Consider the following 255,554-nt stretch of genomic DNA (forward strand, 5'->3'; position numbering starts at 1 on the left):
TGTGCCAAGATACTGGGATGAGAGTGCAATGACAAATAACATACTTCAGAACATGCTCCCCATGGGGCAAGAGCGACAGTACAGCGGGTAGGGCATTTGTTTTGCATGCGGTCGACCCAGATTTGATTCCCAGCATCCCATATGGTCCCTTGAGCACCACCAGGAGTAATTCCTCAGTGCAGAGCCAGGAGTAACCCCTCTACATCACCGGGTATGACCCAAAAGGAAAAAAAAAATAATCCCCAATCTCTTACTATTTAACTATTCAGTAAATAATAATAATAATAATAATAATAATAATAACAAAACAATACTTTCTTAAAGAATTACAGAATGTAAAGGTGACATATTCTTTCCTTGCTGAATACAGGGTTCCAATCTGGTTAGTGAGTAGTTTCCATCTAAATCTGTCCCTTGCCCAAGCATTTCCTGGTGAAAAAATAGAACATGGACCCAAAATAGTTTCAGATGGGCAAGTACCAATAACAGAAGACAAATTCTGCTGCTCTAACCAACATCCTGGATTCAATTTGATCCAGAGTTTTGGCCCCAGCCTGATGATGACATTTTCTTGAAGCTCACTGAGCTCCTTCAAGACAGACAAGGTTTGCTAACGTAAGCCACAAGTGGAAAAAAATTAAATCATCAGGGAATTGAAAACACAAACCATGATCACGTCTATCAAATGGTACAGGGGCTGGAGCAATAGCACAGTGGGTAGGGTGTTTGCCTTGCATGCAGTCGACCCAGGTTTGATTCCCAGCATCCCATGTGGTCCCCTGAGCACCGCCAGGAGTAATTTATGAGTGCAGAGCCAGGAGGAGTAACCCTTGTGCATTGCCGGGTGTGACCAAAAAAAAAAAAAAATGAAAAGAAAGAAAGAAAGAAAGAAAGAAAGAAAGAAAGAAAGAAAGAAAGAAAGAAAGGTGCAGGAGGTATAGCACAAAGCTGAAGGCACTTGCTGTGTTCCAATCCCTGGCACTACAAGCCCCCCCTCCCAAGTACCATGGTGTAGCCCAGGTACCCCCGGCACCACAGGAGCTTCACAGCACTGCATACTAGCACGCTCACAACCCAGTTAGCTGAGAATTGCCTGGAGGAGCTCTGGGCCTCCTGAGCACTGCTTCAGAATCCTCCCCAAGTTCGAATAAAATCAAACAAAACAGGAATGTTGAGGCCGGAGAGATAGTGCAGATAGTGCAGTTATTCAATCACTGGTCTTACACGCAGTCAACCCCGGTTTGATCCCCAGTTCCCCATGGTCCCCAGGAGTAATCTCTGAGCAACGCTGCGTAGGGCCTCCTGCAAATTACAAAGAAGAAGAAGAAAGAAAAGAAAGAAAAAGAAGAAGAAAAAAGATAAAATAACCAGAAACCTAAGAAGCATGATCCCAAGGAAGAAGCTAGAACTAGAACAACCATTCCTTGGGCAGGGATTCATTAGGGATTCATTTCTGACAAGAATGCAAAGACATGCAAAGGCTTCAAGATCAGGAAAAAAAAAAAAAGAAGAATCCTGGACTAGTACCTTAGACTCTACAAACTATAGTTGAATCCATGTTTCAAAAGAGAAAATTATCCTGCAGGCCACACTATTGCTCAAGATTTAAGTAATGGAACAAGCAAATTCCAGTTCTGACTCAGAATAGGTGCTTAATAAAGGACCCCGCCCCCACAACTCTACCTTAAGGCACCATCATCCCTGGCTTGCACTGGACAGAAATGCAACAGCCCCTTTTCCTTTAGGGTTTCATTTTAATGGTTTCAGCAAGCCAGTGATGCACTAAAAGAGCTTTAATTTAGCCTCCTCACAAATGCAAACTGACCATTCCATTAGCACACATTAGCAATGCCCTGCTTTCCTAATAGGGAAAGATTCCACATTTTTACCAACTCTTTCAAAGACTCTTGCTCCATCAGTGCCTGCCATCTGACCGGCGGCCCCTCCTCTCCCTCCCCAGGCATCCTCACGGTCCAGGCTTATCCACCGGCTCCTTTATTCCACAGCCACCTTCTGCCCTCACCCTGGACACACTGACCGCCCTCTCCCCTCCTCCTGCTAAATTTAGAGGCTGAGCTGTCTCCCTGGTGGGAGAGGTTGGAGGGCTTGGCAGCAGGCTACGGAGCTGGTCTGGAGTTGGCTGTCGGCTGTGAGGGAAGGACAAGTGTCAGGGAGCCCTACTCCCCGCCGCCCGCCCCTGGCCCAGCTGTGCGCCTCTGCAGCCTCTCTTGACAGGCAGGGTAAAAGGAGGAGGGCACCAAGGGCCTTTGAAGGCTGCCTGCCTGTCAACCGCATTCAAAAAGACCAAGGACTTGTCAGAGACCCCCCCACACACACACCCCGTCACTGGAGCTGGCTTGCTTTCTCAATGAATTCAGCTGATTCTGAAGAAGACGGGGTTTGAAAAAGCCATCCTTGAACAGAACCACTGGCAACTGAGGCAGCTACTCTCTGCTCTTAGCCAGCCCCCACCACCCTGCCGCCCCTCCCTGGTGAGAGAACTTTCTTCACTCTTCCAGAGGGGAGTTGTTCCACCACAGCCCGCCCAGAAGTGGGGCTTCAACGACTCTCTCTGTCTTCATCTTCCTCAGTGCCACCTCCAGGAAGGGGGCCAGGCTAGGGGACCCTGATAGAGTTAAGGGGCCGAGGAGGGACTTTGGCATTTCACCTGGACTCCGCGCTTGGTCTGGCCACCACATCTGTGGCAGAAAGGCACAGTCAGTGACAAAGTAGCCTGTACATGTAGGACCACCCACTCAACCCCCACCAGTGGGCCCTGCCCACTGGGAGTGTGTCAGGAGCGAAAGCAGCACATAGACTAGGAGCTTAGCAGGCAGGTGCCAACTCTGTCACTGAAAGAGCAAAAAGAGAAGAGTGCCAGCTAGCCTTAGAGGAATCAAAGCTGTCAGGCCAGCACTGTGAGCAGTGGTGTCTCTGTCTCCCTGAAGATGGGTAGTGGAGGGACAGGACTCTCCATTGCCTCCTTACAGGACTTCAGTCTTGGCACCACTGCGTCATGTGGCAGCACAATCTTGCTCTTTATCCACACTCGGAGCAATACAGAGAAGTATTTTAAATGGTGAGCTCCTAAAAAGGTGGGGAACAGGGTAGCACCAGTCTCCAAGCCTGGCGGCTTCCCTCTGCTCCATAATACACATGTTTATGGCTCCCCAAATGCTTTTGGACCCTTTTCAAAAATGCCACACCCCCAAACTGTCAGATGACTAGGGCACGAGACATGGTACAGTGGGTAGGACACTTCTTTTACGTGAGGCTGACCTGGGTCCAATCCCTAGTATCCCATATGGTACCCCAAGCCACAAAAGGAGTGGCCTCTGAGCATAGAACCAGGAATAAGACGAGCACTGCTGAGTGTGACTCTAAAACCAAACCAAACCAAGCAATAATACCTGTCATGCACCTCAACCCTGGAAGTTTAGAACATACAAAGCGGTTTTAACTTGAGCAGAGTGACATTGGGCCAGATCTCTTCCTGCCAATACCAGAGTGACTTCCCTAACCTAAGTCCACCCTACTTATGCCTGTGTTGAAACCCCTGACATAGAAAGGTGGTACCAAAGACAGTGAGATGGGGCAGGTAGAAAGGATGCCCACCTCAGGACAAGCTCTCTCTTGCTCACTTTCCCCTCTTTCTGTCACTCTCCTTCTCTCCCCTGATCATTTCCTGCTGCCTGGGAAATGATAAACCCAGGACCTTGAGCATGGGGCATATGTGCTATACCACCGTAAAGTTAACACTGTAGACTCCCAGTGGCTGCTAATTTCCTTCTGCAAATGACTCTGAAATGAGGTCTCTTCTCTTTGTTTAACTCTACCTTTCATCAGGGCCAGTGTGAGCTTGATGCTCACACTCACTCAACTCTTCTGTCTAGACAATTTATGAATTCCATAACCCTACAGTGTAGTGGGTCAGACACCCTGGCCACAAGATGACAAACTATGGAGAGTTGCTGAGGTTTGAAATGCACGGTGGTGAAAAACCTAAAACATTCTTCCTAAGGGCAACTCCAGCCTGTATGCGCACTGCTCTGAACTCTGAGGTCTCACAGTGAAATACCTTCCATTGAATAAGAGTCAATGACATCTTCCTCTGCACCCGCCCTCTCTGTCTTTCCCATCATGCAGCAAAAGATGCTGGAACCCACAACTCACTCCTTGGACAAGTATCTCAAAGCCAACATGTCACCCAGCAGCTCTGAGTAGTTCTGGACAAAATCTAAACCTCCCCTCAAAAGCTGAAAATGTTTTATGTCACACAAGACTCTGCTGTAGAAGTCAGTAGTAGTTATAGCGGCACTAGTAATACTTAGGGTTCTAGCAGCAGCAATAGTCTCCATGATAGTACAGTAGTGATAGTAGCAGTAGTACTTATCATAGTATAATAGTAGTAGCAGTAGTGACAGTACTACTAGTAGCAGTGTAAATGATAAGAGCAGTTGTAGTAGTACTAGCAGTAGTAGCCACCACCTTTACAATAGCAATAAAACACAAGTCTGAATATTGGCCAAGCCATGCAGACAGAAGCTCAATGCTTGTCCAGGTTTTGCAGAGCTGCTCAGGTCCAGCAGTCCTGAGGGACAAGGTTACACACGATGGTGCTTGAGACTTTGAGGCTTTTGTTTTGAGACCATGCCCAGCTATACCAAGAGCTTACTCCTAGCTCTGTACTGAGGGAACCATATGGGGTGTGAATATTTTTACCCAGTCTTTCAGAGTTATCAATGACTATGCCATGAAAGTAGAACAAACCAAATGTGTCTTCTATGAATGTAGGAAGATTTTTCTGGCAGTCCAATGAGGCCCTCTCCTGGCAGTCTCTGAGGTCCTCTCCTGATGATCCTATGAGGCTCTGTGACAATTCACCAGCACATAGCGGGATCTTCATCATCACCCCTTCCAGACCTCAAGCTCACAGCTCTGAGAAGCTCCTTTCTGTGTATCTCCAGTCACCCCTCACGCCACCGATGTGCTTCTCCCCACACTGGGGAACCCTTCCTGCAGTTATTCCCTGCACTCTGGCTAGTACTGAGGTATGAAATTTCAGATATTTTGTTCCATCTTGGGAAAAGCCAAAGGAATGCATCATTGGCTAGAAATCCTCCCTGTTGGGTGTCTGAACCCATCGCTTCCCCGGGGCCCTCAGCAGCACAATGATGCAGAGAAGGATCTCGAGAGACAGCAGACTCCCACTCACGGTCACACATGCGCTCCCAGGCTCTACCACATTGCTGGGGATATTCCTGTGGACTGTGGCAATTCACTGGGGTTTACTCCTTACTCCTCAATCAGGAATCCAACATCCCACTTCCCCGGCTCCACTTACCAATCAAAAGCATTCAACACAGAATAACATTCTCTGAGCTCATATCGTCACCACCACCCAGACACAGGCCCTCCTGTAGTAGCCAGGCCACCTTCAGATCCTCTGTGGCCATCTTCTTCCTCCCAATTTAGGTTCTGGCCCTGATTTTTCAAAAACTAAAGAGCTCTCTAAAATGTTTCCCGAGCTTAGAAGACTTCTCTTCCAAGATCGTCTTGGCTACTGTCAACAGGCTACTCAAACTGCTGAGTGCCTGTTTTTGAGTGTCATGGTTAGCCACATCACTGCAACCTGCAATATGTAGGAAGGGTCCCCAGCACAGGCATCTCCAGCCTTTACCCTAATATGGCAGGGGCCTGGCCTCAACTACCCATCACTCTTTCATGTCCCGGGTGCCTTCTCAACTCTGCTGCTACTTGCAGAGGCTCTAGGAGGAGGCCAGCAGAGCAGAATGGCCAGGCAGCAGGAAGGCAGTTTTCCAACTACTGACATCTTAATAACCAGCAAGTTTTCAAAGAAACTTCCAACCACAGGAAACTTCATGACAAAATTGACTTCCAGTGAAATGCATTTAGCTCTCAGCTCTTCTCGCGTGTGCCTGATGACAGCACTGCAAGCTTCCTGCCTTGGGTTGAAACCTTGTCGACTTGTAAGAGCAGAGCAGAATGAGAGTGAGTGTGTGGTGAGGGGAAAAATGTGTCAGTCAGGCTTCTAATTGCCTCAGAAGCTGCTGAGGAGGGACAGGGGCCCAGTCTGTCCCTGTGATGCCCACAGTGGTCCACAGACCTCTCAGCAGCCCAGACAGAGGTTATAGGTTAGACTGGGGAAGACTAACTCAGGAGAGATCTCTCTACCTCTCGTCAGCCTTTCAGGGAAAGATCTCCAGTCCTTGAGGCCCTGGTGCTCCTCCACTATGGACTGGCCTCTGCAGTCTGCACATGGGAAACATGCTCAGAATGGGGTCCATCACTACTCGTTCTATTCTCTTCCTTTCCTCATGTCCTGTCATTTGATTTTTTTGTTCTTTCACAACAAATCTGAATAATCTTTAAAGCTCATCTCATACCATTCATCACTCACAAAAGTCTCCCAGACTCTTCCTGCCTAAGAGAACTTTGCTTTCTCTGGAACTGAGTCCTGTCACTTTATAGCAGCCTTAAGCTCTCCCAGTCTGGCCAGTCTCCAGCTTTGCCTCCCAGGGTGGTAAATCTGATTTGTCATCCAGCCATAGGATAGAAAAACATAGGCAAGAAGGCCTTTCCTTGCTCTTGGAAAGATGTTCCCACATGGAGAAAATCTCTCTGCCTGCCACCCCAACCCAGTCAATGCCCCAAAACCTGGAGGATACACCAGATGAGGCTGTTGGCTGCTGGTGCTGGGTATGGCAGACTTGCTTTCTCACCTGCACTAGTTGTCTCAGTGAATGTCCTCCTGGCAGCCGCAGAGGACAGGACCATGGAAATTTGAAGGAAAATAACATCTGTAACAAGGGGCTTAAAAAATGGCCGAGTAGAATTTGCCACCAAATTATACTACACTCCAGAATGCTAAGTGTCATCCACATCTGCCCCTTTCTCACACGCACCAAGATGATCTGAGAACAGAATCTAGAGGAGGGTTCAGGGTCACTGCAGGGGCCTGAGGGGTTGGGCTGAGGGGATGGAGCTGAGGAGATGGAGATTTTAGTTGGGTCACAGTCATTATGAGGGTGTAATATAGGATATTTCATGGGATAAAAAAAAAACTCTTGGTACCAAGCAACAACAAATCTATGTTCTGGTCCCAAGTTGGACAGAACACTCTAGAGAGCTTCCCACCCGCCAAATTTGGACTATGAGCTTCTGTTTCTTTGCTTGTATTGTTAAATGAGGCACATCCCTGGGCTATAATGTAGAGTGTGAAGACAGAACAATGGACAGACCTGTGGGCCAGAGTGCAGTGTTATCATGAGTCTAGAGACCATGAATCAATCCCAGAGAACATTACAGAAGATGAATAGTCAAGAGTGACCTGAATGAGACAGTAAGAAGGAGGGTATCAGGGAAGAAACAGTAGAAGAGGGGGTGCTCTGGACTCTATCTGTGGACTTAGATTTGGGAAGAGAGCTCCAATATGGAAATACCCACTTTGGGTTTCTTTACACGAAAACAATGGTACCATCTGGGGAATAGTGCCCTAAACTGAGAAAGAGTGTGGAAGAGCCTAAGACCACTGTGGGTACTGAAGCAGGCTAGAGTCTGTCTTGCAGTCTCCCCAACCCTGTCTTCATGTGTTTGGGGGTGGGGGATATTTATCCAATAGAAAACTACAAACAATGATAGCGGCTTATTTTCTAAGAGTTAAGTGCTAAACATATGCCTAAGGGATTCTAATTATTATTAATACTATTATTATTATTATTAATTTTGCCATTCCTAACTATGCTGGGGGCTTACTCCTGGTTCTGTGCTCAGGTATTACTACTGACTGGCTCGGGATACCATATGGAGTGCTGGAGATCAACGCAGGTCAGCCTCATGTAAGTGCCTTATCTTCTGTACTATCTCTGCAGCCCTATGGACACCTAATTTTAAGAGAAGAAATAAAAGGTCAGGAAAAGAAAGCAAAACACCACTACCACCACCAACAACAACAACAATAACAAAACCAAAAAGAACAAACATCATTGATAAAGAATCTGGAAGAATCATGGCCTAAATCTAAAGCCAAAGAGGGGGTCAAAAGACCAGGGTTATTGTAGTGTGGGTCACCATCTATACAAGCTATTGTGCTCTGTGACACTCTGGTCTTATTCTTGCTCCCTGCCAGAAGAGAGCAACCTTTGAGTGGGCTTGTACACCTGACCTGCTCTCAACACACTGCTGCCAGTGCACCAGTGCAGACTCATTCTGAGAGTCCCTCTAACTCTTCATGCTTTAGGAATATCAAGGCCTAATAGAAACACTAATTTCATAATGTTTAATTCTTCCTCTAACTGCATTTAGCTGTGGATGATACAAAAAAAACTTAAAACCTTGTGGACCATATACATGAGAGCCAAAGGAAGGAGTGAACGACCTCATTTATCAACCCAGTTGTATGCATGCCCCTGTCTCATGCACTCACCATCTGAGCCTTATGGCCTCCTGGTTCTGGGAGCCTTCCAGAAGGTTCTCTGCAGAACACCGGCAGGCACCCATTACATTATGTATCTGCTCTGCACTCAGGCAAGAAACCATTATGTTCACGCTTCGTTATTGACATCCTGACATTTGTCACCTCCTTTCATAGCAGTTAAATCTTGCTTTATCTGTAAATGTCACCATGTCATTTATTCATGAAAGGGGTCACATTCCTGAAATAGCAAGCTTCAGTTTAAAAGGAGAGCTTGGCTTTATTCGCAGTGGGTAATCCTCAAACAAACTTTACTGCTGATAAATGCTTTTTTATTGGAGTTTGTTGGCCTTAAATGACATCCTCAAATGTAGAATGCATTTCTCTGTTTGTGGAAATAAAATCTAAATGTTGAACAAGACAGAAGATGGTTAAGATTAGAAAAAGGGAAGATTTTCTGTTGCCACCATATGTAGTAAGTTGGATGTAAACAGATTTGAATGTATTGAGAGTAAACCCTGATTTTAATAAGATTGTTATGCTCTGGAAGCATGCCTATGGCCTATTTGAATCATTCATGCTGCAGAAAACTCACCAAGATGCGTTTTTTAGAAATCTTCATTGAGTGAGCCCTTAGCTAGGGACATTAGCAGGGAAAGTTGAACAAATAGGATGTGCTCAATATCCTACACTCAGGTCCTAGGAACACTGGTTGGGAAAACGATTAACTCATCTCTGGAGAATATATGTCAGTAATCAGAAAGGTCTTTTTCTTTAGAAAGCTTGCTCCAAGTTCACTATAACTTAAGGTAACCCTATAATTGGTCATCCAAACTCAGACACTTTTATGAGATTATAAATTGATTGAAAACAATCACAAACAGACAAAGCAGATCATAGGGCTACCTAAACTTTTTGGCTTTATCAGCTATTCCATTGAGGAGGTTTATGTCCACCAGTGATAATGTTCTATGCCCAGGAATAATCCTCCCTCCTGCGGCTATGAGCCTTGAATTCATTTCTCTAACCCACTAGTTCTAAAAGTTGGTCTTAGGAACAGAAATGAACTGAAGCAGTTCAGAATGCTGGCCCTTGGTTTCTTAAATATTCTCAATCGGAAATCCCAAGAATGTGACTTACCCACCTTCCAGAAGCCTTACGCCTAGTACATTAAAATTCTGGGGGGAGAGGGTGTGGCATAGAAAAAATGCAGATAACATGCAGATGAAAGCTAAACTGAAAATAGGTCCTCCATCATAGACCAATATGAAGGTCATAATGCTCCCTACCCCAAGCCTTTCAGTACCAGCCAGAGCCCCGTGCTCAGGACAGGGATATGACCACTTCAGACCCACCAGGTTCAAGCTGCACACACAGGCTCCCCCATCTCACGATACTTGGAAGATAAGGAAACAGATGATATCGAGGTCATCAGGAAAGGTGATGGAATGCAATTAGAACTGCTGGCTGTTCAAAGTAAAAAAAAAAAAAAGGCCAGGAAGGAAGATTTCCCCAGGCACTAATGAGATCCTTTGAGAAGCTCCGAATGTCACAGACCACAGTTGAAGCTGAATTCCTGTTTGTAAGCTCAAGCCAGGGTCATGGTCCTATGGCTATCGCTGCTGCAGATAATGTCCTCATTAGTTCACCCCAGTTCTCACTGCTGTGCAGTGGTAGAATGCCTTCATCCTGCTGACGGCTGCTGAGAGGGGCCAAGAGGGGCAAGCAAATCAAGGAACTAGGAGAAGCCTAGACTAAGAGCATATTCTACTTGTATGGAGCCCTTGTGCATTTTCTCCCTCAGTTCAGTCGAAAGTGGACTGATCCCCAGGCCCAGACAAGGACTCGGAGTCAGCCTCCCTGACCTCTGTCTCCAGGAGGGACACCTAGAACCCGGTTCTACCGAAAGCATCTGCTTGAACAACACCTGCCAGAACTGCATGGAATATCATATAGGTGAAGTCAGCTGGGAAGGAGTCCCAGACAGGTTAGTGGCCAGGGTTGAGTACAGTTGCCAGAAGAAATTTTCACAGAAGCAGGAAAAATTGACCCAGTACTCGGGTACCTGCTAGGAGTCCACACCTTGTAAGAGTCAGCATGACAGGACTTTCCTATATGTCATTCTGCACATCCTCAACTGGGAGCCCCTGTGTGATGTTCAAATATTCCTGTCCCCAGGTGCCCTTTCTCATTTAACCTGACAAATTCATCATCACACCCTCTGATCTGCTCACAGACTGTTTTGCTGAGGCCTAAGATAAGGAAAGAGTCCCAATTAAAGTTTCAGACTAGTGTTAACAAATACTAGGCTAGATCTTCCAAACTACCTAGAAATTTCTGTTGTTTCCTCCTGTGAAATGCTGACAAAAGCGACAGTTGTTTAAAACAGGGCTGGAGAGGACATCCAAACAAACCACTTAACTGTCTTGTTAAAACTGAGGCAGACCTTTGGACATGGCACGATGGCAATTGTTCTACAAAGAGTTGTTTGACAAGTCAGTGAGGACAAGACCATGCTGTGAAAGTAAGGATCAAAGTAAGCCTTTACTTCCTTATACCTTACAACCTCTCCCCCTGACCATGGTGCTTTGTGACTGCTTCACATAGACAATCACTTCATCATTTTTCTTTCTTTTTTTTTTCTTTTTGGGTCATACCCGGCAATACTCAAGGATTACTCATAGCTCTGCACTCAGGAATCACTCCTGGCAGTGCTCGGAGGACCATATGGGATGCTGGGAATCAAACCCAGGTCAGTCACTTGCAAGGCAAACACCCTACCTGCTGTGTTATCATTCCAGCCCCTCATGATTTTTTTCTTTCAATCTCTCTAAAACTCCCCTGCCTCTGTTCCTCTTCATTTACATTATTTGGATTCCTACCTGAATCTGTGTTCCCCAGACACCAATCCTTTTATCTCAAATGCAGCTGCTTCGATTTACTTTCTCCCTGGCCCCTGAGGTTTGAGGCTGACACACCCACTCGCCTACCCTCTGCGGCCTTGGTAGCCCTGCCTAGCATGGGGGACTGTGGGAGGAGAGAGCCAGGATGCCTTCCTGCTGCTCTGCTGGAAGTTGCAGACTAACTGAGAAGACAGAACAGATGTCCGTGGGATTCAAGAGAAGCGCAAATCTGTACGAGTCAACCCGTCTGACAGCAGTTCTTTTCAGCTTCCGAAGAATTAGTTCTGTGACTTATTTGGACAAATCCTTTAACCTCCCTGGGCCTCAGTTACCTAATAAATGGCGAGATTACTGACCTATCAGAGCGCCTAGAAAACTGATTGAAACAGGATATGTCAGGCACCCTCGAAGGGTTTACTTCACGGCAGAGAGACTGTTGGGCTATTCCTGCTGCTTGTATAAATGTGGTCTTCCGCTCCCAGTTGCAAGCAGGATTTTACTAACTGCAAACTGGCTCATCCTCTGACTTGTCTTGTGCCTGCGAGAGAGTAGATTAACCTCCAAATGCCTCAGGTTCCTCATCTGTGGACGGTAATTGCTGTCCCTCCAGCCACCAAGCTTCAGCTATCGTCCAAAGAAAAGCAGAAGGCACGTTTTAGACTGTCTGGGAGCTGGCTGGGAGACCGTCTCCAGGAGGGGTGGGGTGGGGTTCTATTATGACCGTTGGGATTGAAAAGACAGCTCTATTTTCTACTCTGTCTTTCTGTTAAATTGAACTCCAGTCCTGGAAATTAATATCCCCACTGCATTTTAGTGAGGTGGCTCTATTTTTACAAGTGCCGCAGAAGCGAGCCCTAATCTGTAACGCTCTGACCTTTCACTATGCTTTGCACCGGGGGATCATAATTCAGGGCCAGCCTCGGCTTTGGAAACCTCGATAGGCCTTTTATGACACGAGTGCTATTGAATATTCTATAAAATCTCCTTGGAAAACTGGCCCACATTTCTTTATAATCTCCTCAGACTGTTTCTGAAGTCTCTCTATAGATTTTTTTACTCTGAAAATCCATAGTGTTTCTTAATAAGGATCTGGGCCTCTCGTAAGGGATTGTGGAGAGGATAAGGCTGGATTGGGTCCCCAGGGGAGGCTGAGGTCGGGCAACAGAAGCCATTCTGTTACCATTAAGCCCTTGGATGAGGATTCTGAGCTTAGGAGCCTGTCAGCAGGATGCAATCACTTCCAGTGGAGGAAAAAGAAGGAAGGAATTTAGAATGTTAAGCCATGTCACCCGTTTGCTCCTTTGGATTCCAAGTTCTCTGAAACTTGAGAAGGAGACGGTCAGTGTATAAAAACCCACATGTGTGGGGCCTTCTCAGATACCTTCAACTGGCTCTTGCTCTTGCTCTTGGTTTGACACCCTTTGAAGCAAGTGGCGCCCCCACTTCTACATTTGAAGTATAATGTGACGAGGTATGATGAACAGTTACAGAAAAGAATGTGAAAGGGCAATTGGGTTAGTTCCCGCTGGTTGTAACTTTGACCAAAAAGAAATAGAAATGGACAGATCAACAGACTTTTCTCTTTTATGTGAATTACTTTATTATATTCCTTGCAATCCTTCCCAAGAAAGCACACGGGCCAAGTAAACACTCAGTGGAGAGCTCAAGGATGTCTCTGCAGTGCTTATCATAAAATTCTGGCTGACCCCAAAATGCAGAGCAGTGTCTGATGAGGCATCCCTCCTTGTCTCCTTTCCCCTTGCTCACTTTCTTTCTCATGCATCCTGGACTTGGACTTCCATAATAAAATGCTGGTACTATGACTGTTGTCAAAGACATGACTTTCACAAGACTTCCACCTGGTCTAAAGGACACCTAGTCCTGCCCGCAGATACTGAAAGGTGATCAGGTATAACCCTTTAACTACATTCAATACTCTGTCCTTGTCCAGAGTGATCATTTCCAACTATTATTGCCCAAGTGGCAGGAAGGAAACTGGGGACATTGGTAGTGGGAAATATACACGGGTGAAGGGAAGGGTGTTGGAATACTATATGACTAAAACCAAATCATGAACAACTTTGTAACTGTGCAATCTCACTGATTAAAAAAAAAAGTATACCTAGTTATGCTACAAAGAACCCAAATAAGTCATGATAGGCCTCATCAGAGACAAAAGATAGCTCTGAGAACAGTTTCAGTGTGAGTTATCTCTAACCCACACTGGTCTAGGACACAGTTTGGCATATGGTAGGTATTCCTTCTGGAGTCTAACTATATTATGTTGAATCAGGTACACAGATAATAATGAAATAAACCTGACATTCTCCTTTCCACTAAATATACTCTAATTTTCTTGAGGTGGTGACTCTTGTTAGCCCTCCTGAGAAGCCCTGGAAAGGAATCAAGTATAACATACTCAGCTGGAAATTAGGGTTCTCGATAGGTAGGTCTTATTGGAGATGCATTCACACAGGTTGATGTATTAAGAGGAATTGACTCGCATGAGTCATGGGAGGCAAAGAAGTCCCATGATATGTTGTCTGCAAACTGGAAACCTGGGAAAGCTAGTGGTATAATTCAGTATGTGTCTGAAGCCCTAAAAACCACGAGAGCTAAAGGACTGAAGATTGATAACCAAGATGATGTAGTCAGACAGGGAAGAGGATAAATCCTCCCTTTGTTCGCCTTTTGTTGTAGTCAAAAAATGCCCACCCACAGTGGGTAATCTACCAATTCAAATGCTGATCTTATCCAGAAATTACTTTCACATTTACACCTAAAAGCAATGTTTTACCGGTGCTCCTAATGGTCTTGCCAAGCTGGTAAACAACATTTACCAATACATCACCTTTTATACTTTCAGAATTTTCAGGATTACTTCACAGAGAGTCATTCACCTCTTCTCGCGATAAGTCTCCAAAGCAGTAAAGATAGATTACACTTCCCATTTAACAGGCACGTAGCAGAAAAAACCAAAGCTTGCAGAAGAGATGTGATCCTGTGTCCAACCTCACTCCCAGGTTTCACCAGGTTCTTTCAAATGTACCATCTTAGCTAAAACAAAGAGTGATCCCAGGCAGCACTCTCTGAACACGTTTCCTTAAGACAAACCATGCAGTTATAACTCCCATCCTTCCCCCAAACATCTGCATCACCAAAGACAGAAAGATACAAGACCAGACAGGGAAAAAGAATAAAATAACTGTTTGTTTTGTCTTGTTTTGTGTGTTTGGGGGGAGCAAACCTGGCTATGCTTAGTGCTTACTCCTGACTGTGTTCAGGGATCACTTCTAGCTGTGCTTTAGGGGACCATATGTGGTACAGAGGCTAGAACCAGGGTTGGCTGTCAGACAACCAATTTGCTCTCGAGGGCCTGTAAGTACCTTTTAAAGAAAAAATTTAAACAAAAATATTAAGTAATTTTTTTAATGTTTGGTTATACTAACACTGTCCTCCCGTTGCTCATCAATTTGCTTGAGCAGGCCCAGTAACGTCTCTATTGTGAGACTTGTTGTTACTGTGTTTGGCATATCAAATACATCATGGGTAGCTTGCCAGGCTCTGCCATGTGGTCGAGATACTCTCAGTAGCTTGCCGGGCTCTCCAAGAGGGGCTGAGGAATCCAACTCAGGTCGGTCATGTGGGCCTTGTGCAAGGCAAACTCCCTACTCGCTGTGCTATCGCTCAAGACTACTAAAAAAGAATGGGTGAGAGTGGAGAGTAATCCAGGGCACAGGGGTATATAGGTTGATGTCTAATGTGATACACCCAAAGCCTACAGGTTTGATGCAATCATAGCATCTGACTTCAACAACAGCAACACCAATTACCAACAAAGCATTCTGATAAAACTGAGGCATTCTGATAATACTATGAGTGTTAGTGCCATTTTCAGGTGTGCATTCAGGAGGGAGAGACATGAAAAGATTGAACCCCAATGTTCTGGCTCTAAGGAGAAAACTGTGGAATTCTCTAAGCACTGCATGTCCTGCAATACCAGTGACCATATAGCACTTTCCTGAGGCTAGAGACAGTATTTGACTCTGGAGCCAATTACTTTCCATATATAAATCCTCAAATCTCATCTTCACCTCCTGGATTAGAAATGCCCCCCAGGAAGCCAAGGGCTGGAGTGAGGAGGGGTCCCACATTCTCTTCTGATTAGGAGCTGAGGGTGGCAGAGGGAAGAAGGACCAGAGCCCTGTTGAAAGCTCTGGTTATCTTGGAGATATGCAGAAAGGGGCACATGCTTTTTAAAAATTGTTTGAACGGAAACTAAGACTAGCCCACCTACACCGCAGGTTTCCTGCATTCTTGGGCATAAACTCTACTCCTTTATTTGCATCCTTCCAAGGCTCCCTGTCTTAACCAAGCATCTGCCTAAGAGAAGAAGAAGGGGCAGGACTTGGGTTCACTTTTGAGCTGCCTATTACAGCTCAAGATCTCCAAAATGGGCCCCAGGAGACTCACAAGGCCACAACCCAGGAAATCCTGAGCTCCCTCTTGTGTTCCCCTGAACATAATGCACTTTGGTAGATGAGTAACAAGCCTAGAAACACAAAGTAGAAGGAGAACAAGAAAGGGCAGATGAAACTTCATGGTGTTACTGACAAACTCATATCCCCTCCGCTAAGTGGTCAATGCAGTTCCATGCACTGGCTTTTGCTCACTTGATGTAATTCTTAAAAGAAACAAACAAACAAACAAACAAAAACCAACAACAACCAAAAGACACTCCTCTTGCAGCACAGACACAAATCTAGAAGCAAAGAAAGAGCTTATCCTGCTAAGGCAGACGACTACCACCTTCCTGTCACTGCAGTGGATGGAAAGGTGCATTTGAACATAAAAACACTTCAGACTGATGCCAGGATTAGCCTGGGAGGGCTGTTGTGCTGTGTGCGTGTGGGGAAGGAAGAACTAGCCAGACCCGTGCGAGACAGAAGTTGACTAGTGCCATTTCACACCTGAAGTTGTTGCTATTACAGCCCCAGGGGGACATGGACCCTCCAAAGACCAGAATTCAGACTTCTGGAGGGAACAAGCCACTTTACAGCTTCATTTGACAGATTGGAAAACAAGCTCGGGGAGACAGCAAAACTAAGAATAGAATCAAAACCTTCTCACTCCAGCTGAACGGTGTCCACCCACTTCTTTCCTGGGATGAGTCCTGCAAACGGAAATGGGGTATCAACTGCTGCCTTCAAAGGTGGGGCAGAAGCAAATGCTCTTCCAAAGAGTTCCAGAACGTATGCGCTTTTGCACGATGAGACTTTGGGGATCTAGAAACTACTTCTGTGGGACCCTTCCATGCCCCAGGTTACAGTCTCGGGGGTGGAGGAGAGAGGCAGGGAGTGAGTAGAAACCCAGCTGTGCATAAGGTAGGCAGCTGCCTCAGAAGCTAGTTAGCACTGGCTAGCAGTATATCTGTCTTGCCTGAGATTGGGCCTCCCATCTCGGGAGACCTAAAGAACTAAGAATCACGTATGGCCGGAGGCAGGGAAATCACCCGGCAAGCCTTGGGCATGCTACTGGATTTGGGCAGCTTCTCTGCTGAATTTTAATGAAGTAATTAAGCGCTAGATAATAGAGATGGGGCTCTGCTGAGCAACGCTCATGGACCTAACCTCTTTGATACGTTCCTGCACCAGGAAGCAACTCTATCACTAGATGACTTCATTAATATTCTGGCCAGCTTGCTGGCTCTTAAAGTGATCTATACCGAAGTTTATTAGTCTTCTAAATTACCTGCCGAGGTGTCCTGAAAGGAAAAGAAAAAAACACCTAGGAATTCTGGGACAAGAACAATGTCACAGAAAGTGCTGGAAGGAATGGGAAACGTTGGAGCTGCTCAGGCTGACTCCGTGAAACTCTTTTAGTTATGGAGAAGACAGTTACATTTCCCAACACTAATGTCCCCAGGATCCTTCCCATCAACCCCCATCCCTTGCCTAACTCTTAGGCAGGCACCTGTCTCTCTCTCTCCTCTCTCCTCTCTCTTATCTCTTCCCTCTCTCTCTCTCTCCCTCCCTCTTCTCTCTCCTCTTCTCCCTCTCCCTCTTCTCTCTCTCTCCTCTCCTCTCCTCTCCTCTCCTCTCCTCTCCTCTCCTCTCCTCTCCTCTCCTCTCCTCTCCTACCCTACCCTCTCCTTCTCTTCCCACCCCTCCCCTTCCCTTCCCTACCCTTCCCTCCCCTTCCCCCCCCCTCCTCTTGGGCATTGTGGTTTGCAATATTGTTACTGAAAGGTTATCAAGAATATCCCCTAGCTACTTTTAACCCTCAGATCTTGTCCAGCGAGATCATTCCCAGCTATTATTGTCATAGCAGTCTCTTCTCTATCTTACCTATCCTCAACCCCACATATGCTTGTGGTTAGATCTAACCATTGAGCAGTCCTCCTAACCCCCATTTTCTCTGGCCATGGATATTATTTTTTTACTATATATATATTTTTTTTTAACTGTATGACTGTTTGACTGAAATTCAATCATAAAAATGGCTTTGTAATGCTCTAAAAAAACTTCTTTAAAAATAAATAAAAAATAAGAAGACACAGTTAGGAGACCACTTTCATTTTGTTTCTTTAAACTTCATGGGTATTTCATTTTGTCATTTTGTTTTCTCAATGCTAGGGTTCAAACTCAGGGCCTCAGACATGCAAAACCTGTGTCTACCACTAAGCCATATCCCAGATCCATTACTTACATCTTGCATCTTCTTATCTGACTTTTTAAAAATTCACTTATTTTTACCTTTTACAATATTATTGTTTTATACTTGCACTTGGAGCATTTTGGTTTTTGTTTTTGCTTTTTTTATTTTTGTTATATTTATTTATTGAATCACTGTGGGAAAAGTTACATAGCTTTCAGGTTTAAGTCTTGGTCATACAATGATCAAACACCTTTCCCTTTGCCAGTACTTATTTTTCACCACCAAAAAACTCAATATACTCCCCCTCCCATCCCTCCCAATGCCTGTGAGGCAGATGGAGCATTTTGTAATATACTTTTTTAAACCTATACTATACTAATCACCAATATTATACATTTTATGAACACATTTTCCCAATGTAATTGCTTTATAAAAACTATGAGGAAACATTTACTGTGGCACACAAGTGACCCCGAGTCTGATAATTTAGAACAGTCACTTGGGTGGATATATGGACTACCAGACTATTTACCTGTTAATCCCATGACTGGAATTAAGCTAAAGAAATCTCACATTTAGGCTCTGATGACCCAAAGAGCTCTACACAGAGAAAGAGAATCTTCTATACTAGAATTGTCCCTTTGTCCCCATGAGTCAGGAACCAAAGAATATCTGACTTTCTTTGGAGGTCACCTGGCATGTTTTCTCCTTTCCCACTTGTCTTCTGGTTCCTCAAGGCCTATTCGAAATCTTAACTCTGACAGGGAATCTTCTGACCAATCACAGAAGCTTACATTTGGGACTTCACTTCAATTTACTCCAGTCATTCTCCTGAATCACCACTTTAAAGAATTCCAATTAACGAAGATTCAGTTTCTTGGTAGAAAAGTGTAATGGTGGTGAGATTTGGTGTTTGAATATTAAATGTAATCAAATATTGTGAATGATCAGATGGGCTGGTCACGTAATGAGATTTAAAGACGACCGTTGGACTAGAGCTGTTACTGATTGGATTCCACGGGATGTCAAGAGACCACGTGGCCAACCACCTACCAGATGGTCAGACTTCTTCGTCAAGATCATGAACAATCGGTTTGAGGCCCTTCATGTTCCCGGAGCGAACAGATGCCATTGGGCTACACTAGCACATGACAGGGACAAATGGAGACGTTACTGGCGCCCGCTCGAGCAAATCGACGACTAACGGGAAGTTAAGTGATTAAGTGATAAGTGAAATATTGTGAATTACTTTATATAATTAATTAATTTAAATTTAAAAAAAGAAGATTCCATTTCTGTTAGAATGTTTGTCTGGACAGGGAGCTTAAGTTTTCACAGGTGCAGTGTTAGAAATATGTTGCTATAAAAATGGCCTTGTTCTGAGCAGACTTGTTGACTTATGCAAGGTGTCAACACTTGGGGAGGGTGAGGAAGATATGAAGATATCTCTATATATTTCTTTGCAACTTCCTGAAAATTTGTGGCTAGTTTGGAATTTTAAAAAATTAAATCACTGCCATCTTTGTAAAGATGGTTATTTGCTAGATACTGCTTAAATACTTCTTTCATATTAAATCTCAGGTATTTGTTTTAGTCATTAACTCACAACCACCAGAGAGAACATGCACTTCAACTGTTCCCGTTCTATGGTGGAGGAGCGTAAGCACTGAGAGACTGTCTCTGGACCAGGTGACACAGATCACAGAAGGGAATGAGTAAGTATCTGGGTGGACTGAAACCTGAGCACACCTGTCTGGAAAGTGCTTTGCTCTTAGATGTCACTATTGGCAGAAGAAAGACAAAGTGAATGCCATCAATAATTTTTGTTTTCTTGTTTTTGTTTTATGTTTGGGGGGCCTTTGGGGCCATATTCAGATGTTAGTCCTGGCTCTGCACTCAGGAATTACTCTTGGAGGTACTTGGGAGAACCAGTTGGGATGTTGGGGGTCAAACCCGATAAGATGTGTTCAAAGAAAGTGCCCTACATGCTGTACTAGTTCTCTGGTCCCAACATGTCATCAATCTTAACATTGATCTCATTGTCACCCTGCTAACAAACAGCATTTTTACAGAATACTGCACCTTGGAGGATTTTTAAAAACTAGGTCTTGTAACAATCTGGTGATTTAAATTTTTTTTTTTTTTGCTTTTTGGGTCATACCCGACAATGCACAGGGATTACTCCTGGCTCTGCGCTCAGGAATTACCCCTGGCGGTGCTCAGGGGACCATATGGGATGCTGGGAATTGAACCCGGGTTGGCCGCGTGCAAGGCAAACGCCCTACCCGCTGTGCTATTGCTCCAGCCCCGGTTTAAAATTTTACTTCCTACAATTCCCAGATGAGAACTCACAGAACTTCTAACTCCCAGACCATCCCCCATCTTAGTCTTCTACCACCTATGTCCCCACCCTTTTACTGATTTCCTCTATTTGTAGGGACACAGTTGTTTTAAATTTTTATCTTTCATTCATTCAAATCAGTCTTTCTTTGAAAGCAATCTAGAAGTTCCATTTCTCTGAATACCAGGACATAAAAAGAGGATGTGGTGAAATTCAGTTACTCTTAAAAAACCATGCAAGCCCTGAGTCACCCCTGTCTCCTAATTTTTCATAGATAGAGCTTACACAAATCATTGTCTGCTTCTCTGTCTCATTTGAACACAGAGAAAGAAGAATCAAAGAGGCAGGAATCAAAGAGAGCAGATCTCACATTCTAGAGAAGAATTTAGGGCACTCTATAGGGGGAAAGAGGTGGAATGACGGGTAACATACAAAACTTTGCTCCCTAAAAGATGAATAGTCTAACACAAGTTTTTAGTTTATTTTATCATTGGCAAATCATTTTCTTTCCTGATAAGGCTTTTGCACTCCTCGTATTCACTTTAAAAATACAAATACTCTGAGAAGGATTACTTCTCAAGTCTATATGGAATCAGATTAGCAGGGATCAACTGACAGCCAGCTTTCACTAGGGTGAAATATCATAGTAGTGCCAGATATTTCTCCTTTTGAGAGGGGATGGATGAAAGAATGAAGAAAGGGAATGTAGGGAGAAAGGTATTCAATTACATAATTGAGTTGTTTCTAGAAAGGTAATACTATAGATTTATTATTTGGTTTGTCACCTAGCACTAAAATTTTAGAACTTTAATCCTGATGTAATAGCATCTGGCAGAGCCTGGCATGCTCCCCGTGGTGTATTTGATATGCCAAAAAAAAGTAACAATAACGGATCTCATTCCCCTGACCCTGAAAGAACCTTCAATATGGCACCGTTGGGAAGGATGAGTAAGGAGAGGCTGCTAAAATCTCAAGGCTGGAACGAATGGAGATGTTACTGGCGCCTGCTCGAGCAAATCTATGAACAATGGGATGACAGTGATACAGTGATACAGTGATAATAGCATCACATGTAGGCTATACAGGAAGACAATTAGTGATGAGAGTGGAATACCTTTGAGAAGGATTAATCAATGATAGGATTAGTATTCTTATAAGAAAAAAAAGTTTTATTGTCTTCTGTTTTTCACTATGTGAGAATATATACATTTACAAACAAGGATGAGAGCCTGAATTTGAATCTGACCATACTGGCACCTGATATTTCAATATCCACATCTGTAAGAAACAAATTCCAGTGTTTTAAGCCACCAACATTAGGAACCTGAGCATATACTTCTCTTTTAATGGGAGGTATTCAAAGTTTCAGAACAAAACTCATGAATGTATAATTATGTCATAGGAAAGAGGAAAAGAGTTAAAATCAATAATCCATCTTCCAGTCAGCAATAAATCATTTACTGTTTAAATTCCCCAAACCTCATAGGTCTCTGAAAGACCAAGTACCAAAGATCCGAGATAAAATCAACTCTCCAATCAGTTACACTTTCCTTCCATTATAGCCTAGCACAATAATAGGCCATTGTAACTAGGAAGTATCTGTAGACACAAAGGAAAACATTCTTTATTGTGATTCCTTGGCTTTATTCCAGAGTCCAGTAGAATATAAACCAGAATTCCAGGCAGCCTAGGTGCGAGACTAAGGTGAATAATCTTTCCAGCATACTTGCTAACCAGAATAGAATAATAGGGTCAATATCATGGGGTCTGGTTCCCTGTCAAACCCTCCACTAGTCTCAGAAGTCAAAATGTCCTATTCCTGACCATGGGTGGTCATTCAGTCTGTATGATAAATGCCTAACATTAATAACAGCCATATTCAGAGGATTAAGTGCCAAGTATCATCCAAAAATATTCTGTTTTAATATACTCTTCTGCTGGCTCTGTCAAATGGCAATGCTTAACCCATTTTTACAGAGGAGATCCCAAAAGGGAAGATACTTTTCTCAAAGTCAACTAGCAAGCGTTTAGCCAGGTTACAGAAGTAAACAGAAGAATGAGACAAATGTCATGAGATGAACTCTAAATCTGCTGTGTAACAACATGCAAATGATTAGTTCCAATTCTACTATCTTTGTTCTATCATTTATCAATTAACTTCATGAGAAATCTACATGACTGCACTGAAAAACAGGGAAGAGTTTTGTGCAGAATTGAGTATCCAGTGATCGAGACACAGGAGTCTGGGGCTTAAATTTCTTTGAATCTCACCTTATCTTTTACAGTACATTTTCAGAACAGTATGTCTGAGCCTGAAGGCAAGAAGTTAGGGGAGGAAAGCCTGTGGAAAAGGAAACAAATTCTCCCTTGGGTCTGGTTGTGTCCATATTCTTAGAGACTCAAAATTGCTTCCCCCAAGCCCCTTTTACCAGGTAGCTTTGTGACACAGAGAGGGCAGTCGACACTCTACTTATATAACAAATGTGCTCTGGCGCATATGATGATGTGGGAACACCTCTGGCATGACACAAAGGAAGGAGAACATTACCACTTTCCCAAACTACTCCAGAGAAGTGAGGTTGCCCCTGATCCCGAGTCTGAATGCATAGATTAGGTCAAGGTATCCTGAAGACCTCCATTCCACTCCATTCCTGCTGAGTCAGAGGAGGCCCCTCACCCGAGCCTTCTGAGTTCTTCTCCTCTGGAGACAACTTTGATGGCTTTCAGGAGCAAAACAGCTCTCCAAAGGCCTTTGAATATTCTTTTGAATGTCAAATCTGCAGATGCCACATTTTCACTGAATGTTGGAGATTGGCACTGGCTATTGATGGTGGCAAGTGAGATGACAAGTCTTCCTGAGAAGGACTGAGGAGCTCCTCGGGGGACAAGGAAAACAGAAAGAAAAGTAAGCTGGATTTTCAACCAGGTCAGGTCATGACTGTTTTTTTTTTTTTTATCATTTTTTTTATTAGTGAAACAACATGAAGTACACTTATAGACTAATAAATTTTTGTGCTTGGGTTTCAGTTATACAATGATCAAGTACCCATCCCTCCACCAGTGCCCATCCTCCCCCACCACGGGTCCTAGCATCCCTCCCACCCCCCATCCTCCCCCCCCACCCCCCCGTCCCACCCTGCCGCTGTGGCAGGGCATTCCTCCCTGTTCTCTCTCTCTTCTTTTGGGTACTGTGTTTTGCCAGAGAGGCATTGAGTGGCAGTCATGTTTGGTCTATAGACCACTTTTAGCATGTCTCTCCCACCCTGGGAGGGTCTTCACAACACCCTTTATTTGGTGCTCTCTTCTCTATCTGAGCTTCCTTCTCACCTAGCACATGTGACTGGCCTTCAAGTCATGGAGCTAAATTCCTGGTACTAATCTGAGCCCTTCCTGGGTGTTAGTCTCCCGTTTTGTTGCTTTATGTTCCCCAGATGAATGCAATCTTTCTGTGTCTATCCCGCTCTTTCTGACTCATTTCGCTTAACATGATACTTTCCATGTAGTACCACTTGTATGTAAATTTCATAACTTCATCTTTTCTAACAGCTACATAGTACTCCATTGTGTAAATGTACCAAAGCTTCTTTAACCAGTCATCTGTTCTCGGGCACTCAGGTTTTTTCCAGATTTTGGCTATTGTAAAGAGTGCTGCAATGAACAAACAATTGCAGATGTCACTTCGACTATACCTTTTAGCCTCTCTGGTATATATTCCCAGGAGTGCTATAGCTGGGTCAAATGGGAGATTGAATTCTAATTTTTTGAGAATCGTCCATACTGTTTTCCAAAAGGGTTGGACCAGCCGGCATTCCCACCAGCAGTGAAGAAGGGTCCCTTTCTCGCCACATCCGCGCCAGCACCTGTTGCTTTTGTTCTTGTGGATGTGGGCCAGTCTCTGTGGTGTGAAATGATATCTCATTGTTGTTTTGATCTGCATCTCTCTGATGATTAGTGATGTAGAGCATTTTCTCATGTGCCTTTTTGCCATTCGGATTTCTTCTTTGCGAAAGTTTCTATTCATTTCCTCGCCCCATTTTTTGATGGGGTTGGGTGATTTCTTCTTGTGTAGTTTAACCAGTACCTTGTATATCCTTGAAATCAACCCCTTGTCGGATGTGTATTTGGTGAATATTCTTTCCCATTCTGTAGGCTGTCTTTGTATTTTGGTCACTGTTTCTTTTGAGGTGCAGAAGCTTCTTAGTTTAAGATAGTCCCATTTGTCTATCTCTGTTTTCACTTGCTCGGCCAGTGGCGTGACGTCTTTGAAGACACCACTAACTTCAATATCGTGGAGAGTTTTGCCAACTTTGTCTTCAATAAACATTATGGATTCCGGTCTGATGTTGAGGTCATAAATCCATTTCGATCTTACTTTTGTGCATGGCAAAGGATGACGCCCTTTTTCTAATTCATTCTATATCCCACAGAACAGACACACATGGGAAAAGGAAGGGAGCTATGGAGCTCTTGCAAAATTCAATTCCATAGCAAAAAGTTGCAGTCCCAGTTCCTGGCACCCATTGTAACTGGGGGGAGAAAAAGGGACAGCCTAAATTCCCATGGACGTCTACATCAGGGTATATTATAGAAAAATATGTTACTGAGACCCAACAGGAATTGAGGTTATTTCTTCACAAAGTTATCGGCTCAGTCTATTTGACTCCGGAAAACAAAATAAGCATCAAAAACAGTTGATCCGAACTTCATGGAACAATGAACAGCTTTTTCTGTTGCACTCTGGCTGATATTCTACTAAATAAGTTTGAAAGAGAAAATCGTTGTGTCAGTCTTTTTTTTCATGCTGTTAACTTCTTAGGCTCTTGGAAGACTTGGTCGGCGAAGTACCCCTGCCCCAGGCTCATCTCCCATGCTCTCTGGAGCACAACTGGTGTCATGGCACATTGTCCCTGTCCCTTGATTTCTCCCCCTCAAGGAAAGGACATTTCAGTTTTGTGCATTCTTGATGATGGTAGGTTCATTAGGTTTGTTTAATAATAAATAGATAAGTTCCATTTACTCAGCAACTCATGAGTCCTCCTGCCACCCTCCCTTACAAATTTCAGAGATTGCTTCTGCCTTAAGTTTGGAAACTTAGAAGATATATAGCCTGGCACTGGGCTCAACTTTACTCCCAAGCAGAGGGTTCAGCACCTCAAATTTCAGGCCATATTGGAAATGATTCTGTGTCCCAAATCCTCACCCTTTGGTAGTTATCTCAAAGCCTTGACTCAGAGATGTGAAGCTGGTAGGGACATTGATCTACACAGCTTACCTGAGAATATTGAAACCAAGATTATATACAGGAGAGAGAGAGAGAGAGAGAGAGAGAGAGAGAGAGAGAGAGAGAGAAGGAAAGTACCTGTCATAGAACCATAGAGGCAGGCTGGGGAGGGGGCTGATGGGAGAGAAACTGGGGTCATTGGTAGTGGGAAAGGTACTGGTGGAGGGGTGGGCGTTGGATCATTTTATGACTGAAACATGAACAGCTTTGCTCACATTTGTTCATGACATGAACAGCTTTGTAATTGTATATGTCACAGTGACTCAATTTAAAAAAATGATTATACACACTACTTCCTGTCCCATCTTCTGCTGTGGATCTGTGTGGCCCCAAGTCCCTAAAAATGCTCCAGTCCTTTTCCCCCCACCTATACAGATGGCATTAGGGGAAAAAACTAAGTGATCTCCATGCAGGTAGGTCAGAGAGGAGGAATGAAGATCATTAGTGGCACAGTTAATCACTGCTCTACAGGGAAAAGAAAAATCAGGATCTGGGAAATTCATGAGCAGAAGCAAAGACAGCTACTCTCTACCTATCACTCCAAGGTGACATGAACCTCCCATCATAAGCTGTTGAGCATATAACTCCCTGTATGAGGATTCACAATATAGTACAGCCGCTCAAAGATGGCTACGGCCAGCTGTCTATGCCATGCCCACTGATGGGGTGCCCAGGGGCAACATGCTGTGAGGCTCACCCTCAGCACCATCCCCCATGGCTGAAGATGGCCTCCAGCTCCTTGTCATTGGGCAAGGGGATGGGGTAGTGGCTGAAGGACAACCCCACAAGAGACAATTCCAATGTCCGACAAGACTGAGTAGTGGGTACCCTGCAAATGCTCCAGCAACATGTATGACCGTGCCTCCACGAACACATTAGGGAAACAGAAATTCTTCATAGGATTATTGAACATTTTAAGGATTCTAAAGTCAGAAACCAAATGTACCAGTAACACAGACCTTCAGAGCAGCAAAATTCACAACATTCACAATTACCTACACATATGAAGTTCCCTAGCAAAACCTGAGCTGGCTCCCATATAAGAGAGTTCCATCAATGTCAGTGTAGAATTTCAGGGTGAAGCACCACATAAGGAGAGTTTGAGGTCTAAGATACAAAATGTAAATTTTTCAGCACCAGTAGGATGGGCCATTCAATCCCCCTGTCTGAAATGATGCTGCCTCCTTAAGCTTGCTATTAGTTTAAAATAAAATAATATCATTTCCCGCTTGATTACAGTTAGAATCAGAGAAGGATTTTCAGTTTGACCCTCAGTAGTGTTTAAAATAGTGGAAAGGAGAAGATAAGGCATTGAATAAAATAAATGTTTCCTAAATCAATTGAGTTACTGCTGAATGCAGCAGTGGATTGGCAAGGTAGGTCGCCTCTGGCATTCTCAACCATAAGAAGTTTAACGATGGATGAAAATGGATAAAATCAAGATGCTCTGATAGAATGGGGAGGCTTCAATATCTCAGAAAATTAGGACCCTTGTAACCAATTTTACAATGACTGGATTATAGCTAAATAGGATTTTAAGTCTATTGTAAATGAAAGGAAATCTAATTTAACTGGGCCACATCATTTTTACTGAAATGCGATAAATGCTAATTTCCTTGCAGGGCACTAGTGACTTGGCTTGTGATAGCTGTTTGCGAGGTATTAGAGTCTGACCACCTCAAATTGGCCCTTTCCAGTCTTAAGGTTGAGCCTAAAACCATGTGGGCAATTAAAGTGTGTGGGGAAATTATAATTCACAGTTTTGCCCACTTTGCTCCAGGGTCTTACCACTAGGAGACCAAGGTCATTTGATCACCTTTTAGAACCACCTCTGGCTATGAATGTTTGCTTCACTAGAGTTACATGACAGCATCTCCACACCTGCTTTTAGTATGTCTCCTCCTTCACTTTTTAACTATATTATCTATATTCCAAAAATATACAAAGGCAATGCTTTTACACATGCAAAAGTCAAGAGATTAGTACCAGGAATTTTTCTCCATGACTTGGAGGCCAGCCACATGTGCTAGGGGAAAAGGAAGCTCAGATAGAGAAAGGAGCACCAAATAAAGGGTGTTAGGAGGATCCTCCCAGGATGGGAGAACCATGCTGAAAGTAGACTATAGACCAAACATGATTGCCACTTAATGCCTCTCTTGCAAACCATGGGACTCAAAAGGAGAGAGAGAGAAGAAAAGGGAATGCCCTGCCACAGAGGCAGGGTGGGATGCGGGGGATGGGGGTGGGAGGGATGCTGGGACCCGTGGTGGTGGAGGATGGGCACTGGTGGAGGGATGGGTACTTGATCATTGTATAACTGAAACCCAAGCACAAAAATTTGTAAGTCTAAAAAATAAAGTCAAGAGAAAAAAAATATACAGGACAATACCAGACAGTGAGTGTGATAGACTCATACATTATCAGGAAGAAAGCAATAGTATTGGGTGTGTTAGTCAGATCTCCCTGTTTTCAATTCTATTGTGTGTTTTCTTTAATATTTTAATAAATTCATTGGCATTCCTATTTTATTTACCTGCTATGCCACTTCTTAGAAATGCAAACATGTGTTTGGCACAAATCCCAGGGAAACCTGCAAACCAGTCATACAACTTAACCACTCTTTTGAACACTCAAGGATATTATAAGAAATTACCATTCAGATTTGCTCATCAATTGAAAATCATAATGCTCCTGTGTGAGATGATTTGGTGGTTTTGTATATGGGGGTGAGGGTGGGGGGTTGGCCTGGGCATTTCATTATCACTAATTTATATAGAAAGAACTTCCCAAATATTCCCAAATAATCTAAAATAGGAAAGATCTACTTTCAGATAGCAAGGGAAAACTTTACCCAAATGAAACAATATTAAAGGATGATACTACTATAAACTACAAGTTATAACCTGTTTGCTATTACTGACCCTTTCTCTCCGTAGCTCTGATTCTATTGCTGAGGTTTGTCGTGGCTCATATCAAACTTCTCTCCACTAACTTATCTTCAACTAATCCCCGGGTCCCCAGTTCCTGTACCTAAATCATCTAATAATGATCAACCTGTTCATAACTACAGCTAATATTCTACTAAACCCTTTTATGCGACAATCCTTTAGGTCCTTTATATGCATTAAAGCACCTAATCTTCTGAATGGCCTTATGAGATGGGTAATATAATATTCATCTCCAGAGACTGGGAAGTTAAAGTACAAATAGAGTAAGTATGCCCAAGATTTTAAATAACTGATATATATTAGAGAAAAGATTCAAAGTCAAGACACAGACTCCAGAGATGAGTATCTGATCTACTACACATACACTGAACAATCTCTAAGCCTATGGAATACTGATCTGATTCATTTTCAGGTCTAAGCAATTAGTCCCTATGGTTAACTATGCATTACACTGGCTAGATGACGGTACTCAGTAGCTTTGCTAATACCAGGGTAGATGTTTCTGTGCCAGTAAAGAGGGGTATTTTTATCTATATATTTTTGAAATCAGTATATGAATAATAAGTAAAGAACAAGAGTATGGAGAAAGAATAATGGGATTGGGGTGCCCTACTACCTTATATTCATGGGATCTCAGTTCAATCCCCAGTACCATATGGCCCCTGATTGCCACCAAGCATAGCCCTGAATGTAGTGGCACCACATTTAGGCCCAGCTTTCAACTGCTTGGCGAGTTGGCCAAGAAACACTGATAATACCCCCTGAGCCCTCTGATCTCTACTTGGGAGGTACCTCCTCATCCCTCTCCCCACTCCAATAAACAAAAACAAAAACAAAACAGAATATAACATTCATTGCATTGCATCTAAATTTGATTGCAGGAGTAAAATTTAAGCATTCTCACCACCTGAAAAAAAAGGGACAGCAAAGAGTATTGAATGTTTGCTATTAGATGACAGCAATATTTTTAGATATTGATCAAATCAGACTATGCACTTTAAATATACACATGTTGTCCATTATTCCTCAAAGCTGGAAAAATAAGTAGAATTTTTTCTAGAAAAAGACAATGACCCACTGCCGTATGGAATTAAGACTCAAGACTGCCACAGCAACACTTACCTGAATTTCCAGCCCACCAGCTTGCTCTGTACCTTTCAGTGGCCCGAAATCTAATGAACATATTCCTAGAAGGGTGACAAGAGCTTCAGAGTCTCAAAGTAGGCACTTATTTTGAATCTTTAACATGTTGATTATGGGGCCAGAGAGATAATCCTGGGATTAAAGCTCTTGCTTTAATCCAGGTTCAATCACCAGAACCACGTACTGTCCCCCAAGCATTTCCAGGAATGTCATGAACTACTTCCTGAGCACAGACCCCGGAGCAAGACTCAAATACTGCCAATTGTGGCCCAAATGCAAACAAAATATTAAATAAAAATATTTCTGCATGAGTGCTACTGCAAGCATATGTTTTATGATGGGGGGTTATCAGTTTTTGCAGGGGCTCCCAAGTAGTGTTCGGGGAACTGGGGGTCTTATTCCAGTCAATCTGGTAGTGGTTCAGTACAAAGGCCCAAAGTTGTACTGCTCAGGCCCTGAGATACTGGAAATTACCCAGACCACTCCAGTGGTGCTCAGGCCACATTTCCTGTTTCATTGTACAAAAAGAAACCAGCCCTAGATGAGAGAGAGGCAAGAATATAAGGAACACGGAGAAATGCAACATTCCACTCTTCCCAGTGAAGAGTTTCAATAGGGAAAGACGATCCATACTACTGTGCAGAGTCCTGGGCAGCACTCTGGGTCACATACAAGCCATTTTGTCTGGAATAGTTCTCTGAAGTCACAGCCAACTGACATACTGCACACTGAGGGTGTTTCCTATTTCTCTACTTGGCACGCTTCTGTGAAGTATTTGTATCACCCTCCCAAAATGCTTATGCTGAAACACTAACTACCTAAATGGGAACTTTGAAGGGTGATTAGGTCCTGAGAGTAAAGCCTTCATGAGTGCAATTAATAATAGAAGTTGTATTAGCTCTTAGCGGAAATCCCACATAGCTCCTCCTGCAATGGAAAAATGCAATAAGAAGTCTTCAGCCTGAAAAAGATTCCTGCCCAACTGGTTGGCATTCTAATCCAAGACATCCAGACTCCAGAACCCTGAGGAATACACTGACACAGTTCACAAGTTACCAAATCTATGATAATATAATTTTCTGTGATAACAACTTCAGTAGACTAAATTAGACAACCACAGCTCCCTGGGATGGGTGATAGGCACTCAGTACTCCTGGTCCAAAACCAACAGCTACATCACTTGGATATGTGGGATTTAACATGTAATTGTTGGATTCCAGTCTTCCTGTAGGTGGTCACACACACACACACACACACACACACACACACACACACACACCACAGCATATGTCTCTGCTGTATTCTGTTAGTCTTTCCTTTTTCTCCAACTGACTCCCCATGTCCCACTCCCAATCTTTAGGGCCAAAGACACACTCCTCCTGAGACATTCTCACTTATAATTCTTTATATTTTTAGGTTTCACGGCTTACTCCTAGGTCTGACTAAGGAGTCACTCCTATTGGAGTTCAGGAGACCAGATGGGAAGCCGGGGGTTGAATCTGGGTCTGCTGTCTGCAAGGCAAGTGCTCTACCCACTGTACTACCTCTCCAGCCCCTACTCCCATTTACATTCTGATCCATGTCACTGGCCTTTGTGCTGCTCCTCAGATCCAAGAAAGCCTCTCTCTACCTGAAGACTTTCTGCAACTACTTGTTTTCTATCACCCAAAATACCTTTTTCTCATAATACCTAGTGCCTTCTGCCTTCCTTGTGTTAAAGTTTCTGCCCACCAGAAAGTACTTCCCTGCCCAAAAAAGAACTCCCCATTCTTAACTCCCCATTCCTTGATTTTCCTTTTATTTTTCACTACTACTTTGGTTCAAAAAGTAGTAGTAACTTTGTAACGTGGGACTTTGTGACCTTGGACTCTGGGCTCAATGGGACCCGGGAGCAGAGATCCTCTGCCTGCTTCCCCCAGTCTCCGGAGACCCAGGGGGCACACCTATAAGCCACCTCCTGCTGCACCAAATAATCTCCTCATTGGCTACCCTCTAGAACTCATGGCTGCTTCTCGTGGAAGAGAGCACAAAAAAGAGCCCAAATAACCATGCCACCAGACTCCACACCAAGTTGTTTTCACTCAGGGCTCCCCAGAGGGGGGTGGGTGAAAGTCCTCCCCACCCCAAGGGACCCAGTCCTGGCAGCCAACCTCTTCTATCCAACTGCTGCCACACTCCAAGCCGCTTTCCATATGTTCAGGCCTAGCCTCACATATGAGTGAACATATTCCTGGACACATAAGATACTCCCTAACTATTTTCCATAATTACTACACCATATTTGATGGGGTTCAAACTCTAGGCAACAAACCATAGAGGGAAATATATATACAGTCTGAACTCCATCAAATATGATCTAGTAATTATGGAAAATGGGCATATATATAGATGGGCATATATATATATATATATATATATATATATGCTTCTCAGAGAGCCCAGCAAGCTATCCCACCCTCACATAAGAGCCTGGCAAGCTACCTGTGACTTATTAGATATGCCAAAAACAGTAATAATACTGGTCTAATTCCCATGACCCTGAAAGAGCCTCCAATATGACAGCATTGGGAAAGACGAGTAAGGAGAGGCTGCTAAAATCTCAGGGCTGGGACGAATGGAGACATTACTGGTGTCCGATCGAGTAAACTGACGAACAATGGGATGGCAGTCACACCGTATGATACTACTTTGGCTATGGAAAATAATCATGTGCATATATGTAAATATATATGCATGGATAAGTATATATGCGTGAGCATGTATAATGGTGTATGTGTATGTGTAGAGAGCTATACATGTGTATGTTCATAGAACTTGGGGCACTGGCAGCTCATGCTTGTTTGTTTCCTGTTCTCTTTCTGTTCACTGTCTTTCTTGTTTATTCCTGTTTCGTCTCAAAATTGTCAAGGGTACTCAATAAAATATAGGAAAGAATTTGACTTAGCTAAAGAAGTCAACATCCTCCCCCTAAACAAGTGAGCCATTGTTCCTATTACATGCCACAAAATAGTGCATCATTTCCTTTTTTCGTGGTATTCCTTCCATCATATGTAAGTACCCTGTATTTAAGTACCAGATTTTCCCAGTACTTAAGTACCAGAGTTTTAAAAGGCCTGTGATTTTTTTATTGAAATGTAAATAATCTGAATAAAATTTTAACCTTGGGAATGATGAGAGGATTTTCTGTGGTACGTGCAGTCCTTTAAAGGCTTCCTTATGTGTTTCTCACTTGCACCCCACAGGAAGAATACTGCTCAGGCTATTTCCTACCTCATGTGAACTCAGCACTGAAAGGCAAGGAAATGGTGCAAGACACTGAACTCACCCCTGAATCTCTTATTCTCTCAGTGGGAAGACAGAATGTATACTGGAAACCATCAGAATATTAAGTACTACATTTTCTGGGAAATTATACACATGGAAGAACATTAAGATAAAAGCTGTAAGAGACAATCAGAAACAAAGAATAGCTTGGTCATGTGTGAAGGATTTATTGTGATTATTAGATCTGTTTTTTTAGATATAAGACAATAAAGAAAACAGAATTCTGCCCTCTTCATTTGTAAAAAAAAAAAAAAGAACAAAGAAGGCTTGGGCTGACAGTTCCTTCCACTTACCATTTAGTTAAGTTTCTGCAAGTGTGAAATGAGCCACATTGATGGAATACACAGAGAGCATGTAAGGGTCCATTACAGTCATGTACTTAAAATAGCAGAAACAATAACCCAAATCAGAGCACAGCACACCTGTTACTCAGTCCATCCCATATGTGCATATTTATGTAAGCATGTGTGCTTATTTTAAAATATATTATAGCCACCCATAGCCACATGTATGTTTATCATGTTAAAATACTCTGTGATGGAGCCACTGTCTCTCTTCCATTTGACCATGGGTATTTCCCCCTTCTTTAGATACTTCAGGTGGCTTATATTTTTTTAATTTCTTTTTAATTTTTATTAGTGAGACACCATGAGGTACAGTTGTAGACTTACACATTTTGGTGCTTGGGTTTCAATTATACAATGATCAAAGACCCATCCCTCCACCGGTGCCCATTTCCCACCACCACGGATCCCAGTATCCCTCCCCCACCCCCCCCATTCTCCCCTCCCACCCTGCCTCTGTTGCAGGGCGTTCCCTTTTGTTCTCTCTCTCCTATTGGGTGTTGTGGTTTGCAAAAGAGGCAATGGACGGCAATCATGTTTGGTCTATAGTCTACTTTCAGCATGCTTCTCCCATTCTGGGAGGATCCTCCCAACATCTTTATTTGGTGTTCCCTTCTCTATCTGAGCTCCCTTTTCCCCTTTTCACACAGCATGTGTGGCTGGCCTCCAAGCCATAGAGTAAAATTCCTGGTACTAATCTCTGCCATTCTTGGGTGTTAGTCTCCTATTTTGTTACTTTATGTTCCCCAGATGAATGCAATCTTTCTATGTCTATCCCTTTCTTTGCAGACCGACTTTGGGGAGGTAGAGAGTTTCAAAAAACTTACCACTAGTTTTATGCACCCCACCCCCACACACCACCCATCCCTCAACAAACACAAGCTCCTTGGATTTGCATTTATGTACTAGAAATTTCTTCTGAATGCATGTTTTCCTTGGGTTTTCTCCTCCTTCGAAAAATACATCACCTGCCTTAAATCCATATTGGAACAAGGCTGGGGCAAATAAATAGTCATTTCTAGCCCCTCCTAAGTGTTGTTCTTGAGTAGGCTCCTGAGAAGTAGCAAGAGCAGTGGCAGCACCTGAGAACTTGCGAAAATTGCGAAATCTCAAGCTCCACTTCAGACACACTGAGTCAGAAACTCTGGGGACACAATCTCCGTTTTAATTAGCTTTCATTGCTTCTGAAGCAAGCTAGCATGTGAGGACCACAGTCCAAATAGATGATAAACTTACTTCTGTGGAGACTCGTGAGAGAGCCCAGGAAATGGAAATGGTTATGGTTTACAGAGTAGTTGAACTCTGATGAAATGATTTGGTGAAAACACTGAAAATTTCCTACTTGTCTGATGACTTCCAGTGGCACGTGACTATACTGCAAACAGCTCCCCAGATAGGCTGCAACGTCGGCTCTTACCAAAGGCCACTGTGTGAATTAGGTTTATTTTCCCTGCGTACAGAGACAACATTTCTAAAAGTACTACAGTACTTCTTTATTAAAAAATCCAAGTTTTCCAGAGTGAATAGATAAAACCTGTCAATCTCCATCAGCAGTTTTTAGCCCTATAGACTTGATGCCACTTTTACTACTCTAAAATGAAATTTAAAAACAGTATATCTTTCCTATGCACAATTTTTAATAATGAAATCTTCTATTAGTTACATAAAAGATAACAAAATGAAAGTAATTTATCATGATATATCGTTTAATAAGTGAATTCTTGCATCTATCTTACTCAAGTAAGCACATAAAGCAGTGAAATGGTTGACTTATGAATGGAAACCACAAATACAATTTATGCAGGCATGTTGTACTGGTGGTTCTGTTATTGTGAGCAGTGGTGCTGTCAGTAAGGAAATTTACCTGAATGGTGAACCAAGACTTGATAAAATAAGTTTTAAAATGATAGAATTTTCTGTCAATTTACAGAAATGTTGCACTCCTAAAAAGTCCTGTTCAAATGTGAAATTTCACAGAAATAACCTTTGCATTTTACATAAAATTGGGTCTGTCACTGGACTCATAATTACGAACACTTTTTCATGTATCTGAAAGCATAGAGAATCATTGAAAAATATTGACAAAAAATACATTGAAAAAAAGACACAGGATTATTCACTGTGCAGAATTGTACTACATATTGAAGACATTTAGCATGCCTGGTTATTGCCCAGTAAATATCAGTGATCCCATTGTGATAAGCAAAAACTTTCAAAATAACCCTTAGAAAGTATGAATGCAGTCACTAGAGGAAAATCAAACTGAAAATTCATTCATGACTCACTCAACCACACACAGCATGCTTTCCAGCAAGGTACTTGATAAGTAGTGGGAACAAAGAGCTTACATTTTATTAGAGGACGTGAACAAAAGGAATGATTGAGAGACCCCAAAGCAGTGGGTAATTAATGCGACATGTGAAATTAACATGAAGAGCAATAGGATATCAAAAAGTGAACATATCACTTCTGTGGGGGATCAAGAAAGATGTCATAGAGTTACAGTTTGACTTGCAATGATGAATGGGCAGAATATAAATAGTTTTAATTAGATAGTAAAGGGAATTCTATGAAGAGGTTAAAGTTTGAGAGAAAAGATGGGAGAAATCCAACCAGAATCTCATATTTCTCAGACAGGGACTTGTTTTTTCTGATTTCCTATTTAAGATCCATAAAAATCCTCTACTTTTAGGGAAATATCAGCTATAGTTGAGTCTGTAAAAATGAGGATGAGATTCTAAGGAAAGGATGGTCACAGACAAGCTGTGGGCTCACTGAGAAGTCATATTTGGGAATCTTTATTATGACTTATAATATCCACAAATATGTTTCCCTAAGAATCTGATAGCTTTTATTGATGGTGAATTGATCAGCTTGCTACAGCTAATATTTCTTACTTCATCAAATTAATTATATTATAAGATGTCTAGATTCTTAGGATAAAGCATTGTGGCATCATGTCTTAGTCATCTTTTTAAAATCAGAGTCTGGCCCTGAGAAACGCTCCCCAATATGATTCTGAGAATTGACAAAGTAAATTTCTCAATGCAACAAAATCTGAGACAAAAGATCCAATACATCCTCATGAAAAATGTATGCACAAGAAATCTGTAATCCTAGTCTCAATAACCAGAATCTGATCTGAAACAATCTGAGTACCCAAGAATAGATGACTGGATAAAGAAAATATGGTACATCTATACAATGGAATATCATGCAGCCGTTAGGAAAAATGAAGTTATGAAATTTGCCCATATATATGGAAGCATATGGAGAGTATCATGCTGAGTGAAATAAGTAATAAAAAGAGGGACACATTAGAATGACTTGCATTCATTTGTGATATATTAAAAAAAATAGTATGAGACTAATATCCAAAGCCAAGGAAAACATGGGCCAGGAGGACTGGTTGGAATTTGCCATGAGTGTGTGTTGGATGGGGGATAGGTAAGACAGAGAAGGGACCGGTATGACAAAAATAGTTGAAAATGATCACGCTGAATAAGAATGAGTGTTGAAAGTAGGTAAAAAAATATACATGATAACCTTTCAGTATTGGCACAATGTCCAAAAGGGGAGAGAGAGAGAGAAACAGAGAGAGAGAGAGAGAGAAACAGAGAGAAACAGAGAGAGAGAGAGAGAGAGAGAAAAGAAAAGAGGCAGGCTTGGGGTGAGGGGAGGAGTTGTGGGGGGAAGGAAACACATTAGTATTGGGAAATATGCACTGATGGAGGGATGGGTGTTGGAACACTGTATGACAGAAACGTAATCATGAACAGCTTTGTAATGATCTATCTCATAGTGATTCAATAAAAATTTTTTTAAACTGCTGTGCTTTTAAAATATGTTTTTGCAGATTATTTTGTGATTTAACTTCTTCAAATAAAAATATATTTTATTACAAGTGAAATTTGTTATTTACATTAATAAATCCAGAAAATATTGATATATATATATATATAATTAAGGAAATCAAAGTTTCTTGAAATCCAATCCCATCTAGTCACTTAGACCTTCAAGTTACTTCTCCGGATTACTATGTACAGATATAGTTCTGATATCTGTATATAAATGAGGGGTGGGCCTCCATGAGGGGTGGCTCCAACAGCCACCATGCGGTCAGGGCAGGGCTCCAGGGTCACCCAGCCTAGGAGGGACAGCGGTTAGGCTGACCCCACAGCTGAAAGGGGGAAGCTGGGAGGCTGGGCTTTAAAAAAGGGGGCACCCACAGGGACCGCAGCCCCTCCCCAGGGCCTGTGTGTGAGACACACACTCAGTGTTTGCCAGGGAGAGCGGGTGCCTACCTGCAGGCCTCAGAGACCCCTGGGGCCGAGCGTCCGCCCCCCACCCCTCCCCACCCCGCAGAGAAGCAGAAGAGCCCCTGGCCAGACGCCAACAGGTGAGTGAGCCCAGGGGCCCGGACCCCTCAGTGACAGAAACTCACTGCTCCTGGGGCAGCATTATCCCACTGCAAGACTCGTGAGATTTTAGCCAGAACATTCTCTGTCACTGTGGGGCCAGAGGGGCAGGCAGAACCCTTGGACTGCTTGACAACAAAGCTGACTCTGGCTGAGTGTCACTGCTGAAAAACGGCGCACCTATTTCTAATAGTTTTGACTGCAAGAAGATATATATATATATAATATATATTTACCAGGATGCATTTATTATATTTGTATATATTCACTTTTATTTGGGCTGGAGCGATAGCACAGCGGGTAGGGCATTTGCCTTGCACGCAGCAGACCTGGGTTCGATTCCTCTGCCCCCATTTGGAGAGCTCGGCAAGCTACCAAGAGTATCTCACCTGCACGGCAAAGCCTGGCAAGCTACCCATGATGTATTCAATATGCCAAACACAGTAACAATAAGTTTGACAATGGAGACGTTACTGGTGCCCGCTTGAGCAAATCTATGAACAAAGGGAGGACAGTGCTACAGTGCTATATAAATATTTTTATTTTTAATTTTTCGCAAACAACAGTTATGCCTAACGGGTTTTTTTTTCACTAATTTATCCATTACTGTTCTGTTCTGGGGGCATATTGTGGTACTCAGGGGCCACCAGTCACAGCCAGCATGGAAGAGTTTGTAGCTGGTGGGGATCAAAGTAGTATCTTATGCACATTCTGTTCTACCACCATAGCTATAGTCCCAACCCTCAGTCTATACTTTAAAATGAAGTCATCCTCTACATACTCTAAGACTGACTTTCTTATAATTGTATATGATGGGCATATTAGCATTTAAATAAACAAGTGATTATTATTTTGAACCAAAATTTATCTTAGAGACATAGCACAATTTACTGAACCAATACATAGTGATATTTAGTGATCTTTACTTTTAATATAAGCTTTGATGAAAATAAAACTTTTGCCTAAATATCGGCACATCTGTACAGTAATTTCCTTAGCATTCATTTCCAGAAATAGATGAGTACAACACTATGCACATTTTAAACATTACTACACATTGCCAAATCACCCTCCTTGAATTGTACAATTTATTTTTTCACAAGAGCAGTGGAGAAACTTGTTTGCTTATACCCTTACCAATAGCAAATATTATCAAGTGTTGAAATCTTTATTAATATGGTAAGTAAAAATCCATTATCTCATTGTGTTTTAAATTACATTTTTGTTTATTGGCTTTTTGTGCTTTGATAAATTACCTTTACATGAATTTTGCCCATTTTCTCTCAAGCTGTTCATTTTTTCTATTGATTTATAAGAACTTTCATGCATTTAAAATGTTCATTCGTTGAATGAAATATTAACTATATATTTTTCCCACTATGTCTTACATGTAGTAGCTATACAATAAACATCAGTTGACTGAAAGAATGAGTAGATGTTATAGTTCTTCATACAGAAATTCTAATCTTTGTTAAGTCAAAGTTGCATTTTTCACCTTTGTGGTTGCTGGCAGGAGTGCCAAGTAATGAAAAGACTGTTTCACTAAAAAATTTGGAGAAATTTTTTTCATAATGTGTTAGATTTGTTTTTTTGTTTTTTATTTTTTATTTTTTGCCTTGCAAGCGGCCGACCAGACCGGCCCAGGTTCGATTCCTCTGACCCTGTTGGAGAGACCAGCAAGCTACCGAGGGTATCTCACCAGCAGGGCAAAGCCTGGAAAGCTACCCATGACATATTCAATATGCCAAACACAGTAACAACAAGTCTCACAATGGAAATGTTACTGGACTCGCTCGAGCAAATCAATGAACAATGAGAGGACAGTACGACAGTGCTACGGTGCTATTATTTTTTAGATTTCTTTTACAAAATCAATCTTTAATCTAGGAAATTTTCAAAATGCAAGATAGAGGTGCAACTTAAATTTCTTATTAATTAAGGCCAGTTGCTCCAAAATCATTAATTGAAAAATCAAGGGTTTTCTCCACTGGCTAAAAGTATTCATTCTGTTGCTTAAGAATAACAAGCACAGATTAGACTCTGTTGGAGCGATAGCACAGCAGGTAGGGCGTCTGCCTTGCACGCAGCCAACATGGCCGACCCGAGTTCGATTCCTCCGCCCCTCTCGGAGAGCCCGGCAAGCTACCGAGAGTATTCGATATGCCAGACACAGTAACAACAAAGTCTCCAATGGAGACGTTACTGGGCCCGCTAGAGCAAATGGATGATCAACAGGAGGGCCTTTGATTTGTTACCTTTTCTTTGCCAATCACTTTACTTACATTACATACTTCCATGAGCAAATCTTTGAGATGGATCCTCGCAAATTTCTGGACATCTTAACTCTGCTTTTTTCTTTTCCAGAGTAAAGGAAAATTAACTTATCAGAACTTCTTAAAACCTGCAGCTATTATGAACTCATCAGTAAATTTATAGACTATTTCACCAGAACTGTTATCTTCCAATAGTCTTCTACTGAAGAGAAAGCACAAATCAAAAATCAAGTCCTGGCATTTCTTGGCACCGCTCTGAATATATTCTTCATTGTTAGACTAATTATAATAAGTCTAATTTTTCCATTAAATTATTATATCCATTTTACACCAAAGATTGAATATTAATTATAAAACAAATTAATTCTTCATTGACATTTGTTTCAGGTTACTGGATGACAGCTTTGTTTAAATACACCTTTGTGAAGACAGCTCTCTTAATTGAAATCTGTGTTACCTCTGTAATGGATAAGGTTCTTCCCCATCAGAGTGGGATCATAATGGATCTCCATTTTCACGTGCAGATGATCGTAATAACATTGACTATAGTTAATATTACAGAGTTCTTGCAGATTTTGCCTTATAAGAGGCAAAAACTAAAGTAAGAACTCATTAGCTGGCTTACTTTTTAGAAAAAAATGAGGCTGGCTGGAAATGTTAATAATTATCAAGGAGGAAAATGTGGTGTTTTTTTGCATTTCTATGTGGTCAAAAGTTGAATACAACCCAATGTTTTTGATTCCTCTCATGTTTGATAAATATACTGAATGAAAATGAAAGAAATTCTGTAAAATAAAAACTAGGAAAACCTATCATAAAAAATATATTTCCTGCGTAGTTAAAAGTTCTATGACAAATACAAATCTTGAGCAATAATATTGAGGCTTGAGACATTCTTCACTTTAATATCCTCTTGCCATATCTAATCAACAAATGGTCTACCTATTATTTGCAACCAATAAGGTGAGTATATGACCAAGTGACAAGTTTTATATTATATCCTTCAAGCTTTACACAGTTTTAGAAGTGGTTAATTCAGGAAGCAAGGATATTGCCTATTTTTCAAGTAGGAATACAACATCCAAAGTTCTATCAGAAAATATAAGGAAGATCAATAGATGAGAGCTTCATTTTCCCTTTGGGGACCAATAGAATATACAAACTCATGTTTATGATGATGTCCAATTATAAATTGGTTTGGATTTCTGTCAAGAAGAGTTGGATGAAACAGTCTCTCAAGAAAAATGGCAGAACTCCATGAAGAACTTTTTTGCATGATAGAAGAGGTAAACCGACTTGAGGGTCTGAGAAATGGCACAGGAATTAAGTCTTAAAAAGTTAAGATAGCACACACTCCTGGCATGTGGCCGACCATGATTCTATCTTCAACACCCTTATGGTTCCCTAAGCACCATCCTGAGCACCGAGCCAGGATTAACCCTGCACGTGACTCAAATGATCCCTCCTCCAGAAAAGAAGGTAAAGGGACTTGGAAAAGGAATATTAGGAAAGATTACCTAATATTAAAGGGCTATTTATTAATGAAGAATTCAACAATTTAACTTCATGGAGTTTTGATAGAGTAAGGAGTCTCAGAAGTAGATAGTTTCTAAGCAAATAAACAAGAATATTATGCCCTGTTATGTACTACAGAGAACAAAAAGGATGAAGGTATAGAGCATGGTAAGAATTCCTATTTTTTGACTAGATAGTCATGAATGATCTCTCAGATAAGATGGTATTTGAAAAGTATAATTGGAGGAAAAGAATTACAGATAGAGGGGACACAAGTCAAAAGTCCTAAAAGAGCATAAGGCAAGCTCTGGTGTGGTTGTTTGTGTATGGAATAGGTAGGAGGGAACAGATAGGTGGAAGAAGGGAAATGAGTTGACAATTCAGCCCAGTGAGAGAAAAATAGCTCAACATAGATGGTGGCAGTGAAAGAGATAAGATGCAGGATAAAAGTCCACTTCTTGCTTAAAAAATTCTTACTGAGGTGTAGGATAACACTGTTTTATCCTTCCTCAGGTAGCTTACATTTATAGGGTCTCACCCATCCTAGAGCGCTGAACTTATATTATAAGTTAATATTGCCTTTCTCCTCTCCATATGTCTTTTGAATAGTTTACCTTAAAGCAATATCCTTTATCTATGGACACAGGAAGACAGTTAATATTATGCTTTGTAACTTGGGAGTTGATTGACTCCAAATAATATTTACTCCTGGGCATCTGCTTTCTTGACTCAGTTGCCCTTAGTTCCTAGCACCCCAAAAGCAGGTTCCCAACGAGGGACTGAATGGACTCAGGGCAAGCTGTGAGCTACCCTGGCATCGAAATTAGCCAGGCCGAAGTGCCAAAATACTCAACTATAAGTTGAGCACATGATCATGAACAAATGCTGTAATGATCCAAAAGTAAGTAACAACGATACTAGGACCCTGCTGGGGCTATAAAGACTAATCTGGCCTGACGACTGCGGAATGTATAGTGAGATGTTCTCAGGAAGAACCAAACTGCAAATTTATATCTCGTACTGTGCTCACACAGAATGACATTGCTAGGAATATTAGAAGTATATTTACTACAATTATGTAAGTAGATTACTAACTGAGGGAAGAACACACCCTTGTTAGGATCCCACCCTTGAGCGGATCTCCTAGTAATCTGGAGTAATCTGGAAATGAGATTTTATCCTTGAGTTAATCCCCTGGAGGAATGGTCTTACCTCTCTTTGTTGATTTGTCGATATTCAACCCACCTTTGTGTCACCACCCTAAGTGATTGCTATATAAACTAAGAATGTAAGCTCGGGTAGAGGAGAGTCAGAAGTGAGACAGAAGAGATGGGCTCCAGAGATCCAGAGTCAGAGCCAGAAAGAATAGGGGTTCCAGATTGGGGCCCAGGACAGAAGGAGGCAGAGGAGAGACAAGAGTGAAGAGGATTGGAATAAACTACAATTGATATCGACCAGCCCTCGTTTCTCCCTTTGTCTGCCCTTGGCCAACAGCCGGCCTGATCCAGGCCATACAAAGCGGCTCAAGAGCACCGAACGTTAGCAGTGAGACAGTGCCATCCAGTGAGCCCGCGAACACACAACCTTCGGCATGTTATGACTTTACACTGAGGGAAGGCATCACCTTTACATCAGGGATGATAAGCAAGTTTGAAATTGATTCAGGGGCTAGAGCTATAGTACAGTGGGTAGGGCATTTGCCTTGCACTTGGCCGACTCGGATTCGATTCCCAGCATCCCATATGGTCCCCTGAGCACCACCAGGAGTAATTCCTGAGTGCATGAGGCAGGAGTAACCCCTATGCATTGCAGGGTATGACCCAAAGAGCAAAAAAATAAAAACAAACCAGGAAATTGATTCAAAGATTTTAGAAACACCATACCTAACTAGAGTTTTTACTTTCTCCTCTGAACAATGATTCCCGCACAGCTGAAAGAACACATTCCATCCTTAAATGCCAGAAATACAGAATCCCAAAGTACTCATTCACTGATGGGGAATAGCTATAGGATAGGGATCATGCAAATGCTTAAAGCCTCATTATGAGAATTTTTTTTCTCAGTAAAATTTCCTGATGGCAGATGATCAATTTTACTAGGCAAAAATTTGCATGTATGTCGGCCTGTTGTTATTTTTTAATATGTTCACACATCTAAGTAACATGTAATTCTCTAAGGATAACAAACCCCATGGATCCTTTTCACTGTTCAACTCTTCACAGCCAAGAAGATTCTACCAAAAAAGAAAGAAGAAACTGCTGTACTGAGCAAGTGAGGGAGGAAAAATCTTCCATGAACGGGGGCTCAGAGATGTGTACAAAGCCCAGCATGTCATGCGCAGGCAAGGGGAAAGCTGAGGTGTCCCACCATCCTCACAGCTCCTGTTCTCTGGAGTCTGTCCTACGATGATGAACAATCTTCCTGCTCATCATTAGAGGACAGTCTAGGCCTTATAAGTCACCCTACAACAGTCTTCATTTAGTCCTTTTGTAGAAGTCATTCCATGTCAACGTTTGTGAGATTATCTTACTAAACCATGGACCCTTTGAGAACATCATGTGTTCCAAGCACCAGGGTTTCTCACAGATCTGGCATCGAGGCATAAATAGGTTACTTATGGTCATGGTCAGTCATATGGAAATGCTTAGTGAGATGACCATTGCTGTGAGGTTTTATCATCAACCTTGTTCTAACTACTAGTTGCTTCTTTCTGTATTAAACAACTGTCCCTTTCTGGGGAGTTTCCCAGAGTTCTTATTCTTATTCTTCTTATTTATCAGGCCTAACTTTCTCCCCTCCTTAACTTATTTGGAGACTTCCAAAAAGTTACAAGATTCAGAACAGTGTGGTAGGAATCTAACACTGTGGTAGGATACAGTCTACATCCAGAATAACACTTACATATTTCCAAAACTGCCAAGATAATTCAGTGTGTAAGGGTAAACTCTTCAATAAATGGAACTAGAAGAATTGTGCATTTATTTGAAATAAATATGAACTTTAATTCTTAAATCATCTTATACACAATAACTGTGAATGTGATAGAGAAAAATTTAAAGGCTAATATATTAAAAATTACTAAAGAAAATATTTTAAAAATTCATAATGTTGGGACATACATATTCCTTAGATATAGCTGTACTGCTCTGTATGATACTATTACAATGAATACATGTTTCATATTTGTCCAAACCTGTAAAATGAATAAAACTAAATGTGAATATTAATGTAAACTATGGGCTTTGAGTGATTATCATGTGTCAGTGTAGGTTCATCAACTGTAACAAATCTACAACTCAGGCAGGGAATGTTTAAGTGTGGAAGCAGGGGGTATATGAGAATTTTCTGTACTTTCCTCTCGAGTTTCCTGTGAACCTAATATTATTCTAAAAATAAAGTATTAAGAAAGCATTTCTTACATTGCATGCATCAATAAAAAAGATGATAAACAGGACTTCATCAACAATTTAAAAGTTGGTCTTTGAAAGATACCCACAAAAAAAGCAAATATTAAATTACTGTAATAAATGGAATCATAAATATATATATTTTTAATCTCATAATTTGAGAACAAGAAGACAAACAACCAAAAGTTTTTAAGTAGGAAACCAACAGAAGAGAGAGGTAACAAAATCAGATGTACGATGAACAGGACAATGAATAGATGATAATCATGACTAGAAAAAAATTAAAACTGTAATTTATTCTCTAGACTAGTGAACACTGAGATATCAAGATAGATGATGGTGAGGATCACCTACAGTGCTGGTGAGAGTTTAAATAATAATAATAATTGGTGGGTACCCAGGTCCACATAGGATTCAAGTTCAATCCTGGCACTCCCATGGCCAAGCACCGTTAGGTGTGGCCACGGTGGCCATGGTGGCCATGGTGGTCCTCAGCATGTTGCTGGCACCAAACTTTCAGAACTACACTACTCTGGTCAATATATATATTTATGGATGCCATTTATTACAGCAATTTAATATTTGCCTTTTTGAGGGTGTCTTTTAAAGGACAACATTTCCTTTTTTTTAATGAATCACCGTGAGATACAGTTACAGACTTACAAACTTTCATGATTACATTTAAGTCATACAGTGATCAAGTATGCATCCCTAAACCAGTGCCCATTCTCTACCACCAATGTTCCCAGTATCCCTCTTGCCACCCCCACCCCTGCCTCTGTGGCAGACACATTCCCTTTTACTCTCTCCCTCTCTTTTTGGGTGTAATGGTTTGCAACACAGGTACTAACTGGCCATTGTGTTTGGTCCATAGTCTACTTTTAGCACACATCTCCCATCTCGAGTGAGCCCTCCAAGCATCAATTCCTTATTGGTCCCTTCTCTATTCCAGCTGCCTTTTCTCCCAGAATGCAAGGGAAAAGAGGTGGAGCGATTCTCCTGGCCCTTATCTCTACATCCTGGGATGTTAGTCTCCCATTATGTTACTTTATATTACACAAATGGACTTTTAAATTGTTGATGAAACCCTATTTATCATCTTTTTTATTTATGCATGAAAAGTAAGAAATGTTCTCTTAATACTTTATTTTTAGAATAATATTATGTTCATGAGAAATTGAGAGGAAAGTACAGAGAATTCTCATATACCCCCTGCTTCCACACTTAAACACTCCCTGACTGAGTTGTATAATCCCAGGCATTGTTGAGGAGGTGCCCCCAAATAAATAAATAAAAGTTTCTTGGAAACCATTTTGTCAGTTTCTTTAAAGTTAAGTAAACTCCTACCCTATAAACTAGCAATTTCATTCCAGAGAAATGAAAATATCTACCTGTATAAAGACTTCTAAAAAGGTTTTCTTAATGACTTTTATAATAGCAAAAAATTGGAAAGAATCCAAATGTCCATCAACAAAGGCAAGAATAAATTATTTTAATTATATTTATAGCACATAGGTTTTCTCAGTAATCAGTTACAAAAATTATTACTAACTACAATATGAATAAACCTCACTGTAGCTATAATGGTCAAGAGAAACTAAATGCAAACATTTACATAATGAACTATTTCCTTCAAAAAAGATTAAGAGAGGAAATAAACACTACTCTAAATAACATACTAGAACAGTGAGTGCCTTTGAGCAGGAAGGAATTGTTTAAAAGGGAGCTTAAGGGAAACCTCTAAGATGAGACTGATTTCCTAATTGTTGTGTTACAGTATTGTACACATTTGTTAAAACTAAAATAATTGCACACCTTTCATAGGTGAAGTCACTGTACTCTGGTCATATCAAAATTAAAATACAATGTACTTCTTCAATGAGAATGACAACCACAGCATGTAATTATTATGCATGCGTGAATATGTCTGGACTCATACTCTAGTCTATTGATATATGTGTTCATCCTCATACCATTTATGATAAATAGTACATAAGACATTCTATCCAAATTAATCTATAAAAATTATCACCAATGTGTCTTATGCAACTTGACAAGTCAATATTAAAACCATATTGAACCACAAAAAGATCAAAAACAGTCACGCCAATTACGAATAACACGCCAAAGAGGGAAATATCTTCTGACAGGTATGAAGACTGACTCTACAGCAGAGGCAAATGAGACATAGTAATACTGGCAAAGGAATAAACAAACTGAGAAAAAAAAGTGTAAAGAACTTAGAAATAGACTCATAAGTACATAGAAGCATATATAGGGCAGAGAACATGAAAATCTATACATAGATGTGCCAAAAATTGAATTAGAAAATATGTTTATATGGAGAAAAATTAGAGTCCTACTTGACATGAGAAGCAGGCCTATTCCATAACCCCAAAATATAACAGAACTTTAAGATGTTTTCAATAGAAATAGAGATGTATAGCCATGCTGCTTTTTTTCATATTTTATAATTTTATTTATTGAATCACCATGAGAGCAGTTACAAAGCTTTCGGGTTTAAGTCTCGGTCACACAATGAAACACCCGTCCCTTCACCAGTGCCCATTCTCCACCACCAAAAGCCCCAGTATAGCCCCCTACCTGTGGGGCAGATGATTTCATATTACTCTCTCTCTACTTCGATTACATTCAATATTTTGACACCAGACCCACCATTATTTTTTTATTTCGAATACCCATCCCTCCACCAGTGCCTGTGTAAACACCACAGATCCCAGTATCCCTCCCTCCCCCCATGCCCCTATCCCACCCTGCCTCTATGGCAGGGCATTCCCCTCTGTTCTCTCTCTCCTTTTGAGTGTTGTGGTTTGCAAAAAAGTTAAGCCTGATTTTCAGGGAGAAACGTTGGATGATTTACTTTCCATTGATCACTTTGTATATATAAGGAGATGTCACGCAGCAGCTTGGAAAAAATGTCCTGGTTCCTGCATGCCTGAGCTATGCTTGTAGAGACTCATGGTCACCGGGGTTCCATCTGGAGAAGGTGGGATGAGGCAGCTACCCCATCTGGGACCTCCCTGTGAGATCAGCTCTCTTTGGGACCTGGAGCATTCTCCGGGAGCTGTGGTGCCCTCCAGCGGTGTTCTTTGTTGCTGTGTGCTGTAAAGATGGTGCTTGGGGGTGGATTGTGGGCATGACTTCTAGCATCAGAGGTTTCCTGGGAGCCAGGAAGGCCCCATTGCAGTTTGGAGGAAATGTCATGGTTCCCGCGTGCCTCAGCTATGCTTGTAGAGACTCATGGTCACTGGGGTTCCATCTGGAGAAGGCAAGATGCAGCACCTACCCTATCTGCAGACCCACCATTATTATTTGGGATTTTACCCCAACACTCAGACCTGCTGAAAAGGCAACAGTAGACAATTTGTTTCCTATTGCTGATTAAGAATAACATATGATGTTAAGTGGCTGCAGTAGTAGTCATGCGATTATGAAATTCCGAAATTTTAACACTTAAATCTGGAGGGATTTCTGCCAAAACTTGCTGGGCTCTGAGATTTGTTCCTGATTCTCTGGGATCATGGCTGTTAAGCACCTTGATCAGGAACCAGAAAGGCCATTCATGGGCGGCAACTCGGGGTCTCATTGGGAAGGGGAGGAAAGGGCAGGCTCCACCCCATCCCTTGAGGCCCCACTGTCTCGTCACTGAGGGCCCAAACCTGACTTCCAATGACCTCTGGAGGATGCAGCCACCGAGCCGTCAAGGGGTTGCAGGTGGAGGGACAGCACCCTTTCCCCCCTGGGGTGGCCTGGCGACAGTAACCTACTGCAGGGTCCAGATGTATTTCTGCCAAAAGCCACTGGGTTCCGAGATTTGTTTCTGAGTCTCTGGGATCATGGTCATTAAGCAGCTTGATCAGGAGCCAGAGAGGCTGTTTGTGGGCAGCGACTTGGTCTCGTTGGGATAGAGAGGAAAGGACCGGCTCCACCCCCATCCTGTGAGACCCTACGTGTCTTGTCACTGTGGGCCCAAACCTGAGTGTCCAGTGGCCTCTGGAGGATGGTGTTCACCGGACCACCAGGGGGAATAGGCCAAAGCATGAAACCTATTCCCACCTGGAGTGGCCCAGCACCGGTAACCTACTGCAGGAACAGGACGCATTTCTGCCAAAATCCATTGAGTTTCGAAATTTGTTTCTGAGACTTTGGGATCATGGCCATTAAGTGGCTTGATCAGAAGCCAGAGAGGCTATTCGTGGGCAGTGACTTGGGATCTCATTGGGATGGGGAGGAAAGGGTCGGCTCCACCCCCATCCTGTGAGACCCCACGTGTCTTGTCACTGTGGGCCCAAACCTGACTGTCCAGTGGCCCCTGGAAGATGGCAGCCACCGAGCCACTTAGGAGGACCAGGCAGAGGGACAGCACCCTTTCCCCTTCGGGTGGCCTGGCAACAGTAACCTACTGTGAGTTCAAAATGTATTTCTGCCAAAAGCCACTGTGTTTCAAGAGTTGTTTCTGATTCTCTGGGATCATGATCATTAAACAGCTTGATCAGGAGCCAGAGAGGCCATTTGTGGGCAGCGACTTGGGGTTTCATTGGGACAGGGAAGAAAGGGCCGGCTCCACACCCATCCCATGAGGCCCCATGTGTCTCATCGCTGTGGGCCCAAACCTGACTGTTCAGTGGACTCTGTAGAATGATGACCACCAGGCTGCCAGGGGGAACAGGCTAAGACATGAAACCTATTCCCAGCTGGGTTGGCCCAGCACCAGTAACCTACTGCAGGAACCGGACGCATTTCTGCCAAAAGCCGTTGGGTTTCGAGATTTGTTTCTGAGTCTCTGGGATCATGGTCATTAAGCAGTTCTATCAGAAACCAGAGAGGCCTTGCCTCCAATTATATAGCTGAGCCCAAGGTGGTTTGTGGGTGTGTCTCCCACATAACTAACTTTTGGCCGTTTACTTTCTTGGTAAACTTTGCCCCAAGTTTTTGGGGTCTGGCCAAAGGCACAGCAGCAATTTTGGGGTATCTGGAAGTCTGAAGGCGCCATTAGGCTGCTGATGCACTTGCCTCACAGGTACAGATTGACCTACTGGCAGCACCATACCCCCACTAGCCATGCTGTTTTAAATAAGAATTTGCATGCAAATACACTCACAGCAAACAATAGAGAGATAACTCTGATCACATCAGTTGTTCAGTGTTTCTTAACAAACAATTCCCAAACCTTGACAGCTACCTATGCTCACAAATCTGAACAATAAACAGGCCTTGGTCTAGATCTGTACTGCTTGACCAAAAGTAAAAAACTCTTGAGTAATTTTTCCCTTTGTGGCACACACCACTCATTCTCCTAGAAACTTCAGGAGTACAATGTGTTTAACCTGAGGCACCATATTATACTTAGATCTATTCATCCTGCATAACTGAAAATGTGCAACATTTCATCTGTTGATTATTTCTCCACTACTCAGTTCCTGGTAATGGTCATTCAACTACACTTTTATGAGTCAGACTTTTTAAAGATACTACATACAGGTTTCTAATTTATACTATGTAATATAGATTAATCTATGCTGGTGCAATTGGCAGAATTTCCTTATATAGACATACATCATACGTGTGTGTATATTTATTCCATTAATAAATCTAAATACAAAATGGATATATCATATTTTATTTATCATCCATGCATGAGAAAATAAGTTTTTCTCATATCCTGGGTATAGTAAATAATGTTGAAATTAATGTGGATCTAGATATCTTTTTGGGAGTGATTGATATATTAATTAGCTTGATCATAGTAAAAAATACATGAATATATCATAAATCATACTATATACCTTAAATATACAATTTTTTGCTCAACTGTACCTCAGCAAAAATGGATAGAATATAAAAGCAGCCACTTTCAAAATGATCTCTAGCATACGTGGGACATAAAGAAAAAGTCAGGGATAAGAAGTGCCCAAAGGCAAAAGAAACTGAAAACTGGCCTGTAGAAGAAAGCTTGCCACAACTGGGATAAGGAAAGTTAGGAGAACACTGGACAAAGGTGCAGTGAAGCAGACAAATTGGCAAAGAGCATGGTACAGGAATGTTAATTTACACATGAAACCCTACAATTAACTTGTTTTAAACCACAGTATTTTTTTAGATTTTATTTATTTATTTATTTTATTAGTGAAACACCATGAGGTACAGTTATAGACTAACAAATTTTTGTGCTTGGGTTTCAGTTATACAATGATCAAGTACCCATCCCTCCACCAGAGCCCATCCTCCCCCACCATGGGTCCCAGCATCCCTCCCACCCCCCATCCCCCCCATCCCACCCTGCCTCTGTGGCAGGGCATTCCCCCCTTGTTCTCTCTCTCTTCTTTTGGGTCCTGTGTTTTGCAAGAGAGGCATTAAGTGGCAATCATGTTCGGTCTATAGTCTACTTTCAGCATGCTTCTCCCACCCTGGGAGGATCCACACAACATCCTTTATTTGGTGCTCTCTTCTCTATATGAGCTTACTTTTCCCCTAGCACGGGTGGCTGGCCTCCAAGTCATGGAGAAAAATTCCTGGTACTAATATCAGCCACTCCTTAAACCACAGTATTTTAAACTACGGTTTCTTCTTTTTTTTTTTTATCACACACACACACACACACACACAAAAGTTTGAGTCATGTGACCAACATCTTAGCGATGCCTATCTACTGAGAGCTTAGTCAGGCTGTGGGCCAAGGTTCTTCACCTTGCTAACATTTCCACAGCCTTTTCCTACTCCCTCAGAGCATGAAGACTAGCTCCAAGAGAAACCATCTTGGTGAATGGCAGTTTTTATAATTTGACTCTGAAGTCATTTGTGCCAAACTCTGTTGACAAGGCAATTGCAAAGTTCCTCCTTAACTTCGGATGTAAGAAGCAGAATCCATCCCTCAATGAGGGAGCTGCCAAATTCCAGAAGGTCCCATGGGATAGTGAAAGTGCTGCAGATATCTTTGGAAAATGTAATCGGCCACAATTTAATTAATTTAATTAAAAATCAAATTTAATTTGATTTGATTAAATTGAACACCCAGGGACCAGGAAATAACTCAACGTGCTTAAGCATGCTTATGCAAAGCATTTTACATATGTGAAGACCTAGTTTCAATCCTCAATACCACATGGTACCCTCAGCACTATCATAGTGCTCCTGGAGCACTGAACTTTGAGTAGCCTTCAAGCAGTGGGACGTGGCAAGAAAATAAACAAAAAAAATTAGAAAATTTTTTTAAAAAATCAAAAATTGGGGCTGGAGCGATAGCACAGCAGGTAGGGCATTTGCCTTGCACGAGGCCGACCCAGGTTCAATTCTGAGCATCCCATATGGTCCCCCGAGCACTGCCAGAAGTAATCCTGAGTGCAGAGCCAGGAGTAACTCCTGTGCATTGCTGGGTCACTGTCACTGTATCCCACTAATCACTGATTACTCTAGTGGGCACCAGTAGCATCTCCATTTGTCCCAGCCCTGAGATTTTGCCAGGTATGACCCAAAAAAATAATATAAAAAAGAAATCAGAAATTATAAGAAGCTACAGAGTAGATAAAGATTTCAACACATGCTATAAAATATATAACCACAATTTGTAAGGAGAATAAATACAGTTGGAGTTCATTTGTTGCACAGAGCTTTATTGCACTTTCCAGATACTTGTTTGGTTTGGTTGTTTTTTAAACAATTTTAAGTTTTGTGGAAACCCTGCATTGAGCAATTTTGTAGACATCACTTGTCTAGCAACATGTGCTCATTTTGTGTCTCTAACCTTTTGGTGATTCTTCTAATATTTCAAAGTTTTCTTTTCTGCTTTTTCACATCAAAAATGTAGTTCAAGAAAACCTGGGGGTGATACTGGAGGGATAGCAGAGCAGGTACGGTGCTTGCCTTGCTAGCAGCCAACCCAGGCTCAATCCCCAGAGCCCCAAATGGCTCCCGAAGCCTGCCTAGAGTGATCCCTGAGCACAGAGTGAGGCAGAAGCCCTGAGAACAGGGGGCATGACCCACAACATCTCAAAAAAAAATAGAATGACTGGGGGTGTAATTCAGAGGTAGAGTCTTGACCTTGTGAGACTCTAGGTTTGACTCTCTTATAACAAAAGCATACCTAAACTGCCAGAGGAAAGCAAAAGATATAGAGTAGGATTGTTGGAATACACAAGAGCCTTCCATTTCATTGAAAATGGTGCAGCCCTCGGGGTGGCCCAGAGGGGGTCAGGTGAGAGCCCTCCCTCCCCGAAGGGACCCAGACCCAGCAGTGTTTGCTTCAGAACCCAAACATCGCCATGCTCAAGGCTGCTCTGCACATGCTCAGGGCCCGAGTCTCATGTCCAAGTGAATGTATTCCTGGAAATTCCACAAATGCAGCTGCAAGACACATTATAAGACACTCCCTACCCATTCTCCATAAATACCACACCACATTTGATGGGGTTCAAATAGTAGGTAACAAATCATAAAAGGAAATATATATATGCATTTATACATATTTTCAGATATATATACGAAAGCTCACATCACTCAATCTTTAACAACATGTTAGTGATATCCTAAAAAATGTCTTAATGGCCCCTGCCAAAATAGAACAATCTTCACACTGTTTCCTCTATAGATACTTTTTGTAACATTTTCAGCTTTTTTTTAAATAACAGACAATACAAAATATATTATTTCAGTTGTGCTTTGGGACAAGGATTGGGAGCTTGGGATGGAAACTTCCAAATTTGGTGGTTGGAAGGTATAATGGTGGTGGGATGCTGTTTTAATATTAAATGTAATCAAATATTGTGAATTACCTTATAAAATAAAAAAATTAAAAACAATGGTGCAACCAATGGCTATGTATTATCAAACTAGTTTTCCATTATTGACATAGACCTTAATGAATTTGTGTGTTTCTATAATAAAGATACCTTGTCAGAGTACTGGGGGATTGTTCACCAACTGAGTTGCTTGTTCAGTGGGAGGGATTATCTGAGCTACACAGACAGAGTTCAAGGTCTTCTGGTACCACACCGAGAGGTATGTGGGAGACTAAAGGTCTGCCCCACTAAACTTTTAAAAATCAATATAGTGAGCTATTAACATAAATAGAATAAGGCTATTCCTAGGATTCACAATAAATATTTTCCCCTGTAGCTTGTTATTTGTATTAGAACATGTCCTTGTCTGTATCTTCCTGAGACAAACATGAGCAGCATTTCTTTCCAAGGAAAATCACATGGAAGATATAGTTCAACTGTATAAGACTCATGACTAAGAAACAGGTGAATTATATATATTGGTACTATGTCACCTGAGACTTCACTATCACTCTTAACTTCATCATTGACTTCTCCAGGGTCTGTTAGAAGAAAAGAATATTTACAGAATAAATGAAGCTATTATTCCTAAGAGTGAGTTTAGAAAGGTCCACAATTGACCATTTTTTAACATGAATGTAGGGTGTGGTTGGTATTAGAAACCCCTGGCATCATCTGGCATGGTTCTATAGCTCATTGATTCTACTTACACTCAAAACGTTTATGAATCACCTCTAGACTCAAAGAAAATTGCCTGCCATCCTACTCTAGAACATTGATTAGAATGTATGCGGGAATCAGATTATGTTTTTAGACAAATAGTTAAATGTTGAAATTTTATAAATAATTCAGTTGCCAAATATTTATTAGAAAATTCCACAATTGCCTCTATACAATGTTAGATCTACTGGTCACCTTTTTTAAAGTTAATGAAGATTTTAGTTTGATTCGAGAAACATAATTGATAATGGAAAATCATCTTTGGCATAGAAACAAGACCTCTCTCACAATATCTTAATTTTCTACCTGAGCAGAAATTATTGAAAATTTTTGTTGGCAAAAAACAATCACAATTTTTGAGGATTGAAAAAAAAGATAGATCAAAGCCACCTACGACAAACCCATGGCAAGCATTATCCTCAACGGGGAATAAAAGTCGCAGGCTATAAAATCAATGCCCAAAAATCCATGGCATTCCTATATGCAAATAATGAGAGAGAGGAAAGTGACATGAAAAGAATAATCCCGTTCACAATTGTGCCCCAGAAAATCAAATACCTCATAATCAGCCTACCCAGACAGGTAAAGGACCTCTACAATGAAAACTACAAAACGCTACTCCATGAAATAAGAGGACATGAGGAAGTGAAAACATATCCCCTGCTTGTGGATAGGAAGAATTAACATAGCCAAAATGGCAATACTCCCGAAAGCATTATACAGATTCAATGTGGTTCCTATAAGGTTACCCATGAAATTCTTTAAAGAAATAGATCAAGCACTCCTGAAATTCATATGGAACAAGAAACATCCATGAATAGCTAAAGTAATTCTTAGGAAAAAGATGTGGGGAGGCATCACCCTCCCCAACCTCAAACTCTACTACAAAGCAGTAATAATTAAAACAGCATGGTACTGGAACAAAGGTAGGGCCACAGAACAATTGAACAGGGTGGTATATCTGTACACACAACCCCAAATGTATGAACATCTAATCTTTGATAAGGGAGCAAGAAATGTGAAGTGGAACAAGGAAAGTCTCTTCAACAAATGGTGCGGGAATAACTGGACAACCACATGCAATAAAAAAATGGGCTTAGACCTCGACCTAACACCATGCACAAAAGTCCGATCAAAATGGATTAAAGATCTCAACATCAGGACAAAATACAAAAGGTACATTGAAGACAAGATCGGCAAAACCCTCCACGATATTGAGACTAACAGTATCTTCAAAGACGACACTCCATTGACCAACCAAGTGGAAACAGAGATAAAGAAATGGGACTATCTTAAATTAGGAAGCTTCTGCACCTCAAAAGATAGAGTAACCAGAATACAAAGACAATCTACATAATACTGAATACTGAATACTGTCCTCCTGTTGTTCATCGATTTGCTCGAGTGGGCCCAGTAACATCTCCATTGGAGACTTTGTTGTTACTGTGTTTGGAATATCGAATACATCACGGGTAGCTTGCCAGGCTCTGCTGTGCGGGCGAGATACTCTCAGTAGCTTGCCGGGCTCTCCGAGAGGGGCGGAGGAATCGAACTCGGGTTGGCCATGTTGGCTGCGTGCAAAGCAAACGCCCTACCACTCTGCTATGGCTCCAACCCAATCTACATAATGGGAAAGGATGTTTACCCAATACACATCTGATAAGGGGTTGATATCAAGGATATACAAAACACTGGTTGAACTCTACAAGAAGGAAACATCTAACCCCATAAAAAAATGGGGTGATGAAATGAACAGAAACTTTCCCAAAGAAGAAATCCAAATGGCTAATAGGCACATGAGAAAATGCTCTACATCTCTAATCATCAGGGAGATGCTGATCAAAACAACAATGAGATATCATCTCACACCACAGAGACAGGCCCACATCCAAAAGAACAAAAGCAACTGGTGTTGGTGTGGATGTGGATGTGAAGGGACTTTCCTTCACTGCTGGTGGAAATGCCGAATGGTTCAGCCATTTTGGAAAACAGTATGGACGATTCTCCAAAAATTAGAAATTGAGCTCCCATTTGACCCAGCAGTACCACTCCTGGGAATATATACCAGAGAAACAAAAAAGTACAGTTGAAATGACATCTGCACTTGTATGTTCATTGCTGCACTGTTTACAATAACCAGAATCTGGAACAAACCTGAGTGCCCTAGAACAGATGACTGGTTAAAGAAACTTTGGTACATCTACACAATGGAGTACTATGTAGCTGTTAGAAAAGATGAAATCATGAAATTTATATACAAGTGGTACTACATGGAAAGTATCATGCTAAATGAAATGAGTCAGAAAGAGTGGGACAGACATAGAAAGATTGCATTCATCTGGGGAATATAAAGTAACAAAATAGGAGACTGACACCCAAGAATAGCCAAGATAAGTACCAGGATGTTCACTCCATGGCTTGGAGGCCAGATGCACATGCTAGGGGAAAAGGCAGCTCAGATAGAGAAGGGAGCACCAAATAAAGGGTGTTGGCGGGATCCTCCCAGGATGAGAGATGCATGCTGAAAGTAGACTGTAGATCGAACATGATTGCCACTCAATGCCTCTTTTGCAAACCACAGCACCCAAAAGGAGAGAGAGAAAAAAATGGAATGCTCGGCCACAGAGGTGGGGTGGGATGGGGGGGATGGAGGGGTGGGAGGGATACTGGGATCATTAGTGGTGGAGAATGGGCACTGGTGGAGGGATGGTTACTCAATCATTGTATAACTGTAACACAAGCACAAAAATTTATAAGTCTACAATTGCACCTCATGGTGTTTAAAAAAGAAAAAGAAAAAAGAAAGCCAACTTGTATTCAACTAGTGTTCCTGCTAAAGTAGGTTCCACTTGGAGTGCTCTTATAGCTATAAATGAGTTACTTCACCAGTGCAACATTATTTGGAAGCCAGATATTAAAATACAATGATTTTTAAGAGATGATTACAAGAAATCTAAAAGCATTTAAGAAAACACTTCTCAATCATGAACTTCTCAGATCTCTGTGAAGATAAAAATGAAGCTACTTTTAGTTACTCAGGAGACTAGCTTTAATAATTTATTTTCACGAGAGTTTTCTTTAAAATGGAAGTTCTTCAATTTCAAAACACACATAAATTTTGTCCTGATTTTAGCTAAGTTGGCATTAGTACTAGAAGCATTTAGCGCAGTTTAGTTCATAGGCTAGAGTTTATCTGCATAACAAAACTGTCATAGACATCCTTCTTCATTGCAGGCTAATGTCCACATCTGTCCATACACCCCACAGTGTTAATGCAACTGTGTTAATCCTTTAGAAATAAATTTAGGAGAAAAATACTTGAATTTTTGTAGTATATAGCAAAGGTTTATAGAATCTTTGGTGCCAGGGAGGTATGAAAACCTGGCAACATGGAAAAGGTTTACACTGCCTTCAGTGTAATATTATCCTGTTGCTTGACATGTCTATGAAAGTCACCCTAATTCAACAGTCTATAAGTTTGCTTAATATATTTGCTCCCTGTTCTGTCTTTTAGATTAATCAGAATGATAAATGGGAAAATTCACTAGAAAACAAGGTAGTATAGAGGTGAGGAACTTCACTAGAAAACAAGGTAGTATAGAGGTGAGGAACAACGATCAATGAGTATATTATTTCATAGATTCCTTTTTATTTCTACATGTCTTGTAAGCAAGGATACTTCTATTTTTGTTTCAGATGATCTTTTCAAGGTTAGTTATGTGTCTGTACAGTTACAAGCATGGAAGGATAAATATCATCTCCTTTTAGAGCAATGGGCAGACACCTAAATGTCTATTACATAATCTTTGTATTTCTTAGGCTCTAGGTTTTCCACTGTCACACAAACTCAACGCTAGAGCAGAAGTTACCTGGATTTTTCTCCATTTCTTTGTGGCAATGTAGTTTAGGAAACCAGTGAAACTGTTGGTCCTCTAGCTACTGCCATTACCATGAGTAATAAACTTTCTATATACTAATCCAGTTGTTTCATGTCTCTGCCATAATCTACAAAGTTAACTTGCTAATATTACAAATTTGGTAAAATCAAACGAATGAAAATGAGAACACGAGTTACCAAAACTTATGGAACACAGCAAAAGCTGTGTTAAGAGGAAAGTTTATAGCTCTACAAGCATTCCTCAGGAAGGAGGAGCGAGCACACATAAGTAACATAACCTCACAGCGTAAGACCTTGGAGAAGGACCAAAAAAAGGAGCACAACCCGAACAGGAGAAAGGAAATAATAAAGCTCAGAGCAGAGATCAACGAGATGGAAACCCAAAAAACAATCCGAAAGATCAATGCAACCAAGAGCTGGTTCTTCGAGAAAATTAACAAGACTGATAAGCCTCTAGCAAAACTCACAAAGAAAGGGAGAGAGAAAACCATAATAAACCGAATCAGAAATGAAAAGGGGGTCATTACAACAGAAACTACAGAAATTCACAGGATCCTCAGGGAGTACTTTGAGAAACTTTATGCCACAGAACATCAAAACCTCGAGGAAATGGATAAATTCCTAGACTCCTACAGACTCCCAAGGCTGAACCAAGAAGACCTGGAATACCTGAACAGACCTATAACCATCAAGGAAATTGAAATGGTAATAAAACGTCTCCCCAAGCACAAAAGTCCTGGCCCGGATGGATTCACTAGTGAATTCTTCCAAATCTTTAAAGAGGACTTACTCCCTATCCTCTTTAAGCTTTTCCACGAAATTGAAATATCAAAAACACTTCCGAACAGTTTCTATGAAGCAAATATCACACTGATACCAAAAGCAGACAGAGATACCACAAAGAAAGAGAATTACAGACCGATATCCCTGATGAACACAGATGCAAAGATCCTCAACAAACTACTAGCAAATAGAATCCAACTACTCATCAAAAAGATCATACATCATGACCAAGTAGGATTCATCCCAGGGATGCAAGGATGGTTCAACATTCGGAAATCAATCAACATAATCCATCATATCAACAAAAGAAAAGATAAAAAGCATATGATTATATCAATAGATGCAGAGAAAGCATTTGACAAGATCCAGCACCCCTTTATGATGAAAACCCTAGCCAAAATGGGTATAGAGGGAACCTTCCTCAACATAATTAAAGCCATCTACCACAAGCCTACAGCAAGCATCATCCTCAATGGGGAAAAACTGAGAGCCTTCCCTCTAAGATCAGGGACGAGACAAGGATGCCCACTATCTCCACTGCTGTTCAATATAGTACTGGAAGTACTTGCAATAGCGATTAGGCAAGAAAAAGATATTAAGGGCATTCAGGTAGGAAAGGAAGAAATCAAGCTCTCACTATTCGCAGATGATATGATACTCTACTTAGAGAACCCAATAACCTCCACCAAAAAACTCCTAGAAACAATAGACTCGTATAGTAAAGTTGCAGGTTATAAAATCAATACCCAAAAATCCATGGCTTTCCTATATGCAAACAGTGAGAGAGAAGAAAGCAACATGAAAAAAACAATCACGTTCACAATTGTGCCCCAGAAAATCAAGTACTTAGGAATCAGCTTAACTAAGGAAGTAAAGGACCTGTACAAAGAAAACTACAAAATGCTACTTCAGGAAATAAAAGAGGACATGAGGAAATGGAAAGATATCCCCTGCTCATGGGTCGGGAGACTTAACATTGTCAAAATGGCAATACTACCGAAAGCATTGTATAAATTCAATGCAATCCGTATAAGGATTCCCATGACATTCTTCAAAGAAATGGAGCAAACACTCCTGAAATTTATATGGAACAATAAGCCCCCACGAATAGCTAAAGCAATTCTTGGGAAAAAGAAAATGGGAGGAATCAACCTCCCGAACTTCAAACTGTACTACAAAGCAGTAATAATTAAAACAGCATGGTACTGGAACAAAGGCAGAACTGCAGACCAATGGAACAGGGTTGAATACACTAACATCTCCCCTCAATCATATGGTCATCTAATCTTTGATAAAGGTGCAAGTAATGTGAAGTGGAGTAAGGAAAGCCTCTTTAACAAATTGTGCTGGCATCACTGGACAGCTACATGCAAAAAAATGGGCTCAGAACTCTGCCTAACACCATGTACAAAAGTAAGATCAAAATGGATTAGACCTCAACTTCAAACCAGAAACCATAAGGTACATTGAAGACAAAGTTGGCAAAACCCTCCATGACATTGAAGCTAATGGTATCTTCAAAGATGCCACGCCACTGACTGAGCAAGTGAAAACAGAGATAGATAAATGGGACTATCTTAAACTAAGAAGCTTCTGTACCTCCAAAGAAACAGTGACCAAAATACAAAGACAGTCTACAGAATGGGAAAGGATATTCGCTGAATACACATCTGACAAGGGGTTGATATCCAGGATATACAAAATACTGGTTAAACTCCACAAGAAGAAAGCATCCAACCCCATCCAAAAATGGGGCAATGAAATGAACAGAAATTTTCTCAAGGAAGAAATCCGAATGGCAAAAAAGCACATGAGAAAATGCTCTACATCATTAATCATCAGGGAGATGCAGATCAAAGCCACAATGAGATACCATCTCACACCTCAGAGACTGGCCCACATTCAAAAGAACAAAAGCAACCGATGCTGGCACGGATGTGGCGAGAAAGGGACACTCCTTCACTGTTGGTGAGAATGTCGACTGGTTCAGCCCTTCTGGAAAACAGTATGGACGATTCTCAAAAAATTAGAAATTGAGCTCCCATTTGACCCAGCAATACCACTCCTGGGAATATATCCCAGAGAGGCAAAAATGTATAGTCGAAGTGACATCTGCACTTGTTTGTTCATTGCAGCACTCTTTACAATAGCCAGAAACTGGAAAAAACCTGAATGCCCAAGAACAGATGACTGGTTAAAGAAACTTTGGTACATCTACACAATGGAGTACTATGTAGCTGTTAGAAAAGATGAAGTCATGAAATTTACATACAAGTGGTACAACATGGAAAGTATCATGTTAAGCGAAATGAGTCAGAAAGAGAGGGATAGACATAGAAAGATTGCATTCATCTGGGGGATATAAATAACAAAGTATGAGATTAATACCCAAGAATAGCTGAGATCAGCACCAGGAGGATTACTCCATAGCTTAGTGGCCAGTCGGGCATTCTAGAGGAAAGGGCAGCTCAGATAGAGAAGGGAACACCAAATAAAGGGTGTTTGGAGGATCCTCCCAGGAGGGGAGATGCATGTCGAAAGTAGACTATGGACTGAACATGTTTGCCACTCAATGCCTCTTTTGCAGACCACAACACCCAAAAGGAGAGAGAGAACACAGGGGATTGCCCTGCCACAGAGGCAGGGGGGGATGGGAGGATGGGGGTGGGGGGGATATTATCCATGGTGGTGGAAAATGGGCACTGGTGGAGGGATGGGTATCTGATCATTGTATAATCAAACCCAAGCACAAAAAATTGTAAATCTACAACTGTACCTCATGGTGTTTCACTAATAAAAAAATAAAAATAAAAATAAAAATAAATAAATTAATTAAATTTGGTAAAATCTAATTCTCTTCCATTTCCAACAGCTATACTCTGGCAGCTTTGCTTATTATTACACAAGGTAGCTCTTAATTTTGTCACTGATCTTTAAGATTCTTCCAAAAGTCATATTATGAAGTTTGCAATTGAGTAATAATACACGAATCGGTTATTTTTAAACTAATAATATTTGCATGCCAAAATAAATAAAAATTGTCATATTGTAAAGTATATACATAACTTATCTATGTCAAAATGACAAATGTAAAAATACACATATGGGAGCAGAACCAATAAGACTTAAAGGAAAAAAACTATGTTTTTTTTTAATGTTTTTAATTTTTATTTTATTTTATTTTTATTTTTGCTTTTTAGGTCACACCTGGCGATGCACGGGTGTTACTCCTGGCTCTACACTCAGGAGTTATTCCTGGCAGTTCTCAGGGGACCATATGGGATGCTGGGAATCGAACCCGGGTCAGCCGCATCCAAGGCAAACGCCCTACCCGCTGTGCTATCTCTCCAGGCCCCCAAAAATCTATGTTTAACCAGGATTAAGTGCAAAATCTACACCAAAACTTGGATTAATCATAGAAACACACCTGAAGTTCTGACAACCAAGGAGCAAGAGAGCTCTGAAACTCTCCCCAAAAAATTCCAAAGAGATTCAAGAAAGAAGGATATTTTCATCAGGAGGGTAGTCTCCTCATGAAGAACCCGACTTTAAATGGGATATTTCTTAGGGTAACCAAGAAAAACACAACCATGACCTCAACTGCAGCCACTAGACATGAGTGAATGTTGAAATTCTAACCACATGAATCAGCATAAGCCTACCAGAAATCCTGGTGAGCAGGGGAACAAGAATTCTCCAGGCAAATTGGAGAGAGAGAAGATTTCACTAAGAAACAAACCTACCATGAAACACCAAGTACCAATCAAAAAGAGATGCATAAGCCTTGTCATTATACCATGCATAATTAAATGAAGAAGGGTTTTACTTGCAATGATAAATCAAGAGAAAAGCCTGGACAGAATGTTGAGCTAATTTCTCAACTCTCTGAAATTGGACCACTATCACACACCATGTACAAAAGTTCATTCAAAGCAAATTAAAGTTTTAGATGTTAGTCTTGGAATCATAAAATACATTTCAAAATAGATATAGGAAAGAACATTCCATGCTATTGACTTCAGTGATGCTTACAGTTATTCAGCTACATTAACAAAGAAAACAAAAGCAAATTATCACTAAAACAAAATGGCATCCAACTGAATGGAAAAAATATCCTCTCATCAAACTTCTGAAAAGGGATAATAGCTAAATTACATAAAGTACCCATAAAACTCAGCAACAACAGAAAAGCAACCATCAAAAATGGGAAAAGCACAAAACAAACAGTTATCCAAGTGAGTCATTCAGATGGCCAACAGTCAAATGAGAAAGGTATCATCTATAATTTTTCTGGTCATCAGGAAAAAATCAAATGAAAATGACAATGGGACCACCATATATCAAATTTACTCACATCAAAACAGCCATAAACAATAGTGCTTTCAAGTGCTGTGGATAAAAAATTATCTTGTTGGGGGGAGTGTTGGTGGTGAGAGGGAGGCTGTTGGCAGCCTTGAGAGAGAAAGGTGGGTATATTGGTGAAGAGTGTAGAATTACCTACATAAGGCACCAGTACGAACAGTATTTTAAATCACAGAATATCAATCAATAAATTATTTTTAAAGTAACTATCAGAAAGAAAGAAAGAAAGAAAGAAAGGAAGGAAGAAAGAAAGAAAGAAAGAAAGAAAGGAAAAGAAAGAAATACTAGTGCGCTGTTGGTGGGAATTTAAACTGGTTTAGCCTCAAAAAAATAATAATTAAAAACTGAACTAGTGTGTGATCCAGAAATTCCAAATCTACCCAATAATACAAAAAGGCTAACTTGGAAAGATATATGCACAGCTCTTCCAATTCTTTTTACTGCAGCTTGGTTTTAAGGTCTAATAACATCTCAAATCTCCCTTCTCATTCAGTGAGTAGATAAAGAAGGTATTAAATGTGCATATGTATGTGTGTATTTGTAAATGTGTGTGGATATACATATAGATATGAATACTATTTCGCTATTAGTAAAATTTAAATGCTGCCTTTTGCTACAAAATAGATGGAACTAGAAGCTGTCACACTAAACTAAATAAATCATAGAAAAAAATAATTAAATGATATCACTTAAAGGTAAAATATAAAGAAACAATGAAGGGACTAGGCGTTGTCCAATGAAACCAAGCCCTTGTACTCTGACCTCAGAATTAAAACTGCCTGGGAAGGGAAGGAGGAGGCTGAAAGAGATCCAGTGGGTCTCCCTCCTGGAGATTAGGAATATGAGTATAGGTATGATTATATTATGCACCTATATATAGTTGAACATTTACCAATGTTCTTATAAACCAATGTAATTACAATAAAAAATAAATTTTAAAAATATTGAAAATAATTCAAGTACCAAAAGTAGAAAATATAAACCTGACAGGAATCCAATTTGTATTATTTTTTGCTCAAATGTTCATAATTTAAGAAAGTCAATGTTTCTGAACTTTTTGAAAAGTTCTGAAGTCAACTTTTCCCAAGCCTTATAAATATTGAATGAGCAGATATTTCCCAAGCACACCACTTTACACTGCAGAAGGAATATTTGGGCTACTGTCCTCACTCAGAAATCACCAAGTGACATTAGTCAAATCATGCAATCTCCTTCATCCATCTTTCATCTGTCAAAGTGGGATCATGTGATTAGCAGGGCTTTCTAAGTGTTCACATGTACAGGAAACTTTTTTTTAATGTTGCTAAGTATCGGGGAGCTGGCATGTTTTCATTTTAGTGTTTGTTCTGGACACATGAAACTAGATCAGTAAAAAAGTAAAGTGAGAAAGAGGAAGCCAGAGATGTCGGATTATGGTACAATTCAATCTTCTTTTTTCGATTTTTTATTAATCACCATGAGATACAGTTACAAAGATTTCTTGTTTGAATTTCAGTCATACAATGATCGAACAACCATCCCTCCACCAGTGTACATTTTCCACCACCAATGTCCCCAGTATCCCTCCCACTCCCGCTACCCCTTCCCCTTGACTTTATGGCAAACAATTTCCTTCTTACACTCTCTCGACTTTGGGGCATTATGGTTTGCAATACAGATGCTGAGAGGCCATCATATTTGGTTCTTTATCTACTTTCAGCACACATCTCCCATCCTGAGAGATCCCTCCAACCATCACTAACATAGTTGATCCCTTCTCTATCCCACCTGCCTTCTCCCCCAGCTCATGAGGCAGGCTTCTTACTGTGGAGAATCTTCTTGGTCATTATTTCGATCTTTCTTCTACGACTACAGTAGCTTCCTCTACTCCTTCCCATTTTATATTCCTGATTGGTTTGTAGCTTGCTCTACTGCAGCTTGCCATTTGGCTCAAGACAAGATAGGACTGTCTTTGTCAGTGGTCAGTTCTCACAGTTTTCTTGCTCATGCTGCTATATCGTCCTAAAAGCTCAGGAACTTTTAATTCTTATATCATACAACACTGTCTATCTTTTCATTCTCAGTGTAGATCATTTGAAGTTTCTTCACATTTAGATGGAAATTGAATTCAAATATGCTGATTTTCATCTTCAAAGCTTTATAATAATTTTTCAACAGATTTTATAATTAGTCTCCAATCCAGCTACATTCAAAACTAGATTATATTTTCCTGGGTTCTCTTCATCTGTATTCCAAACTAATTTATTTTCGGTGCCTTCTTTTAAATTGTCTTTTACTTATACTTCCATTAAATCTGATCTTAAGATAAACTGAGGTGTCGTTCATGTATAAGGTTTCTCCCTGCCAATAAAAAAACACTATTAACCTTTGCAATTCACTCTCCTGCTCAGATCTTCAACTCCTTATACGTGGACAATGGATTTTATCCTCTACCCCACAGAAGAAGTGTGCATTTTCTATTTGAAAAGGAAGGTTTTAATTTCTTATAAAACTTTCATGAATACTCTAAAATTTTCTATAATACATCATCTATTCAGAGGTCATGTCTTGAATATAATTTTATCAGTTAAAGCAAATTAATGGGTAATCTTGTGGCTTAGTTCATGCTAAATTTATAATTATTTTAAATCAGTTTCTTCAGTTTAAATAGTCATTTTTTCTTGATTTTGTGATTTCTCTTCAATAAAAACTGCATGATGAGCTGCACAAAATTTCAAGATTGATGCATGACAGAGGTGATGTAGAGGCTACACTTCATGTGATTTAATAATTATTTTTATCACACCACCTACATTTCACTAAAGGAATATAAGAAACAGGAGACAATTCCTGTTAAATTGAGAGTTTTTCTTGTTTTCTACATGACTGAATCTTCTGATCTTTTCATTACAGCTTCCAAATAGAAGCAAATGACTATATGCCTGAATTTACAAAGTATTTGGCTCAGGGCTAGCTATCAAGAAAAGCTTTAGTAAATGTTTGTTGAGCAAGTACAATACAGCAGTCACTGTGCTTGGCTGGCAGTTAAGACTAAGAAAAAGAAAGTGCCTGAGATCAGGCATCTTGCAGTCTGGTGGGGAGAGAGTCACATGAACAATTAGAATTTTAGCTACTCAATGTTATCACAAAGAAAAGGAGCATCCCAAACAGGGGACTCTCACCCAAACTGGTCATAAGGTCAGAAAACACTCGTAACTGCACTGTGATAACTTTAAAGTAGAGGAATTGCATAATAAAAATTTGGAAGAATATTTACTCTGTGTCTAGTACAACGGTGGATTGAAAGAAAAGAGTCTGGAAACAAATAAACAACAAAAAATCCTAGTTAAAAAATGGAGGTAGCCCTCCCGAGGCAATAAGAAAGAAGTTGATTTTGAAAATTATTTAGTAGAATCCACAGGATGTGGTGATCTTTTCAATACAGAGTAGGTGAGAAAAGTGTGTTTGGAGATATAAGCATAAAGTAGGAATGGCTTCATAATTTTTGAAGTTCTTATGAAATATGAAATTTGTGAATACATAGCTGAATATCCAGAACTGAAGTTAGTTGAAAGATCAGATCCAGGACCATAATTTTGAACACCATGACTTATAGAAAGCAATTGAGGATAGTGAACCAAAGAAGATAGCATGGAGCGAATTAAGTCAAAGTCTGAAGATCACTAAGACATTAACTTTCTATAAATACTTCAATATATTCAATAATTTTAAGTACATGGAATTTGTTAATTCAACCTGGAAAACACAAACTCAAACAACTAATAAAAAAATGAAACTATGAGACTCTCTGCCACATGGATAGACCTGCACAGTGCCAAACTGGTGATGTTAGTCAGAAGGAAAGAGACAGACACTGAATAATCTCTCTCAAATGCAAGATGTGAAGAAGCAGAATAGGGGAATAACAAATGTCTAAGGGCAACAAAAACTGAGAATTTGTCTTCGGTAGGAAATTTACCACAAGGAGGGCGGGGTGAGGAACACTGGGACAATGGTGGAAAAAGACAAACCCCAGGGGGAAGAAAGGAGGGATGGGGGCAGAGTGGTGCTGGAATGTTTCTTGATTGAAACCCTGGTAATTAAAACTAATGACAGTTGTAACCATGGTGCCTAGTTTTTAAAAATAGTGTTATATGCATAAAATTTAGAAGAGCATGTGGTATGCTGTAAGTCTTGAGACTTATCAGTACAGTGGATAAGGCATTTGCTCTGCATGGTCCTGAGCCAGGTTCAGTATCCAGAACCTAGTATAGTCCCTGGAGTCCTGCGGGAGTGATCCCTGAACACAGAGCCAGGAGTGATCCCTAAAGACTATCAGGTGTGGCCAAAAACATTAATCACTTAATCACTTAACTTCCCGTTAGTCGTTGATTTGCTCGAGCGGGCGTCAGTAACGTCTCCATTTGTCCCTGTCGCGTGCTAGTGTAGCCCAATGGCATCTGTTCGCTCCGGGAACATGAAGAGCCTCAAACCAATCGTTCATGATCTTGACGAAGAAGTCTGACCATCTGGTAGGTGGGCGGCCACGCGGTCTTTTGACATCCCGTGGAATCCAGTTGGTAACAGCTCTAGTCCAGCGGTCATCTTTAAATCTCATTACGTGATCAGTCCATCTGATTTTCGACACCTTGGCAAATGAGACAGTGTCCCTGATTCTTGATCTTCGACGAATGTCAAACTCCGGATTCTTTCTCTCATTTGAGTGAAACGTGATATTCCAAGCATAGCTCTTTCTATTCTTCTTTGGGAGACCTGAATAGCGTTCTCATCTAGTTTGCGTAGGGCCCAAGTCTCTGAGGCATATGTTAATGCAGGAAGAACAGTGGAATCAAAGAGATGTGCCCGGAGCCGGAGGTTCTTCGTCCTCTTAGCTATTTCTTCGACGTTCTTGAAGGCGTTCCAAGCCGCTCTCTTCCTCCTGCGCATCTCGGGTGCCAGGTCATTTGTCATGTTGACCTCTCGACCTAGGTACACATAGCTGTTGCATTCGGAGATGGTCCTTCCGTTGAGAGCGAATGGGGCGTCAGGAACGAGGCTGTTTCTCATAAACATTGTCTTCGTAAGATTCAGCTGTAGTCCTACCTTTCCACACTCACGGTCAAAGTCGGCCAGCATTTGCGCCACTTGGCTGATGTTTGGTGTTATTAAAACAATGTCATCAGCAAAGCTGAGGTGGTGTAGTTGCCGACCATCTATCTTCACTCCCATTCCTTCCCATTCCTTCCCATTCCAGTCGTCGCATGATGATCTCGAGGGTGGCACTGAAGAGTTTCGGTGAAATGGTATCACCCTGCCACACCCCTCTCTTGACATCAACGATCACTTCTTTGTAGAATGGTGAGATCCTGGTAGTGAATCCGCAATACAGCTCACGGAGGATCCTGATGTATTGGGCTTGAATGCCCTGATTGGCTAGGGCTTCAATGACCGCTTCCGTCTCAACAGAAACAAAGGCCTTCTTTAAATCAATGAACATTAAACAGAGCGGCATCTTGAACTCCCAAGAAACCTCAATGAGCTTGGTTATCGTGTGGATATGCTCGATGGTGCTGAATCCTTTGCGGAACCCAGCTTGCTCGCATGGTTGTCCTTCATCTAGTGTTCTGCCAATCCTATTTAGTATGACTCGAGTGAACAACTTGTAGATGACAGACAATAGGCAGATCGGGCGATAGTTGCCAATGTCATGGATGTCTCCCTTCTTGAACAGTAGTACGGTCCTGCTGGTTTTCCATTGGGACGGAACCTTGCATTCAGACAGGTAGCAAGTGAAGAGCCGAGCCAGTGTATTGATGAGTACTGATGGCAGGTTCTTCAGGTGTTCAGGTCTGACCTTGTCTGGGCCGGGTGCTGTTTGTTTCTTTACCGACGAAATGGCGTGTCAGATTTCGGAAGAGAAAACTTTGGGAACGTCATATCCATCCTGTGGAATTTGGTATGTTGGCAAGTGGACATGGCTATCGAAGAGATTTGAGTAGAAGTCATGGATAATCTTCTCCATTGCCGTTCTGGAGGATGTGATGGATCCATCAGGACGTCGGAGGGCAGTCATCTTGGTCTTGTAGTTGGCGAAGGACAGGCGGGCGTTACGAATACTTTTCCCGGCTTCTGCCGCATCTACCAGTACTTCTGCTCTTCTCTCTGATCGACACTACTTCCACTACCCAGCTGTCGCCACACTCCAGGACGCTTTCCAGACCCGCGCGAAAGCAAAGCAAAGCTGCAAAGCAGCCGCGCGACATATCGGTCAAAAACATTAATACAAATAAACATGCATACATAGTAGTTAATTAGTTAAAATCATTTCCTTATCCTTCATCCTCAAATATGGTGGGACAAAGTCCTAAAATATTTTACATTAGTGACAACACCACTGACAGCAATTTCACTGTCACTGTCACTGTCCTCCCGTTGTTCATCGATTTGCTCGAGCGGGCCCAGTAACGTCTCCATTGGAGACTTTGTTTTTACTGTGTTTGGCATATTGAATATGTCACGGGTAGCTTGCCAGGCTCTGCCGGGTGGGCGTGTTACTCTCGGTAGCTTGCCGGGCTCTCCGAGAGGTGCGGAGGAATCGAATTCGGGTCGGCCATGTTGGCTGCGTGCAAGGTAAACGCCCTACAGCAATTTACTTTTTTTAAATAAAATACTTTCTTGTATTGTTTTTACTAATCCAAATAATACATTATGAGGTAGGAATTTCAATTCCATTTTCCAGAATAAAAAAGAGATTCAAAATGTTTAAATAATTTCTCAGGCTTACATATCTAGTAAATGGTGAGTGCGGTCATTCACCAGGTATGTTTTACATTAAATTTCATATTTCTTCCTTGACACTTTTCATTATTTGCTGTGTTATTTATTTTACTATCTGCATGCATTAAGATTAATTCAATCAAAATGTTAAAGAAAATAAGTAGAAGTAAGAACAAAAAGCAATCACTTAATCAGAGTATCAGAAATTTATTAAATAAGGCAGAGATGTGGTAAAAAAGAAACTCTCATCCACTATTGGTTGGAATGCTGTACAGTTCAACTCCTCTGGAAAATAGTATAAAGAATTCTCAGTAAATTTAGAATTGAGCTGCCATATGATCCAGCAATTCCACTTTAGGGCATCTACCCCCAGGTATTGAAAATATTCATAAGACACACACTGTCACTGTCACTGTTCTCCTGTTGTTCATCCATTTGCTCCAGCGAGCCCAGTAACATCTTCATTTTGAGATTTGTTGTTACTGTGTTTGGCATATCGAATACGTCACAGGTAGCTTGCCAGGCTTTGCCATGTGGGTGAGATACTCTCGGTAGCTTGCTGGGCTCTCTGAGGGGGGCAGAGGAATCAAACCCAGCTCAGCTGGGCTGGCTGCACACAAGGCAAACGCCCTACCGCTGTGCTATTGTCCAAGACACACACACATATATGTATATGTACATATATATGTACATCATTATTCACTGCTGCACTTAGTACAATAGCTAATATGTGGAATCAGCCTAGGTGTTCAATGACATATGAGTGGATTATTATTGTGTATACATACACAATGGAATACTACAGAGTTGCAAAGAAAGATGATATCATGAAATTTGCTGAAACCTGGCTAGAGCTGGAAGATACCATGTTAAGTGAACATGAAGAAGGACGAACATCGAATGATTCACTTACATGTGTAGAATAACTGGATGAGGAAATATAGCATAGTAAAGGGGGATGCCTATATCACCCTGATCCCAGAGTATAGGGAGGAGAGAACTGAGAAAGAAACAAATCAAGAAGAGAAAAAAGAGGATGAGGAAGAGAAGTAGCAGGGGTCAAGGGCATCAGTTATAACGCTGATGTCAGAGAGTGGTATAGCTGTATATCCAAAACTCAGTCTCAAGAACACTGAAAGCATGAGATCTAAACTATAACAACCAAACTTTATAATGTGCCTGGTAAGGTGGCAGGTGGAAGAGGAGGGGTACGGGAGGGAGCATGGAAACACTGATGAAGGGAAGCTGACACTGGTGGGATTGGTATTGAAATATTATACACCTAAACCCCAACCATCATTACCTTTGTAAATCAAAGGTTTTCTAAATTTTAAAAGGTTATATTCCAAAAATTAAAAAAAGAAAATAAAAACTGAAACCGAAGCACAAAAATTTGTAAGTCTACAACTGCACCTCATGGTGTTTCACTAATAAAAATTAAATATAGAAAAAAAGGTTATATTCCATATCAAAACCAATACACAGACTAAATGCAACCATATAATTTATTTTTTAAAAGTGTGCTACAATCTTAAATAAAAAATATTGTGATAGTTAAGTAATAAAAGAAGATATTTTGTGAAAGAATTACTGGAGGAAAAACTCAGCAGGAGGAGTTTTGAAAGATAGCGCAGTAGAGTAAGTAAGACACTTTCCTTGCACCTGACCAACCTAGATTCAGTCCAGGCATCCCATATGGTCCTCCAAGTCCTCCAGGAATGATTCCTGAGTGCAGAGATAGGAGTAAACCCTTAGCACCACCTGGTGTAGCCCCCAAATAAAATTTTTTTTTTAAAAAGCAGTATGTAGAAGGACACCAAAGAGACCTAGAAAGAGAGAAAGTCCCAGTTCAGGAGTCAGAGAAAGTTGGCAAAGCTCAATTGCATCAAGTACGCTTTGCAGAGTGGAACCATAATGATTTCTTGATTGCCTAATGACATCATCAGGAATTCAGCAGATACTGTGGAAAGCAGGACTGGGATCTACCATTCAGCCTTTTTGGAAAACAATATGGAAGTCCTCAAAAAATTTAGAAAATGAGGTTCCATATGACCTTCTGGGACTTCTGAGACCCAGGAGCCCAAAAATGCACAGCAGAAATGCTATCTGCACTTCTATGTTTATTGCAGCACTATTCACAAAATCCAGAATCTAGAAACAACCTGAGAGCCTGAGAATAGATGTCTGGTTAAAAAAAATTGTGGTACATTTACAAAATTAAATATTACACAACTGTTAGAAAAAATAAAATTATGAACAAACACTGTCAACAAACACTGTCCTCCTGTTGTTCTTCGATTTGCTCGAGCGGGTCCAGTAACGTCTCCATTGGAGACTTTGTTGTTACTGTGTTTGGCATTTCGAATACGTCACAGGGAGCTTGCCAGGCTCTGCCGTGCGGGCGAGATACTCTCAGCCGGGCTGGCTGCATGCAAGGCAAATGCCCTACCGTGAAATTCACTTATAAATGTATGAACTTGGAGAATGTCATTCTGAGTGAAATGAGTCAGAAAGAGAAAGACATACATGGAATTATTGGAATCTTTTGTGAGACATGAAAAAAACGTAATATGAGACTAATAGCCAAGGACAATAAAAACTAGGGCCAGGAGGACTGGTTTATGGTTGGAAGCCTGCCTCAAATGCCAGAGGAGAAGGTAGTTGGGTTAGAGAAGGGACCACTATGACAAAGATAGTTAGAAATGATGAATCTGGTTAAGAACTGCATGCTTAAAATAGGTAAATGAACAAACAGGATAACTTCCTGGTGTCTGTATTGCAAACCACAATGCCCAAAAGGAGAAAGAGAGAGAGAGAGAGAGAGAGAGAGAGAGAGAGAGAGAGAGACAGAGATAGAGACAGAGACAGAGACAGAGACAGAGAGACAGTGAGAGATGGGACAGAGAGACAGTGAGAGAGAGACAGGGACAGATAGAGAGAGATAGATAGAGAGAGAGAGAGAAAGAGAGAGAGAGAGAGAGAGAGAGAGAGAGAGAGAGGTGCCTGCCATAAAGACAGGCAGGGGAAGGGTGGTTTGGAGAGAAACTGGAGACGAGATTTTGGTAGTGAGAAATGCACACTGGTAGAGGGATGGATGTTGGAACACTGTATGACTGAAACCTGACAATGAACATCTCTGTAACTCTGTATCTCATAATGATTCAATTTAAAGAAAAAAAAATTTGTATGTATGCATGAGAGCAGGTGGTAAATAGCTATTCAGTAGTAAGTACTGCTCTACAAGAGACCTGGTAAGTCAGGAGTATCTCTGAATTTCCTGAGTCCTACCAACTTTGATTTTGTTTGCTATTTTGACAAAAAAAATTATAACAAATGAAAATATACTCTCACAAGGAATGTTATCATCAAATATTTGAGTACGTGGTGGTTTCTCCAAAAAAATTTGTTAGCCATTTTTTGATCCCAGTTTTTTATATTTTATTTTTATTTAAAATACTGTGATTTATAAAGCTATTCATTACACAGTTGTTTCGGGCATTTAGTGTTCCCACACCACCAGTATGACCTTCCCTCCACCAATGTCCCCATTTTCCCTCCCATCCCTAACCATCTTCCATAGGCACATAACAAATTTACTTTTATGTTACTTTTTCCAACAAAACCTTAAAAGATGGCAAAAAGAATGATCAGAAAATAAATCAGTAAGAGCCAATTTGTGATTGCTATTGATTTTAACATATATCAATAAGGAAAAGAAAACACTTTAATAAAAATATAATAAAATTCTTGTTCTCAATTTACATAAGTATGTTTTCAACTCTGGAATCTAAAATATATTGCCATTGAATTTTATTTTGCATTTTAATTCTATTATGGTAATAATCTTGCCTTATCTGTCACTAATATTAATTAATTAATTAATTAATATTTCTGTCATTAATTAAGATTGCTGGAGCCATAGCACAGTAGGTAGGGCATTTGCCTTGCACGTGGTCAACCCAGGCTCGATTCCTTCATCCCTCTCGGAGAGCCCAGCAAGCTCCAGGAGTATCTCGTCCGCACGGCAAGCTCCCTGTGGCATATCCGATATGCCAAAAACAGTAACAACAATCCTCACAGTGGAAATGTTACTGGTGCCCGCTCAAGCAAATCGATGAACAATGGGAGGACAGTGCTACAGTGCTACAATTAATATAGGTATTTTTTGTGCTTACATAAAATAGGTAAGGCCTATTTTAAATTCCTCCCTCACCAATTTAAACACTGTGGTTTGAAAACTTCTTTATAATGATTTTTTTATAGGCATTCAAAAATCCAACTCCAATCCCAACACAATTATCACCTTCCGTCCACTACTGTCTCCAATTTTCCCAATCATCCCTCATCCCTGACCCCATATTAAGCTCACAGTAGTTTATATTATATTGCTTGTTAGCAATAAATTGCTAACAGAATGATCAACAATTAATTCCTTAGAAGAAAATTAGGTAAATTGTCATATGTTACCAGGGGAACATTAAGTCCTTGTATGAGGGATTAATAAAATGTTGCTACTGTTTCAGCATTCTGTGTCACTGTTTGGCTGGTTAAGGTTGGTGTGCAACTACTAAAGTATCAGTGTTGTAGCATTTGGAACTGTTGCAACCATGCATTGCAGAAAATCTAGAATTTTTAACTGGATGACACAGTTGTAGTTAAGCTTTTAACTGGTGGCAGCTTTGGGGGTGTGGATGGGACTGCCTGGGCTTCTGGAAGTACAAAGAGGTAGGGGAAGATAGCCCATCAACTCGGAGAAAGCCTGGTGATTTCAGTCACAAAGACCTGATACTTGAATTTTCAGCAGTTTAATTCCTGTGGGAGGCTTAGTCCCAAGACAATGAAGTCCAGCCAGAGTCCAGCCAGTTTCTTACATAAATTAAAATTTTTACTATAGAGGAATGTTGTGATTTACTTTCTGATTTATTATTGTAGTTCACACAACACAGAACCTATCAACTATTTGTTTCAATTGTGTTGGAGATACTTTTAAAAAATAGCTACATTAGTGATTTGCTCAATTTTACTGATATACCTTTTATCTGAAGTAGTGAAAATGATTGACTTTTAGAAAATAACAAGTTCTTTATGTGTGTAGAAAGGATATTCTTGCTTTGGGCAGATTCATTCTAAATGAAGACGTCTGAAATGGTTTATTTCCCTCTCTATAAATTAACAAATATGAAGACTATTAGACATATGCTCTGATTTTCATTCAAATCACATAGTATTGCTAAAATAAATAGTATTTGCATATGTTTCGATAAATTAATTAAATTATTTAATGTGACTGAAATATAACAGTAATAGATTTTCTTTAAATAGATCAATATAAATATTTTTGTTGTTATAATGGCATTAATTATCCTGGAAATTATATAGCATAGTTATAAATCGAAGGTTACAGACAATTACAGATATAACAATTAGATAAATTAACATTTTAATACACTTATGAAATAAAACAGTTCACTGGTATTTTGTAATTAAAACATAGCCTGCAAACTCACTTCTAGAAATATAACCCAAATAAATTAATCTACAATAGAAAGAAAAAACATTTTTCTTTGCTCAAAGCTATCTAAAAATATCACCATTGGCAACTAACAAAGATCAGAGTCACATGTAGCAAGACTAGCTTATCCATTGAGCCCAAATGAATACTCTCTCTTCATGGTCAAGTACAGAACCCACCCATCCAGAAACTCTCTCTTCATCTCCATGCTTTCTCTCCCTATCTGATGACGAAATGCAGAAACTTTAGGAGATCATAGAACCTTGAATGAGACGAGTCTAAATCTTTGAATCACCTGATGGGAGGAGATTGGAAACTAATTGCACCAGACCTTTACTTCAACAATAAAATTTTTGGCTGGAGAGATAGTATGGCGGGTAGGGTACTTGCACCCCATATGGTCCTCCTGGAGAGGACCCTGAACACAGATCAAGAAATAATCCCTGAGATCTGCAGGGTATGACCCAAAAACTAACAAAAGTTCACTGTAGATGGCCACTGATACTTTGTGAGTATTATTTTACAATAATAATTAATTTTATGGCAAAAAAATACACAAACCAAATACCCAAGAGTATATGTGATGGATAATCAATGAATATAGACATTGAATATAGATATTGACTCTTATATGTGTGAACTTCATAACTGAGAAGTAGAAAAATAAGACCTTATATGCAGAATTTATAAAACAAATTTCTGTGAGTGAGGTCATCAAATATTAGCAATTGGTATTAGAAGCCCAGGAAGCAAGTAGAATACTTTAAATTAATGTGCTTTTACTAATTATTTATTAACTGAAAACACATATGACTAATTGTTATGGAAAGTCATGAAAGGTCCACCCATAGGTTAGACAGAAAATTCTCAATATCTGGTTAAATATCTTTGAAACAGAGGACTGGTCCAACTCTTCAACAATATCTAGAAAATAACTCTAGAATATTATCTACTGTTAACATGTTTTGAAAGGTTAAGTGGAAGATTTCAAATGCTATGTAAAAGTCATGGTTTTAGTCACGATGATGCTTTTGTACTTTACAGTGGCATATAATTACATCAACATAGATTTTCATTGTAAAAATCCAATTTCAATATTTTATTTCCTTAAGAAAATTTATTATCCCAAGTAAAAGAATAGGGTGGTGGGGTAGACAGGAGTGGTCAGGATACTTGCCTTGCACATAGTCAATCCAGGTTCAATATCTGGCACCCCATGGGGTACCCCCAAATCCCAACCAGCTCTTTGATCCCTGAGCAGAGCCAGGAGTAAGCGCTGAGTACACCCAGGTGTGGCCCCCCTAAAAAAAACTAAGTAAAAGACAATAATGTAAAAGCAATCTCTCTTCCTCATATTCCAGAACTCTTCACCTTATCTAAACTCTTGCCTTTTTTATTTATAGCCTGTTCTGAATACAGTTAACTGTGATTCATGGCCATGTAACCCTTTTCCTAAGAGATATTGGTATCTTTGGGGAATCACCAAGTTAAAGGGCCCTCTAACTTAGCCTCATAAGACAAGAAAATTAGACATTCTTCTCTCAATATATGCACACCAATTTAGCCAAAGCTACTTGCTCCACTTTCCAAGGGTGGTTTATTTTTCTTTCCCACCTAACTTGCAATTTCTTAGACCAATCTCTTTAAACTGTTCAGCCTTCTGTTTTAAACTAATACCACAGAGCAAACCAAGCAAGATGCTAGAGAATTAACTTGCAAGATGCTAATCAAGCTAACGACATAGAAATCACCATGTAGAGTATTTTATGAAGACTATTGCTACTACAGAACATGTGTGAGCACATTCCTAAGATTTCATGAGGGATCTGCATCTGTGTGTGTCAGATATTTATTTGGTGTTTGTCTGAATGGTTTTAGGCTTTTGTCCAGTAGTAGGAATTTTCTGCCTAATAACTGCACTCCAGTATTCTACACCCAAGTTTCCACTCTTACTTAGCTTGTCATGGGGAAAAGGTCCATGAAACAGCCTCACTGTTTCAGCAACACAATTCAGTTAGAGAATTTTTAAGCTGTGTTAAAACCAAGAATGTCCATACAAACCATACAAAACGTATCGCAAGAAATATACCTGAGACATCCAGGTGAGTCAGAGCCAGTAAATTCACTTTTCTGTCACCTAATCTCCACTGGTAAAAAGGAGAGCTCCACACCATTGGGAACATTTCTTCGTCTACCCCAAAGAACCACATTTCCCTCAAGGAAGCCAACCCTTACAATCTCAGAAACTTAAGAGGTGTTTACACAACTAATATTCTCCCTAGCCCAATGTAAGACGGAAGGAAGGAAGGAAGGAAGGAAGGAAGGAAGGAAGGAAGGAAGGAAGGAAGGAAGGAAGGAAGGAGAGAAAGAAAGAAAGAAAGAAAGAAAGAGAGAGAGAGAGAGAGAAAGAAAGAAAGAAAGAAAGAAAGAAAGAAAGAAAGAAAGAAAGAAAGAAAGAAAGAAAGAACAAGCAAGCAACTCCGATCCATTTAATGACTTACTGATATTTGTGTTTTCTCTCTAGCCCCTTTACATTCTACTTTCAATTGAGAAGCTGGGAAAGCTTTACAAATATGCCATATCATATCAGTCTTCTCTCAAAGCCCAGCATTGACTTACCAGGTCACTCCAAGCAACAAAGAACTGTAAGAACTTTATGATCCATAAAGCTTCCTTTGCAGTGATCTTTGACTTGTCTTTCTTACTCACTCTGCCCTGCTCCAGGAATACTGGTCCCTTTGCTCTTCTTCAAACAGAAGAGGCCTCTCAAAAGCCTCCACACAGACTTTGTACTTGATGGCCGTGTTCTATGGAATACTGTCACCTCTCAAGACTCTCCCCTTTACTCATTCACAGACATCTTTTACGACTTTGCTCAAATACACCTGCATCAAGGAACATCCCAACACACATACTCCGTAACTCTTCTCTGGATAATTTTTCCCTGTATCGTTCAATGCAGTACTTAAATCAGTAGTTTAATATCTACTTTCTCATACTATATTAGCAATTCCAAAAGGGAAGAACTTTTACCTATTATACTCTTTTATATCCTCAATCATTAACTCAAAATAAGTATCCAATAACCAAACTTTAAAAGAATTAAATGTCTATTATGGAATAAAACATAAACAGATCCTTATACGTCGTAGAAATAATTAGCACTGTCACAGTATAGACTATGTGATTTTAGTGCCAAAATAATTGACAACGTTCAGTAGCAACAAGTTACAAGTAAATGAACATTGAACCAAGGCTCTCTAAAAATATATTCCTGGGGCTGGAGTGATAGCACAGCAGGTAGTGTTTTTGCCTTGAATAAGGCTGACCCAGGTTCAATTCCCAGCATCCCATATGGTCCCCTAAGTACCGCCAGGAGTAATTCCTGAGTGCAGAAACTGGAGTAACCCCTGTGCATTACCGGGTATGACCCAAAAAGCAAAATAAAAAATAAATAAAAATATATTACTTATCTGTTAACCTCACAATAATTCAAATAACCACATTTATTTCATTATCCTTTCAACCCCCTACCCCGGACTATAGAAACTATCATTACTTTCATTGCTATTTGTAGTTGTTATACTAAAACTATTTGAAACTATTCTTTGATGTGTCAATTTCAGATTATCTGCACTATCCTCCTTTACTACTTGGAAATATAACAGATTCACTAGTTTCCAAATATTTTTTAAAATGTAACCCTTGAAATAAAAAAAAAAGAAAACCAGCCTAATTTCTTCTTATGATACTATTTGAGGAAACCATGAATTTCCTACCTAGTTTAAGAGTCATTTAACTAAATGAGTTTCTCTTCATAGCCTTATGTTTGTATGTCAGTACTGTTGAAAGGTTTTAGTTTATAGATTTTATTTTTCATCACTAAAAAAGTAAAGGCCCTCCTGTTGATCATCGATTTGCTCGAGTGGGCCCAGTAACGTCTCCATTGGAGACTTTGTTGTTACTGTGTTTGTCATATCGAATACGTAATGGGGAGCTTGCCAGGCTCTGCCTTGCGGGCAAGATACTCTCGGTAGCTTGCCGGGCTCTCCGAGAGGGGGCTGGAGCGATAGCACAGTGGGTAGGGCGTTTGCCTTGCACGCGGCCGTCCTGGGTTTGATCCCCGGCATCCCATATGGTCCCCCAAGCACCGCCAGGAGTAATTCCTGAGTGCAGAGCCAGGAGTAACCACTGGGCATTGCTGGATGTGACCCAGAAAGCAAAAAAAAATTTTTTTCATCACTAAAATAAATATTAAGATTTTTAACTAGCATAATTCAAATATGCCTCATATTTTCTTTAATAATCTTGTAAGAATAAAGCCACTTTTTTTGCAGTTACTCCCTCTAGAGTATTGTAATTGTTGATGATGATGTCAATGGTGCTGAATCCTTTTCGGAAACCGGCTTGCACGCATGGTTGTCCTTCATCTAGTGTTCTGCCAATCCTATTCAGGATAACTCGAGTGAACAGCTTGTAGATGACAGACAATAGGCAGATTGGGTGATAGTTGCCAATGTCATGGATGTCTCCCTTCTTGTACAGTAGTACAGTCCTGCTAGTTTTCCATTGGAACAGAAACTTGCATTCAGACAGGTAGCGTGTGAAGAGTTGAGCCAGCGTATAGAGTACTGACGGCAGGTTCTTCAGGTGTTCAGGTCTGACATTGTCTGGGCTGGGTACTGTTTGTTTCTTTACTGAAGAAATGGCATGTCGGATTTTGGGAGAACACTGGGAACAACATATCCATCCTGCAAAATTTGGTATGTGGGCAGGTGGACATGGCTGTAGAAGAGTCATGGATAATCTTCTCCATTTCCCTTCTGGAAGATGTGATAGATCCATCAGGATGTCGAGGGCAGTCATCTTGCTTTTGTAGTTGGTGAAGGACAGGAGGGCATTACAAATGCTTTTCCCGGTTTCTGCTGCATCTATCAGCACTTCTGCTCTTCTCTCTTTGACGTTTTCCTTTATTGCATCTCTGCACTGCTTTGTGAGCTTGGACATTCACTTGTGGTTGCCTGAGGAATGCGCCAAACCACATTGGTGAATAAGTTCAAGAGTTTTCAAAGACAGGCATTTTTTTGTGGCTCTCTCTTGGCTTTCCTCGCACAATCATGGAGGTGCTGAACCAGTCGATTGTATTCCTCTTCAATTTTGTCAACAATGGCATCTTCCCATGTTGCAGCAATAGTGTTAAAGAGCTCCCAGTTGGTGGTCACTCTGGGAGTTCTCTTCTTAAACTTTGCAGCTCTTTCTCCCTGCTCTGTGAAGTAGAATTTTGCACAAAGGAGACGGTGGTCTGATCCCGTTTGGAATTTTGGGACAACAGCGACATCAGTCAGGCAAAACAGTCAATTGAATATGATGTGGTCTATTTCATTGTGGAACCATCCACCAGGAGACTCCCATGTCTAACGTTTAGATTCGGCCTTCTGGAACTCTAAGTTACCATGGATGGTCTCAGTCAACATGACGAACTCAGACAGTCTCTCACCCTGTTCGTTCCATTCTAGGCCATGGGTCCCGACGTGAAGTTTTTCGTCTGATCTTCTCAGTCCTATCTTGGCATTAAAATCACTGACAACGATCTTGTAGAAAGTGTGATCTTCTTTATAGAACTTCTCCAGCTCCATGTAGAACTTCTCAATTTCTCCTTCATCATAATTAGGTGTTGGTGCGTAGACAAAGAATATAGAAACTGCCAGCATTGAATCATATCTATTCAAGTGTAAATGTTCAATTCGGGTTGTTAGGCATTCGAATGAATCGATGCTCATGGCCAAGTTCGTGTTGACAAGGACACCAATGCCTCCAACGCCTCTTTCTGAAAAGCCGGGTTCTGAAAAGGATTCAGCACGATCAACCATATCCACATGATAACCAAGCTCCTTGAGGTTTCTCAGGAGTTCAAGATGCCGCTCTGTATAACATTCATTGATTTAAAGAAGGCCTTTGATTCTGTTGAGATGGAAGTGGTCATCGAAGCCCTAGCCAATCAGGGCATTCAAACTCAATACATCAGGATCCTCCATGAGCTGTATTACGGATTAACTACTAGGATCTCAATATTCTACAAAGAAGTGATCATCCATGTCAAGAGAGGGGTTCGGCAGGGTGATACCATTGCAGCGAAACTCTTCACTGCCACCCTTGAGAACATCATGTGATGACTGAAATGGGAAGGAATGGGAGTGAAGATAGATGGTCGGCAACTACACCACCTCCGCTTTGCTGATGACATCATTCAAATAACACCAATCATTAGCCAAGCAGCACAAATGCTGGCCAACTTTGACCATGAGTGTGGAAAGGTCGGACTATAGCTGAATCTCATGAAGACAATGTTTATGAGAAACAGCCTCGCTCCTGATGCTCCTTTAGCTCTCAATGGAACAACCATCTCCGAATGCAACAGTTATGTATACCTAGGTCGAGAAGTCAACATTATGAATGACCTCGCACCTGAGTTGCGCAGGAGGAATAGAGTGGCTTGGAACACCTTCAAGAGCATGGAAGAAATAGCTAAGAGGACGACAAACCTCTGGCTCTGGGCACATCTCTTTGATTCCACTGTTCTTCCTGCTTTAACATACGCCTCAGAGACCTGGGCCCTATGCGAATAGGATGAGAACGCTATACGGCTATTCGGATCTCCCAAAGAGGAATCAAAAGAGCTATGCTTGGAGTATCACGTTTCACTCAAATCAGAGAAAGAATCCGGAATCCAGACCTTCGTCAATGATCAAGAATCAGGGATGCTCCAGAGAGGCAAAAATGTTTAGTTCGAAGTGACACCTGCACTTCTTTGTTCATTGCAGCGCATGCTTTACAATAGCCAGAATCTGGAATAAACCAGAGCGCCCAAGAACAGGTGACTGGTTAAAGAAACTTTGGTACATCTACACAATGGAGTACTATGTAGCTGTTAGAAAAGATGAAGTCATAAAATTTGCATACAAGTGGTACTACATGGAAAGTATCATGCTAAGTGAAATGAGTCAGAAAGAGAGGGATAGACATAAAAAGATTGCATTCATCTGGGGGACATAAAGTAACAAAATAGGAGAATACCCAAGAATAGCTGAGATCAGTGCCAGGAGGATTACTCCATGGCTTAGAGGCCAGCTAGGCATGCTAGGGGAAAGGGCAGCTCAGATAGAGAATGGAGCACCAAACAAAGGGTATTTGGAGGATCCTCCCAGGATGGGAGATGCATGTTGAAAGTAGACTATGGACCGAACATGATTGCCACTCAATGCCTCTTTTGCAGACCACAACACCCAAAAGGAGTGAGAGAACAAAAGGGAATGTCCTGCCACAGAGGCAGTGTGGGATGGGGGATGAATGTGGCAGGGATACTTGGATCCATGGTGGTGGAAAATGGGCACTGGTGGAGGGATGGGTATTTGATCATTGTATAATCGAAACCCAAGCACAAAAATTTGTAAGTCTACAACTGTACCTCATGGTGTTTCACTAATAAAAATTAATAAAATAAAATAAAAAAGAATCAGGGATGCTGTCTCATTTGCCAAGTCATCAAAAATCAGGAGGGTTGGACACGTAATGAGATTTGGAGATGACCCCTGGACTAGAGCCATTACCAACTGAATTCCACGGGACGTCAAAAGACCACATGACTGCCCACCTACCAGATGATCAGACTTCTTCATCAAGATCCTGAATGATCGGTTTGAGGCTCTTCATGTTCGCCATTGGACTACACTAGCACGTGACAGGGACAAATGGAGACGCTACTGGTGCCCGCTTGAGCAAATTGATGATTAACGTGAAGTCAAGTGATCAAGTGATGATGATGTTAGTGTTAGAGGAGAAAAATGCGATCTTAAACCAAAGAGCAATGGCTAGATATATTGCAATTAAGTCCCCCTAATATAACATAGAAATTAGACTATGACAGAATAGAAATGTAGGCAGGTACAAGGTAGATATGTCACGATTATTTTATAATAATAACAACTCCATGATATAAATCGGGACATTTTATAGAAAGTAAGCTGAGCACTCAGAGAAGTTAAGCTGTTCATGCTTGCCTGTCTGCTAGGACCCAAATCTAGACCTATAGACATGCAGATCGTACCCCCATCTCTCTGTGCTGCCTCTGCCCAACCTGAGACCAGCCCAAAAGTACCTTCTTAACTGAAATTTATGGTCTCGTACTCCCTCATGTTATTACATAAATGAATCATTAGTACTTGGCAACATTTACCAAATCTTACTGAACAGATTACATAACACTCTGCATTTAATCATTTATTAAGGGCTAAATTACTATTTTAATCTAATGTGAAAACAACTCTGAAGTTGTTAGTGTTAATGAGAAATCGTCATATACCTATTAGTGACTCCTACTTCTAAATAATTGATGCTGTATGCATATTATATTTTAGATGACGATGCTTACTGAGACTTGGTTTAATTTTATCACATAACTTGAAAGGCATAGATATTTATGGTATTTAGATCATGCATTTTACATTAGACAAAAGTAAACCATGTCGAAGACTACTAGAAGGGAAAGGGTTGCCAAATCTACTTCAATTTTCAGTGTTCTGTCCTTCCACATTTAGCTACACAGGAGATAAATCATGAAGACTGAAAAGCAACATCTGCAGGGTCCAGAGAATAGCAGAGAAGCACCCAACTAAAGTGTTATCCTGACGCCACGTGACACCCATGGATTATCGAATGAGGCCTTGGAAGTTCTAGCATCACAGCCAGGCATGGCCCTGATGGTCCTGGAACCTCAGGATTCAAACTGAGTTTTCTAGTCCAGTTAGTTGACTGAGTATGGCAGAAGTGTCCCCAGGCTGCCCAGAGCAGGGCTCTGAAGCCTCAATCTCACCTTCCCCCAAAGTCCACAAAGTAATAACTGCATAGTAAAATCCTCTTCCTCTCCCTACCAGAATGCATAAGAAAAAAATTTGTCAGTAAAAAAATAATTTTAACTCAGAAAACAATAGGTGAAGTTTTAGGTCATAATCAAGAGGCCAAACAAAGCTATACGAGAATTCTACTAAAGTCATTGATCACCTCAACCTAAATGCTAGTGACAGGAAGTGGGGGAAAGTAAAGAAATAATGGATATTTATCAAATTTAATGTAAACTAAAATTCAGAGATCCGGTAATTCCAACTAACACCAAACCACACACACATACACACACATGCACACACACACTATAGGAAGATACACAACAGCACACCAAGATCAATTTGTTCTAACTGGTGATAAAGAGGTATCTTTTAAACAATCAATGAGTGGTGTGAGAAGATATCTTAAGTGGAGAGTAACAAATATTGCATTAAAAGTGTTTCCACATTAAAACCATTGCAAATGAGAAAATAGTAGAACAACAGATTTAAATTTAAAAATAAAACTGTAGAATATGCTAAACAAAAGTACTATTCAATTATAAAGGTGAAATGAAGGGTTTTTCAGTCATATAAATGAGTTTATCACCAGCAAACCAATCTTTAATAAAAAAAATTTAAAAAGAAGACACATGAATGTTCAAGAAAAAAAATAGAGCCAGAGTGATAGTAGTACAGCAGGAAATGTTGCTTGCTTTGCATGTGAGGCCAACCAAGATTCAATCACTGGCACCACATATGGCCCCCCAAGTATACTTCCAGGAGTGATTCCTGGGCACAGAGTCAGAAGTTTGTCATGAGCACTGCCAGTATAGCCATACAAACAAAAGAAAAGGAAAAATAAAATAATGGTTAAAAATATGGATTTATATGAAGCATTATTATAAATAGTATATTTCTTTTGATTTTCATATTATTAAAAGTATAAAAATAATAACTATGTGAAATGTATTAGTAATTATATATAGGATTCACGTGAAAGTAAAATATGTAAAAACAATCAGCCAAGGAAATGTAAATATACAATTGCAAGACTTTCCTATCACATGAAATGATACATTTGAAGTAGTACAATATCACTTGAAATTGAATAGACAAGTTTAAATGAAAACTAGATATTTAGAAACTAAAAAAGAAAAATCAAGAAGCTATTAAGAAATAAATTAGAGAGTCCCTATTATCTACCTGATGTATTATTCCATATTATCGTCACCGTCACCGTCCTCCCATTGTTCATCGATTTTCTCGAGTGGGCCCAGTAATGTCTCCATTAGAGACTCTATTGTTACTGTGTTTGGCATATCAAATGCATCATGGGTAGCTTGCCAGGCTCTGCCGTGCGGGCAAGATACTCTCGGTAGCTTGCCGGGCTCTCCAAGAGGGGCGGAGGAATCGAACTCGGGTCGGCCATGTTGGCTGCGTGCAAGGCAAACGCCCTACCGCTGTGCTATCGCTCCAGCCCATTCCATATTATATATAGCCAGAAATCAACAGGTAGGAGATTTTGACTTACTAATAGATTATCTTGGGCTTGAACACTTGAAAGAATTTCAGAGAATTTCAGTAGTTGGAGGAATTGCTTTTTTTTTAATTTTTATTTGCCTTTTTTTTTTTTGATGGGTGGACTGGCACATCCCAAACAGTACTTGGGAGCTACACCTGGTTTTATGCTCATGGGTAGCTCCCAGAGTGCTCCCAGTGTCATATGGTGCTAGGATTTGATTTGAGGACCCAGTGCTTTACTGTACAAGGCAAGTGCTGTACAGCTACGCCACATTTCCACTTCTTGCTTCTCTTGTTGAGTCTGGTCACATTACTGGAGGCAAAACACAATTGTCTCACTTGTTATAAACTTTGCAGATATAATTGTAGGAAATGTACTTTGGGGGAGATACAGCTGGAAGCTCTAACTCTTACAGTGCTTGGGAAAGTAGGCCTGCACTTGAACTTTTAAAATTAATTGTCATACCATTCCAGAAGGTTTGTGTCTGCCTACATAGGAAAGGACAACAGGGAGTCAACACCTGAGTTCTCTAGGGCAAAGTCCAATCCTTGGACTGAGTCACTTAACGATTTCTTATTAGTTTCAAATATCCTGGCTTTACCCATGCTTCTCATCCCTTCTTCTCTTTCTTTGGCACTTATTCTCTTTTAACATCCATTACTGGATTGAAGGTCTAGAAGAAATGACTAGGTAATCTAGCAAAAGTAGAGACTGTAATAAAAGGAAAAGCAAAACAAAATCATCTGCCACATATTTAGAACAACTCCGGGGCAAGGTTATTTTTTTAGGTATCCTGGGTATTCACTCCATAGCATTGAAACTTCTAATGGACACAGATTTCTGTAGTCATTTGTCAATAATTAAGATTTCTGTTGGTATCATTTCCTTGATGGAAAAGAAAATAAACAGTATTTCAAGAATGGTAAGGTAAAGGTAAAGGCCCTCCCGATGTTCGTCGATTTTCTTGAGTGGGCCCAGTAACGTCTCCATTGAAGACTTTGTTGTTACTGTGTTTGGCATATTGAATATGTCACGGGGAGCTTGCCAGGCTCTGCCGTGCGGGCGAGATACTCTCAGTTGCTTGCCGGGCTCTCCGAGAGGGGTGGAGGAATCGAACTCGGGTTGGCCATGTTGGCTGCGTGCAAGGCAAATGCCTTACCGCTGTGCTATCGCTCCAGCCCATTTCAAGAATGAAGGTGCTTAATGTTTTGCTCCCTCTAGAGCTAAGTCATACAACATCTTCACATGAAGACAACTACATGAGCACACATGTAAAAATGACTCCTGAAGAGTTCCTTTTTAGAAATAAATTAAAGGGAATGTTGGAACTATTCTGTGATGGTACAGAATACCTTGCCTTGCACACACCCACCCTGAGTTCAATCTCTGGTATCCCATATGGTCCCCTGAGTCTCCCAGAAGTGATTCCTGAGTACAGAGCAAGCAGTAAGCCCTCAGCACCACTGGGCATATTCCAGAAACAAAATAAACAAAAGTTAAGATGAATATCACAAGCAATAAGGAAATCATTTTATTACATTTGAAAAATCCTGAGGATAAAGTTTGATGTCAAGTGACTTAGAGATTGTTTTGTTTTGTTTACCTACAAAATAGAAAAGAATTAATCATTGTAAAATACATTAAATCAAAGAGTTCTAGTTTACACAGTTCTTTCTCAGATCCAGCACTCAAAGTTTCACATCCTGGGAACACAAACAGATCTAGGTAAAGTGAAGATACCGATCACAAAAGTACTTTACTAGTGGTGACTAAAACACGTAACAATAAATTGAATGAAAATTCATTTACATGCCAGACATTTAATATCAGGTATAAAAATAATATATTTGTATGAACTGGCATAGCACATTATTGTAAACTGTCAGTCAGATACCGAACTTATACCTAAGCCCCAACATAAGGAACTGACTCTTTATATCTCAGAATTCCAAATTCCCAACATGCAATGACAAGTTTGACTTTTACTTTAAATGCAAAAAGAAAAAAAAACTTAAAAGTAAAGGAAATAAAAGGACAAATTAAAAGAAAACTTTAATGTTCCTTGACAGCTAATACTTTAATCCCATTTAAAATATAAAACTGAATACTGATAAATTGTAATATTATAACTATAAATACGTATTCATTGAATTATTTCCTCTGAGAATATTTTGGCACTATTTAAAGGAAAGTTATCTACTGCTAAAGGTTAATCAACTCAAATTCAACAAAAGGTCTGACTTTAATTGAAAGTCCAAATGTCAAAAATCTAAGACAAGTTTAAAATAGAGCAAAACAAATTTAACATATGTGATACTAAAAAATATCTCTTGTTTAAATTTGCATTTCTCAAATTCTTTCCAGGATGACAACACATATTTTGTGAGATCATCCACTTCAAAGAACAAACACGTCAGTCAGAACTTGGGGCTGGAGAGATAATATAGCAGGTAGGATACTTGCCCTACACCCAGTACCATTCCTAGCACCCATATCATCCCTGAGCACTGAACACAGCTGTGTGTGGCCCAAAAACAAGGAGAAAAGAAGGAAAAGCGAGGCGGTCGAAGGGAAGAAGAAATTGGGAGGAGGGGGGAGGATAAGGAAGAAGAAAGAAAGAAGAAGAGGAGGGGGAAAAGTAGAAAGAGAAGAAGAGGAGGAGGAAGAGGAGGTAAAGGAAGAGGTAGAGGAGGCGGAGGAGGAGGAAGAAGAATAAGAAAGAAGAAGAAGAAGAAAGAGAAGGAGGAGGAGGAGGAGGAGGAGGAGAAGAAGAAGAACAACAACAACAACAACGACGACGACGACAACAACAATGACAATGACAACAACGACAATGACAACAACAAGAACAAAGTAAAAGCTGGGCTGCTTTACTAACTAAAGTTCCTATGTTTTACAAAAGCTAATAGTGACTTGTCCACTTTTCCCCTCTTTGTTTCCTCACATGCTTTAAAATCTTTGGACCTTTATCTACTTTCAGCACACATCTCTCAACCTGAGCGATCCCTCCAACCATCATTGGTTTATGATCCCTTCTCTTTCCCAGCTGCCTTCTCCCCAGCTCATGAGACTTAAGAGGAATACTGGGGACACTGGTGGTGGAAAATGTGCTCTGGTGAGGGATGGGTGTTTGATCATTGTATGACTGAAACTCAATCATGAAAGCTTTGTAACTATATCTCATGGTGATTCAATAAAAAAAAAACTTTGGATTACTTTTCAATGCCCAATAAATATTAAGCTTGAGGATCCATACAAGACTCTCTGAGCCCCAATAATACCAAGACCTTAGGCCATGTGTTCTTCTCTACACATGACCTTACTGTGTGTCATGTAATTTTCATGCTTAAACCTCTAAAGTAAAATCTCTAGTTTCAGTTTCTTAATGGGTTTTTTTGGAGCAAGATTATAGCAAGTAAGGTACTTGCCTGCAAGCAGCTGTCCCATGTTTGATCCCAAGCACACATATAGACCCCAAGACCACCAGGAGTGATCCCTGGCTGAGCACAGTTGGATGTTCCCCCCTCCCCCAAAAATTAAACAACCACCTATAGGATAACACTGTTTTGTCCTTCCTCAGGTAAGCTTAGGTTTATTGGGTCACGCCCATCCCAGTACTCCCCAGTCACTCCCATTCCTCTGTTTATCTGTGAACTCTTCTCTGTGCTCTCCTCCCCAGCCAGTTAATCACCTTTTCTCCCTAATCAGATTCTGTTAGCTTGTAAGATCAGATCCTTCTAAGGACACTGAACTTGTATTGTAAGTTATGTGTTTTGAATAGTTTACCTTAAAGCAATGTCCTTTCTGTATGGACACAGGAAGGCAGTTAATACTATGCTTTCTAACTTGGGAGTTGATTGACACTGAATAATATTTACTCCTGGGTATCTGCTTTCTTGACTCAGTGGCCCTTAGTTTCTAGCACCCCAAAAGCAGGGTCCCGACGAGGGACTGAAAAGACCCAGGGCAAGCTGTGAACTACCCTGGCATCGAAATGGGCCAGGCCAAAGTGCCATGATACTCAACTATAAATTGAGGGCATCAATCACGACCAATCACGACCATCCTGTTATTCGTCGATTGCCTCGAGGAGGCCCCAGTAACGTCTCCTTCATCCTAGCCCTGAGATTTTTTAGAAAGTGCCATATTCAAGGCTCTTTCAGAGTTAGGAGAATGAGACCCATCATTGTTACTGGTATTTGGCATATAGGGTACACCACGAGGAGTTTGCCAGACTCTTCCGTGTGGGCAGGTTACATTCAGTAGCCTACCAGTTTGTCCAAAGTAGAAATAAAATAATAAGATGTCACAATAAGATGTCGCATGGCCATGAATGCGGCCACGCACTTCCGGGAGCTGGGTTTTATAGTCTCTGAGTCTTGGCCGTTGATGGGATTACACGGTGCCAGGGGGCCAGTTGGTGACTGTGACCCCCATCTACTGGAATTTGGAGGATCTGGGTGGAGGATGATCAGCCCCGATCCCATCCCAGTAGGCCTGGAGATCTCAGCCCCAGGACCTGCGTGCCTTTGTTCCTCTGCCGGTACCTTCATGTGTATGGAGTCATCTCAGCACATCAAAATGGGCCAGGCCAAAGTGCTACGATACTCAACTATAAATTGAAGGCATGATCATGGACAAATGCTGTCATGATCCAAAAGTAAGTAATGACTAGACTAGGACCCTGCTGGGCCTAGGAAGACTAACCTGGCCTGAAAGACTGCGGAATATATAGTGAGATGTCCTCAGGAAGAACCAAACTGTAAGTTTATATCTCTTACTGTGCTTATACAGAATGACATTGCTAGAAATATTAGAAGTAGATTTACTACAACTATTTAAGTAAATTACTAGCTGAGGAAAGAACACACCCTTATTGGGATTGCACCCTTGAGCAGATCTCCTGGTAATACAGAGTAATCTCTTTGGTTGAGATTTTATCCTTGAGTTAATCTCCTGGAGGAGTGGTCTTACCTCTCTTTGTTGATTTGTCATATTCAACCCTCCTTTGTGTCACCTCCCTATGTGATTGCTATATAAACTAAGACTGTAAGCTCGGAAGCAGCTCAGGCTCCAGAGATCCAGAGTCAGAACTAGAAGGAGAAAGCGTTCCAGATTGGGGGCCAAGAGAGAAGGAGGCAGAGGAGAGATAGGAGTGAAGAGGATTGGAATAAACTACAATTGATACTGACCAGCCAGGCTCTCGTTTCTTCCTTCGTCTGTGCTTGGCCAACAGCCTTCCAGATCCAGGCCACACACAGCAACTCAAGAGCACCGAATGCGAGCGGTGAGATAGAGATGTCCAGAGAGCGCGTGGACACACAACCTTCAGTGTGTTAAGATTTCACAACCGCCCACTCCTCTCTCTCTCTCTCTCTCTCTCTCTCTCTCTCTCTCTCTCTCTCTCTCTTTCTCTCTCTCTCTCTCTTTCTCAACACACACACACACTCACACACACACACACACACACACACACGAAACAAAACCAGTTTCCTAATGGGTACTGATAAATGCTTTCTTGCCATCATAATATAGACTCCAATGCTGGTCCTGTCATAAAATTGGCTGACACGGCAAAATCAATAAGAAACTCATCAAGATTCAAATGAACATACTCAGGCAGTTCTAGCCAGTGACATTATTATTAATAAATACACTATTATTATCATTAATAAGTAGACTATGACTAACAGAACAACACTATGAAATCATATCAGTATATCCTAAAATATTTGATAAAACACAATTTTAATAAAAATGCTATATGTATTGCACACATTAGTGTAAGCAATTTATGTATGAAATAAATTTATATTTTTAACAATGTTATAGTACATATCATAATCCCTAGAGAAAACACTTAGAAAAAGTAAGCAGAGATTAATAAGTCAACAAAGTAAATTGGATTCATAATAAATGTTGAATCTATATAAAAAACAGGTAGCAAATAAAGGACAGGAAAACAACAAAGAGATTGGATAAGTTTAAAATGAGCAAAATGGCATATATATATTCATATAAAATTAGAAGAGGTACGCTAGAGAGATAGTACAATGAGTAAATCACTCTTTGTGTGTAGCTTATCTGATTCATTCCCAGTACTGGCTATGAATGTCCCTGAATGCAGAGCCAGGAGGAAGCCCTGAACTTAGCCACAAAAACAAGCAAACAAAAAATAGAGGGCTTAGATCAATTTCTAAACCTTTAAAATAAAAACAAAAGTAAGCATAAAAAACAAGTACAGATAATTGTAGAAAAATTTTAAAAATTAATCCAAAGAAATAGTAAATAAATTGAAAACTAATTGTCTAACAATATCAATGAAATTGATAACTTTCTAATAAAAAAAAGAAAAATGAAAATACACATGATTGATTCAGGAAATTAAGTACAACTATATTCATCAAAATGTATGAGCAGCTATAAAACACAATTCATATGGATTCTTTGCATTATTCATATTTTTCATTACATACAATAAAAAATTACACGAAAACTGAAAATTGCAAAGTTAAATACAATAATTTGGAATTAGATTCAAATATAAAAATTCACAGAAACTTTGGAATAACTACAAAAGTCAGCAATTTGGTTACTTAGTAGCAGACAGAAACAATGTAATTAGGGTAGTATTGTACAGAAGGGACTTTCAAGTAATGTTTTGTTTCTCAAATTAGGGACGGAGTATTATTTTTTAACTAGTTGAATGATGGCAAAAATCCTCTAATTATTTTTTAAAAGATAAATCTTTTTCAATCATTAATTTTTTTAACAGAACTGTTAAAGAAACAGCAACTTTCAGAAAATCGTAAATTATACCCAAAATTAAGCAAGAAGAAAATTAGAACTTTTCTTCTTCTCTAGACATATCTTGAACTTTTACAACAAACTGCCTGAAAACAGTGACAGAGAGCTTACAAGATGCTTTCTTTTCTTGCAGAGAAGGCTACCATATCTAAACTGAACAGCAGGCGAAGAAATATGCCATGAGAGTTGGAACCTCTGAGTTGGATGAGAGATTCAATACTAACATCATTCTTTATTCAGAATCTCTTTGTACAAGGATACTTTTTAATTCCCCCAATCCAATCCAACCCACCAACCAATTCAATAAAAAAAAAACCAACATAAAAAGGAATAAAGGAAATCAAATGTTTAAAGGGTAAAGAGAACTGAATTTTCACTTTCATATTCTCCATAAAATTCTATGAATCAAAAAGAAATGTTAATATGTTCAATATGGCTTTCTTTTTATAACTATTTGCTTTTCGAGAGAATTTGAGGAGTGAACTCAGCATATTCGTTTCCCCACAACTATGCAAGTACATCCTATGAAACAGGCTGAGCACTAAATTAGACCCTAAAAATGTAGTTAAGTATGTTTAGCAAAAGTTACTTCTTGAACAACTAACTCAAAGAGAGAGATTACAGAACTACCTTCAGCCTTTTTAGTACAGTGACATTTTAGCAGTTAATAAAAGTCTGAATCGAAACAAAAATTAGACATGAAAACAACTAATTTTTAACAAATACACTGCAATTTGAAAACACCAAGATGATAACATGAAAAATAACAGTGAATGTTGTATAAATAAATGTCAATTTGCAGGAATCAAAAATGTATCATCTAAAATCTATAATAAAGTTATTATAGCATAGCCATTGGGTATATGCAAATAATCCCATGATACGATTCATGTGAAATAGTCCACAACATGACAGTGCCTATTTCTCTTTCATCTGTAGCACTGTCCATAGCACTGTCCTCACATTGTTGATCAATTTGCTCAAGCAGGCACTAGCAATGTCTCCATTGTGAGACTTCTGTTACTGTTTTTGGCATATCTAATGCACCACCACGGGGAGCTTGCCAGGCTCTGCCATGGGGGTGGGATACTCCTGCTGGGCTCCCCAAGAGGGGTGGAGGAATCAAACCTGGGTCGGCCGCGAGCAAGGCAAATGCCCTACCCATTGTGTTATAGCTCCAGCCTATTTTTCATCAAGTAATATAAAACTTTCCAATCACAAACAAAAAGATTCAGAGACATAGCACAGGGGTTTAGGCACCAGTTGGCACAATCATTAGTGCTGCCTCGTGTAGCCCCCCAAATACACACAAAACAAACAAATCACAAAATAGGCACTGCAGTCAACTACAGGCTCTCAAACACAAACTGAAGAGTAGTTTCCCCAACAATGAATGCCTTGGGAAATTTTATAGACAGAGAAGAAATAGAAGGGTATATATCAATAGCTCATATATAAATTAGCTGGAAAAATATACCAGAATACTTTAGCTTGTCTTATAAATCCTTATTACTACTTTTAGTTGAGGCCATACTTTCATTTAAATTTAAATCTATTTACTTTATTAGGAAGTTCAGAAATATTTGATTTAATAAAACCAGTAGATTTCACATCTATCATAATTTTTGGATGCAATTTTTCTCGAGAAAAATAAGTACAGAATCTGTGGCCTGTTGTTTACCTTCAATAGCGCCACAGTCATTTATGCAGATAAGCTACAACATTCATCCTGAATTCCAGAAAAATTATGAATGGACTGTGCTTTAACCAGGCAACGAAGGTAATCAGGATTATGGGTTCACTACCCTCTTGCTAGTTGGTCAGAATGCTTCTAACCAGAAAATGCTGCAATAATTACTGGTGCTAATAGTCATAAAACATCAAGTCATGTTTTACAAGAAAACAATCTCAAAAAGAAACAAAAATTCCCTTAAAATACATCATCAGGGCTGGAGCAATAGTACAGTGGGCAAGGCACTTACCTTGCACTCAGTCAACCCAGGTTCGATCCCATTATCCCATATGACTCCCCAAGCACCAGGAGTAATCTCTGAGCACCACTAGGTATGTCCCCAAAAAACAAACATATATATATATATATCCATATATATGGATATATATATGGATATATATAGATATATATGGTAAAGGTAAAGGTAAAGGCCCTCCCGTTGATCATCGATTTGCTCGAGCGGGCCCAGTAACATCTCCATTGGAGACTTTGTTGTTACTGTGTTTGGCATATCGAATACGTCATGGGGAGCTTGCCAGGCTCTGCTGTGTGGGCGAGATACTCTCGGTAGCTTGCCGGGCTCTCCGAGAGGGGCGGAGGAATCGAACTTGGGTCGACCATGTTGGCTGCCTGCAAGGCAAACGCCCTACCACTGTGCTATCGCTCCAGCCCATACATATATATATATAAATATATATATATATTTATGCATATACATATGCATTTATCACGGCACGGTCATGGTCCTCCCATTGTTCATCGATTTGCTCGAGTGGGCCCAGTAACATTGTGAGACTTGTTACTGTGTTTGGCATAATGAATACATCATGGGTAGCTTGCCAGGCTTTGCCATGCGGGCGAGATACTCTCAGTAGCTTGCCAGGCTCTCCGAGAAGGGCGGAGGAATCAAACTCGGGTCGACCATGTTGACTGCATGTAAGGCAAATGCCCTACCCACTGTGCTATCGCTCCAACCCTATGCATTTATATAACAGAAAAATTTCTTATGATGCTACTATAGAACAAATTACATATATTCTTAGTAAATTCAAACTACACATTCCTATTGGTGAAAACATGAATTTATATGCCTTGGAAGATTTTTTTGGATTACCAGAAGAACTTGATCCCCTATAAGAACTTACAATGGTGACTTTGCTTAGTTCTTACTTAAGAAGGCTACCACAGTGTCAAACTATGTGGTAAAGGTAATTCTAAAGGAAGGACATGGAAGGTCACTGACACTATTGGGAATTTCAATGCTTGAAACTTAAATATTAACAGTATTGTAAACTAAGTCTAAATAAGACCAGATAGGGGAGATTGCAGCAAAACAGGGTGATAGATACAGAATAAGGGTAAGGCACTTGCTTTGCTTATGGTTGACCTTGGTTTAATCCTCAGCACCACTAAAAGTGATCTCTGAGCATCTCAGAGCCAGTAGTAAGCCCTGAACACAGCCTGGTGTGGTCCAACCTCTCCAAAACACACACACACACACACACACACACACACACACACACACACCAATAAAAGAGGAGGAGAGCCCAGCAAGCTACCGAGAGTATCTCGCCCGCAAGGCAAAGCCTGGCAAGCTACCCGTGACGTATTCAATATGCCAAACACAGTAACAACAAAGTCTCACAATGGAGACGTTACTGGGCCCGCTCGAGCAAATCAATGAAAAACGGGAGGACCGTGACCGGGGCCAGAATCATGTTAGCTAGTTACTTTGGTCACATGCCATGATAGTTATTTTAATCTGTATATAAAGACTTTAACAAACAGAATTGATAATATCTTGAGTTGTCAGTTAATTATGCCTTCATTTACTTATCCTCTATATACAAAATATGTGGGGACATTTTTGTAAAAAAAATGTAGGCCGTCTTTAAATAGGACACAATTAAAATAAAGTATTTTAAAGTATGCCAAAAGTGCTATGCCCAGAACTTTATTCAAGCACCTGAATACAATTGGAAGCATCATGCAGCACCGCAAATAAGAATGAATTCAACAACACAGAATCTTCAGAAAGGTTCTGTTGTGCTTTCAATGTAAATTAAGTTGATTGTGTTTACTGCACATGAAGCTCTGTATTTCTATATCTATATAAAGGTTTTTAATAGCAAATCTCATGACATTTTAGATTCCTTTATGAAGAATACCTAAGAACCAGCTCTAAAGGAACCCATTCTAAAATACTCAGGGCATATGACTATCAAAATTGTAACCTCTCGATAGCTGTATATTATCAACAATTTCTTGCTTGCAAAGATAAAGTTTACATATCCCAATGTATTCATAAAGATTGTATCCTTTATGTTCTCCTGGTTGAAGCCTGCAATCATTGTGAAAGCAGTTAGACCTCTTCTCCTCTCCATAAAAAGTAGACCAAAGGGAGGGCAATTCTACCCATATCTTTGCAGCTGCCAAGTACTGAGAAATAGATGTGACGGTATTTTCATTAGGCCTTGAAGATTATGCAGAAAATATATCATTTTAATTGTGTGCATAAGTGTGTATGTATATGTGCATGTGTGTATTCTTTCTTAGTATGCCTACTTAAACACTAAAGTGGAAAAAAAATAAACTCAATCAGGACTGTTCCATTTTTAAAAAATTAGTGTTCTGCAGATTCATGGCACACATTTCTACAGATTCTGGGCACACATGGTGCACAGCTGTTGACTAAATCTGGCCCTTGGGTCCTGGATAAAAGAAAACACAATTAGAGGTGAAATAAGCAGGTGTTTTCCTTTGTTTGTTTGCTTTAATTATTTGAGTGGGAAGAGCAAGATAACTTCCGATACAGCAAAGCACACAGAAGAATTTCAAACTCTTCATCTCATTGCTTTCTCTTCTAATGCCAAAGTGACAATCTTCTTTCTGGAAATAAATTTACCTCCACTGTTATGGAGTACAAAAATGGAAATTAAAAGTCTTTATTGTTCTAAAATTAAAATAGGTGTGACAATGAAAATCCTACCCTGTCCTGCTCCTTTAAAATACTAAATGGGCATTAATGCAGAATGCACTTAAGCCTTCCTTCAGTTATATATAACTTTTTCCTCATCTCCTCTACCAAAAATAAATTTCTTGAGCTCAGAAATAATATTTATTTGTGTCTCAAACATAGATATTGCATAAATACTTGCGGGATGATTTGCATCCAGCAGACATACCAAAATATCTTCAGAATGACTCAATTCCGAATCCCTGTGAGAAAGTTAGACAGGTAACAAATTTCACTTGCTGGTGATAATTTAGCACAAGGAAACAAGGTGAACATCTCAAGTAAATCCTCATGTTTCCAAAGCAGAGAGGTTAAAGAATAAGGATTTGTTTTCTCTTCCAACCTATTCTTATTTTATTGCAGTTACATGAGTTATATAGTTTTAACACACTGGGGATTCTAACACATAAAAGGAAGCTGTGCTACTACTCTTATATGAGCATATTATAAAAATATGTACAGTGGGCTGATTTTATTATAAACACTATTCATGTGATGTTGACTATAATCACTGTCACTGTCACTGTCCTCCCGTTGTTCATTGATTTGCTCGAGCGGGCCCAGTAACGACTCCATTGTGACAATTGTTACTGTGTTTGGCATATCAAATACATCACGGGTAACTTGCCAGACTTTGCCATGCAGGCGAGATACTCTCGGTAGCTTGCCGGGCTCTCTAAGAGGGGCGGAGGAATCAAAGTCAGGTCGGCCATGTTGGCTGCATACAAGGCAAACGCCCTACCCACTGTGCTATCAAACTAGCCCATGTTGACTATAATATTTCAAAGAAAATTTTAGGCAGGTATTAGAAGAAAAATATGTTCTCGGTTTTCTATTTTTGAGTGGAAGGGCTCCTTAGCACTTCTCAGTCACTGGAGACTACTTCCAGAGATATTCAACCCACCACTGGGCCAGATGGTTGAATGCTTGGGCCCATCCACGTGGGCCCATCACGAGGGTCATTCCAGCAGTACTTGAGAGTACCAGGGTTACACGTGGTGATGCTAAGGGGTGGACATATAGTGATGAGCACCAAATTCAGGACCTTACACATGCCTGTATGATTCCAGCACCCTGAGCTATGCCTCTGTTCCTTATATCTGAGGTCTAATGAGAAAGTCAGGGGCTAGATTAAGTGCATGCAAACAAAGGCATCAAAAATATTTAATTGTATTTAAAGTTTTTATATTCACATACATACATGCATATAGGCATGTGTTTCGAGCATTGAAATGTTCACTAAAACAAAAATACTTCTCTGTACTCACACCAATCATTCGTAATTTTAATGATGAGAAAATCCTCCATGGACAATTTTAACTGAAACATCTAAACACATTTTAACTGAAAGTCAAATTTCTACCCACTATCATACAATTGACGATCATCTTTACTCAATCTACCCAGAGACTCCTCCTCTTGTAACCAGCATTTTCTTCATATAATCTAAGTTTGGTATGTGGGCAAATCAAATTTACCAAACTTGCCCACATACCAAATTCTGCAGGATGGATATGTCATTCCCAATGTTCTCCCTTCCGAAATCCGACACACCATTTTGTCGGTAAAGAAACAAAGAGCACCTGGTCCAGACAAGGTCAGACCTGAACACCTGAAGAACCTGCCATCAGTACTCATCAATACACTGGATCGGCTCTTCACACAGTACCTGTCTGAATGCAAGTTTCCATCCCAATGGAAAACCAGCAGGACTGTACTACTATACAAGAAGGGAGACATCCACGACATTGGCAACTATTGTCCTATCTGCCTGTGTTGTCTGTCAGCTACAAGCTGTTCACTCGAGTTATCCTGAATAGGATTGGCAGAACACTAAATGAAGGACAACCATGCGAGCAAGCCGGGTTCCACAAAGGATTCAGCATGATCAACCATATCCATGCGGTAACCAAACTCATTGAGGTTTCTCGGGAGTTCAAGATGCCATTCTGTCTAACGTTCATTGATTTAAAGAAGGCCTTTGATTCTGTTGAGACGGAAGCAGTCATTGAAGCCCTAGCCAATCCAGGCATTCATACTCAATACATCAGGATCCTCCATGAGCTGTATTACAGACTCACTACCAGGATCTCACCATTCTACAGGGCGGTGATCATTCAGTGCCACCCTCAAGAACGTCATGCGACAACATTAATGGGAAGGAATGGGGGTGAAGATAGAAGGTCAGCAACTACACCACCTTCGCTTTGCTGAAGACATCGTTCTAATAACACCAAACATTAGCCAAGCGACACAGATGCTGGCCGACTTCAACCATGAGTGTGGAAAGGTTGGACTCGAGCTGAATCTCACAGAGATGATGTTTATGAAAAACAATCTTGTTCCTGATGTTCCATTCACTCTCAACGAAACAACCATCTCTGAATACAACAGTTATGTGTATGCTATTCGGGTCTCCCAAAGAGGAATTGAAAGAGCTATGCTTGGAGTATCACGTTGCACTCAAATGAGAGAAAGAATCTGGAGTTTCGACCTCCGTCGACGATCAAGAATCAGGGATGCTGTCTCTTTTGCCAAGGCCTCAAAAATCAGATGGACTGGACATGTAATGAGATTTGGAGATGACCACTGGACTAGAGCCATTACTGACTGGATACCACAGGACATTAAAAGACCGCATGGCTACCCACCTACAAAATGGTCAGACTTCTTCGTCAAGACCCTGAACAATCAGTTTGAGGCTCTTCATGTTCCTAGAATGAACAGACGCCATTGGGCTACACTAGCACGTGACAGGGATGAATGGAGACATTACTGGCGCCCACTTGAGCAAATCGATGATTAACGGGAAGTCAAGTAATTGAGAGAATCTAAGTTTAGAGTTCGTTTTCAGTTGTTGGATTTATTTTTGTTTTTATATTGAATAATTGAGTAAAATTATACAAGTGTTTCTCTTTTTATCTGACCTATTTTCATACAATACACTACAGATCCACCCCTGTACTTACATATGCCATGATTATTTTTTCAATGAGAGTAGTGTTCTCCTGTATAGAGACTTTTTTATCCACTCATTATAGATGGGTAGTTTCCACACCTGGCTACTGTAAACAATGTCATGATAAACATAGGAATGCATAAATCTTTTTAAATGGATGCTTTGTGTTTTTTAAATAAATATTCAAAAGTATAATGTTTGGATAACGCAGGGGTTTTTTGTTGATTTTTTGAGGACTCTCCAATCTGCTCACCAGGTCACAAGATACTGTCCCACTACCAGTGATCATGAACCCCTTCACCACTACACCTTGATAACACTTATTTCTTGATAATAATAAGTCTCATGGTATGAAATTATTTTCAATGCTCATTTCTCTAGTAAATGATGATTAATTTTTCACGCCCCTGTTAGTAATTTGTATGTTATCTTTGGAGAAACTTCTCTTCAGATTCTCTATCCATTCTTGATAGAGCTTTTGGGGCTGCCGAGTTACAATTATTCCTTATATTTTTCATATTAATCCTCTGTTAAACAGTGATTTTGTTGATATTTTCTCCAACTCAGTATGATTTTTTTTTAATTTTGAGTATGATTACTTTTACTGTTCAGAATTTTTGGGTTTAATGTAGCTTCATTTTCCTTTACTTTTGTTTCCCTTGCCAGTGGAACTGAATATATACATTTTTTTTGCTACAGTCAGTTACTCCTGGCTCTGCATCTAGGGATCATTCTTGAAGGCCTCAGGAGATCATTGGGGGTCTTGGGGATTGAACATAGGTCAGTTGTGTGCAAGGAAGTGCCCTACCAACTGTACTATCTCCCAGGCTCCTAAGAAAATATTAGGACTACTTTCACAGAGTATTGCCTGTTTTCTTCTATGCATTTTAGGTTTTATATTCAAATATAAAACCTAAATATAAATTCAAATTTTCAGGTTTTATATTGAAATATAAAACCCATTTGTTAACTTTGTGCTTGGTGTAGACAGTCATCAATTATCATTGCTTAATATGCAGCTTTAAGTTCTCTAATACCGTTTACTTAAGACATGTAACATATCATTCTTTGTGATATGTTCTGTTCTTGCCAACTTTCTCATAAATTAGCTTCCCATATAAGTGCATATTGAGGGGCTCTCAAATATGTTCCACTGATCTATTTCTCAACTTGTATTCCAATACAATCTGCTTTAAATATTTTTAATTAATTATTTTTGGCTTTTTGGGTCATGCCCAGTGAAGCAAAGGGGTTACTCCTGATCTGCACTCAGAAATTACTCCTGGCAGTGCTGGGGGGGGGGGGGGGGGAACCATATATGATGCTGGGGATCGAACCTGGGTCAGTCAGATTCAAGGCAAATGCCCTACCCACTGTACTATCACTCCAGTCCCTGATTTAAGTATTATGACTTTGTAATAAAGTCTGAAGTGAAGGAGAGTAATATTTCAATTTTTTTAAATTTTTGCCTCAGAATTGTCTGGCGATTCAGGGTCTTTTGTGGCCCCACCCAAATTTTAAGATTTTAAACTTTTAGTGTAGTATGCCATTGATGTTTTGATAAAGATTTCTTTGATTTTTATATATGTTGTTTTATGTAAAATAGTCAATTTACAATGCTAATCCAATCTAAACACATTGTTTTTATTTATGTCTTATGCTTCTTCCACCAGTCTTACAGTTTTTAATATACAATGTTACCTCTCTGGATACATTTATTACCTTGGATACATTTATTACTTTGGTATTTTAGTCTTCTTATTGTGAATGTAAATGGGATCAGTTTTTTATCTTCCTCAAAAATATGCATTGTCCACACATACATATTTTCTTTTATTGGATTTATTGCTTGCCATTTTACTGTGTTCATCATTTCTTATAGCTTTTTAGTAGGCTTTTCTGAAAGTCCTAGTATAAAAATTCATGTCATCTGGAAATAGAGCTTCTTTTTACTTTCCAATTTGGATGTCTATTTACTTTCTTGACTAACTTCTCTGGATAGGATTTTCAATACTTTGCTAAAAATAGTTTGCTAAATACTTTGGTATAAATAAGAGATTGGGCATCCTGGTTGTATGAAAGAAAAGTACCAAGTACTTCACTGATGAATTTGATGTCAGCTGTACATTTGTAATACGTATGGCCTTCATTAGGTTGAGGTATGTCTCTTCTATATAACCATTTACTGAGAGTTTTTGTCATAAATGGGTGTTGAATCTTGTCAAATGCATTTTCTGCATCTACTGAGGTAGATAATTGATATTTATCCTTTGTGTTGATGTGGTGTATCATGTTTCTTTGCATATTTTGAACAAAAATGTCTCATGATTATGATTATATTGTTGGATCTGGTTTCCAATTATTGAATACTTTTTCATCTATGTTCATGAGACGTGTGGTCTATAGAATTTCTTCTCATGATGGTTGTCTCTGTCTGGTTTTGGTATTAGGGCAGTTGGGGCAAAAAATGTTTGGTAGAGTTCACCAGCAATGTTTCTGATGCTGAACTTCTATTTTGTTTGTTTTGTTTTGTTTTTTGTTTGTTAGTTTTTGGGTTTTTTTTTTTTCGTATTTCAGTTGGGCATTATATTTTGCTCAGATTTCCCCATCACCATTCAAGCCTGTTTTTCAGGAACAAAAGCTAGATCATTTACTTTCCATTGATCACTTTGCATATCAGGAAATGTCAGTTCAGAAAATAGTCCTGGTACCCGCATGCCAGACCCATGCTTGTAGAAGCTCATGGTCACCGGGATTCCATCTGGAGAAGGCGGGGAGACAGCACCTACCCCATCTGGGACCTCCCGGTGATTCGGCTCTGGATGGGGCCCGGAGAATTCTCCGGGAGCTATGGGGCCCTCCAGCCAGTTTTCTTCTTCACTGCTGTGTGCTGTAAGATGGCCTGAACTTTTATTTTGGGAGAGGCTGTTTGTTTCTGTGATGCCAGGTGGCACACAACTAAGGTTTGCATTCTGCCTCCGAGCTATGTCCCTGGTTCCTCAGGAAAAGCTATTTGATTACTGATTCGATTATCTTAGTCATCCTTGATCTCTTAAGGTTTCCATGTCTTTTTTATTCCATCTTAGAAGTTCTCTGATTCTAAGATTTTGCTAATTTTCAATTGTTCATTTTGTTAACATATATTTTCATTGGATCTCTGGTGATTGTATTTATGTGATATCTGTTATAGCTTCTTTTTGATGTTTAATTTTATCTGAGCTTTATATTAGTCTGACTTTAAAAAAAATATGTCAATTCTGTTTATCTTTTCAAAAACCAGTTCTCAGATGCATTGATCTGTTGTATCTTTGCAATTTATATTTCTGATCTAATTTTTTATTGTTTCCTGTCTTCTTATTTTGACTAGTTTCATTTGTTCTTATTCAAGTTATTTTATATGTAATTTTATTATCTTTCTTATTTCTTTGCTGTTTTATTTTCTGGTTTTTGGGTCACTCCTAACTGTACGTAGGGATGACTTTTGACTCTGTCCTCAGGGATCAGTTCTGGCATTGTGATCAGGTATCAATCCTAACAGTGTTCAGAGAACCATATGCGGTGCCAATATTCAAATGCCACACAGTTACACGGTACGCCAGCACCTTAACTTATTATGTACTATCTCTGCAGCCCTATTTCTTATTTCTTGTGACATGCCTAGATGGTTATGTCCCTTATATTACTGCTTTCACTCCACTAAACAGCTAAGCCATATGCCATATCTTCATTTTCATTTGTCTCCAGGTTTTCTATTTCTCCTTAGATTTCTTAATTGACCTAATAGCTTTAGTACCGTGTAGTTTAACCTTCATAGTTTGAAATTTTCCCATATTTCTCTTTATGGATGATTTATAATTCTTTATCATTATGGTCAGAGAAATGCTTAGGATTATTTCAGTATTTGTAAATTTATTGAAACTATGTCTCAACATATGGCCTATATCTTTAGAATGGCCAATGTGTATTTGAAGGGAATGTATATTCTGCTGCTTTTAAATAGGATGCTACATATGATCTAACATATTAACTTTAGAGCCCTTATTTCCATGTTGGTTTAATTTTTAGACAACATATCCATTTATGTAGTTAGTTGTAAAGTTCCTTTGTAATGTATCGCTGTCAATTTCTCCCTTTAGTTCTGGTAATTTTTGTTTTATGTATTTTGGTTCTCATCTGTTTTGCATATACATTTTTATATTTCTTGATGGAGTGACCACATATAATTTATATAATGTTCATATTTTTCTCTTGTTACCTTTCTGGCTACAAGTCCTATTTACCTGGTATAAGGCCCCAGTGAGGCTGTCCTCACTGGGGCCCCTTGGAGGAGGGTGCGTTGAGTTTCCCTCCCCACCTCGAGCAGAGACCTGGCAGCTGAGGACCTCCAGTTCCAGCCACAGTCATGCTTAAAACCACTCTCCACATGTTCGGATGAGCCTCACGCATAAAGGAACCGGCAGAGGAACCCAGGTGTGCGGGACCCGGGCGTAGATCTCCAAGTCTGCTCGGATTGGGACTGGGGCCTCCTCCACCCAGATCCCTCATCTTCCAGGTGTTACACCCACCAACTGCCCCCGGCACCATGTAATCCCATCAATGATCAAGACCCAGAGACTATAAAACCCTGCTCCTGGAAGCAGGCGGCCACATTCACTGCCGCATGACATCTTATTATCTAGTTCTTACTCTGGAGAACCTGGCAGGCTACCAAAAGTATCCTGTCCGCATGGCAGTCTGGAAAACTCCCCATGTCGTATTCAGTATGCCAAAACCCAGTAACAATGATGGGTCTCATTCTCCTGACCCTGAAAGAGCCTCGAATGTGGCACTTTCTAAAATCTCAGGACTAGGACGAAGGACATGACTGGGGACTGCTCGAGGCAATCGATAACCAACAGGATGACAGTGATACAGTGAAGGTGTTCCTGATTTGTTTTGATTACTATTCATTTGAAGCATTATTGTCAGCCTCTTCATTTCTACCTTATGCTGGCCATTAAATAGGCTCTCTGGAAATAGTTTCCTCCCCTCTTTTCCATTTTATAAGGTAAAGGTAAAGACCCTCCCACTGATCGTCGATTTGCTCGAGCGGGCCCAGTAACGTCTCCATTGGAGACTTTATTGTTACTGTGTCTGGCATATCGAATACTCTCGGTAGCTTCCCGGGCTCTCCGAGAGGGGCGGAGGAATTGAACTCGGGTCGGCCATGTTGGTCGCTTGTAAGGCGAACGCCCTACCCGCTGTGCTATCGCTCCAGCCCTAATTTGTTCTATTTACATTTTAGACTACTGATATAAATTGTTTCAGTACTATCATTTTTCTTTTAATTCCTAGCTGTTCTAGATCTTGTTTCCTTTTTGATTCTGCCATTTTAATTAGGTGGTTTGTTTGGGTTTCTTTCTCAGTTTTCTTTTTATGTTGTCTCTGTTCCAGATTTTAGTTTTGTGGTTACCATAATGGGTTGTAAAAATACCATATAACTAAGAGTCCATCTCTGGTAATATTGTTTTATCTTCATTTGCTAATGCCATCCTCTTATCCTTTAATGCTTTATAACAGATATTACCTTTTATACCAAGTTGCTACCAAATCTAAGAATCTATAGCTATTTAATTTATTTTTTTCCTATTAACCTTCCTTTATACTACCATTAAAAAGTGGCGGGGACCAAAGACATAGTTTTGAGGATAGGGCATTTGTCTTGCACATGCTGACCCCCATTCAATCCACAGAACCACATAAGGTACCCTGACCCCCAGGAGAGATGTCTGAGTGCAGACCCAAAAGTCCTGAGCTCTGCCACATGTGGCACAAAAAAATAGCAAATCTTTGATGGTCTAGTGAGAGTATCTTTAGAGGTCACATAATTCTATCTTATCAGTTTATTAGTTTTTAATGCTTGTCATTGAGTTCCGAAAATTTTACTTTTATATTTTAATTCAGACAACTTGGTTGTCTTGTTACCTTGGACTGTGAACCTTCTTTTATGTAACATGCTTTGAAAACCTGTATATTCCCCTCCTTCCCCAGTTTTGGGAAAGTCTCAATTATTATTACTTTAAATTATCTCTTGGCTCCCTTCTCTTTCTCTTTACTGTCTGTGATACACATTATCCTCATGTTACATTTTAATGGAGTTGGACGGTTCTCAGTTTCTTCATTTTTCAAAAATCTTGTTTCTCTCCTTTTCCACCTAAACCATTTATAAATTTCTATCTTTAAGTTCAAAATAATTTCTTCCAAATGACATTTTCATTCCAAAGCTATTTCATTCATCTCATTAACTGAATTCTTCCATTCCAGGGTAACTTAGATCACTGTTATAGCTTCTATCTTTGGAGAATATATGTTTCTGTTCATTAATATTATGTTTGTGCTCTCGGAATTGTCTTATGAGTTTTCTTGAATATAACTGAGATTCCTTATGATAGCTACCATGAATTGAATTCTCTATTAAATCATACTCTTCTGTACCTTTAAGTTTGGTTTCTCAAATTTCTTCATACTCTAAGGTGGTTGAAAATTCATGGTTTTCTAAGGTGTATTTCTCCATTCATTCTTTGGCTATATCTAACACCAATATCTTTTTCATATTCATAAAGGTTTGCCTACATTGCTTCTGTTCTAATTCAAAAAGTGATTACACCTCCACTTCTTTTCACCAGTAAATGACACTAAGGCTTCCCCGGTAGAAGATGCTAGGGACTTAGTGGCCCTGTTCTCAACTTTGTGTTTGCTGGTGTCTTGTTGCTGCCATTTTCACCATCACCACCATAGATAAACCAAAGGTGTTCAAAGGGTGCTGTCGATAGCAACCACACTCAGAAACTCCCTGGAGTGGGTTCAGCCGCAGTAATTAGGAACAGAAAAAACGTGAGGTAGAGAAAAGCCTAAGTGATCTACTGGTTCTTGTCATTGCCCTTCTCCTTAGGTAAGTAGGGGGAACTTGTGGCTGCTAAATTCACCTGGAGTCTGAACCAAATCAGTAGTAAGGGAAGCTGCAGTGCAGTTCACTGTCCTCCTGCCTCCTCACCCAAATCCCTCCCGATGGCTGAGCGCAGGGGTATCTGTTGCCTCACCAGGGCCTCACACTGAGCTGAAAGTTCTACCACGGTAGCCCCCAGTCCTACCACCATCACTCATCCCAATCCACCCCCATCAGATGCACAGATAAATGATTCTATCCGGAAATCTCACTGGTTAAACAGAGAAGCCCTGTTTTAATATACAGATGTCCTCTGAGTTGTAGCTAGAAGAGGAGAAACAAGGGAAGCTTCCCACATGCCCATGCTGAGTACAGTATTTTTTTTTTTAAACGCGGAGTCTAAAATCTTGATGTGGCCATGGGAAGACTTGCTAGAAGAGGAGAAACAAGGGAAGCTTCCCACATGCCCATGCTGAGTACAGTCTTTTTTTTTTTAAACGCGGAGTCTAAAATCTTGATGTGGCCATGGGAAGACTTTTTTTTTTTGCTTTTTGGGTCACAACCGATGATGCACAGGGGTTACTCCTGGATTTCCACTCATGAATTACTCCAGGTGGTGCTCAGGGGACCATACAGGATACTGGGAATTGAACCCGGTTGGCCGTGTGCTATCACTCCAGCTCTGGAAGACATCTTTTTAACCTGAATGGTGGCAGCATTCAAATTTTAAAAATCAAAAGGAAAAAACATACTAAAGGGGCAAAAGGAGGCAAAATAGAATAGAATCCTCACCATATGTAAGATTTTATTTTAAAGTTAAGTTCTGGCATTATTTTTATTATAGTATAAATGCCTTTGAAATACTTTTAGTTACAGATCAACACAGAAATGTGTTTTAAATATACATGTTTGTTAATTTAAGTTTGCTAAATATTTACCCAAGTAATAAATTACTTCATATTTTAAAGGAAATTATCACTTCAAATATTGAAAATTGAACATTTTAAAACCCATAACATAGAACGAAGTTGTGAATGCAAAAACAATCTATTCATAATATACAGAATTGTGAATACAAAATAATTAAATATAATCCATTATTTCATAGAAGTATTTTCACGTTTATCAAATTCTATACCATTATTCCAAAATTCCACACACAATATGTCCTTAATAATCAATCTCAAAATTAAAGAGTACCTAACATTTTTATTACCACTAACCTAATTTCAGACTATAATTTTCTACAGCCATATATTGTCCCAGCATATAGGAAAAGTATTTTAGTCAATCTGAAGAGGAGAAATTGAATGGAAATCATGTAAGAGGTAATACACTTACACCTAACCCCAGAGAGCATTATGCTTCTTAAGTAACTCTGAGTCAGGAAATAAAAAGACATCTAAATACTCTTCTTGGAATCATAGCCAGAGTAATCCCGTAAAGGCTAATTAATTTTCAAATTAAAAAGTGACTGACATGAAGGTTTGTCTTGAGTAAAGTTTAGAATTATTTTACTAAGTAACTTCAATATGAACTAAGGTGGTATAACACTCCCTTTGTTGCACTTAATCTGTGTCTTCCCCGTTGTGTAATCTAAATTTGTTACTAGAGGTGCTAAACTCTTAACCTTCTACTGTATATCCATGATTACTCTGTCCTGAAGAAAACTGAGAAAATACTCAAAGCAGAAGGCAACAGCACATGAAGCTCATTTTTTGGGTGCTGATAGCACTGTGACATGGTGCACTATTCTGAGTCACTTCAACACATTTTCAAAGATGAAATATTTTCAGTGTTTTCAACAGAAACTTTAATCTTTTGCTGCAATTTGTTCTTTCCACAGACATGATGTATCATCTAATCATTATCACTTCAGCATTTAACAAATCTCACTGCCCTTTTGCTAATTTGATTAAAGATTTCCTTGTTTCCAGAGGTGATTTCCACCCCTACCATGCATTTTCAAAAATACATACAATGCCCACTTAGAATTTAACAGTATGTTTAAATATTTTGTTCTCAGAATTCTTCACTCTCAATAGCTCTTAAATCTTCTAAATGTCAAAAGAACTACATACAAGTAATGATGAAAAGTCAAAAAAATTTCTTCTATTATAAGCTGGTTTTCACAGATACACAAAACAATATTTCTTGAAAAACTATTTGTTTTCATACAAGACCCTGCCAAGAGAGATTGTGAGAGGGTCCTATTTTCTGATGATTCTTACATTTTCCTAAAACAATTCTTACATGGCTAACAAATTTAACTCAGAATATGAAAAGAGAAAGTACAGTCAGAACTAGTTGTCTAGCCATTTTATTTTTACAGACATAACATACAGGAAGGAGAGAAGAGGAAATGTGTAGAAAAAAATGCGTTATATAACTGACGAGGCTTATTAACAGAATTAAGGGTCTAATAAAGGATATGAAAAAAGTATTTGCTAGGATATAATCTAGGCTTATGAATGGACTACTATATGCTCAAACAACTCAATGTTGAATTCTATATTTTCTCTCTCTAGTTTACCTCTTTATTCATGTTTTTTGACCTAAAATATAATTTTTTATTATTCTGAAAATTCTACTAACTCTACATGGTCATTTTTTAAATTTGTTGTTGTTGTTGCTGCTGCTGTTATTGTTCTGGGTCACACCTGACTAAAAAAGTATTTATACTATATAATAATGAAAGATGATTTTCAGACGGATCAAATATATAAATACTAAGGACAAAACTAAAATTTAAGAAATAACAGTGAGATAGTGGGACTGGAGCAATAATACCACAGGTATGGCATTTGCCTTGCATGTGAATGACCCAGGTTCAATCCTTGGAACCCTATATGGTCCCACAAGCCTGCCACGAGTGATCCCTGAGCACAATGATCCCTGGGAAGGCACAGCCCCAACCATTGCCAGATGTGGTACAAAAACAAAACAAAACAAAAATAATAATAATAATAGAATATTAATAAATAGAGTGATAAATACATCTTATTTTAGATTTTAAAAGCATAATGTACATTTCAGGAAAGAAGATGGAACTGACTCTTAAGCAAGTAACACCAAGTAACAAGTAACAGTATTAACTGATCAGAGATCACTGTATCTAAAAACAGTGATATAATAATGTCTGTGTTATATGGGAGCCACCAGACTCCACACCAGGCTGTTTCCACTCAGGGAGCTCCAGAAGGGGCAGACGAGAGCCCTCCCCACACCAAGAGACCAGCCCCAGCAGCGGACCTCCGCTACCCAACCACCACCACACTCCAGGCCACTTTCCAGACACTCGGGCCGAGCCTCACACAGGAGCAAAGGAATCCAGGTAATGCGGAACTTTGTGACTTTGGACTCTGGACTCAATGGGACCCAGGAGCAGAGATCCTCTGCCTGCTTCCCCCAGTCTCCAGTGACCCAGGGGTCATATCCATAAGCCATACCCTGCCAACCCTGCTGGCACCAGATAATCTCCTCATCGACCACCCTCCAGAACTCACAACTGCTCCTCCCAGACAAGAGTATAAAAGGAGGCCCCCATAACCATGCCACCACATTCCAGTGCCAGGCTGTTTCCACTTGGGTAGCCCCAGAGGGGGGTAGACAAGAGTCCTCCCCACCCCAAGGAACCCAGCCCCAGCAGCTGACTTCCACTATCAAACCACCAACACACTCCAGACCACCTTCTGGACCAGACCACATGGATACAAAGTGGCCACGCAACACAACATGGAACACATCGTGGAACACTTCCAACCCATTGTCCTATTACCACACCATGTTTGATGGAGTTCAGACAGTAGGAAATAGATTATAAAGACAAATATATATATATATATATATATATATATATGCCTCTCGGAGTGCCCAGCAAGTTACCAAGAGTATCCCGCCCACACAGGCAGAGCCTGTGGAGTTACCCGTGTCATATTTGATATGCCAAAACCAGTAACTATAATGTCTCGCATTCCCTTGACCCTGAAAGAGTCTCCAATCGTTGGGAAAGATGAGTAAGGAGAGGCTGCTAAAATCTCAGAGCAGGGACAAATAGAGAGGTTACTGGCACCTGCTCAAGTAAATTGATGAACAAGGGGATGACAATAATTCAGTGATACCGTAACATAGGGAGCAATTATGTATCAAAAAGATAAAAAAAAAAACCCTGTATGTTGGTGAATAATAGTAGTCAATTTCCTGAAAAGGAAAATAACTGAAAATAATTAAAAAGATGCTCAAAATTCACTAATAACAGAAACAATGCAAAATCTACCAAAGAGACATGAATTTATATAATTAGATTTATAAAACTAATTATAGTTTTAACTAATATATTTTCAGCACACCAATCGGGATTGTGAGAAAAACCATATAATCTGACTATTTGTTTCTATTTTCTAGAAAATCTTATAAATTTGATGCTTAAGTCTCTGACTCAAAATTTCACTGTCCTTATCTAAAACAAACAGTTGGTCAATTCTGAAGATACCTTCTGTTCAACATATCACTCTCCCAGGTGCACCAACAACACATGGTTCTACATATCAGAGTTTTTAAATTTTATTTTGAACACTTATTCCACCAATTGAAGCATAACAGATTTTTCCTATCTAGCCTGTCTCCAAATATTAGAATTGAATTTTGCATCTGTTATGCCAGTTTGTTGGTAGGAGGAAAATCCGTTCTTAGGTCTTCAACTGTCACAGGATGGAAATCGTAAATGGGGCTTTATTTCTAATACCTGCCTGAGCTTCAGAAATCTTACTGTTTCTTCTAAAACCCTAAGTTAGATTCCCCAAAGGAAAGAATATGTTAAATGCCTACAGTGAAAGTTATCAACAGTCTCACTTCAATTTGTCTTGATGCCAACATCTGGGTCCATTCCCACTGGGTCACAGTGTCTTCTGCTATAATCAGCAGTCAACTGATATAGTCAAAGGGGCAACTCAGCACCCAACTGAAAAGCTTTAACTACTTTTAATTAATGTTTTAAAACCCTATAAGAAGCTTCAGATTTTATCCAAATGCCCTGATTTGTAAGTGTTGCCATTTAAAACAGTCAAACTGGCTTCCTTAAATATTTATTCCTTTAAATTTTTCATAGTGTAAAGACAGATATGCTAATTTGAGGTGGAAATAATAACCATAATGTTGTCAATGTTAGTCAGGCTCTCCATTTTTTATTAAAAATTTTTTAATAGTGAGACATCATGAGGTACAGTTGCAGACGTACACATTTTTGTGCTTGGGTTTCAATTATACAATGATCAAGCACCCATCCCTCCACCAGTGCCCATTTCCCACCCCCAGGGATCCCAGTATCCCTCCCACCCCCCATCCCCCCCATCCCACCCTGTCTCTGTGGCAGGGCATTCCCCTGTGTTATCTCTCTCCTTTTGGGTGTTGTGGTTTGCAAAAGAAACATTGAGTGGCAATTATGTTTGGTCTATAGTCTACTTTCAGCATGCTTCTCCCATCCTGGGAGGGTCCTCCCAACACCTTTATTTGGTGTTCCCCTCTTTATCTGAGCTCCCTTTTCCCCTAGCATGTGTGGCTAGCCTCCAAGCCATGGAATAAAATTCCTGGTACTAATCTCAGCCATTCTTGGGTGTTAGTTTCCTATTTTGTTACTTTATGTTCCCCAGATGAATGCAATCTTTCTATGTCTATCCCTTTCTTTCTGAGACTCTCCATTTTGATGTTGAAAACTTTTCCAGATTAGCACCCTCTGTACTCTGCCCACCAATTTTCTCAATATACTGGTACCTTCTAATCATGTAGTTTTCATATAATACTAGTAAGACCCTCTCTCCCCTAAATAAAATAAATGAAAACTCTGATATACCTTGTAATTTCCAGATTATCAACAGAGGCATCTCAAAAAAAATAACTTCCAAAATAAGGCCTTCAGATAATGAAGATGACTTGGCCATCTAAAGCAGCACAGGGGAATGCAAATGGCTTTGAATCACTTAAGAGCAATTTAATAAGTAGACTCAAGAGAACCCTATGACCACCTACTTGAAGGAAATGGAGGAGGAATAAAGTATGATACTCGATTTTCTGAATTGGATACCTGAGAGGATGGCAAACTATTTAAGTTATAGAACATGAAAAATCAAAAATAAAGTTAACATAGGCATGCAAACGTCTTTTTGAATAGTTTCTGAACCCTTGAGTTCAATTTCAAGAAGTAGAGTTGCTGGAGCACAGGGACATTGGTGATGGGACTGGGGTTGGAAGAGTAAATGCCTGAAATCCAACTATGAATAACTTTGTAAATAATGGTGCCTTAATGAAAAAATTTGAAGATAAAACTATTTAAGGATATGAGAAAAGAGTAAACAAATCAAATTACAATATATCAATATTTTCTTCAGTAGCAAGAAATATATTTTACAATATATTTTATTAAATTAAAAAAATTATTAATAACAAATTTTTGGACTGGAGCGATAGCACAGTGGTAGGGTGTTTGCCTTGCATACAGCCAGCCGGCTGAGCCGGGTTCATTACCTCCGCCCCCTCAGAGAGCCTGGCAAGCTACCGAGAGTATCTCACCTCCACAGCAAAGCATGGCAAGTTACCCATGATGTATTCAATACAGTAACAACAAGTCTCATGATGGAGACGCTATTGGGCCCACTGGAGCAAATAGATGAACAACAAGAGTGCAATGCTACCATTGCTACCAATAACAAAGTATAATTTCTGGTAAACTAATATTTTAAAACTTAACCAATTTCACCTATTTATAATTAAAATGTAATAAATCTGTATTTTATTTAGTTATTACATGCTGATGATATCAGTTATTTTAAGATATAGTTTATATGAATTAAATTGTATCAACATTCTAGATTTCTCATTCTAGACTTATCTAAAGGTGATATAAAACATTGGTTTCATAATATTTGAACCATTTAGCAAAATAAATGATGACGAGAAACATCACCCAATGTCCTCTGTGGATTAGTAGTTATCACCATTTGAATAATCTTACTATATTTGGAACTTTTCCATCTCAGGAGTTCCACTTTCCTAACCCGAAAATGAGAAGACATGAGCCAATCTTGTAACACTAGGGTAGGCACTCTAGCACAAACCTGTCTAGAATTTAGAATCAAACATCAGAAACAAGAGAAAAGAGGATCTGTGAGGAGGTTCTTTTTTTATGGCCATTCCAACAGTGAGTGGTAGCAGAGACTAGAATGCTTCAGTAACAACAAGGATATTTCCTTTATTTTTTTCTTTTTCTCTGCAAGTTTGTCCCATCTGACAGTGGGTATTTTCACTAATGCAGCATTAGTGAAATCTGCTTTAAAAAATTAATATTTTCCCCTAAGTCTCCAGGCATTCCATTACTTCTTTGAATTCCCTAATGGATTTCTGCATTTCTGCTTAATCAATCAGAATTCATTTCTGGCCAATGTTGATTAATCTGCTAAAAGATAGAGATGTATTGCCTGAGGGCATATGATGGTGAACCCTCCAATTAAATTACTTCTGTGGTCACTAAATGAAGTGCCATTGGAAACAATGCTTTGGAGGATACAGTGACCACTGCCATAGAACAATGTAAAAAACATGAAAATAAAGCATTAAAAGTATCCGCTGGATACTGGACAGCTTAAATCAAGAGATATTCACGGGAAAGCCTAATAATCACAGAACTTATGGGAGTGCAAGAAAATGTTTCGCACACACACAGTAGGCTCAAGGTAGCAAAGATTTCTTTTGTTTAAGGCAGGAAAATAACTGTAAAAGATTATGTCCCCAAACATTGGAATGGAGAAATATGGGAGGATTTAAAGGACAGAGATCACTCTAATAATCCATTGAGAGTCCCCTGTCAAAAATAGTACATTCTCTCCTAACTTATGAAGGTATTTGTAATTTGCTTAAAACACAAACACAAGTTCTCAGAATCAGTGAGATGGTCCAGTGGGTAAGACACTTACCATGAATATGGCTGATTCAGATACAATACCAGGCATCTATATGGTCCTGAGGCCCAACAAAAAAGATACCTCAGCACAGAGCCAGATGGAAGCCCTGAGTACAGCCAGGTGTGGCTCCTCTCCCCTAAAGAAGAAAAAAAGAGGACATTCCCTTAAGAGAACTCTTCTGAAAAAAGACAATTATCTTCAAATCCCTCTCATTACAACCTGACGGGTCACAAGAATCAAGTTGCAAGATTCCAAAGAACCAAGTGAGAAATTCTATCAGACAGGAAAACGCCTCCTCATGACAAAAAATTATGCGACCACTTTTTAATTATAAAAATACTGAGAAATCTATCTGGAAAACAACTCTAAGGATGGTTAGGTCAAGAAAAGACTAGCAATTTTAAATTAAGAAGAATTACCAATATGAATTTACTTACAAAGGATTCTAAATTTGATGTATTGGTTTGAACAACTGGAGTGGCTCTAATTTTGTGTTTCTCTGCTTCAATAAGTCCTGTTCTCAATAAAACTTACATTTGAAATTGAAAAGTAAGAAAATCTTTGACATAATACATGGAAAAAATTTTAACTTAAGTGAAGTTCATTTTTTATGAATGATGTTTTCACCATCCTCCTATATACTTCAATACAGCATGGATGACAATCAAGAAACTTAGCAAAATGTCAACTACCTATGGAAAATGTCATGGTGTCCATTTTCTGTTTCTGTCAAACAAGCATACTGGTAATGGTGCCACAAGTGACATGGATACCATGATTCCAATTGGAATGCTCAGAAATCAGAATGGCATAAGCCCAGAAACTTCACCTAACTGTTGAATGAAAGGAGGACACATATAACTTCAAAATTGTAGTCAGGAAGTTTTGAGTAGCAATAACCATGAGTATCAGATCACTGAAGAGAGTACTAAGATGGTTGAGAAGACTCCTAAGATTCTGCTTGATTGGTATAATTTGAAACCTTTCATATGGTGATAAGCACTGGCCAGAGCCACTGATATAAAGCTTGCAGTATAATATTTAGTATAAGTATATTAAGTATTGCAGGGCTCAGTAGGTGAAAAGAATGCTATATACCACATGAACACACCCTAAATCTTCCTCCTAACTTTCTCTACAAGGTGCTATGAGGTTATTGGGGGCAAGATGAACGAACTAGATGCTTCTGGAATGCTATCTTTCTACATAAATATTATAAGAACACTAGATAACACTGGAGAACTATAGTGATTAGTGTCACCACCAAATTTCTGAAAGCTTCTGAGGCAAGAATTCTTAACACACTCCAACTGAACACCAGGATAAAGCTTTCTTCTATTTGAAAGTAGAACGTTCTTATTTAGTGTGATTAGGTAAGGCATCTTCTGGGTCTTAGAAAAGAGTCCGATAATTTATCTAACCACACAAAATTGGGATGTTCTACTTTGGGGTAGTAGAGAAATCTGTATATCTTTCTTTAAGAAGGAACAGTCTAATCAAGTGATAATATCAGTTGAATTTGTTGGTCCATATGTAGCATCTTCAATACGGTAAATTAACTCAACTTCTAACATTTAGCATGCATCTGTTGCTGTAGAAAATTATATTTTTGCCAACCAAGGTATTTTTTTAGGGTAAAGAAAAAATATGTGTTGTAAAAGGGAATAAAAAATACAACTATAAAATCACAACTAATTGCAGAAACAGTAAATATAGCATCTTCACATATTTTCTTCCTTTGTCACAAATATATTCATCAATTTTACCTAACTTATTTGTCCATTCTTATTAAAATTTCTTTTTCAATTAAAAATTTCTATTTCTATTTTTATAATAATTTATATATTCTTAAAAATCATATAATAAATAGAATTATGAAACTACTGTATATAAATATTACTCAGAAGTGGTAGACTTAGAAGCTGAATTAACTTATGAGACATTAAATTACTCCTTCTATGGATATTTTAGGCATGGGTTCATTTTTATTTTAAATGGCAGTTGAATTACATCAAAAGAATATCTTTGCCTTAGAGAATTTAAATAATAAGTACAAACTTTTAAAAATTAGGTAGTTGAGAGATGTCTCCAGACCCCACACCAAGCTGAGCCTCACATCCACAGAAGCCCTGAGGTGGGCAGGTAATAGGATTCACCTGCACCAACAGAGCCCCAGCAACCAAAAACCTCCAGAATTCAATCGCTGCCACACTCATGTCCAATCTCCATGGGCTTGGAGAGCCTCATCCATGAGTGAATCTGCTGAAAAAATCAGGTATGTGGGTTTAGTGACTGAAATCTCCAGGCTCTTACAGAGTTGGGGATGGGCAACCTCCCCCAATCTCCCTATTCTTCCTGGAACCTCACAGTCCTGAACTGCCTATGGTGGCATATAAGCTCATTGATGGTCATGATCCAGACACTCACAAATTAATCTTGGAAGATATCAACAACTTGCAGAAATGCCTCCAGATTTCAAAGTCACTCTCTAGTTGAAAATTTAATACCAGCTATTTTATCCCATTCAAAAGTTTAGAATTCCTGGAGCACACAGCCACAACATCTCATACTCAATCCCACTGATAAACCAGGAGTAGCATACCACATTGGATAGAGTATAAAGTAGAAGGCAAATGGTCTTTATTAAAATATATATACACACATATATGTACACGTATATATGTATGTGTTTATGCATATGTGTTTATATAGCACTGTAGCACTGTCCTCCCATTTTTCATTGAGTTGCTTGAGTGGGCACCAGTAATGTCTTCATTGTGAGACTTGTTATTACTGTTTTTGGCATATATAATACACCACGTGGAGCTTGCCAGGCTCTGCCATGCAAGCGGGATAGTCTCAGTAGCTTGCTGGGCTCTTCGAGAAGGATGGAGGAATTGAACCCAGGTTGGCCGCATGCAAGGCAAATGCCCTACCTGCTGTGCTATCACTGTAGCCCCATAACAAACTCTACAAAATAAATTATTTAGGGTCTGCTATTGGGGCAGGCTTGGGTGGTTGTTGGGAAAATTTGAAATATTGTGATGGCAAGGTATAATGATGGTGGGATTGGTGTTGGAATATTGAATGTAATAAATTTTTGTGAACAATTTTATAAAAACAAAATTTTTAAAAATTTTTAAAAATTAAATTAGGTAGTCAAAGAACACAGGGGCATTCCATATTTTGACAAAGCATATGAGAACAGTATAATAAACCAACTCTTCGTGGAAACTTTTCCAGTTGACATGACTGGCACTGGCAGGGGCAGACACTTTCCACAGATGATGAAGTTCCCAACACATAAATGGCACTAATAGAAAACAATTATTATAGCCACAATCTTATCTGGGATTATAAAGAGATAGCACAAAGTTATTCCATCAGGCAAATTGGACAATATAATTTTGGAAAACTTCTCAAAATTATCAACAATTTTTTGAAATTTGATGAAGCCTTTAAGAGTGACAAAAACTCAACAGTAGATTACATTGCCCTGTGACTAGCAACCAAAAGTCTCTCAAGCCTAAAGAAGCAAGGAGACAGAGCAGATACTGGAGCCTGAAAGTAGCTGTAGGAAAGAACCACTCAATAGGAGCTACAACCTTTAAAAGAGACATACAATCAATGTATAGCAAGACTGGAAGGAGGAAAAAGCATCTAAAGAAGGACCCAGATCTTATGCTCTTCTCAACTGCCAGTTTCCTGGCAAAGTATCCCATTATTGAAATCAAAATAAAAGCAAGAAGGAAGAAACAGCATATAGATGGGGCCCATCTGCTAGTTTACTGATAATGTATCCTATTGACCAAATCTAAATAAAAGTCAGAGAGCAGAAAAAAAACCTATAGATGTGGTCCACAAAGGTCATCTTCAGAGAAATAGAGCAGGTTAATAAATAATGCAGGAAGGAGTAAACCATGAACATAGCAGAGTGTGACCCAAAAAACAAAACAAAAACATTTTAAAAGCAGAGTAAAAGTGGAAGAACAAATGGAAAATATCTATCATCCTCTGACAACTATATTTAGTAGTCACTTCAATCTATTAATATTTATATGGAAAATAGCAATTAAATTTAATATGACATTGGCTATAGTATTAGGTATAATGCCACAAAGATACAACACTGTCTAAGTGAGAATCAAATAAATGGTTTTGAAGCATAAGCAGTAAGACTTAAAGGTGTGAAAGACATTGCATCTTTCACTTCTTTTAACTTTATATCTTATAGACTGCCCTACCAATTCAGTTTAAAATTACCTATTGCCTCATAGAATTATATGTAAAAACAAAATAATATGAAAGTAAAATTAGTCTGCTAAAGCTTATAAGAAGTCAAGTCAATAAAACCTTGATCATCAATTATTTTTCTTTCTTAACCATCTCATTTTTACTCCATCTTGGTAGTTGTACCTCCAAATTATGTCCCACATGCACAGACTTTCCCCATATTTACCACTGTCACTTTAAGCTCACAAAATCTTTGAAGGACAAAAAATGCTCTTTGACCTTCCACCTATTCTAATAATTTATCTAATTTTCATGAATAGAAATCACCATTATTCAAAATCATATTCTTTAATTTATTATCTGTCCCCCTCTTAAAACTTAAGTCCCATGTGTGCTGAGACTTGACTATAGTTATTAGTAAAAACATAGGGTCTTGGAATCTCCCAAAACTAAACAGAGAGTAAGTAGAAAACCTAAATAGGCCAATACAAGTAAGAAAATTGAAACAGTATTTAAGAATCTCCCCAATAACAAAAGTCCCAGTCCAGATGGATTCACTGGTGAGTTCTCACAAACCTGCAAATATTTACTGCCTCTATTCCTAAAGCTTTTACAAAATATCAAAGACCCAGGAATCTTTTTAACACTTTCTATAAAGCTAGAATTACACTAATACCCAATGCAGACAGAAACACTTCCAAAACGGAACATTTCAGAACAATCTCCCTGATGAATGTCATTTCAAAAATCCTTAACAAAATCTTAGCTGACCTAATCCAACAACATATCAAAACAATCATTCACCCTGATAAAATGGGATTCATCTCAAGAATGCAAGGACGGTTCAACATAAACAAATCAATTAACATAATACAACACATTAATAAAAGGAAAGATAAATATATTATCATATCAATTGATTCAGAAGGTGCTTTTGACAAGATCCAACATTCATTAATGATAAAAATCCTCAACAAAACAGGCATGGAAGGAAACTTCCTCAAGATAATAATGGCCATTTATAACACAGCCAGTATCATCGTTAATGGTGAAAAAATTAAAAGAATTATGTCTAAGATCAGGTACAAGCTAAGGACATCAACTCTTTCCACTTCTATTCAATATAGTTTTGACTATACCAATCAGGCAAGCAAAACAAATCAGAGGGATCCAAATTGGTAAAGAAGAACTCAAATTAACACTATTTGTAGATGACATGATTATGTACATAGAAGACCCTAAAGTTCGCCAAAAAAAGTTCCTAAAAACATAAACAAATATGGTAAAGTGGATGGCTATGAAGTCAATACACAAAAGACAGTTGCATTCTTATACACAAATAATGAATTAGAGGAGAAAATTATCAAGGAGTCTATCCCATTTCAAATAGTCCCCAAAAAGATCAAGTATCTAGGAAATAGCTTAACAAAAATGTGAGAAATCTATACCATGGTAACTTTAAGTCACTTAAGAAATACAAGATTACCTTAGAAAATGGAAATATATCCCATGTTCATGGATTGGAAGAGTCAATATCATTAAGATTACTATCCTATCTAAGCAATTATATAAATTTAATGCAATCCCCATCCAAAAAGTCAATAGTAAAGTTTGAACGGAATCAAAAAAGACCACTAATTTCCAAGAATAGCATACTGAAAAATAAGAATTTGGGAAGCACTCCATAAGCTAATTTGGAACTCAATATAAAAATATAGTATAGTGATCAAACTGCATGATACTGGAATAGACCCTCTGATCATTGGGTCAGAATCAAATACCCTATAACAAAACCCCATCTATATGGGCAGTTAATTTTGAAGAAGGGACCTGAAAAACATGAAATGGAGTAAAGATAGGCTGTTCAACAAATGGTGCTAGGAAAACTGGATAATTACAAGCATCACCATAACACTGTCATCCCGTTGTTCATTGATTTACTCCATCTGGTGCCAGTAACGTCTCTATTCATCCCAGTCCTGAGATTTTAGCAGCCTCTTCTTACTCGGCCTTCCCAACACGGCTATATTGGACGCTCTTTCAGGGTCAAGGAAATGAGGCCCATTATTGTTACTGTTTTTGGCATATCGAATATGCCACAGGTAGCTTGCCAGGCTCTACTGAGCAGGTGGGATACTCTTGGTAGCTTGAAGGACTCTCCAAAAGGAAATACTGTGTCACTCTCTTCAGGAAGCTTTGTTAGTCTCTGGATCTTGGCCATTGATGAGATTGCATGGTGCCTGGGGGAGTTTGTGGGTGTGACTGCCAAGCTACTGGAAAACTGTGGGTCTGGGTGGAGGAGGACCAGCCCTGATCCAAGCAGACTTGGATATCTCAGCCAAGGGTGCCGCATATCTGGGTTCCTCTGCCAGTTCCTTCATGCATGAGGCTCATCCAAGTGTGTGGAGAGTGGCCTTGAGCACGGCTGTGGCTGAGTTATGTAGCTTTTCAGCTGTTGGAGTTCTGCTTGGGGTGGGGAGGGAAACACAACCCACCCCCCTCTGATGGGCCCCAGTGAAGACAGCCTGGAGTAGGGGCAGGAGATTCTTAATTACATGTAAGAAATTAAAAATCAGATCGATATCATATGCCTTACATAAGAGCCAATTCGAGGTAGATTAAAGACCTTGAGATCTGACCAGAAACTATAAAAAAACACTGAGAAAAATATAGGCAGAACATTTCAAGATTTTGAGTTCAAAGAAATCTTCAATAATCTGATACCAATGGCAAAGGAAACACAATCAAAAAACAAATTGGACTACTTAAAATTAAAATGCTTCTGCATAGCAAAAGTAACACAGGTTAAACTAAGAAATGACTTACTAACTGAAAGAAAATATTTTAATTCAACTCATCATATTCAATCAACGGTTTTGCCAGGCTGAAATCGCTGTTGTCCCAAAATTCAAAGTAAGATTGGACCACAGTCTCCTTTGTGCAAAATTCTACTTCACAGAGTGGGGAGAAAGGGCTGCAAAGTTTACGAAGAGAACTCCCAAATTGACCACCAACTGGGAGCTCTTTGGCACTATTGCGGCAAACATGGGAAGATGCCATCATTGAAAACATTGATGAGGAATACAATCGTCTGGTTCAGCACCTCCATGATTGTGCGAGGAATGCCAAGAGAGAGATAGCCACAAAAAAAGTTTGTCTTCGAAAACTCTTGAGCTTATTTGCCAACATGTCTTGGCGCAAGCCTCAGGCAACTGCAAGCGAACGTCCGAGCTCGCAAAGCAGTGCAGAGAAGCCATAAAGGAAGACCTCAAAGAGAGAAGATCAGCAGTGCTGGCAGACGCAGCAGAAGCTGAGAAAAGGATTCGCAACACCCACCTGTCCTTTGCCAACTACAAGACCAAGATGAATGTCCTCTGATGTCCTGATGGATCTAGCACATCTTCCAGAATGGCAATGGAGAAGACTTATCCATGACTTCTACTCAGATCTCTTTGATAGCCATGTCCACCTGCCCACATACCAAATTCCACAGGATGGATATGTCATTCCCAACGTTCTCCCTTCCGAAATCTGACATGCCATTTCATCAGTAAAGAAGCAAAGAGCATCCAGCCCAGACAAGGTCAGACCCGAACACCTAAAGAACCTGCCGCCAATACTCATCAATACACTGCCTCGTATCTTCACATGCTACCTGTCTGAATGCAAGGTTCTGTCCCAGTGGAAAACCAGCAGGACTGTACTACTATACAAGAAGGGAGACATCCATGGCATTAGTAACTATTGCCCGATCTGTCTGTGTTGTATATTATCTACAAGCTGTTCACTCGGGTCATCTTGAATAAGATTAGCAGAACACTAGATGAAGGACAACCATGCGAGCAAGCCAGATTCTGCAAAGGATTCAGCACGATCAACCATGTCCACATGATAACCAAGCTCATTGAGGTTTCTCGGGAATTCAAGATGCTGCTCTGTATAACATTCATTTATTTAAAGAAGGTCTTTGATTCTCTTGAGATGGAAGTGATCACTGAAGCCCTAGACAAACTAGGGCATTCAAACTCAATACATCAGGATCCTCCGTGAGCTATATTACAGATTCACTACCAGGATCTCACAATTGTACAAGTAAGTGAGCATCCATGTCAAGAGAGGGGTTCGGCAGGGTGATACCATTTGACTGAAACTCTTCAGTGCCACCCTCGAGAACATCATGCAATGACTGGAATGGGAAGGGATGGAAGTGAAGATGGATGGTCAGCAACTACACCACCTCTGCTTCACTGATGACATCGTTCTAATAACACCAAACATTAGCCAATTGGCACAAATGCTGGCTGACTTCAACCATGAGTGTGGAAAGGTTGGACTACAGCTGAATCTCACGAAGACAATGTTTATGAGAAACGGTCTCACTCCTGACGCTCCATTCTCTCTCAATGAAATGAACATCTCTGAATGCAACAGTTATGTGTACCTAGGTCGAGAAGTCAACATGAGTTGTGCAGGAGGAAGAAAGTGGCTTGGAACGCCTTCAAGAGCATCAAAGAAATAGTTAACAGGACAAAAAATCTCCAGCTCCAGGTACATCTCTTCGATTCCACTGTTCTTCCTGCATTAACATACACCTCAGAGACCTGGGCCCTATGAAAACATGGTGAGAACGCTATTCGGGTCTCCCAAAGAGGAATCAAAAGAGCTATGCTTGGAGTATCATGCTTCACTCAAATGAGCAAAAGAACACAGAGTTCTGACCTCCATCAATGGTCAAGAATCAGGGACACTGTTTCATTTGCCAAGGCATCAAAAATCAGATGGGCTGGACATGTAATGAGATTTGGAGACAATGCTGGACTAGAGCCATTACTGACCAGATTCCAAGGGACATTTAAGACCGCGTGGCCGCCCACCTACAAGATGGACAGACTTCTTCGTCAAGACCCTGAATGATCAGCTTGAGGCTCTTCATGTTCCTAGAACAAGCAGACACTGTTGGGCTACACTAGCATGCAACAGGGACGAATGGAGACATTACTGGCACCCGCTTGAGCAAATTAATGAGTAACAGGATGTCAAGTGATCACATGATCAACACATCAGATAAAGGTTAATATTCAGGATATATAAAGTACTTACAAAGACTTAAAAAATTCAGAACTCTATCAAAAAAATGAAAATAAGAAATGAATAGAAACTTTTCAGAGAAAGACAGAAGGATGATCAGTAGGCACATAATCAGAGAAGTCCAAATCAAGAAAACAATGAGATACCACTTCACACCAGTGACAATGGCACATATCAAAAAGTAGCACTATAGCACTATCCTCCCATTGTTCATCAATTTGCTCAAGCAGGCACCAGTAACGTCTCCATTGTGAGACTTCTTGTTATTGTTTTTGGCATATCGAATACACCACAGCGAGCTTGTCAGGCTCTGCCGTGCAGGCAGGATACTCTTGGTAGCTTGTCAAGCTCTCCAAGACTGACGAAGTAATTGAACCCGGGTTGGCCACATGCAAGGCAAATGTCCTACTTGCTGTGCTATCACTCCAGCCTATATCAAAAAGAAGTAGGAATAATCTGTGTTGCTGAGGTAGTAAGAAAGGAACTCTCATCTATTACTGGTGGGAATGTTGTCTGGTACAACCACTGTGGAAAATAGCATGGAGGGTTCTCAGTAGACTTAGAATTAAACTGCCATATGATCCAGCAATTCCATTTTTGGCTATCTACCCCCAGAATATAAAAACACTCACACAGAAGGACATATACACAGCATTATTCATTGCTGTACTCAGTACAGTAGCTAACATATGGAATCAACTGAGGCATTCATGATCGATGAATGGATTATAAAGGTTATGTATTCCATACAATGGAATACTATACAGCTGCAAGGAATAATGAAATCAAGCGATTTTCTGCAACCTGGTTGGAACTGGGAAAATCATGTTGAGTGAAGTAAGCCATAAGGATGGCAAACACAGGATAATCTTACTTAACTGTGATATATAGAGAACAGGATGAGAAAATATACTTTAGTAAAAGGGTGATTTCCTGATCACCCTTGACCCCAGTGAGAATAGAGAGGAAATTGAGTTGGGAAGAAGAGAACATAAAGTAATAGCTTACAGGTATCAGAGTTTCATTTATACTGGTGATATGGGTGAATAGTATCGCCATATATCCAAAACAAAGTCTCAACAACACTGAAAACATGAGGTCTAAGCTGCAACCACTGAAACTTTGTAATGTGCATCAAGCTGAGAGAGGAATGGGGCAGAAGTTGGAGTAGGGAGGAAATATGGAAACACTGGTCGGGGGGGGGGGGGGAATTGACACTGGATTGGTGTTGAAATAATATATGCCTACAACATCAACTTTATCAATAACTTTGTAGGTCACAGATAACTAAGATAGTGTGTGACAAATAGTAGGTGCTCAAAAAAGAAAAGCTCTTCATCAAATGATACTGGGAAAACTGGATAACCACTTGAGAAATAATTAAACTGGACCCATATTGCAAGCCATAACACAAAAATTAATTTAAAGTGGATCAAAGCCCTTGAAGCTAAACCAGAAACTATAAACACTCTAGAAAATATAGACAGAACTCCCCAGGATCTTGACCAGAAACTATAAACACTTTGGAGAATATAGAACTCTCCAGGACCTTGACACCAAAGATGGTCTTCAATAACCAGACTCCATAAAGACAAAGATACAAATAATACTGACAAAGACAATAAAAACAAAAATAGATATGTAGGACTATAGGAAGTTGAAAAGTTTCTGCATGACAAAAAAAAAAAACCTTGAGCTAAATAAAAACACATCAAACTGACTGGAGGCTCTCACAAAGTAACCATAAAATTTTTTTAAAAAATTGAAACATAACAAAAGATATCAATAGAAACTTCCATGAAAAAAATATGGATGGCTGATAGATATGTGAAAAAAATGTTCATTATCACTTAGGATAAGGAAAACACAAATCAAAACAATAACGTATCACCTTAAATCAATGAGAATAAAATACAAACACACACACACACCTGGAAACTACAAGTGTTGAAGGTTGGAGGTTAAAACAGGAATCTTCATTCACTGCTGGTAGGAATGCCACCTTGTCCAACCTCTACAGCACTCATTATGAAGACTTCCCAAAAGCATAGGAATGAAGAACCCATTTCACTCAGTGATCCCACTCTACTCTCAAAACAGAAAAACATCTATTGTATTTAGAGAAACAAACCAAAGATAAGGACAATATCTCTATAATAAACCTTGGACTAGAAAAAAGGACTGAGACCATCAGGTATGGGAGAAGAGGTGCAGGAACCAAAAGATCTATTAAAAGTAACATGGGAACATAGGTGGAGGGTGTCAAGCACAGTGGTGGTGCTAAGGGAGGTAACATTGTCCACTAAACTACAACAAACAGACAAGTAATGGGGGGCTGAGTGATAAGGAAGGAATATCTGGAGGTAACAGAAGGATGGGGATTGCGGGTAACACACACTTCGTGGCAGTGGTATGCAGTAATTTTGGACTTCAATACCATAAATTAGAACACTAGAAATGAGGTCATCTGTGTAACCAGATTACCCCGACTGTAATAAAAAACCAAAAATCTTAAATTAGTAGGTACTCGATCAAACTTTGGTAAATAACCTTAAATCACATTTCAATACTAGATTTATAAATTAAGTCTCATGATAGCTCAACTGATACCCTACTGTCTTACATGTCTTTGGCGCAGGTAACATTGTTGGTAATGAGGAGAATGCTCATAAGAACTAATTTGTTACTTTAGCTATCCCACAGTCATGGACTGACTGAACTGTTGTTAAATTTGTATGTAATTTTTCAAATAGAATAAATTACATTGAATATTATCCAAACTGCAATGTGAAAGTAACAAATTATTTATATTTTAAGAGGCTTAAATAACAATCTCCTCTTTGATTTGTTGTTTGGCTAAAGGCTATTTTGTTTTTGAGAACTTAAAGGTCAAGAGTTTAAACTAAAAGGTACATTTGTTACATAAATTCTTTAGTATAAGGCATAAAATAAGACTCCACATGCTTCTACAAAAGCAAAACTAAAATTTTGAACAAAACAAGTATTAAGTTACCTATTTCCCTATTTTGAGCACTAAGGACTCTGAGGAAAAGGACAAAATTTCAGATTTCAAAATCTTTGCAAGGTGGGCCAGAACAATACTACAGCAGTAGGCCTTGCATGTGGTCAATCTGGGCTCTTTTCCAACACCCCAGTTGATCACCAGAATCTACCAGGAGTGACCTCTGAGAGAGCCAGGAGTAAGTCCTGACTACTTTTGGGTATGCTTCCGCTTGAAAATAATAATTTTAAATAAAATAAGTTGAGTTTCCCTCCCCACCCTGACCAGAGCCCCGGCAGCTGAAGACCTCGGGTTCTAGCCACAGTCATGCTTAAAATCACACTCCACACGTTCAGACGAGCCTCACACATGAAGGAACCAACAGAGGAACCCAGGTGTGTGGGACCCGGGGCGTAGATCTCTAAGCCTGCTCAGATTGGGACTGGGGCCTCCTCCACCCAGATCCCCCATCTTCCAGTATGTAGGTGTTACACCCACTAACTGCCCCCAGAGCCGTGTAATCCCATCAATGGCCAAGACCCAGAGACTATAAAACCCTGCTCCTGGAAGCATGCAGCAGATTTGAGGCCATGCAACATCTTATCATCTAGTTCTTACTCTAGAGAACCTGGCAGGCTACCAAAAGTATCCTGCCCACACGGCAGAGTCTGGCAAACTCCCTGTGGCGTATTCAATATGCCAAAACCCAGTAACAATGATGGGTCTCATTCTCCTGACCCTGAAAGAGCCCCGAATGTGGCACTTTTAAAATCTCAGGGCTAGGACGAAGGAGACGTTACTGGGGCATGCTTGAGGCAACCGATGAACAAAAGGATGACAGTGACAGTAACAGGGAAATAAAACAAAATCCTTTCAAGATAAAAATCAATATAACCAAATACAATGTAAGTAATGTGAGGCAAAAATATAAATCAAAACATGAGAAGAAAAACAGAGGAAATTCTAATATTTTTGTTCAGAAGAAGGAAGGCTCGGAAAGTTATTCCTGAGCTGAGCCAGAGTTCAGAATAAATATAGGCAGGATAAGTTTAGGGAATACTTCACCATGCTCAAGAGTTTAGATTTCACCTGCTCTGAAGGCAGTCTCTGACAGGTCATATCTGTCTAGATATGTTAGCCTGACAGGATTATAAAAGACCAGCAGAAGAGAAGGGAGAGCAGAGGCAGGAAGATCAGTTAAAAGGTGAGAACCATTTGCAGAGGTGAAAGGAAACAAGAGCAGAGTTCATCAACCCCTCCACGAGGTGACAGTGGAACAAAAGGCAAATTTTTTCTCTGTTCACGCCAACTAGCAGATAGGCTATAAAATAAGTTCCTCCTAGCATAGCCATAAAAAAAGACTGTTTATGTTTTATTTTTATTTTTGGCTATCACTGTAAGGTCAGTGAAACTGTGGAGGGGGAAAAAAGGTCAGAAAAATGTTCTAAATTTTACCTCTGAAGTTTTTTTTTTCATATGTGAGGAAATCATACTCACTAAAACTTCATGGGAAACATTTCCTGCTTTAAAGATTCCAATATGGCACAGGGGGTCTTAGAATGCCGTGGTACTAGGGAAAAGATAATATTGAAAATAAAAGGGAGAAAGCTGAAGATCAGCCTTTATAAGCAAAAACCAACTCACCTGGCCAGTCAGAAATTCCCTCAGAACATCCAGAGCTGTCAAATCTCCGGTGACAGATCTACTCTGTGACGTTCACTGCCTCGCTACTTCAGTACTGCAGGAAAGCACACTTCAGTTACATCTACATTATCATGAATAATTTTTCCTTCTCACACTCTTTTCTGGTACCTTTTCGCTTTACAAATCCTTTGCCTCCTAAAATCCAACAACTCAAAATTACCCCCACATTTTGAAAATTCTTAAGAGACTATATGCCTGTTTATCCACAACAGAATAGTCAAGTGCCAGGATCTTTTAAAATAATCTCTGAATTAATCATATTGTCATTACTTTTTATTACAGCTTGCTAACTAAAACTTCTTAAAATAGGTTCTTAATCTTGAAAGAGCAAAGATTACAAATATTTTTTTAAAAAAGAGGGTAAGCTTTAAATGAATCATTTTTTTATTTCTATTACATCTCAGATAACTTATAAAAATAGTCAGTACTGGGTCTCCATCTGGTGGTCAAAATTTCTACTTTCAAATTCTAAATAATCCCATTTTCAGCCTGTTTTCCTGGGGGAAATTATAAAAGATAAAAGACAATGAATTATTCTAAAAAGAATGCAAACTAATTCAATTAACAATACAGAAAATTATGTTTGATAACACGCAAATTAAAAGCATAATTAAAAAATTAAAACCCAGCATTATTTTATTTAGAATTCTTAAAATATTTTAGGAGGCCGCTGAACATTATAAAAAGCTGATATTTATGGGTCAGGGCATTTTTTAATTTTTTAATTACGGTATTGTGATTTATTGTTAATGATGGTTTCATGCATACATTATTCCAACACCACACCATTCATCAGAATACCATCTTTCCCTCCACCAAAGTTCCAAAGGTCTCTCCTTATCCCCTCAAATCCTACCCCCACAATCATCAGTTTTGTTGCCTTTGCCTCTTTGTTATACCTTAATATGTACTTTAAATCTCATCTATATGAGAGATCAATCTTCATCCATTCCTTTCTTTCTGAATGACTTTATTCAGAATGCTATCTTCTAGTTCCAACCATGGCATGGGAAATTGCATGATCTCATCCTTTTTACAGCTGCACAGTATTCCACTCTGTGTGTATGTGTGTGTGTGTGTGTGTGTGTGTGTGTGTGTGTGTGTGTGTGTAAAATGTCAGAAATTTTGGGTAAATTCATCTGTAGCTGCAAATTTGGGACGTTTCCATATCTTGGCTAATGTTTAATAGTGGTGAACATTCTTGCCTTGTGCCTGATCTCAAGGAAAAGTCTTTTAGTTTTTCACCATTTAGTGGATTAGCTGTAAGTTTGTTGTCGATAGCCATTACTATCCTGAGGCTTGGCCCTTCTATCCCTATTTGTAAAATTTTTATTACACTTATATAGTGGAATTTTTCAAAAGTCTTCTCTGTCAAATTTATAGAATATTATGATTTTTTTATCGTTTCTATTGTTGCTATAGTATATTACACTAAGGGATTTGCATAAATTCCCATGAAAGAAAGATCATCACTGACAATAGCACTGTAGAACTGTTCTCCTGTTGTTCATTGATTTGCTCAAGCAGGCACCAGTAATGTCTCCATTGTTAGACTTGTTACTGTTTTTGGCATATTGAAAGCACCACAGGGAGCTTGCCAGGCTCTGCTGTGAGGATGGGATACTCTCAGTAGCTTGCCGGGCTCTCTGAGAGGGACAGAGGAATCGAACCCAGGTTGGCCACATGCAAATCAAATGCCCTACCCACTGTGCTATCGCTACAGCTGACAATAACCAGAAAAATTTAGAACCAAATATCGCAAGTACAATGGTGATGACATAAACAGAAACTAAATTACAGAAGAATGAAATTCTTTCACTTTCCCCAAAAAATATATTCAATAATTTAATTTAAAATAGGAAATTATCCTAAATATTAAATCACAATATCTCAATCCTGCAAATTCATCAAGAATAATATATTTTCCCATAGTTGAAGTTTTAAAAAATTTGAGACTGATTTCTAGACTCGGTCACATCTGTTGTTTTAGCTGGTTGAATATCAATAAGAAGCAATATTGTATGAACTGATAAAATATAACCAGTTAGTACATAATAATAATTCTGTGCAATTTCTTACCAGGAGATAAGGTAAGCTAAATTTATTAAAGACAGATGATAGTTTGATGGCTAATATATTCCCACTGCATGGTATTTTTTCATGACAATATGTTTAATTTTAACTGTATGCCAAGCCCTATACTGAGTATTAAAGTCTGAGCTGAGTACAAGTATTAAATATTGAGATTCTCTATCCTCACAAAAAGGACATATAATAAGTGATGCCAAATAAATTATATTGCCATCTGTTAACTACTATCTAAGGTGAGAATAGGACTCCCAATTAATAAATACTTAATGAATAAACCATTAATTAAAAATGTGTTTAGCCCTATGTAAAAACTGCAGGTTTAGTGGAATATTTACAGTATAAGGGAGGAAAGAATTTTTTTAATTAAGTGTAAAAATATTCAGTATGGGATTTAAAAACCTTGTCATCATGAACTTAATCTGAAGGACAAGGATAGAGCAGTCCATGTACTTCAATAGACTTTACTTGTTCATTCCCAATTTAAGTAGTCAACTGACACATGAAAGTTTACTGGTCTACTCACTCTAAACAAAATCTATTTATTCTTTGCCTAAAGATACAAATTATCTGTTTACTAATAAAAATCTATCTGAAAAAGAGATATAAATTATAAGATGTAAATGTTGTTTATTTGAAATTTGTAGTGTTCTACTATGTGTATGAATTTATTTCAAACATTTATATAATAAGCTGACCAATTTTCTGTCGCTGCTTTAAATGTATTCATTTATTTATGGCTTTTGGAATCACACCTAGAGTCATATAATGTGTCATGTAATGTGAGGGGTTAGCAAGGAAAGAAGAAAGGGATTCTTTTCTGCAATAAGTACTTTAAAAGGTACAGCTACTTGGAGTAGAATCATATACTATGACTCTGAAAATTGATTTACAGAAATATATATATATGTTGTTTATTTGAAATTTGTAGTGTTCTACTATGTGTATATACTTTGTGTATATACTATATATGTATATATACTATATATTTATTAGAGTATCTTGTCTTTAAGGCTAAAGGAAACATGTGTAATTAAACCTGAAACATAAAAATCATTATATACTTGTTATATAAAAATTGAGATTTCATGTACAATATAAACGCATAAGTAACATATTCAGACAATAAGAACTGATTTAAACTTTAAAAAAATGTATGGGCACAAAATACACTGAGACTGAATACAAGATCAAAGAGAAAAAAGGCAACCCATTAGCTGGGAAACATATATGCACATTATACATCAACCAAGGGGTAAATATTCAAAAGAGAGCACTGTATCACTGTCATCCTGTTGTTCATCAATTTCCTCGAGCAGGCACCAGTAACATCTCCTTCATCCTAGCCCTGAGATTTTAGACAGTGCCACACTCAAGGCTATTTCAGGGTCAGAAGAGTAAGACCCATCATTGTTACTGGTTTTTGGCATACTGAATATGCCACGGGGAGTTTGCCAGACTATGCCATGTGGGCAGGATGCTTTTGGTAGCCGGCCAGGTTCTCCAAAGAAAGAAATAGATAGTAAGATGTTGCACAGCCTCAAATGCGGCCATGCACTTCTGGGAGCAGGGTTTATAGTCTCAGGGTCTTGGCCTTTGTTGGGATTACATGGCAACTGGAGCTGTTGGTGGATGTAATGCCTACATACTGGAAGATGGGGGATCTGGGTGGAGGAGGCCCAGTGGACGTGAGGATCATCTGAACGTGTGGAGAGTGGTCTTAAGCATGGCTGTGTCTGAAACCGGAGGTCTTCAGCTACCAGGGTTCTGCTCAGGATGGGGAGGGAAACTCAACCCACCCTCCTCCAAGGGTCCCCGGTGAGGACAGCCAGGTGCGGAGGCAGGAGACTTTCACTCTCCACATGTTCAGACAAGCCTCATACATGAAGAAACCGGCAGAGGAACCCAGGAGTGCAGGACCCGAAGCATAGATCTCCAAGCCTGCTTAGATTGGGACTAGGCCTCCTTCACCCAGATGCCCCATCTTCCAGTATGTAGGTGCTACACGCACCAATGACCCCCTGGCGCCATGTAATCCCATCAACGGCCAAGACCCAGAAACTATAAAACCCTGCTCCCAGAAGAGAACAAAAAAGAGCAAAATTATAAAATTGAATATCAAATAACCCAACAATGCAATCAAAATATATAGGCAGAAGATTTCACCAATGAAGAAACATTTACAACATCTCTTATTGTCTTTGTGAGATTCAGCTGTAGTCCGACCTTTCCACACTCACGGTCGAAGTCGGCCAGCATTTGTGCCACATGGCTAATGTTTAGTATTATTAGAACAATGTCTTCAGCAAAGCGGAGGTGGTGTAGTTGCCGAACATCTATCTTCACTCCCATTCCTTCCCATTCCAGTCGTTGCATGATATTCTCGAGGGTGGCACTGAAGAGTTTTGGTGAAATGGTATCACCCTGCCAAACTCCTCTCTTGACATCGATGATAACTTCTTTGTAGAATGGTGAGATTCTGATAGTGAATCCGTAATACAGTTCATGGAGGGTCCTGATGTATTGAGTTTGAATCAGAGGATTGGCTAGAGCTTCTATGACCGCTTCTGTCTCAATAGAATCAAAGGCCTTCTTCAAATCAAGGAACATTATAGAGAGCGGCATCTTGAACTCCCGAGAAACCTCAATGAGCTTTGTTATCATGTGGATATGGTTGATGGTGCTGAATCTTTTTCGGAACCCGGCTTGCTCACATGGTTGTCCTTCATCTAGTGTTCTGCCAATCCTATTCAGGATGACTCGAGTGAACAGCATGTAGCTGACAGACAACACAGGCAGATAGGGTGATAGTTGCCAATGTTGTGGATGTCTCCCTTCTTGTATAGTAGTATAGTCCTGCTGGTTTTCTATTGGGATGGAACCTTGCATTCAGAAAGGTAGCGTGTGAAGAGCCGAACCAGTGTATTGATGAGTACTGACGGCAGGTTCTTTGGGTGTTCAGGTCTGACCTTGTCTGGGCCAGGTGCTGTTCATTTCTTTACCAACAAAATGGCATGTCAGATTTCGGAACAGAGAACATTGGGAACGACATATCCGTCCTGCAGAATTTGGTATTTCGGCAGGTGAACATGGCTATTTCAGAGATCTGAGTAGACGTCATGGATAATCTTCTCCATTGCCCTTCTGGAAGATGTGATAGATCCATCAGGATGTCGGAGGGCAGTCATCTTGGTCTTGTAGTTGGCGAAGGACAGGCGGGCGTTATGAATGCTTTTCCTGGCTTCTGCCTTATCTACCAGCACTTCTGCTCTTCTCTCTTTGATGTCTTCCTTTATCGCATCTCTGCACTGCTTTGCGAGCTCGGACATTCGCTTGCAGTTGCCTGAGTCTTGCGCCAAACCACATTGAGAATAAGCTCAAGAGTTTTCAAAGACAGGCATTTTTTGTGTGTGGCTATCTTTCTCTTGGCATTCCTCACACAATCATGGATGTGCTGAACCATTCTAATGTATTCCTCATGAATGTTGTCAACAATGGCATCTTCCCATGTTGCAGCAATAGTGTCAAATAGCTCCCAGTTGGTGGTCACTCTGGGAGTTCTCTTTTTAAATTCTGCAGCCCTTTCTCCCCGCTCTGTGAAGTAGAATTTTGCACAAAGGAGATGGTGGTTCGATCCCATTTGGAATTTTGGACAACAGCAACATCGGTCAGGCAAAACCATCGATTGAATATGATGTGGTCTATTTTATTGTGGAACCGTCCACCGGGAGACTCCAATGTCCAACATTTAGATTCAGCCTTCTGGAACTGTGAGTTACCATAGATGGTCTTGGTCGACATGATGAACTCAGAGAGTCTCTCACCCTGTTTGTTCCATTCTAGGCCATGGGTCCCAATTTGGAGTTCTTCGTCTGATCTTCTCGGTCCTCTTGGCATTAAAATCACCCACAGTGATCTTGTAGAAGGTGTGGTCTTCTTTATAGAACTTCTCCAGCTCCATGTAGAACTTCTCAATTTCTCCTTCATCATAATTGGATATTGGTGTGTAGACAACGAAGATAGAAACTGCCAGCAGTGAGCCAGATCTATTCAAGTGTAAACATCCAATTTGGGTTGTTAGGCATTCGAATGAATCAATGCTCATGGCCAAGTTCATGTTGACAATGACACCAATGACTTCCAACGGCTCCTTTATCGCATGTTCCGAGGAACAATGTTTATGAGAAACAACCTCGTTCCTGATGCTCCATTCACTCTCAATGAAACAACCATCTCCAAATGCAATAGTTATGTGTACCTAGGTGGAGAAGTCAACATGATGAATGACCTGGCACCTGAGTTGCACAGGAGGAAGAGAGCAGCTTGGAACACCTTCAAGAGCATTGAAGAAATAGCTAAGAGGACGAAGAACTTCCAACTCTGGGCACATCTCTTTAATTCCACTGTTCTTCGTGCATTAACATACACCTCCGAGATCTGGGCCCTACACAAACAGGATGAGAACGCTATTTGGGTCTCCCAAAGAGGAATCAAAAGAGCTATGCTTGGAGTATCACGTTTAACTCAAATGAGAGAAAGAATCTGTTGTTCCGACCTTCATCGATGATCAAGAATCAGGGACGCTGTCTCATTTTCCAAGGCATCAAAAATCAGATGGGCTGGACACGTAATGAGATTTGGAGATGACCACTGGACTAGAGCCATTACTGACTGGATTCCACGGGACATCAAAAGACCGCGTGGCCGCCCACCTACCATATGGTCAGACTTCTTCATCAAGATCCTGAACGATCGGTTTGAGGTTCTTTGTGTTCCTACAATGAACAGACGCCATTGGGCTATACTAGTATGCAACAGGGACAAACGAAGACGTTCCTGGTGCCTGCTCGAGCAAATCAATGATTAACGGGAAGTCAAGTGATCAAGTGATCTCTTATTATTGGGATGCAAATTAAAGGCACAGTTAAGAAGCCTATATACCTGTAAGAATGGCCCGTATCATAAAAGAATCTGCATGTATTGGAGGTGCTACGGAGAAAAAGTAACTTCAACACACAGTTGCTAAGAATTAAAATCAGTGCAGCCTGTATGAAAAATAGTATGGCAAACCCTGAAAAAACATAAAAAAATGAAGAGATCTCATGACCCAGCAATGAAGTCATTTATTCAGAAAGATTCATACACACACACCCTCACCACCATATGTAGAGCAGCATTTATACATAATAGCCATGAAATGGGAAACACATGAAAATCCAGACACAGGACTAGATGAAGAAGTTGGGGCACATATACTTAATACTCAGGTATTCAAAAGAAAGAGAAGATCTTGCCACTTGCAAAACATGAACAGTACTTGAGCTCATTATGCTAAGTGAAATAATTCAGGATGTCAAAAGCAAGCAAGCAAACACAAAAGGGCTTATCTATCAGTCCTTATAAGGGGCTGGAGAGACAGCACAATATGTGCTTGCCTTGCACTTGGTTCAGTCCAGATTTGACCCTCAGCACCACCAGGATGTGGTCATTCCAAACCACAGAAGAAAAAAAAAACAGAACAAAATACTACCAGCAAGTGAAAAATAACTGCTAAGAGAGATAGTTCAGAGGGGAAGGTGTTTGCCTTGCAGGAAAACTGCTCAGGGTTCTATCCCAGCACCACATATGCCTGAGAGCCACCAGGAGTCATCCGTTAGTGAGTCAAAAGTATCTGATCATTGTATAATCGAAACCCAAGCACAAAAAATTGTAAATCTACAACTGTAAAAAAATAAATAAAATAAAGGGAAAAAATTTTAAAAAAAAATAAGACCTGAACATCACTAGGTGTGATCCCAAAACAAGAATACACAGTAGCACTGTAACACTGTCCTCCCATTGTTCATCGATTTGCTCAAGTAGGCACCAGTAAATTCTCCATAGTGAGACTTATTGTTATTGTTTTTGGCATATCAAATATTCCACAGGTAGCTTGCCGGGTCTCCCAGAGGGGCAGAGAAATAGAACCCAGGTATGCTTCCTGCAAGGCAAACGTCCTACCTGCTGTGCTATTGGTCCAACCCCAAGAATAATTTTTAAGCGTTAATCCTACATTCACTGGGGCCAGAAAGATAAGACCGTGAGTAAGAATTCACTTTGCATCAACTCAGGTTGATCCCTGGCATCCCTGAGCAGAGCTAGTCATGAGCCCTTAGTATCGCCAGGTGTGCCAAAAAATAAAACCAAAACACCCGAAGCTATTTCTAATTTCTCTCACAAGTGAAAATTAAATAACAAAATTAAGTGAGCAAACAAATCATTTTAAAAAAGCCTCTTAAACTTTAACACTTCAGTTAACCAGGAAGAGTAAGTAGGTGGATTGAAATTAAGGGTAGTGAAAGTCAATTTAACTATAGCTATGCACTGGAACTTTGTAGGTAGAAGTAGTAAGGTTTACACACATGAAAATGTGTAAAACTATACTCCTGAAGTTTGTATATTATTGTTAATAAATGGAAAGACAAGAACTTTCAATTCAAATATGTGATTTATAATTTAAAAATTGAGGAACAAAACTACAAATACAATATTCACCCCAATTAGCATAAATATCAGATAATATTGTGATAGTAAAAATGTTCAGGATGCCTATTTTTATAAAGTTTAAGTTTGAGTATGCACTTTTGAAATCTGAAAAACAAGACAGCAAAAAAATAACATTGCACATTATCATACTGTGCAGTTTGGCAGTTACAATCCTAGGAGAACACCCTATGCCCACTCGTGCACAAGGAAACCAGAGATATATTTCAAAATGTGTGATGCATTATTACTTCTAGAGTAGAACTCCCCAAATCTATGAAAATGAACGCCCATCATGTAGAATAAGATAACTGTGATAGGACCATCTAAGATGCAGCAATGCAAATGAGCCATCAAAGCAGCTATTAACATCAGAAGCCTAATAACAGCCAAACAAGTCAGAAGAATAAATTAGAGTTCTGTTTCGCATGACAGTGTGTAGAGATGCAAACATGGGTGGCAAAAGCAAATTTTAAAAGAAAATATGTATTAAATCACCATGAATTGCAAAGTTACAAAGCCACTCATGAGTAAATTTCAGGTGGATGCTGTTCCAACACTAATCCCTTCACCAGCGTTCACTTCCGTCCACCAGTGTCCCAGTTTCCTTCCTGACCCCCAAACTGCCTCTATGGCAGGCATTTTTTTCCTTTTTTCCTTTTACTGGCATATTGGTTTACAATATTGCTATGGATAGGGTTTTGTGCATATCACCTTATTTCATTTCAGCACCCAGTGTGTCTCCAGAGAGAACACTTTCCCCTGTCACTGTAGTACTGGTCCCTTCCCTAACATACTCTCTCTTCTCCCCGCGGAGATAAGCTTCCTTACTTAGGACCACTTTTCCTGCTCTTCCTTTCTGTTGCGTTATAAGCATCACTTTATCTATTCCCCTATTATAAAAAAAATTGGGTGATGGTGGTGGGGGGATCATACCCCGCAGTGCTCAGGATGTACTTCTGGCCCTACATACTAAGACCAAGTCTCTGTATTACCACTACGGCCCCAAAACCAAAAATTTTTACAACAGTTCATGATAAAAACAAAATTTAGAATAAACGGTTTGTTTTGAAGGGATCAGCAGCTTTGAAACAATTGCAACATTATTCCTTATCCTTATTTGGAAGATGACACACATTTGATTACATATTAGTTATTAAATTATTCAGAAGCATAAACAATTCTCATCTGTGTGGGATCGAGCTGTGTGGATCACAACTGAGTTTTATCTAATCTAGCCAAATAGATTTACTTCAAGTGTGTAAATATTTAAAATCAGAAAATCTATCAATATAAATTATTACATAAAGAAATTTAAAGATTGAATCAATAAATGCTTAAATGGTATTTAATAGTATTCAGAATTCTTTCAGAATAAAGACCCTTAAGTAATACACAAATAGAAGAAAACCAAATATAAATAAAAACTAACCATTAGAGACACAGACAGCAAATATCCTGAATGTAAAACCAAATCCTTTCCATTTAAGTTAGTAAGTATAATGTTATTTGCAATAACATTATTCTTCACTTTCTTGGAAATCCACCACAAATCCATCAGAAAATAAAATCAATGTAACTCTACAACAAAGTGTCCCTCTTTTTTATTTATTTAAACTTTTTTTTTACTTTCATCACTTTTCTTTTTTCTTTTTTTTTTACTTACAAACTTTTATGTTTGCGTTTCAATTATACTATGATCGAGTATCTCACCTTCACCAGAGCCCATTCGCCACCCCCAATGATCACAGTATCCCTCCCACCACCCCTACCCCATCCCCCCACACCACACCATACCTCTGTGGCAGGGCATTTCCTTTTGTTCTCTCTCTCTCCTTTTGGTTGTTGTGGTTTGCAATAGAGGTATTAAGTGGCCACCATGTTCATTCTATAGTCTACTTTCAGCATGCAGCACCCAACCCAAGCAGGTCAAAGTGTCCCTTTTATTGATAATTGTTTTATAATTAGAACATTAAAAATAGGAGTAGAATAGGTTTATGCCCTGATTAAATACAAATATAAAAAGATGCTAAATATCCTTTTTTATCTCAAAGATCAGCTACATAAGAAAACATAGGTAATATCACCTAAGACTTTAACATTAGAAATTTCTTTGGAGATTTAACTCCACTGGCAATGGAAATAATAGCAAAATTAAACAAGAAGTGGGGGGATAAAGGAAAAATGACTAAGAACAGAAATGTCTTAACAGAAAAATCAAAATAGATTCATGCTCCTCTGAAGAGCATGGGCCGGGGAGTTGTCACAGGGTCAGGGGTGCACGCTGAGGAGTGTGCTCCATACCCGGAACCTAAAGGAACCAGGAGCAGTACCTGTGTAATCTGCAGACGACTGGGGAGTCCCCCCACCCCACCTCAGCTCTCTCTCGCCACCTGTGTTTGGTGGTCTAGGGCTGCTTCCCCAACCCAGCCTGTATTCACAGCCAACAGAGGCATGGAGGAGGGAACGAGGGCCAACCTGGTTGGTGATCAGTTGCCATTTATACCATTTCCCCCACTTACCTGTTCCAATCTCACTAAACACATAATTCCTATCTCCTTCTGTCTCTCCCACTCATCCCTTCACTCCAACTTGCTGCCTTGGTCTCTCTATAGTCTCTCACCAACTCCCTGCATTGGGGGTAGCCACCACACCTAGGTCCAATCAACATATGAAAGGCCTTCTTTTGCTCAAGGGCAAAATAGCACTTAGGGTTGTTTCTCCTCTCCTTAGTCCAATAACTTAATTAACATCTTAATTAACATCTCAATTCTACTTCTTAATATTAGTTATTTTGTATGGATACAGTAAGAGATATAATAATCTGATAGGATGCCCCTCCTGGGGACATCTCGCTATAGATCTCAGACTACAGTATTCAGGCTAGATTAATCTTTCCTAACCCTAGCAGGGTCATATCTAGTTGTACTTTTTGGATCATGACAGAATTTTTCCATGACCATGCTCTTAATTTATACTTAAGTATTATGGAGCTTTGGCCTGGTCCATTTCGATGCCAGGGTAGCTCACAGCTTGTACTGGGTCCGTCCAGTCTCTCGTCGAGACCCTGCTTTGGGGGTGCTAGGAAGTAAGGGCAACTGAAGCTTAAATTGAGAAAACAGATTCCTGGGAGTGAATATCATTAGGAGTCGATTAACCCCCAAGTTACAAAAGCACAGCATTAACTGTCTTCCTGTGTCTATACATAAAGGACATTGTTCTGAATTGACTATGCAAAGGACTTAAGGAGAAGAGAAAAGCAATATTTACAAGTTAACAGAGTCTGATTAGAAGATAAAGGTAATTGATTGGGGAAGCAGAGCACAAAGAAAGAGGTCACAAGTAATCACAGAGGAATGGGAGCACCGTGATGGGAGTAACCCAATAAACCTAAGCTCCCTGTGGCAAGGCAGAAAGGACAAACCACTGTTATCCTACAAGTAACCGCATAGCTCTGACATTCCCTGAGCACCACTGGGTGACCCTAGTCGCCTAGCATGGCAGGGCCCAAGTGGCACTACACCTTTGGGCCCAAGAGTCAAACATTTGGATTAGTATGGCAAGTCTGATTTGGTTTGGAATCAGCAAGAGTGGCCCTGGAAGGGTCTCCTGAGCACTGTTTGGGACTTCCCCAAAAATAATTTTAAATGATTCTGTATGCATTTAAAGAATAAATAGAACTAGAGATAGTTATCTTCAAGTTCTAAAAATATGCTAAATAAGAAAAGCAAACTGTATAAAACATTGTAAATTTTATTTTTCAAAAATATAATGGCAAAAATACAATGTTTTTATATTTACATTAAGCATATTCTCTCATGCATTGAACTTTGTGCACACTGAGAAAATCTAGACGCAGGACAAGGGGGCAAAATTATATGCATAGAAAAGAGCTGAGGGAAAAAGAATCAAGAAAACGAAGGTAAAAAAAAGTACATAAAAGTTACACTTAAGAATAAATGGCATGATCAGAACATTCATTTATATTAAGTGATAGAAAATACATATAATACCATTCATACTCCAAAAAACTTCACCCATAGCTTCACACCTTTGAAACAGTTTTCTTAAACATTGAGAGGATAGTCATAGAGAAATGAATAGAAAAAGTTGAAAAGAATCGAAAACAAACTGAATGCCACTAGGTGTCAGTAAAACACTCCAAAATTATAAAAATATTTTTCTAATCAGTAAAAAACATGTTGGTATCTTACCTATAAAACTTATCTGATAAAAACATTCTAATTTATGTGTAGGTTACCAAGTTACTTAGTCAATAGCCTTGTTAACAGAGTGCTAACTTTTATATATAATTTAATATTTTAAATACCTATAATATCTTCAGATTTTTTTTAAATACTTGAATTATGCCCTATAGAAACATGAACAATTTCAAATGACATTCACTTATCTTACACAAATGATGTGTACAATATGAAGGCAAATAAAAGAATCATTAAGTTTATTGGCTGCTAAGTAGGAAAACCAAATAAAAAGTAGATGGAATGTTTACAAATAAACCAGAATAAGCTAATTTTCAGTGTCACTTCAAAGATCTAGAACTCAGATACACCACGTGAATTTAGGTTTTAATACCCTAAAACCAAATAAAAATCATGCCACTCACCACCTACCCTGTTATGTTCAGTGAAACTCATATTTTACTCAGTACTATGTATCTTCACTCAGACTATCCATGTAAGAGACATACAATTCTTACAACTTGGTTTTTAAGATACCAAATGGTGCCAGTTTTTTTTTTTTGATATTTATTTTTCCCTTTATTTTTTTTTATTTTTTTTTTTTACAGTTGTAGATTTACAATTTTTTGTGCTTGGGTTTCGATTATACAATGATCAGATACCCATCCCTCCACCAGTGCCCATTTTCCACCACCATGGATAATATCCCACCAACCCCATCCCCCCATCCCCCCCTGTCTCTGTGGCAGAGCAATCCCCTGTGTTCTCTCTCTCCTTTTGGGTGTTGTGGTCTGTAAAAGAGGCATTGAGTGGCAAACATGTTCAGTCCATAGTCGACTTTCGACATGCATCTCCCCTCCTGGGAGGATCCTCCAAACATCCTTCATTTGGTGCTCCCTTCTCTATCTGAGCTGCCCTTTCCTCTAGGATACCCGGCTGGCCTCTAAGTTATGGAGTAATCCTCCCGGTGCTGATCTCAGCTATTCTTGGGTATTAATCTCATACTTTGTCACTTTATATCCCCCAGATGAATGCAATCTTTCTATGTCTATCCCTCTCTTTCTGACTCATTTCGCTTAGCATGATACTTTCCATATTGTACCACTTGTATATAAATTTCATGACTTCATCTTTTCTAACAGCTACATAGTACTCCATTGTGTAGATGTACCAAAGTTTCTTTAACCAGTCATCTGTTCTTGGGCATTCAGGTTTCTTCCAGTTTCTGGCTATTGTAAAGAGTGCTGCAATGAACAAACAAGTGCAGATGTCACTTCGACTATACAATTTTGCCTCTCTGGGATATATTCCCAGGAGCGGTATTGCTGGGTCGAATGGGAGCTCAATTTCTAATTTTTTGAGAATCGTCCATACTGTTTTCCAGAAGGGCTGAACCATTGGACATTCCCACCAACAGTGAAGGAGTGTCCCTTTCTCGCCACATCCACGCCAGCATCGGTTGCTTTTGTTCTTTTGAATGTGGGCCAGTCTCTGAGGTGTGAGATGGTATCTCATTGTGGTTTTGATCTGCATCTCCCTGATGATTAATGATGTAGAGCATTTTCTCATGTGCTATTTTGCCATTCGGATTTCTTCTTTGAGAAAGTTTCTGTTCATTTCATTGCCCCATTTTTGGATGGGGTTGGATGTTTTCTTCTTGTGGAGTTTAACCAGTATTTTGTATATCCTGGATATCAACCCCTTGTCAGATGTGTATTCGGTGAATATCCTTTCCCATTCTATAGACTGTCTTTGTATTTTGGTCACTGTTTCTTTGGAGGTGCAGAAGCTTCTTAGTTTAAGATGTCCCATTTATCTATCTCTGTTTTCACTTGTTCAGCCAGTGGCGTGGCATCTTTGAAGATACCATTAGCTTCAATGTCATGGAGGGTTTTGCCAACTTTATCTTCAATGTACCTTATGGTTTCTGGTCTGATGTTGAGGTCTTTAATCCATTTTGATCTTACTTTTGTACATGGTATTAGGCAGAGTACTGAGCCTATTTTTTTGCATGTAGCCATCCAGTGATGCCAACAAAATTTATTAAAGAGGCTTTCCTTACTCCACTTCACATTACTTGCACCTTTATCAAAGATTAGATGATCATATGATTGAGGGGAGATGTCAGTGTATTCAACCCTGTTCCATTGGTCTGCAGTTCTGCCTTTGTTCCAGTACCATGCTGTTTTAATTATTAGTGCTTTGTAGTACAGTTTGAAGTTCGGGAGGTTGATTCCTCCCATTTTCTTTTTCCCAAGAATTGCTTTAGCTATTCGTGGGGGCTTATTATTCCATATAAATTTCAGGAGTGTTTGCTCCATTTCTTTGAAGAATGTCATGGGTATCCTTATAGGGATAGCATTGAATTTATACAATGCTTTCGGTAGTATTGCCATTTTGACAATGTTAAGTCTCCCGACCCATGAGCAGGGGATATCTTTCCATTTCCGCATGTCCTCTTTTATTTCCTGAAGTAGGGTTTTGTAGTTTTCTTTGTACAGGTCCTTTACTTCCTTAGTTAAGCTGATTCCTAGGTACTTGATTTTCTGGGGCACAATTGTGAATGGGATTGTTTTTTTCATGTTGCTTTCTTCTCTCTCACTTTTTGCGTATAGGAAAGCCATGGACTTTTGGGTATTGATTTTATAGTCTGCAACTTTACTATACGAGTTTATTGTTTCTAGGAGTTTTTTGGTGGAGGTTATTGGGTTCTCTAAGTAGAGTATCATATCATCTGCGAATAGTGAGAGCTTGATTTCTTCCTTTCCTACCTGAATGCCCTTAATATCTTTTTCTTGCCTAATTGCTATTGCAAGTACTTCCAGTACTATATTGAACAGCAGTGGAGAGAGTGGGCATCCCTGTCTCGTCCCTGATCTTAGAGGGAAGGCTCTCAGTTTTTCCCCATTGAGGATGATGCTTGCTGTAGTCTTGTGGTAGTTGGCTTTAATTATGTTGAGGAATGTCCCCTCTATACCCATTTTGGCTAGGGTTTTCATCATAAAGGGGTGCTGGATCTTGTCAAATGCTTTCTCTGCATCTACTGATATAATCATATGCTTTTTATCTTTTCTTTTGTTGATATGATGGATTATGTTGATTGATTTTTGAATGTTAAACCATCCTTGCATCCCTGGGATGAATCCTACTTGGTCATGGTGTATGATCTTTTTGATGAGTAGTTGGATTCTATTTGCTAGTAGTTTGTTGAGGATCTTTGCATCTGTGTTCATCAGGGATATCGGCCTGTAATTCTCTTTCTTTGTGGTATCTCTGTCTGCTTTTGGTATCAGTGTGATATTTGCTTCGTAGAAACTGTTCGGAAGTGTTTTTGATATTTCAATTTCGTGGAAAAGCTTAAAGAGCATTGGGAGTAAGTCCTCTTTAAAGATTTGGAAGAATTCACTAGTGAATCCATCCGGGCCAGGACTTTTGTGCTTGGGGAGACTTTTTATTACCATTTCAATTTCCTTGATGGTGATAGGTCTGTTCAGGTATTCCAGGTCTTCTTGGTTCAGCCTTGGGAGTCTGTAGGAGTCTAGGAATTTATCCATTTCCTCGAGGTTTTGATGTTCCGTGGCATAAAGCTTCTCAAAGTACTCCCTGAGGATCCTCTGAATTTCTGTGGTTTCTGTTGTAATGACCCCCTTTTCATTTCTGATTCGGTTTATTAGGGTTTTCTCTCTCCCTTTCTTTGTGAGTTTTGCTAGAGGCTTATCGATCTTGTTAATTTTCTCAAAGAACCAGCTTTTGGTTTCATTGATCTTTCGGATTGTTTTTTGGGTTTCCATCTCGTTAATCTCTGCTCTGAGTTTTATTATTTCCTTTCTCCTGTTCGGGTTGTGCTCCTTTTTTTGGTCCTTCTCCAAGCTCTTAAGCTGTGAGGTTAGGTTACTTATGTGTGCTCGCTCCTCCTTCCTTAGGAATGCTTGTAGAGCTATAAACTTTCCTCTTAACACAGCCTTTGCTGTGTCCCATAAGTTTTGGTAACTCGTGTTCTCATTTTCATTCGTTTCTAGGAATCTTTTGATTTACTCTTTGATTTCCTGTCTAATCCACTCGTTGTTCAATAGTGCACTGTTTCATTTCCAGGTGTTTGATTTAGTTTTCTGTTTTTGTGTGTGATTTACTTCTAATTTCAGCGCATTATGGTCTGAGAAGATTGTTGATACAATCTCTATCTTCTTAATTTTATGGAGGCATGTTTTGTGGCTCAGCATGTGGTCTATCTTGGAGAATGTTCCATGTACGCTTGAGAAGAATGTGTATTCAGCTTTTTGTGGATGAAGTGTCCTGTATATATCTACTAAGTCCCTTTATTCCATTATTTCCCTCAAATGAAGTATGTCCTTGCTAAGCTTGGGTCTGGTTGATCTATCAAGAGGTGACAAAGCAGTGTTGAAGTCTCCCACTAGTGTTGTGTTGCTATTGATGTCTTTTTCCAAATCTATGAGTAGTTGTTTTAAGTACTTTGCTGGTCTCTCATTAGGTGCATATACATTTATTATTGTAAGTTCTTCCTGTTGTACAGATCCTTTGATCAATAAGAAATGGCCTTCACTGTCTCTTATGACCTTCCTCACTCTGAAATCGATGTGGTCTGATATAAGGATGGCTACCCCAGCTTTTTTATGGGAGCTGTTTGCCTGTAGGATTGTTTTCCAGCCTTTGACTCTGAGTCTGTGTTTGCTTTGACTATTGAGATGCGTTTCTTGCAGGCAGCAGAATGTTGGGTTCAATTTTCTAATCCATCCTGCCACTCTATGTCTTTTAATTGGTGCGTTTAGCCCATTGACATGGAGAGAGACTATTGTTATGGGATTTTGTCCCATTGTTCTGTTAAAATTTGGTGTATTTGAGAGGCCTTTCTTGCCTTAAAGTAGCCTGTTTAGTTGTTCTTGTAACCATGGTTTTGAGTCTATGAAGTTCCTGAGCTCTTGTTTGTCTGTGAAACTGTGTGTTGTTCCTTCTATTATGAATGAGAGTCTTGCTGGGAAAAGTATTTTTGGGGAGGCATTTATTTCATTGAGTTTTTTCACTATGTCCCAAAAATGGTGCCAGTTTTTAAGCTATCCAGTAGTTCCAACTACCTCATAGTTTAGTGCATGAAACAACTCTTAAGTTCATGAATTCTGAATCACAGGAAGTCTGACTTGACAAAATTGGCAATGGGCATGACTTTGGCAAGGACAACTCTATCTTCTGGAACAGTTGATTGGCATTCTTAGCCATGCACCATCCGTCAGGTTTTGGTTTACTCACAGCTGGATGTGGTAACTGAATTTCTTGTGTGATCCAAAACACCAAATACATAGTTTTTCAAAAATAAAATGAAAGCTGCTTCATTTTTCAAGGGTTATCTTTTTAAAACCAAACGGCATCAGTTCAACCCTTATGCATTAGTCAGAATAGCTACGAACTGCCTATATCCTAGAGAAAGACAATTATACTCTACTTTTTGCTGGGAAACGACAAGCATACCTTATTAGAACAGGTGGATAGGAGATATTACTGTGAGAATCTTTGAATATAATAGAAGTCTACCCTCTTGCTACAATTCACATCATTCCCATGTGCTGAATACACGACACCCTTGCCCAGAACCACCAAAGTCTTATCCATTCCAGCATCAAAACGGTCTCAGATTTGATCATTTATATGAGGTCCAAGTGCAGAGTAGGCTCCCAATAAATGGTTCCTCAAGAATAATTCCTCTTGATCTGAAGACCTATGAAACAAAGTGGCATGTTAAGTACAGTTTGGGACAAGATTGCCATTCAAAACAAAAACAATAAAAAACAGAAACAAGAAAGAGAACCAGAATTTATCAACATGGTTAACTATCTAGATCATTAGAAACATTATCAATTTTTTTCTATTATGGTAGCAACAATTTATATATTTCCTTCGCTGTGTATTAGAAACACAGCACTGGGGGCAGTTGGTGGGTGTAATGCCTACATACTGGAAGATGAGGGATCTGGGTGGAGGAGGCCCAATCCCAATCCGAGCAGGTTTGGAGATCTTCGCCGCAGGTCCCACACACCTGGGTTCCTCTGCGGGTTCCTTCATGCATGAGGCTCATTCAAATGTATGGACAGTAGTCTTAAGCATGGCTGTGGCTGGAACCGGAGATCTTCAGCTGCCGGGGCTCTGCTGGGGGAGGGGAGGGAAACTCAACACACCCTCCTCCAAGGGGCCTCAGTGAGGACATCCAGGTGTGGTGGCAAGAGACTCTGCGCTGTTCTCTTCCGGGAGCTGGGTTTTATAGTCTCTGGGTCTTGGCCGTTGATGAGATTACACGGTACTGGGGGGGTAATTGGTGGGTGTAACATCTACATACTAGTGCCCCCCCCCAGGCGCCATGTATTCCATCAATGGCCAAGACCCAGAGACTATAAAACCCAGCTCCCAGAAGCGCATGACCGCATTTGCAGCCACACGACATCTTATTTTCTAGTTGTTACTCTGGAGAACCTGGCAGGCTACCAAAAGTATCTTGCCCACACGGCAGAGTCTGGCAAACTCCCCGTGGCATATTCAATATGCCAAAAACCAGTAACAATGATGGATCTCATTCTCCTGACTCTGTAAGAGCCTTGAATGTGGCACTTTTTAAAATCTCAGGGCGAGGACAAAGGAGATGTTACTGGTGCCTGCTCGAGGAAATCGATGAACAGGATGACAGTGTATTAGAAAAGTCTCCAATCTCCTTTCCTCCACTGCCCATCCACTTTTATTTATTTATTTATTTTGAATACTCATCCCTCCACCAGTGCCCATTTCCTACCACCACGGATCCCAGTATCCCTCCCACCCCCCAACCCCCCCATCCAACCTTGCCTCTGTTGGATGGGCATTCCCAGGGCATTCCCCTCTGTTCTCTCTCTCCTTTTGGGTGTTGTGGTTTGCAAAAGAGTTAAGCCTGATTTTCAGAGAGAAATGTATATGGATGATTTACTTTCCATTGATCACTTTGTATATAAGGAGATGTCACCAGGGTTCCATCTGGAGAAGGCGGGATGCAGCACCTACCCCATCTGGGACTTCCTGGTGACCTCAGCTCTGTTTGGGACCTGGAGCATTCTCCAGGAGCTGTGGAGCCCCCCAGCGATTTTCTTCTTTGTTGCTGTGTGCTGTAAAGATGGCGCTGGGGGGTGGGTTGTGGGCGTGCCTTCCAGAATCAGAGTTTACCTGGGAGCCGGGGCAGTGCCATGGCAGTTTGGAATAAATGTCTTGGTTCCCGCATGCCCAAGCTATGCTTGTAGAGACTCATGGTCACCGGAGTTCCATCTGGAGAAGGTGGGCCCATCCACTTTTTCTCAACTTTCTCAGGACTTCCAGCAAAAGCCTGTTTAAGACTGTCCTGTTTCCTTTCCTCAATCTCTTCCAGTCACTGCTCTCTGCTCACTCAGCCTAGAAATTGTGCTATCTTCTTACTTCTGCTACAAAAACATTGCAATAATTATTTCTATATGACAGCTTAGTCTAGAATCTCATGATAAAAATAAATGCTCACAAACTCTTTCAGGCAAAAATTTAGACAGGCCACAGCAGGTTTAGCTTGTCTCTGCTCCACATCTAGAACTGGGAAATTCAAGTGGTCAAAACTATCCCAAAAAGTGCCTCACTTAGACTTCTTAATGTGACTTTATAGCATAAAACACCAGAACATCAGGGAAACTGTTTTTCTACATTTCAGTTCAGAATTCAGCACAAGTATTTCAGTAAACAAGTTAGAAGTACATAGTCTTCCATATACATAATAAGTACATAATAAGCATTGTAGCACTGTCCTCCCATTGTCCATCGATTTGATCGAGCAGGCACCAGTAACATCTCACAACAAATTGTGAGACTTCTTGTTACTGTTTTTGGCATACCAAATACGTCACAGGTAGCTTGCCAGGCTTTGCCATATAGACGAGATACTCTCAGTAGCTTGCCGGGCTCTCTGAGAGGGGCGGAGGAATCGAACTTGGGTCGGCCATGTTGACTGCGTGTAAGGCAAACGCCCTACCTGTTGTGCTATTGCTCCAGCACATACATAATAAGACTATTTATTATTATTATTATTATTATTATTATTATTATAAAACCTTGGGCCACACTTGACAGTGTGAAAGGGCTATTCCTGGCTCTGTGCTCAGAGAAGCATATGCAGTGCTAGACACAGAATGGTGTTCATTCTCATGCAAGTCAAATGCCTTAAGCTCTGTACTCCCTCTCTGATCCCAGGGCAATTTGAGGAAACAAAATCCTATACATCAGGTTTTCAAGAAATAGCAAGAGAAACCAAAGTGCTATTGTCAGGTACATGACAGGAAGAAGCAATGGCTGCAGTACATGTATTTATCTTCACTGCTCCCAAAAAAATCTATAAACACACACAAAATGAATAAATCCCAAAGAAAGCTCATCAAGGGAAATGACAGAAAAAAATATGTTGAATCCAGTTCCAATGCTCTGATCTCAGAAAATATCTCTTATATGTGAGTATGTAGGGGCATACTCCATCCTGTGCCTAGTAAGAATTGGCCTGCCAGCCCAACACATCCTGACCCATCTTTTCCTTCCTCTCTCTTAGCCTTTACTTCTCTGAGAAAGATAATTATTTTAAGCACATATTCTGAAAATAGGATACTGGTGGATAATGATAGTCAATCATCTTAATCTAATAATAGCATTTTAAAGGACATGTCATATAGCAGATGTTATTATTATGAAGGAGAGATAACAGATAAGACTTAAAAAATATATTGAGATTCCATAGAGAAGAAACTGAACTAAGTAGTCTATCCCAATATTCAATGTCTAGTTAAATACCTCTCCACTACTCAGTAGGAGATTTATTCTCTAGAGTATTATTTCCCAAACTATAATCTGTGTACCGTAAATGGGCTCCTCAATCCTATTCTAGGAGGGTCAATGATTGAGCGTTGATGAGGCAAGAACTATATTAATAGTAGATAGGACACTTGCCTTGCATGTGGCCTACCAGGTTAGACCACAAGCACCATATATTATTCCCTGAGCACTTTGATCATAGAGTGATTCTTGATCAAAGAAACAGGAGAAAGCCCTGAGCAATACAGGGTGTGGTCCAAAATTAACTTTTAAAAGTAACTATTTTCATAATATTCCTAAGACTTATTTTTCTATTGTTTTTATGAGTATAGAATAGAGTTTTCCAAAATCTCCATTTTATTTATAAAGTGGAACAGACACTGAACAAGCACATGGAACAGTCCTATTCTTCTTTAAAAAGCCAGAACTTATACCAAAACTTAAAACAATGTCATCTGATTAAGTTTGTTTCAAAAATTATTTATATAAAATCATATTAAAACAATTTATTGCTTTAAATATTTAAGCAACCATTTAATTTTAATAGTAAATTTTATGTAAACCACATTAAAATTTGCTTGAGCATTAAAATTACTTTTGAAATTAAAATTATTTTTGAAAATTACTTTTGAATCCCTAATAATGTTAATATAATAAAGAGAAGTTGAGATCAAAGTTTGGAATTCAGCACACTACAGAGATTATGAGGAAAATAAAACTGATTTCTAAGTTTGGTAAGCAATCCATGTGTACAGCAGAGGACAGGGCTAATAAATACAATGTACTGAAGATTTGAGGACAAAGTGAGACGCTATAATTAGAACTTAGGAAAAATTTCACCCTATTTCCTAAATCAGCATCCAGATTGGCAGCTCAGTTTAAAGCCACAGGTGAAGGAATGAGGGAATTGCTAACAAGGCAAACAGATAAAAGAGAAACCAGTAAAACACTCTGTCCCTGTAAGATTATCCTTCATGCAAGCTTGGACGAGTTTTAGTTCCCTCAATAAATATATTTTAGGAAGAGCAAGATGATTGGATAAAGAAACAGTGGTACAAATAATACAATGGAATACTACTAAGTAGTAAGAAAAGACAAAATCATGCATTCTGCTGCTACGTATATGTGGATGGATCTGGAGAATATCATGCTGAGTAAAGTTAGTCAGAAGAATGATCCCTCTCATGTGGAGTCAAAGAGACATAGCAAGGAAATAACAAATGTTCAAAGGCAACAGAAACTAAGAACTTGGAAAGCTTGAAAAGTATTATGGCAAGTTGGGGCGAGAGAAGGGTTGATGAGAGCAGAATAACAGGACAAGGGGTGGGGGACACTTTGACATTGGTAAAAGGACACTCTAGGCTAGAATGTTTTCTACATGAAACTCCGCCAGAAACAGTATTATAAATCACAGTCCTGAAAACAATTTTAATTTAAAAATTTAAAGAAAAAAAAAGGAATCTTACAAAATCTCAAACATGGATGAGAGGGAACAAAATCAACAGTGCCAAGAACAAAGTAACAGTTAAGGATAAAGAAATTGTGATGTGTATATCTGGAATACCACCCAGATATAAGAAAAGATGACGTAAAGCTTTTAGGTACAAGATGGATGGAACTGTAAGGGGACATGCAAAGCAAAACATGTCAAAAAGAGAAAAGCAAATAGCAGATGATCTCACTCATAGGTAACATACAAAGAAACGAAGCATGGAATAGACAATGTAAAATGAGAACAGACCCTTTGATGCCGACAACAAAACTGGGTTTTTCTAAGGGGAGAAGGAAAGTGGGAGAGAGAGGAAGAGAAGAGGATTGTGGCGGAAGGTCACTGGCATTTGAAGGCAGCTACAGTGCAGTAACATTATATCCCTAAATCACATAAGCACTTACATCCTAATAAACTAAAAATATGGTCTTAATAAATTAATAATTTAAAATAAAACTAAAGGCAAACAAGCCATTGCAGAGGCCAATTTCAGCCTGCATTGGGAAAGCCCTTCCCTTGGGAAGCTGCTGCTGTCCACCTTGTATCCTGAGACCACCCCCCTCAGATCCACCCAAGCTGACCCTGCCTCCAAACACAAACAGTCTCAGGTGGCCCCAGTGGTCTCATGGCTACCTCAAAACGCATGCATGGGCTTTGGACGGTACAATAACTACTCCTTTAACCACCCTACTCACGCTGGTAGGTAACTCTCAGTTCTTTGTTCTACCTCATAATACTTCCATAATAGCCCCAGTATCTAAATAGGAATAACTAGACCTTTACTTGCCTCTCCACTGAAATGCCATGTAAGGGTCACAGGAATACAATAATAGACCACAAGCAGTAGCATCTTAGTGTAAAATAACAAATCAGATCAAGTATTCAGACAACAGGGAATCTAAAAGTTAACTTTCAGTATCTACAAAACTCTAAGAGTAATGAGGAAACAGAAGAATTACCTGCATTGGTAGATAGGGATAGTAGTTCAGGCAAGTCTTTGAACTCATCAAAAGTCTCAAACCTCAGCAAGAACAACATCAAAATCAACACCGAGATATCATCTCACACCAAGAATGGCACATATCAAAAATACCATGAACAATCTGTTGGTGGTGATATGGTGAAAAGGAATTCCAACCCACTGATGATGACAATGTTGCCCAGGTCAACCGTGATGGAAACAGTCTGGTGATTTCCCGATAAGCTAAGAATTGAGCTTCCCTGCCATACAACCTAGCAATTCCACTTCTGAGTATCTATCCGCAGGACACATTCATTCAAAAGAACATGCACACAACACTTAGCATGATAACTGTCACTGTCACTGTCCTCCCATTGTTCATCGATTTGCTCGAGCAGGCCCAGTAATGTCTCCATCATGAGACTTTGTTGTTACTGTGTTTGGCATATTGAATACTTCACGGGTAGTTTGCCAGGCTTTGTTGTGCAGGTGAGATACTCTCGGTAGCTTGCTGGGCTCTCTGAGAGGGGCAGAGGAATCGAACTCGGGTCGGCCATGTTGGCTGTGTGCAAGGCAAACGCCCTACCCTCTGTGCTATCGCTCCAGCCCAGCATAATAACTAAAATAGGGAATCAACATAGGTGTCAAACGATGTGATATACAAACACAACAGAATACTATGCAGCTGAAAGGAAAGATGAAATGCAATTTGCTGAATTTGGGTGGAACTGGAGGATATCTGTAGCACTGTAGCACTGTCCTCCCATTGTTCATCCATTTGCTCGAGCAGGCCCAGTAACTTCTCCATTGCGAGACTTTGTTGTTACTGTATTTGGCATATGGAATATGTCACAGGTAGCTTGCCAGGCTTTGCTGTGCGGACATGATACTCTCAGTAGCTTGCCTGGCTCTCTGAGGGGGGTGGCGGAATCGAACCCGAGATGGCTGGGTCAGCTGCATACAAGGCAAACGCCCTACCACTGTGCTATCGCTCCAGCCCATATACAAGCAAATATGTGTATACATAAAGCTCCAGTCAAGAGGCTGGGATCTCAGTGGTTAGGATTCAATCACTTACCCAACATCAGCCAATCTGGGGCAATGGCCCAGCACCACACAGCGCTCGAGCACCACCAGGCACAGGCCTGGAGGCTCCCAAGAACCATCTGCAAGAACAAAGCACTGCTGGGAGGATATCATGTTAAGTAAAGGAAGCCAGAAGAAGAGAAACAAACACAGGATGATCTCACTTATTTGTAGTATATAGAATAACTGGATGAGGAAATGTAATGTGGTGAATGGGAATGCTTAGACTACTTTTGACCCCAGATTACTTGAAGGGGGATCAGGAAAGGAAAAACACTCAAAGGGGAAAGAAAAGGAAGACAGGAAGTAAAGGGGACAGGGGCAAGGGCCTCAGGTACAACGGTGGTGTCAAGGCATGATAGGGCTATATGAGCAAACCACAGAATCAACAACACTGAAAATATGAGCTCCTAACTTCAACAAACTAACTTCAAAATGTGGGTAGTTTACAATGGTGGATTGGTGCTAGAACACTGGATGCCTAAAACTCAATTATGAATAACATTGTAAGTTGCATACTTGAGAAAAATTTTATTTTTTGTGTTTAGGCCACACCCAGCAGTGCTTAGGGCTTACTTCTGACTGTTGCACTCAGGGATGACTTCTGGCAGACCATATGGGGTGTGGAAATGGATCCAGGTCTACCATGTACAAGGCAAGCACCCTACACACTGTACTATCACTCCAGTCCCATAAAAAAACTAAAACCTTTTTGCATCATTGATCTGTAACACAGATTTAAGAAAATAAACAGCTATCAACTATGATATAAATTTTCTCTGACAAATAATGGAAATGTTCAAATATAAATCTGAAGCATGTTTTAGGACAAAGATAAAAGCTCTCACATGTGTCTAGTGTAAATGTCTCCAGCCATTCTGAATCCTTTACTCTTTATTACAGTACTGCAAGAGTTTACATGAGTCTCAGAAGCACTTTCAATTACCTGTCTCTGATCACTGTGACATGTTAGATCAAGTAGCTGAATAGTTTGTTTTAACAGACTGGTCAGACAGTTGAGGAAAATATATGTACAGTGGTGTCCCACATTAAATAAGGATGATCATAATTTCCTTTGTATAATATAGGACAATGGTCCTCAGGGTTCTCAGACTACTCCCACCTGAATCACCTGTATGTGTGTGTGGGGGGGGGAGAGGAGACAGAGCAGGGAGGGAGGGGGGAGGCAGGCAATGTCTTGAAAATAAGCTACTAAATACTACAAAGATACTAAATCAGAAACTGGCCATGAAGCTTACTGGTTTAAAAAATTCTCCAGATTTTCTACATGCAAATGTTTGAAAAACCCTGACACAGAAGAAATATAAAGACCACAGGACAAGAGGAGAGGAAGGACATTTATTATATGACCTACTGAGTCCCTGTGTCCCCCAGGAAGATCCAGAGATCATTTCCTCAACCACTGATTGTAGAAATATGCTGATACAAATTCTTTAGTGACTATTAGCACGTCAGGATGTCAGGCTCATTATAATCATTAAGAACAATGGGATCCCAGAGTGATAGACGCCAACAGGAATCACATCACTCTAGGTGACAAGGCATATGTGACTCTAACATTATGGCAAAAAGAGACAATTAAAAACGTTTGAAAAACCTAAAAATCTATGATAGTGATTAATTATATTCCAGAAATGAAACAGAAGACAGCCTACCCAAGTTTTTACTTGATATATATAAGATTGAAACTCACTGAAATAATCACTGTTCCTCACCAGTTCCCAGAATTTAATGAGTTTATAATCTCAACAGATCTTAAATGAAGGAAACTCTGGATCCCTGTGAAAGGGCTCTGATACACTGCCAAAACTTTCTACAGAAAGTGATCCTCCAAGCCTTCCTCAAAGTGATTAGAGCTATTTATCAAGATGTCTGAGTTCTGGTGCTGGGAAATGTACAATAGTGGAGGGATGGGTGTTGGAATACTGTATGACTGAAATCCAATCATGAATAGCTTTGTAACTGTCTATCTCACAGTGATTCAATAAAAAAGTTGTTTGTTTTGTTTTGTTTTGAAAAAAAAAGATGTCTGTGTCCTGGGAAGAGAAAAATTCAATATGGATCACTGTTACCGCATTTGACCTACCTGTTACAAAATGAGCATACAATCTCATGGAGACCTAATTTAACAAGCCTAATAATACTCCATCAAGTAGAATCATTGTATATGAGAATCAAACAAGCCCTGACTACATGTATATCATATACATAAATGGTTTGATACATGTTTGTACCATGTTCCCTCTTTCAATACAGACTATAACCTGTGATCAGTGATTAAGGAATAATTAAGTTCAAGTCTGGTTTACAGAGTTGTACAAAAAACACGGAAATGACGCCTAACTGAAAAGCACTGCTATTACTGCCCAATTAGTAGTTGAGGAAAATTCTCACTATTACCATGAGAAAAGTTGTGCTTCTCAAGCCTCACAATTCTTAGTCCTGCTAGTTAAAAGGTCCTAATTTATCGAGAATGCTTCGACCAGAGAATTCAACAAAAGATCTGTTAAACTGGAAGCTGATACTGTCACTAGGCCACCACTTTGGATTCCTCATACTACTAAGAAAGAAAAGAGTTACTATACTGGTTGGAGTACTTAATTCAGTTTATGCAGGAGAAATCCAGTGCATATTAAATAAATCTGGCAAAGAATAAAACCAGAATATGAGTGATTTCATCATCTCTAAGCATATCTATGTTCAATGTTGAAATGTAGAGAAAACAAGAGAATTCTGATTATGATTAGAAGAGTCACTAGTATTCGACCTGCCCTGATTAGAAATTATTGAGCACAAAACTTAAAAGAAGATATGTAAAACTGTTAACAGCCATCAGATAGCAACCATGAGACATTATAGGAGAATACAAGAGAGGTGAGACATGAGAAAATTCCTATATAAAACTCCATGTGTGAAACTTCCTAGCAAAATTACTTAATGCAAAGCACGGGATATATAGGCCAAGATTAAAAAAAAAAAAGTAGTTGTCCTGTGAAAAAAATCATGACCCTAACAGAAACCTCATGGTTTAGATAGTCCCCTAGGTGAAACAGTTCAGGTCCTTTAGAATATGATCTATCCATAAAGACCAGCAAAAACACCTAGGAAAGAAGAGAATAAAACTATTTAGGGCCTTTTATATGTAGAAGGTGACATAGGCAAAAAAAAATATAAAAGGGAATTGTCACGACCATACACTAAACTTTAAGGGTGCCTGCTGATTAGCTATCTGACATATACCAGTCTCTGCTCTTCATGTATGTACTGAATATGGATGTGCTTATTAACTTAATGTCTGTCACCTTAAACAATGGTTCACCTGTTGGGAGCCAGGGTGGTGGAGTGAATAAATTGAATAAATTGGCATCCTCTTTGCTCACTGATGACTGCTCAGATGACCCTAATGCTTGGGCAATCCTTGTATATTTGTCTCCTTTTGATATTGTATTGAAAAAATTAGAAGTCTGTGAGCTCATGATGACAGCTCAGGTGACCCTAAAGTCTTTGTATGTTTGTCTCCTTAGGTCAGTTTGTCTCATTCCCTGCAACCAAGCCCCGATGATGGAAAATCAAAGATGTCAATATGATTCACTTTAGACATTACTAAATTAAAGATGCAGAAATAAAAGTTCAAGGCGTAAATTGAGTGTGAAAGTAAAGACAGTAACTGCGAGTGAATCCCAGAGGTTTGCATGACAGTTCCCAGTCTTTAACTCAGAATATGCCAATCTACAGAGCAATTTATCTGTTTTCAGAGATGAAATCTAAGAAGAGATTTTGAACATAATAGCTGTTGACAGGTTTTGTAGTTTGGGCCATTTCAGAAAATATGAGTAAGTAGTCTGGATAAAAAATCTAGGCATTCTGTGGAAATGCTAGAAAGGATATGTCATAGTAGTGAGGACTATGAATAAATAATAAATACAAAATTTAAATATATGATTTCAAATATTTTAACAGGATGCAAATGATATAACAGCTTCTCAGCTATACAAAAATCATAAATACTGAAAGATACATAAACCAAACTCAACAATATACATCTACTCAGTCTACCATATAAGAAAAAAATAATTAGGAAAATAAATAGGCAACATATAACCTTAGAGGAAATGTTTGAGACAGATAATTTAAAATAAAATTCTCACTAAAGAGCCTAGATAAGAGCTCAAAGGAGAGGAGTTCATGCCTGGCATGTATGACGCCCAGGATTTGATTTCTGACCCTTTACATTACCCAGATATGGCCAGATATAGTCCTAGTAGCCCACAAGCACCAATGGGATGACCCTGGAGACTTCCAGGAGTGTCAAGCCTACATAGCACTGTACCACCATGCCTGAGCACCAAGCCATGAAGCCCACACCTCTGGGCCAATTATCAATCGGTATTGTCTCCAGGATCCCCCTTGGGAAAGCCCCCCAAAATTCTGAATGAATGTACAATATAAAAGAACTTCCTTAACCTTAGCAAGAGAACAAGTAATGCAAAAATCAGGCTTAATGGTCAAAGATAAAATGGCTTTTTCCTAATAGAGAGAAAAAAAGAAAACAAACACGCATGACTGCTGGTGTAAATTTTCAGCATCGTATTGGGCTTTCTAAATACTTCAGTCTGACAGGCACAAAATGCAAAGATCTCAAATTGGAAGAGAAATACTAAAACTGTATTCATTTACCTTTGACATGATCCAGTATGCAGAAAATCCAAATTAACACACATATACAAATTAGAACTAAAGGCCAAGTATACAAGGTTATGGCACAAGATCAAAATTGAAATTCAATTGCATACCTAGATTAACAATAAAAACATTAAAAAATTAAATCAGTAACACAATGTCTTACAACTGCATTAAAATAAAACACTTGGGAAATATTTTTTAAAAGTTTAAAACTTTGGGACCTAAAAAAATTTTTAAAAAAAGCATTGGGGCTGGAGTGATAGTCCAGTGGGTAGGGCATTTGCCTTTCATGCTGCCAACCCGGGTTCAATTCCCAGCATCCCATATGATCCCCCGAGCACCGCCAGGAGTAATTCCTGAATGCAAAGCCAGGAGTAACCCTTGTGCATTGCCAGGTGTGACCCAAAAAAAAAAAAAAACAAAAATAAATAAATAAAATAAAAACACATTGCTGAGCATGATTACGATCACCAAATTGAAAATTATTGTGTGTTTTGGGGTTAAATGCCTAGCAGTGGAGTTGCTGGGTGATATGGCAACTCAATATTTTAGAGAACTCTCCGAATTGCTTTCCATAGAAGCTAAGCCAGCTTATGTTCATACCAACAATGTATGAGGGTTCCTTTTTCACCACAACCCCTCCAACACTGGCTTCTTCCACACCATGATGCCTGCTATTCTCACTGATCTGAAAATTATATTTCAAGATTGATTTGATTTGCATTTCTCTAATCATGAGCACTTTTTCATGAACCATCTGTATGTCTTCTTTGGTAAAGTGTCTTTTCATCTTATCTCCCTGTTTTAGAAGGGTTCACTGGATTTTCTCTTGTTCAGTTTTGTAAATGCTTTATATATCTTTACCATTTCCGAAAAATCTATCCCCAACATACAAAAAAAATTAATTAAAAAATGATATATACACACCTACATTTATTGCAACAATTTTTACAATGGAAACTCAAATGTCCAACTATGGATGACTCCTCCAAAAATAGTGATATATATAGACATATATATCCCATATACATACATGGGACACTGTGCAGCTCCAAAAAGACAAAGAAACGCATTTGCCTCAACATGGATCAATGAGTGGCTAACATGCTGAGTGAAGTGAGTCAGAAGAGAAGGATAGATACAGAACTATCTCACTCATGCGTGGGGCTTAAATATGCATAGCAAGGGAGTAACAAACGGCCAAAGACATCACTGATCCACACAACTGATTTGGGAGGGATGGAAGGGCAGAGTTTGAAAGGGAGGGCATTGGGAAACTTGGGAGGAATGGAGGAGGGTATACAGGCGTTGGGTGTGGTGTTGGAATATATACTTGAGAAACCATCATTAAAAATATTGTAAACCACAGTACCACAATCACTACAAAGAAAAATATGGCATACTCATGAATGGAAAGACTTATGATAGCAACTCTTCCATAATTTACTTATGTTTCAACCAATTAATATAATAATTCTACATGGCTTTTGGGTAGAAATTTCTAAAATAATCCTGAAATTCGGATGGAAATGTCACATAACTAAAAGATCTAAACATCTGTGTTTTGGGGTTTTTTTGGTTTGTGGGCCACACCTAGCTGTGTTCCTGGCTCAAATTCAGGAATCACTCTTATAGGGACCATAGGTGGCGCCCGCAATAGAACCAGGGATGGTTGTGCACAAGGAAGGTACCTTATCCACGGGACTAACTCTTGGACCCTAAAAATTTTTGCATAAGAGCAAATATAAGGAATTCCTCATTTCAAAGTATTCTTGTCACTGTCACTGTCACTGTCCTCCCATTGTTCATTGATTTGCTCGAGCGGGCCCAGTAACATCTCCATTTTGAGACTTGTTGTTACTGTGTTTGGCATATTGAATATGTCATGGGTAGCTTGCCAGGCTTTGCCGTGTGGGTGAGATACTCTCGATAGTTTGCTGGGCTCTTCGATAGGGGCGGAGGAATTGAACCCAGCTCGGCCGGTCTGAATGCGTGCAAGGCAAATGTCCTACCACTGTGCTATTGCTCCGGCACACTTGCCGAAATGGCTCTGTTGGGAGAGCGTTAGACTGAAAGTATTCCTATTAGTAATAAAATGTGAGATAATAGAGATGGGCCTGTAACCCTGTAGTTAAAGCACTTGCCTTAAATGCATGAGGCCATAAATTTGATCACCAGCATCAAAAGCATTTTTAAAATAGTAAGGTAATGGCATGAGGCTAATCACCTAAAATTGAGGAAGAAAACAGATCAAGAAAACAGAATTGAGAGTCCACAAAAGAATCCTAACATTTTAGTCAAATGATTCTAACAAAGCTTTCACAACAATTCAATAAATAAAAAAATAGTTCTTAATAAAAGGTGCTATGAAAACTAAAAGTCCACCTTAGAAAAAAGTGAAATTAAACATATCTCACATCATATACAAAGATCATTCAAAATAGATTAATGATATTTTTAAATCACTTATACATATGGGGGCGGCTGGAGCGATAGCACAGTGGGTAGGGCATTTGTCTGGCACATAGCTGACCCAGGCCGACCCCGGTTCAATTCCTCTGCCCCTCTCGGAGAGCCTGGCAAGCTACCGAGAGTACCATGCCCACAAAGCAAAGCCTGGCAAGCTATCCATTACGTATTCAATATGCCAAAAACAGTAACAATAAGTATCACAATAGAGACTTACTTGGTGCCCACTCAAGCAAATTGATGCACTATGGGAGAACAGTGCTACAGTGCTATATAGGGGCTTATCTCAATACATAAAAAAAGTTTATTGCCTAAACAAAAAATTAAATTGCTATTAAGGTTTCAAAACTAAGGAAAAAGGAAATTGTAGTGAATTTTAAAACAAGCTAAATGTTTTAATTTTAACAATTTAAATTAAAACATCTATATATAAATTAAGATGAAACACTAAAATTACATTAAAAATAAGATGCTCCACTCAGTATAACGTTTAACCTGTTATATTTGTTGATCGATAGAACATATAAATTTGTAGGGTCAGAAAAAATCATTCATTAAGCAGGAACATTTTTAAAATTTTTATTAGTGAAACACCATGTACAGTTGTAGACTTACAAATTTTTGTGCTTGGGTTTCAGTTATATAATGATTGAGTACCCATCCCTCCACCAGTGCCCATTCTCTACCACCACTGATCCCAGTATCCCTCCCAACCCCCATTCTCCCCATCCCACCTTGCCTCTGTGGCAGGACATTCCCTTTTGTTCTCTCTCCTTTTGGGTGCTGTGGTTTGCAAAAGAGGCATTGAGTGGCAATCAGGTTTGGTCTATAGTCTACTTTCAGCATGCATCTCCCATCCTGGGAAGATCCTCCCAACACCCTTTTTTGGTGCTCCCTTCTATCTGAGCTGCTTTATCCCCTAACTTGTGCGGCTGGCCTCCAAGCCATGGAGTAAACCTCCTGGTACTTATCTCGGCTATTCTTGGGTGTTAGTCTCCTACTTTGTTACTTTATGTTCCCCAGATGAATGTAATCTTTCTATGTCTGTCCCTCTCTTTCTGACTCATTTCGTTTAGCATGATACTTTCCATGTAGTACCACTGGTAGTAAATTTCATGACTTCATCTTTTCTAACAGATATATAGTACTCCATTGTGTAGATGTACCAAAGTTTCTTTAACCAGTCATCTAAGCAGAGAACATTTTTATGTCATACAAAGTCCCTATAGTCCACACAGAAAATGACATAAAATATGCTTAAGAAAAACTGTGCTCTTGAGTGATAGTACATTGGATAGGGCATCTGCCTTACACATGGCCAACTTGGGTTCGATTTCCAGCATTCCATATGGTCCCCCAAGCAATGCTACCAGTTATTCCTGAGTGCAGAGCCAAGAGTAACCCCTGAGCAATGCTGAGTGACTCAAAAAGCAAAAAAAAAAAATCATACAATACCATAAAAATTTCAATATTTTAATATAATAAATCTGATATCTAAAACTAGTCAGATAGGGGGTATGGTGCCGCCAGCAGGTCAGTCTCTACCTGTGAAGCGAGTGCATCAGCAGCCTGATGGCATCTTCAGACTTCTAGATACCCCAAAATTGCTGCTGTGCCTTTGGCCAGACCCCAAAAACTTGGGGCAAAGTTTACCAAGAAAGTAAACGGCCAAAAGTTAGGTATGTGGGAGACACACCCACAAACCACCTTGGTTCAGCTATATAATTGGAGGCATGGCCTCTCTGGTTCCTGATCAAACTGCTTAATGGCCATGATCCCAGAGGCTCAGAAACAAATCTCGAAACCTAGTGGCTTTTGACAGAAATGCATCCAGACCCACAGTAGATTACTGTTGCCAGGCCACCCCAGGGGCGAAAGGGTGCTGTCCCTCTGACTTGGCCACTCAGTGGCCTCCATCCACCAGAGGCCATTGGACAGTCAGGTTTGGGCCTGCAGTGATGAGACATGCGGGGCCTCACGGGATGGGGGTGGAGCAGACCCTTTCTTCCCCATCCCAACGAGACCCCAAATCGCTGCCCATGAAAGGTCTCTCTGGCTCCTGATCAAGTCGTTTAATGACCATGATCCCAGAGACTCAGAAACAAATCTCGAAATCTAGCAGCTTTTGGCAGAAATGCATCTGAACCCACAGTAAGTTACTGTTGCCGGACTATCCCAGGGGGAAAGGGTGCTGTCCCTCTGTCTGCTCCCCCTAGGTGGCTTGGTGGCCACCATCCTCCAGAGGCCATTGGACAGTCACGTTTGGGCCCTTGGTAACAAGACCAGTGGGGCCTTATGGGATGGGGGTGGAGCAGACCCTTTCCTCCCCACCGCAACAAGACCCCGAGTCGTCACCCATGAATGGCCTCTCTGGCTCCTCATCAAGCTGTTAACGGCCATTATTCCAGAGACTCAGAAACAAATCTTTGAACCCAGTGGCTTTTGGCAGAAATGCATCTGGACCCCGCAGTAGGTTATTGTCGCCGGGCCACCCCAGGGGGGAAGGGTACTGTCCCTCCACCTGCTCCCCCTGGGCAGCTCAGTGGCTGCCATCCTCCAGAGGCCACTGGACAGTCAGGTTTGGGCCCGCAGTGATGAGACACGCAGGGCCTCCGAATGAGGGTGGAGCCGGTCCTTTCCTCTCTGTCCCAATGAGACCCCAAGTCGCCACCCACAGATGGCCTTTCTTGCTCCTGATCAAGCTGCTTAATGGCCATGATCCCAGAGACTCAGGAACAAATCTTGGAACCCAGAAGGTTTTGGTAGAAATCCCTCCAGATTTAAGTGTTAAAATTTCAGAATTTCAAAATCACTCGGCTACCAGTGCAGCCACACAACATCATATGTTATTCATAACTAGCAAGAGAAAACAAATTGTCTAGTGTTGCCTTTTCAGCAGTTCTGAGTGTTGGGGTAAAATCCCAAATATTAATGGTGAGTCTGGTGTCAAAATATTGAATGTGATCAAAGTAGAGAGAGAGTAATGTGGAAATCATCTGCCCCACAGGTAGGGGGAGGGGGTGGGATGGGGGTATACTGAGATTTTTGGTGGTGGAGAATGGGCACTGGTGAATGTATGGGTGTTTTTTTGTATTACTGAGACTTAAACCCAAAAGCTTTGTAACTGCTTTCGTGGTGATTCAATAAACAAAATTATAAAAAATGAAAAAAAAACTTGTCAGATAGCTCATTTTATAAATTTAACTGCAGCAGCAATATGCTAGAATATTGAAACTGTAACATACACAATCAAAAGAAGGTACTTATTGTTTTATATAGAATTTAAGAGTTTTGTATAGCCCATGGAATTATTTGGAAAAGACCAAATAATTGTGCATTTATTCAACATGTTCTAGTAAGGGTGCTTGCATTATGATATTCTCTATTAGGATAATTTTCGTACGTATATAACAATCAAAATTACAACCTATAGAAAGTAATTTACATTTTTAAAAGGCCCACTTACCTTTCAAATGTTGCTCTGATACAACTTCTTCATTAACATATCATACTCTTCCTGCTGTCCTCAAGGCCTGGATTATAGTTACTTTTCTGTATTCCTTCAGCTAGCCATTTTTCATAAATGCTTTCAATGCTATTGGTCATACTCTTTAAAGCATTAGATAGTTCCCAAGATGAAGTTTCAATACATGGACCAAGTGTAATGGTACTCTGGGTGACATGTTTTTCACTATCGATTTTATTCCTCAACGTAAAATTTCTAGAATATAATCTTGTATTAGCATGGCTTTTCCTTAAGAGATTCCTAAAGACATCTTTTTGCTTTATAGACTTTGGCTGTTTTGGCTTCTGGTTTTCAGCACATAAGCAATTTATGGTTTCTCTTTTGTAGCAATTTTTGTCTAACAATGAGCCAATATGTAATTTATACTGGATTTTAGTATTTGCAGAAGTAGTAATTGCACCATAATAATCTGAATTTTTAGAACATATTGCAAAACCAGATGCAACCAATACATCTGCTAAATTTCTTTCCTTATGAATGACAGTCTCTGCCCCCGCGCCTGGGTGTTCCTTCCCGGAGTCCCTTGGAGGGGAGCGGGTTGAGCTTTCCTCCCCGCCCCGACCAGGGCTACGGCAGCCGAAGACCTCCAGGACCAGCCACCACCATGCTGAGACCACTCTCCGCACCCATGAAGGTACTGGCAGAGGGACACAGCCACGCGGGTTCCGGGGCCGAGACCTCCACGCCTACTCGAATTGGAGTCGAGCATCTTCCACCCAGATCCTCCAAATTCCAGTAGGCGGGGGTCACACCCACCACCTGGGCCCCTGGCGCCGTGTAATCCCATCAGCGGCCAAGACTCAGAGACTATAAAATCCTCGCGGCCGCGCGACATCTTATTATCTCATTCCTACTTTGGACAAACTTGCAGGCTATCGAATGTAGCCTGCCCACAGGGCAGAGTCTGGCAAACTCCCCGTGGCCTACCAAATATGCCAAATACCAGTAACAATGATGGGTCTCATTCTCCTAAAGAGCCGTGAATATAATCTCAGGGCTAGGATGAAAGAGACGTTACTGGGGCCTGCTCGAGGCAATCGACGATTAACAGGATGATGAAATGAAATGAAATGAAATGAATGACATCAACTTTCAGTTTTGTTTCAAAACTGTACTCCCTAAACTTAAAAACTAATCTTGGTTTACTTAAGAAATTCTGAACAAAACTTTTGGCTTCTTCATTCCAATATTTCCCTTTGACAGGCAAGATATCATCCAAGATACAAGGATAACTAAGCCTTAGAAAACTCAGAAGTTCTTTAGGAATAACTTTAAGATTTTTTATATCTAAAGAAGATATACAAATATAAAATCCATAATCAACCAACACAAGGCATAAAGATTTATCAAAGACTTCAGAAATTTCCACTCTATTCCACTGGCCTTCCAATTCATATCTGAACAAACAACTAGTACCAGGTATTATGTTCTGTTGAGGTAATGTCTGTAAATTTTCTGGCAGATCAGATAACAACATAAGAAGATGTTTCATCATGTCAAAGAAATCTTCTAACAAATACAGAAGTCCGATGTATCACAAACAGTAGTGGCAATACCTGAATATTGCCTACCATTTTGAAGTTGTGCCCAAGTAAAAGATCTTACTATAAATGAAGTCTTTGATTCCAGGTTGAAAATAATTTCTGAAGATCTAAGCTTGTTTTCTTCTATATGATTTATATTCAAATTTAAATATTCTAAAAGTATGAGTCTATCCACGAAAATTTCTACTTCCCAGGAATAATCTAAGTATTTCAGGAAAAGAATACTAATTTCCAAATGACCACACAAACGCACAATAGACTCAAATGGCACAGTTTTAAAATTGTCAAACCAAATCCACTTGCAAGGCACAGCTTGTGTTGGAATATTTATCATTTCACTACCAAGCACCTTGGTATTACATAACGGCACTCTTTCATACATACCACAGTCAACTAAAAAAACAAGTAATTTTTCATCAAGACATTTTTTTTCTACTTTTGATCGATACCAATTAAAAGTTTTCTTAGATTTCACCAAGATTTATAAGCCCTTCTCAACACTTTCCTTTGATAAAAAGATGGGGTTTTCTACTTTTTTAGAAATTAATACTGTTAGGTGTGTTAATATTTTCTTATTTTTAGATAACCTCACATAAAATGTATCACCTTTTAAAACATGAAGTGTTTCAGCCTTTTCAAGTTGCCCTCGTTTTCACTCTTCAGATGGAATTTTAACCAGATGTTGGTATGTCAATTGAAGGATCACAGAACCTTTATATTTATTTGATCTTCTCAGTTTTACTTCATTATTTTCACTAGGGACCATCTTTGGAGAGACAAACTGTGGCATTTTCAATAATGTCTTCTGCAGTTTTGAACATGCTGTCCATTTCAGTAGTTCACTAATGACACATTTTTTATTACAAACCATGTTTACTTCCCATTTCTCTTCATGTTTTTTTAAAAATTGACAAAAAACTATTTTATTACTTACTCTTGAAGCAAAATAATCCACCACTTTGCTGTCCCATACTTTATTTGGCTCATTCCATTTCAGTCCACTAAGAATGAATTGCTGAGGAGTCAATAAGAATTCTCTCTTTATTTCATAAATTTTAGATGTGCTTACAAGAGTTACCGTAGTCAATAAATTCTACTTCAAAGGAATTTCCTGGCAAAATTTTCTTAATAACTGCTCTGTACATGGCATTATCTCGAGAGTATTCTGCAATTACAAGATCTCCCACCAAAGGCTTAACTGATCTCTCTTACACTGCATTTATTTTTCCTACATTTAGAGCATCTACCAGGCTGAGGATTATACTTTCATTCTTAGCAAGCTGAATATGAAAACTTGCCGGATTGCTGATGCTAGAAACATAAGCTTTAACTCTGACATTCAAGTAAATCTGGGTTGGGGAAGATCTTTAATGTGTGGTCTAGCAAAAGTAGGAGAGCTTTTTGAGGTTGCTTGATCTAATTCTTTCATGAAAGACTGTGATACAACCCTTAATGATTTGAGGTCCACGTCACTGTTATCAAGAACATGTGAAGGCCCAGGAATAATCTTTACATATTTGTTTTTAAGTCCATCAGTCAAAGACTTCATGTTGCTATTTGACATACGTTCAATTTTATGACAAACAGGTGGTTTCAAAAGTCTGGCATATATATTATCGGGATTTATTAATTGCTCTATGTTTCTTTCTGAAAATGTTACTATAGTGTTTATTATATTATGGTGATGTCTGTTTTCTGTTCTGCCTTTCGTGGAAACAGGTAGTCTCTCATTCTCATTTACTTTATGAACTTTTTCTACATAGTGTGCTTGGTCACAAAGATTTTTACCATATGAATGAAACAGCATTTTAATTTTCTGATTTATTTGTTGATAACCAGCATACAATTCAACTCCAAGCTGGCCATCTGACTCCTGGGACAATACTAATGCTTTTAATGGTTTACCCAAGAAATTACCTTCAAACCAACTACTGATTTCTGCTGGAATATCAACATCTCTAAGATCTGACAAAAAGCACCTAATAGCTTGCATCGGTGTAAACAACAACTCAGGGAACTGATCTGAAATTGCCCTCAGCATATTTTCCTCTACTAATTTCTTATTTCCAAAGTCCACAAAATAAACCAGAAAGTCAGATAGTGAATCTGTTGGCACAGCTAAAGCTCTATAAGAGAGACCATCTTCTACAGACTTAGATAAGCACAATCTCATTCTATTAGAATCATATTTTGGAAAAATTTTGAGATTACTAACCTCTGTGATTTTTTCTATCATTTCTAGATATTTATTATGTCTACTAAGCTGGCAATAAAACTTTTTGGGGCTATCTATGTGAGATATATATATATTTCTTCCTCGCTTCCAACTTTTATATTAAAGGGAGAATAACAGTAACCGTAAAGAGTAACTGAAGATGGCAATAGTTTTGATACGGTACTATATTTTGCAGAGTCATGATTTATAAGAAGTTCTTTAGCACTAGTAAATGGAGACTGTAAATCTACTAAATTACAGCACAGCGGGTAGGGTGTTCGCCTTACAAGCGGCCAACATGGCCGACCCGAGTTCGATTCCTCCGCCCCTCTCGGAGAGCCCGGCAAGCTACCGAGAGTATTCGATATGCCAGACACAGTAACAACAAAGTCTCCAATGGAGACGTTACTGGGCCCGCTCGAGCAAATCGACGATCAACGGGAGGGCCTTTACCTTTTACCTTTACAAAAACTGTTTGGGTATATAAGAACTAAGGCAAGTATGACACAAGTCAATAATCCTCTAGATGAAGAAAGAAAATCCTCAAAGTCTCTGCATGCTTCTTTCCACCAACTAAGTGATTTACAACGAAAGGGGTCAACTAAGTGTTTAAGACTACATCTGAAAGCTTGGCCTTCTAAAATTAGAAAACCTGAATTAATAGCACGAAGATCTTTAACTGACACTCTTTGCTGAAAACCATAATCAACAAATACTACATCAACTTCTTTTACTGATGTCTGAGTCAAAACAGCAGCTCTATACCACTTCCCATCTTTGGAATATTTTGCTATGCAAGCAATCTCCCCGCTCCGATAAGGATCCGAATGAATACTATAATAACTCAAATAGAATTTGTTCCATTAGTAATTTGAGGTCATCCGACTTACACTGGAGCTGGCATGAAAAGTCACCTAGGCCCAAAAAATAGAAACAATTATCATCAAGAACTGTTCCTGGCTTAAACGTAAGTACTTCATAAGGCCATGATAACCTTCGTTCAGCCGACATGAGGAAAGGCTGTTTTAACTCTAATGAACTAGTATCTGAGGACTTCACCAAACTTAAGTTACTTTCCTTTACTTTATTTGAATGGTACTTTTTAGGTATAGGTCCTTCAAGAAGGGCAGATAATACTTTATTAATGTTAACTTTGTTTGTAGATTTTAAATTTAAAACTGAATTTTCATTTACAGATGTAGAACAGCATTTTGGTTCAACGTCCCAATATTTTGCATACCCAGCTAGTAACATAAGAGAGATTACATTACTATCTTCTGAAGCTTCAATACTTTTAATATTTACCGTGTACTTGTCATCTTTTTTTGCTATAACTTGAAGCAAAATTGCCTTATTCAAGAAAAATTTTTTAAAATAATCAATTGCTGCCTTCACCCATAAATCTTCAACAGGAAATATGTGTGCAAGAGAACAGCACATGGCTAAAGCAGGCAACTGACAAAACTCTGGAAGCAAAATTTTTACATCAAAAAATGGTATGGAATAGGTACTTCCATAATCCAAAAGGTAAACATCAATCTTAAAATGATTAATTTCAGTAATGATCTCTCTGTAAAAATGTCTGTCCTTGCTATTTCTAGCCCAACAAAATAATCCAGGCTCTGGACTTCTTAGAATAAGCTCATCAACTTTCACACAAATCATAACATTTGTTTATATTTTTCATTATATCTTGAAATTCTTTCTGATATTTATTTGTATGTACCCCCAAATTTGACGGATTTAAAACATATGCTACAAAAGCAACATAGGCATCCTCTATCTCCATTTCTACAGTTCTAACAGGAAAACCTACTTTAAAAAAAAAAAAAACTTTTATTAGTGAGGCATCATGAGGTATAGTTGAAGACTTACAAATTTTGTGCTTGGGTTTCAATTATACAATGATCAAATGTTCATCCCTCCACCAGTGCCCATTTCCCACCACCACGGATCCCAGTATCCCTCCCACCCCCGATCCCCCCCATCCCACCCTGCCTCTGTGGCAGAGCATTCCCTTTGATTCTCTCTCTCCTTTTGGATGTTGTGGTTTGCAAAAGAGGCAATGAGTGGCAATCATGTTTGGTCTAGAGTCTACTTTCAGCATGCTTCTCCCATCCTGGGAGGATCCTCTCAACACCCTTTATTTGGTGTTCCCTTCTCTATCTGAGCTCCCTTTTCCCCTAGCATGTGACTGGCCTCCAAGCCATGGAGTAAAATTCCTGGTGCTAATCTCAGGCATTCTTGGCTGTTAGAAGGTAAAGAAGGTAAAGGCCCTCCCATTGATCATCGATTTGCTCAAGCGGGCCCAGTAACGTCTCCATTGGAGACTTTGTTGTTACTGTGTTTGGCATATCGAATATGTCACAGGGAGCATGCCAGGCTCTGCCGTGCGGGCGAGATACTCCCGGTAGCTTGCCGGGCTCTCCGAGAGGGGCGGAGGAATCGAGCTCGGGTTGGCCATGTTGGCTGCGTGCAAGGCAAATGCCCTACCGCTGTGCTATCGCTCCAGCCCTTGGCTGTTAGTCTCCTATTTTGTAACTTTATGATCCCCAGATGAATGCAATCTTTCTATGTCTATCCCTTTCTTTCTGAGTCATTTCGTTTAACATGATACTTTCCATCTAGTACCACTTGTATGTAAATTTCATGACTTCGTCTTTTCTAACAGCTACATAGTACTCCACTGTGTAAATGTACCCAAGTTTCTTTAACCAGTCATCTGTTCTCAGGCACTCAGGTTTTTTCCACATTCTGGCTATTGTAAACAGTGCTGCAATGAACAAACAAGTGCAGATGTCACTTCGACTATACTTTTTAGCCTCCTTGGGATATATTCCCAGGAGTGGCATTGCTGGGTCAAATGGGAGATCAAATTCTAATTTTTGGAGAATCGTCCATACTGTTTTCCAGAAAGGTTGAACCAGTCGACATTTCCACCAACAGTGAAAGAGTGTCCCTTTCTCGCCACATCCACGCCAGCATCGGTTGCTTTTATTCTTTTGAATGTGGGCCAGTCTCTGAGGTGTGAGATGGTATCTCATTGTGGTTTTGATCTGCATCTCCCTGATAATTAATGATGTAGAGCATTTTCTCATGTGCTTTTTTGCCATTCAGATTTCTTCTTTGAGAAAGTTTCTGTTCATTTCATTGCCCCATTTTTGGATGGGTTGGATATTTTCTTCTTGTGGAGTTCAACCAGTATTTTGTATATCCTTGATATCAAACCCCTTGTCAGATGTGTGTTCTGCGAATATCCTTTCCCATTCTGTAGACTGTCTTTGTATTTTGTTCACTGTTTCTTTGGAGGTGCAGAAGCTTCTTAGTTTAAGATAGTTCCATTTGTCTATCTCTGTTTTCACTTGCTTGGCCAGCGGCGTGACATCTTTGAAGATACCATTAGCTTCTATCTCATGGAGGGTTTTGCCAACTTTTCCTCAATGTACCTTATGGATTCTGGTCTGATGTTGAAGTCTTTAATCCACTTTGATCTTACTTTTGTACATGGAGTTAAGCAGAGATCTGAGCCCATGTTTTTGCATGTAGCTGTCCAGTTTTGCCAGCACAATTTGTTAATGAGGCTTTCCTTTCGACACTTTACTTTTCTTGCCCCCTTTTTGAAGATTAGATGGTCGTATGCTTGTGGGGAGGTGTCAGTATATTCAACCCTGTTCCATTGGCCTACAGCTCTGCCTTTGTTCCAGTACCATGCTGTTTTAATTATTACTGCTTTGTAGTAGAGTTTGAAGTTAGGGAGGTTGATTCCTCCCATTTTCTTTTTCTCAGGAATTGCTTTAGCTATTTGTGGGGGGTTATTGTTCAATATAAATTTCAGGAGTGTTTGCTCCATTTCTTTGAAGAATGTCATGGGTACCCTAATAGGGATCACGTTGAATTTATACAGTGCTTTGGGAAGTATTGCCATTTTGACAATGTTGATATTCCCCATCCATGAGCAGGGGATATTTTTCCATTTCCTCGTGTCCTCTTTTATTTCCTGAAGTAGCGTTTTGTAGTTTTCTTTGTACAGGTCCTTTACTTTCTGAGTTAAGCTGATTCCTAGGTACTTGATTTTCTGAGGCACAATTGTAAATGAGATTGTTTTCTTCATGTCACTTTCTTCTCTTTCACGATTTGCATATAGGAAAGCCATGGACTTTTGGGAATTGATTTTATAGCCTGATACTTTACTATACAAGCCTATTGTTTCCAGGAATTTTTTGGTAGAGGTTTTAGGGTTCTCTAAGTATAGTATCATATCACCTGCGAATAGTGAGAGCTTGATTTCTTCCTTTCCTACCTGAATGCCCTTAATATCTTTTTCTTGCCTAATTGCTATTGCAAGTACTTCCAGTACTATATTGAACAGCAGTGGAGAGAGTGGACATCCTTGTCGTGTCCCTGATATTAGAGGGAAGGCTCTCAGTTTTTCCCCATTGAGGATAATGCTTGCTGTAGGCTTGTGGTAGATGGCTTTAACTATATTGAGGAAAGTCCCCTCTTTCCCCATTTTGGCTAGGGTAGGAAAACCTACTTTTGAAGTGTCTTTCCTACGTTGAGATTCTATTGGCCATTCAGTATTTTTGATTAAACTCTCAGCTGTAAAGCTATATATAAGAGGGGAACTCATAGGCCTATTAGAGATTTTTGAATCAGACACTGGACAAAGGACTTGTGTTCCTATCATCGTCTGATACTTAGGATTAACTGTGAACTCTTGAGTTTGTAATGTCACATAATACAAATATTCATCCTTATTTAACAAATCAATGTGTGCATATACTATCTGTTCTAACAGAGCTTGTTTAAATATACTCAGCTGACATTTTCTTGCATGTCTATCTGGACTGTGTGAATATGTCAGAGAACATGAAAATGAAAATAATGGTGCTAAAATAAAATCCTGTTTAAGTTTCTTTACATGAGTTGAAGGTATAGCCTCACTATTGCCATAATCCATAAACCAAATTTTCACTTGATTATTGGGCAAGAGTTGCTGAAGTATTCCTCTGTGCCACTGTCCATTTCTTCTTTTGGAAACACATAGCAGTCCAAAATTATCAAGCCAACTTTCTTGTCTGGTAATATCATAATACAAACTCATGTATACCATCAAATTTTCTAACTCTGGAATCCGATTAACTGACAATAAAATTTACATGGACTCAATGCAGATGATACCTTGACACTTTCAGTAGTGCCAACTAACAATGATGGCTGCAAATTTTCCAGAACATGTTGAATATCAGAAGTACCATCCTTGGTTTGTGAGAATTCAGGTGTTTTATACTCCAATAACTCCGGCAGTTTTGTGCGAATTCTTTTATCATTTCCACAATAAGTTGAAATGAATCCCCATCAATAAATCTTCCTAACTATATTTCTAGAACCTGGGATATAATTTTTGGCACCTCAAGTAGAAATATTTGAAGAAGCAAAATAGCTTGAACATAACCTTTCACTTGTAAACCTTCTAATGATTTGAAATAATTCAAAGCCTTTGGAGGCCAATTTTCCCCAATTGGCAGTATGTTGGCAAGAATACCAGTTACCATCCGTGGTGGTAGCTCAAATAACGTGCCACAGGCAGAAGCAACCTGTGTGCCAGCAACAATTGGTTCTTCTCCATGATCTATGAGGAGTGCTGTATAGAGCTCATTTTTCTTTTCCACAAATTTTCCTCTCTGCCATTTGCCTGATACTCTTTCTTCTACCAAACAAAATTCATCAATGTCCACATTATTTTTTAACTTTGGAGTATGTTGTATTTCCCTCTGCAGTATGTGGTAGTCAAACTCACACTCACTGCTATTTCTGCCTTGAAATTTCACTAGAATGTCATTAGGAAGATATTCGATATGTCATATTGTCAGATCCACATCTAAAAATGTTGGGAATGGGGATGCTGTATCCATTTTCTAAAAAGAGCAAATAAACACTAATTAGCTTCTGAACCGATATTAAAATTAAAGTAGCCTTAAATAAGTTTAATATGTAAGTACAAACTTTGTGACTAATTCTAAGCAACATTTATACAAACTTAACTAGATTATCAAGAGATAAATGAAGTGCATTTTTCATGGTTTTCCACACTTTAAAAAAGTTCTACTGAAATAATCAAGAGAAGAAAACAAAAATATACATAAATTTACACAGATTTATACATATGCAGTAGAGATTCTGTACAGATTTTTGCTTCATGATTGGGTTTCAGTCATACAGTGTTCCAACACCCATCCCTTCACCAGTATACATTTACCACCACCAGTGTCCCCAATTTCTCTCTTGTCCCACCTCCTGCTTCAATAGCAGGCACTTTTCTCCTCCTTCTCCTCCTTGCCTCCCATCCCCCTCCCTCCACCCCTGCCCCTTCCCTTTGGATACTATGGTTTGCAATACAGATACTCCTGTAAAGGTTATCATATGTATCCCTTTGCCTACTTTGAGTACTCAGTTCTTATCAAGAGTGATCATTTCCAGCTACCATTGTCATAGCGGTTCCTTCTCTATCCTAACTGCCCTCTGCCCCTAAACACACCTATGACCAGCTTCCAACCCTGACCAGTCCTCCCAACCCCTGTTTTTTCTGTCCTTGGATATTAGTCTCATGCAATTTTTATATATATATTTTTAAGACTTTTTGTAAAACATGGTTTTTTTCTGGGCTGGAGCATTAGCACAGTGGGTGGGGCATTTGCCTTGAAAGCGGCCGACCTGGCCAACCCAAGTTTAATTCCACCACCTTTAATTCCTCCGCCCTTCTCGGAGAGGGCTGCAAGCTACCGAGAGTATCTAGCCCACATGGCAAAGCCTTGCAAGCTCCCCGTGACCGTGACGTATTTAAAATGCCAAACACAGTAACACCAAGTCTCACAATGTTACTGGGCCCACTCGAGCAAATCGATGAACAACCGGAGGACGGTGACAGTGACAATTTTTTTCTATCCCACAAATGAGTGCAATCATTCTATGTCTGTCCCTCCCCTTTCGACTCATTTCATTTAGCATGATACTCTCCAATATATAGATTTTATATGTCTGTGTATAAAATCCCTGGAAAACAGAAGAGCAATCATTTTCAGAAACTATTTAAGGTCTAATTAATATTGGAACAGATGCAGTATGATAGAAAGAAGCCAAATAAAATTCAGTGGAAATGTTACCCTTTGAGACTACTTTCCCTCAGCTAATTCCTTCTAACAACCCAAAATTGAGGGGGAATGCTAGATGCAAGAGCAGATGGGAAAACAAAAATACAATATTTACCATAGCAATCTCTGTCATTAGCAATATGTGTTCCCTATTCAAAATCTTTATACATCTCCTGTACTTTTCTCTGAGGACAAGAAGCTGAGTTCACGACATTACACTAAGGAAAGCCAGGCATGGAAAGGTTCCATGAGATTAGCTTACCACAAGTCTTCTCACTGACATCACTGGCCACCAAAATACAAGAAGAGAAGCAATCTTCAGCACAGAAGTAAAGCTCTTATTGTAATTATGACTTCAGTAAATTTCCTCGTGATTCATAGCACTGTAGCACTGTCCTCCCGTTGTTCATCGATTTGTTCGAACAGGCACCAGTAATGTCTCACCACAAAATGTGAGACTTGTTGTTACTGGGCATATCGAATATGTCACGGGTAGCTTGCCAGGCTTTTGCCATGCGCGCAAGATACTCTCAGTAGCTTGCTGGGATCTCCGAGAGGGGCGGAGGAATTGAACCCAGATCGGCTGCATGCAGAGCAAATGCCCTACCAGCTGTGCTATTGCTCTAGCCCTCATGATTCATATACACTTAAAATAAGGCAAATATTTAATTTGCCTCAGATTTGAAGAATAAATTATTCAAATTTATTTGAAAAATTAACATCTATTGTGACAGAACACAGGTCTACTCCAGACTCTGCATTAACAGTTGATATGTATATATATATATATGTATATATATATGTATATATATATGTATATATGTATATATATGTAATGTAAAAACACTAGACCTAAAATATGAGGAACCACATAAACATAGGAAACACTCACATCAGAAATAAATATTTTATAGGGAGATGAGGGAATCAAAGAATTTGTTTTTGAAAGAAGAATTTCTGTTTTCAATTAAGTCAGTAAAGATAATAAATTATTTTTATTATCTTTTTATGATGAAATACAATATGACACGAGTGACTATGATTACATGATGAGGCAATAACACAAATTTAAAAGTAATGGGAAAAGTTAGCACAAAATAAAGATAAATTAGTAGAGGAGATACTGAGACTATCCCAAAACTTGACATGACAATAAAAAACAAAGGAACATGGAGATCAAAAATAGAAGATCTTATGAGTACATAAAAGATATTTCAGAAAGAAATAAAACGCAAGTCCCTTCTAACACTTAAGACCCAAGTTCACAAAATGAAACAAGTCACTGACAAACTCAAAAAAAAAAACAGAATTGAGGGATGTCTGGATATTGGCTGTAACTTTTATTTCTTCCAGGAACATTTTTGTGCTAATCTTCACTGAGACCCTGAGCTATGCTTATGTGATATTTATCAGTGAGTAACACACTGAAGACCTCCATTAGAACAACAACCAGGATAATAATAAAGTTAAGCCTTAAGGCTTAATCACCATTATCTTGAGTCATGACTATTATTGGCCTTCACCCCATTGTTAGAATTTACCTAGTTTGTAGACTTATAATTTCCTTATATGAAGAAAAGATAAAGCACCATTAAGAAATTATACTGTACTATATAAGTATAGCAAGAACATTCTTCCAATGTTCACCTAAGGGGATGACCATTCACTTGAGTGGAAAAGAAAAAAACAACAGAAATCATTCAGAAACTGCACCACGATTTTCAGGGGTCAAAGGAAAATGTAGTCAGAATGAATCTATTATACTAAAGTGGTATATAAAAAGCCAGAGAAAGCCTACAGGCAAGAAGAAACTGGATGATCGGGTAATGCAGAAGTACCAGAAGTTCATTCCTACACATTGCTATCTCTTCCTCAAAAAATACAAGCACTGCCAGGAGTGATTCCTGAGTGCAGAACCAGGAGTAACCCCTGAGCATCACCGGATGTGACCCAAAAAGAAAAAAAAAGAAAAGTGGTTTTGCTGGGTCAAATGGGAGCTCAATGTCTACGTCTTTTTCTTATTTTCCAAAAAAGGCTGAACCAGTCCCCATCACACCAACACTGAATGAGTTCCTTTCTCTCCATATTTGCGCCAGCATTGACATAGTTCATTGCAGCACTATTTACAGTAGCCAGAATCCAAAAATAGCCCAAGTGCCCTAGAACAGATGACTAGAAAAAGAAATAAAATGGAAAAATTATTTACCCAGTACCCATATGATGGGCTGGAGCGATAGCACAGTGGTAGGGCGTTTGCCTTGCACGCAGCCAATATGGCCTACCCAAGTTCGATTTCTCCACCCCTCTCGGAGAGCCCAGCAAGCTACCGAGAGTATCTCGCCCGCACGGCAGAGCCTGGCAAGCTCCCCGTGATGTATTCGTATGCCAAACACAGTAACAACAAAGTCTCCAATGGAGACGTTACTGGGCCCGCTCGAGAAAATCTATGAACAACGGGAGGACCGTGACCGTGACCCATATGATGGTCTGGAGCAATAGCACAGCTGGTAGGGCGTTTGCCTTGCACTCAGCCAGCCCAGGTTCGATTTCTTCGTCCCTCTCAGAGAGCCCAGCAAGCTACCGAGAGTGTCCCACCTGCATGGCAGAGCCTGGCAAGCTCCCCGTGGCATATTTGATATGCCAAAAACAGTAACAAGTCTCACAATGGAGACATTACTGGTGCCCACTTGATCAAATCTATGAGCAATGGAACGACAGTGCTACAGTGCTACCCATATGATAAAACGTTAACATCAAAGCTATATAAGGCACTAGTTGAACTTCACCAGAAAAAGATTCACAACTCCATCAAAAAATGGGGAGAAAAAAATGAACAGAAGCTTCTCAAAAAATAAATTCAAATGGCCAAAAGGCACAGGAAAAAAAAACTGCTCTACATCACTAATCATCAGGGAGATGCAAATCAAAACAACAATGAAATATCATTTCACACCACAGAGACTAACACGTATCATAAAGAACAAGACCAACCAGTGCTGGCACAAATGTGGAAAGAAAGGGCCTCTCATTCATTGTTGGTGGGAATGCCAAATGGTGCAGTCTATTTTGGAAAACAACCTGGGTATTCCTAAAAAAAAACAACTAGAAATTGAGCTAGTTTGATGCAGCAATACCATGCCTGGGAATATACCATATACCCTGGGGGTACAGAAACACCATCTGCACTTCTATGTTTGTTGCAGCACTATTTACAGTAGCCAGAATCTGGAAATAGCCCAAGTCGACTGGAAAAAGAAACGATGGTGCATCTACACAATGGAATACTACGCAGCCAGTAGAAAAAAAATGAAGTCATGAAATAAATTTGCTTTTATTTAAACAGATGAATATGGAGAGTACCATGCTGACTGATATGAGTCTGAAGGAGGGGTACTGATATAGAATGACTCCACTCATTTTTGGGATAGAAAAAAAATACATAGTATGAGACTACTATCCAAGGAAAGAAGAAACAGGGGCCAGGAGGACTGGTCACAGGTTGGAAGCTTGCCACAAGTGCATGGAGGACAGAGGGCAATTAGGATAAGAAGGGACCATTATGAAAATGATAGCTGGAAATGACAAGAAGAGAGCTGAAAATAGTTAAAGGGATATACATGGTAACCTTTCAGTACCTATACTGCAAACCACAAAGCCCAGAAGGAAAAAAAGAGAAAGAGATACACAGAGATAGAGAGAAAGAGAGAGAGAGACAGAGCGGGGGGTTGGGGGGTGGGGGAGGGGCAGTGAGAAGTGCCTGCCACAGAGACAGGCTAGTGTATGTGTGTGTTGGGGCGGGGGGGGGGGGGGGTGGCACGAAGAAAACTGGAGACTTTGACAGTGGGAAATGTACACTGATGGAAGGATGGGTGTTGGAACATTGTATGACTGAAATCCAATGATGAACAACTTTGTAACTGCATCTCACAGTGATTCGATACAAAAATAATTAAACAAATACTTTGAATCAACTTTTTTGGGGGCCAGGGTGACAGCACTTGCCTTGCCACTCAGGTTCAATCCCCGGCATTCCACATGGTCCCTTAAGCTTGCCAGAAGTGATTGCTGAGTGCAGAGCCCGGAAAAACCCTTAAGCACTGTCAGGTGTGACTCACAAACCAAATAAATAAATAAAGCTGTTCTAATTCCACTAGCCATCACTTAACATCTAACTATAGCTTAGACTTATTACTATATTCATATACTTACTCTGTATACAGAAGAAACTTGAGTTTTAATTTTGACAATCAACTGTGTGAAATCTAGAAAATCACTTTTCCAGAATCAGATTCTAAATCTGTAAAATGGGAGAACTGAATTAAGTTAGGATCTTTCAAAGCATTTTTTGCAACAGAAATCTTTCCTAAGCCAATACAAATAAAAAGGTAAACATAATAGGTGTATAATTTAGATCTGTCAGTGGTATTCTAATAATTACATAGGTTTACATAATTAACTATAGGACCAGAATATGAAAATACTAAAGCAATTACAATAAAGTTGTATAGCAGTTGCATCATATCGGGTACTTTGTGATGTATGGCAGATAGTAAATGAGACTAAGAAACATATATACTATATCCACAGTTGTATATTGCTCGAGCGGGCCCAGTAACGTCTCCATTGGAGACTTTGTTGTTACTGTGTCTGGCATATCGAATACGTCACGGGGAGCTTGCCAGGCCCTGCCGTGCGGGCGAGATACTCTTGGTAGCTTGCCGGGCTCTCCGAGAGGGGCGGAGGAATCGAACTCGGGTCGGCCATGTTGGCTGCGTGCAAGGCAAATGCCCTACCCGCTGTACTATCATTCCAGCCCAAAGGTAAAGGCCCTCCCGTTGATCGTCGATTTGCTCGAGCGGGCCCAGTAACGTCTCTATTGGAGACTTTGTTGTTACTGTGTCTGGCATATCGAATACTCTCGGTAGCTTGCCGGGGCTGGAGCGATAGCACAGCGGGTAGGGCGTTCGCCTTACAAGCGGCCAACATGGCCAACCCGAGTTCAATTCCTCCGCCCCTCTCGGAGAGCCCGGCAAGCTACCGAGAGTATTCGATATGCCAGACACAGTAACAACAAAGTCTCCAATGGAGACGTTACTGGGCCCGCTCGAGCAAATCGATGATCAACGGGAGGGCCTTTACCTTTACTGTTGTATATAATCAGATAAAACAGATTCAAAAAATGATATGGTAGAGCTAACAACTTAATAATTATTAAGCTGCTCTAAAAATCACTAATTACTGTTCTTTCCTGCTTTTAAATCGAATGTAGTATACTTAAATGTTTGCTTTTTTTTAATGTCACATATTTTAATAAATTCAAATTTCAGTAGGGATGGAGTGATAGCACAGCAGTAGGGCATTCGCCTTACAAGCGGCCAACATGGCCGACCCGAGTTCGATTCCTCCGCCCCTCTCGGAGAGCCCGGCAAGCTACTGAGAGTATTCGATATGCCAGACACAGTAACAACAAAGTCTCCAATGGAGACGTTACTGGGCCCGCTCGAGCAAATCGACGATCAACGGGAGGGCCTTTACCTTTACCTTACCTTACTGAATTAAAAATCACAGCATCACAGTTCCCAAATTTTTTTAACTGAAACACAGCAGTTCCCCTAAGGTTTTCCAAAAATACATTTTATAAACCCTATTGGAAGTTAAGATAGAGAATCATTCCAGTATCAAAATTCATTGGTTATGGTCCTGGAGTGATAGCACAGTGGGTAGGGTGTTTGCCTTGCACGCGGCCCAACCCAGGTTTGATTCCCAGCATCCCATATCATCCCCTGAGCACTGCCAGGAGTAATTCCTGAGTGCATGAACCAGGAGTAACCCCTGTGCATTTCTGGGTGTGACCCAAAAAAGAAAAAAAAAATTCATTGGTTCTGCACTGGTGAAGAGATGGGTACTCAATCATTGCATGACTGAAATGTAATCTCAAAAGTTTGTAAATCTGTAACTGTATTTCAAGGTGAATCATTAAAAAAAATTTTTAATTTCACTGGTTCTAACTAATAAAGGTGAATCTCGTAGGTAATGATAAATATACAGTAAAGTGGAAATAATAAAACTTAAAAACAAGCATGAAAATTAAAGGAAGAAGTAGCAAAAATAACTATCCAATAGATCACACAGATCACAGATCATCCTGTTATTCGTCGATTGCCTCGAGCAGGCCCCAGTAACGTCTCCTTCATCCTAGCCCTGAGATTATATTCAAGGCTCTTTAGGAGAATGAGACCCATCATTGTTACTGGTATTTGGCATATTGGGTGTGTCACGGCGAGTTTGCCAGACTCTGCCGTGTAGGCAGGCTACATTCGGTAGCCTGCCAGTTTGTCAAAGTAGGAATGAGATGTTATAATAAGATGTCACGCGGCCACAAATGCGGCCGCGCGCTTCCGGGAGCTGGTTTTTATAGTCTCTGAGTCTTGGCCGCTGATGGGATTACATGGCACCAGGGGGCCAGTTGGTGAGTGTGACTCCCGCCTACTGGAATTTGGAGGATCTGGGTGGAGGATGCTCGACTCCAATCCGAGTAGGTTGGAGATCTCGGCCCCGGAACCCGCGTGGCTTTGTCCCTCTGCCAGTACCTTCAGGTGTGCGGAGAGTGGTCTCAGCATGGTGGTGGCTGGTCCTGGAGGTCTTCGGCTGCCGGGGCCCTGGTCAGGGCGAGGAGGAAAGCTCAACCTGCTCCCCTCCAAGGGGTCCCGGCGAGGAATAGCCAGGCGCGGGGACAGGAGACTGCACTGTTCTCCCTCCGGGAGCTGGTTTTTATAGTCTCTGAGTCTTGTGTGTTTACACAAAGTAACTAAAAAATTTTCTAGTTTACCTCTAGTTAAGAGAATTTGGTCCTTAAAACTCACTTACTTTAGACCAAAGATACAGCTCAAAAAGATGAGTGTGTGCTTCACACGTTGATATTCAGGAGGCTCCGGTTTGATCTCCAACACTACCAGAGGTCTCAAGGTCTAAGCCAGTAGTGATTCCTAAGCACCACTTAAACCACTTCAAAATTCACTTTCTCAAAAATAAAAATCACTTAGAGTAAGCATTTTGTGCCATTTGCTCAATTTCTACTGTAAAAATTCGTTGCCTTTCTCTCATTAAAGCTCTCCACACACACTTTTCACAGAAAATACCTCAAATTTGTAACAAGCATTCTTCCATATATAACAAATGTTGAAACCTAGAAAAGGGTGTTTACCATAAAATTAAAAGCTCTCTAGTACTCATCCCACTTAAGTTTTTCTTAAAGTACATAAACATCCCATGAGTAGACTTTCTCGTAGTAAACCCAATAGTGAAAGTTTCTTCCCACACAATTTTTGTGAGAATATAGTATATAAAATTTTATTTCTACATTAGTAAAAAATTTTTCTTTGTAAATGGGATTAAAAAAGTCAACCCCATGGATTTTAGGATTGAAGAATAGGCTTATACTTGTAAAATGTTTAGAACAATGCCCAGCTGATTGCAGTTTTCCAATGGTTGTTTTCAAAAGATTTCCTATTTCTTGCACTAACTTGAGAACAATTCTCAATGTTTTGACTTTTGTTAGAAGCAGGATATTGTATTGGAGTGCAATGGGAATGAGGTAATTTTTTTTACTAATTATCCAATAATTATTTACATAATACATGATATAAAATGGTATAAACTATGACATCAAAAATATAAGCCACAAAGATGTATAGGATATAAAACTTTAGAGTGCATTCAAATTTTTACCAGCTTAAGACTGATTTACAAATGTTAACTTGTAACCATATAGCAAAATCTACAGTAAAAACACAAATGATAATGGACTCAACGCATAACACTAAAGAAAGTCATCAATCCACAAAAATAAAACAAAGAAAAAAAACAAAGAAAACAAAAGAGCAAAAAAAAAAATTAAGGAGAGTCAAATCAAAGTACATGCTATCGACATGTAAGCCCTGTTTCAGAGATTCATAAATAAATCTCAAAGGAGATCAACTAGCTACAAAAATTTCTTGGCTATCTAGTCCCAGCTGAGACCTCCAGGGTGATCTGAGGAGTGGGCAGGCTAGTTCCCGCCCTACCAAAGCCCTGGAAACTAACAGCTGCTGCTATTCCTCTAGCCAGACTACAAAATCAAATATTCTGGATTTTCTGGAGCACAAGACAGCGAGTGCAGCTGCACAGTATCTCCAAGCTTTACTATACTAACAACCCAGCAGGAGCACACCACATTGAATGGGAATACAATGTAGGAGCCAACTAAGCTGAAGGAACAAAAACATTAATACAGAAGGCTTAACTTGCAACAACAGCTTAATAAACCCTCAGACAAGGATTTAATGTCCCTCTTGGTGATATACAATATTTTTCACAATTATTTTCTACTGAAGTATTTTTTAATCATCTTGCTAGCCATAGAGTGGTCACAAGCAATACAAAAATAAATTATTGTGGGCTTGCTACAGATGCAGGGCTTGAAGGGTGGTTGGGAAATTGGAGACAAGGCAAAGGAGAGGTGATAGTGCTGGTGAGATTGGTGTTGGAATATTGAATGCCTGGAACAAATCATTATAAATCACAATCTTTTCTTTTTTTTTTTTTTTGCTTTTTAGGTCACACCCAACCAATGCTCAGGGGTTACTCCTGGCTCTGCACTCAGGAATCACTCCTCGCAGTGCTTTGGGGACCATATGGGATGCTGGGAATCGAACCCGGGTCGGCTGCATGCAAGGCAAACGCCCTACCCACTGTGCTATTGCTCCAGCCCCAAAAATCAGGTGGTGATGGGTGGGGGAGAGGAAACAATTAACAAAATGACTATATGTTACCTACAAGAAATTTTCTTCAGATACAAAGACACAAAGAGTGAAGGGACTAAAGAGATAAGTCATGAAAGTGTGTGCAGAACTCCAACCGCAGCTTCAGGATGTGGCACTGCTGTAGTTTGATTTGGAATCACTGTCCACCCGTTGTTCATCAATTTGCTTGAGCGGGCCCAGTAACGTCTCCATCATGAGACTTGTTGTTACTGTATTTGGCATATCAAATACGTCACAGGGAGCTTGCCAGGCTCTGCCATGCGAGCGAGATACTCTCGGTAGCTTGCTGGGCTCTCTGAGAGGGGTAGAGGAATGGAACCCAGCTTGGCCGGGCTAGCTGCATGCAAGGCAAATGCCCTACCACTGTGCTATCGCTCCAGCCCTTGATTTGGAAAAGGTCTCATCAAATAAGTGTGAACTGGAAGAGAACATCTGCTTCACCTCACAGTTCCGAGCAACCCCACTGTCCATCTCTCCCAGGCCACGGGCCTCCCCTGCTGTTTAGTTCCTGCAGAAAGGGGGTTTCCAGGGACCAGCTGCAACAGGTTTTAAATGTCTCACTCTAAGGGCTGGTGCAGTAGACAAAAGAGAGGACATTGTGTTGTGCACTGGCATGCCATAGAGCCCCCATAGCATCATCAGCTCCAACCCATCCCCCCAAAAATGTCTCACTCCAGAATTTATCTTGACACATGAGCACTGTAGCACTGTCCTCCCACTGTTCATCGATTTGCTCGAGCGGGCCCAGTAACGTCTCCAGTGTGAGACTTGTTGTTACTGTTTTTGGCATATCGAATACGTCATGGGTAGCTTACCAGTATTTGCTGTGGGGATGAGATACTCTCCGTAGCTTGCCGAGCTCTTCGAGAAGGGCGATGAAATCGAACCCGGGTTGGCCTGATTGGCAGCATGTAAGGCAAATGCCCTACCTGCTGTGATATCGCTGACACGTGCGCATTATTTGAAATTTGGGGGGCTAAGTGTGGGGGGGGAATCTCTCCTGCCTTTTCTTTCCCCGTTTGCTACAAATCTGTAGCTAGTAAGGGATTCTGCACCTCTGTCCATCTGTCTCTGACATGCAGGGGAGCCATGCTGCGTCTCCCACCAGTAAAGCAGGTGCTCAGCCCTCTGAGCTCCTCTCCCTGGGTCTATCTCACTACTCAGGGACAGATGTAATTGAATTTGGGGCCACATCTGGCAGTGCCTGAGGGCTGCTTCCTGCTCTGTGCTCAGGGAACCAGTGGGGCAGTGGGTACCAGGGCTTCCAGCTGGCCGGCACCTGCTCCAGCCTGATATGCTCTCTACTGCCTCTCTGTTCCTACCTTCATTGAAGTTCAACTTCTTCATCGAAGTTCAATGTGAACATTCTGGAATACTTTCAACAAGAGACTTTCAGGAAGAGAAGAAGGACATGTAGGTTCTGAACAAAATTATGGACTTACACCTTGGAAATTTGTTTTAGAATAAGTATAATTTTCCTTCTCTTTTCTAGTATGGATGCAGCAATATCACAGCGGGTAAAACCCAAATTTGATTCCTCCGCCCCTCTCGGAGATCCCAGCAAGCTACTGAGAGTATCCCACCCACACAGCAGAGCCTGGCAAGCTCCCCGTGGCGTATTAGATATGCCAAAAACGGTAACAAGTCTCACGATGGAGATGTTACTGGTGCCCACTCAAGCAAATCGATGAACCATGGGAGGACAGTGCTACGGTGTTACAGTCATGAAAGTACAACCCAGAAGAAAATTGGGATAGCTATACTTTTATCAGACAAAACAGACTTTAAAATAAATACCTAAGTCAATGATTGTTGGAGGAATAGTTCAGAATGTGTGCTGAAAGTAGATAAAGGACCAAATGTGATAGCCTCTCAGTAACTGTATTGCAAACTATGGAATGCCCAAAATAAGAGAGAGAGAGTATGATGAAAACTGTCTGCCATAGAGGGAGAGGGAGGAGTGTGATGGGGACAGGGGATACTGGGGACATTGGTGGTGGAGGATGGGTGCTGGTGGAGGGATGGGTACTTGATCATTGTATAACTGAAACCCAAGCACAAAAATTTGTAAGTCTATAACTGTACCTCGTGGTGTTTCACTAATAAAAATAAATTAATTAAAATTAAAAAAAGAAAATGTGTACTGGTGGAGGGATGGGTGTTGGATCATTGTATGACTGGAATTCAAACATGAAAGCTTTGTAACTGTATCTCATGGTGATTCAATAAGAGAAAAAAAGACCATCCCGAGAGGAAAAAAGGGTGCCATATAATGACAGCACTGTAGCACTGTCCTCCCGTTGTTCATCAATTTGCTCAAGCAGGCACCAGTAACGTCTCCATTGTGAGACTTGTTACTGTTTTGTACATATCAAATGCACCACAGGGAGCTTGCCAGACTCTGCTGTGCAGGACCACATAATGATAAAAGGATCAATTCAAGAGGATTATAATACTTGTAAATATTATTCACCAGACATAATAACAACTAAAGATATAAGCAAATATTAATATATCTAAAACATAAAATATGTATTAGTTGGAGATTATAATACCTCATTTTCCTCAATAAATAAATCACCCAGACAGAAAATCAATAGGAAATTATTGGATTTAAACAACATGTTAGACCAGAAAGACTTAAATATATTCACAACATTTTATTCAAATGCAACAAAACACGCATATTCTCAAGTTACATGCAACATTTTCCAGAATAGGTAAAGTTCAATAGGCCATGTTAACAATAAAATTAAGATTACTTCAACATTACTTTCCATATACAACCTCAAAATAGAAATTGATTATAAAAAGAAAAGTGAAATACTCACAAATAAATGAGGATTGCAAACCAATGGGGAAGAGAGAAAATCAATAAACATCTTAAATTGAAAGTAAAATACAATATGCTAATATTTGTGGGATGTAGTGGAAGTTCTAAGACAAATAAATGGTCACAATAATAAACATCTGCCTAAAAAACATAAATAAGTAAACAAGAAAAAATCTCAAACCATCTAACTTTACAAACAAGAAGCTAGAAAAGATGAAGTCATGAAATTTACATACAAGTGGTACTACATGGAAAGTATCATGTTAAGCGAAATGACTCAGAAAGAAAGGGATAGACATAGAAAGATTGCATTCATCTGGGAAACATAAAGTAACAAAATAGGAGACTAACACCAAGAATGGCCGAGATTGGTACCAGGAATTTTACTCCATGGCTTGGAGACCAGCCACACATGTTAGGGGAAAAGGGAGCTCAGATAGAGAAGGGAGCACCAAATAAAGGGTGTTGGGAGGATCCTTCCAGGATGGGAGAAGCATGCTGAAAGTTGATTAGACCAAACATGATTGCCACCCATTGCTTCTTTTGCAAACCACAACACCCAATAGGAGAGAGAGAACCAAAGGGAATGCCCTGCCACAGAGGCAGTGTGGGATGGGGGTAATGGGGGATGGGAGGGATACTGGGATCCGTGGTGGTGGGAAATGGCACTGGTGGAGGGATTGGTATTTGATCATTGTATAAAAGAAACCCAAGCACAAAAATTTGTAAGTCTACAACTGTACCTCATGGTGTCTCACTAATAAAAATTTTTTTAAAAAAATTTGAGAAAGGAAGGGAATAATGAAAAGTGGAAATAAATAAAATCTACAAAAATAGAAGATCACTGAAATTAGAATTTGATCTTTTAAATGATTAACAAAATTGATGGATTTCCAGCTTTACTCACCACAAAAAAATAAGAGGACTTAGACTCAAAAAATAACAAAAAACTTACAACTGATATCACAGAACTATAAAGAATCTTAAAAGCTTCATAACATAAAATATAATATGGCAATAAGTTAAAAATAAATTCCTCTGAATGCATAATCTACTAAAACTGAATCAAGAATTTAAAAAATTTAATTGATAGATATTAAGGATATTATGTCATTAATCAAAACCTTCTTGATACACGAAAGTGCAGGTCCAGATAGCTCATAATGAATTTGACAAAATTTAATATCAATCCTTCTTAAAGTCTTTAAAAGAAAATAATAAAAAGAAGAGGATATAAAAATTTCCAAACGCTGATACAAAGCCAGCATTGACCTGGTACCAAAATCAGACTAGAGTGTTACAAGAAAAATATCACAAACCACTATCTCTGATGAATAATGAATAAAGATGCAAAAAAAAATCATCAATACTAGCAAACTTAGTTTAACAGGCCATTAAGAGAACCATATATAAAGACCATGAGGAATTTGTGCCTGGAATTCAAGGATAAACCCACAATGTGATACACGGCAATGACAAGATGAAAAATCTCAACCGATGTAGTAAAAGCCTTTTTTTGGTAAGACTCAACATGAATACCTGGTAAAAACAATCACAACAAAATGAGTATAAGGAAACATATTTTAACATAATAAAGACTACACATCGATAACATCTAAAACTGTACACAATTATGAAAAACAAAAAGCTGTGCCTCTAAGATCAGGAACTAGAGTCCACTTTTGTTGCCTTAAGTTAGAATAGTATTAGAAATCTCAGTCAAATCAATTAGCCAAGAAAAGGACGGTGGGGGGTGAAGCACCCATACTGAATGTAAATAAACTTTTTGTTTTATGCAGGTAACTTTGTAACATATAAGAAACACTAAAGATTTCACCAAATAGAGTCAATAAATTCAGTAAGTCATCAAGAATGAAACCAGCACACAAATACGTTGTATTTATATACACTAATAATAAGTTATTATAAAGAAAATAACATGAAAGCATCTCATTTGTGAGTGCACCAAAAAAAAAACACCTTAGGAATAAATGTAACCAATGGTGTGAAAGACATGCACATTAAAAGCCATGAGAAATTAATGAACTATTCTGAAGACACATGGCTGGAGCGATAGCACAGCGGTAAGGTGTTTGCCTTGCCAGAGGCCGGCCCGACCGAGCCGGGTTCGATTCCTTCGCACCTCTCCAAAAGCCCAGAGAGCTACCAAGAGTATATCACCCTCACGGCAAATGATGGATGACGGGCACTGGTGGAGGGATGGGCACTTGATCATTGTAAGTAAACCTATAACTGTACCTCATGGTGTTTCACTAATAAAAAAAGAAAAAAAAGAAAAAAAAATTTTTTTAAAAAAAAGCCTATGGCAAGTTCCCCGTGATGTATTCAATATGCCAAACATGGTAACAACAAGTCTCACAGTGGAGACATTACTGGGCCTGCTCGAACAAATCGATGAACAACGGGAGGACAGTGCTACAAACAGTGCTACTGAAGACACAAATAGAAAAATATTCCATGCTCATGGACTGAAAGAATATAGTTAACGTATCATATTGCCCAGGCAGAGAGCGTTAAACTAGCTGAGCACACTCATATGCAGGAGGCCCCGGTTCAATCATTTGCACACACAGTCACCAGAGCACAACCAGGAGTAGTCTCTAAACATAGCCAGGTATGGCCCATAAAATAAAAACAACAGCCACCCCCAACACACACACACACACACACACACACACACACACGTAAAATATCATACTACTCAAAGGAATTTAGAGACTGAATACAACTCTTAATAAAATTCCAAGAGCATTTTTCCAATAGCCTAGAAAAGGGACAATCCAAAAATTTGTGTGAACTACAAGAGACTCTAAATAGTCAAAGAAATCCAGTGGGAAAAAAAGAACAAAATTGAAGGAATTAAATGCCTGATTTCAGACTATATTGCAAAGCTAAATTAATCAAAAAAGTATAATATTGTTGTAACAACAGATGCCTAAATCAATTAAACCTTAGAGATCACAAAAGTAAAACCATACAAGTAGGGTCCATGAACTTAATGGATTTATATATTAGTTACATATTTCCGGATTTGGGAAAATACTGGGCAATGCGCAAGACTGACTCCTGGCTCTGTGCTCAGGAGTTATTCCAGGTTGTGCTGCAGGCAAGTTGATAAGATTTTCGAATGATCTTGGGGAATAAAAATACTCATTTGAATTTACACCAAAGGCAAAGGCAGCAAAAAACAAACAAAAAAACTATAAAAAAAATAAAACTATAACCACAGTTTTTGCATAACAAAAGAAACCCATCAACAAAATGAAAAGACAAGCTACAAAACTGGGGGGAAAGTAACTATATGTAACTATATGAATAAAGGGTATATCCAAATACATAATAATCAACAGCAGAGGATTTGAACACTTTTTCCCAAACATATTGATAACCAATAGGTACATGAAAAGACTTCAACATAACCATTGACTAATAATCAGCACTGTGTAACAATCTAAAATTTATTAAAGAAAATATATGAGGTAACTTGAGGATTTAAACCTGATAAGGCAATGTTAACTTTCCCTGAGCAATTATCCTGTTCATCGGATGTTTGATTCAGTTACACAAAGTTTTTGCAGGTGGGCTACCGCTCAAGAGATACATCATTCTTCTAGCACAGAGAGAAAGAACACATCTGGTTTCATTCTTGGTTAATGAAAAAGGAGGAAAACACATCAAAAGCTATCCCTTACTCTGCAGCCAGACATTATCCTCTTGCTGGAATAGCATAAGAATTGAGGCTTAAAGATTTATCTTGTAACTTCTACAGATGAAGCGATCAGCCACGCAGCTTATTACTGACTAGTTCTGGCCTCCAGCCAACCTCAGCATGACAAAGGGGAGATGGCCTTGCTGTGTGATAAGGGTAAATGGCATCTTCTGAGCAGAACTTGTTTTGACTTTAAGCCTCTGCAGCTGCCTGATCATCAATTTCCCAGAATGGAGACCTAACAAGTAGTTATTCTAGTTCAGCTCATAACACATCAGGAAAACACATATCAAAGCCTCTGTGAGTGTCAACTCACCTCAATAAAATGACTGTTATCTATCTATATACATATACATCTATATAGGTATAGATATATGGATATAGTTGGCAAGAATATGGAGAAAAGGAAACACTTGTGTACTGTTGAAGGAACAACATAAATTAGGATAATCACTAGTATAAAGAAAACTTTAAAATAGAACCACTGGGATGAGAAATGGTACGAAGATTGTGGCTGACCCTGGTTGACCGTCATCATCACATGGCCCCCTGAGAACTGCAGGATACAGTCCAGAAGGCCTCAAGCACCACCAGCTGTGGTGCAAGAAGTCCCTTGGCATCAGTGGGACGGAGAAGCACTGCATCCTGCTGACCCAGGTTGGATTCCGGGCCTCCCAAATGATTCCGCAAGCCCACCAGGATCAATGCCTGAGTGCAGAGCCATGAATAAACCCTGAACATGTCAGCTGTGTCCCAAAAGGCCATAACAAAAGAGAGACAGTCAAGCTTGCTTCACTTGTTTTGAGGAAATGTCTACAAAGTATCCAAATCAGACTAACCAATTGTTACTGACCTAAAGATGGAACCAAACAATATTTGAGTTAAGTATAATCAAACTTTTATGTAGGGTTTGTTGAACTCAATTATGCTTCAATAGAGCTCTAAAATTACACGCATGCCTACCCCCCACACACACAGTATAAGCTAAAGGTTTTTTCACAGAAGAATAGAACAAAGCGAAAAGAAAATTCTTTTCGCTTTTCTGTCACTAAGACAGCAAGTTAAAACTACAGTTCTGATGAACAGACCCTAGGACTGTCACAGCATTGTGTACTGAATGCTAAAATGACATGAATAGTTGCTTACAAGCATAAAGAGTATCTGTTTACATGAATATGTGCTTGCATGCAAACAGAGAGGCAAGAAGCGCTGGCTTTTTTTTTAACAGGTTACTCTATGGAAACGGAATTTAGTTAAAGGAGAAGAAAAATTAAGCATCTTGGGTGGGGCAGAAAAGCTTCAAAGGAATTGGGGGGAAGTTTCTTCGCTTTTCATTTGTTTGCTGTGTCGTGGCTTGTCCTGGGTTCCACAACGAACGGTGCTCTGGGACAACAGCCTGGCGCGTATTTGGTGCTCTGGGACCGTGCAGCACAGTCTCCAATAAAAGCATGCACAAAGCACAGTACAGAGCCTATGGGGCCCTCCCCTCTGGCCTGTTCATGGTTGTTGAGGTGGTTTTTTTTGGGGGGGGGATATGGGAGGAGGGGGAGCTGTTTATTCCTATGGGAATGTTACTTTAATCTTTTCTAAAATAGAGTTGCTGAACCAACTTTCCCAAAAACAGACTTCCAAACTATGACTGTGTCTTTTTTATTTTTTTTTATTAGTGAGACACCATGACGTACAGTTGTAGACTTACAAATTTTTGTGCTTGGGTTTCGATTATACAATGATCAAATACCTATCCCTCCACCAGTGCCCATTTCCTACCTCCCCAGATCCCAATATCCCTCCCACCCCCCCACCCCCATCTCAACCTGCCTCTGTGGCAGAGCATTCCCTTTTGTTCTCTCTCTCCTATTGGGTGTTGTGGTTTGCAAAAGAGGCATTGAGTGGCAATCATGTTCGGTCTAGAGTCTACTCTCAGCACGCATCTCCCATCCTGGGAGGATCCTCCCAACACCCTTTACTTGATGCTCCCTTCTCTATCTGAGCTCTCTTTTCCCCTAGCATGTGTGGCTGGCCTCCAAGCCATGGAGCAAAATCCCTGGTACTAATCTGTGTCTTTTGAGCTCCACAAAGAACTAGCAGCAGAGGCAGTCCTCGCTGAGCCCACCCCCAGGTACCCCCTCTAGAGAAAAGAAAAAAATGTGTGTGTGTGTGTGTGTGTGTGTGTGTGTGTGTGTGTGTGTGATTTTTCCAGCTGGGTCCCAGGAAGGAGCCCAGGACGAGGCAGAACAGCTGATGCCGTTAGCAGCAGGTCAGGTCGGGGCTGTCCGGACCCCACCGCGCACGCATCAGAAGCGCAACCACGACTGGTCAAGGGGAAAAGGCGTGAGCGGGGAAATCCCACTAACGGTAACGCTGTCCATACCCGGCTGACCCTAAGCAACCGAGGCACACAGTTACGAAAAGTGCCCAGCGGGGCTCAGGCCATCCTAGTGGCAGCGCAGGGGGTACCAACGGCAAGCGCCGGCCCGTTCGCGGTCCTGATTGGTCCGACAGGCTCATGCTCAGAGCAGGAATGCCCAGGTGAGGCTAGCGGCCAGCAGCTACCGCTGCAAGCGGCTGCAGCTGGGCTCAGTTTCACTTGCTGGTCGTGGATGGAGCCTTCAGAGGAACCCCGGGAAGGGCGGGGTCCAATTGAAGCCCCAAGAAGCCAAACTTTTCTCTCAAGGACAGACCAAAAAACTTGGGAAGAAGAAGGGGAGAAGTAGAAGGGAGTCCAGAGTCTCTCTAGGCAGGACTATCGATGCTGCCAGAATTATAAACGTAGTTTGTCTTGTGAAAGTGGCAGAATAAAGCAGGGACTCACCCCCCTTCTCTGGATGCACAAGGGTTCACACAGATCACCGTTATACCCACCTGTGGCCAACCCAAGATTGAAATCTAGGAGTCCCAGGGATTTTGCACCCCCTTTCTGATTGCACACGGATCCACAGAGATCACCGTTATACCCACCTGTAATTAGTATTGCTCTTAATTCTATTTCTGTTTAATAATAACAGTCCATTCAATGGGAGACTTTCATTTATGATGTTACTCTCCTGGTGGCAGTAGATATTCCGTTCTTGCTTATGAGAAACACACCATAGTACTGGGTGTGATTAGGTATGCCACCCCTATACTCAAATTATCATGAGGGGATGTTTTTAATCCAGCAGCCTCAAAAAGTAAACTATGAAGTTCTCTTTAGTGTTCTATTATTGCAATTTCTGTTACACAGTATTTAACCAAGCATGGCAGAGCCTGGCCAGCTCCCCCTGGTATATTCAATATGCCAAGAATAGTAACAATAACGGGTCTCATTCCTCTGACCCTGAAAGAGCCTCCAATACAGCAGCATTGGGAAGGATGAGTAAGGAGAGGCTGCTAAAATCTCAGGACTGGGAGGTATGGAGATGAGCAAATCGATGAACAGTGGGACGACTGTGATACAGTGATACAGTATCTAACCTTAGGTCTTTGTTTTGTTTTGTCGTTGTTGTTGTTTTGGTTTGTTGGGTTTTTTTTTTTTTGCTTTGTTTTGTTTTTAAGATAAGGATTCAACTAAAGTCATTTGGCAGACAAAATCTTTGATTTTAAGTGAACTATTTCTTCTCTAGTTTTTGTCTCCCTCATGATTCTAGGGTGAGTTCCATTTGTTCCCTAGGTTTATGCAACCCACTTTCTAGAGCTTCAGACGTGACTAAACACAAAAGACTTCAGGCTTCAGGTTGGCATTCGTGTCGTGTCTGTGTTTGGGGCACCACCAGGGGGCAGCATAAACTCGCTCTACATGCCCATTCATGTGCCTCCTCGGTCTCTTCCATGGGACGTTGTCTTGCTACTACAGGTGGATTAATTTTCTACATAATGCCCAGAGCTAATGAGCACACAGTGGGAGCAGACACCATCACGTGGTTATGGTAAAAGTATTAACTGGTAACATTGGAAAACTACCTATCTGACGCCTCAGCTTTGTTTACACTTGACATTCTGTTTTCCTTATAAAAAAAAGTTTTTCTAAAGGAAACTGTATTGTGACCATGATCAAAGAGTTCCAAGGACATTCAGTGCTGTATTGCTCATAATACAAAAATATAAATAGAAATAGTCCCAACAATAATTTTTGAATATTAAAATAATAATATTGAGGGCTGGAGCGATAGCACAGTGGGTAGGGCATTTGTCTTGCGTGCAGCTAACCCAGACTGACCCGGGTTTGATTCCTCCGCTCCTCTTGGAGAGCCTGGAAAGCTACCGATAGTATCTCGCCCGCTCGGCAAAGCCTGGCAAGCTACCTGTGACATATTTGATATGCCAAAAACAGTAACAAGTCTCTCACAATGAAAATGTTACTGGTGCCTGCTCGAGCAAACTGATGAACAACAGGAGGACAGTGCTACTGAAACACTACACACAGTCAATTACAATAATTGAGTGCTGGAGCGATAGCACAGCGGTAGGGCATTTGCCTTGCACACGGCTGACCCGACAAACCCGGGTTCAATTCTGCCACCCCTCTTGGAGAGCCCAGCAAGCTACTGAGAGTATCTCGCCCGCAGTACAAAGCCTGGCAAGCTACCCATGACATATCCAATATGCCAAACACAGTAACAAGTCTCACAATGAAGACGTTAGTGGGCCTGCTTGAGCAAATCGATGAACAATGAGAGGACAGTGACAGTGACAGTGTTGAGATGTGTGTGTGTAAGAGAGGGAGAGAGAGAGAGAAAGAGAGAGAGAGAGATGAGGGCTATTATCATGAGACATATGATATACACTAGACAGTCAGGTCGTACATGGAATGGCATCATTTATTTCCATCTCTAAATATTTCCTTTGGGGCACCCAAACATCACCCTGGCTCAGACTGTCCTTCCTCCTAAAAGTCAGACTAAGATTAACCACTCTGGCCAAAACTCTTCTCCTGTCCACCATAGGAGCTCCCTGCTGTGTTTATTCCTTAACAGTCAGACTCTGTGCTTCCCCCTTTCCTGGGTTTCCCTTTTCTCCCATGCAGCCTTGCCTCAATTTGGCAAACAGTTCCATTCTCTTTGCCTTCTAAGCTTCTGTCATAATATGTTCTGAAATCCCTAAGTCTACCCATTCTGCATGCCCAACTCCTTTCCTGGTCTATAATTTTCTGGTGCATATCTTTTGGAGTCTGGCAAACTCCCCGTGGCGTATTCAATATGCCAAAACCCAGTAACAATGATGGGTCTCATTCTCCTGACCCTGAAAGAGCCTCGAATGTGGCACTTTCTAAAATCTCAGGGCTAGGACGAAGGAGACGTCACTGGTGCCTGCTCAAGGAAATCAATAAATAACAGTGATACAGTGGTATCTTTTAGACAAAATCTTTCCTAAGTATTTCTCATTTTTTCTTCTAACCCATGCACCCTTATCCTGAGCGCCGCATCCCTCAAAAGCTCCTGGTGCCCTTCTTTCCAGGTCACTGCTTTATTTCCATGGCCAAAAAATGTTCTCCTGATGTCTTTTCTTTGTGTATACTAGTCCTTTATATTCTTTTTCATTTTCTTATTTTATAGCTCTCCTCACTTCGGATTGCAGTAGTTTCTTCTTCTTCTTCTTCTTCTTCTTCTTCTTCTTCTTCTTCTTCTTCTTCTTCTTCTTCTTCTTCTTCTCCTTCTCCTTCTCCTTCTCCTCCTCCTCCTCCTCCTCCTCCTCCTCCTCCTCCTCCTCTTCCTCCTCCTCCTCCTCTTCCTCCTCCTCCTCCTTCTTCTTCTTCTTCTTTTTGGCAATTCAATTTGTTTGTCAAGTATGACTGCTTCAAATAGCATGTCTTATATTTAAAAAACAATCACAAAAGTCATTCAGATGTATTTCTACCTCACTGTTGAGGTGAAAGTGTTCATTTTTTCATAATGGTACTCACAAATATGTAGCCAGACGATTTCTTTGTGTAAATGCAGAGGAAGTGGAGCTTTCATTCCTGAAATTGTAGGTTTGTCCAGTGAAAATTAAAAGGTACTAATATGTCCCCTGAATTCTATGATTTTGAGAGTAGATTTAAAAGAGAAGTGAGACAAAATATACGTAAACATTTTTCTAACTTGATTTAAATCAGAACCCAAATTCTTGCTTAAAATTCAGAATGGTCTTTGTGGGGCAGCATTAACTCAGAAGCTGGAAATAAAACTGAAAAAAAGCACTATTTTAAAATAACATATTCCCAGCACACATCTTTATGCTATAATGTCTCTTACAAGTGATTGCTTTTAGTGTAAAATAGTCATTGCTCATGGATCACATTACTGATGAACCGAGAAAGGTTATATTCAATGCTATTCTAAAAAATTCTTAAGGTAGATAAAATGTGAAATGTATTGGAAATATAATAATAAGTAGCCAAAAAATAGACAGATAACTGGCAGGTAAGTGAAAAATAAAATTTTTAGTACTATGAATACATACCAACAATTGCAGTACACCATTTCCTTAAATCACACAAGAAGTGATTTTTAAACACTTGTAGTCTATTATCAAGGATTGGGTAGCTCTATGACACATTCTTGGTTTCTGAAGCTTGTTTATCTAAGAAAAAATATTTATTTTAAGCAAGTTTAGCTAAAATTTCTGCTTAAAAAAAGTTTCAGTGGGCCAGAGACATAGCGCAGGACTAAAGTGTTTGCCTTGCACATGGCCAAGCCAAGTTCAGTCTCCCAGCACTACGTATGATCCAACTGTGACCCTGAGCACAGAGCCAGAAGTAAACCCAAAGCACCATGTACCCCTTCTAAAAATAAATATTAGTGTATTTTTTGCACTGACCATCTTGTTAAATGCTTGACTTTTTCAAGGTTGTCATTGTGAGTTTTCATCAGTGCTGAGTGGGAATCTGGGAGGGAACCTCCATTGAATGGCCTAAGAAGGTTAAAATGCTCAAGGTTCCTCTGTCTGCTTTGTATTGTTTCGCTGTCATAACAGTACAAAGTACCATGTTGGCATCCAGCCGCCCTCCTCCTATTGTGAAACACTATTCCATTTGATCTTTCAGGCTCCAGGTGTCTTGTTGGTTATGCCAAGAATGCAAGGTCCTGACCATTTTTTATCTGGGATATTTCTTAAGGTTGTGTTTGCAGTAAACAGCCTTGAGACACAAAGGGACCTCTCCTCCCAGTCCAAGGCTACTTTCAAGAAGCAGGTTTGGGGGCTGGAGAGACAGTGCAGTGGGTAAGGTATTTGCCTTGCATGTGGCCAGCCTAAATCCTAAGCCCAGAATCTCATGTGTCCCCTGAGTGATTTCTGTGTGCAAAGCTAAGAGTAGGCCCTGAGCTGGATGTAGTCTCAAAAACAGAAGAAGGAAGGAAAGGAGGGAGGTAGGATGGAGGGAGAGAAAGTGGAGGGAGGGAGGGAGGGAGGGAGGGAGGGAGGGAGAGAAGGAAGGAAGGAAGGAAGGAAGGAAGGAAGGAAGGAAGGAAGGAAGGAAGGAAGGAAGGGCTCAGCATCCCTGTCCAATAGCACAGCGCAATGTATGAGCAATTTTTTAATGTACTTTTTTTCCCAATCTTCCACATTGTCCTGTTGACTAGTTCAAGGCTCCGGCACACCATGCTAATGTTCCCTACTGGTTTTGCATTTCTCTATGGTTTTGCAAGCTGACTCAAGGAGTCTCATACCACAACATCCAGAAAGCCAGAGCAAGCTGACTTGTTTAGTGTGCAGAAGGGTAAAACCTCAGACCATTCATATTTCTGGAAATAAATCTTCCTGCATAACATTGACTTTGGCAAATGTGTATTAGATATGTAAGTATACCTGAAACTATGTTAACTCCTGAGAAATACAAAGAGCAAAAATATGTAAAATCTCCTTTAAGAGTGCTTCCTGGGGCTGGAGCAATAGCACAGAGCATAAGGCTTTTGTCTTGCACGCAACTGACTCAGGTCCGATTCCCAGCATCCCATATGGTCCCCCGAGCACTGCCAGGAGTAATTCCTAGTACATGAGCCAGGAGTAATCCCTGTGCATTGCCGGGTATGCCTCCCCCACAAAAAAAAGAGTGCTTCCTAATGAGGAATGCAGACATCCAAACAGATTTTTTCCTGTAATAAAACATGATTCATATTAGACATATCTAGGTTTTCTAGTTGAACATGGGTGAGGAACCAGAAGATCGGGCACATTTTTCTGGAAGTGACACTGTATTAAGTCCTGAAAGATGAAGAGGAGCCACGTGGTGGAGATTGAGGACATGGACACCTGTTCAGATAATATAGAACAAGGCCAAGAAACAAAGAGAATGAAATGCACAGAAAAATGAAACCAGGTTAGTGGTACACATAGGCGAACTGAGACACTCTCTTAGAGATGCAGTCTAGCAATAAAAGGGAACTGAGTAGAAGAACTGGGTGTTGTATAGTTTTATTTCATCTATAATTTATAGCAAAGTCATAAAAATGTGAAGAATAAGAAAGAAAATTTTTTTAATTTTTTTAAATGGATTTTTAGAGATACCCAGCCCGGCCCACCAGGGTTCAATTCCTCCACCCATCTCGGAGAACCCGGAAAGCCACTGAGAGTATCTCACCCACAAGGCAAAGCCTGGCAAGGTACCCATGACATATTTGATATGCCAAACACAGTAACAACAAGTCTCACAATGGAGACATTACTGAGCCCACTGGAGCAAATCGATGAACAATGGAAGGACAGTGCAGTGCTTTTAGAGATAAAAAGCTTTTTCAGTAACAGCTATGAAACATAATAAAAATTTGAACTGAAGAATAGCTAGAAATTTTAATATATGGGTCATATTCTAGATAATTTAGAATGTCAAGTTAACAGGTTCCAAGACTAGGGACTATATTCCAAGTCAAGTTAGAATAGAAATCACATCTCTCGCTCACTGCTAGAAACCCATATAATACTACACTGTATCGAACATAGGAACTCAAATATTTCTCTTTTTCATCACTTGATCACTTGATCACTTGCCTTCCCGTTAATAGGCGATTTACTCAAGCGGGCGCCAGTAATGTCTCCATTTGTCCCTGTCGCCAGTAATGTCTCCATTTGTCCCTCTTTTTCATATCTTTCTTAATGAATAATGAATGTGCACAGTTAACTATATTGGCAATATTGTATTGCAGCAAACTCATTCCAAAGACATCGATTTTTATTACACCATAGATTTCTTAGCAGACTTTTCTGAGGGTAAATAAGCATCAGAAGGGTTAAAATGCAAAATAACTCTGCAGATCTAACCATTGAGGCTTTTGTTTCCTCTCCCTTTGAAGCTGAGCTGGCCTTAAGTTTGCTTTAACCTACAGAATTTCTTATATCAGGAGGATTAAAATGAGAAGGAAAAGAATCTCCACTAATTGAGCAATTAGCATACATTTAAATAATTGCAGATGATACATCTGTGAAATAATATGTAATTAAGTGAGGATTCCTCAAAATACAAGTGGAATATCATTTAAACAAATTTCATAATTATGTGGAATTTGAAAAGCATTAATTAATTTAGAAGAGGAGTATAGATAAGGATGAAGTTAAAGCCTGTTGTAGTTATCTTATTTGGTAAGATAAGGCTATAGTTATTGATGAAATTTAGAGAATGTAAGAAAATGTAAGGATAATAGTTTGATTAGCTGATTATTCATAATGTAAAGGTACTGGCCCTATAGATATATTAAAAGAAATTTGGTTATAAAAAATGATAAAAACCCTAGGCATCCAATATGATCGCTTGATCACTTGACATCCCTTTCGTTATTCATCGATTTGCTCGAGCGGGCACCAGTAATGTCTTCATTCATCGCTGTCCATGCTATTGTAGCCCAATGGCATCTGCTCATTCTAAGAACACGAAGAGCCTCAAACCAATCATTTAGGGTCTTGACAAAGAAGTCTGGCCATCTCATAGGTGGGTGGCCATGCGATCTTTTGACGTTCCATGGAATCCAGTCAGTAATGGTTCTAGTCCAGCGGTCGTCTCCAAATCTCATTACGTGTCCAGCCCATCTGATTTTCGACGCCTTGGCAAATGAGACAGCATCTCTGATTCTTGACTTTCGACAGAGGTCAGAACTCCAGATTCTTTCTCTCATTTGAGTGAAGCATGATACTCCCAGCATAGCTCTTTCGATTCCTCTTTGGGAGACCCAAATAGCATTCTCATCCTGTTTTTGTAGGTCCCAGGTCACTGAGGCATATATTAATGCAGGAAGAACAGTGGAATAGAAGAGATGTGCCCAGAGCCAGAGGTTCTTCATCCCTTAGCTATTTCTTTGACACTCCTGAAGGCATTTCAAGCTTCTGTCTTCCGCCTGTGCAACTCAGGTATCAAGTCATTCGTCATGTTGACTTCTCGACCTAGGTACACATAACTGTTGCATTTCGAAATGGTCATACCATTGAGAGCGAATGGAATGTCAGGAACAAGGCTGTTTCTCATAAACATTGTCTCTGTGAGATTCAGCTGGAGTTCGACATTTCTACACTCACAGTCGAAGTCGGCCAGCATTGGTGCCTCTTGGCTAATGTTTGGTGTTCTTAGAACGATGTCATCAGCAAAGCAGAGGTGTGTAGTTCTTTCGATTCTGTCGTTGCATGATGTTCTCAAGGGTGGCACTGAAGAGTTTCGGTGAAATGGTATCACCCTGCCATCTCTTTACATGGATGATCATTTCTTTGTATAATGGTGAGATCCTGATAGTGAATCCCTAATACAGCTCACAGGAGGATCCTGATGTATTGAGTTTGAACGCTCTGTTTGGCTAGGACTTTGATGATTGCTTCCATTTCAACAGAATCAAAGGCTTTCTTTAAATCAATGAACATTAGACAGAGCAGCATCTTGAACTCCCAAGAAACCTCAGTGAGTTTGGTATCATGTGGATATGGTAGATCGTGCTGAATCCTCTGCGGACCTGGCTTGCTTGCATGGTTGTCCTTCCTGTAGTGTTGTGCCAATCCTATTCAGGATGACTCGAGTGAACAGCTTATAGATGACAGACAACGGGCAGATTGGACAATAGTTGCCAATGTCATGGATGTCTCCCTTTTTGTAAGTAGTACAGTCCTGCTGGTTTTCCATTGGGATGGAATCTTGCATTCAGGCAGGTAGTGTGTGAAGAGCCAAGCCAGTGTATTGATGAGAAATGGCAGCAGGTTCTTTAGGTGTTAGGGTCTGACCTTGACTGGGCCAGGTGCTGTTCACTCCTTTACCGACAAAATGATGTGTCGGATTTCGGAAAGGAGAACATTGGGAATGACATATCCATCCTGTAGAATTTGGTATGTGGGCAGGTAGACGTGGCTATCAAAGAGATCTGAGTAGAAATCATGGATAATCTGCTCCATTGCCATTCTGGAAGATGTGATAGATCCATCAGAATGTCGGAGGTTAGTCATCTTGGTCTTGTAGTTGACAAAGGACAGGCGGGCATTGCAAATGCTTTTCCTGGCTTCTGCTGCATCTGCCAGCACTGCTGCTCTTCTCTCTTTGAGGTCTTCCTTTATCTCTTCTCTGCACTGCTCTGTGAGCTCGGATGTTTGCTTGTGGTTGCCTGAGGCTTGCGCCAGGCCACGTTAACAAATAGGCTCATGAGTTTTCGAAGACAGGCATTTTTTCTGTGTCTATCTCTCTCTTGGTGTTCCTCGCACAATCATGGAGGTGCTGAACCAGTCAACCATATTCCAATACACAAAGAGGGAAATGTAAGATATAGAGAATATAGAGATGCATAATATATATGTATTATATGTATGTGTATATGTTTTCCCTCCCTGCCCCGAGCAGAGCCCCGGCAGCTGAGCACCTCCAGAACCAGCCACAGCCATGCCTAGACCATTCTCCACACGTCCAGACAAACCTCATGCATGAAGGAACCGGCAGAGGACCCAGGCATGCGGGTCCTGGGGTTGAGATCTCCAAGCCTGCTTGAATCGGAACTGGGCCTTCTCCACCCAGGTCCCCCATCTTCCAGTAGGTAGGCGTTACACCCACCAGCTGTTGCCGGCGCCAGGTGGTTCCCATCAATGGCCAAGACCCAGAGACTATAAAACCCAGCTCCTGGACATCTTATTATCTCATTTTTACTTTGGAAAACCCAGCAGGCTACCGAAAGTATCCTGCCTGCACAGCAGAGTCTGGCAAACTTCCCATGTTGTACTCAATATGCCAAATACCAGTGACAATGATAGGTCTCATTCTCCTAGCCCTGAAAGAGCATTGAATATGGCTCTTTTAAAATCTCAGGGCTAGGAAGAAAGAGACGTTACTGGTGTCTGCTCGAGGCAATCAACGAACAACAGGATGATCGTGATCGTGATCATGATCGTGTATATGAGTGTATATCTGTGTATATATGAACTATGGCTGCAATAATGATACTTAATAAGCAAGCACATGAAAGAGAAGCATTTTGTTGATTCCCTAGTCTGTGTGTCACCTAGGTATCATGCAACCCACTACTATGAATTTGTGGACCTCGTGAGAGCAATATTCTTAGAGCTCACAGGAGGCACACACTCCTTTTCAGGTCTAGAATAGTGCATAAAATATTCTCTAGTACTTTGTTGGAAAGTTGAAATATTTTTCAATTTTATGAATTTTATTTTTAATCTGCTGTTGATGTAATTTATGTTACTTGAAAATAGATCATTTCCTCATAGAACAAGACGGCAGTAGAAATAGTAATTGATGTTTTTCTATGTTCTGCTAAAGATCAAATGAGGTATTGTTGTCCCATTTCATAGCTTCAGTACAAAGATTCAAATTGTAAGTTAATTATAGCCTTATTTTTCTTATTAAATTCCTGTTTCATTAAGAGAAAATAAAGCTGATTTTAAGTACTCTCTGTTTTAAAGTATTGTAAAACAGAAGAACAGACTATTTTTTTAACTTTACACTGAACTAAATATAGAAGTACATAAAAATTGCAGAAATAATAGTCTCCATATACCTTACCACTCAGGCTGGATTGATAGCACAGCAGGTAGGGCATTTTCCTTGCATGCAGCCGACCAGGGTTTGATTCCTCCATCCCTCTCAGAGAGCCCAGCAAGCTGCCAAGAGTACCCTGCCCACACAGCAGAACCTGGCAAGCTACCCGTGGTGTATTCAACATGCCGAAAACAGCAACAACAAGTCTCACAATGGAAACATTACTGGTTCCCACTCGAGCAAATCGATGAACAATGGGAGAACAGTGCTGCAGTGCTACTTTGTTGGCTAAAGTACATCTTACAGCCAGTCCAGAATCAGAAGAAAGTAAAAAATGTCCTCCAAATGTGCAATGTGTGTGATAAATGGAACAATTAAGAAATTGGTGGAGTACTAATTTCTTAATTCTCTTGGGCCACACCTGGAGGTGCTTAGAGGGTTACTCCTAGTTCTGTGCTCAAGAATCACTCAAGGTGTGGCTCACAGGACCATGTGAAGAAAGGTCTGGAATTGAACCCAGGTCAGTTACTTGTACCCTGACCACTACACTATTTCTTCAGTCCCAAAGAAACTAGAAATTTTAGCAATTAATCTACCACACCATGAATATTCTGATTGAGATAAAATAGATTTAAGCATACTCCAGCCCTGGACTGGAGTGATAACACAGCAGGTAAGGCGTTTGCCTTGCATGCAGCTGACATGGACGACCTGGGTTCTATTCCTCCGCCCTTCTTGGAGAGCCCGGCAAGCTACCAAGAGTATCTCGCCCACATGGCATTCTAAAAACAGTAACAACAAGTCTCACAATTTATTGTGAAATGTTACTAGTGCCCACTCAAGCAAATTGATGAACAATGGGAGGACAGAGCAGTGCAGTGCTAAGCATACTAAGTTTAGTCAAAATAAATTTTTTGGCAAAAAAAAATGATTATTAGAAGTAAAGGAAGATGACCACTAAAAAACGATCAATCATTTATCTGGTAACTCTATTGAAAATTTCAACCTGTGTTTTCCTCCCTCTGAGCTCTCATCCCTAGCTTAATCCATGAGCACTGGCAGGTGTGCCCCGCCCATAAAAAATGACTAAATGAACATACTTTTGTCTGATAGTGAAAATTAATTAAAAGATATGTGTAATCTTGAAAATATGACAGAACTTATACAAGTAATGCAAAGTAATTGTTAGACAGATACTGCTTATATGATAATTCATGTATAAAAAAGCACTTTAATTTTATTTTTAGAATTATTTTTCAATTAAACTTTTCATTTTTAAACCTCTCTTAATACATTAGAGCTAGGCTGTTTGTCAGTTTGAAGATATTGACTTATTCTGGGTAAATAGAAGCCTGGAGTAGGTGGCAGGGAGTTGTCAAAGGAGTCTGGTTATATCTGATATTTTATTTCATTTTTGTCACAAAGAAAACTACAGACTGACTGCAAAGGAAAAGCCAAATGTTATCTTTTATCCATTATGCTAAAAGCACATGTAGCTGTCTATTACATTATTTTTTCAACTTCTGTATGTTCAAAATCGTATATAATTTAAAATGATTTGGGTAAAGAATTCAGATAGAGAAACTATAAATTTCACACCACAAAGTACACTGTCTAGTAATCACATTGCTGAAAATCTCACAATTGACATAGCAACGAGCTTCATAAACCAGGGTGGATATGTATTAGTTCTGTTATAGAACTTCCTCCGAGGTATTGAACTGAGGATTTTTCAGTAGTTTTTTTTTATCTGCAATTCTTTAATAAGTCCTCAGAGGTTGTCATAGTTAACACAAGCGATCCAGGAGATGATTACAACATGTTTCTAGATGGCTTCTAAATTTAATGTCTCATCAAACTGTTGCTGAGGGTGATTGAGTGTCCTTTGTTCCTGACCTTGCAAATGAGGTCAGAGAAGTTCTTAGGAAAGAGAATTCAGTCTGATATAAAAAAAAAAAAGTTCAACCTGCAATTCACTGGACCATGTCCTTCTCCTATCTCAACACATCACTTTGAATCATCAGTGACTGTGATTGGCAGGCAACAGATACACAATAAATAAGTGTGAATGATTAGTCCTAGGAAATCAAATTCAGACCATTGAGAAGCTTGTGTCCACCTATCTCTCTCATCTAATAGAGTCAGTCTAACGCAAGACAAACATCAGCAAACATATATGAAATGAGTAAAGAGAAAGCCACTTTCATAGATTTTTAGGGCAACTCACTACTTCTGTTAAACTTCCCCAATCTTTCCAACCAGAAGGATGGCCTTCTCTCAAATATTAACTCTCAGAGTATTTGACTTTTTCTTATAATTACCTTAGTTTATGTTTCACGTTCATTACTCCATTATTTTATCTTTTAATTTTCTTGAGAGCAAGAACTGTTCTCTCATAATGGAATAGAGATGGAAAGGAAAACTACCTTAAAATTAAAATAAATTCATTTAAACACTTTTCTAAGTTCCATGGAATAAATGTTGGACTTCAAGAGGCAACTGCAAACCACTAGAAATGAACTCTACTCCCACATAGTAGCAGAGAAATGGACTGTAATGTGAAGAGACACAGAAACGATGCTTCGGATACTGGCATGCTTGTTTGCTCAGCTCCCTCCCATTAAACGCCAGTGAACGAAGACAGCTGCCAAACATTTTCTAGGTCATTTGCTCTGTTTGTAAACAGTAAGTGTATAATATTTAACAAGAGGTAATCATTTGCAGACTCGATTTATGCAGAACGATGATGTTTAAAAAAAAAAGAGGAGAGAATTGATGTGAACTTTAAGTGCTTAATGATCCCATTAATTAAGAGATAGGTAATTGGAGAAATTAAACTGAAAAGGCAATGGCCTTAGAGCCATTAATCTACTCTGGGAGAACTGCTAATGTTTACCAGGTGATCTGAAGAATGAGGTGATGAGAGTCTGTCTACATGATCACAACAGCTCTTCAACCTAGCTAATCATAAGAATCGCTTGTCAAGCCTTAAAACTATATATTCCTGCATTCTTTTCATACTTCGTCAGTCAGAATTTTAGGGGTCAGACCTAGGCTTGTGGGTGTTTTTTTAAGTTGATCATCTCATAAGGAGCAGTAAATAGGTTGTAGAAATCTAAGGCACAAGATAACAAAGATAGGCAATAGTACACTTATAATCGAGTGACTTCATAAATATCACTAAATCAAAACTCATATTGTAATACATAAGTGCATCAAACTAACACTTAGTCTACCTGAGAGGTATTCAATGCTACGTTTCGAATGTAATCAAGAAGTACTTATGGTAAAATAGAAAATAGCCTGGACACTTCCTACAGTGAAGTAAACACATTCGCTTTAGAACAGTCCCTCAGCTTCAGCATTATTGACATTTTTGAATGACTGATTGTTGGGAAGTCAGGCCAGTGCACTGTGGGATACTTAGCAACATTCCTGGTCTCATCACACGGAGACCAGAAACATCCTCTTTCCCAAGTTATACAAAACACAATATAAGAAATGTTTGGGGGATTGTGTTTTTCATTTGAATATTGTTTGTTTGGCGGGAGCCAGGCCCAGAGGTCGGTGGGACCCGGACGCGGAGGGCACCCGGCCCAGTGTTGGCGCCGAGGGCAGCCTGCTTCACTGTGGCTTTAGGAAAGAAACACACACACACACACACCACACACACACACACACACATACACACACACACACACTCTGAAATACATTCTCTGAAACAGACATAGACACACACACACATACACATCCTTTGAAACACACTTTGAAACACACATACTCTCTCTAGGGCTAGAGTGATAGCACAGCAGGTAGGGTGTTTGCCTTGCACGTGGCTGACCTGGCCAACCCGAGTTCGATTCCTCCGCCCCTCTCGGCAAGCTACCGAGAGTATCTCACCTGCCCAGGAAAGCCTGGCAAGCTCTCCATGACATATTCAATATGCCAAACACAGTAACAACAAAGTCTCACAATGGAGACATTACTGGTGCCCGCTCGAGTAAATCGATGAACAACAGTATGACAGTGCTATTGTTTGTTTGGACTTTTTTGCATGGGGGCCAAACCTGGCAAGGATCATTACTCCTAAAAGGGATCTGGGACCATGTGGGGTGCCAGGGAGCTAAACAGGGTCGACAACAAGCACCCCACTTGCTGTCCCATCTCTCTAGCCCAAACGAGTTGGAAATTAAATTGGCAGATTTCTCTGAAGGCAGATTTCTCTGCTTAACCAGCAGTTAAGAATTACTTCTTCAGCGTGACCCTGTTTGATAGAAATGTCTTCAAATGAAGGGAAATACCCAGTACAGCACTACTCAAAGGAACAGTTTGTGGCTAGGACAATGGAGGAGGGATCTATTTGCATTATAAATGCTCTTTAGATTTGTGCTCATGTAATTGTAAAATCTACATCTGACCAATGGACATTATTAGATAGAACCCATTCTCCAATTTCAGCTTGCTCAGCTCAGATGACTTTATAGGAAAAAAGTGGTTGTATAACTATAAAACAAGACCTGATACTGCAAAAAGCCGACAGATGTGTGATGCTTGAGCATGGATGATTCAGGAGGGCTCCTTAAAATGAGCAGGAGATGGAAAGCGAAAATAGGAAATACCAAGTGAAGTGAAAATCTGGCATAATGTAAAACAAAAAGAATTTATCTAAGGCAATCATGATTTTTGTCTTCCAGGAGAAATAATGTGTCAGGAGATTAAACAGCTTGTCTCGTTAAATAGAGACCTGTTTAAATTATGAAAAGAGAAATAGGGGCTCAGAGAGGAAAACAGGAAAGACCAAGATTTTTAAAGGAAAAAAATGTACAAGAATATTAACTCATTCAGTAGTCAAAGCAGTAGACCGTGGACTTAGAAATATTGCCCAATGTCTTAACATAAAATATTTCTTACCTCTTTTTCCCCTATAGAGAAACTGTGGATGAGTAATTACTTAGAGCTCTTATGAGAATAGCTACGTCCTTTGGAGTGTTTCTGGGGATAGTCTGGTTTATTTGAAAAGCAGAGTCATCTTCAAGATGCATTAGACAAACTCTGAATTCCTAGCCTTCCCAGGTCAATGGCTGGTTTGGAACCTTTTCTATATCTGGCACCCTGGACAGACATTTATTTAGAGTACTTAAAGGTTTTATAGGCTGTTACTATTTGATTTTCCCTCTCCGTTAGACAGCAAACTGCTGAAGAAGTGAGATTTCTTGTTGGCATCCTATAGTTCCCGGTTTTCAGGGATATCTTTTTTCTTTTCTTTTTTTTATTTAATCAGTGTGAGATAGAGTAGAACAAAATTGTTCATGATTGCGTTTCAGTCATACAATGTTCCAACACTCACCCCTCCACTAGTGTAATTTCCCAGCACCAGTGTCCCCAATTTCCCTTCCAACCCTTCAAGCTACCCCCCACCCCAGCCTGCCTCTATAGCAGGCACCTATTCTCTCTCTCTCTCTCTCTCTCTCTCTCTCTCTCTCTCTCTCTCTCTCTCTCTCTCTCTCTCTCTCTCTCATTTTAGGCATTATGGCCGATAGCAGAGCAGGTAGGGCAATCCGAGTTCGATTCCTCCACCCCTCTCGGAGAGCCCAGCAAACTACCGAGAGTATCTCACTCAATGGCAAAGCCTGGCAAGTTACCCATGACATATTCGATATGCCAAACACAATAACAAGTCTCACCATGTTACTGGGCCCACTTGAGCAAATCAATGAACAACGGGAGGACAGTGACAGTGATAGTGATGGTTTGCAACAGAGATGCTTAACGGTTATCATGTCTATCCCTTTACCTGCTTTCAACACTTAGTTCTTACCAGAGTGATCATTTCCAGCTAGTACTGTCATAATGGGTCCTCCTCTGTCTTAACTGCCCTCCATCTCCCAATGCAAGGTTTTCTTATCAGAGAGTCCAAAGCAGGCCTGTGTTTCCATCTCTTCCATAGGTCAGTTGACCCTTCCCAGTTAGGTGATTCAAAAGTGAACATCAGACCTGGATTCTGCTACAAGATATCCAAGTCAGTCAGGTTGTATGACACTGAATTCCACCATGTCGAACACCTCACCCCAAACTGTTTCCTAGAGTGGGTTTGTGTCTTCCATTGTCTTTAATTGTCACTTCAGATGCCATCGTCACACAAACCAGAGAGGCGAGCTTCAGCTCCTTTAGAGTCTTTGGGTAGCATTATCTATTTTTCCATCTATGTTTACATAATATGGCAAAAAGCAAGTTATTCAGTAACACCAGCAGGTCTGAAAGAATTCACGAACCTTCCCTGATGCCTCTTTTTTTAAAAAAAAAATTTTATTTGTGAATCACTGTGAGCTACAGTTACAGACTTACAAACTTTCGTGCTTGTGTTTCAGTCATACAATGCTTGAGTACCCATCCCTCCACCAGTGCCCATTCTCCATCACCAATGATCCCAGTAGCCCTCCCACCCCCCACCCCGTCCCCCCCACCCCACCTCTCCTCTGTGGCAGAGCATTCCTTTTTGTTCTCTCTCCTTTCGGATGTTGTGGTCTGCAATAGAGGTATTGAGTGGCCATTGTGTTCGATCTATAGTCTATTTTCAGTGCACATCTCCCATCCCTCCAACCACACTTTACCCAGTGTTCCCTTCTCTATCTTATCTGCCTTTTCCTCCAGCATGTGAGGCCAGCTTCCAAGTCATGGAGCAAACCTCCTGGTACTTATCTCTACTATTCTTGGGTGTTTGACTCCCATTCTTACTTTATATTCCACAGATAAGTGCAATCTTTCTATGTCTGTCTCTCTCTTTTTGACTCTTTTCACTTAGCATGATACTTTTCATGTTGATCCACTTATATGCAAAGTTCATGACTTCATCTTTTCTAATAGCTGCATAGTATTCCATTGTGTAGATGTACCAACGTTTCTTTAACCAGTCGTCTGATCTTGGGCACTCGGGTTTTTTCCAGATTCTGGCTATTGTCAATAGTGCTGCAATGAATATACGAGTGCAGATGTTATTTCAACTATACTTTTTTGCCTCTTTATCAGACAAGGTGGGACAGAGTAATACAGTCACTGAACACTCTGAAGTATCAAGGCAGGAACCCACTGTGCAACCAGAAATTATATTATGTTCCTTGTATATTCCAGATCATCTCACCTAATATGAAATCCTGTCTCTTTTATTTTTTGCTATTTTTTTAACTCACAGAATTCTTCAAATCTGTATTGTCAAGAACTGCATAGTTTGTTTTTTGGTTTTAAAGTGTGTTTTCAACATGTCTTTGGGTTGTGATCTTTCCAATTGACTCCATTTACTTTGGGTAAAAGTTATCAGCTACAGTTTGTTCTGGACTGCCTGTGTCAGTGCAGTCACTATCTCATTCGGAAAAAGAAAGAGAGAGAGAAAGAGATAGAGGAGGGAGGAAGGGAGGTGGGAGGGAAGGAGAGATAAAGAGAGGAGAGAGAGAAGAGAGAGAGAGAGAGAGAGAGAGAGAGAGAGAGAGAGAGAGACCTCCAATCTGGTCAGTGCCTATTTGAGCCAGTCACTGTTGCCAGAAATACAGATCTTTGGGGTTACTTGTCCTGCCCCTCTCCTGGGATTCCTGGGATAAGAGAACAGAGGACAGAAATGCATGTTCTTTATTTCAGGAAACAAACAAATGGACTTTGGAGCGAAGAAATCCTATTTGTTGAAACCTTTGCCCAGCTATAAATCTGTGTGCCGCGTGGCAGAGATTTCTCTAACTCTGAACGAAGAACAAAGAGCATTTTAGTCACCCTGAAGAAAACACGGAAAAACCCAAGACCTGGGTGTGGTCCTCAAGCCCCACCTCCCATTACTGGGACACCTGCCTTCCCTCTGACTGCCCAGGTAGAGGTTGCTCAGAGCAATTTCCCTCCAAATCTGGTTTATTTGAATAGTAAAGCTAGTTTTGAAATCATTTCCCCCAAATTCCTATAAACTCATTTTTTAATTATGCTTGTATCATATATATAAATATATGCCTCTTGGAGAGCCTGGTAAGCTACTGAAAGCATCCCACCCACCCGGGCAGAGCCTGGCAAGTTCCCCGTGGCATATTAATTATGCCAAAAAGAGTAACGACAACAGTCTCATTCCTCTGACCCTGAAAGAGCCTCCAATCATTGGGAAAAGACGAGTAAGAAGAGGCTGCTAAAATCTCAGGACTGGGAGGAATAGAGACGTTACTGGTGCCCACTTGAGTAAACCGACAAACAATAGGATGACAGTGATATAAGATCATTTTATAGTAGCAGGATACTATACAAATCTCTCCAGTGATTTCAGGTCTTATTACCATTTGATAAATTCATTTTTACTGACCAGGAATTTAGAGCCTCCATGGCATGAGAAAGACTTGAAGTAAGCAACAACCTGGAAGTCCCTTCATGTCCAAGGCCAGGGAATGACTATTCCCTACTGCCACAAAACCACTCAGATCCCCAGCAATCCACACTATACCTAGCTGGATGCTTTCAGACGTGTGAAACTTTTGATCATAGGCAACGGTTCCATGATATAAAAGTCTTTTAAAAGAAAATCATTTTCATTCCCCCCCCCCACTAACAAGTCCTTGTCATTCACCATGTACTTTGGTGATTAAAGATGAAAATCAGTGTACTGAATATTTCAGAATCATCAAGAAACGTGTGGATTTCTGCTTTTGAGGTTGGAAAACCTGAAATTCACAGCTTATGATAGGAAGTGCCAAAGCCTTGTGCCCGGCCCTTGTTCAAAATAAAGAGCATATTACAACAAGGTGTGAAAACCTGTGAGACTGAGCCGGCTCTGTGGGCGGAGGCACAGCCGGGACTCTCTGTGTGAAGCTGCTGCCAGCGCTGAGAAAATTCTGCCGCACTCCTAATTGGCCCAACCCTGATCTTGTCACTTGCTGGGCACAACTCAGAATCAATGGAGGAATTCCAGAAGTTGTGTGATATTACCTCTGAGCCTTATCACAGACACTTCAATTCGGGCAATTAAATTTAAGAGAAAGCAATCTGGAGTGCAGACAGAGTGATCAAGCTTTGTGAATTGGTGTCCATCTCCCAGAAGCTTCCAGCTGCCTCACAGAAGTGAAGAGAGGCCCTTTGGGCTCTTGTGAGGGAGGTTTCTAATTTTGTGTGAAGTAATGCAGGCTTGTGAGAATGAGGGTCAGTCAGCTAAGTACTAAGGCAGGTTCTGTTGGCTTAACTCCATGACTCGTGGAGCCAATACTTCCATACCTCGTCTTTCCCTGGGAATGGTCTTAAGTTTACTGTGATCTCATAGCTACTGACAAATGACGGTTTGGGCCTAATGGGTCCACTCTTGCCTTCTCCACTCCCCTTCCCATTGTAGTCTCCCATTCTAAAATTGTAGCACTGTCCTCCGGTTGTTCATCGATTTGCTCAAGCGGGCCCAGTAATGTCTCCGTTGTGAGACCTGTTGTTACTGTGCTTGGCATATTGAATACATCATGGGTAGCTTGCCAGGCTTTGATGTGTGGGTGAGATACTCTCAGTAGCTTGCCAGGCTCTCCAAGAGGGGCAGAGGAATCGAACTTAGGCCGGCCAAGTTGGTCGCATACAAGGCAAATGCCCTACCACTGTGCTATCACTCCTGCCCTAAAACAGTAAAGAAATGAATAAACAGTAATTCTCCTGTCTTTAGTCTCTTCACAGTTACAGAATTCGTATCATCATCACAGATTCATTTTCCACAGTTACACTCTACTCTGTGACTCTAAAGACCAAATGTCCTACACCACCAGCAGCGCGAGCTCTAGTTCAGCACTGTGGACCAGCTGGGAAAGCTGGACTATCTACTAATGCAATGCTCCATGAGAACAACTCCTCAATTTCCCTTTACTGAACAGGGCTAATGGTCTCCGGCAAGGAGCTTTCCAAGAATGGGAAAGAAATGATGTGAGAAGCAGTTCGTTTTACGTTTCTTGTAAAACAATCATTTGTTTCTTATTTTTATCTTTTTGAGCTTCATCTTTTTGTACTTCGGTTTATCTTCTTGTGCTTCTTTTTGAAGTACATTCCTTATTAGTGGCTTAGCACTTTCATTGAACAGCATCTTACGTACATTTTTACAGCTGTTCTGCTAAATGATTTATAGAATAGCTTTTTGTTTAATTTGAACATATTCCTGCCTTTAAAGTGCTTGGAATGCATGCTGATTTTCACAGAGGCTTAATTAGTGCCCTTTGGAACAACCAGAAGGTGGGAAGTTTTGATTCTTCTTTTGGAACAATGAGGAAACTAAAACACATGAATTTCAACCTCATGGGGGACATAGGCAGAGTCTCCTGCCCCCGCGTCTGGCTGTCCTCACCGTGGCCCCTTGGAGGGGGCAGGTTGAGCTTTGCTCCCTGCACCGAGCATAGCCCTGGCAACAGAAGACCTCCAGAACCAGCAACGACCATGCTGAGACCACTCTCCACACGCATGAAGCTACTGGCAGAGGAACAAAGGCATGTGGGTCCCGGGGCTGAGATCTCCAAGCCTGCTTGGATCGGGGCTGAGCATCCTCCACCCAGATCCTCCATCTTCCAGTAGGCAGGGGTCACACCTACCAACTGCCCCCAGGCGCTGTGTATTCCCATCAATGGCCAAGACCTGGAGACTATAAAACCGAGGTCCTGGAAGCGACATCTTACTATCTCATTCTTACTTTGGACAACCTGGCAGGTACTGAATGTAACCTGCCCCCACGGCAGAGTCTGGCAACTCCCCGTGGTGTACCCAAATATGCCAAATACCAGTAACAATGATGGGTCTCATTCTCCTAATCCTGAAAGAGCCTTGAATATGGCACTTTTTAAATTCTCAGGGCTAGGGCAAAGGAGACATTACTGGTGCCTGCTCGAGGCAATTGACGAACAACAGTATGATCGTGATCATGATTGTGATCGGGGGACATAGAATTGGTCTTGCTTACAGAGTCATTATAAGTTGTATCAGAAGAACCAGAGAATTAATACAGGGAATGCCTTGTACATGGCCACCTCTGGTTCTGTCCCTGGTATTTCACATTGCATATGGTCCCCCAGCACTGCCTAGAGGGATTTCTAAGCACAGAGTCAGGAGTAAGCCTTGATCACATATAGTTGTGGTTCCCTGGATTCCCCCACAACCCCCAAAAATAAAGCACCCTTAGAATTCTGCAGGAGAGAAGAGTGACTGCCAACCAAAGTAAAGTCACACCAAACCTAGGTATCCTTCACACTGCACCTCAGGCTAGAGTGCTGTGACAGCACCATTGAGATAAATGCTCACATAATGTAATTTCCCCCTGAGGAATCTTTCTTTTAGTCTCACTGTTTTAAACCAAGTACCTTGTCATTTATGTTGCATTTTGATAACCCTTAACCAGTGGATCTTAAGCCTCTAAACTGGATCCAAATTGTCACCTCTTCAAATCTTCTGAAGATCAAAGTGTAAGAACAGTGGTATAGAAAGATAACCATAAGGAATGGCTGGGACCCCAGGTGAGTTAAGGAATCTCTGACCTTTCCCCCGAAGTCTTGGGGAACTCTGAGGGCATGGAATGGAATTGAGTAAGAGGCTCTGCATTCTCCAGAGATCAAGGGGGAAAGAGTCAAGACAAAATACACCCCCAAACACTTAAGAACTGTCCTGGGTAGTACAAATCCATCTGGTAGCATTTGTGTTGCAGAATCCAAGAACCAGAGAAAATTATTTGAAGTCATCCATTGTATTCCCTACTTTTAAACAGTTTACAAGGACTTTTTGAATTATTTCCTGTGTCGCTAAGGCATTTACTGGTATGGAATATAACCCACAGTATTTTTCAGGTCCTGGATTATCTCAAAGTATCCTTTAGTTTGTTTTCCTATGTTTCAACAATATGAACCACTCAGTTAATAATTTACCTAAATCTTTTGGCTACTTTTTTAAACCATTTATTTTCTTTGATACCTTAGGAGATATGGAAGAATAGCAGATTTCCTTTTATGGAATCCTTCTCAATGTGTGAGTTTGTCTTGTGCTGTGATTCAAAGTGAACAGAACATGCAGTGAAGAATATTGAAGAACATAGACTGTGTAATTATTCAAAAGCACAAAAAAAATCAGAAATAAAGTTATGCATTTGACTTTTCTACCTATGAACTCTGTGATCTGGGGTAAATGATGTAACATCTCCAAGCTTCAATTTCTTCTTTTGTAATATAAATATAATACTTAAACCAAAGATTATTATAGAGGTTAAAAGGAGCAAGGTATGCCAAAAATGTCAACTTTGAAGTTCATACAGATTGTAGAGTAATAATTATTCATTTTTCATGAGGACTAAATGAAGATTAAATCAGAAGAATGATGGTAAAATAACTAATGATATTTAATCTAATGATGGGCTGGAGCGATAGCACAATGGGTAGGGCATTTGTCTTCCACGCGGCCAACCCGGGTTCGATTCCTCCACCCCTTTTGGAGAGCAAGCAAGCTACCTAGAGTATCCCGCCTGCAGGGCAGAGCCTGGCAGGCTCCCTGTGGCGTATTTGATATGCCAAAAACAGTAGCAGCAAGTCTCACAATGGAGACATTACTGGTTTCCACTTGAGCAAATTGATGGGAGGACAGTGCTACAGTGCTATTTAATCTATGGCAAAGGACCCAAGACCAGTGGAGAAATGAATTTTTCTTCAACAAATGGTAGTTAGAAAACCTGATAGCCACGTGCAAGAAGAATGAAACCTGATTATCTCTAACTCCATTCAAAGAAAATTAAAAAATGGATTAAATACTTGGAAGGGCAACCAGAAACCATAAAACGCATTTAAGATAACAGGTAAAAGGTTCCACAAGATCAGCAATAGAGATGTCTTTAGGGACTTGACCCCAATAACAAGGAAAATGAAAACAAAAATTAACAGTTTAATATTTTATGAGCATATCAAATTGAAAATCTTTTATACAGCAAAAGAAAATATTCACGGAACAGAAAGAAGACTACTGAATGGAAGCTATACATACATGAAATGTTTGATAAGAATTTAAAATCCAAATATTTAAAGAACTTATAAAACTCAACAATAGCAACAAAACAACCCGTTTTCAAAATGATAGATTTTAAAGTGCTAACTTCCATGATTTTAATTTAAAAAGTTACCACACCTTCAACACTACCAGCAAACTGTTTCAGACCTTCTTCCTCTGCCTGTGTGTTACCCCTTGTTCACTTCTATTTCTCTCTCTTCCTCAATTTCCACTACTTGGTAATCTGTTTTGCGATCAAAGGTCAAGAGTGTATCTTTATTCATTGATATCTATCAATTTCCTTGTTTTGTTTTCCTATATACCACAGATACATGAGATCACCTAGTATTTCTTTTTCTTTTTTTTTTTAAATTTTTATTAGTGAAACACCATGAGGTACAGTTGTAGACTTACAAAATTTTGTGCTTGGGTTTCAGTTATACAATGATCGAGTACTCATCCCTCCACCAGCTCATTCTCCACCACCACTAATCCCAGTATCCTTCCCACCCACCCCCCATCTCACCCTGCCTCTGTGGCAGGGCACTCCCTATTGTTCTCTCTCTCTCCTTTTGGGTGCTGTGGTTTACAAAAGAGGAATTGAGTGGCAATCATGTTCGGTCTATAGTCTACCTTCAGTATGCATCTCCCATCCTGGGCAGATCTTCCCAACACCCTTTATTTGGTGCTCCCTTCTCTCTCTGAGCTGCCTTTACCCCTAGAGTGTGCAGACATAAAGTAACAAAATAGGAGACTAACACCCAAGAATGGCCGAGATAAATACCAGGAGGTTTACTCCATGTCTTCATGACTTCATCTTTACTGTTCTTAAGATATATGCTAAGAAGTGAGAGCACTGATAGTAAAGCAGATCTATTATTAAATTTATAAGAAGTCTCAATACCGTTTTCCAAAAAGGCTGAACCAAGCTTTGGTGGAGCTTACTCTCAGGTCTTCACTTATAGTGCAATGTGAATGTGAACAACTATTTTTCATCTCCTAGATTCTCATATAGAGAAATTTGTAACAATTTATATAATGCTCCTTAAATATATGTGACCCTTTACAATGGTAAGAAAGTCAGGCAATAAACTTTTAATGATAGTAGATTTAGTCTAGATAATAACAAAAATAACTTACTCAGTGTCCCAATCTAAGAACTTTACATTTGGAACACACTTTTGGGGAAGTCATATGCGGTAGGGACTGTAGTTAACCCCTCTTTATATATGAGGAATTCAAATCACAGAGAGGATAATTGTGAAATCAGAGCTAGTATTTGGTAGTAGCTAAACTGTGACTTTTATAAACCAAAAGTGCTATTTGATAGCATTCGTGAATTTATTATACATAAAAGGATGCAACTTTGGTTTTAATTATGATATGATTAGAGAAGACAAAAGAAAATTCATTTTTAAAAATTTAAATATTTAAGCAAATCACATAAAGATTATTTTATGGTCCATATTAAGTTTCTAGTCAGCAATTAACTCCATAGATAAAGATAATAAAGAAATATAAATTGCCATGTCAGGATAATAAGATACTTCATTTTTATACAGTCATTAAAATATTTAAAGGCAGGAGCTTTAATTGCTAAAACTTTCAATTTTCATAATTTTAGAATTGAAATGTTTTGAAATAGATGTAATTAAATTTATAGATGTAGTTAAATTTGGGGGAAGTTCATTTCTGGTCACAATAATATTAAATTTCTGAAAGAAATTTTCATAGGTCAAGTTAAACCTAAGTATATTGAATGCAGTATAGAGATATATGTGAGTTTGCCTTGGTATACTTGGAATATTGAAAGTAAAGGATGACTTAGGACAGGAGACCTCCAAATTCATGAAGAAATAAAAATATGCTTTTAGTTGATTGGCATAAGAGCAATATTTCAGTTCTTAGCATAGAAGGTATTTAATAAAGGTTTTTTTGGTTTGGGTTTTTTTGTTTTGGTTTGGTTTTGGTTTTGGGGTCACACCCAGTGATGCTCAGGGGTTACTGCTGCTTCTGCACTCAAGAATTACTCCTAGCAGTGCTAGGGGAACAATATGGGATGCCTGAGATCAAAACCAGGTCAACCTCATAAAAGGCAAACCTACCCTACTCACTGTACTATCACTCTGGCCACTCTGGCCCCAAGCATTTAATGAAAAATGTTATGGATTATGATATAATTTATAAAATAATACAAACATTTACAATTAGTTCTTGTGGAATAAGAAAAACACATCATGAAAAATACCATTCTATTGTAATCAAACCAACAAAAAAAGAAGATAAATGAATAATAAAAAAGATATGGAGGGGTGAATAAAAAAATACTAGAAAAAGAACCACAAAATATAATGGAGAACAGTAGAATAAAGGAGTTCATACAAATAAAAGCAAAAATAAATTATAAAATGGCAAAAGAGTTCAGTAAAAGCTCACATATTTTGGAAACACTTTTTTTAGGATAAGCAATCAATAATAGTATTTTAAAAATAAAATTTGATATATGGAAAAAATTAATTAAAAAGCATGCTTTTAAAAAAATTAAAATAACCAAACTTGGCTTGAGAATATGTGAGAACAGAGTGGACCAATAATTACTAGCACATGGTGAAATTGTATACCCCCTAACGGACATCAGACTCTGAAGACTTGTGATACATAAATTGTCCAAGACCAAAGAAAAAGGCTAAACACTTATTAATTTATATCTAAAATAAACTCCAAACTAGAAATAGATAAATAAATGGTAATTAAAGGAAAACTATGAGCCAATAAAGAATTTCAATAAGCTTATATAAATTATAAAACTTTCAAGTTCAGCACTGCATTAAAAGAATACCACGTCATGGTTTTATTAAAATAGATTCTATTTTAAGGAATCAATTACTATAATAACTTAGTATACTGGGATATTTAATAAGATCTCTATGATAGATGTCATAGACACCCTATGATAGATGTCAAAAATTATTTTAAAAAATTTTAGACACAACTATTTTTATTCCAAGACATATATGATTGATTCACAAATTAACTTTTCCCAAAAGTTAATGCAAAAGGAGCCAGTTTACATAATTTTGTGTCATGGTATTGATCTTCAAGGTGTAATTAATAACAAATAAATAATGTAGATTAAAACTATCACAATTTACTTAGTAAATTTTAATTCCAAATTTATTTCTTCTAAAACTTCTATGCCAAAAATTTTTTTTCAGAAAATTTAATGTCCATTCCTTATTAAAACAACAAAATCTCTAATAAGTAAAGAATAGGACACTTTCCCTTATGACAATATAGTATATGTTTCTGAAACCTGTCTTCTGTCCTTAGCTTGGAAAAATACCAAAGCTTTTATCTTACATAAGTATCAGACCAAGGTAAATATTTCTGGTCATCTCTCCTTCATACAGTGTTTCAGGGACCTTCATATGTTGTGGTTCCATCTCCTAGAACCTCATCATCTACAAACTTTAAAAGGGTAGATACAGGCATACAAATGAGATTTTTTTGTGTGTGGACCTGACATGATGAATATTGTTCACCCTTCATTGTGGAGACACTTAATCATCTAGTGTCTTAGTAAAACAAAGTCACATTGCATTTACTCAGGTGGCTATAACTAACAGTCTTGGATGCAGAAAGATGGAGTTCAGGTGTATGTCCATGGGAGAAACTGAAAGATTATTTTCGTGAGCAGATAGTACTCACCCACATCCACCTTCTCTGTCAACTTATCTCTGCAAATACTCATCTCACTCACCACCTCCCAAGGAAAACGGGTCCTGTGTGCCTTCAGTAACCCCATTCACCTCAAAGTTTAAGAACTCTGAGTGCTGTTCAGTCCACTCCACCAAATATTGATCTGGTTCTTTATGATTTTATGACTATGCACTGAAAAAAATGCTGACTGTTCCTATACACAAGCTATACAGCTTGTGGGGTCCAGGCAATTCATCACTTTTATAGGACCTAGAGTTCTTGAACTGCCAAGTGGGAAGGATACTACAAGCCCAATTATCTTGTCACATAGGGGACAATTTTTTAAGATTCAAAGAGAATAAATGCCTAATAATTAAAGAGACATTAGCAAGAAATGTTGACATGCCATTTGAAGGTTCTATGTTGAATGCAAAAGAAAATTATGAATATATGTACTTGACAATACATTTTCTTTCTTTTTGGGTCACACCCAGCAATGCTCAGGAGTTACTCCTGTCTCTGCACTCAGGAATTACTCCTGGTGGTGCTTGGGGGACCATATGGGATACTGGGGATTAAACAGGGTCGGCTGCATGCAAGGCAAATGTCCCCTGGCACTATTGTTCCAGACCAACCACGCATTTTTGACACTTTTGTATCTCCAGGCCAACAGAGATCAACCACTCCCAAACTGCCATCCCAAATGGGTCCCAAGCATGTTTTCCTATACTGCACAGGCCCCATATCCAGTTTAAGGTGGAGTAGCCCCAGAAATTCTTTTTGCTTCTTTCCTCATTAAAAAGAAGATGGAAGTCTCACTACAAAAATTTTAAAAATTTAAAAAATAAAAAATAAATAAAAAGAAGATGGAGGACTTCTTTCCCCACCTTCAAACTGTACTCTAACGTGAGAGTACTCACTGCAGTGTGATACTAGAACAAGGACAGACTCTCAGATCACTCTTACAGAACTGAGAGTCCAGAGACAGATTCTCTGGCATATGGACCAATAATCTTGATATAGGAGCAAAATCATGAAGTGGAGCAAGGAAAGCCTCTTCAACAAATGGCCTTACAAAATGGCAACTCAACAAAACTGAAAATAAGCTAAGAAGTCAGATTCAAAACTGGCCTGACCTTCCCCAAATGTGTTACTTTGAGATTTTGCCTGTCTTTACAGAGATTGCTCATCCAAGACATCTTTTGGGTTAAGATGTCATCCCACTCCTTTTCTCATTGAAAGAGCAGTAGGGAAAGGATGCTCCAGGGGACCCTAGCTTCTTCATTTCTTTCAGTACTTTGTTTTGATTTGTGAGCTCCCATTTTTGTGGTATCTGTGTATCATCCAGTAAGTTTCTTATTCAGTAAGCAAATATCAGTCAAAAGCTACAGAGAATAAAGGGCATAATACTCTACTCCAAACCAATTTCAACAGCCCTAATCTTACCTCTCCCTTGTATAATCACTGTCACTGTCCTCCCGTTGTTCATCAATTTGCTCTAGTGGACCCAGTAATGTCTCCATTGTAGACTTCTTGTAACTGTGTTTGGCATATTGAATACGTCACGGGTAGCTTGCCAGGCTTTGCCGTGCAGGCGAGATACTCTTTGTAGCTTGCCGGGCTCTCCGAGAGGGGCGGAGGAATAGAACTCGGGTCGGCCATGTTGGCTGCATGTAAGGCAAACGCCCTACCCGCTGTGCTATCACTCCAGCCCTTGTATAATAGCATGGGAAATAAAAATGATGAAGAGGAACCTGAGAGATAGTATAGCAGGTAAGTATTTGCCTTGCACACAGGAGATGTACAGTCTGCCATTCCGTTTGGTCCCTCACATACCACAAAAGGGTGATCCTGAGCACAGAGTAAAGAGTAAACCCAGAGAACCAGCAGGTGTGGCCACCCCTAACCCCCCCAAAAAAAAACAAAAAAAATATTATCATCACTATCTGTCCCTCTTGTAAATGTTTACCCTCCCTTCCAAGTCACCATTACTGTCTATACTAGTACAAAATACCTTCCTATATCACCAAGAATCTTCATGGAGAGATATATACTAATACGGATACATCAACGTTTTTCAGTTTCAAATCCTGCTCCCACCTTTAAACCTTAGCTATAAAAGATTAAACAATGAGATCAAGACCTTTACAATGATGTAGATTAATCAATGACTGTATAAAGTAAGAGATCGATACCAATGTCAATAAATGTATGGGGATTAATGGTGATTAAATAAATATGTGCCGTTTCTTTCAAGTTGGGGCCCATGAGATAATACCTGACTTCACTTACTAGCCACGTGTTGCTGATCTTTATTTCCTCCCTCCCTGGCAAAAGGATGATACTAATAACTACCTCCTAGTTTTACTTTAAAGATTAAATGTAGAGAGCCCAATATTGCAGAGCAGTGTTCTCCAGCACACCCAACAGTCATTGGCCTCTTTCACAGGTGCTCTAAGGGTCCCCCAACCCCACCCTCAGAATAATAGATTGGAGGTGCCAACTTGAACTAGAGGAGTGATATCCCCCACCCTCAATCTGGTCTGAGTCCAGCCGGAAGTGAGCAGCCATTTATGTGGCCATATTACAGTTTGTCTTTAGTCATCTCACACATTCAAAGAGCTGCTGGGAATTCAGAGGGTCTCCCTTTAGGGCCATATTATCCCCACAAAAGTCCCTAACTATAAAGCGTAGGACCTAGCTCCACCCTCACCTAGCCTGCCCAGATATTCTTCACAAGACAGAGGATATTGTCAGAAAGTGGTAAATAGCAGAGGCAAAAACACTGTAGTGTAAATAATATAACAGATCAATTCTCAAATCTTCCGGAATCTGAAGCTACATTTTCAGCACCCATAAAACTTTAAGAACAATAGGAAAGCTGCTCCAGAATCCTTCAATTTCATCACAATTCATTGATCCTATTAAAGGGGGGCTGGGGGGGGGCCTCAAAACAACATTCCACACAATGGTATGAAAATTAAAGAACTGGAAGAGAAACTCCAGAAACTCAAAGGAGAATGGATGCAGACTATTAAAGAATTCATAGAAATGTAAATAAAGGAGCTAATGAAGACAATAGAAAGTCACAGCAACAGAATTCTGAATGCTGAGTACCACTGTATCCGGGAACCTGAGGACAACATAAGTCCCCAATAAGAATGAAGATATCTCACGGCAACTGCTGAGTCCTAGATATTCTCTCAAACTAGTGAGACTGCCATACAATAGTAAGAACATGAACAACCAGTGTTCACCGGAATGTGAGAAAGAAAAGAGAATCTTCATTCATTGCTGGTGGAATGTGGAATGTGGGAATGTCCAGTCTTTTATGGACAATCATCAAAAAAAACTAGGCATGAAGGCAGGAAATGTAGTACAGTGGATAGATGCTTGTTTGTTACTAGGTCAACACACTTGATTCCTGGGACCCTAGATCCACTGAGTCCTGCCAGGAGTGAGCCCTTAACACTGTTGGGTGTGGCCTTCCCTCCCCAAAAAGAAAATCTAGGAATTATCTTCCATAGCATCCATAATTCCACTTCTTGGAACATATACCCCAAGGGCCAAAAACACTATTTATAAAAGAAACTTGCACTTCTATGTTCGTGACAACAATATTCACAACAGCCAAAATCTGGAAATAATCCAAGTGTCCAAGAACACATCACTGGATATAGTACATACAAACACTATGGACTGTTAGTTGCAATAAAAGATGAAATTATGCATGTTTATGCTACATAAATGAATCTGGAAAGTATCATGTTGAGTGAAGTTCATCAGAAGGGACAAACACAGAATGAGAAATATATCAGGGAAAATAACAAATGTCCAAAGGTAAGAGAAACTAAGAATTTGAGAACTGGTCTTCAATAGGAAGCTTACCAAAGAAGAGGGTGTGTGTGTGTGTTGGGCGGGGGGGGGGGGGGGGGGGAGTTAAGGAAGGGAGGGTGATAAAGTATAATGTCTAAAATTTTATCTGTAACTATATTGCAAACCTCAGTGTTAAAAAGAAAAAAAAATAGAGACAGACTGGTGGGTGGAAGGGAAACTGATGACATTGGTGAGGGAAGTGAATACTAGTGAAGGGATTTCACTATAAATAATACCTGCTATAGGGGTCAGAGAAATAGGACTTAATATCACTGCTTTGCACATGCCCAACCCTGGTTCAACCCTTGGCACCACAAATGATATCTGAGCACCTCCATTAGTAATTCCTGAGCACCACCAACTATGACCCTCCAAAATAATACCTGCAATAAATATATACAAGCACATACTGTCACATATCAAATTTAACATTATAATGAAATATATGCATCTTTCCTTGGAAAACACTGTCAGGAATTCAAATAAATATCTGTATATAGTCTCTAGTACCAAGGAAGTATATGGACAGCATAGAAATCATATTGCTCAGGAAATCTCCAAGAACTTTTGTAGCCATCCTTAAAACTGCAGTTCTCACTCAAAAGAGATGAATAATGTGAAATAATGCCTCTTGATAATATTTTTTCACATTGGGAACTATTCCTAAGTGGAGCATTGGTATCAATGAAAGTATAGTAAGCCTAAATAATAATATTATTATATAAAATATTATTATTATACGTACAATGAGACACTATGCAACCATAAGGAATGATGAAGTCATGTATTTCACTGTATCACTGTTGCTTGGATAGCTGGAGAATCTCATGCTAAGTGAAGTAATTCAGAAGAACAAGGAAAGTTACCAGATGTTCTCATGAATCTATGATGAATAACATGGCAAAGGAGTTGAAAATATTAAAGATGGGCATATTCTTGGCCCTAGATTATGAAAACAGAAATTCCAAGAATGGAGATAAATGAAAGGTGGAACAAGAAGTGATCTGAAGATAATAAAGGGGCAAGGTTCAGGACTCAGTCAGGAGGTAGAATTAAGGTTATCTGTGTGTGTGTGTGTGTGTGTGTGTGTGTGTGTGTGTGTGTGTGTGTGTAAACCACAAGAGTCAACACTTCTGTAAGCAAGAAACCCAGACTATAATAATTAAACTTAAAACTGTGTAAAGTAGCTATGAAGAATATGGAAGAAAACTTAAGGACATAGGTGAAGAGGTGAGGACACTGGTAGTGGGATTGGAGCTGGAATGTTATATGTCTGAAACTAGTGTCGACAATTTTGTAAATTATAGTGCCTGAGTGATAAGAAGGGCATTTGCCTTGCATGTAGCCAGCCAGGCCGAGCCAGGTTCGATTCCTCCACCCCTCTCGAAGAGCTATCGAGAGTATCTCGTCCGCACTGCAAAGCCTGGCAAGCTACCCGTGACATATTCAATATGCCAAACACAGTAACAACAAGTCTCAAAATGGAGACATTACTGGGCCCACTCGAGCAAATTGATGAACAACAGGAGGACAGTGACAGTGACAGAAATTTAAAAAGTGAAAAATTAAAGGTGACACAGTGCCCAGCACATAGTTGTTTTATAAACAGTACCTTCTTATCCAGCTCTGACTGCCATACATAATATTATTTATAGGGTGATTTAAATAACAGAAATGTATCTTATGGCTCTGGTGGTTGGGAGGTCTTAGACCACATAATAATGAAGGGACTTTCATTCTGCGACCTTTATTCTTAGATCATGAGCAACTGACAAAGCCAGGGGTGGGGGTAATACTCTCCAAGTTCTCTCCTTATGAGGGCACCAATTCATCCTGGAGAATTACCCTCATCACTTCATCAAACCCTCATTACCCACCAAAGCTACTTCTTAAATATCATTGCAATGCATTGGCTGTAAGAAGCACCAACATTACCACTGCCTGTCTTCATGAATGAGCACTGTTTTAATGAAGAGACGCTTGCTTAAACATTGGTTTCTGTTGAAACAGATGTTAAGAAATCTATCTCAGGATTTAATGTGTAAACCGGGATTTCATTTTTAAGTCGGAGAATCTATTTCAGAGTTTTCTTTTTAAGCCCTGAAGCAGAAACAGGATCGTCCTACAAAGCACATAGCAGGTTTTCTAACCCTCTCAGCAGTATGGAAAGGAACTGTTTCTTCACTGATCCGTTTCGGAGACAATCAAGAGTTCAGGAAGGGAGGGGAGGTGGCAGGGCACAAAGCCAGGTGGGTTTGACCACAGGAGATTTTCTGCAATGCTTAACTGAAATGTGTCTTCAGCTTTCTTGGCACACCATCCAGGAGGTCAAAACACACTGGGATCTCTCACACATCTGCCTTCTCTCTGTTCTGAATTCAGAAACTGAATAATGAGGACTATTCTTTTCAAGGGACTTGCCTTAATTCCCAAATTCTAACTTTAAACCATAGCATGCTAAACAAAGGAAGTCCAGCATAAAAGAACTATGACATTTTAATTGATATGAAGTCCTATAATCGAGCCCTGTAAAAAATATTCTTTGGTGATGGAAAGGCAAACTGATTTCTATAAGCAGGACAGGAATTAATTGGGAATAATCACCAGAGAACTTTCTGAAGTGATGGAAACAGTCCATGGTTTGATCAAGATGGTTTGATCAACATTTTTCAAAACTTGCCAAACTGCGTAGTCAAGATCTCTGCACTTCACTATAAACAATAACTGCTATAGAGGCTGAAGAACTAGTACAGAACTTAAGATCCTTGTCTTTCATGTAGAGGACCCTGGTTCAATCTCAGCACTGCATATGGACCCCTGAGCACAACCAGGAGTAATATCTGAACCACCAAGAATGCCCAGCCCAAAATAACACTGCTATAATTATATATAGTATTATTCTCTTTCTAAACAAATTTAATATTATTATAAAAATAAGTATTTTTCTTGGAAAAGACTGTGAGGAATGAAGATTCATGTCTGGGTATAGTCTCTAGAAGCAAGCAAGTGTATGGACTGCATAGAAATCAGATGTTCAGAAAATCCCCAAGATCTTTTATAGCCTTCCTACAACAGCAGTTCTCACTTGAAAGAGATGAATAATATGAAAAATACACCTCCTAATAATTCTTTCACACAGTGGAAACTATTCCTGAATGGAACACCATGATTCATGGGAGTGTAGGAACGTTTGAGTATATTGGGTAAAAGCTCTTAATTCTGTGAAGTTGCATTATTGAAGTATACAACCTCTGCTTCATGTTATTACTGACATCTGTCAATCTCTATGTAGTCCTCCTCATTCATAGGCCCTGTATCTTTCCCCCGTCCCAGATGCTATTGTAATTCTGGTGATACTAAAGTGCAATAGAAATGAATTTTCTGGAAACATATATTACAACTTCTACAACAAGAAGTCTCACAATGGAGATGTTACTGGTGCCCGCTCGAGCAAATCGATGAACAACGGGAAGAGAGTGCTACAGTGCTACAATACCAGTAGCTTTTACTTCTACTCTTCTTTGCCAACTCATACCTAGACTCTTTAGAACTAGAATCTTTACATTAGAACTCTATATCTTATGTGACTCACTACCTGAATGCTACCCACCCCCAAAATCCTTCACTTCCACTTCACTTAATCACTTAAGTGAAATAGCTAAGAGGACGAAGAACCTCCAGCTCCGGGCACATCTCTTTGATTCCGCTGTTCTTCCTGCATTAACATATGCCTCAGAGACCTGGGCCCTACGCAAACAGGATGAGAACGCTATTCAGGTCTCCCAAAGAAGAATAGAAAGAGCTATGCTTGGAATATCACGTTTCACTCAAATGAGAGAAAGAATCCGGAGTTCCGACATTCATCGAAGATCAAGAATCAGGGATGCTGTCTCGTTTGCCAAGGTGTTAAAGATCAGATGGGCTGGTCACGTAATGAGATTTAAAGACGACCACTGGACTAGAGCTGTTACCGACTGGATTCCACGGGATGTCAAAAGACCGCGTGGCCGCCCACCTACCAGATGGTCAGACTTCTTCATCAAGATCATAAACGATCGGGTTGAGGCTCTTCATGTTCCCAGAGCGAACAGATGCCATTGGGCTACACTGGCACGCGACAGGGACAAATGGAGATGTTACTGGTGCCCACTCGAGCAAATCGACGACTAACGGGAAGTTAAGTGATTAAGTGATTAAGTGAAATTCCATCATTTCCCCAGTCTCTGAGGAACTAAACATCCCACTATTAGTTTAGTTTGGAATTATATTATGAGTCATCTCATTTATTCTTTACCAGTATCTTTGACACATTTTTAAGATACATTTATTGTCACAAAATGTATCTCTATCCCAAGAGCCATACAATATTGGTTTGTATGTGTCTGTCCTTATACTTTAAATGCTATTACAGAATATGTACAGAATGGACACAACTGGCCAGTTTCGTCTATAGGCTTAATTGAATCTAATGTAACATCTTTGAGCCTTTTTTTACTGGCTCTTGGTCACATTTCTCTCCATCTTCCTCAACAATTTTCTCAAATCTACCTCTCTTTTAAGATCCCCTGCCCTCAATAGATCACCTGAGATTATATATAACAGAGAAGCAGAGCTCATCAAGCATGCTCTCTACTAACTTCCTATTCTTAGTGGTTTAATGCAGCATCTAGTCCAAAATATAATCTCCTTCATAACTCTATCCTTGACTCCTTTTCCAAATTTTATGAAGACAAAGTAAACCTTAACTTATCTCAAACTCTGCGCAATACTCTGATGACTCACTGGACATTTTCATTAATCATTTCCCTTTTTTTCTAGTATCAAAAGATTTCTTCCCACTGAATTCTTCTTTTATGGTCAATGTAAAAACAAACTCTATGGACTCATTGACTTATTTTAGTTACCATTTATCACCCCTATTTTACTGTATATAGTTTTTTAGTATAGAAAGTGCTCTGATATACATCTAGCAGGCAACTTAAAATCCAATTTCATTTGACACAAAAGCTTTAACTTACTAAGCTAAAAGGAACTCTGCAACATCATAAAAACTAGTAAATAAATTTTATGAGATTGCCAAATAGAAGATGTACGCAAAGATAAACTGTATTCACATACACTAGTCATGCATAAAAGAATAAACTTGTTTAAATATAAAGCTGTACTAGCACTAGAATAAACTTTTATTCCTCCATTGATGATTTTGGTATTCTTGTCACAAATACTTAACCTTTAGTAAAAGTGTAGAATCAAATTTAACAAAAGGAATATAATATTTGCATACTTAAAATTAGGAATATTATTTGAATATCTACCTTTATAATATTATCTAAGGGGTACATGTTTAAGAAGTGTTTGTGAAGAACGCACCTCAGAGACACTACAATGTGGAACTTAACCATAAAATTATAAGCAAAATATTAATCTACAGATTAAAGGCTATCAATTTCAAAACCCAGCAGTCCTCTTTGCAGAAACAGTTAAAACTCATATAAACTGCACGGGAACCAGAATAACCAAAACAGAAAAGATTGATGGATTCAGAGGAATTACAAATTGCAACTTAAAAACTTACTATAAAACTGCTGCAATACAATATAGCACTCCATAAATGTTGATACATAGATCAACTGAGGGTAGAACTGAAAATCTGAAAAGAAACTCCTACGTTTAAGGTCAAATTATTTGTGACATGACTGAGTATGGACAAGGATAAAAGGGAGATTTCTGAAGTCTGAACTATTGGGCTTTGCTCCAGGAATCCCACCACATTCTCACAGTGAAGAGCCAAGAAAGATATACTCATAGTTCTGATAGTTGGTGGAGATCATGTTTTATTTTTAAGTCCAGGTTTCACAATAAAGCCCTACTGTCCAAAACAAAAGACTACGCCGAACTTAGCCCATCTGGAGAAGAGTCTGACCCTGTCTCCAGTTATCTTTGCCTTTCCTGTCTCGTAAGGGGGCAGGCGGTGTAAGGAACCTTATCAAAACCACATATCAGAGGTTCTCACTAACTAATGAAATTTCCAATCATGAAAGTATAGAAGACTTTCCCTTCTGATGCTTCACTGACACACAAAAGGGGTTCTAATAGAGCAGCAGATTATACCTGAAACAGTTGCAACTCACAGACCTCCAAGGAGCAGTACTCAAGGAATTTCTGAGAAAATGGGGAGACAGTGAAGAAATTTGAAATTTGAAACCTCTGATACCAAGAGTTCAGCAAACAGTGAATGCAACCCAAATCACAACAGTCTTACTTGACTTCATTTACGTGCAATTTATACTAACATTCCTAATAACCTGTCATAAAGGTTTATTAGTCTTGGGGAAAGTTTCATAGCAAGAGATGTATAACCTCTCTATATAATTCGCATTATACCAATGGTTGTATATTGTAATTGTATCATTTTAATGTGCAGCTCTCACTACCATGGTTGTAATTGAAATCCTTTACAGACAAGAGCTGTGTTATAGTGCTCTGAATCTCCCAACGGGTTGCCTGACTCAGTGCTGAGACACCAATTAATTATCTTTGAGGTAATAACAAGGTCTTGGGAGTAAAGTACTGTAGTTCTAGTTATTTTTGATTCCATTTTGTTTTCTTGCTCCTGGACACCCTCCTCCAGGAAAAAAAAGGGTTTCAAAGTTGAGAATGATGTAGAAGAAGATTCATTCTCTATTCTTGAATATATCACAACTGGCTATATGACCTTGGAAAGTTTAACTCTTTGGGCTTTATAGCACTGTCACTGTCACTGTCCTCCCGTTCATCGATTTGTTCGAGCAGGCCCAGTAATGTTCCATTGTGACAATTGTTACCATGTTTGGCATATCGAATATGTCACGGGTAGCTTGCCAGGCTTATAGCATATTTGTAAAATGGTCCTGCCTTTCAATTTTGAGAGTCAAGATTGTTGGAACCACTGGCTATTAATTTTTGAATAAGCTTAGAATCTTGCCAATGAATAGTTGCCTTCTAACATACTAATAATACCTAGTGTTTAACAAATTTCTGCTATTTTTAAGTATTGCTTTAAGTTTTGCATGCATTAATATGTTGATCACCTGTATTCTCTTTGATTTCTAGAATAAAATAAAAAATTTCCATCTTGCTTTCACAAATGGTGAAAAAATATATATATAGCAGGCACAGTGGATAGCAGAACCAATTTCAAATCCAGGCTATCTGGCGCCAGAAGCTGTGTCTTAATGGAATTCATCTAGTCTTAACACAAAATGATAGTGCAGAAAGACATCATGAGAGAACACAATTACTAGGAAAAAACACAAGAATTATTTGCTAATGACTTTATTTGGGGCAAGACACTTTGTTTTACTTGACATTTTAAGTCAAGGATTGAGAAACCCACACATAGAAAGATTTTACCCTGACTTTTGGACAGACTGCAATTCTTTTCCCAAAGCTGATCAAACACAAGGTTGAAAGGTGACTCCTGTCCTTGCAACATAGGTACTATTTTCCTCCTGCTGAGAAAAGTCCATTTGATTGAATATTAGAGAGGGCTTCCTCTCTTAATTTTTCTCACACAATGGCTTTACAAATCCACCATGGCACCCTTCATTCCTTATTCCAGCTCAGAAGTGTATCAGCTACAAGAAACATAATTTTGAAAATTGGGTTAGGAAAAAAAATAACTAAACAAGATGACTTCCCATCATATAAAACATATACTCTGAGCCCCATGAAATACACATATAATAGGTAAGGCAAAATAAGTCTATAACACAAAGATTTATTCAGCATTCAGTATTGCCTGGTTTTCTTCATGCTAGTCCAGCTACACACTCCTCTTTCAGTCTTTTCCCTTACTGTTACGTTCCCTTCCTCCCCAACTTCTCTCTCGACTTCTTCCTTTCATTTCCAAGTAGCCACTAGACTGTTGTCACATTCCATGTAGGTTATCAAAGAAAAGCATTTTGTATAAGTTCTATAAAAAATACTGAAAAAAAATTTTAAGAAATTAAAAAAGAAAAATATCCTGAATATCTATCTACATAGACACATCACATAATCACACTTTGGCCATTTTCATCAATGTACTCCTGTACACATTCATTCATTCTACACATGATGATTCAGTGCCCTTTCTGTTTTAACTCTCCTTATCCTACCTCTCCACAGAAACAGTGCATACCTTAAGGTCTGAGAAGAGAGGTGTGTTTATTTCCCAGGAGCTACCAAGAGATACCCAAGATGGCAGAAATTGAAGTATACTCTTGATATTAATGCTTGATCAGAGTACCAACATCCAGCAGACTCTAAGCATACAAATGACAACCTTAGGAGAATAAGGCTAAAGGAAATCTCTTCCTGTCTGATACCTATACTGCCCTTTCTAGACTCTTCTCTCTTCGGGCTCTGAGAAAAACCTCAAGCATAGGCAGAAACCACACAGTGCCTCCTGTCAGTACCTACTACCTGTTCATGAAGAGTTATTAATTTGGTTATTAATTTTATGAGATTTCCCAGTACCAAGTCATCAGCCAGTGTCTCATGGAGAATCATAAATATGGTATCATAGATGAAGTGCAATCATACTTCATAAATAGCACAGAGATGTCCCTACACACAATGTTCAAGTACTGACTGTCTTTTAACAAAGCTTATACTCTGGTCCATATCAGGTGTATTTTTCAGCACTTCTGATGCATCCAGACTGGTAGGTACATTCACAGCCCTTTTGATGCTTACAACCAAGTTTTTTTTTTTCAGATTAGGCACAAATCATCTGGTGAAGGGAAACTGGAAACCTTGGTTTGAGACTTTAAGAATAGCAATTTCTTGGGTTGGAAAGGTAGAATAGGGGTAAGCCTTGCACGTGGCTGAAACAGGTTTGAACCCCAGTACTGCAAATGGGTTCTCCTGAACATCACTAGGAATGATACCTGCTCACAGAGTCAGAGGTAAGCTCTTTGCACCCCAGATATGGACCAATTTCCCTCTCCAAAAAAAAAAAGGCTGGTAATGTCTCTAAATTTCATTACATTTTTCTCTGTAAAAAACCTGCTTCAGAAATGTTACCAGGACATACTTTAATATTATGTAAATTACATATGAATAAAAATGCTTTTATGGAATTTAAGAGACTAATACAAAGTAGGGTAGAATTGCTTGTCAGATTTAATATAATTTCATGAGATAAACCAGTGTTTTGCAGAGAGTAAGTTACCACCCATTGAATGGATGATGAAATTAATTTAATGGGTGATAGCACATATTTTAATGAAATAAAATAGAAAATAAAATTATCAGTGAATTGTGTGTATAATTTTTAAGTTTTATTTCAGCCTAATTTTGCTACTAATAAATATATGTGTAACATTTGTGTATATTCGAATATGATGGGGAAAGTATTTCTTAATATGAGTGACTTTCAAAATATTTGAAAAATTATGCAGAGAATGTTGTCTCCCTCAGTCCAATGTCCATAAAATTACTTGGGTTCAGCTTTTCTATATCTCTAATGATACAAGAGTTGGATTTTAACTCACTTAATTCAGTATTTCCTGACTCAATATTTACTCAACCTCATGGGGTAGTACCTATACACAGGTTGTTCTCAGGGACTAATGGGGGGTGGGGGGAGTGCATGATTAGAGAACAGCTGGAGAACACTGAGAATACCTGGATTCCAAAGCAGGTAATCATTACTCTTAGTTACAGGAGGTCACAGAGGGGAGGTTGAGCTGAGATTTTAGGAAGACTTCCAGAAGGTGCATGGAGAGCAAACTCTACATAGCATGTGAGACCTGACTCGTGCAGGAGCAAAAGAGAAGGAACCAAGGCATACAACATTCTGAGCAAGGAAAAGAGAGCTTGACCTGTCTGAACATTGGCTCAAACCAGAGTGTGGCACTCCATGGCCAGAGCTTGGAGGTCAGTCCCAGGAAGGAACGATAGACATTTTACCAATTTCTGGGACCAAGAATCCTTGCTTGCTTCATTTGTCCTAATCTCCAGCACTTCATAAGCATCTTCCATCCTTGGGTCCTCTGGCCTTAGCCCTGAGGCCAGTCAGCCATGATACACAGTGACCTCAGTCAGAGGAAGAGACAGGATGTGAACTACCTTTAGCTAAAACATGCTTCATTTGGGTTCCTGATGCGAGTGCAACTTTGCTACCAGGACAGAAACTTGAGCTCTATATTGAAGGGCTCTTGGTAAAATGTCCTGCCCCGTGATATGAAAGTATTGGGGGCAGGGTGGTTTTGGGAAAATACCAACAGCTTTGCATCTGAACCTATAATTGTGTCCCAGATTACATGTACTTTAGGGAAATCTAGCCCAGAGACTGCCCTCAAAGCATGGATTGACATCAGTTTTGTCATCTCCAGCTCTCTCTCTCTCTCTCTCTCTCTTTCTCTCTCTCTCTCTCTCTCTGACCTTTCCCTCATCATACACACACACACACACACACACACACACACACACACACACCATACATATCCTCCCCACCCCCACATGAATGGCATTAATCTTTCCCCTCCCTGATCAGGAATTTCTGACTCAAAGGCTGAGGGAGGACTATAGGTGATGCCATTTCCATCATTCTTTCCATCACACAAATTCCTCGACAACACAATGAATACTTTTCTTTTCTTTCCTTTTCTTGACATCCCAAGCAGTGATTGGCGGATCTGAGGATCACTCCTGGTAGTTCTTGGCCAACTGGAAAGCTGTTCACTACAAGGGTCTGAGGATACAGTACTACTCTTCAGTGTGGATTTTAAGACTCCCAGGGCCACCCGAGTGATGCTTGGGCCTCCAGAGCTCCTAGTGATGCTAGTAGGGTCAATTATGTATGTCGTGCTTATGACGTCCGCCATAGCCATGCCACAGGACCCCATGCCAGGCTGTTTCACTCGAGGCACCCTAGAGGAGGGAAGGTGAGAACGCTCCCCACCCCAAGGGACCCAGCCCTGGCAGCTGAAAAACTCTACTACCCAACCACCGCCATGCTCAAGGTCGCTCCCCACACACTCCGGCCAAGTCTCACACACTAGTGAACCTATTCCTAGACACATCATAACACACTCCCTATCCATTCTCCAAGAGTAACACACCACATTTGATGGGGTTCAAATAGTAGGCAACCAATCATAGACGGAAATGTATATATGCATATTTTTTCAGATATATATATACAAAAGTTCACATCACTCAACCTTTAACAACATGTTTGTGATATCCTAAAGAAGCCTTAATAGCCCCTGCCAAAATAGAACAACCTTCACACTATTTCCTCTATGGATACTTTTTTATAGCATTTTCAGCAGTTCTTCACAACAAACAATACAAAATATATTATTTCAGCTGTGTTTTGGCACAGGAATTGGGACTTGGGAAGGAAACATCCCAAATATGGTAGTGAGATTGGTGTTTGAATATTAAATGTAATCAAATATTGTGAACTACTTTATAAAATAAAAGAAAAAATATGTATGACGTTCTGGGGAGGGGGAATCAATTCTGGGTTGGTACATGCTAGTCCCTGTACTAAATTTCTAGCTCAAGAATTCTGGTTCTTTGCAGGGGGTTGGGGAGCAGGGGGACTGTTTCACACCTGGTGGTTCTCACGCCTGTCTCTGTGCTCAGGATCATTCCTTGTGAGGTCCAGGAATCATAGGAGCTAGCAAAGATCAAACCTGGGTCTGTGACATGCATGGAAAGTAGAGTACCCACAGTGGATTCTGTCACTGTAATTGCTGCTGTTTAAACCATGGAAGGAAAATGGCAGATTGGTTCTACTGTATCCTACTGGGCTGTGACATTTCTTTTTAAGTTCACTTTTTATAAATCAGATTCCCATTGTTATTTAATTGCATTTTTATACACAATCTTTTTTTTTAAATCTGAATCTAAGCAATCTAAAGTTTACTCATTGAAATTGAGCTGTTTCACATGCTAGGGGAAAAGGGAGCTCAGATCGAGAAGGGAACACAAAATAAGGGTGTTGGGAGGATCCTCCCAGGATGGGAGAAGCATGCTGAGAGTAGACTATAGACCAAACATTATTGTCACCCATTGCCTCTTTTGCAAACCACAATACCCAATGAGAGAACAAAAGAGAATGCCCTGCCACAGAGGCAAGGTGAGATGGGGGGGATGGGGGGTGGGAGGGATGCTGGGATCCATGGTGGTGGGAAGTGGGCAACTGGTGGAGGGATGGGCGTTTGATCATTGTGTAATTGAAACCCAAGCACAAAAATTTGTAAGTCTACGACTGTACCTCATATGTCTCACTAATAAAAAAAAACAATTAAAAAAAAGAAATTGAGCTGTTTATCATTGCTATTATTGAGAAAGAGACTTTTTTCCTTATTACAGGCTAACCCTAATGCTGAAGGCCTTAGGGATATGTGTGCCTGCAGAAAATGTGCGCAAAATTACTGAATAATGTTCAAATGATTGTGTAATATAAGTACATGTGTCTTTATTTACTAACAGTGACCTAATTTCACAGCTTCTTACCTTCCTGAGCTCGAAGAAGGATAATTTCAAGATCTAAATAAAGTGCATTTTTCTCTTTGTATAATTATACCTCTAAAACAATAAATATATATGTATATACATATACATATATCAAAAGCCATAAAACAAAGTCATGCCAAGAGCTTGTTCGGATACTATATATGAACAATAACTTTCTTTCAAATAATTGTAGTAGCAAAACTAACTCATTCATTTTAAAAGTACTGTTCTGACAAGTGAAAATTTCATACTGTAGGAAAAGTGAGCTGTCTTTATTCACTCAAGTCTTTATTTACTTCTATCCATTTTTCCAATATTCTAAATGAATAACTATCTTTATCCTTCCTGGGTCATTAGTGATGGACTAATCAAGGGTAAAGAAAGTTAACATTTAACACACCATATGACTTTAGCCCTGTAATTTTGATTTTGGAGAGTTGTAGGCTTGTTATATAAAATACATTCTCATTGGTTCCAGAGCAATAATACAGCGGGCAGGATGCTTGTCCTGAATGCAACCAACCTGGATTGAATCCCAGGCACCACATATATTCCCCTGAACCCCACCAGCTGTGATCCCTGAGCATAAAGACAGGAATAAGTCCTGAGAACCTTGGGGTATGGCCCCTCCCCACAAAAGATAGCACTGTAGGACTGCAGCACTGTCATCCATTGTTCATCGATTTGTTTGAGCGGGCACCAGTAATGTTTCCATTGTGAGACTTGCTGTTACTGTTTTTGGCATATCAAATACACCATGGGAAGCTTGCCATGCTTTGCCATGTGGGCGAGATACTCTCGGTAGCTTGCCAGGATCTCCGAGAAGGACGGAAGAATCAAAGCCAGGTTGGCTGTGTGCAAGGCAAATGCCCTACCTGCTGTGCTATCACTCCACCCCCCCCCCACAAAAGATAAATAAGTTAAATAAGTTCCGGTTGACTGCTAAAATAAAAGAAAATAATATCAGATAGCTTCATGACCAATGAAATCTAACATGACAATTTAAAAATATCCATTTAGTTTATGATGCAGCATTTCAAATATACATTTAGATGATAATGGGAAAGATGATTAAAGTTGGCCCAGTGACATTTTTCAGGGAGCTGAGAAATGAGAAATATATTCTTCCCTTCACCACTTTATGTTTCATTGGTATGAATTGATAGTTCCTCTCGCTAGAGAAGTGAGCCAGTGGTCCACAGAACAGAGTGCTTATATTTCCCATCTAAACTATTTCATTTTTTTCTAAACAATAAGAAATTTTATTATAGTAAAAATTATATCTCATTACTGAACTCTAGACAGAATTTTAAAGTGCTTTCTGCATTTTCTTAGAGCAGAGCAATGTTTTACAAAAAGAATTTTACAGACACAAAGAAACATGTGCTCTATGTCTAATGAAAGTTAGTATAAATTGCTAAAAACAAACAGCAATAGTATCAAACAATATTCTACCCTAAGAAAACGTGGATTTCCCCTTCTTGATCCACTAATTGTGATTTCAGAATGAAATGTGTGTGTTTATAACTGAAGCAGAACTTTAAAAGTAAACTACAAGTGAGTCTCCAACAGAAGTTATCTTCATTATTCATTTTAAATGCATGCCAGATATAAACAAAACTACTCTTTTAAAATGCTCACAGTTGGGGCTGGAAGACAACAGAAAGGTGAGGACCCAGATTCTACTCCCAGCACTACGTGGTTCCACATGTATTATTGGGTGTGGGTTGATGAAGGGCCTCCAGGACCTTAGCGAACTACAGTCCTTTTGACTAAGAATCACCTGTACCCCCAAAATCACCTCCTGAGCACTGCTTAGAGGTCAAAAATATTAATAAATACTGACAGTTTGGTTCAAACCCAACTGTACATTCAGGAAATTCAGGAAGCATTCCTAATAATGCTGTGCTTTATTTCAAAAGATGGGCTTTACATGAAGCATTGGAAATTGCCTAAGAGGAATCTTATTTGTCATATTTTATAAACAGCTGGCTCTTGGGAAGGGACCAACTGTGAACAGTACATGGTACTAATTTCAAATCCCAATGAAACCAGGTATACTTGCCATCAAATGTTTAAAGATAGTTCCTTCCTACACTCAAGATACAGGATATGGAAATATTTTTATTAAATTTCATTGATTTGCCACTGATGTCTAATATTATAAAATTCCAAATACAACTCCACTATTCACTTACATGTTAGCCTTGTTTGAATAAAAGCCTCATTGCACTCATAAATAAAATTCTAAGGCTCTCACATTATCTAAATGTTTCCTCTGGTCACACACACACACACACACACATGCACACACACACATGCACACACACACACATGCACGCACGCACGCATGCACGCACCCTTTGTCTTTCCCTCTGGTAACCATAATAGTTTTTACTGAGTCTAGCAGTTTTATTGATTTTTGTTTGTTTGCTTGTTTGAACTATTTGTATTCCTCATGAGTAAAACCATGTTGTCACAAAAGTCATGATTTGATCTTTATTAACAGTTGAGTAATATCCCATTGAGTATATCTACCACATCATCTTTATCAAGTTACCCACTAGTGGGTGTTGATTCCATGCACTATTGTGAATTATTATAAATGATATCATGAATAATAAACATAGTAGTGCAATATCCTTTCAAATTTATGTTTTTATATCCTTCAGATAGATATCTAAGAATGGTCTTGCTGGATTGTATGGTATTTATATCTTTACCATTTTAGAATAACTCTCTGTCATTTTCCATAGAAGCTACACCAATTAATGTTGTCACCAATAGTGAAAGACGGTTCTTTTTTCTTCATACTCTCCTAGCACAAGCTTCCGATGTTTCCATACAGACCATTTTCTCCACTATAAGTTAATAGCATATTGTGGTTTTCATTTGTATTTATGTAATAATAAGTGATATTGAGGGTCTTTTATCATGTGTCTGTAGACAAGCTGTAAGTCTTACTTGGAGAAATATCCTTTCTGGTCTTTAATCCATTTTTTAAAAATTGGGTTGCTTTCTTTCTTGTAGTTAACTTGTTGGCATTTTCTATGTATTTTGGTTCAACCCTTTATAGAACAAATTATCCCAATTGTGAGATTGCTCTATTTGTTCTGATGATAGTATTTTGCTATATAAAACCTTTCTAATCTGATGTAGTAGCATCAATGTGTTTTTGTTCCCTGTAGTGTGTCTCTAAAACCATTTCTGAGTTTGAAGTCTAGCTATGTATCAGCTGTTTTCTTTTGTGTTTTACATTATCTGTTACAAATATTAAATCTTTAATACATTTTACAATGAGAAAACTCAGTCTAAGAGGTTAAGCCATTTAAAATTGGGTTAATCAATGGGTCCCAAAGCAGGATGATTTTACTTTGCTAGAAGAAAAAATAGCTCCTAAAACAAAAGGCAACAGCTTTATCATTTTCCCTAGGTTATTGTGCGACTATTGATGAGCTCTCAGTGTCCCAGGGCATTTGTTTTCTTCTTCTTTTCTTTCTTTTTTTATCCTTTTTTGGTTTGGGAGCTACACCCTGCAGTGCTCAGGGATTACTCCTGGCTCTGCACTCAAGAATCATTCCTGGCGAGCTCGGAACCATATGGGATGCAAGAAGTTGACCAGTGTGCAAGGCAAGCCGCCTAACCAGCTGTACTATTGCTCAAGTCCCATGGCAGTTGATTTCTGGATTGTCTTGTCCTTAAATGACTGCCAAGGGACTGGATGACAGCTTGACTCCCAGAGTGCAGCCGTGATGCCTTTCAGCCTGCCCTTGAGGTATTCTCCAACTATATCCTTCCTCTAGTACAATTATCATAGCCATAAATCATCTCAGAGAGCCCTCCGATGCTTGAGAAATCCACAGTAACTCAATGAGAAAGTTGCATAGTCATTTGGACCACAAATCCTATACAACTACTCAGTCAACCGTATCTCCTTAGAAGTTTACAAAGCTCTTAGCATGCAATACAGGAAGTCTGGGTCCATTTCAAGAAATTGTGGACTTCTCTCTGTTGTCTCCATTCATAATACTATGGACTAGGTATGTCCCTTACCATACACACAAAGTCATATATTGAAGTCCTAACCTCAATAAAGAATTCAACATCATCAACCAACAGAGTCTTAATCACAATTATAAAAAATTTCAACAAACTCAGTAGAAGACATATTTTCTTCAAGAAATCATTAAACATGCATTAACATAAATCTAATTCTGGACCATAAACATATCTCAATAAGTTTTAAGTGCTTTATAGTTTAATAATAATAGTAAAATATTCTTCAATGAGGCCTCTGGGATGTAAGCTTCAGCTAAGCTGTGGGAATGATGCTCTCTCCCTCTCTCCTCCCAACTCCACACTCCAACACCCCTGCTCTGAGAGTACTGAGGAAAAGAACAGCCACTATTAGTCAGGAGAACTCTCCTCAGGAGCCAACCATATGCATGTTCAAAGGTTGGACTTCCACCTGCTAGACTATGAGAAAATTAATTTCTATGTGTAAGCACCTAGTGTAAGCTTTTCTATGTGCAAGCATTTGCTATGGCTGCCAACACATATTATAAGCTAGACTGAATTGTTACCCTCTAATGCCTTAGAATATAGTTTCATTTGCCTATTGAGCCATTTAAAAGGTAATTAAATGAAGGTAAATGATTAGGGTGAGCCCTAAGCAAACCTGACTGGTGTCCTTATGATTAGATTGAGCCCTAAGCGAACCTGACTGGTGTCCTTAATAAGAGACAAAAGACTAGGACACATAACACACAGGGAAAGCCACACAAGGTCACAGGGAGGAAAAGTGATCTTCTGTAAGCCAGGAAAGGCCTCAAGAGAAACCAAACCTACCAATGCTTTTCTCTTGTGCCTTGGCCTCCAGAATGGTGAGGAAAAAAGTTTCTTTCATTTAAACCACCCTGATGGGTGACTTTGTTATGCTGACCCTGATACACTTATACAACAGCTACACTGGGAGTCACTGAGCCACAGTCTACAAGGGCTAGGAACATAGATCATCTGATAAGTAAGAAAATGAATGAATTAAGAGATAATGGTGGAAATGATAAAGAGAATAAGAAAAGTGGGGAGAATAAATCAGAAAATCATAGTCAAGAAATGAGATTGGGTTTCTCCATTATTAGCGGCTAAAGCAAGAGTGAGTGCGCCAGAAGAGAATGAGAGGGAGAGAGGGAAATATAGAAGTGAGAGGAGAAGGTTGGAGGCTGGTTGCCCTGTCTCTCCGTAAAAGAATTTAGGGAGCAGGGACAAGAAGAATGTGGGTTTCAGTCATAGTGGGTGGGCTTGGAAGCTGTCTGTTATCTGACATTCCCATCTGGACCTTACTTGTTCCAGAAAGGTTCTAGCTTCTCTGAGCAGTAAAGGAGTCAACAGCTCATCTGCCCTCTAAGAAGAAGACAGCCATGCTATTAATGAAGTGAAAATAAACCAATGATCTGAATAATTCAGATATTCTTTCAACTAAACCATGCAGGCCATGCCTCCTTCCTCCCCCAACTCCCCATCCACACAGAAAGTTTAAGAGTCAAGAATGATTTTAATTAACTGTATCAATTTACCCTTTTATATTGGACTTGTCCAAACTTAGTTACACAGATGGCCTTCAGCTTTCTCTGTGGACCAGTCTATAGCAGAGAGTGCCACTGGCTACTGTGTTAGAGAGAGAGTCCAGTTCCAAGACAAGGTCTTGAATGGGAGGACAGACACATCGTTTCATACTGACTCATTCTTGGGAGAAATTTCTGGATGCGTTTCTATGTCTCACATACCAGAGTATTAACCCAGTATATTTGACCACAGAAAGTCATTATATTGAAGCTGGATAAGTAACTGATGTGTCTGTGTCTGCCTCTTATTTACTTAGGGATCACATGTAAATGCATTTCGAAGGAAAAAAATTGCTCTAAGCAGCGTTTACAAAAGAATACATCTAAAGAACTGTGTGAGGCCATGGATGTTCAGTGCATCTATGCTTCTCTCCTGTGCACCTTTCATCAGAAACCTGCATGTTATCAACCTACCTTCAGAAGCCCTAGTAAATCCTTACACTGCTTGGAAAGTACCCCAGTACTTTCATACTGCCTCTCTGGGCATCTACTCGGGCAACGTGAGGTTCACAGTGCTGTGCCTTCTTTCTCTAACAAATTTCATCAATAGTTCTGGATTTCCTAATCTTTTCAATGTGAACCAGGATGTCAGAGTACCTGAGATATGAAGTCAGAATACCTGAATTTGGTGACCTGCTAAGTAGTCCTGGAAAGTAATTTAACTCCAATTAGTCTCAGGTCTCTCACCTGTGATAGATAACGTAAAACACACAGGGTTATTAGGATTTAAATAAATCCACTATTTAAATAAATAGTGGAACCAAAGTCTGCTTAATAAATTTTAACAATTGCCGCTGTAAATTCTTTTTGATAAGAGAGTCTTATTTGTCCAGATATAAGAGAAGCTTGAATGCATGTCCATAGTCACTGAGATACAACCTCACGTTGTCCATCAGATTGTATGTTGTACCTATAAACACCCCTTCAGGTCTGTCCACCAGATTAAAGAAGAATTCAACTTGGTTTGGAGTTTGATGAGCTATGTCGAATTTAGCCCTAGTTTCTATATATGCAGGAATGGTGGTTCAGCCATTATTTTTTCAAGGATTTTCTGTTGACCATTATATGAGTTCATTTATGAAAGTAAACTAACATAACAATTGGTGCTTAATAAATATTCAAGTTTTGAAAAGGAACAAAGTTATGAATTGGTTCTGTTACCACTCAGGGACAGAGAAATGACTACACTGTGTCCTCAGCATTGAGCACACTCTTGTCACAGATTTACCAATGTTCCTGTTTCATTTTGTTCGTGGGCTGGTTAGTTTAAGCACCCTCCTCCCCAACTCCCAATTCACCCCCAAAGTAGCATTTGACAATGTTGGATATAACTTCATCTGCTCATTTATTTATCACTAGTTTTTTCAGTTTCCTTATACAAAATGTTGAATTGTTCAGGGATTTCTTAGTCTCTGGACACTTTCTGAAGGAAAAAACAAAAATGGTTATTCAGAGCACAATGAACTCGAAAAAGGACTTGAGATTTAAGCTTCAGAGGCCTAGAGCATCTCTGCTTTTTCTTAAAATACAAGGACCCAAGAAAGTCAGAAAGAGAAGAAAGGTGCCTGTCATATAGGCAGGCAGGGTGGGGGTTGGTCTGGGTGGGTGGAGGGAAACTGGCCATATTGGTGCTGGGAAATTACACTGGTGGAGGGATGGGTGTTGGAACATCGTATAACTGAAACCCAATCATGAGCAGCTGTGTAATGCTCTACATCATGGTGATTCAATAAAATAAAATAGTAAATTTGAAAAACCTACTAGGACCCAGCCTGTGCCCTTAGTAGTGAGGCTCTCATGTCCAAGTGACTGCTCATGGCTTGGAAAGCACCCAGAAGGAGTAGCGCCCTGATAAGACCTGATCCTGCTCATTGAGCAATAAGCAATGATGTCATCCTCACAGGGACGGTTTATGCCCTATTATCAGATTGTCAGAGGAGTTACTCAGGCCTGTGGATGGGTTCCCAGAATCTATGACTTTCTAACATTGAGGCTCAGAGGGAATCTCCTAGACAAAACAACTAACTATGAAATGGATCACAGACATGAATATCAAAACTTAGACTATAAACCTTCTAGAAGAAAACATAGGCATCAACTTTCCTAACCTGTTTTAAGCAACGTTTCTTAAATATGACACACAAAAAGGGACTAGGTACAAAATAAATTGGAATTCATTAAAAGAAAAAACTTTAGTATGTAAAACTTTTGCAAATCCTGTATCTGAAAAGCACTTGTATCTATTCTACAAAGACCTCTTACAATGTAATAATAAACACGTCAAAACAACTCACTTAAAAAACTCAAAGCTGAAAAGATTTGAGAAGTACCGTCCAGGCAGTGATCAGGAGACACCGGGGCCACACCCAACAGTTCTTGGCCAACCAGACCACGTGGGTCTATGGGAGGGCCCTATGCTGCAGTACTGCTCAGACCTGCACCCAGAGGTCCTCAGGGCCACCAAAGCCACATCCAGCAGCATTGGCAGGGATGGGGTCATGGGGAGATACTTGAACTATCATAGCCCAAACTAGGATTTTTGCCAAGCAAGGCATGCACTGCAGATCCCTGAGTTATCTTCCCAGCTACCAAAATTTAAATAGATATTTCTCCAAATAAACTAATCAAATTGTCAATAAAAATTCAAAGAGAGGTGGGATTAATGTCAGAATATTGAATGTAAGGAATATAATAAATCATCATAAACAACTTTGTAAAAATAAAATTTAAATTTAAAAAGCAATCTTAAAAAATTCAAAAAGATGTTCAACATCATTAGCCATCAAAAAAATGAGGAACTGGAGTGCTAGTACAGCGAGTAGTATGTTTGCCTTGCACGAGGTCGACCCGGGTTTGATTCCCAGCATTCCATATGGTCCCCCAAGCACCACCAGGAGTAATTCCTGAGTGAAAAGCCAGGAGTAACCCCTGTGCATCACCATATGTGACCCAAAAAGCAAAAGAAAGAAAGGAAGGAAGGAAGGAAGGAAGGAAGGAAGGAAGGAAGGAAGGAAGGAAGAAAGATGAGAGGGTCAGAGTAATCATACAACAGGTAGAGCATTTGCTACTCTCTGTATGATTGATCTGGGTTCAGTCCCATAGGGTCCCCTGAGCATCACCAGGAATAATTTCTGAGTAACCATGAGTAACCCCTGAATGTCATCAGATGTGACCCAAAAAGCTGGGGAAAAAAAGTGAAGAGCAACTAGATGCCCCACTAGGGTGGCTTGAACAAAAGATCAACAACAAAAACAACAAAAAGATAACAGCAGATGTTGATGAAAACAAAGATATTGAAACCTTCATCACTAGTGAGCAAATACAAAATGGAACAGTTGTTTCAGAAAACAGTCTGTCAATTTCACAAATGATTAGACATATATTTCCTTAAGACTCAGAAGATTCACAGGTAGGTCTCTACAGAAATGAAAGTAAAACTTATGTCCATGGATCAGAGAGATAGGGCAAGCCTGGTTCAATCCCTAGCACCACGCCCGGTTCCCGAGCACTGCCAGAAGTGAACCCTGAACAACAGACCCAGGAGTAAGCACTGAATACAGCTGGGTGTGACCCAACACCCCCATACACAAACACACTCACACACACACACACAATGTGCAGGCAAAAATGTATTCAAAGTAGTATATTCCTATTAACCACTTAGTGGATCAAGACTATGCACACCAATTGGTGAATAAAGTGAGTTCTATCTAGACAATTACTGTTATTCCATGATAAATAGGAATGAAATCCTACAACAAAAATCACTGTCACTGTCACTGTCCTTCCATTCTTCATCAATTTGCTCGAGTGGGCCCAATAACGTCTCCATTGTGACGATTGTTACTGTGTTTGGCATATCGAATACGTCACGGGGAGCTTGCCAGGCTTTGCCGTGCAGACGAGATACTCTCAGTAGCTTGCCGGGCTCCCCAAGAGGGGCGGAGGAATCAAACTCGAGTCGGCCATGTTGGCTGCATGCAAGGCAAATGCCCTACCTGCTGTGCTATCGCTCCAGCCCACAAAAAGAATAACCCTGGGAAAATTATAAATGTACCTCCCCTTTCTCAGATTATCTATTGATGGTCACTTTGGCTGTTTCATTATTTCAGCTATCAAAATTAATGTCATAACATCATAGCAATTATAACCTTTTGTGTTAATATGTTTTAATTCTTTGGGTAAGCACCTAAATGTGGAATTGCTCCATGTACAGTAACTCTATCTTTAGCAACTGGGACAGCTCCATACTGTGTAATCACAAAATAAATAAGTAAAAGCAGCGTGGTCTCTCCCCCACCATGTGTGGTCGGTGGTCATGAGATGCTTCCCCATGCTGGCCTGCCGCTGCCACTAGCAGACACACGAAGGAGGGAACAGGGCTGGCAGGCTGGTTGGTGATCAGTCACAGTCTATTCCAATCTTGCCTCCCTCTGCCTCTTTTCAGTCTCACCCACTCCCGTATTCCTCCTGTTCCCCATGTTTGTCTCTCCACTCTGAGGCGCTCTGTCTCGCAGCCTCAGTCTAGACCACCTCCTCCAAGCATCGGGGGTAGCAACTACCTCTAGGTGAGGTAGCACAATCAATATAAGTAAAGCCCTTCCTCCCAGGGAAGCTCTTCTAAGAAGACAAAGATCTCCTGCTAGGAGATCCACTCAAGGAGTGTCTTTATCGAAGGATATACTTCTCCTTCCCTTAGCCCATAAACAATCATCTTATATTTACTTAATAATATTTCTAGTCATTTTGTATGGACACAGTAAGAGATATAATAATCTTATAGGATGACTCTCCTGGGGACATCTTGCTATAGATCCCAGACCACAGTGCTCAGGTCAGAGAGCTCTTTCCTAATCCTAGCAGGATCTTATTCAGTTGTTACTCTTTGGATAGTGGCAGAATTTGTCCATGACCATGCTCTTAACTTGTAGTTAAGGATTATGGCACTTGGCCTGTCCCGTTTTGATGCCAGGGTAGCTCACAATTTGCCCTGGGTCCATCCAGTCCCTTCATCAAGACCCTGCTTTGGGGGTACTAGGAATTAAGGGAAACTGAGGCTTAAATCAAATAAATATGACAGATGCCTAGAAGTTATTCAGAGTCAATTAACTCCCAAGTTACAAAATCATAGCATAGCTGTCTTCCTGTGTCTATAAAAAAAAGGGCATTGCTCTAAAAATACTATGCAAAGGACATAAGGAAAAGAGAAAAGTGCTATTTCACTTACAAATACAAATACAAAGATCTCTGAAGAGTTTGACTTTACAAGTCACTTCATAAGTCTCTGCTTAGGGGAAATGAGTGACTAACAGGTAGAGAAAGCAGAGCACAGAGATGTTAAAGATGAATACCAAGAAAATGGGAGTACTCTGGGAGCATTGTTATGGTTATTACTCCGTAAACCTAAGTTCCTTGTGGCACAGGAGAAAGTACAAACCAATGTTATCCTACACACACCATTTTCAAAAATGCCCGCATCAGCTCATTTTTCCACCAACTGTGCATGAGAATTTTTTCCTTTGTATCCTCTACAACGCTTATTACTGCTGCTTTTGATGTAAGCAAATTTGAAATATTATATAGGACTTAATTTGCATTTGCACTGCTGATGAGGGATGATGCATATTTTTTGAATGTCTGTTGACCATGTGTACGTCCTCATTGGAGAAGTGTCTATTCATATCTTCTGCCCACTTCTCACTAGGTTGCTTGTTTTTTTGGTTATTATTTTGTTAGTAACAAAATTATTTTGTTAGTAACACTTTTATATACTTTAGTTATTAACCATTTGTTATGCGTATGATGTGCAAATATCTTTTCTCATGCAGAAAGATGCTTATTGTTTGGCTCTGTTTTCTTCTGCTATTCAATACCTTTTCAATTTAAGAGCCTCAATTCATTTGTATTTGTTTTCAGAGTTTCCCAAGACATTCCCAACATTAATATCATCAAGCACTTCATCTTTGGTATTGTCTATGTTCTTTACAGATTTGAGTCTTACATCAATCCATTTCTAATTTATTTTTGCATATGGGGTTAGAGAATAAATCAGTTTTATTCCTTTGCTTATTACTGTCCAATTTTCCCAAAATTGCTGAAGAGACCATCCTTCCCCCCATTGTATAATTTTATATCCTTTACCAAAATCAAGCATCTAGAAATGTGCTCTGGAATGTCAGTTTTATTTCATTAATACATGTTTCTACTTTTAGTCCAACACCATAAGGTTTTAATCAGTATCATTTTATAACATAGTTTAAAGTCAAATAACATGATCTTTCATTTTTATTTTTCTTCTTCATTATTGCCATAGCAATTGATGATCTTCTATAAATTCATATAAAATTCATTTTGCTCTATTTACTTTAACAAGTTATTGAAATTTTAATTAGCATTAGTACTGAGTTACTTTCAGTAAAAACATTTTAATTATATTAGCTCTTCCTATCCATGCACATGGAATGCCTTTCCATTTCTCAATATTTTGTTCTATATCTTTTAACGATACGTTGCAGTTTCTGACTTGAATGTTTCCATCTCCTTTGTCAAATTTATTCTTAGGTATTTAATTATTTTTAATGAAATTGTAAATGGAATTGCTTTCTTAATTTCTTCTTGTTGCACATTATTTGCAATATGAATGCAACAGATTTTTGTCTATTGATTTTGTAAACAGCCACTTGTTCTACTCACTAATTGTTTCTAATGGCTTTTTAATGAATTCTTTGAGACTTTCTAAATATGCTATCATGACATCTACAGACAATGACAGTTTTACTTTTTTCTAAGCCTGGATTCCTCTTGTTTTCTATTGCTAGCCAATTGCTTGACTATCTCTAATACTAAAAATACAAATGATAATAATGTACAAGCTTGTCTTGCTCCTGATTTTTAAAAAAAACCCTCAGTTTTCACCACTGACTATGGTGTTAACTGTGGGTTTAAAGCATATGGTCCTTATTATGATATATTCTGTCTATTCTCACTTCACTGAGTTTTATAATAAATCAGTACTGAACTTGTCATATTCTTCCTAGGCATCTATTGAATTTTGTCTTTCCTCTTTTTGATGCAGCATATTACACCGATAGATTTTTGCACGCCTGAAATAAACCTTGCATGCCTGGAATAAATCCCATTAGGTCATGATGTGTGAGTCTTTTGAAGAATTGTTAAATTAAATTTGCTATTATTTTGTTGAGAAATTTCTCATCCGTGTTCATCAGAGATATTGGTTTGTAGTATTCCTTTTCTTTTCTTTTTTCCCTATTGTGATTTACTTGTCTGGTTTTTGTATCAGAATAATAGTGGCTTCAGTATATGCATTTGGAGCTGTTTCTTTTTTTATATTTTTAGGAGTCTGGGGGGAGACTCATTGGTGAAACAATATGATGGAGCAATTGGGATGGGGTGTATGGTATGGGGAATAGTGTGAGGTACTTTCACTTCCAGTACTTGTGATCAGTCGATTCAATTCTCTAGTTCTTATTTCCCTCCAAAGCGATTTCCACCGTTGAAGATTGAATTCAGAATTCAGATTTCTCTTCAAGGAGAACTCAGTCCAATACACATTTCTTTCAATAACAATGTAGAATGTCAAGGCCATATGTATTGTATTTAATGACAAATAGGTGGTGTAGAGCTTGTTGGCTTGTTGAGTAGTCCCCAATTAAATGAAAGAGATAATTAACAAAATGTTCTTTCCCTACCTGGGCACAACACATTCCCACATTCCCTCCCAATCCCTGTCCTATTTTCCCCCCATCCTTTCCTGAACTTTTCTGGCTATCTAGGTGACAGACCATCACATGTGACACACCATAGACAGTGCTCACCCATTGTTCTTTCAGTTATATCGTCCACTCCATTTACCTAATTCAACCCATCACCCAGGATCCAGCATCTCTTACCTCCTCTAGGGTGTCTGAGACCCATATTGCACCATTCCAGTTTGACCATGTAGACTGCACATGGGGAACTTGTTTACACTTGTAATTAATTGGTGTATACATAGAGTTTCTCACGTAAACTCTCAGAAGGCAGAGTGATTGGGATTCCCAGGGAAGGCAAAGCCTCATTTCTTTTATAAATCTTTGATTTTATCATCAGCTCTCGTCTCAGCTCTCTAACTGTGATACATTCTGGGTGATGGTCCTTTGGGAACATAAAAAAAACTGTTTGAAAATTAAATAAAGACAAGCCAACCAAACTCAGCAAAACAAACAAAAACAAAAAAAAAGTCTTACAAGAAAAAAGCTAAGGCTACAGTCATGACAAAGCTGAACACAATGAGAAAAAACTTTCTGAAAACTTCACAAAGTCCCCAGGATTACATTCCACTCTTTATTTGGAAATATATTTAATTTTAAATTGTTAAAGGCTTTATTTTGTAGTGGGACAAAAGCAGATGGCATCCCAGAAATGTATCCTCCTCAATGATGCTAAATTCTCAGCCTTAGCTCCAACTGCTATGAGTTGAGCCCAGTTGAATTCATGCATTAGTATTAAAGTTCCAAAGTCTTCATAAACTCAAAGTAGTCAGAAGACACCTAAGAATTTATTTCATCCTTTTAACTTATCACATAGATGAAGAATAACTCTGAGTCTCAGAGACTGCCCCATGATTGTAGTTCATAGATTCTTCCTCTCATGCAAATTTTAAATTAAGATACAAGTGTATGCAGTAACACTCAAGAGTGAAAGTGGTGTGTGTACACAAAAAATCCTGCCTCAAAGGAGCAATTTCCCATTCTAACTACAATCTTTACTCTTTAGCCACTTCCTGCCCAGTCGACTGAGGGCAAGAGAAAAGGGGAAACAGAGGCAGGAACAATACAAGGTTCTTGTCTTCTAGTCTCATCACTCTGGTTGACAAGGCAATAAGTAAACACAAGAAAAATAAAATAATATGATGAGAAAAATGTAAATTCAGGAAACAATAATGGATTTGTATAAAGGTTTTTAAGAACAATGTTTGAAAATTCAATAAATTCAAAACACACAAAAAAACTGACTTTTAGAGGTTAAGGAGATGGTGTAGGAGTAGGGCCCTTGCCTTGCACACAGCTGACCTGAGTTCAATCTCCCCAGCACCCAAGACGTTCCCCCAAGCTCACCAGGTATGATCCCTAAGCACAGAACCAGGAGTAAGCCCTAAATACAGTTGAGTGTTGCCCCCAAATCAAAAAGCAATAAATAAATTAATTATTCAAGGTCAAAAGTCATGATTGCTAACTGAACTAAGTCCAGAGGAAGGGTCCTCAAAAGAGGGGGTTGGAGAGCTAGATCCCCTAAAACTGAATGGATGCAAGGCAATGAATAGAATAGAAGCCTAAGAATAGAATCTCACTGTCTCTGCAACAGGACTAACAATTCTTAGAGTTCATTCTCGATTCCTGTAAGAACTGCTGCCCTCACCTATTACATAGAAGAAAGACAGAGTAGAAGTTGTTTTCAGTTTCCTCCCAGAAGGTTAATCATCCATCAGTGATGGCTTCATCTGGTTGAAGCTGACAACCGCCTTCCATTTGCCTTATTCACAGCTATCAGTTGCAATTACAATGCTGTTATAGGCTAATTAATTGCCGTCAACATAGGTCCCTATTTGCCAGGTGTTTTTGAACAATATAACTGGGAATCATTTCTATCAGATTGTATTTCCTTGCTTTACATCACCAAAAAAAAAATCGTATCCAGTATCACGATGATGGTACATAAATATCTAGAAGCAACTGGGTATCACTGAATATCACAGATTCAATCATTAGTGTGCAGCGAGTTTATGTGCTGAACATCCATTTCAGTATGCGAGCTGTGCTGAACTCAAAACATTAGGCTGAATAGCTTCAATCGTTCCCTGAACTTAGCCAGGAGCCTTCTGATCACCTGCAGATAAATGGAATACATAGTTTTACTTCTAGAAACTGTGCCTGAGATACTCAGAGTTAACTAATTCCTTGAAATTCTACCAGTATGGGACTTTCTAATAGATACCCAGCTCTGTGATTACTCAGACTGGTGGTTCGCAAGTGGAATGTTGCATTCACGAGCTGATAAGTCATAGCCACTGACTGAGATAAATGCCTATGATACCAGAATGTGTCTCTGCTACAGTCACTTGTCTGCTTGCCAAAGGAAGACTTCCATAAAGTAAAGAACAGTGATCTCAAACACCCACCATTGTTAAGAATCATCAGAGGCAACTTGCCATTGGTCAGAGTCAGCACAACGCTTATTTCTGCCTCCTTTCCTCTGCCTGTTTTCTCCTTGTTCTATAACTTCTGTTTATAATATATGGAGTTAACAAGCTCAAATAGTAATCCTGTGATTATACTCCCATTCTAACCAGATAATAGATAAATAACAGTCACCATTTATTATTGACTTTGGGGGCTAGGGGGTAAGCTTCATTGTATCACTGCAATTGTTTACATAACTCTCTTTTCAAACTGTTAGCAAAATATCCTGGGAGGTTAACAATATCTATTGTTAATTCTGTCTTAGGGCTGAGAAACTGAAAGTTTATAGAAGAGAAATTACTTGTCCAAAGTGACAAATCTCATCAGAAACTCAGGTAGGAGTCTGTCCCTTGTATCTTCCCTCACATTGTTTTTGTTTTGTTTCATTTTGTTTTGTTTTTTTAATTTTTTACCTCCCTCGGAACCATTATATCTTCTGTCTGATGAGTAACTTATACACAAAAATTTCCTCAAAACTGATTCTACACGATGTCCCTCTGAAGACTGATGTGTACTCTTCAGAGCATAGAACTGTTTTAGGAGAAGGCATTGAGGACTGGCCTATGACAGGAAAAGGTGTTACCTGGGGTCACAAACAGCACGTATTCTCAAGCTCCTTGTACGAGAAGGTCTACATGGACTTGACACATTAAGAACAACCTACACTCCAATCCTTAAAGGATTTCTCTTAGGATGGAGAAGGACCATTAAGTAAATGATGGTGGAAGGGATCGCTCCGGATGGTCAAAGTAGACTAAGGACCAAATATGATGATCCCTTAGTATCTGTATTGCAAACCATAATGCCCCAAAGTAGAGAGAGAATAAGAAAGAATGTACCTGCCACAGAGGCAGGGGGGGTTGGTGGGGCTGGCAGGAGGGATACTGGGGACATTGGTGGTAGAAAATGTGCACTGTTGGAGAGATGGGTGCTCAATCATCGTATGACTGAAACTTAATCATGAAAGTTTGTAACTTTATCTCACAGTGGTTCAATTAAAAATAATAATAATAATAAAGAATTTTTTTTTTACTCAAGGCGGTTCAGCAATTCAACAGCTCTGTGCTTCTGGGGTAGGTGACCCTGTCGGAGGCCAAGCACTGGAGCCGAGAGCTCCGTGACTTTCAGAAGAAATCAGGGTGAGACAGAGAAGCTGGCCCGGATTCCTCCAAGTGCCCAACTGTTCTCCTTTGAGATGCATACAGTCTGGTCAGGGCACCCGAGCACTCCACACAGCTTCCTGGCATTCCTGTGGTCTCCCTCATTCTTTTGATTTCCAAATCTGGAGAAGTTGGTTCTCTACAGACTCAACTTCATCTATCATGCAACAGAGAAAGCTGGAATTGTGCTTGTCAACCAAAGCAAGCCAGTCTCTGGTTCCTCTCTAGCTCTTCGCTCCATCCTTCTTAAACTGGGCTCAGAAGGAGCCAGACCACACCCTGGAACCTTCAGAGCAGTCCATGCACACAGGAGATTGCCCATAAAGCCTGGAGAGAAATGGGGCTTGGGGACACTTTCTTTTGCCGGGCTTCTAACAGTTCCATGGTGCAGGTAAGACCAGCCTGGGGTTATGACTCTGGAATCACCACAACTAAGAACGGTAGTTACCATGAGGGTTAGGGGTAGCTGGGTGTGGACAACAGGGACAACAAGTGGTCAGAGAAAGGAGCTTTCTGCCCAGCAGGAGTTTCCACTGATCATCACCCTTCTAGAATGATCTGACTTGTGATCACAAGATCTGAGTGACTTCGCAAGTACTTTGTTCTGTGTGTCCAACACCATTGTCAATTAAATCCTAATTCTGTTCTGGGATTCCCTGAAGCTACCAGTGCACAGTCTCTTCCCAAGGCCCCAGGGCCTCTTCTGCTGATCCCACACGGCTCAGCAATACTTTCCTCTCTGCCCCCAGCTTCCGCCACCCCCCCCCC

At 39.7% G+C, this 255,554-nt stretch overlaps 1 protein-coding gene across 1 annotated transcript; it reads right to left on the reverse strand.

The window, feature by feature from the left end:
* Positions 1 to 10,567: 10,567 nt before the first annotated feature.
* On the reverse strand, positions 10,568 to 175,200 carry TDRD15 (tudor domain containing 15). The gene is given in 14 exon segments (XM_056126250.1): positions 10,568 to 10,686; positions 165,467 to 165,527; positions 165,529 to 166,011; positions 166,611 to 167,041; positions 167,044 to 168,140; positions 168,142 to 168,421; positions 168,424 to 169,378; positions 169,381 to 169,551; positions 169,759 to 170,133; positions 170,135 to 170,932; positions 170,934 to 171,097; positions 173,816 to 174,421; positions 174,424 to 174,591; positions 174,594 to 175,200. Coding segments are annotated over 14 exon segments (6,315 nt in total).
* Positions 175,201 to 255,554: the final 80,354 nt, after the last annotated feature.

This window comes from Sorex fumeus, unplaced genomic scaffold (genome assembly GCF_029834395.1).
Source record: "Sorex fumeus unplaced genomic scaffold, SorFum_2.1 ptg000006l, whole genome shotgun sequence".
Classification (NCBI taxonomy): Eukaryota; Metazoa; Chordata; class Mammalia; order Eulipotyphla; family Soricidae; genus Sorex; species Sorex fumeus.